At 35.6% G+C, this 288,358-nt stretch overlaps 1 protein-coding gene across 4 annotated transcripts; it reads left to right on the top strand.

Annotated features, from left to right (window-relative positions):
* The first annotated feature begins 83,128 nt into the window (after window positions 1-83,128).
* Cblb (Cbl proto-oncogene B) lies at window positions 83,129-248,450 on the top strand. Of its 4 annotated transcripts, none has more exons than XM_042676809.1 (19): window positions 83,129-83,216; window positions 84,451-84,633; window positions 99,137-99,387; window positions 163,128-163,274; window positions 179,728-179,884; window positions 185,528-185,649; window positions 189,301-189,438; window positions 191,099-191,186; window positions 192,476-192,607; window positions 201,410-201,613; window positions 211,442-211,627; window positions 213,457-213,822; window positions 224,415-224,509; window positions 230,073-230,219; window positions 233,829-233,926; window positions 234,043-234,174; window positions 237,279-237,419; window positions 239,888-240,007; window positions 245,470-248,450. In XM_042676809.1, exons 2-19 carry the CDS (start codon window positions 84,466-84,468, stop codon window positions 245,727-245,729), a joined length of 2,952 nt encoding a protein of 983 aa, XP_042532743.1. In that variant the 5' UTR covers window positions 83,129-83,216; window positions 84,451-84,465; the 3' UTR covers window positions 245,730-248,450. The 4 variants fall into 4 exon arrangements, with proteins under 4 accessions (XP_042532743.1, XP_042532742.1, XP_042532745.1 ...); XM_042676808.1 differs by lacking the exon at window positions 83,129-83,216 and adding an exon at window positions 83,423-83,456; XM_042676810.1 differs by lacking the exon at window positions 83,129-83,216 and adding an exon at window positions 83,573-83,598.
* The last annotated feature ends 39,908 nt before the right edge of the window (window positions 248,451-288,358 follow it).

The raw sequence follows: 288,358 nt of genomic DNA, 5'->3' as shown, positions 1-288,358 counted from the left end.
GCCCCATGGCCTCTATTTAATACCCCTTTATGTCATTATATAGCATGGTTTTATCTTCATTTTCTCATTGTGAATAGGTCTACAGGAATCACATCCTTTCACCTTGGCTCTTTGCTCTCTCTTTCCAACCCTTTCTGCTTGCAACATGTGAACTGTCCCACTGTCATTCATTTTCGCCTCAAGTGCACATCTATTTCAGCAAGCTGAGGCTGCTGGGATCTTTCCTGGAGATTAGAACTGAACGAGAGCTATTTATCCCAAGGTGGCACTTCGAAATCTTAAAATCAATTTGGAATGATCAGCTTTATCAAGTGCTTTCATGAGGTTTCCAGAGCCACACAAATTAAAAACATCTTGTTTCACTGCATGATAGAAAGTCCATGCTGAAGTGGAAGATTTCTAAAGGCTGCAGAACACTTTCTTGCTTTGATTATGTCATGACCTTGCTCCAAGTTTTCTCACTTACTTAAAACATAAGATCAGACATCATAGTTTGGAATGAAAGGTCCTGTGTCTTATTCTGTTCTTGCTGATGTAATAAAATGTCATAGAATGGGCTATATATATCCTCAAGGTGAAAGGCATGTAATCCAAGATTAAGGCACCAGCAGATTCAGTGTCAGGTACAAAGAGGGTGGAGAGCAACTCATTATACAAGCTTCTTGAAGCTCTTTTGTAATGGTACTGTTCTCATTCATGAAGACGACGTCATGACTACAGTTTCTCATTATCTCCCACCTTTTGAGCTAATGTTTCAACATGGGTACTTGGAATGTCAATGTCAGCAGTGAAATTATAGCACACTGCTCCAATAATTCTCTCTGTTTTGTTGCATACTATTTGCACGGAAACTAGTATTGGGTCTCACTAGCAACTCCATATATGCTTATTCCCAGGCTATATTTATGGATTCCTACTTAGTACATAACCTCCCAAATAGGTTAGTTTAATGTTCAGTAGTATCATGAAATACAATTGTTAAATTGTTTTGGTTAAGCTTTTAGTAAAAATCAAGCTGCTGAAGATAAGGAGACTTCCTCTGCTGAATTCTTTTAAAGTGATCATTTCTGAAAGTGCTTTCAAAGATTGTCAAATTGATATAAAAAGGGATAAAACATTTGAAGTTGCTATGCATGCTTTCAGCCAAATGGACGGCTCTATTTCATACAAACATGCCTTAGTCTTCTGATTAAAGCTCATAGTTTATTTCAAGAGGCTACTCTACCTCTGCACCTCTCTGATACCTCTAGTCAAAAGGGAATGAAGGATAAAATAAGGGTCCCTTCGAGGAGAGAAGTGGACTGGTTTTCCCCATCCCACCACTACACTTAACATTTCTAGTTTTCTGAGGGTCTCAGTGTCACCAGAGACCTATGGGTGAGACTGTCCCTGCTTTAAATGGCCATCAAAAATATCAACGAACAAGGCTCACAAATAGCAGTTCCCTTAGCAAAGAAAAATGACTCAAAGGGAATACTTTTCAATAAAGCGTTTCCCACTAATTCTGGACAATAAGGCTCACTTGAGAATTAATTAATGTGCAAAGGCCAAGAAAATTCAGCTTGTATAACATAACATAGTGGATCATCTGGGACAAGCATTTGATTTGGATTTTAGAAAAGTAGAGAAACAACTTGTGCACTTTGAAGCCTTCATTTTTTAGTTGGATACAGGTTAGAGTCCACAATGGAAAAAAATATTAGGAAATACTAGAGAAATTTTAGTCAATTTAGACTGGCATTAAATGGGATTAATTTATTATTCATTTAGGACAGACATGTCATAGAGGGTTTTTTAATGTTTCAATTAATGTCTTAAATGACATTGCTTTAAAACTGCCTTGGGGGATTCAAAAGTTATTATTGAAGGAATCATTAAAGGGTAGATATGTAGCCTAGCCATGTGTGAAGCAATGTTTTTGAAATCACTTGGGTTATGTTTAACCATTTAAGTTTATTGTATTTCTTTAAAGTTTACTAAGGCATTTCATCTGATATATCTTAATAAATAGTGATCAAGTTGTAGGCAACCACTCTGCTGAAATTGAGTAGTTTTGATGATTTCATAATTTTAAAGGTAATTAACTAGGTTATTCAAATAATTTTTGTGTATATTTGAAGTTTATAGCATCACAAGATACAGATAATCATAGTAAAATGTTATTATAGTGAATCATATAATATATCTATCTTTTCAAATTTTCTTTGTGACAAGAACAGATTAAAATCTACGCACTTAAGACAAATCCCTAATACAATACAATTTTATCAACTATAGTCCTTGCATTATAACCCTCAACATTTGCTTATCCTACATAGTTATTTCTTTGTATCTTCAATCTACACTAAAAGCAATTATGTTTTGCATCTTTCTCTACAATATAAAACATATCAGATCAAATACCTAAAGCCTTAAAATATCCAGAAATACTTAAGACAGTAAATGCTTAACATTTTTACCCATCATAAGTGGTCAATATAGTTTGCACAAACCATTAGAAGCAGGAACAAAAATAATATTGGGCCATACTTCAGAAGACCTTTGAGACTCTTTAAGAGTCTTTTGACAAATTTAAAAATGTACATCTGAGAATATTTTTTAAAACAAACAAAGCTAGAGGCATAATTCAGTAGTATAGTGGATGCTTAGTTTGCAGTACCCCCATGTCTCCCCTGAGAAAAGCAACAACCCAAAAAATGCAGAAATATTTACCCACAACAGAAAAAATTAATTACAAATAAATGTTTTTAGATATATTTTTTAAAATTTCAAATAGTCTAGCAAAAATATGTTATATTAACATTATTATTGTGCATCAATAATTAAAATGTCAGTAGTAAATTTACAACTGAAACTCCACAACCCAGGTATATAATTTGTTTATTTGAATGGGAAAGGAAAAAAATGGAGACTAATAAAGACAATTAGTATTGTCCCTAAAAATATATAGAGACATAAAACAAATAAACAGTTCTAGTAATCTGTATTTCAATTACTGACATTGACTAAAAAGCTTCATCAGAAAAGTGGTACATTTGGATAGAATGGGATGTATAAATGTACTTCAAATGACTTTCTACCTTTAATATTTCACTGAATTAAATAGAAATACTCCTAATGATATAAATCTCCACATTGCAAGTAGCTTCATTTTTAATTCCAGGAGAGTTCTTTCTTTGAAACTCTTCCTTCATTAGAGATGTTCATGATGGATAGGAGAAACACAGAGCAGTGAGGAGGAAAGTCAGAAACTGCTCACAGGAATTATATGGGATAAATGAAAAATTAACCATTTAATCTGAGTATCTCTTATTTAGAGCTGCACCAAACTTAGTGATAGATGTTAAAGATATCAAGTGTATTATCCTGGCTGTCAAGAAATATGTTACTCACTGTTTATTTATGATTGTAGTTACAGATAGTTGTTGACTACATGCCAAGCACAGTACCAGCCTCTGAAGATACAGGTAGAAACAGCTTTAGTCCCCTCTCTTAAAGCCTCAAGCTCAATGGAGAAAGTGCAGATATTAAAAGAAAAAACAACTGACGACCACGCATTTGAGTATTGTGGAGCTCTGGTAGCAGTCACACCAGAATTGAGTGCTGTAGGTAGAGGGATGTAAGATTGAGTTGGTGACTAGGGAGAAAGCCTTGTGAGAAGGCAAACCTATAGACTGAATACTGAAGAAGAACATCAACCAGTTGATGAGATCAGTGGGAGTACCCACACATGGAAAATAGTATGTGCAACGGTGAGAGAAAAATCCAATAGGCATCAGAACTAGAAAATTAAGACAGAGGATAGAGATAAGAGATAGGTTTATAAATTTTATTATTTGGATTTTTGGCAAAGTAGAAAAGGAGATAAAAACTTGTACAGTTTGGGTATTTCTATCTTTATTTGTATACAGGTCAGAACTCTCAACGGACAATCATTGGTAATGTTAGAGAAGCTTAAGTAGGTAGATGATAGATAGATAGATAGATAGATAGATAGATAGATAGATAGATAGATAGATAGATAGATAGATAGAGTGTATTTATTGGCTTCAGTGTAAAGGTTTAAAAAGGCCAAAAGATAAGATTTATATATTCATTCATTCATTGAAAAACAAATGTATCTTGAGAAGTGATATGGGTCATATACTATTGCTAGAAATGTAATAGTGATAAAGAGCATATGACACCCACAAATATGCCATCCACTTTGAACTCATTTTCTAGCCCTGTTTTTGAGTAGGAAATGCTTTTCTCTCTCTTGTTTTCTTTTTTTTTTTTTATTTAATTTTATTTTTTTGTGAACGTACCGTACCGAGGGGTTACAATTACATGGGCAGGATAATGCATACATTTCTTATCAAGCATTGCAGCCTCCTCCTTTGTTTACCCTTCATATCCCTTCCCTACCTCCCCCCTCCCCCCCACCCAATCCTCCCCCCCTCCCCCCCCACCAACGTTGTAAAGCTCGTTTTCGACATGACCTTGTACTTCTCATTGTTGTATCCTTAAATGACTTGTTTTTCCCCATCTCCTCCACAGGTTATACTGACATCAAATATAGTGAAAGCAGGGGTTATACTGTGGGGGAGGGACATACAAAGCAACAAAGAGATAATCTTATAAATGCGTTAGAAACAAATGCATGAAATAAAAAAGCATTAAAATACATATCTAAGGGTTCATTTTCCTAACATCACATTATCTGACCTTTTCTGCTTGACTCATACATATACTAGATATTGCAAATAAGGGAAACCATGGGACCTATGTTTCTTTGGGCCTGGCTTACTTCACTTCATATAATTTTTTCCAAGTTTTTCCATTTCCTAACAAATGGGGCACTCTCTCCTGTTTTCTATCTGCCTCTAATTTACACGGTTCTGCTAAAATTAATGCTTGCTAAAACTCATAATTGATAGAATTTAAAGTCTACCAGAGCAACTAAAATTCTGTGATGCAACAAAGGAAAAGTACAAGTATAATAAGGACATTTGGGAGAAGCAGCTAAATTTACCTGGATTTTCTAAGAATATGTTTCAAGCAAGAGTCAGCTGAGAGGAGAGAGGAGGCAAAAAGGTAGAGGGCTAGCATCCCACACTAAGGGGCTTTGGGCACAATTTGAAGGGCACTTTAGAAGTCACAGAAGGTTGACTCTCAAAAGCAGAATAGTTATCCGGAAGTAAAAAGAGGCATTATGAAGGCCAGAAATATTTGTGAGGAGAAGCAGAGGTCAGAACATGAAGGACTCTGCATGCCATGCTAAAAAAAATAGTGATTTTATCCTGAATGCAAAGAAAAAGGAAAGACAAAACTAAGCATATCTCTAAGGTTTTCTTGCTTGCAAAACTAGCTCAATATGTGTGTACTATTCAGTGAGAGAGAGATAATAAAAAAAATTGATTTAGAGGTTCTATGTGTTCTTACTGAGTTTAAAGTAACCAAGGGATTTCTGAGTGGTGTTGACCAATGGCTGACACATTTATAACCTTCTCAAGAGAAATGTTAGAATAATCTACCAAGGAGAGGAAACAAGAAGTAAATAAATACTTTGTCAAAAACTGAGTTGTACTGACCCTAAGCCTGTAGGGAATTCAAAGAAGGAAAAGCTTTTTCTTAACCAGAAATGTGAAAGTGATTTTCACTTAAGAGGCAGCAGTCTTGGCCAGCTTTTAAGGATGCATAAAATCTGTAAAAGGAACAGAAAACTGAAGGAGAACAAGATTCAGGATATATTAGAAATGGTGCATAGAGAGAAAGAAATGGATGTCAATAGGAAAGAAACAAAGTCAGGTTGAAAGATTTTTCTTAGAATCATCTGCAGTTAATATTCAGCATCAGTACATCAGCATATTGGCTGGTTTGTAAAGAAACTGATACATACATATTCATGCACACCTAAATGATGACATATACAAAACATACGCCAAATGAACCCGTGCACATATCTGAATACACATACATAGACACTACATTAGGAATCAAAAATGGAAATGAAAGACATAAAAGAGACTACTAGGTTATAAGTCCTAGATTGAAAGTGAGAAATGTTGATATGTTCTAATGAAAGGACTTCTGTTTGTCATGGTTACTTGTTTGTAAAATGTCTTCCAATTTGTTACCTCTTTTCATCTTCTTATTAACCTCAGGTTAAAAGATATTTGATGATTACCTAGGATTGATACTTGATGATTCCACATAATATAATTGTATTGTATCTCTGTATATCTTTTTACACAGTTTAAAAATGTAGTTTGTCCCATGATTATAATATCCTTTCTATTGTTATTTATTTCTCTAGCAAAATTGCTCAATTAATGGAAAGAGAGGTGAATATTTTCCAAGGATAAATTGTTAGTAATTTTATGCAAAGGAATCTATGAAAGCCATCCTACTTTTCTTGTCTAGACTCCCCTCACTGATTTAAGAGAGATGTCCTTAGAGAGAGGTAATCCTATTTTTAATGCCTCCCATCCCTGATACCATGTAGAGCTCCATGTGACTACAGATAGTAGCCTGGTCTCACTGTACCTGTTGTTGGGGTTTCTATAGAAATAGAGAAACTTGCCCTTAAAAAAAGACATATTTACAGAGAGAAAAGGACATCAAAGAAGAAGATTCTTAATATGTACATGCATATTTTCCCTTTCGAAAAGAAAGAGAACTCATGTTTCAGTAATTTGCAACAAAAGTAATGATTGAAAGTTTAAGTTCTTAAGTATAGCAGCTAAAGATGGTATTTGAATTTGAGAAATAATTCTATTGTTTACCTGATAAAATCTGGTTTATTTCAAATACTTTGACAGTTTGTGTTTGATAAATACTACTGTTTAACCAATTACTCAGTTTTCTTCTTTCAGACATGTTTTGGATAATTAACATAATTTGAATGACTAGTTATAAAACTTTCATAAAATCAGTGTAGCATTTATTAAATTAGTTGCATCATTATAAAACTATAAAACAATATGATTTCCAATACATCCAATACATAACCAGGTCTGCTCTTAAAGTGAGGCTAGAAGAAAGAATATTGGGTGCCAACCTATATATTTATGTAGGATAATAGTAAACTCTAAGAACCAATATTTGTGGAATAAAAATCACAGAAAGGTTGTATTCTGGAACATTGAAGGAAGGCCTAGATTCCTATATTCTTTTTTAAAAAATAAGTTTTTTATTGTGAAAGTACTGTACAGAAGGGTTACAGTTACATGAGCAAGGTAATGAGTACATTTCCTATCAAGCATTGTTGCCTCTTCCTTTGTTTTTCCTTACCATCTCTTCCCTCCCACCTCCACAACTACACTCCCCCACTTTCCCTCGCTCCCATCCCCCCTGTCTAAATTGTAAAGTTCAATGTTCAACATTGTGTTGTACATCTCATTGTTACAATGGGTCAACCTGTATTCATATTTAAACATTTTATTTTCATTGTCAGTGTAAAGCAGTAGATATTCAGTGCCCTATACAATCTGTCACTTGAAATCAATATATCAAGTAGACATCAGTTAGCTCCCAGTTATCTTGACATGGACAAAACCAACATAACTGGGACACAAACAACACAAACTAGTTTAGTCTCCGTCAATCATTACAGCTGGATAAAAAGGTGATATAAAAGGTCTTACTGATACTGGATATTAGACAACAACAACAAAAAGAAGGCGAAGAAGAAGAAGAAGAAGAGGAGGAGGAAGAGGAGGAGGAGGAGGAGGAGGAGGAGGACGAGGAGGAGGAGGAGGAGGAGGAGGAGGAGGAGGAGGACGATGAAGAGGAGGAGGAGGAGGAGGAGGAGGACGTTGAAGAGGAGGAGGAGGAGGAGGAGGAGGAGGAGGAGGAGGAGGAAGAAGACGACGACGACCACCAAGATGCAAGATACACTGTTCTATTTCAATGATGTGTATTAAGAAAACAGGTGAGATAAAATTGAGTGGGAAAAAATATCCAGGAATATACATACTAATATATAGTAATAGAGAACAGAACAGTGTTTGCCTGGAGTTATAGGGGAGGGGAGTTGTTAAGATTTCAAGATAGGATAAGGAACATTAAAAGGCCATGGGCAAGTTCAGTGCCTTGATTCCACTGATAGTGCCATAGACACGTTTACCTGTCAAAACATATCAGAATATACATGCTGAATTTGTAACCTTTTTGAACATCCTTGTGTTTCAAAGATGATTTAATAATGTCTTAAAATTTTAAAAGGTTATCACGTGTTAAATAGCATATTGTATATAAAAAATTTAACATATTACCCAATATATTATAAAAGATCATTATTTCCAGGCTTCATTGCAGAGTCCTAAATGATGTATCTTCTCCTTCTTTCTAACCCCCCTCTCCTCCCCCAGCCACATTAACAATAAGTAGGACACTATACACTATATGTGACCATGAACGTCTACATGATCCATAAGGCCGTCATCATGATAGCTTCTCTATTAGTTTGTTGGCAACAAATTAATCTGCCAGCATTGCTGGGCTGTCTAATGACTGCAGCAAATTAAGTCATGTGTTATCCCCTCCCTGGTGCTAATCTATGGAAGCCAGAACGTTATTATGCCAATGCTTCTTGTTGGGCAAAGTGACAAGAACAGAATGGGAATGAAAGAAAACTCTAACTGGAGTAATTCTGATAGATATTTTAATATTCAAGAGCTAGTATGATACACTTAACTAAAAGCATCATTTTCATGGTTATGTTTACGTGGTTAGTGCATATTTGGATGGTAATAGAAGACACACTATTTTGAGAGTCTGCTATAGAGTGAACTGTGCGTCCCCTAAAGTACCTTAGAATGTAATTTTATTTGGAAACAGAATTTTAGTAGAGTAAAAAGGACATTACTGTAGGTTCTATCCATTATGCCTGATATAGACTTAAAAGAAGAGAAAATGTAGATGCTGACAAATACGGAGGAAAGAAGATGCAAAGACACAGGAGAAGATGGACAGCTACTCACAATGGAGAAAAGAGGCCTTAGAAGAATGAAACTGATGTCATCTTGAATTCTTGCTGCTAAAAACATAAGGTTACCTACTCAGTGCTCTTCATTTATAGTAGCCCTGGTAAGCTAACACACAGGCTACATCTAAGGCTCGTCCCTGTAATTATTACCTACCATCTTCTGTTTTTAAACTCTGGTTTCTCACAATCTATTTGTATCTACATGTATTTTCATGTAAGCACAACTTTCTTCAGAAAGTCTCAGTTGACCCTGTGTTTCCACGTTTGTGTTTTTTTTTTTTATTTTGAGAATGCTTTCCTGAATTTCCTTAATGCTGTTTTCCTGATCTAGTAACATAGTAACATACACTACAGTGTTCTCACAAGTCTTTCCCATTTTTGCCTACCAGAAGTAATTTCCTCCCACTCATTTAAGTGAGGCTTATCAAAATAGTGCAACAGTCATAAAAAAATCTTTCTTTATCAAAACAACATTGAGATTCTACCTCACCCCAGTTAGAATGGCTATAATCGAGAACTCTAATAACAACAGATGCTGGAGGGTATAGGGACAGAAGGGAACCCTATTGCATTGCTGGTGGGAGTGTAAACTTGTTCAACCACTTTGGAAAGCAGTGTGGAGGTTCTTCAAAAGACTCCACATAGAGCTCCCCTATGACCCAACAATCCCACTTTGGGGGATTTACCCAAACAATCACAAACAAGGCAATACTAAAGCTACCAGCACAACTATGTTTACTGCATCATTATTTACCATAGCTAAGATATGGAACCAACCCAGATGCCCCTCAACAGATGAATGGATCAAGAAAATGTGGTATATATACACAATGGAATTCTATGCCTCCATCAGAAATAATGATATTGCCCCATTTGTTAGGAAATGGAAAGACTTGGAAAAAATGATATGAAGTGAAGTAAGCCAGGCCCAAAGAAACATAGGTCCCTGGCAAATCTTTCAAACCATACCTTGCTTGCTAGTTACTACCAAAGAAATTTGGAGGCACTCTTGGCATCATTACCTACTAAAAGACAACACTGATGTCAATTAATTGCCTAGATTTCCAAGTGCTTGCTGTTTCTGAAATCCCTATGACAATATTGTGTAAACTTCTGAATATAAACTTATCCATCAATATTGCACTCCTTAATGTTCACTGCTTCAACTGACAATGAGCCTTGAATACATTTATTAGTTAAGGCTCTGCAGAAAAACATAGAGAACAAGAGGGAGTGGAAGAAGGAAAGGGAGGGGAGAAAAAGAGAGAGGCAGAGAGACGATCAGTTTGGGACTTCCTTCTTGCTCAGGAAATCAGATTTTTGTTCCATTCATGACTCCAATTAGATGAAGCCCACTCATGGACAATTTAGCTGCTCAAAGCCCACCAATTCCAATGTTAATCTCATTTTAAAAATCATAAATTCATGTTTATAAATGAAGTTAACCATGAGTTTCCCCCATCACCAGCCACACATATTCTGTTCACTTGAATGGATTTTGTCCTCTAAATATAGCATGGGTCTATATAATTTCCAGTGTTTTATACTAAAATAAGAGCTATTCATTCTGTTCTAAGGAATCTGTTATGCCAAATTTCATGTGACAATGGAAAGGTGGTAATTTCTAGGTTTTGAATGAATAAATGGAGTAGGCAGCATCACAGATGATGAAGTTCCACATCTTTTATCTTCAAATTGTTTTTTGAATGATAGGAGACTTTTCTACATAGGAATTCAGGTTTAGCTCTCCAAAATGGAGCTCTGTGGTTCTGATTTATCAAAATAAACAAGGCTCCATTTCTCTAGAAACACAGAAAATATAGAAAAATATAGAAATTTAGCCTGTTTAAGGACACATGTTAAAGGAAAGCCAGTGGCCTGCAACCAAGTGAAATTAGTGCTTTGGTCAACCATTAGCAAAACAGATAACAATCCAAAATACAGAGATGTAATAAGTTACAAAGTGATAACAAACCATACAGTGGCCAAATTCCCAAATTCTTAAGTGAAAAGGGAATAGAACAGATCTTCTATAAGTTTATAAATGTGTGTTGTAAAGCCATAAAGCTGAATGATATTCCACAAGAATCATCTGGAGTTTTGGCACAAATCAATAGAACCCACTCTAGGGTTTTTAATCTTATAAGTATAGAATAAGGTCTGAAATTTGTATTTCTAACATATGTCCAAGTATTGCTGACATTGCTGGCCTGTGGAGTACATGTTTTAAGCAACATGATTTTTGGAGAGTCTAAGGTACCTGGAAGGATATTGAGAATTCAATATCCAGGCAAAAAGGGCCATTCATCAGAATAATTCTTCAGAAAGAGTGTGTAAACAGCAACATATGGGATGTATTGGTTAGGGAGAAAATTCAGTACAGAGAAGCAACCATTTGAAGGTCATGCCAAGAATCACCAGAACACTTGAATTGCTTGCATCTATGATGGGAACCTGGGAGAGCTGGGGCTGTGCGCCTCTGGGCACGTTTCTCTTTTGACCCCAGCTATGTAATTATGGTTTGCCTGGAGTATCCTCTTAACCAGTTATGCACGATTTCTGGCTCTTTGCAATGAATCTCCTGGGATAAATCCTAAGCTGCCAGCCCTCAGACAGGCTGCATGGACTGCATTTAATAAGTGGGATTGAGGTCATGAAAGCTAGGTGACAGAGCAAAGAGAAGCTCTCTTAGATCATCAAATCATTTGAAATTGTATTTCTTTCTGGGTGAAAAAAAAGAGCAGAAGAAATTGCCTTTGCTCTTGCCTTGTCCTATTTCCCAAATTATGCTTAAGAGGCTTAGATAAATCCATACATCAAAAAGCCTTTGTGCAATAATGCAATTTTGCAATCATCTAAAACTTGAGGGTCTGTCAAACAGATGATCTGTTTTAGAATCACACACCATACTCATGAATTCTAGTCATCAGAGGGACCGTGTTTGAACTGATACGACTGCTTTTCCAAGCTCAATACTCTCCTTCTGTCTGAAACGCAATACTTCCTTACTACCACCAACCCTAAACAGAAGAAAAAGATGCCCATCTTATGCAACCCATTTCACCAAAATACAAATTCTACAAACCAGTGAACAGAAGGCTTCTTTCTCCACAGAGGGACTCATTCTGCTTAGTAGTGTCAAAACACATAGCAACAAAAAGGAAAACAAAACAGAAGAGTAACTTGTATCTTCTGATCAGAATGTTGCCCTATCCCTGGAGTCTTTAAGACCCTGGCATGTGTAGCTCCTCTACCATAGAGACTGTTCCTGCTTTTATTCCAAATATATTGCCAGATTTTAATGACATATTAATAAACAAAATATTAATGTATTGTTTTAGCAAAATACATATTATTCTAAATTCCCCGATGAGATTTCAACCTGCTGAAGAAATGAGAGAAAGGAAAAGATGAGGGAGAATGGGGGGGACTCAAAGAAAGTAAGTAAGACAAGGAGGAAGGAAAGCAGGAAGACTGCTACAATTACATCTCTGAAACGTAAGAACAAAGTAAATTGTCCAATAGCCTACAGTAGTTCTGAAATTCTGCTGTGAGTAGTAACTCCTAGGATGCTACTCATCACTGATAATTTTAGCACTACAAACCTTAAGATTCTGACTCAGTGTGTCTGAAATAGGTCTCTAAGATTTACTGGTATAACATTCTCTCCAAACATTTCTTATGCCAGTAGTGTGAGAGAACTATAGCTTGAGAAGCTTTGCAGTTTTGATTGTCCCTGAAGAATACTGTCAGGGAAAACAGCCTGCGCATGTTGTCAAGATTTCCCAGCTGAGAAGAGGGCGGGATGATTAACAACAGCTGCTTAGATCTGAGTGTCTAGGGAAATAAGCTCAGGTGGTAGGAGATTTATCAACCTTTATCCTAAGACTCCAAGCACCAAGGTGCCCATCTACTCCAGGGAACTACTTCCAAGCAAACCCTTTCCTAGTCTCTAGCTGTTTGACTGCTTAGTTGTATGCAGAAATCTCAGTTGTGTTCTCTCAAATTCATTGGTTACATCCCTAATCCTCAATTTGACCATATTTGGAAATATAGGCTTTAAAGAGATAATAAAAATTAATCGAAAGCACAGGGTGGGGCATTAATTTTATATACTGGACTAGTACCTTTATGACCAGAGGAAGAAACATCAGAAAGATCTCACTTCCCCTCCTGTTCTCTACCTTTCTTACTCCCTACAAAGGACAGACTATGTAGATGCCTAAAGCCCAAGAACTCACGTGACACCAACCCTTCCAACTCCTTGGACTTCCAGCCTCCAAAACTGTGAGAAAACAAATTTTGATGTTTACGATACCCAGTCTGTAGTTTTCTGTTATAGCCATCAAAGCTAGCTAAGAAACCATTCTTCAAAACTCATTCAGGCATCCTTCAGTCAAGAGACTGCCCTTCTAGGAACCAGATCCTTAATGCTACTGCACTACTCAAGTTTCTGGGGAATTCAGGTCTCAGAGAAGCTTGGAGATATAATTTAAGAACTCTGTGCAACCTGGAGTTAGGGGGAAGGAAGTACTTAGACATGTATCAGTACTCTTTCAGTCACAGCAAGTGTTGTCAACAAGATTTTATAGCCTGATTTCACCTCTCATTTATCTCCTTGTTTCCCCCAAGAAAGCTTACTGTTACCCAGATAGCTTAATTAAAGCTGTTATTTAGGCTTGGGTTTTCTTGATTTTGACCTTTTAGTGTTCTTGAACTTATTTGTTTTTGGGTGATGATATTCCCAGGAATTTGGAGATAGCTCAGATGACAACAATTCATTGCTTCTTCCCTGTAAGCAACCTCATGTTTACCAAAAGAATAACACATAGTCAGGGTTCCTGTGATGGTTCAGTTTGCAGAACACTGAACCAATAACCACTGATTGCTTCTCATAAGCTAGATATTGCTAAAACTGTAAAAAATCAAAGATAACTCAGACCAGGTGGAAGAAACTGACCAAGATAAGGAAATAATCTTGGCCAAGTAATGATAAATGATGCAAAAAGAAAAGCTCAAGAAGAGAATGAGAGAGGGAGGCATCCTAGTTCAACAGAGGGATCTCACTTTTCAGTCATATTGCAACAGAAAAGTCCCCATAAGACTCTTATTTCCAATAAATAAACTACTCAATAAAACTGAAAGTGGCATTGTGGCTCAGGTAGTAGAGCACTAGCCTTGAGCACAAAGAGGCTCAGGAACAGCATCCAGGCTCTGAGTTCAAGCCTCTGGATGAGAAAAAATAAAAGGAAAGAAAAGAAAAGAAAGAAGAAGGAAGCACAGAGTCCAACAAGGTGTGTCTCTGAGCAAAACTCACTTCACAGAAGGGAAATGGCCCATTCACAGCTTCTTCAGGAAAGCCAAACTTAATATGTATATATACTGCCGAGCGCAGTGGCTCACACCTGTAATCCTAACTACTCAGGAGGCTGAGATCTGAGGATCTGGTTCAAAGCCAGCCTGGGCAGGAAAGTCTGTGAGACTCTTATCTTCAATAAGCCAGTCAGAAAACTGGAAGTGGTGCTGTGGCTCAAGTGGTAGAGCATAAGCCTTGATCTGAAAAGCTGAGGGACAGCACCCAGGCCCAGAGTTCAGGCCCCACGACCACCACCACCACTACCACCACCATGTATATATATATACTTTTTTATTTTATTTTATTTTCTGTTTTTAGGAATAATGATATCTGTGCAACTGGAATGGAGAAAGTGGAATAGTTTTTAAGTCATGAAATAGTTAAGAATCATGCAAGCTCTTCTTGGCTATTGTAATGATGATGCCTGTTCTCCTAGAAAGAGAAATAAAAAAACATTCAAGGGAAGAAAGTAAGAGATATAACCCTGAGTTCATGTTTTTAAATAATCAATTTATTATATTTTTAAAAATTAAAGTAAAAATGCAAGCAAAGAGATCAACTAGAATGTGATTTGCATTATTGATAGATGATAATGATTTAGTCTTGTATTATGGACTTGGATAGGAAATTAAACAGGTATGTAACACATATATCAAAGACAAAAGAACTGGGTGTGGTGTCACACAGTTATAATCCTAACACTCATAAAACAAAGGGAAGTCCGAGCTACATAATGACTTGTTGGCCAACCTAAGTTGTAACAATGTATCTCAAGAAATATATTAAAAAGTAGAAATAGTTGCTGGGAACTGATGGTTAATGCCTAGAATCCTAGCAATTTAGGATGCTGAGATCTGAGGATTGCTGTTCAAAGCCAGTCTGTAGAAAGTTCCTGAAACTCTTATCTTCCATTAATCACCAAAAATAATGCTCGAAGTGCAGCTGTGGCTCAAGTACAAGTCCTTATGGGGAAAAAAAAGCTCAGGGACAAGGTCTATGTCCTGAATTCAACTCCCAGACAATAAAGAAATAAATAAATACATACATACATACAGACATATATACATACATAAATACATAAATAAATAAATACCTAAATAAAGTAGAAACATTCTTTGCTAATGGTTAAATGTCTTATGCCAGAAAAAAGAAAAGGATAAACACAAAGTCAGTAATTTTAATGAGGTAAAGCCTGGATTAACAGACTTTAATTAATACATAGTTATATTAAGCTGTCTGTTTATAACAGTTGATAAACCAAAATATTAGTACCAGCCTTCTCTAATGATATAATTATGAAAAATAATTTTTGCTGCATTTTGTTTTCTTCTTCCATTTTTCTTTTACTTCTTTTTGAATTTTACTTTTTTTTATTGTAAAAGTGATGTATAGAAAGAGGGGTTATAGTTACATAAGTTAGGTAATGAGTACATTTCTTTTGAACAGTGACACCTTGTCCCTTGTTTTCTCTCAGTTTTCCCTCCCAATTCCACTTTTCCACAAATTGAATAGTTCATTTTCAACATAGTCTGTAGTGAGTATCACTGGTGCATTTGTTCACCCCTTATCCTCTCTCCTGTGTTCCTCCGTACCCTCTCCCAAGTCAGATAAACTTACATAGAAGATAAAAGTTACAGAAATAAAAAAAATGGCAACAAAGGAGAAAAAAATTTTAAGCAAAATAATTTAAAACCAACTTTCACTTCAACTCAGTTTAGAATGGCCATTATCAAGAAAATTAACAATAAGAGATGTGGGCAGGGATGTGGTCTAAAGGGACCACTGCTACACTGTGGGAATGTAAATTGCTTGCCCACTCTAGAAAACATTAAGGATGTTCCTCAAAAGACTGAACATAGAGCTTCCCTGTGACCCAGAAATCCTACTCTTGGGCATTTATCCAACTGACCACAAAGCAAGCTGCACTAAAGCCACCAGCACAACCATGTTCATTGCAGCATTGTTTACCATAGCTAAGACATGGAATCAACCAGATGTCCCTCAGTGGATAAATGAATGAAGAAAATATAGTATATATACACAATGGACTTATATTCATCCATCAGAAAGAAGGATAGTGCATCATTTGTAAGGAAATGGAAAAAAATATATTAAGTGAAGTAAGCCAGACCCAAGGAAACATAGGTTGCATGGTTTCCTTCATTGTTACTATAATATGTCTATAAATCTACACAATTTTCTTTAAAAGGAAAAAATACACTTGGGCATGATAAATTATACAGGACTGTACACATTTACACAATGAGACCAAAGAAAAATATTTTTAGGAAAGGATGACAAAGGCTCAATAGCTATGTGCATATGATCATAACAAATGATGTTTATCTAGAGAGATTTTGGCGATGGCAGGGGTGGAAAGGGTTGGAGGTACTGCAATTTGATGTCAGAGCCTCATACTTTCTAGGTAGGTACTCTACCATTGAGCCACATCCAGGCCCAGTTTGATTAATTCTAGTATAAGACACATAGTTTGTTGAAGTGTTACATATTGGAGATATTTAAATATTGTCTTCTAAGTTCAGTTTTAATAGCATCTCTACTGTAAATGCCTGTTCTGATTTGTGAAATTAAAGGAGCAACCTGAAGACCCGATTCTACATTCCTATGTGTCTTAAATTTGGAGATAAATTCACTAAAATATGCCAGATAGTCAAATGTTTTACTGATAGCAGATTACAAATTCCATTGACAATTTCATCTTGAGAACAAAATGAACATTTGAGGGAAGAAATATAGGCATGCATGTAGTCTGAATCTTTTTGAAGAAGTAATTCTGTTTTTGTTAAGTAATATTGCCTCTAACAATTCTCTGAATCTTTGAGATGAAATCAAAAGCATGATTCATTCACTTGTAGTATTTCAGAAATACTACATGTTCACATGCATCTATGGCACTTGTATGGTACATATTTTCACGATAATTGTATTAGCACTGATATAGAACAAGAAAAGTTTCATGACTATAAGATACAAAAGCTGAGACTTTATGAGAAAAGGAAGAGAGATTGATACAGAAAACAGAACTTAAAAGCATAACACTGTTAAAAAAAAACATATAAGGTGGACAGAGTACAAATCTGAATGACCAAGACAAGCCTCCCAAGAACAATATAAAATATATAATTCCAACAATAAAATTCAACCTCCTGGGTATGATAGAGCATGCTCACAATCTCAGCTTCTGAGAAGACAGAGAATAAAAGAGGATCCTAGTTTGAGGCGAGCATAGGTAAGACTTAATCTCAAAAACAAATTGGGCATCAAGGCACACACCTGTGGTCTCAGCTACTCTAGAAGCAGAGGTAGGATGATCCTAGTCCAAGACTGGCCAGGAAAGAGCATGAGATGCTGAAAAAACAAAAAGCAAAAGGCTTATGTGGGGCTCAAGTGGTAGAATGCTTATCTTGCAAGTGTAGGGCCCTGAGTTTAATACCCAATACCACAGAAAGAGAGACTGATATGGAGATAAAAAGACAGATTGACAATCTATTTGTAACTAATAAAACATATTACAGATAACAGGAATTTTTTCAAAAAAAATTGTTGACCAATCCTGGGGGCTTGAACTCAGGGTCTGGGTTCAAGTCTAGCAGGCTTGAGCCACTGCAGCACTTCCAGCGTTTTCTGAGTAGCTTATTGGAGATAAGAGTCTCACACACTTTGCTGCCTGAGCTGTCTTTGAACCCGGATCCTCAGATCTTAGCCTCCTGAGTAGCTAGGATTACAGGTATGAGCCACCAGCACCCAGATATAAAAGGAACTTTTATTTAGTTATTTTTTTGTCAGTCATGGGACCTGAACGCTGTCCCTCAGCTCTTCAGCTCAAGGATAGCGCTCTACCACTGGAGCTACAGTGCCACTTTTGGTTTTCTAGTGGTTTATTGGATAAGCGTTTCACGGACTTTCCTGCCCGGACTGGCTTTAAACCACGATCCTCAGATCTCAGCTCTTGAGTAGCTAGGATTACAGGCCTGAGCCACCAGTGCCGGCTAAAAGGAACTTTTTAAATACTTGCCTGGTCTTAATAAAGATCCAGAAATAAAACAAATCAAAGAAAGGCTGGATAAATTGGATTGCATTAAACTGCAAAGTTTCTGCATGGCAAAGGACATAGCTAGCAAAATATATCGAAACCCCACAGACTGGGAGAAGATCTTCACTCCATATACCACAGACAAGGGTCATATCTAAAATATGCCAACAGCTGAAGAAATTACATTTTCCCAAAAGAAACCTCCAAAGAAACAACCACCCCATTAAAAAGTGAGCTAAAGACCTTAAGGAGACCTCTCTGGAGGAAATACAAATGCCAAAAAACACCTGAAGAATTGCTCCACATCTCTGCCTCTAAACATATATAAATCAAAACAACATTGAGATTCCAGTTAGAATGTCCATAATCAAGAAATCTAACAACAACAGATGTTGGCAGGGATGTGTCCAAAGGGGAATGCTACTACACTGTACAAATTTGTTCAACCACTCTGAAAAGCAGTGTAGAGTTTCCTCAAGTAGAGCTCCCCTGTGACCAGCAATCCCACTTCTGGGAATCTACTCAAAGGAAAACATACAAAGCCACACTAAACCCACCAGTAAGACAATGTTCATCACAGTGTCATTTACCATAGCCAAGATATGGAACCAACCCAAATGTCCCTCAGTATATGAACGGATCAAGAAAATGTGGTACATATACACAATAGAATCTTATGCTTCCATCAGAAAGAATAACATTGTTCCATTCATAAGGAAATGGAAAGACTTGGAAAAAATTATATTAAGTGAAGTAAGCCAGGCCTAAAGAAAAGCAGATCGCATGATCTCCTTCATTTGTAAGAACTAGAATATATAGAAGATATTCTTAACAGGCGATTTCAAGAACCCAAGTGCCCAGTGCAAAGACCATATATAATGAAGCATATTAACATGAACTCCAACTTATAGAAACAAAAGGCTCTCATTAGACCCGGTAGATAGTTCATTCTTTTGTTCTCTATTGTTTTTTTTTCTTTCTTCGTTTCTCTTAGTTTTTTTTTACCTTGTGTTTTACATAATAGACAATGCAATATGCAGAAGGGAAAGGGAATCACAGAAACAGAACAATAAATGAACCACAGCAACATTCATTGATACTCGCTTGACACTAGGTGGGATATGAACATTACAAGTTGGGGGTAGGGAGGGAGGGGTAAGTGGAAGATAAAGAGGGATGGGGTAATGTTGATTAAAAACAAATGTACTGATTGTCTTACCTGTGTATCTGTAACCCTCCAGCTCATCACTTTTTCAATTAAAAAATAAAAATAAACAAATACTTACCTGGTGCAAGAAGAATAAGAAAATATTGGTCTTGTACTGATAACAACTGGAAGGCAATAGCTTGTAATTATGCCAAGTTGATTTCCATGTCAAATGACAGACTAAGTATATTAGGCAAATTATCTCATTTAAAACTTAGAAAAGTACTACTGGAATTTCTGTTTGAATTTTCATTCTTCATTATTGTTATACTTAACCTGACAGAATGATTGATTGTTATGTCATTATGTTAATATTGTGACTAGTCATGTGGAAGGTTATAAGAAAGACTATTATATTTGTGAATATAATTTATGGTCTTTTTTCACTTAGTAGAAATCTTTCATCAGTATGGAAGACTTAGAAATGTACTATCTGCTGTATAATCTGGCATTTGTTGTAGGTTAAGGCTTATTCTTCTGTGAATAGTGTTCATACATAAAGTACTATTATGTAGATACTGTTATCATACCTTTACTAATAAGTGAGAAATTTAAATTATAGAGGTTATATAACATCCAGAAGAGAGATCATTCTTTGAAAGTATGAGAGCATTGAAGTCTAAGGTAGCTAGGAATCATCTAGCTATGTGATGTTTAATCTTGGATGTTGACTGAACTGAGACACCCGAGATTCTTGTAAAACACACTTCTGGGTCTGTCTCTGAACATGTTTCTAGAGATGATTGCTTATGGTTTGGTAAATACATGGGAGGAACTTGTGCTCTGAATGTGAGCAGCACCTACCAGTTATCAGTGGGGGAGGGCCTCAAATGGAACAAAAAGCAGAATAAAAAAAGCAGAATAAAAGTTCAATTTTTCTTGAGCAGTTGTGTCTTTTGCTATTGCCTGGGTATCAGACTCTAGTTTCTTTAAGCTTTGAGTGCAGAACCACACCAGTAACTATGTAGGCCTTCACCTTTAACTAGGTCAACAAAATTGATTACTCTTTTTCTGAGCTTCCAGATTCTTGGACTGAGCAGGTCTTGGTTCTGCTGGTTCTCCAATGTTGTCTGTGGCCTTTGTAGGACTATTGGCTTCAGATCATCTAAACCAAAATAATAAATCCCTTCTTGTATCATACATACATTCCTATATACATACCCTAATAATATACACTCCAAGTAATAAATACTCTAAGAGAAGTTTACCCTTTTGACAAAGAACAATTCCTGTTCAACAAACTAAAACTCTACACTTCTTAGAGAAAATGCATCTTTTAGTGATCTGTAAAGATACTGGTGTTAGGAAAATGGAGGAAACAGAAGAAGAATAGGCAGGACCCAATAGTCAATAGCTAAGGACTGTTATTGCCAGCAAGGGAAACAGACCTTCCCACCAGACTGGAGGTTGTGCATGAGACTGGATTATGGGGTGGGCTTATAGAGATCTTAACGTGGAAGCAGAAAATCAAAAATGAGTTATGGTCTCTTGGAGTCCAGGAGTGATGTCCTTGGCCAGGCCCATAAAGTAATGCTCCACCTGGGGGGTGGGGGCCAAAGTTGGAATGACCTTCCTGCAGATACAGGAGCATGCACCTGGTGCTTTGCTTAATCCTTGGAAATACGGCAGGAGTCAATTCTTAAATTGGAGCATGCATATGTTATCTAAAGACTACAGACAAGTAAAAGGTTTCTTAAGCTTACAGAATAATAGAAAAGTTGAAGTTACTTTAACAATAGGCTATTTATATGTCCATCCTGAGAAATAATGATTGGTCAAAAAGAGCAACAAAGTAGATCATTGGTCAGTAAAGATCAGCTTGTGCTAAGAATGAACCATGACAGACAAAATATTTCTATCTTAAATTGAAACAATATTAATGTACCTCACTGGTAGACACTTACTTAGTATGTACAAGTCTCTGTGTCTAACACAAATCATCACAAAAGTTAATTAACTGTAACATTGTTTCAAATATAATGAATTCTGATGGAATTTTTTTAGGAAATCATTTTGATCAGAGGACAATACTAGTATTCATGGAATGTAGGGAGGATGATAGGCTAATTAGTCTATGCCAGTGAATTTTTATGCAATTTTACAAAAGGAGTTTACTAGTAGATCAATGTCAATTAGAACAAAAATTTTTACTGACTTGATTGAGAGATTTCCTTCTTTTCTTCCAGAACAACATTTTATCAGAGATTATATGTCATTCAACATTAAATAATTTTAAGTCTTCAAGTGAAAATTTTAATTTAAGGAATATTTATAGGTAAAAGAGATGACAAATACAGGTTTCCAGAAAGGATTTTCACATCACCTCAAGAAGACAGGATAATGAACTGATCTACTAAATAAACTGAAATAAACATCATTATTTAAAATATGCACTTTGGCTAAATAACTGTACTATTAGAGGATGTAATAGTACAGGAGCAAGTACAAAAATGTGCTGAGACACTCTGCAACTCATTCTACAACGTGATTTGTAAAGAACACTATACTACAAAGGCCATGAGGAGCTCTTGCTTTCAATCTTGTCCTTCCAGAGATTAAAAACCATCTAAAAGAGTGACTAACATAATCTGGGCAGGGTTTTTGGCATGTGAGGTAAACTTAAAGGTAAAAGGCGGTAATAATGATTTGTCTGAAGGTAAGTATGTGCTCATTGCTTATAATTCTCTGGGATGTAAGTAGCAGACACAGAGTGGCATGCAAAAAGTTGAAGTTATATTTTTCACGTAAAATAGGTTCACAATATTACTTTCCAGATGTTAAATGACGGATCAAAACATCAAATCCAAAGCTCTCTAATAAGAGAAAGACAGAAAGAACTTATTCACCATTTGGTATTAAATGCATTAAATATGATTCCTTGTCTTATCACTTGCAACGAAATGAGATCAGTCCTGCATTAACAAGGCACATTTTTATTTTATTTTATTTTACTTCGTTGAGAAATTTTTGAGAGAAACAATTTAAAGGAGATCAGATTGATTGTTTTCTCACCCTTTCAGAGGTGTCAGTCCATGTTTGAGTGTTCCATTGCTGTGGGTCATTGGTGAGGTTGGAAGAACAGGGTAGAAGGGCAAGATGGAACAAAGATTTCAGAAAAACAGTGGATGGAGAGGAAAGAGATTGGCAGGCTTTTCAAAAAATGCTTTTTTTTAACTCTGTAAAGCTTATTTTAGCCATTAAATATTGATTTTTTTAAATGATAAATTGTGTTGTATAAAAGTTAAAATATGAGTAGTTAAACATTTTTGTTAAAAATTGAAACAAATCACAGTGGGAGAACAACAAGGAGGGGTAACAAAGCTCGACGAGAAATGTACTCATTGCCTTACTCATGTAACACCAACCCTTCTGTACAGCAGCTTTACAATAAAATAAAATAAAAAAATTGAAACAAATGAAAGAAGTATCAGATAAGGAAAAGAGAAAAAGGAAGCAAAAGGGGAAGTCAGAAGGGAGGGAAAGAAAATGGTTGATCTTCATAAGATATACCAAGAGGGCTGGGAAGGTGGCTCAATGGTAGAGCGCTTGCCTTGCATGCTCGAGGCCCTGGGTTCGATTCCTCAGCACCACATAAGCAAAAAGAAAAAAGCCGGAAGTGGCGCTGTGGCTCAAGTGGTAGAGCGCTAGCCTTGAGCTGAAGAGCTGAGGGACAGTGCTCAGGCCCAGAGTTCAAGCCCCACGACTGGACCAAAAAAAAAAAGATATACCAAGAAAAACTAACATGACTTGTAAAGCTAACATGACTTTCAGGAGAATTTTTTATATCTTTTCAGCTAATCCAGATCTTCATAGATTTAAGAGGAAAATAGAAACCAGAAGTCAATTCTGGAGCAATACTGTTGGAACTTTTAAGAAGTCCTGGTTATATCTAAATGGCTGAAACAAACCACAAAACCTGAGAGTGCTATTCCTTAAGCTTTGCTTGAAGGCAACCTTATGTGTCCTGTGTCCTTCCTTGTACCAGAGGGAAGAAATGCTACCCAGAGAGGCCTAAAAGAAGCTGAATACTGCTGCAATAAAATAGTTGTGCTGGACACAAGGGGTTTTCCTTTGTTGTTGTTGTTTTTAATGTACTATGTGATTACTTGTTTCTTTTGTGTGTTCTTCCCCCTTTGGCATATCCCCTGTTGTTACTGTAATTGATTTTGATACCCTGGTATTGTATATACGTTGATTTGAATAAGGAAAGGGAAGGGGAATAACAGAATGGTGAGACAAAGGACAAGAGGGAACCAATGCAACAGTGATACTCACAAGACAATGTGTTGGAAATGAACTGTACAACTTGGAGGGCTTATAGGAGCGGGGGGAGAAGGAAAGTAGGAGAAAAATGAGGGAAGGGGTAACAAGTATGACAAGAAATGTACTTATTACCTTACCTATATAACTGTAACTCCTCTATATATCACCTTGACAATAAAAACAAAATAAATACTGTCTTTAAAAAAAAGAATATGAACATACTGGCCTTGCTGAATCTCTCCCTGACCCCACCAGCAATTTATTACCATCAGATCATGCTCTGTTCTCTTGCACCTACTTTTGTTTTCTCCTTGGTAAAAATGCACATTTCCCGCTCTGACTCCCTGGGTCTTCCTTTCCTCATAAAGGTTTTTGTGTCATGTCAACTTATAAAATTGTATATTTTTCTCTTAAAGTCTGTCTTCTATCACAGAAATCTTGGCTAAGAAATTAGTAATGGGCGAGGAAGAAGATATAACAGGCTATTCATTGGTTTGGTACCTAGGCACTTATTGATATTTTCTGTCTCAGATTTAGGATTCAGCAGGCTTTTGAGAAGGAAACACCCTTCTCCTTGTGGTAGAGAACATCCCTTCCTTCTCCTCCTGGGTAAGAATGCAGTTTTAAACTAGCTTTGCCACTATTTTTGCAGTGATGTTAGATGATCATTTAAAGTTCTGTCATGAACAGGATAGATGTACGTCATTCTCAAGTCTCACTCATTAAAAGTATTCCATACACAATCTTTCGTATTCTTCCTGCTTCCACAGACCAATCAATGAAAAATTAAGGAAAATAAAATAAAATAAATGGAGGGCTGAATGAAAGGACATGAAAGAAATTTATTTTGGTTCTAAGGAACACCATGCCACTAGACAAAAGAACAATTTTATTTAAGTTATTGAATCAAATGTTAACAGATAGAGGGAGTGTTTGTCTGACAAGATCTGCCGACTTTGCATTTCCATCAAGTAGTTGACTTCAGGTTTAAAACCAGAATTACTTAAAATTACTAGCAAATGGTCAGAAAAGCTAAGAGATTTAAATACACGTTTTCTTATTTTCCTTCTTATTTCCACAAGGAATGGAGAAATACAAATTTAAATGGAGTCAGAATTTTCATCACTTTATAATTTAATTTGCGCTCTTATGCCACAAGGCATTCTTTGTAATAAAACTGAAATAACAAAAAGGAGAGCAACCTCTGGTAATGGATAATTTTTTTTCAGGAATTTGAGGTAGTATTTGTAATTCTGCCACAGACTCATCCAATTACATTGTATTAGGCACATTGCTGTTTCTGTGTCAGTTCGATTCTGGGGGGCTGACATATTAATATTTCTTAAATACCTTTTTACTATGACAGGGCAATTCCTGTAGACACTAATGGGACTCTGAATACATTTATTTGTCCTGTGTCTTCCTTTTTACTTGTCTTCTCTCACCCTTTTAGATCCTTTTTGCTGACTGCCCCAGAGGCCATCTACTTGGTCATTGCTTTTAATAATTTGAGGAAGTTTGGGGAAATTCCCTGGCAGAGTGGCACTTACATTTGTGTCCTCTACAACAGAAATAGAATTATTATGTTAATATAAATACACTCCTAACAAATTCAAAAGTTATCAAGCACTAGCAATTATTTAGGTATTTTAAATGGTGGTGGTTCTTTTCTAGCTTCTTTAAGAGATATGCAGTTCATATTACATAATATATACACAGGAAAAACCTTTCAGTAGTTTGCCACATAAATTTAAAATATTTGTAAATGCGTTTACAAAGAAACAGTAGCAGACCTATCTTTGGCCAAGACAGCGATACAACACCTAACTCTTTTCTTAAGTTTCCATTAGACTGCCAAGACTTCAACTTTCATTGACTTGTTAATTAGTTCAGGCTTCAATACTTAATTTTAATGATTTATTCCAAAGGTTTTCTTGCAATAATGTATTACTATAACATTACTTATAAGCTAAAGCATAATTTCCTTTGAAAAGATCTATGAATGTAATTAAAGATACTGTATCCAGAATGTGTATTTTTCATAACTTCAGTAAATGATAGGCATGCTCATAAGGAGAGGAAACTGATGAGGTAAAGAAGCAAAACAGATGGTAGAGTTGCATTCACATGCCAACACGCTCCAGCCTACAGTCTGTTCCAGATTTTGCTAAGGCCAGAAGCACAGTGAAAGGAATACTAGGAGCTTGATCCAGCTGAAAAGGCCCACAGTCCCTCTGGGTCCTTATAAGCAAGCATCCTGGCTCCAACACAAGTAGCCCTGTGTGAAATAGTGTTGCACGGAAGTGCTGTGTTTTCTAGGCTCTGAAAGCTTGTATGTTAAAGCAAATGGTCTTTCTCAAGGAAAGAAAAGAACCACTCTCTCCTCTCTGGGCAGGATGTACTGAAGTAGATCAGTGGATAAACAAATGGTTCTCTTTTTGTGTTCTCCTTATGTGTTACCCATCAAGATTTTGTTCCTATTTATAACTAAAAAGCTCCTTTTGTTTGTGTGTGTGTTTGTTTCTTTCAGTTCTGGGGCCTGAACTTGAAGCTTGGGCATTGTCCTTGATCCTCTTTGTGCTCAAGACTAGTGTTCTACTACGTGAGTCACACCTGCACCTCCATGTATTTTGAGAAGTTTATTGGAGATTTGGAGATAAGAGTCTCATGGGGACTTTGGACTTTTCTGCCTGGACTGGCTTTGAACCCCATCTTCAGATCTCAGCCTCCTGAGCAGTTAGGATTACATGCCTGAGCCAAAGGCGCCGTCTCCTCTCACCCCACCTCCCCCGCACTATCAGTGGATGACCTTCTAATCTCTTATAGTTCGCTAGGTTACTAAAATATGAGTTGGGCTCATAGGTTTCTCCATCACAAAAACTTGGTAGGTAAAGCTCTCAGAGAATGTGTTTAAATGGTAAGAATGGCAGAAAAATAACGAGAAAATGAACAGTAACTCAAGAAATAAATTTTTGGCTCTAGATGTCTTTTCTGTTGCCAAAGTGGTGGCAAGTTAATAATTAACCAACAAGGGTAGAGTGTCCGGGCTTCTAACAAGGTCATTTTTGATGAGGACCAATTAGGACCTTGTGAGAAAAGAGCATTTATGTTACCAATAAAATAAATGTGGAACAAAAACAAAGTGAAGTGATAGTAATTTTAACATTTAAATTTCTGCTGCACATTATTTGTAACAGTGAATGTTTCACACTGAACACTAAGAGACAGGTGAGAAAGCATGCTGTTTTGTATGTGGTCCATCAGGCAGCTAAGGGACTCGTTTTACAGGTATCTTAATAAAACAAGTGTCTGGGTCCATTTTAGGAGGGGTCCCCTTTTTTGTGCTGCTATAACAGAATATTTGAGACAGGGTTATATAAAGAACAGAAACTCATTTTCTCGAAGCTCTGGAATATGAGAAGTTCAAGATCAGAGCATCTATACCTGATGGGGGAATTTACACAGCGTCTAGAATGGTGCCATGCCTTCACAAGGGATGAAAGAGAGGTTGGGAGGGAGACTACCAAGTAGGGAAATAGGGAAGAGAGATAAGGAGGGACAGAAAGAGGGAAGGAAAGGATTGAGGGAGGAAGGGAAGAGTGGGATGAACAACACAATCTTTGTTAGTCTGAATTTCCCAATTTTGCTACATTGAAGTTTGTTTTAACATGAATTTTGGAGGAAGAAGAAGGCATAAATTTAAACCTGAGTGTACACAGACATACACGCACACACATACACACACACACACACACACATACACACACACACACACACACACGCATGCATTAGATATAAACTCTTCTGATATTTGTTTATTGTTCTTTTTATTATTTCTAAATTATTCCAATTTCAGATAACCATCTTTTAGAGTCAATCTTAACAAGGAACAGGATAACAAAACTGTGGAAGTAAATTAAAGAGAGAAATACTCTTCTTTTGTAGGACAAGAGTGTGAGAATGGCCGCAGCATTGAGAACATCATAAAGGCGGTGTCCGCTAGGTAAACAATAGTGACTCAATTAAACTGTTAGGCCAACCAAATCTCCATAGCTTTATGGAACAAGGAATGAGTTATTTAGGAACTCAGAAGCAGTTCAGCATAACAATTCCACAGGAATCGTGGAAACAGTAAGTATTGCTGGCCATATTTCTTGGAAGATAACCAGTCGATAGGTCTATGCTTGCACTGCACCTACGACCAAAATCGAGACACAAGGGCTTCATGGCTATAGAAACCCTATAACGTGTATGTCCACACTGTCTTACTAAAGAAGTCTTCTTTGTATTTATTTTCTACTGTCAGTTAAAAAGTATAATTTCTGATCAAAATATTTAAGTAGATGAAGAGTATTGTAAATAGTCGATAAAATTCTGTTTAACCTAGAATATACTTTACACCTCATATGAACTATTTTAATAGAATCTAAAAAAATTATCTATCTAATATACTTATTCACAAAAATAAAGAACTGTTACTGTGATAGATAAGAATGTATAAACGAATGGAGATATCACTGCCAAGAATGTATAAATGAATGTAGATATTACTGCCAAATACAGACTTAGCTGATTTTTAAATTGGTCACATGTGGCCACTTGTCTCACAAAACCCTAGATATTATTTTGGTCTCTTTCAGACAATCAGCTTGAAGAGGAATGAGTGTTTATGACTGCCATTCATTGCCCTGCCACACAACCAAGAATAGGAGAGTAAAGTGGATGGGTTTTCAGGCTTCAGAGAACAATACTGCTTCATTGAAAGGCAAAACCTTCTCTTAATTAGAAGATTTTATATTGATAATCCATAAGATATCAATACTTTATATCTTTCTCAATAATATAAATTACTTTGTTCAATACTTAGCACACGCATTTACCAAAATAAATCTTCACTGAAGTGAAGTGAGAGTGAGAAGATGAGAAAGAAAATGAATGCACAATATCTCTGGGGAGGCAAACACAATCCTGGCACCTGGTGGGAAGCTTTGGAATGCCTGTAGGGAACCAAAAGACTGGGAAGCCAAAGAATGGAAGACAGGTTTGACTGTGAAACAGAAGGAAACCAAACACATTCCATTTGTTCTTTTCAGAGCCCAAGGTCAGTGTGGGACTGAATATAATCTTTAACCTTTGGCAAATTATTAATACCAGTTATTAGCTAACTACATTTACTGAGGGTCTGATTACACTGAAAATACATGGAGCCTGTACTTGATTAATCTTTTGTTTTCAACCCTGGCATGCAACAGTAAGATAAGCCAAAGATAAATAAAGATTAATTTGATGGTAGCATATTTCCTTCAGAAGCTTCCTGCCTCAAAACAAGATTTTATAACAGTTATGTGTCCCACATACTATAGTAATACAGAAAAAAGAATAGAGTGGTCACTTTGCTTGGGGATGTCAACCTCATCAGAAGCTTTACAGAGAACATTTTTTTTTTATTTTCATGATGGGAAGAAAAAAAGCAAATTATGTTTCAGACACAATTAGAAGCAATGGAAGCCAAAGTCATTGGTTTGTGTGGGTCTCATTGTACCTCTAGAACTGTGTCAATTCCAATTATTATCTCATATTGTGATTAATAAAATCATTTAACTCTGAAGTTCTTCCATTGTTAGCAGACTCACACTGATTACTTATTTATAAAGTTTTAACCCCTCAGACCAGGGTATGGCACATCAATTCCCAAACATGAGTGTTTCTGACACCAAGACATGTATCTGATATTATTTTCTCATTTGTTTCCACAAGAAAAGAAAAACTAGGAACAAAATTTCCATCTAGACTATAAAATTAGTCTGTGACATCTTCTGGTTCTCAGTTGAAGTCCTATTTCAACTTAGAAAGTTTCTTTACATTAAATTACAGGTGGCCTTGGTACTAAATTTACGATCAGACTCACATTTGTGAACCTTCGTGGAAGGCTGTTATTTTCTGGCTAGGAATTGAACCGTAGTTACATAATCATGCCAAACAATCTGGAAGGTCCTCTACAGCACTGATATTCTGAGAAATGGTGGCGCCGTACATTGGCAGACTGCTAAGTTAGGAAGTCAAAAGACTTGCTATAGCAGCTACAAATGCATTTCTAAGCATGGTGTCAGGTTTTGAGATTTTTATCCATATTCCTGAAGTGTCCTTAGGGAACTTACAGTGTATGAATACAGACTAAAATATTTTTTAAAAGAAAGAAGGAAAAAACCCAACAAAATCTGTAGAATTTGTTTTCTTACAGCGACATAAGAAGATAGAATAACTATACATATTTGACTTTGCAAAGCAACCTCTTCTAAGTTATAGTTTTTCTATTCAATATGTACACATGATAATAAAGGCAGCTGTAGTGTATAGTTAGGTGGTTTTGTGCCAAACGGAATATTGAAGTGATAAGGATATTTAAAGCCTAAATGCTGCCTTTTTTTTTTTTAGTTCTTGCCCATGCACATTTCAGATCTCTGTGCCAAGGAATCACACATGAGTTTTAAGTGAAGGGAATGTGTGAAAAGTGAATAAAGGGTTCTAAGTTGTTAACCTCCAATCAGGCCAACCATTTCACACAGAGAGAGGCTGAAAAAATTAACATACCTGGTGCTTTGAGGGAGGATTTGGTTTTTTCTATGGTTATTTTACATGAAGAAATTAGTTTTAATGTAAAAATTACAGAAAGAAAGAAAATACCATTCAATCATTTCTTTCATACCTGGGGAAGCTGAGGCCTGAAAGGCAAAGAAATGGAAAGGCCACATAGTTCAACTGGATAAAAAGTGTAAAAAACAGTCAGAGGTCATGTAGCTCAGGAGCTCATTATCCAAAGAAAGGTCTGGGTATTGAAAACAAGTAAACTCAATCTAGCAAAGTAAGTTTATACTTACTATGTTAAACATAGACTCCACATTAAAAATAATCTCCAAAACGCTGTACACGTTGTGGAACAACTTTTCATATTTTCCAGGTTGTATATCTTTTACCTGCTATTTTATCTATCATTTAACAGAAGTTGAGGATGATAAACAAAACAAAATTACAAATAAAACAACAATAAAACAAAACAACAAACTCTCCATTCTCATAGAGTTTAAAACATTCCAGGTACGTCATGATATAATTGCAATATATGTCCCTGAACTATTTCAATTTATTATAAGTACTATGGAGAAAAAGAATGTGTGTGATGATAAATAATAATGAAAAACTAGCTATTCATTTTGAACTTCAGGGTCACCAAGATCTTCCTAAGTAAGGAGTGTTTAAATTCAAATTGTAAATATATTCAGGGGTCAGTCAGATGGAGAATGTTGGGCATGCGCACAGGAAATTCTGGCAAGGAGAATAGCATATACAGAGGTTTTCTTTTTTATTGTTGTTGTTGTTTTTTGTGAAAATACTGTACAGAGGGGTTACAATTACATGGGCAAGATAATGAGTACATTTCTTATCAAGCATTGTAGCCTCTTCCTTTGTTTCCCCTTCCCATCCCTTCCCAGCCTCCTCCTTCACATGTATGAGAATCTAAAAGAGAGAAAGTAGAGAATCTGGAATGGAATGCAAATATGAGCTGACGTGGTTATCAGAGTCCTGATTACATAAGGCCTTTAAGGCAATGCTAAGGTGTTGGTCATGGGGCTTGAACTCAGAGCCTGGGTGCTGTCCATGAGTTCCTTGGCTCAAAGCAAGCACTCTAACACTTTCAGCCTCAGCGCCACTTCCAGTTTTCTGGTGATTAATTGGAGATAGTCTCACCGACTTTCCTGCCCAGTTGGCTTTGAACTACAATCCTCAGATCTCAGCCTCCAAAGTAGCTAAGATTGCAGGCGTGAGCCACGAGTGCCTGGATTTTTATTTTTAATGTGATGGAAAGCTTTTGAAGCATTTTCCCTTGATATTGTAACGTGATCCAATTTTCAATGTTAAAATAATTAGCATTTCCAATCAGGGTTTAATAATCACTAGAGTTAATACTCAGAGCAGATACATCTTTGTAAGAGTCCCCAAATGATGATTTTGACCTGTCTTGCACAGGGTATTCTATGACCTACACAACAGTTGCAAAGCAACCAGATGTTGACATGTTAGGGAGGAAACTTTAAATCTCATCATCTCACCAGTTTATTTCTTGGCTTCCAATATTATATCCAGGTCATTTAGTTTCTGCTCTTCTTTTGATCTACAAACTGGCTCCTCTCCACTACTAAAGTTTACATTTCTTTTTTTTTTTTTTTGGGTCCGGTCATGGGGCCTGAACTCTGGGCCTGGGCACTGTCCCTCAGCTCTTCAGCTCAAGGCTAGTGCCCTACCACTTGAGCCACAGTGCCACTTCTGGCTTCCTTTTTGCTTATGTGGTGCTGGGGAATCAAACCCAGGGCCTCATGCATGCAAGGCAAGCGCTCTACCACTGAGCCACCTTCCCAGCCCCTAAAGTTTACATTTCTTGTCTGGAACTTTATCTAGTCTTCCCCATTCTTTGGTATTCTTCTAACTTTAGTGACTTTGACAGTCCTCCCCACAAAAACTAAGCCTAATATTTTTATGCTTTGCTGTAGGAATGAATCAGAGTAGTTTAGTTAATGGTTATTGTTAGTTTATTAGTAAGAACTTGAATCTTGCTATCAATAGACAATACCAGTCATGATGTCTTTTCCTGATGAATTAAAGTTCTGCCTCTTTTAACTAGATGAATTATTCAAAGTCTTAATTTACTTTGCACAATATTGATAATTGTAAATAACTGAGTGTATATATATATTTTAATCAAGCACAAGACACTTTAAAATGCCTATCCACTAGCTACTTTGTCTCTTTCTTTAAAAGATATTTCTGGGGTTTTATTTCTCCTTTAAGATTTAGATTTGACTTATGATCTTTTTTTTCCCAGCTCTTTTCCCCTGGAATGGAAGAGCCATCAAATAGTCACACCATTAAAAATGTCATGTATCCTCACCAAAAAAGAATTCTGCTGCAGCTTAGGAGTACGTAAAATTAATTAATATTCATTTTTCTGCTCTCCTGAAGTCAGTTATAATGTTGTGTTCTTGCAGTCTTCCTGGAGGAATTCATTTGAACTTGAGATAACCCATTTTCACAAAAGATCACATATAGCATACCTGAACACAAAAAAAAAAGAGTGTGTACTAGAGTGTACAAGACAGAAGCAAGCTTATACATTAGAAGGTGATACATTTACTTTCCTAAAATATTTCTGTGGCAAAGTGACAATCTCATATCACAAATGAAATCTTTTCTAAAAGCTAGAATTGATGCCTATGTACTAGGCAGGCAAACAATAAGTAAGTGCAATTCATTATTTGTTGCATCAGACTCCTTGTTATCTATTGTGTGCTCCATCTGGGAAATCCTACCTGAGTCCTTTGTCTTAGTCCTTTGGGGATATCTTCTCACTTATTTGTTACCACTGGAAATGGTTTGGATCAACAAATCTCCTCAGATTTTATTCACATTTAATGAAAGTATAATACTCTACACTAGTAGCATTTTACTAAGGACCTTATAAAGAAACTAGAAGTCCTCAAGGAAAAGCCTAAAGAATGCGTCTTATGTTATAGCATGGCAGATTGGGTTTTCAGGGGAGTTTGTCTGGCATGACTAAGCCTTCCTAGTACCTCTGTGACTGAACCAGGTTATCTTAGCAGACTAACCCTGAAGAGAAGCACAGTAAGGTGTTTCTTTCTTGTAACACATTTCTAAAGCAGGGAAAGTGTGAGATCTGGAATCAGATAGATTCATTGCCAAGATCTCAACAGTTGGCTCAGTCATCAAAGTGTGTGAATACGTGTATGTTGGGGGATGTGTTATTTAATATTCTTTAATTACAGTTCTGCTGAATGCTATCTGTATAATCTTTGAGTATTTATTTCTCTATGAGACTCATTATGTCCAGAACTAAATATGAAAAATTACACCATCTTGAACTTATCATGAATTAATTTAAATAAAACACGTATATCAACATGTACTGTAATAGCCAGTAACTATTAGATCTCTTCACTAAGTAAAAAGCAATATTATTGTGTACCCTCTTTGAAACTAAATTGTATGCAAAACTTCACATCTATGAACAAAATTCATAAATGTACTTTAATACCAACTAAAAACTCATTGCTAGAAATATGTGGCATTGTTGATTTTACTTACTGCCTTTGTTGTCTAAATTATGCTCATAAAAGAAGAAGCTAATTTTAAAATAGTACATACATAACAAAAATATGTCAATTAAATCCGTAATAGTAACAGAATAAATATTCAAAAACAGGGTATAATTTTAGACTAACACTGATGCATAAACATTTCCTATAGCTATATAAAAATTTTTATCTTGAAATTTGCTTCAGATTTTGATATACTACATTATCAGATAGATGAAGACAATATTTTCTTTCATGACAAAGGTCTAGAAGAATGAATCTGCATTCTAGTCATCTACAGTTAATGCCAGGGATGACTTTAGCAAATGTGTAATGCATGTGGTCATACGTGGTTTTCTATCCACTTTAGTAAGATCTGCTTTAATGTACTCTGCTACAAGTGCCTTATCAGTCACCTATTTTTAGTTCAGACACTTCCAAGTCAAGTTTATTTTCACCTGGGCAAACTGGAGGGCTTTCCTGGGGAGAAAATTCTTGCCAACTATACTCAGAATAACCTGGCCTGCTGTAAGTGCAAGAACACATTGGAAATAGAAGATAAAGGCAGCCTATAGGAGCACAGTAAGGTCTCTGTTATCCTGGTGTTCAATAGCATTACAGAACTAGGGCCTTGGTTTGACTTTGGGGGATTTCTACTTCTATAAGTTATAATAGCCACTACACTTCATGAAGAAATGCAGAGTTTTTGGAAGTTTCTACACTTATCTTGACTATGTTATTTCTGCTGCTTTTTGTTGACTTAGTGACAAGCTACGGTGAAACTAACCTGTAACTAAATCTAAACCCCCAACATGCCATTTTCTAAACCAATTACGAATTTGAATAGGCAAGATTTAAGTATATTTCATCATCAGCAGTATCATTCTCATCATCTTCACACATACATGTATATCTGTATATACGTTTACATATGTATATATATGGTACATGTATATACATATACACACATATAGCATTATAAATAAATATATATTATAAAGCAAAACATGTGATACTGGGAGTTTTTTAAGTGGCTTATCTTATTCAAAATCAGGACATAATTTTAATTGAGATGAGTATTTAAAGCTGTAGGGATTCAGTGAGAAAGCCAAGACAAGAAAATAGGATTGCTAATCTTGATCTATTAGTCTTTTTCCTCTATTAAGTTTTCTCAAAGAATGACACAAAATTAATTACTAGAAGTGCTTAGTTTTAATCCTAAGGAAATATCTATTCAACGAAGCTACATTATTGTACTATTTTATCTCCTATCTCATACTTGCTATTCAAATAGAAAACAGATTTGATACCAAGGATTTCAGAGTTAACTAGAGGCTATATATGTTTGAAATTAAGAATAACCAGAAAAAAATAATAGCAGAATAGACTTTTTAGAAGTTTAACTATGAAACAAAAAGATGTACTTTGCTTCAACAGCTTAAGGAAAGTTTTAGAAGGCAGAGCCTCTTAAGGCTTGAATCAAGAATTTATGAACGGATTACTAAGGATTTGAGCTTCCCATGAGTATAGACTCATATTCCAGTTTAATATGCTTGAAATAAGGAAGTAGCTATGGATCTACCTGCTACACAGGTAACACACATCCCAGAGACTGCAAGCATACAGAAAAACTAGTAGTTTATCCTGTTCATGCTGAAAAATATTTCCATCATTAAAACACTTTACCTGCAAAATTGTTTTCTCTTAGTTGATTCATGCATATAATCTTAGCTATTCTGGAGACTGAGATCAGAAGATCATGGTTCAAAACCAGTCAAAGTAAACAAATCTCTGAAATTCTTATCTCCAATTAACCAGCAAAACACAGGAACTAGAGATATGCTCCAAGTGGTAGCAATCAATTTTTAAAAGAAAAATCTAAGTAAGAGCATAACTACCTAAATTCAAACCCCAGTGCTGGCACATAAAAAAAAAAGGAAGAAAAAGAAGAAGAGGGAAAGAAGAAAAAGAAAAAAATGCTCCTCTCTCTTCTCTTCCTCTCTTTCTGTCTCTTGAGAAAACAACCTCACTTTTTAAAATCATTTAGCAAACATGGAGACTGAAAAATTTAATAAGCATACTTCTATGTATATATGCAATAAATACTGCCAAAGATATCTATTCACAGATCATGCATCAAATGAATTTGTCTATGTAGTATAACTTTCTAAGCCTACTATTCATCAGGGCTTCTCTTTAAATTTTAACCTTCTAAAAAGACTGTGGTTTTACAAAGAAAAAAAAAAACAGAACATGTCTTTGTTTTTAATATACTGAATTTGTTCTCAGGGTCCTCATGAATATAAGTTTCTCAAAACTTTTAATCAAGTTACTAATCATCAACAATGAGCTTTTCTCCTGAAATCTACATTAACCTTTTATGTTAAGAATGTGTTGCAATTACTTCCCTAGGCTGGTACTGTTTAGAACACCAAGTTCATATAATAGTATTTTACTTTATGCAAAGTTATTTGTGTTTTTGAAAATTAGATATTATTCAATAGTTCATGCAATTGATAAAATTTTGGGTTATAAATATAATTGCATCAAATACATAGAATAACAATATGACTTTTTTGTTTCAAGTGAAATAATGTGCATTCTATTAATTGTTGGAGCTTTAACTCTTGTGTTTTAAAGTGTAAAAATTGTTTTATCAGAAGAGGGTGAAGTAAAGGGGAGAAGAAAGGTGGACAAATATACTAATAATATTCTATGTATGTAGAAATGGAAGCAGGTAACTTAAGGGGATGGGTAGGATTGAGAGAAACAGGAGTGGGGGAGGGGATGGCAGAAGGGTAACATTGTTCAAGATGTGTTGTACTAATAAACTGACACATGGAATTAAAACAATTACTTAAAAATAATTTTAAAAAATAAAACCCTGAAATAGAAAACAATAAAAACAAATAAAAATCTAGATTATGGTCTAAATTCAATAGTGTTAAGGCAAAATAGACATATAGGGCTTTCTCTACACCTCTTACTATTTATGTGACTTTTACTTAACATTGATTGCTTCGGTTCTGCCAACTATAAAAGGCTGAGAGAAACACAGCCTGTCTGTCCAGGTTGTGCATAGTACATCTCTATGTAAAGATCTGAAAGTAAAGCCATAAAATAAATATCACCTGTGATTATTAGTAGCCATGTGAAAATCATCCCAGAAGAGCACTTCAACTTTAGAATGTACTATTTTCAAAAGACATAAAATGAAAACTGCTTAAATACCCAACATATTTTAGTTCACCTTGTCCAAATTGAAAAATCTTAATAAATAAAATACATAGAGGACTTCATTTGCAACCTAAGTTGAAGATGTTTTTACAATCAAAAATAAAAAAGCAAAACACAGGCGTCACTTCTTTTAATTTGTCATGTAAAAACATACTAAGGTTGACTGGCAAACACTAGTTTTAAAATCAGACTACAATGTGATTATGAATGAAAAGCAGATAAAGAACATCTGTGATATAGGAAGAATATTTAGGGGTGGTGACCAAAAGCTTAACAAGTCAGAAGATAGAAAAGACCATGAATAAAGAAATCACAAACAGTAAACCTAAGCAACCTAAACCAGATTAATACATGCTCAAAAAAGTCAGGAAAATATAAATTAAACAACAATGATGGCACATAACATTGAAGAGACTCAGAAAAGTATTAAATGCATTTATTGTTTATATTTGTAGAAATTATGGAGAGGAATCCCATAACACCTGATAAAACTCATAGTACATAGGCCCTTCTTTCTAGAAATCTCATTCCTGAAATGTTTAATAGAAAAAAAATAGTAAGAAAGAGCAGATAATCAAAGGGATTTGTCATAGCATAGCTTTATAAGATATGAATCAAGAAATTATACACTTATATACACATTATACACATACATGCATATGTTGATCCTGATAATTATATCAGATATTTTTCATATTCCCAATATGCTTATTTTTAAGCTAGCAACATAACACCACCGAAAAGAGTTGGAAAATTTTACACCACTGAAAATTTTACACCACTGAAAAGAGTTGGAAAATTCGTTCTCATGGGTCAGCATAAGCTGAATCTGTTAAATAAAAGTTATTCATATTATGAAACACAATGCAGCTCTTCAGCAGTGGGAATTAAAGCTATTCTGATAATTTAAAGAGAGTCCCAACTCTACTCATAGATGAGCATACATACTCCTAAGTGAGATAAGTATGTGTGTATTCTACCTTGCCACAAGGTAAATATTATGCATTTGTTTATATGCAAATATCACATAAGTATGGAGAAATGTATGGACTGGTACACATCAGGCTACTATTTTGTAGGGGTTAAAAATGAGGCGAGACTGGCATAGAGAAGGAGAAAGTGGGTCAGAGGGGAAAAAAACTGACATGAAACTTTCTGGCAAACTTGAGCATACGTATTAGTGAAAAACGGGGAACTCAGCGAGAAAGTTACTAAAGAGAGCAGCTATCATAATGCAAACTGAGGAGAATAAGCCAGAGGAACTCAAAGCTACATCAGCACTATTTTCTCAACCTTAATTAGAAAGGATTTTACCAGTTACTTTGAAAGCCGGAACTAGAAATGCATATGAAATACATCTTTTATGCGGAAGTTGAACACTATAAAAATTTATTTCTGGTAGATAAAAACCTGGTACTTTCATATGACTTAATAAAATACTTGAAAACAGAAAGGTATGCTTATAAAGTCATCTCTTTACATTTTCTTATATTAATATAACGTAGGAAGTATGGTTCAAGTGGTAGGATGCCAGCTTTGAATGAAACTGCTAAGCAAGAACTCAGAGTTCTGGGTTCAAGCCTGTGTCTGTGTACAAAATATTATGAATTCTTAAGTAAAGTTAAAAATCAATAAGCAGCTAGATAATCTCAGTAAGGGGATATTTTGCTTTGTTGGGCTCAGCATTGAGAAACCTTTCCCCAAACTCCCCTACCATAAACAGAAAATATATACTGCATTTTAATAGAGTTGAACTAATACTTAGGTCTGTATTTTGGCTATGTTGCTTAAAAAATAGTCTAGAGGCAGGTAGTGGATTGTAAGTTTAAATAAAGGAGTAGCAGAGGACTGTTCAAAATGGCTCTTGAGATTCATGCTTTGATCAGTTCACAAATGCACTTCAAGCTTTGCTGTAGCGATCCACTGAACAAACTTCTGAAGAAGCTGGCTGTGCATCTTGCTACCAAAGGGGCAACATCTGTTATATCCCGAGTGAGATGCTTTACAGTGCTCCATGGCTTGTCAAAGTGTTCCTTTTCTTTGTGGAGACCAGCATCTCCGTCTTCTCAGAGTATGTTTTGAACTCTCTTAAACTCGGTGATGGATTGCATTATTCACAACTTCTTCCCTCCCTGAATCATTGAATTCCATTTTTTTCACATTTTCCCCTTGTCGTTAAAGGATACAGGTCCCATTTTATACATCTGTCTCCAAAAGTTTCCTGTCAAAGATTTTTTTCTTCTATTTCCCAAGTCTTCCCCACTTCTGTATTCTGTTCACTAACTTTTCTTCCTTTCTGTATTTCATAGTTCTTTTAACTTCTGCATATTTCTAGAAAGGCAACCACCAAATAAAGGTATGATTCAGCCTCACTCATCTCTGGGTCATGATGAGTCTTTCATGATGTGTGAGCAGCCAATCGCATCACTGTATGTCTGTGTGAGCACACATTTACCATTATTCCAGAGTGAAGCTGTCAGCAACAGCACATTTCCTTAATGTGTCTATACAGAATAGTATCTGTATCTCACACTCTAGAATATTCCTATAAAATCTTTCCATGCTGTCTTCTTCACCATAAAGCCCTCTCCAAAGAAGAAATTCAGGAATAAATAAAGAGGATCAGGCAGTAAGAGGAAGATGTAAATGAAAGCATTCTTTAACTCCATAAAATTAAGTGAGGATGGTTCCTTACTAATAAGCTAACTAGAGAAACGGGTAAAGGAAATTTCCTCCAGGATGTTTTATCCTAGAAAGACAGGATCTTTGTGTGTAAATCCTCCTCTAACAACTTGTCCTAAAACAAACAAGGGTAAGTTCTCTTGGAGCTCTTACAATATGACATTTTCTGTGATGACATTAATTCTATTATGAAGCCTTTAGGTGTGCATTTGCTGTTCACTATACATTTTCAAATATCTCCCTGAAGCAGACACCGGTGGCTCATGCACGTAATCCTAGCTACTCAAGAGGCTGAGATCTGAGGATCACAGTTCAAACCCAGCCTGGGCAGGAAAGTCCATGAGATTATTATCTCCAATAAACTATTCAGCAAAGGTAGGAAGGAACACTGTGGCTCAAGTGGTAGTGTGCTAGCCTTGAACAGAAAAGCTCAGAGACAGCATCCAGGCCCAGAGTTCAAGCTTCAAGACTGGCAAAAGAAAAAAAAATCTCCCTGATTTTCTTTTTCTGAAACTCACTTAGGACATATATTGGAGTGTTTTCATTCTACCTTATTTCTTTTTTATATTTCCCATTTCTTGAAATGTTTGCAGTTTGGTCTGAATCAACATCCAATATATATTCTAGCTCAATAGTTCTCTTATCAGCTAGTCTGATCTATACTTTAAACTGATACCTAGTATGTTATCCAACATATCCTTTATCCAACAAGTTTGAAATCAGATATTCTACAGATTTGGGGATTTAAGTGCCTAGTTAGAAGGTAACAAAAAGAAGCCATAGACAATAAATTTCAAGTAAAGGAAAGAAGCAAAGTGACATTATCTAAGCATTCAGAATTCACAGTAAACAGATCTCCACATCAATAGAATGCCTTTCAGATTAGGAAGAAAATGGGGGGCAGCTCTATGAGTCAGAACACTTCGGAATGTGAAAGCCAGGAGCCCAAGACAAACCACTTCATAAAGGAAGAAAGTCATAGAGGAAGCTGCCCTAGGCTAAGGATTAGAAAGATCTTTGGGCACCCTTAGCACTCTCTTTATTACTCTATGTTAGTACTCAACTCTGTGCACTGCTGATCAGAAGAAATGAATCCCTACACAATCTAGCTAATAAAATTCTTCAGAGCATTGAACTTTTCTGATCAACTATTAGGCTTGAAAAAAAGATAGTATGATCGACTTAGATCTAAGTCATTCTCCACTGAGAAATGCAGGCTCTATGATTGCCTGCTTTCATGACATTGGCATACAAGAAAAGCAATTCCCTAAAAGAATGATGACACTGCTTAGGATATTATGAGATTATTCTATAAATAAGAATAATGTTGTGTTCTTTTGCCTTAAATATTATTTAGTTGCATCGTATACTATCTCAGCAAATACTTAGTATATTGGAACTTATTTAGTCTTCCAATAAATATTATTCTACCTGTACTACATTCATTAAAACACAAGGTTTGAGAGACTTTGGGATTTGTCCAGATTTAGGACATGTAATGTAAGGATTGAAGCCAGTGTTGTGTCTGTGCTCTTTTACTCTATTGGTAGATTACAGAGCAGCAAAGGCTGGAAGGACAGCTTCCTTGCTAGTTATTTCTAATATCTAAGTAGTGCCAATAATGTAATTCCTCATCTATATGCTTCCAAATTTCCATGTTTTCCAAAGGGACTTACAGAATGGGATGCAGACCACACCCCTTATGTAACAAAGCTAGTGAGACTTTCAGGGTCTAGAACAGTGTTACATTCTGCCAGAATCATTCTGGGAGTCAAAATCTAGAGCAAACACCCCTCAATGAAGGAAATCTGAAGGAGAAGAATCATGCTCCTTCTTTATATGTGCTGTACAACAGCTTGGCTTAAGAAAAAATGTTCTGGTTCAGGGCTGTTTCTTCAGAACATTCTAGCATAAGGCAGCATGGTGGACAAGAGTATTTCACGAATGGCTGAACCAATTCTTCTGTGTCCATATGGCCTTGTCTCACTTTCAGAGGAGAAAAAAGAAATCTCTTTGAAATAACAGAACATGAGACCCAGAGACTGAAAAAATATCAAAACCTAACTTCATCAATGTCATGATTTTGTCCAAGTCTGTCCTTCTGATTGCAATCTATCCAAGATTGTAATTTATAGCCAAAATTCTTTGCATACTCATTGTTTGCCTTCCCTCCTTCCAGGGAAAGGAAATATCTATCCTTACAAAGTGTACAATCGCAGAAACAAAAGCTGCGGGTAAAAGGAATTTTTTTGTTTATTTGTTTGTGTTCTTTATGATTCATGCCTGCATGAGGTACACCATGGTATATGGTCACTGTAGGAGTCATATTATACTGCTTTCAAGGATTATGTTTATTGAGACGTCAACCAGAGAAGATTAATTGAGCAAACAATGTATGGTAACAAATATGGTAATTATCGGTGGATTATTTCAGAAAAGTAGGGATTAGTGTTTATTGACATTATAGAGTTGTAATGTTTGACTCTGTAAATAAGACTTAGCATAATTTCATAGCTTTAGGTTATAGACTCAAGTTCCAAGAATTTGGATTACTGATTTAAAGTCTAAAATAGCTCTACTACCAGCAGTTAACATCACTGAAATATAAAACAGGGGTGAGGTGCTACAATGAATGTAGGCCCATATATTTTTCTATCATCTATTTTTTTAATGAAAGCTATTGAGCTTCACAAAATACTCTTGATTTAATCTATTATTTTTCTTACAATGAGAATTCTAATACAATAAGTAAGTTCTCTGTTAATGACCTTCTCAGTAGTCTTTATTTTTCATTATAAATAATATTTTTCATGCTATTCAACCATTTAGAGCTATCTATGAAAGTCATCCATCTAGATCATAAAGTCAAGTGTGCAATTAAATCTTACTTGGGATCACTAAACAGCTATGTCATTCCCAACATCTACCATCAAAAGCTTTGAAAGTTCCCTCATCTGCAAACTTTAGGAAACTTCAATGTGCTCAAAGGAAAACATTAAGGTAAGTATCTATGTCCCAGACTTTTTTAGAAATGAACTGACACAAATTTAATGCACATTATCTCTGAATTTATCTTTCTTCTTTTCTCCAGTTATTAGATATTAAAGCAATAACAACTAGCATTTATTGATAGAAATTAATGTGTATTATCATTACCCACTTGAATCATCCAAGTTCCAGTGAGGTCAATTCCATTCTGGTCACTTCTTGTTACAGATTAAGAAATGTAGCTATAGAGTGGCTACATAGCTTGTTTGGTGTCACAACAAGAAGAGCCAAGATCTAAACCTAAGCAGCCTAATAAGCTTTTATCATTGCATGTATAATTCCATAAATGACAGAAAAAGGCAGAACTGAGACTCTACACTGGTATAAGCACTTTTTGCTTTCTTTTTCAAAGAAAAAGTCCTGCAACATCTCTTCTACTTTATCCCCAAGTCTGTAAACAGAAAAATACCACAACTCTTTCTAATAATACCTTAACACCTTTTACCTAACAACTAGAAACACATTTTAATTTACTATAATGGTAGAGTCCTCTACATTTTGTCATTCATTTTCTGTAATCCAATAGGATAAATTTTATTCTTTAAATTTTATTGTCAAGGTGATGTCCTGAGGGGTTACAGTTACATAGTGAGGTAATGAGTACATTTCCTGTCTAACTTGTTACCCCTTGCTTCATTTTTCTCCCTTTCCCTCCCCCCCCAGCATAAATTTAAATGAAGAGGAAAGCTGAAGTTATGTATAGAGAGTGAATGGAAGGTAAGTGAGGAGGGCAGAAACAGATAATAACCATTTATTATAGACTTGGGTGTTAGTATATATTTATGGGGATTATATGTATATATAGATATATACAAATATATACATATAGTATGTATAGATACATACTGAATAGATTGATTATAGATGTATACTATTTACATATATACTGAATAAATTGATTATTCAGAGAGAAAGAGAGACAGAATCAGAGACAGACAGTTGATTATTCAGAAAGAGTCAGAGACAGAGAAGCAGAGACATAGACAGGCAGAAAGACAGACAGACACACACACACATACACATACATATACATAGACACACACAAAGTCATATTATAAGTTATTGGTGTTATCATATATTTCCACTGCAAAGCCTCAGTCCAATTTTTAATTTAACTATCAAGCACAACTAAAATTATTTCTGAGTTATTTCTTATTAGTGACCTCCTTTGAATTTCAGCCTTGTATCTGCTAGAGTGTGCCAGGAAGTTCCATTGGGAGGACTTGAAACCCTCTCTTAAATTAAAATGTCTCAAACTCAATTCATCCTCTTCCTTTCTAAATCTGTATTCCTGTACTCATTTAAACAGCCTTGAGTTTTCCTATCTACTTGGCCATTCACCTTTCTCTACACATGTATTCTTAATTTTTCCATTGCCCTTAATGTTACAAGTCCAATTAATATATTGCTAAAAACCACCAAATCATTTTTCAGACCTGTCCAGTCCTCTATTTTTTTCTAGAACTATTCAAATTTTATAAGGTATCATGATGTAAATGGATTCTTTCAATAGGATCCTACTTGTCATTAAGAAAATCCCCTCAAATTCATTTCCACATAGCTATACACACTTGTAGCCCTTCCACATACCCCCCTTTCTAAAAGAACAAACAAATAATCAAATAACACCACTACCACCACTCCCCAGAGGAAAAAAAAAGAAAGAAAACATTGCATTTCAAGGCCTCTACAATCTGACTGGTACCCATCCCTGTAGTCATCCATTAGTGATTGTGGTCTTCTGCATCATGACTTGTCAATCCTAATGAAGGGCTCGGGATATCATTTGCTTTATGCCTCTCTTCCTCTGCTTATCTCAGACTCTTTCATGAATGCCTCCATCCACCTTTATCTGACCAATTCTTTCCCATCAATTAAGAAGCCTAGCCAGATTCCTTGCCTCCATTACCATCATGAATCCAGACTAGAGCCTCCTCACAAGTACTCAGTCTCTGCACTCACTTTGTATGCCTTTTCCTTCCAAGATCATGCCTGTTTGTGCTTTCCATCTTCTAATTTGATACACAATAGACACTCAATTAATATTTACAAATAAATAAAAGAGAAATGTAATTCTATCCCAAACAATGTTGATGTACCACTTTTAACATACTTCTCTCTATCCCCAAATATCAGTATGTATTTTTGAGGGCTAGATTATTATTTGACTTTCTCCTACCAATGATGAACAAGGTTAAATTTAGTGAGTAAATATTGCACATTTATGCTCTTCTTCCAGGAAGGTTCCTTGTTATAATATCAGGCAATAAAGACGAAATGATCTTTAAGTGAAATAAATCTGGATAAAAATACAGAAGAAATCTAAATCCTTACTTTTTTTCCAGCATAGCTTCTTTTGCACTACCTCTTCTTAACATAATATTTCTCTTTCTTATTTTTATTTCCTTAATTCTCTCTATCTAATGGCTGGACAGAATATAAACTTTTTTAGAAAGAATTAGGAAAAGTAAAAAATTAAAAATATCAAAACAATTTATGAACAATCTCTTTAGGGGGGTCTATGTTAGAAATAGAGTAGGGGGATATCTTACTGCATATGACTCATCTGAAAAGAATCTGGGAAATTCAATTCAATATCTATAATCCTGTAAACAAAGGCCCATTAATCTAGAGAGAGACCTTCTGTGAAGCAAATGAGAGAAATGGGCATGGATGTATAAGATTACACATTAGGTTGAGGGATATCAGACTGAAAGCTACAAAATCAGCCATAAGTTGTATTGCTCAAATTTGATAGCTGATGACATTAAGCTTTAATTTTTTAATTGTTATTGTTACAGAGGGGTTACAGGTCCATAAATCAGATATTGAGTGCATTTCTTTGTGAATAGTGCCACTCCTCTCCCTCAGTTTCTCCCGGTTTTTTCTTTCCCAACCTCCTGATTCTCCAAATTGTATAGCTCATTTCCAAAGTAGTATCACTGCTGATTAGTTCATTTCTGAGCTTCCCCATCCCCTCCTCTATTTAGATAAACTTACATAGAAGGCAAAGAGTACAACAATCAAAAACAGTGACAAAGGGAGAAAAACAAGAAAAAAATCTACAAAAAGTAAAATAGAGGATGACTGGTTCGAATAAGTGAAGAGAAAGAAATTTTCCTGGTGCATCGACACCAGTGAAACACATTTGCTCTTCTTTTTATATATCCTATATAGTTGTATATGCATCTTGTATGAAGCTCATCAGATTCTTTTTTTTTATTGTGAAAATACCATACAAAAGGGTTACAATTACATGGGCAAGGGAACGAGTACATTTCTTATCAAGCATTGTTGCCTCCTCCTTTGTTTCCCTTTCCCATCTCCCCACCTCCCCTCCTCCTCCCCTCCCTGCTGCACCCCCCCCAAAGTTGTAAAGTTCGTTTTTTTACATAACGACTCATTGTTGCAATGATAAATATAATGAATAAACAAGTTACAAAAGCATTGCCTAAGTGCAATGTGGGAAGAAAATGATATTTCCTCTATAGAACACTGAATTGAAAAACATGGCTGCCCCTCTGGTCCCTTAGCCTAGGCTATAAATGGCTTAAAGCAGCCCACTCCTAAGAAAAAAATAGTAAAATAGAACACTTCTTATTTCCATTTGTTTGAGTTCACTACACTTGAACATTAAACTTTAATTCTTATTTCCCACATTGTAAGAATATCTCTACCACTCACTGCAGCAGTACCACTCACTATCGTGGACTTGGAATATTTTAAATAAGTAAACTATCTCCTCCTAATAAGCTCTTAGATTCCATTTTACTTATTGCTTTAAAAGTAGAGACCCCTTGTAAATTCATTGATATAAGTTAAATATGTCAAAATAACCAAAATAAGGAGGGTGGATTCAATTTGATCAAAAGCCAGTAGTTTGTATCTATAATTGTAACTACTTGAGAGGCTGAGATCAGGAAAATTGCCACTCTAGTACAACAGAGGCATACAAGTAAGGCCTCTTTTCAACCAACATCTGGGGAGTAGTAGCACATAACTATTATGTCAGCTATGTCAAAAAGCATGAAATTGGTGGTTCATGGCCCAGGTATGGGTCCAGGAAAAAGCAAGAATACATCTCAGAAATAACTGAAGGCCTTATACAGCTACAGAGTGCCTGCTAAGAGGCATCTGAAGGGTCTAGATTCTAGAAGGCCTTTGGTTGAAACCCCAGCACTGCCAGCAGCAACAAAATATTATTGACACTTCCATCATGTAAGTTAGCTATAATTGTCAGGATGCAGTTGGTTTCTAGACATTTTATAGTAACACTTCCCTAACTTGGCAAAGTTATACTAAGAAGTTAAGTTTGAAATGAGGAACATTCTAAAACTGGGGATTACTTTCATCAATATAAGTAGAAACACTTAAAACATCCTGGATATTTATTTCAGAAGTGGAAATCTCTCAGGATCCAGGCATTTTAGTGCCTTGAACTTTCCATGACATTAAGAACTCCTCTCACAAGGAGCTAGAAGACTTTTGTTTTAATGTTTCCAAAGGCTTTTATGTTATCTGATAAAGGCTCCAACAAATCCTTAAGCTTTTTAGCAGTTTGCCTCAGCTTTGTAACATTTAAGCCCATCATATTTAGGTCATTAATAATTTCTCAGTATTTATCCATCACTAATGTGCTTTCTGCCTTTTTCAAATAAATTTCAATATCTTTAGGATACCTATTTTTTGTTCTATGGCGACTTTCTTCTGCTAGGAAGATTTATTAGTGAGAATTCAGCTTTTATTATGAAAGAATGGGACAGGCAGGGCTCCTAAAGGTACAATCAAGTCAGATTCATAGACAAGGTTTTCCTGGTGGAGTTCTGAAAGAATGTAAGAAATTATCACAATGGTTTACTTAAGAGATGAATTTAGCATTCAACTCCAAAAGATTACTCTGAATATTGCTAAGCTTTAAAATATGTACATTTCTCAATGCTTGATAAGAAATGTACTCATTACCTTGCCCCTGTAACTGTAACCCCTCTGTACGGTATTTTCACAATAAAAAGATGTACATTTCTCTTGCAACTATGCTCAGGCAAGTTAAAAAAAAGTGAAACGTTTTATTAATGTTGATGCTAGCATCAAACAATGCTTAAATAATTTTAAGTGTTTTTAAAAACTCAGGAACCACACTATGATCTTTATTTAAGTTGGAGCAAATCACACTGGAGTGGTTTTAGTTGTTTTTCACATGACCAATTTTACATCCGAGATCTTTTGTCCAACTATTAAATTTAAACTCTGAAAAGGGGTACAGAATCCTTTTCAAGGAAGATTAAAATGTGTTTACGATGAACAAAAGACAATAAAATATTGTCAGGCATGAATTGCTGGCCTTATAAGGCTTCAGGAAGTGTGGAGAGTGTGGAGAGGGAAGCTTGCTTGCGTTGTCATGGTCTCTGAGGTCTAGAAGGGCATTCATTTGCCAAGTGACATCCTAATTCTCATGGTCGGGCTGCTGTCTGGAAAAAGAGTCATGCTGCCTTTAGTAATCCCACTGTTTCTTCCTTTTCCTGTAAATGAAGGATATGAGTAGGAAACATTTGTTCCAAAAAAAAAAAAGTGGGGGATGGAATAGAAATATATATCCCATGAGAAGAAGTCATTTATAGAACTATCTAAAAATACATATTTTGGCAGGTCCACCATATTTTGCAACATGAATGCAAGGCCCACTGAGTTTGTACACTGGCTTTGAACATGTGTTCATTTCTTAAACAGGAGTGCATTTTGAAATGGGAAGAAAATGGAGTTGCCAAAGAGACAAATTGTTACATGGCTAATTTCTTTGTATCTAGTTGGAACAGGTTCTCCCAAACAGAATCTCCCTGAGATTAAAAAAGAAATAGTCTCTTTAGGATTCCTCACTGATGGACATTACCCTCATCACACCAGCTATCATCTTTCTAATTTAGAATATCATTTTATGACTTATTAAATAGGTCGTAAAAGTAACTGAGTAAGAGACAACTGAGACACAGCAGAACAATTCCGAGTTGGGGAGCTCATTAGGCACACTTCACTGGAAAACTGATCTTTTTTGGGTTCTGATTGCTGGTTTGGAGCAACGAATAGGTTTTCATCACAATTAAAAAGGGCTGCTTAGCAGGGTGCCCATGGCTCATGCCAATAATCCTATCTATCAGGTGCTGAGATCTGAGGATGGCAATTGAAAGCCAGTGGGGGCAAAAAAGTGTGAGACTCTATTGCCAATTAACTACCAAAAAAGCTGGAAATGGATCTGCAGTTCAAGTCATAAGAGCTTGACAATGGGTACAGGCCAGAGAATAAGTCAGAGTACAGACAAGGGCCTCTGGCTTTATATCCCTACACTCTGTTGAATGTACACTGTGATCCTCAAAATAAGATTTTAACCTAGCTAAATCTCAGGCTCAAAAGCAGGAGTGGGAATGAGGGGCACTATAGATTCCATGTTTTGGAATTTTTGACTCTCTCAATTATAAGGGATGTCTTATGTTTTGCTTGTGTGGTGGATAAAATATGTATGTGTATTCAGGCCACTGTTTTACTGATGAATAACCACAGTTTTATTCTCTAAAAGTAATTCGTTGGACTTTCTGGTCTGTGTGCATTTTTTATGTACATGAGATGTACTAAGTATCATGCCTCCTCCGTTGGAGAGAAGCTACAGCGAGTTCAGGGGATTGGAAATTAAAAGAGGTTGCACTCTTCTGATGTGAAATGATGGTTTTGTTGGCATGACAGCTGCTTTGTCGGTGGGCAGTGAGGTTAGCTCCACCTTCCTCTTTAGCACCTCTCTCCTTCAATGTATCCAAGACCATGCAAAATAGGCAGCTGGAGGTGCTTTTCTTTATGGAAGTTATGGTGGAATTTAACATACTCATTACTCAAAAAGAGAGAGAGAAAGTAAAGCTTTATGGCAAATCCTATATATCTCAGTTTCCAGCAGGCAAGTGCCACAGGATGAGATCTTCCCAGGGAAGTCCACTCATCAGCACCTGCACAGGTATTTCCTGACCTTGCCTCTATCCCCAACTCCAAAGTGAAACCCATAGCCATTTCTTTCAGTGCTTTCTTTTTAAAATGCTTATGGCTAGCCTTCAGTCTTTTTTACTTTTGTTTTTAAGGAAAATTAGCCTCGACTATTCTCTGGATAGTCCTCATTCACAGTGCATGTTCCAAAATATGAGTCACACACTCCAGATTCTTGAAAGAAAAAAAAAAAGGATTTTAACTACTTAATGAACAAATGTTAACTAATTTCTGGCTCCATCCTTCCTTAGAATTCAGGGGAAAAATTAATTTGCCAAACTCCAAAGTAAAGTCTTATCTTTAACTTCAATCAGAAAACTGAAAGGATTATGTTTAGGAGAAATACTATATATTATCCTCTCTTTTTCCTCTCTCTTAATTATTTGGAGGTATCTGGCCTATGTGGTGGCCTATTTGAAAGTAGGTCAAAGAAAGAAGAAGAGCTCAATAAAATCCAGCTTAAGCAATAAATGTAAGAAGCCAACAAAACCATCAAAGTAACAGAGCCAAGTCTTGATTGCAAAGTCAACCGCAAAGAGTAACTTTGATGGAATGTCTAAAGGTGTCCAGGTCTGGTGGTGAGGGGGAAAAATGGTGTCTAAATGTTGCCAGCCCTGATGTCTTCTCCAAATCTTTCCCTCATCTCTCTGTTTCTATCTCTCTCCTTTCTCTCTCTCCCTCCCTCCCCTCCTCATCTTTATTTTGTTTTTTTTTTCTTCTTTTCTTTTTTCCTTCCTTCTTTCTTTCCTTTGGAATAAATTCCTTTAAGGTGAAATATAATTGTCTTATTTTCATGAAATACCTGCCAGTTCCACAGAGTAACCCTTGTTTTCCTCCATTGCTCATATTTAGTGGTTGTGACATCCAGGCATCCAGGAGATTGCTTTACCACATAAAACCATGTTCACTTACAAAGTTTATTAAGTATTATTTGGGTTTGAGTGTACTATTCTTGCTCAATACAGACCAATTGTGTGCCAGCTGAGAAATAAATAGAAGGGTTAGATAAGTACAAACATATTACCGATGAGGCTGGGAAGGTGGCTCAGTGGTAGAGTTCTTGCCTTGCATGCTCGAGGCCCTGGGTTCAATTCCTCAGCACCACATAAGCAAAAAGAAAAAAGCCGGAAGTGGCTCTGTGGCTCAAGTGGTAGAGTGCTAGCCTTGAGCTGAAGAACTGAAGGACAGCGCCCAGGCCCAGAGTTCAGGCCCCACTACTGGACCCCCTCCAAAAAAAAAAACATATTACCGAGGTATTTTTGATAAAACTAAACATTTTGTCCCCAAGACCAAAAATGGGTTTCTTCTCATAGCCAGGCACTGGGACTTGGAGACAGTTGGATCTGTGAAACAGGAACATCTCTGCTAACTGTTCTACCTCCAGCTATGCAAGGAGTACTCAGAGGAAAGGCCACATCTGCCCAGGAACCCTGAGCATACTGATGTGCAACCATCACAAAACAAGACAGAGATCAATATAAACCAGACATCATCAAGCATATAAGTCACACTTTCCAAAGAAAGAGACCAAGGAGTATTCAAAGATAGGTCTGTTTGTACAAATTTCATGAAAGTAGATGCTACTGTTTTATGAATGAACTTGAACATCAGAAGAGGGAAAGGAGAATTTCCTATGCATTGGTAGTGGGCCTAACAACTGTTACCAGATCAGACTGATCTTTATTTCTGAATTCAATGTTCTTTGTTTAATATTAGTGATTATTTTGATGATTAGTGGTCAATTTTAACCTAATGTTGATTTCTTTAATATTAGTGGTTATAAAAATCTGAGCTTATTCTAATGATAATGAAACCTATATAGCCTTCATAGTGCTGTTTTTGTTTCTTTAGAGATTTTAGTAGATTCATTTTTAATTCATTCAATAAACCTCAACTCCTTAATTGGTGGCAGATAAAATAAGAATAAAATACAGTACTTCAAGAAAGTAAGGTACTTGTAAACAAATGGTAAGACTAGTTTAATTTACAATGAAAAGAATGGCCACAGAGGAGAAAATGGGGAAAGTCTTTCAGGGGAGATGATACCTTTTTTTTCAAAAAAAAATGGGAAATGCAGAGGAGCTGAACTTGAAGGCAAAGAAAGGAGTAAGTGGTTGAACTGTTCTGTTTTAGAGAGGTTTAGGTCATGAGTTTGGCTTGCCTCAAGCGTGAGGCACAAGGGAAATATGGATTGCTTCATGGCCTTAATTACCATTGCTTTAGTCCTTTCACAATGGATTGCCAGCACATCATATTTTACACAACTTACTCATTCCATTCTCCGTCAAGGTCAAGATTATAATAAAAATTACAAAATGTGTTCTCCCATTATTTTTTAAATGTTTTAATCTTTTTTTAAAAAAATTCTCCTTTTGAGCTGGGCGCTGGTGGCTCACGCCTGTAATCCTAGCTACTCAGGAGGCTGAGATCTGAGGATCGCGGTTCAAAGCCAGCCCGGGCAGGAGAGACCGTGAGACTCCTATCTCCAATAAACCACCAGAAAACCGGAAGTGGCGCTGTAGCTCAAGTGGTAGAGCGCTTGCCTTGAGCTGAAGAGCTGAGGGACAGCGCCCAGGCCCAGAGTTCAAGCCCCACGACCGACCAAAAAAAAAAAAAAATTATCCTTTTATTTAGACAGTACTTTGCTATGTAGCCAGGCTTGCATGGGACTTATAGTCTTCCTGCTTCAGCCATCAAATATTAGAATTATTTTCATTATTGTTTTCCTGTTATTTTCATACCAAAAAATGAAAATCTACCTCAAGACATTAGCTTATTTCTTGGTAGTCCTATCCTTAATGCCTTTTTTGTAGACAGTTATTTTTATCTCTCACATATTTATGCATTTTGTGGATAGATTGTGTGTCCAATTTATTCCATGCACTTATTTTAAGTTAGTTACTACAGGTCTTTTTAGGAGTTTACAGGTCTTTTCTAGGACCTTTAGGAGTTTACAGGTCTTTTCTAGGACCTTGCTCAACCACAGAGGAAAGTGTAGAAAATGATACAAGAGATTGTCTCATTGAGGAAAGCAAAGGTGTCATATGCCTTATAATTTCAAAATATGTATGAGAAAGATTACAAAATCTGACGATTAGAATTCAGGCAAGCACAAGCTAAATTAGAGCCTTGAGCTCTACATAAAGAAATCATTTGAGAGAAGTAACATGATCATGTTTATATATATATAATAATCTGAGAGAACTTCACTTTAAGGGAAGATGGAAGACAAAAAGACTATTTTAAGCCACGGAAATATTCATGGGAATGAATAATTACTGGACTTTTAAGAAAGACTAATGGGTGAAATAGGAAGCATTTAAGAGGGCACGTGGAGTGACATGATGTCTTAGAGACAGAGTAATGGAAATCATAGAAGAGGAATCCTTTAGTAAGATAAGAAATACCTTAGGGAAAACAATTGATGAGACAAGAGGTAGATGAAAACAGTAAATTTAATTGTGGACATGAGTACTCCATGGAATACCCTGAGTATTTTTGAAGTTAATAGAAAAGGTCTTTCCCTAGAAATGGAGGTGATTTTTCAGGAATTCTTTGGAAGTGAGACTGCTATGTGAAGTATATTTGGTGTGTAGATGATTTTGTTATTTTTGTTTTCAAGGAGTATGATTATGTCAGATATATGTGTGTGTGATTTAATATATATTTTACTAGACTGTGTTTCTTTTAGACCACATTTGTGTAACTTGGCATAGACCAAAGAACAATGAAAGATGAAAACGCTTAGGCAATCAAAAAGAAAAAAAGCCTCAAACAAAATGGAAAAACTCTTAGTGGAAAAATAGACCAATTGAGTTATGGCTTCACTTCCTTCTCATTTGACTATTCAGTGCCAGAACATACGCTTATTCTGTCTAATCTCAGATACTGTTTCCAGTGAAACAATGTTTCTTGACACTTTAATATATATTCTTTAGTAAAGAGCCATCTTCTCTTTTCAGATTCCAAACTAAGAAAACTAAATAATAGAAGCTAGTTGCTTTCTCAAATATATAAATCCAGAGAATGGCTAATGTCTTAAGATTTTGTAACTAGTTTATTTCTGTGAGCTATTGCCAAAAAGTATCTGGAAACAACTCAGAATATCACGCTACCATTATCTATAGATGATGCCTTAAATATTCTACTTTTCTTCAAGGGATTAAAACTCAGCAACTGAGTGTTCTGTACATACCTCTGGACTCATGTGGTTAAGGTCATCAAGAGCTGTAGGGAATCTATTTTCATCTAGTAAACATCACATTTCTCAAAGTAATAAAACTATATTTTAGTTCCTTTTCCAAATAGGGCAATGTATAATTTTCCCAGGAGGCCTTTGTGTTGGTAGTATGAGATAGGGTGAATGGAAATTCATCCTACAGAAAATAAAGATAGGAAGAATAAATTTTAAAACTTAATTTTTTTTTTTTTTTTGGTCCGGTCGTGGGGCCTGAACTCTGGGCCTGGGTGCTGTCCCTCAGCTCTTCAGCTCAAGGCTAGCGCTCTACCACTTGAGCCACAGCACCACTTCCGGCTTTTTTCCTTTTGCTTATGTGGTGCTGAGGAATCGAACCCAGGGCCTCATGCATGCAAGACAAGCACTTAACCACTGAGCCACCTTCCCAGCCCCTAAAACTTAATTTTTTAAATAATAACTTTTATGATTGGAAAACCATTTTCCCTGAAGAAATGTACAAAATATCCTACATTAGTCTCTGAGACAGCATTACAGTTCCTCATAGACTCAGTTGCCATAAAAATATTGTTTTGGAAATAGGCAATTGATAATTAATGTATTAATAATATTATTAATTTATAATCAGTAATAATTATAAAGATGAATAATGAATAATAGATGAACTATTTGTTTCTCTTTTTCATAGTACAAGCATGGTATGTGATTTCATGAATGAGTCATAGGTTTAGAAATAGCATTATCTCAAATGGGACATGTTTACTTTAAAACCACAGTGGCCTATGAAGACTCAAGATAGAAAATAAACTCCAAGTATTTTCACTTTTCACAGTATATATAAAAAAGAGCTTTTTTTTTCCAACTGAAAGGGTCTCCAACACTTTTCTCTGCCCCTGAGAGTTTTCAACTGAAGAACCCGCATTCCAAACACTTAGACTTTTGTCATACTAATTTGAAATAGTGATTACAATGATAGATGCATATTTCCCCCTGTTTAAACTTATAAAAATAGTTCGATTTACCATATATTAATTATTTATCTTTACAATTTAATGAAAAGATACATAACCTTAAGAGAATTATAAGGTCACAAAAACAATACCTCAGTCAGAGGAAATTTCTACATCTGACTACTTGCAGAAGTACTAGCTAGCTAGCCCATAGGCTTCTGTCTGTTGCTTAATAGCCTGGAATTCTTGAGTCAGGAAGTGAATTCCTGAGATAAATAAGCTGTGAGAATTTTTTTTGTTTCCTACGAGATTCTTATTACAAAATCCACAGCAAAGTTACTTAGCATAGTGGAACTTAGTGAAAGAATAGATCTCAAAGTTTACTCTTTTCTAAGCTTGTATGTCATGAATCCACAAACTTACCACTTGCTATCAGAGCTCACAAATCAGTGTAAAGGTCAGTATGGAATCCTGCCCTCATCCTTTCCTGGAAGCTTCTCAAGAGACTCACAAGCTGCTTTTACAAAGATCTGGACTCCTAGGAAACAATTGGTTTAAGACACAGCCCATTAATCCATTACAACTGGGAGTCTGTGAATCCTTTGAATTTCTCAGATAATTCTACTTAATGTTCCCTCTTACAGTTTTCTATACACAGCATTTTACCAATATGAGCATTTTGTTTCGAAGGATTACGGGTAGGGAAAAGTAACTCAAGTATACGTACAAGCTATAAACTTAATTTGGAAAGCAAAAATATAGCTCTTACTATAGATATAGCTGGGGTTGGTGCCAGAAATAGGACCAATCGCTTTAGAACAACATTCTTGATCCATTCATCTTATGAGGGGCATCTGGGTTGGCTCTATATCTTAGCTATGGTGAATAACGCTGCAATAAACAAAGTTGTGCTGGTAGCTTTAGTGTGGTCTTGTTTGTGATCATTTGGGTAAATGCCTAAAAGTGGGATTGCTGGGTCATAGGGGAGCTCCATGTGGAGTCTTTTGAGGAACCTCCATACTGCTTTCCAGAATGGTTGAACAAGTTTACATTCCCACTAACAGTGCAGTAGCATTCCCTTTGGACTACATTCCCTCCAGCGTCTGTTATTATTAGATTTCTTGATTATAGCCATTCCAACTGGGGTGAGATGGAATCTCAATGTTGTTTTGATTGGCATTTCTTTTATGGCCAAAGAAGTTAAGCATTTCTTCATGTGTCTATTGGCCATTCTTATTTCCTCTTCAGACTCTTTAAGTCTTTAGCCCGCTTATTAATGGGGCAGTTGTTTCTTTGAGGATTTGTTTTAGGGGGAATGAATTTTTTGAGTTCTAAGTATATTTTAATTCTTTGTTGTCTCACATTCTTATGTAGGAATTGGCTTGTTTTTTTCTCCTATTTGATTTGATTGTATATTAATTCTACATACCTCCAATGTCTTCTTTTTCATCCATGAAGTCAGATCTTCTGAGAGCAGTAATGTAGCCAAGAAAATTACTATGATTTGTATGTTATATCCTCCATTGTGACTGAAGACTTGTTCTGCAAGGTGGAAGTATTGGGAAGCGATAAAATATTTGTAGGTGGGACCTAATAAAGGGCTCTGGGGTCATTGGCAGCATTCCCTCCCTTGTGAGGGAATTGTGGGACTTTCATTTTACGCTCTGACTTCTTTTATATTATAATTACACCTATAATAATAGTCATTAATATTATTATAATAATAATTATATTGGTTACATAAGATCTTTTACACCCAATGTCTGTGATATAATGCAGTACAGCGGGAAGAGGGCCTTCTTCGGGTATGAACTGATTTACGTGGCATCCAACCAAAATAGCGAGCTACATAAGTTTTTCTCTTTATAAATGAACTGCTTCAGATATTTCATCGTAGCAACAAAAAGCTGACTAATTCAGAAGTTACGTTCACAAGAATCCCATCCTTGATTCATGAGAGGGGTTTTGCTGGGGATTGAGACTGGAGCTTTGCACGTATTCTTCCACTTAGGAATACCCTCTCCCCCCATCCACAACCTTCCCTAAAAATCTATTATTGATTGCTTGAGACAGGACTAATGGCCTCTATTCTTTCCTTATAATACCTTTGATTTATGACAGTCAGCACTTATTGCATGATATTAAAATTGTGTAAAACGGTGGGCTATTCATTATAGTTCAGTGTCTGCCATATTACCTGACACATAAAGTGCTCCAAATAAGTAATGACTAAGTACTAAGTAATGAAGCTGAAAGAGAAAGAAGAAAGAGGTATATGTGAATAAGCATAGAGCCACAGAAACATGTAATCATCGCAGATAATGTCTGCAAACCTTGGTTTATATTAAAAGTTAGTGTGCCACATCACCATGAGGAAACCATAAGTAAACATAGCCATATATGAAAATGTGATAATTAGTGATGGCATAAGATGGATTCCACACCAGTGAACAGGGTAACTTTTGAGAGAATATGTGTTATAATGAACAGTTGGAGAAGGAATATAAATGTACTCTATCACAGATTGTTTCATAGGCATTTACATGCAAGATGTGAAAATGATATTTAAAGAATCCATAATTCTATGTGCTGTGTGTGTTTATGTGTAAGTTCCTTTTTGAAGTTTTGGCTTTAAATGAAAAAAAAATAAATATTAACTGTAAAATTAATTATACAGAAGTGTATAAATGATTCAGGTAGCACCATGACTACCCCAAATTATGTAAAATTAAGTAAAAAGACCCCCAAATAACAAAAGGATGTTTAAGGAAACAATTATGGGTGACATAGTTTATACTTTGCATTGTTTCCTAAAATATGATTTAATAAGAATATATTGTATTAATTTAAAAATCTTCTATTTCTTACATAAAACAATTGAATGAATGTAGAATTGGTTTCCATGGTAACTAGGCAGGTTGCAAAGCTATTTCTTTGAGAAAGCAATGCATAATTATTGCATATATACACATATATGCACATATTTACGTATTGCTAATACCATCTATGACACAAATCTACTTTTAAAAACACAAGTTTATATATATATATATATATATATATATATATATATATATATGCAATTTACCTGAGTAAATTCCATACTCATCTTCTGAGCATGAGTCAATGGAAAACCAAATGCTATATGTAGATATCATATACGTACATATATTATGAATTCAAGGATATATAGAGACTATATTTCTATGCTTTTACTAATAACTAGGAAATCACTTGAAAATGTTGATACTACCTTGATCTTTATATTTCAGAATTTTCCACTTTACTGTAAAAATGCTAGAATATAGCTCAGAGGTTACCCATTCTAAAAAGAAAAAAAAAAGCTTGTTTTTTTTTTTCCAAAAAAGCTTGTGTTTTTTTCAAGCACTGAAACAAGAGAGAGAAAGGAAGAAAAAAGGAAGAAATGAAAGGAAGGAGAGAGGGATGGAGAGAAGGAAGGAAGGAAAGAAGGAAGGAAGGAAGGAAGGAAAGAAGGAAAGAGAAAAAAAATAAAATTAAAGAAGTTTAAAATCAACTTTTTAACTTTTTGTATAAGAGGAACAATATTAGCTCTGGTCATAACATTATAACAAACTCACAGATAATTTAATTTCAAGCAAATGTTGAATGAGGATGACCCAGCCAAAATTGACATAATATTGTTCACCAGCAAAAATACTAGAACATCAATTACAAGAACAGCCTTCGTTTTAATTAGTTTTTAATCTTTAAATTTCTGTTATGAACTTCATTTGCCAATAATATTACATTATAATGCCCTGTAATGCATTTTCTGGCTTTGATAATTAAGTTTCAAATCCACCAAAATTAATTGAGTTTCAAAAAGAAACTTTATAGAAATGAATGTTTCCAAAATATAAAAAGAAATTTTTAAAATTTATATTTGATATTTAATTGAAAAATACATATCATTATTTCATAATTGACTCCAAAATTTCAGAATTTTACTTTTAGCTTATGTGATAAATGTAATATGAATTTTATTAAATCATTTTTATGAAGCTTTTGAGTAGTGAACTAACAAATACATTAAGGCTTAAACATAAAAGAACATTGCTGCTTTTTCCTGTAGTAGTTTGATTGTTGCTTTTATTGTTACTTGTAGGTGACTTCTCTCTATCTGGTGACTCAGAACCTGGGCTTCCTTGACTTTCTTACTCTTTACTTCTTAAGGTTTTAGAATTCCTTTACAAGTAGTTGTCAAATAGGGAGAAAACAGTGTAATGAAAATATTCTTATTTTGGAATATATATTGTTCTGTTTTGTAGAGTGAACATTATTAGTCTGAGTGAAAAATGAATATTCCTCACAAGTTTGTATTCCTGATTGGAGTCATTTAAACTAATGACTTTCATATTTATCAGAAAAAAATACCTGTATGTTTAATGACTTTGTAGCCCACTTTTAGATGCATGATACATTTTGGGATGAGTGAGAAATTCTGAACAATTCAGTAATGTGGGTGTATATGTGTGTGCATGTGTGTGTGTGTAAAATACCTCTCCCCGTTTTTATGTTTTCATCTTTCACTTTATAATTGATATTAATGATCAAATAATTGAACATTGTTATTTCAAATATGTGTAAAACTTATAGAGTACTGACTCCATAAGGTTTGCCCTAACTAATTGTGCCCATCAGTCGATACAACCTACAAGAACTTTCTCAAGTGGATTTCCTGTTTTGTCATATAACCATTTGTTGAGAAGTAGCAGTACAGACTGGTGTAATAGCTTCGTGATGTCATCATTCCCCTAGGTTTCTGATCTTTCCACACCATTGTAATAATATAGTCTTCTTTCTCATGGATGTAAGATTTATCATATACATCTAGCCATCACATCTGTTGGCCAGGTAGAAAGCTAAAAAGTAGTGGAAAATGCAATTTGCAAAAATTCTTTGTCTTTGCAGAGTTTTTCCTTGTTACATAGAAAGCCATACTTTCCTTATTTCATTTTCCTAGGTTCTGAGCAATCCCGATGTCACCTCTGCCACTCTGTCAAGTAGAGCATTAACAAACACAGGATTGCATCAACCTAAAATCAAACTGTTCCGAGAACAGTTTAAATAACACTTGGATATTGTATTTTTAAAAAATCACATTAGACATATTTATATATTCTTTTTAAATGTGATTTTTAAAGTTAAGACAAAAGCATACACACAAAAATTCTTGGACCAGGTTAATTGGTATCATTCATATATTTTCCAATATATGGCCTTCTTATCATGGTTAATTTAAAAGCAGTCTATAACTTTTACATGTGCCCCAGAATTTAAGAAAAAAAATGAACAAGGATTTCTGGAAATGGAAACATGTTGTTGTTGCTATTGGTAGTGTTTATTGTTTTCTGTTCTGTTGTTGTCTTTTATTCTCTCTCTTTTGTCCTTTGGTGGGGTTTGAAGTCAAGACCTGGGAGCTGTCCCTGAGCTCTTTTGCTCAAGGTTAGAGTTTTACCACTTTGAGTCACAGCTCCACTTCCGGTTTTTGAGTGGTTAATTGGAGATAAGAATCTCACAGGGACTTTTCTGCCTGGGATGGTTGCTAATCCCAATCCTCAGATCTCAGCCTCCTCAGTAGCTAGAATTATAAGCATGAGCCATCAGGCACCCAGCTAGTTGTTGACCGGGAGTGGGGACAGGGGACACAGGAATGGAGGAAGAAAGAGTGAACAAATTCAGTCATGATTTTGATTATATACTATGTAAAAAGTGAACTATGCAACTTATGGGCAGGGCTGGGAAGGCAAGGGGGAAAGTGAAGGAAGAGGTGACATTGTCCAAGAAGCATTTCACTCATTACCTGACTTATGAAATTGCAATATCTTTGTACAATTCCTTAATAATAATAACAACAACATCAAAAAATGGATATTTATATTATAGGATACCACAGGATATCATCAGGTACCAGTGTACGTAAGAAGTGATCCATGGCTTTTCTTAACCAGGTCATTCCAACAGCTACTCTGATTCTGGAAGCATTTTCTGCATTTTGAAGGAAGTGTTTAGATCTTCTCTACAAACTCAAGAGAAAAAGTTGTTTCATTTGCAGTTTCATAGATATCCAGATGTTATCTCCCAAATTCCAAGATGAGTTTTAAACCTTAGGTCCTATCACTCACTCAGTGGGTAGAACTGTAAGGGGACTAAGGGTAATGCCCTTCATCTTAGCAAAGTAAGGTCATACTGAGCCAGTAACTTGTTGCAGACCTCAGCCTGGGGTAACACTTAATTGTGTAAGATTTGGGATTCTTTTCCTATGTCACTTGAAAAAGTAAAAAACTAAAATTTGAAAAAGTAAAAAACTAAATTTTGTGACTTAGGTTTTTGCAGACAGAAACTCTGATTCTACGTTCAAGCCCTTTTGATTTATCTATTATATCTCTGACTTCTATTTGTTCAAATTTGGATTTACTGCTCTGTGACTGTCAAAATATGACCAGTAAAATACAAAATAAATTTCTTCTAGGAAGACTGAAAGCTGAGTTCATCTTTTCTAGAGGGAAAGACTTATAGATATACAGTATTTTTCCAATGTGATTAAAATTATTTCATTTCTTAGGCAGTTTGAAAGTAAGTTAAGTGAGTAGAAAAAAATGCAGCAAAAGAAAAACCAACTTGAAGCAGTAATTGGGAATGGAAAATTATTGAGTTTTTCACTCTCAATGATGAGTTTTGTTTCTTGGAAATTCTTGTTCATATTGAATTAAAAAAGTAAAAAAATAATAGAATTTATTTAAAATTGAGTTTATTTAACAATTGGGTTTATTAAAAATATTTTTTAGGTTCTATTTATATGTTGCTTAGGAGGCCAAGATGGTAGAGTTCAGTAAGGGCTGTACCATTTTGTATGATAGACATGAGACATGGGCAACATTTAAATTTGGGTTTTAATTAAGTGAAATTAAGTAAAATTTAAGACACACTAACATTAGCTGACTTTCAAATGTTCAATAGCCAGGAAGGCAGATCATTTCCACCCTGGATGAAAACTAAATTGTACTGATACATTGAACACAACATGGGGTCTAATTTTAGACAAACTTGGCAATGCATCTTAAGCCATGGCACCTATTCAAAAACTAATTGATTTATCTCAACCACAATTTCAATTTTTAATACAGAGGCAAGATTTTTGACCATATGTCAGTATAGTTAAGAAGTAAATATTGTGACAGTCTTAAGTCAGGGAAGCTTAGTTTAAGAAGACTATACTGGTAGGTGGATTGGAAACTTAGGCTCTGGAATCAGGAAGTCCAGATTTGAATCTGGACTATTATACTTATATACAAAGATGCTTATTATACTACACTAATTATACCTCCTAATAACTATATATATTAGTTGTATTAACTATAATAGTTGTATTAAATTATATACTATAATTTATAGCTATGTATACCATATTCTATACCATATATACTGTAAATATATCTGTGAACATATAGGTCTCATATCTTTCATAGAACATTATACCATTATTTAATAAATTCATGCCAATAAATGTTTGAACTGTGAGTTTCTAACATTACAACTTTTGTGAATTCCATGAACTAAAACAAGAAACCATAAAATGCTACCAAATACAAAAGTAACCATAATAAAAACAGTTGAAGGGCTTGGAAGTTGGCTCAGTGGTAGAGCGCTTGCCTTGCATGCATGAGGCCCTGGGTTCAATTCCTCAGCATCACATATGCAAAAAAAAAAAAAAGCCTGAAGTGGCACTGTGGCTCAAGTAGTAGAGCACTAGCCTTGAGCTGAAGAGCTGAGGGACAGTGCCCAGGCCCAGAGTTCAGGGCCCACAACACCCCCCCCCCCAAAAAAAAAATTGAAAGTTTGGCCCATCTAATGAGATTAATTAGAATTTCAGTTCAGCTCTCACTGAAGTATTCCTTTTCTGAATAAACTCATTAAATTTTAAATGCTTTGAATTTCATGTTATTTTATGAATAACTAATAACTATTAACTAATATTTGATTATATCCATTAAGATTTCTTTGTTATAATTTAACCTTAAGCAAATAAACTCTCATACATTATTATAAATTAATTGACAGATATTATTTAGTTAATAGATGATAGGTCTTTTCCATACCATACCTCAAATTTAGAAGATAATGTTCACAATGTTTCATAATCACAGAATCAAGATTTAAAAGGATATAAAGATGGAATTCTTTTTTTTTAATCTTTAAACATTTTCCTGTTTGTATTTGATGTTCTTCACAGAAAAAGCTTTGATGTCTTTAAGCTCAGTTTGGAAAAGCTGTGAAAGTTAAAAAGGAAAGAATGCCATATATTGGTTGATTTGTGGTTTCACCTCCATGATTTTGTATGAGTAGATTTTTCTATAAAGACTGCATTTAAATTTTATGCTTTATACCTTTACATTTTCATTTTAATCTATAAATCTTTTATGCACTGTGCACTTTACTAACTATATTAAACTGTTTGTAGGTGCTGGTTCACATGTGGCCTAGAGCAATGAAGTATATAAAAAATATTTAAGGGGGGAGAATAATGTGAATATTCCCTTAGTGAAAAGTAGACAGACTAGTTAAAATTGCACTATAAATATAAATAAAGGATGGTTTAAAATATAAAAGTTTTACCAAAAATATATATAAAGCTCTTGATTGAGTAAAGGTAAAACAGTTTAATTGGTACTGAGCTAAGAATAAGAAGATATTACCATTTGTTATAGTGATTATGCGTAGTAATAATGTTCCATATATTTTGAAGATCTACAAGACAGGATTTTTAAATGAAATGATAAATATGTGAGAATAATTAAGAAGATGAACATACTTAAGCTGATTTAAACATTAATGTGTGCCTACATTAAGACACTGCATAGCATACTACTTAAATATGTAATTGTAGTTTTGTATAGTAATAAAGATGTGTGTGTGAGTGTGAGTGTGTGTGTGTGAGTGTGTGTGTGTGTGTGTGTGTGCCAGTATTGAGGCTTGCACTGTCATTGCACTTTTTCACTCAGGCCTGATGCTCTACAACCTAAACCAATCCTTCCTCCAGTCTGATTAAATGGAGGTAAGAATCTCTTGAACCTATATACTGAAGCTGACTTCAAACCTACAACCTCAGATCTTCCTGGGAAGCTAGGATTATAAACATGATATTGACAATATTTTTTTGAATACTACTTTTTAAAGTTTGTGTTAGTTTTTATTTTTTTATTTTTGCAGAAAAGAATAATAAACTGTTCAAAACCAAAAATTTGTTTCTTAGTTAAGCTCTCCTGGCTCAAGGATCAGCTGAGAAGAAAGATTACTATGTCAGTAACAACCAACTTAAAGCTCTCCTAAACTAGTATTTTTCATGTTTACAGCATGTATTATTAATTTAGATAATTCTCATCTTGGATTAGTTTGTAGATCACTTGTCATCTCTGAGTATAGAGAAGTATAAACTTTAACAGGTAGTTATTCTTTCTAGTAAGTGTAAGACCCTAAATTCAAATTCTAGTACCATCAAAAGAAAAAAGAAGATTGTAAGTTTGCAAGAAAGATTGTGAGATAATGTTTTAGAAAACAAAACAAAATAAGATATTAATTCAGGCAACTACAAAGTGAAAAAAATTTGTAATGGTTCACAGGAAGGAGATATTCCTAGCTTAAGGAATCTCAAAATAATTTTAAGGAAATAGAAGTTTCACTTAAAGCAGAAACTACAGAGAGAAAGATGTATAGTGAAAGGCCTAGAAGTAGTAAAGCAAAGAATGTCTTGGTTAAACACACTATTCCAGTTTGACAGTAACATAAATGTGTGAAAAGAAAATGTTCAGAAATAATTAGATCTTCATTAAGTAAAGACCACAGAGAACAAAAAGGCTGTCTACTGTTTGGAATAGACCATTGAGACTATCAAATCATTTCTTTCCTGGTTATTTTATGAGGTATTTGAAGGTGGCATTGAACTGTGATCCTCCTATCTTTGCCACCCAAGGACAGGGGTTATAAGGATGCAGTACCACTCATGAATTCCTAGAGTAATTTTGATTTTGAGAACCATAGAACCACTGTTTTTGGAAAACTAGGGGAAAATATTCATATAAGAAGTAATCAGAAGTGGCGCTGTAGCTCAAGTGGTAAAGCACTTGCCTTGAGCTGAAGAGCTGAGGGACAGCGCCCAGGCCCAGAGTTCAAGCCCCATGACCGACAAAAAAAAAAAAAACGTGATTGAAAAAAAAAAAAAAGAAGTAATCAGATGTGGAAACCTGCTAGGTGATTATATACTAGCTCAGTAACAGGATAGGAAAACCTGTTCCTAGAAAGAATAGTATGGCACTGGGAAGTTTGTTCGAAGTGATTTTAGAGGTACCATTCATTGTACTTGACAATCAAGTACACAGTAGGTAGTAAGGGAGACAAAGGGAAGCCAAGGAATTCAGAACATTTGGGTCTGGAGTTTGAGAGGTAATAAGATGATAGTGTTACTCTGAGAATTAGGAAATTCAGAAATGTAACAATGTGGAAGTGGACTAATTGCCAAGAGTTTAATTTTTACAAATAATTTAAAGACCAATATGACTGGGTGCTGGTGGCTCATGCCTATCATCCTAACTACTCAGGAGGCTAAGATCTGAGGAACGCAGTTCAAAGCTAGCCCAGGCAGGAAATTCCTGTCCGTGAGACTCAACTCTAATTAACCACCAGAAAACTGGAAGTGGTGCTGTGGCTCAGTGGTAGAGCACTAGTCTTGAGCTGAAGAACTCAGGGACAGTGCCAGGCCCAAAGTTCAAGCCCCACAACCTACCAAAAAAAAAAAAAAACAAATGATATTTATTGATTGGCAAAAATTCTTCTTATTGATAAAACAATTTATTAATGGATGAGCCTGAGCAGATAAATTATAGACTGCTAGAGAAGAAAGCAACATTATTTGAAAACCCAAGCAAACATAAAAGTGTAACCAATTTAACAAACATAGTAACAGGAAAGTACGTAGTCTCACTTGATACACAAGGAAAAAAGTGATGACAGGAGTGTAGCTCTGAAACAGAATTTTTCTGCTGTTGCTCTCAGTGAGTAAAACCAACATAGTCACCAACATAGTCCTCCTGGTTCAGCAGCTGGCAGAGACCATTAGAATGGCAACCGTGTAGTAGGCAATGCCTGTTTTAGTGGTATAGCTCAGCAGCAGACAACACGTGCTAGTTTTCTAGCTTTACTAACAGTGTTGCTGAACCTCCTCAAAGTCTTGTTTTAGGAATGTGATGAATGAAATCCAGAACAATGGAGGATGAATGTCAAGAACTTTATTCAGAAGAGAAGTACCTAGTTTGAAGGTCGCTGCCACTGCTGCTCTAGCCATTGTGTGTCTTCTCCAAGTTTGTCCAACTTCTTTTGTTCAGGAAGTTTTCTATGCAGACATAAATCTATGTCTCTTAGTCTAGTAGTTCTTATGCCCAACTTGTGTTTGATTGGTTGTCACTATCATAATTAGGTATTTTTTGAAGATGACGCTTTATTTGTTGTGTCCCACAGCAATCTGACTGGTTGTTAATTCCTAATCAGATCACTCTGGAAAACTCTCTCCCAGGGTCATGGGAAGATTATTGAAATTAGGGCTAGAGAGGGATAGTGACAAGATGTTCCAAAACAATATCTTGTTTTTCATCTAGTTTTGGCCTACCGGGCCAAATTGTTAGAAATGAAGAGAATAAGCCAGACGCTGGTGGCTCATGCCTATAATCCTAGCTACTCAGGAGACTGAGATCTGAGATCACTGTTTAAAGCCAGCCCAGGCAGGAAAGTCCGTGAGACTCTTATCTCCAATAAACCACTAGAAAACTGGAAATGGCCCTGTGACTCAAGCAGTAGAGCACTCACCTTGAGCTGAAGAGCACAGAGAGAGCAACCTAGCCCAGAGTTCAAGCCCCAAGACTGACAAAAAAAAAAAAAAAAGAAATGTAGAGAATAGATCCTTCTGAGATAGGTAGAAGTGGAGATTATGACTTCAAGTAATTGGCAAGGAAGTGGTGGTAGTAGAGGCCATTTGAGCAGATGGAATACTAAAACACAATACTGAGTGAGATGGAGACCAAAAGGAGAACTTTAAGAAATATCTGTATGAGAAAACTGAAGGAAGACTTTCCTTGGAAAGTTGTAGGGAAGGAATAATCCCAGAGAGAGGAATAAAATCTGAACAATGAGGCATCATAGAGTTTCATGAGACTGAATTACCTATTCTGTGAATGTGTGATCTCCTTTATTTATTCAATGATAGAAACAGCCCACAAAATCTACAAGTCTTTACTATGATTGTCTTCTGGATTTCCCCATCTCAACATACCTACATGCATGTACACATGCACTCAAAGGCACACAACTGTTTCTCTATTATACTGGGTAGGATATTATACTGAATTTTGAAAGTTGTTCTATATAATCTTCAGTAATAAGTCTGCATTTAGAAACTCACTGTATTTGATGGAGATATTAAAAAATTAGAAATGAGACATTATACCTTGCATTAAGTGTCAACAAACTATAGCTTTTGTTTGCCTGAACTTAATTCCTTCAGGTATTGTGGCCTGCAGCCAGTTTAGATCAACAAAGATGGTATCAGCAATGTAAAAACAAAGTCACTGGTTATGTGAAAACTAGGAAAAGATATTTGCTGTATTGTTCTTACCCTTGGAATGCTCCTTCCTTCCTTCCTTTCCTGTTTTGTTGCTGCCATAGGATGTCAGCTCAAATTTACTGTCATTTGTTGTCATTTGGCCAGTAAGTAGCATGAATGTGGTAGGCTTTTAAACTTATGTAAGTGCAGAAGCAGACAGACAGCAGTACGCCTCCTCTAAAGAGGTGATCAGATTGCCTGAAGATTCCCAGAATAGAATTTTGAAGGTGGAGGATTGTCTTTTATTCCCCTAAATGAAATGAGCCCTTCAGATCATTTTGCATTTTATACAAAAGTTAGAGCCTATTGGAAATACAATTTCCTTCCTCATGCATCGTCTAATCTTAGCTACACATTTAGGCATCATCCTGAGAGTCTATGAGAATAATTGTAAGAAATATACATATAGGTTTGTGTGTGTGTGTGTGTGTGTGTGTGTGTGTGTGTATGTGTGTGTGTTCATGAGCAATTAGCCTAAAGCAGTGTTTCTTAAACTCAGCACTAATGAGATTGCTTCAGTATGTCTATACTTTCACGAAACGAAATTTTTTTTCTACTCAAACTTTATTTTGTAGTAGAAGCAGCTCACAAATCGCAGCACTGTAATTTAAATATCAATTAAATAAAAGAAAGTGGTTTTGACAGATTAAGTTTTCAAATATAATTTCATACTGATTAAAATGATTCACGGACCAGAGATAAATTAGATATCTTTTTTTTAACCTAGCACTGCATTTGAAAATACTTTCCCCTCGGGCCACTTTCTATTTTTACATTACTGTGAACAGCCCATTCCGTGAGCACACTGCATTCCTCAGCTGACGTCACACATTTCCAGGGCAGTGGAAATGCTTATCTTGCCTTGGAAGTAGACTGAGAATCCTTTGTCCCCCCAACTCCCATTTTTTTGCCCCTTGGGAATATATTTATTTTTGACAACATAGAAAAAAATGTACAAGATTTTGAAAATTTAAATCCTAGGCCTGACTGTCGTAAACTACAGAAATTAAAGTCCTATATCTTCTTTGGCCCTTTCTAGTTTTTTACTACTTATCTTCACAATAACCATTATTACCCTTATTCTAGTCCTAATTGTACTCATTACTTAGCAGAAGTTTAAACTCAAAGAAATTACAGAGCCTACTCAATGTCCCACCTTAGTGGGATTTACTGAGATAAACTCATGCAATTTAATTGGATTAAGTGTATTCCTTTAATGCGGATCTGACCTATGAGCTATAGGATATTTAGCAGAGCCAAATAGTAGCTTCTACTAAGTAGTAGCATTTCTACTTTGAAAACTTTGAAATAGTGAAAAATCTCTGTATAGTAATTTTTTCCTTTGTGCTGTCACTAGGGCTTGAACTCAGGGCCTTGAGTTTGGCTCTTACTACTCACAGCTAGTCTTCTCCCACTTGGAGCTCTTTTTCCAACTTTTGCTAGAACTAAGTCTCTCACATTTGTCTGCCCTGGCTTGCCTCCAGCCATGATTCTCAGATCTCAGCCTTCTGAGTAGCTAGGATTATAGGTCTGAGTCATCCGCATCCTACTGCAATCCCTTTTCAACATGTTAACCTGATGATATTATTATGGAAGCTCTCTTAGGTGATGTTTTTTCCATAGTGATTTTTAAAATTTTAAGTACCAGTTGTATTCATTTACATATTCATTCATTAATAAATATTTCTTTCTGTGTTCTAGGCATTAGATACTGGGCTATAACAAGAACTGAGAAAATCATGGCTGCTGCTGCTCTAGTGGGATATAATCATGGTGCAGAAATAATGTTCTGTTAGGCAAAGATCAGTGGAGTTTGATGAGATGGAACAGGAATTCACAAATTCTCTTTGACTTGTTTATGCAAATAAAGTTTTTAAAGAACACAACTACATTTATTAACCTATCATCTCTGGCTGCTTTCTTGCTGTAACACCAGATTCTATGAGCTGTGACAGACAACCTATAAATTCTAAAATATTTGCCCTTGATTACTTCATAAAAAACATTTGTTGATCACAATAGTAGAGGGAGATTGACCATTTTTCATTGAATAATTAGAGAACAACTACTGCGGTGATGGAAGGAGTGATCTGATAGAAGGAGTCTGCTAAAAGGAATCAAGCCTGAGAAGATGAAGGACACATGAAGTCCAAAGGAGTGGATGGTCTGAATTCCCCCAGGCAAGCATGAGCTAAGTAAGAGTGACAAATCTTGATGATCAGAAATGAGATGTGAACTATAATGGAGTCCAGATCACATAGGGCTTTTCAAATAGCCCTAAAAAATAAGAGCTTTACTCTAAGTGAGCTGAGCATTGGTGTGAGATTTGACAGCTTGGTGTGAAACCAAGTTATACTTACTAGAAATATTCTGCTGTTCAGCCAACTTTAGGATATAGGAAGACAGGGGAGGTCAATGAGGAGGCCAACTGACAAGACACGCTGGTTTCCTGGGCTGCCCTGTTAATAGTAGTAGATAGATGGATAATTTGAAGCCAAATTTGAAAGCAGAATTTTCATGACTTGTCATTGAAGTTGATGTGTGGAGAATAAAGAAAAACCAATTTTTGACTCCAGTGTTTGACTGGGTTGTATGTAATCCCACATGCCATAGGAGATTCAGACAAGAAGTGGGCTTGAAAGTTGATGAGATCTGAATTTCACTTCAGGGTCTATCAGAATATCTACTGGAAATACCCAGTCGATATTTGGATATTTTGATTCTAGGGTAGTAGGGATAAATTGAGAATTTGAGATAAGTATTTGCAATGGATCTATAGAGTGCATTTAAGGTTATGAGTCTGTTAATGGGATGTCACAGATGGAGAAGAGCTGATGTGTTGACTGGTTAATTCCACATTTGAAGAACTACCAGAAACAGATGCAATAGAACACACAAGAGGGTACCTGTTAAGGAAGAATTAAAACTAGAAACCTGTTGTTCGGGAATTTAAACCTGATGAATTAGATCATCATCTTGTGAAACCAAAAATTTATATTTTATAAGAAGTTAGATGTAGGGTTAGGGTTAGGGTTAAAAATATATATATATAAAAGAAGGTAGATGTTAATGAGATTGAGCAACTAGTCAAAGGTAGTAATTATTGGTGAGGATTAAATTCATAACTTATTTATTTTACACAGAAAACTCTTATAATTGTGAGATGTCTAAGTTAGATGTTAGTTTTTGTTTGATTAACTATTTGAGGAGTGATTTCTTCTTTCTCATTCCATGAAGTTCAAGTAACATCCTCGATGGGCCTTGCACTGACACTCCAGTAATAGACAAGCCAACCTCAAAGTTTTCTTCAAACTGTGGGCGGTTGTTTCTCACGGGGGCAATAAACTGGGAGAATGATGAAAGTCTAGAACTGCCAATCACTGCCCTACCACCATACTGGAGATTGTACTTAAAAACACAACCAATGAGATTTACTTGTCTGGGTGCAGGGCTTGTAGGGAGATTGTTGAATGAAATGAAATTAACTCCAAGAAATGGAAACAGAGATTTTTTTCATTGTTGTTGTTGTTGCTGTTTTTGTTGTCTTTTCCTTTTGGATTGTTTGTTAGTTTATTTGTTTTGGGGAGAGCAAGGGAGATTACAGAAAAGGTGGGACAGAGGGTGAACAAATATAGCAATGGTACTCACTAAACACTATGTGGAAAATGAACCATATAACTTATGAGTGGGGATGGGAAGGAAAAACTGGGAGAAAGTGAGGGAAGGGATGACATGGTTCAAAAAGAAATGTATTCATCACTTGACTTATGTAACTTAACCCCTCTGTGACCTCTACAATAATGATAAAATGCATTTAAAAAAACATAGAATGATCCTTAACAGAAAGAACAGTGCTGGAGGAATATCAATACCAAATTTCAAACTCTACTACAAAGCCATAGTAATTGAAACAGCTTGATACTGGCACAAGAACAGACCTCAGGACCAATGGAATAGAATTGAAAACCCAGGAATGAACCCACAGACCTATAGCTATCTAATCTTCAATAAGGGAGCTAAAAAAATAAAATGGAAGAAAGACAGCCTCTTCAGTAAATGGTGCTGGGAAAACTGGTTAATCACTTGTAGAAAACTAAAACTAGATCCTTATATATCATCCTGCACCAGAATCAACTCCAAATGGATCAAAGACCTTGGAGTCAAAGCAGACACTGAAAACATTACAGGATGGAATAGGAGAAACCCTAGGTCTCCTTGGCTCAGGCCGAAATTTTCTTAAAAGAGACCCAGAAACACAACAAATCAAAGAAAGTTTGGACAAAGTGGATTGCATGAAATTGCAGAGCTTCTGCATGGCAAAAGACATAGCTAGCAAGATCAATAGAAAGCCCACGGATTGGGAGAAGATCTTCACTAGCCATACAACAGACAAGGGTCTCATATCTATAATATACCTGGAACTCAAAAAATTAAATCCCCCAACAACAAATCCTCAAAGAAACAACTGCCCAATAAATAAGTGGGCTAAAGACATAAACTTCTCTGAAGAGGAAAGAAGGATGGCCAATAGACACATGAAGAAATCTCAATCTCCCTAGCCATAAAAGAAACGCAAATCGAAACAACATTGAGATACCACCTCACCCCAGTTAGAATAGCTATAATCAAGAACTCTAATAACAACAGATGCTGGAGGGGATGTGGACGAAAGGGAACCTTACTGCATTGTTGGTGGGAGTGTAAACTTTTTCAACCACTTTGGAAAATAGTATGGAGGTTCTTCAAAAGACTCCACATAGAGCTCCCCTATGACCCAGCAATCCTACTTTTGAGCATTTACCCAAATGATCACAAACACAACTACCAGCACAACTGTTTATTCCTGCATTATTTACCATAGCGAAGATATGGAACCAACTCAGAAGCCCCTCAGTAGATGAATGGATTAAGAAAATGTGGTATATATACACAATGGAATTCTATGCTTCCATCAGAAAGATGACATTGCCTCATTTGTTAGGAAATGGAAAGACTTGGAAAAAATTATATTAAGTGAAGTAAGCCAGGCTCAGAGAAACATAGGAACCATGGTTTCCCTTATTGACAATTTCTAGTATATGTCTGACAAGCAGAAATGGTCAGGTAAGTTGATATTAGGTGAAATGCACCCCAAGATAAGAATTCAAATATTTTTTTTCTTTCTTGCTATTGTTTCTAACACATTTATAAAATGATTTCTTTGTTGCCTTGTATGTCCCTCCCCCGGTATAACCCCTGTTTTCACTGTACTTGTTGTTGGTATAATTTGGGGAGAGGAAGGGAAAAAACAAATTGTTTAAATGGGGATACAGGTGGACCCATTTCAACAATGAGATGTACAAGACATTTTGTCGAAAAACGAACTTTACAACTTTGGGGGGGAGGAGGGAGATGGGAAGGGATGGGAAGGGGAAACAAAGGAGGAGGCAACCATTCCTGATAAGAAATGTACTCATTACCTTGCCCATGTAATTGTAACTCCTCTGTATGGTATTTTCACACACACAAAAAACCCATAGATGTAAAATGACTGGTGCTTAAGTCCCTGGAGACGTTAACAATGCAGCTCTTTTAGTCTGTATGAGGTATGTCAAATAGTCTTTTTTATGTGTGTGTGTGTGTGTGTGTGTGTGTGTGTGTGTGTGTGTGTGTGTGTATGCCAGTTCCGAGATTTGAACTCACAGCCTCACACTCTAGCAAAGCTAGAAACTGTGCTGTTCATGCATAGCTGATTCTTTACCACGTGAGTCATGACTTCAGTCTGCATTTGGCTAGTTAATTGGAGAGGAATCCAGCAGACTTTTCTGCCTAGGCTTCAAACCTCTATCCTTCAAGTCATTTGTATTACATGCACAAGCTACAGGTGCCCAACTATGTAGCTTTTTTTTAACTAATGATATTATTTAAACGTGCACATGCAATTTCAGCTCCACAAGAATGCTAATTTTCTACAATATACCCTAAAAGAACATGTGATAACACTCCATCAACATCTGTACATAGAAACCGCTGCTTTTATCAGGTTCTTTAAAACTGAAGAAGCAGAAGACAAACTATTCTCAAAGGATGTTAGGAGACAAGAGAACTTGGAAGCTAGAGGAGTCCCCCACATCTCAAACAGTTTATATTTAGTTATTGCCAAGAAATAGCTAATTTCATGCAAGAATTACCTTTCATCTGACCCAGAGCAAAGACTTTCTGGCTATCTTTTTACATATGTTGGTGCAACAGTGAACTGTTTCATATTTTACAAAACAAGTAAGGAAGAACATAAGAGAAAAAGAAACACAAGTTTTAGGGCTATGAACAGTTTTCTTTTCTTTTCTTTTGGGGGTAGATGGGAATATGATTGGATGGGGAAGAATTACTTGTCCAAAAAAAAAAAAAAATCAAAGACACTCAAGAGATCTAGAAACTAGTAAGAATTTAAATGCCTAATTTTTCCCAAGTACTTTTCTAAGCCTTTTCTTTCATTGTTCCTTTAGGAAATGGACTAACTTTAGCAGATCATAAATTTCTCTCTCTCTCTCTCTCTCTCTCTCTCTCTCTCTCTCTCTCTCTCTCTCTCTCTTCCTTTCTTTCTCCCTCCCTCCCTCTCCCCTTTCTCTTTCATTCTCTCTCTTCCCCCTGCTGTTGTTATTCAACTCAAACAATCTCCTCACTTATTCTTTTATGTACATTAAAAAAATCAATGTTCACAATTTGGATTGCCTTCTCAGCAATCTTCTAGTGATGTATGAGAATAAGATAAAATTGTAAAGAGGTCATTTTGAAAGCCAGGCATAGAGGGATGGAGAAGAGTAAGAAATCAATTGTTTTTCATCACCTTAGTTCTTTCCTGAAGGCTGCTTTCCAAGAATGTTCCCTGTTATTTTAAAATTCATTTTTCTTCATATTCAGATACAACCTAGCCAGCAAGCAAGGCACCAAGACTTTTGATCTTCTTCTGTAATATTGGAAGTGGATGTTTTTGTATGCTCTGTGCTAATAAGATAATCCTCTTTTTTATATTTTCTATCTTCTTTATGAATCCTGAACTATACAGGTGATTTGGAAAACTCTTACAAAGTAGAAGAAACAAAAAAATATCAATTTTTTTTCATTCTTGTTTTTCTGTCTCCTTATCCAATTGAAAGACAAGCCTACTGAAGCTTACTGTCTTCTCTCTTTGTGTTCTGCTAAGAAATTTATAAATTTGTTCAGGTGGGCACTGCTAGCTCATTCAAATGGATCTCCAAACTTTACTGCACCCTCAGCATGGATTTCCAGCCCTTCCCATAGTGAGCTTTCCCTTGTCTCTCAACTCAAATCATTCCCCATTCTTTGTGAATTGCATTCAGTCTGAGAAGTCTAGTTTTCTTCTACTTCATCCGGTAGAGTTGCAGGCCATCAGCAGAATCGCCTTTAATATCTTAACATCTATAAAATGTAGAACAGATACACACACACACACACACACACACACACATCTGTATACCTCATTTTTATTCTGAGGTGTCTTTTTTGCTTTTCTCATGTAATAAAATATCTTTTAATCTTTCTTGACTATCTCTCAACATGTACACTCATGCTTAAAATTCTCATTCAAAAATTTTGTTCTCCTTGTCACAATTACCTCTGTTTATGTATATATACTGTCTAAATACTTTTCTTCATGGTTTACCTAGATTTAAAAAAAATTAATTGCCTCTCCTATTGCTATAAACCTATTTTTTTCTTTTCTTTGTCAGTCATATGGCTTGAACTCTGGGCCTGGGCACTGTCCCTCAGCTCTTCAGCTCAAGGCAAGCACTCTACCACTTGAGCCACAGTGCTACTTCCAGTTTTCTGGTGGTTAATTAGAGATAAGAGTCTCATGGACTTTCCTGCCCAGGCTGGCTTTGAACTACAATCCTCAGATCTCAGCCTCCTGAGTAGCTAGGATTACAGGCTTGAGCCACCAACGCCTGACTAAACTTATTCTTGAGTTGGCATTGTTCTTTTTAAATCATAATTTATCTCTCATTGGTCAACTCTTATGAACTGTTTGCAATTTTTTAAGACATTGCTTCTGTACCACATTGGAAATCATTACTTCTTCCATCCTAACGCTGTTCTTCCTTTGTCAATATACTCTGACTATGTCTTTTGTGATGGTCTACTCTGCCCTCTGCTTTTCTCTGAATGATAATCCCCAAGATCCAACTCTCTGTCTATTCTTCTTCTTAATCTCCCTTTATCATTTAATAAGTTCTTAAGTATTACTTGTTAGTGTTGTCAAAACTATGATCATATATATTCATTCACCTACATTATATATATATATCAGTATATATATATACATATATGTATGTATATGTATATGTGTATATATATATATATATATATATACTGAATTGAACATATATATATGTATGTATATGTATATGTGTATATATATATATATATACTGATATATATATCAGTATATATATATACATATATGTATGTATATGTATATGTGTATATATATATATATATATATATATATATATATATATATATATACTGAATTGAACTATGACTTAAATGTTCCTCTTTTTTTTGCCCTGCTTTTGAGGATGGAACTCAGAGCCCTGAACTGTCCCTGAGCTTTTGGGCTGGCTACTACTTGAGTCACAGCAACATTTCCAACTTTTTTAGTGATTAATTAGAGTTTCACAGATTTTCCTTCGTGGGCTTTGAACCATGATTCTCATATCTCAGTTTCTTGTGTAGCTAGGATGATAAGCATGAGCCACTGGATCCTGAAAATTTTTCCATTTTTGAAACTAAATTCATTTCTCTTTCCCTAATAAACTCTTCTGGTAGTTTATATGGTCCTTGCTGAAACTGCTTTTACCTATAACAGCTAGAATGTTGATAGTCACCCTTCACTACTCTACTTTGTGCACATAGATACTATTTATCAGTGACTACTAAATTAACTAATTAGTGGTTAGTTGCTGATCAGCTTTACTTGCTAACTAGGTTGTTTGGGGAGCTTTAATAATATCTTCTACCAATTAAAAGAGTATCTCTGGGTGCAGAATATGAAAACTTATTCTTCTAATGTTCAGTCAAGACTTGAAACTACATTTCTTCGTATTTTTCAAATATATTACTTTGTTTCACATCTACTACGTTTGCCCCATCTGGGTTCCTATCTCTCTTAATGCATGTATGCTAATTGACTACCTTGTCTTGCAGGAGACATATATGCTAATTGATCACATTGTCTTGCAGAACATTTTGAAAAATAGACATTATTGTATAATGTCTTCTGCTTCTCTTCCTACATTATCTCCTCTGGATACAACTTTTTCAATATCGTTTCATAAGTGAACAGTATCAAATCTACTCTGTTAGTTTGGCTTAAATTTTAATAGTCACTCAATTCTCTTCTCATGAAATAAAATGGCTAATTATGCTAATATAGAGACTTTTTTCTTTTTCTTTTGTGGCCCTCATCATGAGCAGTCCTCTGATGAAGACTAGAATTTCAGTCTCATGATGAATTCTTAATCTCATTTATTTATTTATATGTCTTGGCTTAGTAGTTATTTTTTTCTAGGTTAAGTTGGTTGTCTCTCATATTGATCATTTCCTAGGAAATCACTGCTTTCACCACTGTAAGGAATCTCTTTATATTCCTGTTTTGTCTCTAGGGACAATAACTGGTACTTAATCACCTCTGTGTTTCCTGATGTCTAGCATACATCCGAGGCACATATTAGATACTCACAAAAAACCTTTGGAATAAATGAGCTAATAAATAATGAGAACTCATGGTTGATGAAATAAAGATAGATATCCAATAAATTTCTGCCTCATAACATAATCAAGAAAAGCCTTAAATACAGCAGGCTGAATTTTCACATTGATAATTAGAACTTGAAAATCATTAAAGAAGACATTCTGTACATATTTGCTAAATCCATATTGACATTGTGTTACAGGTTATTATCTTATTTCTTCTGAGTTATACAATCATTTAGTATCTTAATTTATATAATCATTAGGATCTATGCTTTATTTGAATTCATGAGTAGAAAAATTGATCTATAACTGGTCCACATTAATATTAATTTGAGCCATCATCAAATTTGACATAATGGTTTAGATAATAGGAATTAATCTTCTATTTTATTTATGTTTTTCAGGGTCTAGTCATTATGAGTAAATTTGCAGTTTACAGATATACCCAACTGAATATTAACAGGTATTAAGATACATTTTGTTTTTAAAAGTTATATATTTATGTTTAAATTGAAAAATTAAAATAATGTTCAATGTTGCATTGATTTGGCATGAATTAAAATAGATAGAGAAATTGTGCCAAACTATTTACCAAAAGAGTGTGGTTAAGGATTACTCAAATAATTTTTTAAATCAAGACATATGAAGGAAACATGGAACATGCTTTTTGTAATATGAGGATTGTGATGGAGGTATGGTGCGAAGGTATGGAATTGGAACAAAGTTTGAAGAGTTGAATTTTTAGTTAGTCACATTGCTTCCTCGAAAGAAAAGTGCATTGATTTCCATCTTTTTTTTGGGGGGGGGACCGGCCTTGGGGCCAGAACTCTGGGCCTGGGCACTGTCCCTCAGCTCTACAGCTCAACGCTAGTGCTCTACCACTTGAGCCACAGTGCCACTTCCGGCTTTTTTCTTTTTGCTTATGTGATGCTGAGGAATCAAACCCAAGGCCTCATGTATGCAAGGCAAGCGCTGAGCCACTTTCCCAGCTCTTTTTATAGAGCTAAAGTAGACCATGTATCTAAGGTCTGACCTTGAACTGTTTATGAGAAATATTTGTGGGAATTCTCTGGAAATTATTTAAATAAAACTGATTTGACTTGATGTTTGGCCTATCCTTCTCAATTTCCTTGTAGCTTTTAGCCTGGAAATCACTGATAATAGCTAAAGACAATAGCCATTTGGAATATGAGTTAAATCTAAGGGAAGAAGTCAATAATATAGAAATGCAGGCCTTTTAGAGAATTGTGGGCTATAATATTTACCTTAATTCCCACCTTCCCACTTTACAGAAAGTAATGTGGAATAATGTACGTTGTGAAGTCACTGGTAGTTGTGTTTTTGTTATTGTTGTTCTGTTGTCAAAGGATGGATCGAGATCTATTTTTCTAAAGAAAGAATGATGATAATTCCAAATATAACTAGGCCATATTGTTCATAATTCTATGTTTGTATCCACGTTTTATTTAGGAGAGTAGCAGTGAATGTGTGTGTGTGTGTGTGTGTGTGTGTGTGTGTGTGTGTGCATGTGCGCATGCACACACACGAAGATTTGGCATAGGAGAAATAATTTCTTCCTTGGAATTGTGAAATAAGTGAATTCTTTACTGTGGAGGATAAACAAGATTTCTTTGTATATCCAATCCAATTAAGTTTTTGGCTAAAATGTATCAAATTGGTTATGGAAGGGCTCTATTATTTAATCAACTTTAGTCTAATATCACAGGAGTCACTTGTGAATTTGAAGAAAGTAGAAAAATAGATAAAATATTTATTTTTCATATATATATATATATATATATATATATATGAAAGAGTAAATAGAGTTTGCCAGAGAACCAGGCAGACATCCAGGTACAGAGAACAAAGAAAGGTTTATTGCTGGGGAAAGGGGGCCGGCAAGTCTCCTTCTCACAAGGGAGAAGTGCAAAGCAACACCAGCTATTGTCTGGGGTGACCTATATATCCTAGGAGGTTTAGGAGGCGCTAGAAGGGGCTAGGAGGCAGAGATCCTGGTGTGGACATGTGGGCCAGGGATTTCATCACGGCGGACTAGGATTTATGGCTGCTATCCAAATAGATAAGGGTCTTGCAACTGCCCAGACCTGAAAGTCACCCTAAGGGGCTCTTGTTGCCTTATTTTGTGGTAGCTGCCCCAGAGAAGTGCCATCCCAAGGTAAAAGGAGGTTGGTGGCTGATTATTTACTGCCTTTACTACATGGGTCTAGTGTTGCCTAGGAAGGGAGCATGCTAAGCTATGGAGAAGGGAAGGAGTAGACTAAGCTATGGGAAGGGAACTCATTTTGCTAACAGTATACATACACACATAAACACACACACACACATATTCCTTTGGAAATATAATCCCAGTTATCAGGAGGCAGTGGTAGGAAGATCATGGTCTGAAGCTGGACTTGGCAAAAGTGATGGACAGTACCTGAAAAATAAGCTCAAAGCAAAAGGACTGAGATGGTAGCTGAAATGGCAGAGTGTTTAGAGGCCCTGAGTTCCATCCTTGCCAAAACTAAAACAAAAGGTTATGCTTAAATATACAAATGTATCCTGCATTTGTGACACCAGTCTCTTGGTACATACATTAACATTAAATATTAGTGCTTAGAGTTCAAGAGTTCATTGCTGCCTCCAAATGCTGTTGCCACATCTATCCCTTGAGACTTCACCTGTGCTTATCAACCAGTTTGTTTAACATGTTCCTTTACAGGGCACAATGGTGGTTGTGAGGTCCTTTTGTCTGAAGTCTACCATCTACTTCATGTCAGGTTTATCCAGAACAGAAGATTGATGTTTTCACTAGGTTCCAATCCCACAGCTCCCAGTGTGATATGTTCCCTGCAAAATGCAAAGTACAGGCCAACTTGTTCTGTACAAAAGTCTGTTATTTCTTTAGTTTGGAACACTACCTCATAACCTGGGCATCACAAAGTCTGGTAAGAAAACATTCCTTTGTGGACTAATTATAGTCCTTCAGAATTCATGATTTTTGTTTTGTTTTTGCAAAAGCTTATCTTTTGTGCTGCCAATGAACAGGAGGGCAGATTTCCCCAAAGTTTGTAAGATATAACCAAACTCTGATTCCTAGTTTGAGTTTAACTGATCTTCTTGCAACACCAGAATTTAACTAGCATTCTAGGTGCCTTTCACAAAATAGCTAGTTGACAATAAAACATCCTTTGTTGATGAAATTTACATATTAAATGTACATGAATGTGTTGCACATATGAATATCAATGTGCATATATGTAATATTCATACACATATGTCATATTATGATACATATAGCTATAGTAAGTGAGATATATACATATACCTAGATGCATAACAATACATGAATGAGGTCAGGTGCTGGTGGCTCACACCTGTAATCCTGGCTATGCAGGAGGCTGAGATCTGAGGATCACAGTTCAAAGCCAGCCCAGCAGGAAAGTCTATGAGACTCTTTACACCAATTAACCAGAAGTGGTTCTGTGGCTCAAGTGGTAGAGTGCTCACCTTGAGCTGAGGGACAGTGCCCAGGCCCAGAGTTCAAGCACCATGATTGACAAAAAAACCCCAAAACCCAACCCCCCCAAAATATATATATTGAGTTCTCATTTGTTATGACATGCTTGATGCCACAGATAATGCCATTTTGCTCACTTTTATCTCTTTCAGTTGCAGAACAAAATATAAGCAAGTCTCCAATATTTATTTTACTTATTTTATTTACTTATTTTACAACATTTTCAAATCCCAACATGATCACCATATAGTTAGTTGCAATGTGTTATTATATGGTTATGTGGGTAGAAAATCTTCTCTCAGGAGTTTCAGTTCATTTTGGATTTATTTTAAAGGTAACTTATTATAATTAGTGATACTACATTTTCTTCAGTCTTCTTCTAGTAAATGTGTGTACTATGACTCTGAATAAGGGAGTTATGAATGTGTGGAAAAGATATGGAGATGTCAGTACTTTTGTACTTAAGCAAAATGTAAACCAAGCAACTGTTCTTTAATTACTGGCATAGAAATAACAGAAAAAATGTCTTCTGAACTATGTTTTGTGGCCTGATTGGTTGCAAGGAGCATGCTTTGGCTGTTTTCAAATGACAATCAAGGTATAAAAGTATGATTAAAAACATCAACACAAGTGGGAAAAAAAGCTGCCAAATTATGAAAACCCAAAGCTTTTGATAGTAGCATGGGTGGTAGCATTGCAACAAATAGAAATGAAGGTTGCTTGTTTACTGTATGATTTTGTTGAAAGGAGGATCTCAGCACAGTAGCTTTTCATTTTTAAACAGCCAGATGTGTAATTTTCGTTTGTTTTTTTTTTCTTGTGCCAGTTCTGGGGTTTGTCCCTAAGCGCTTTTGCTCAAGGCTGGTGTTCTACCAGTGCGGTCACAATTCCAGTTCCTCCTGCTTGCTGGTAGTTAACTGGAGATGGGAGTCTCACAGATTTTCTTGTCTATGCTGATTGCAAATCTATATCCTCAGATCTCAGCTTCCCAAGTAGCTAGGATGACAGGAATGAGCTACCAGCACCCAACAGATATGTTCCTTTTTTATGGAGGAAGAGATTAAATATAGTGGGAGACAATGACAGACACGAGGTTGGTGTGTGTGTGTGTGTGTGTGTGTGTGTGTGTGTGTGTGTGTTACACAAAGCGCAATCTGTACAGAATAAAGGAGACTGAGACAACAACAACAACAAAAACATCTAAGTTCTCCTCTGTTTCAGCCCCAGAAACTTGCTGTGAAGAAAAGTTACAACCCATAGACCTTAGTGATTTCTCATTGGCGGGTCATTTTGCCTGCCCTGGGGGCAGGGTGGTCAACTATTAGCTTTTTCACCAGCTTGATGTGTGGACGTTACCGGTCGTAGATGGGAAGCACTCAGAAATTTAGGAAGTTTTCACTGGCAATCAAGTTTGATCTTCAAGTCTAGGCTGGGTCTACACTTCCTCTCAGAAGCTGGGTGACGGCTGCTCTTTGGTCACAGCCAATAGGAGACTCGGTCTGCGAGCAGCTTGGCTGCTGTCCTGGGCAGCAGAGTTTGGCAGCCCTAGGGAGATGAATTTCTTAAGCCTGTGACCCGCCCGGAGTTGAGGAGCAACTCCCATCCAGCCTCCACTCTGTTGCTATGAAACAAAAGACTGGGAGGTGAGCGGGCAGGAAGTCCCGCCTTTTGAGCCCCAGTTGGCCAGGCTCCCTTTCCCTACGCTCACGCCCACCTGCCCACCCCTTATTGGTTAGCGCCCTAGTTCCTCGCCCCTCTGAGTCCCATTCCTGTCTCTTTGCTTTTTTTGCCCCCTGACAAGTCCAAGCCCATGTTCATTTTTTCCCTCCGAGTTTCTTTTCCCTTCGGGACACGCGATCTCCAGAGGCTTCCTCGGGGGCCATTGTGTACTGTGGAGGACGTGGAGCGGGTGGTGTCTCCTGGAGGACGGGCCGCCTCGCGCCCATTGGCGCTGCCCGCTGTCAGGCAGCGTGGGGGCTGTCGGGATTGGCTGGCCGTGCCCCGGCCCCGCCCCCCGGCCCCGCCCCGCGCCTGGGTGTCTGTGCATGTTCACGGGGTGGGGTGTGCGGCGAGTGCGGCGGCGGCGGCGGCCTCCCCGAGAGTCGGGCGGGAGGGGACAGCGGGTGTGGATTTGCCTTGACGGTAATTGTCGCGTTTCCACCACCGACCTCGGCAGCGCGCTAGGACGGGCGGTTACTACTCCCCGCCCGGGCTGCCCCAGCTGCTCCCCGTCAGCACCCCGGGGGCTGCGTGCGTGGAGCAGTGGGACCCGAGCACACGCGCGGGTCTGAGGACCGCCGAGGCGGCGTCAGGCGAGGCGTGCTCAGGGCGCCCGGCGGGAGACAGGCGCTGCTGCCCGGATCGGAGGACAGACGGGAGGAGGTGGGGGGGGCGGTGTTCGTCCCGGACACCCAGGAAGAAGGGAGGGCGGCCCAGCTTCGCTGCCGTCCACAGTGGAGAGACTTGGGGTGGAGGGGTGGGTGGGACGGATTTACAGATCGGATCCGGACAGGAGGAGGAGAAGGTGGGCGCCGCGAGGCCGGGACGCCGACGGCCCGCCGGGGAGGGAGGGAGGCGCGTCCAGTCGGGCGCCCAGCTCCGAGGGAGTCTGGCTGGGCTGCCAGACGCTGGAGCAGCCCGGGGACACTTTGTCCTCCGTCGGTCCTCCTCCTCCTCTCCAGCGGAGATCCGACAGGCCTGGGCAGGGCAAGGGGTGCCCCTACCCCTCCGTGAGCTGTCGGTGGGACTGGAGGACCCCCTGGGACCGGGAGAAGTGAACTCTGCGTTCCAAGTCCCGTCTGGTCCGTTTCTCCCTCCGTCCTCCGTTCCCCTCCCCCCTCCAAAAGGAGCTATTTGTTGATTTATTTGGCTCTTGGGAATAACGACTCACCGCGCTGCTTTAAAGGACTCTGGGTTCCTATGTCCATACTTGGTGGTTTCTGCGGGGAGAAACCCTTTGTTGACAACAGATGTGTCCCTTAGGCGTGTGTTAGGGCGCTCAGGCAGAGCTGGGGAGCACGGGGATTTTCTTTTCTTTTTTAACCTAGTCAGAGGGAACTTATCTGTAGGTTTAGTTGATACTGTTGTCCTTAGAAGTTGGGTCTCAGTGAAGCTTTTAGCTATTAGAAACATGAGAAGGATGCGTCTTTAAGTTCTTAGTGTTCGAACAGGAAAGCTAGGCTCGTGGCTTCTGAACTTTGTGTACTATGGAGAATGGAATCCACACAGGGGTGTTGGAAAAGTTGAATCTGGGCCCCTTGGGTTCTCATTAAGTGTGGAGATTTCAGTGTGTCTAAGTTAGCCTATTGAGTTTCCTGTTGGGTAAATCCTTTCTTACCCAACTAACTTTTTCTTTCTTTTAAATTACTTTTCAAAGAACTAAAGATTCCAGATGGCAAATTCTATGAATGGCAGAAACCCTGGTGGTCGAGGAGGAAACCCCCGGAAAGGTCGAATTTTGGGTATTATCGATGCTATTCAGGATGCAGTTGGCCCCCCCAAGCAAGCTGCTGCTGATCGCAGGACAGTGGAGAAAACTTGGAAACTCATGGACAAAGTGGTAAGTTCTATCTGATGTACTCTGGGTGTATTTCCAAATGCATCCTGCATATACATGGCTTCTTCAGGTTTATTTATATGCATTCTTAATTGGTGAACAGTTATTGCTCTGACAACAATCTTTTGATTTGTATTGGACATTTTTCTTCCATTTCTCTATGTATGTGTTTTGAAAAGCTGGCTTCAGAGCAAAGATTTTTGCTTTGTTTTGTTTTTTAACCTTTTGTCCTGCTCTTCAAGGTTCAGAGTTCTTCTATATGACTCAGATATGCAAAGTTTTTTTTTTTTTCAACCATTGGCTGCTCTCTGTGGGTGTATTACCATAGCATAGTTTAGGAGTGTTGATTCCTTCTTATAGTAGGTTGTGTTGCTCTCAAATAACTAAAGCACACAAGCTATTTAACAAAAATCTCTCATGGAACAGTTACAGTAACCACATGTGTGATGCTCAAAATGTTTACTCAGGAAAGAACCAGATGAGTGCTTAAGGGAGGAAGCAGTATTGGGAGTTTCCATTTTCATCACTGAGAACTGATCATCATTAAGAAACTTTTTAAACTTGTTCACGGCATGGTTATAGTTTCTTTCATCTACTATTCCATTTTGAAACAGGAAACCTTTTTGACTGTGTACTGTTTACTGTGAAAGGAAAATTTATGTTAGGCAGTTGTGGAACTGAGAATAGCAGAAACTTCTGCAGTTTTTGTTTGTTGTATTCATATGGACTGTAATGTCACAAGAAGAAATCAAGGCAGATGTTAGTTCTTAGAGAGATCCAGTTTAAAAAGGCTATCTGAATACCTCACAAGGGTATCCTTTAAAATTGTAGCTGTCAGTACTAAGTAAGATTATGAAATAAATATGACTAAGTTACAGTTTCCTGCTTTCCCAAAATTAATACATTGTGATATATACATATATGTATGTATTTACATACATACCTATTATATACATGCATATATGTATATATGTAAGATTGGTAACACCTTATGGCTTGGTTGATATTTGGGGCTATTTGTGAATTTTATGTACTCAGTAGTATTAGCAATGTGCTCAGGTATCAAGATCTACCGTATTTTCACTGTCTTTTTGCAAAGTACAAGTAAAGATAAATGAATGATAGGCCTGCCATTGTATGGCCATTGTGTTCACAGGCAGAGCCAGAATATTTCTTCCAGATAAATATCCTTGGTTTTGGGTTTCAGTGTGACCCATTTAAGCTTCTGCCAATTCATTCAAATTGTCTCTTAAAGTGCTCCAGACAGAATGATATCATAGTTTCAAAACATTGCAGCTTGCTGCTTGGGTTCAGGTTTTGGCTTTAGCATTGGACATTTAAGAATGAGGAATACGGAGTTAGAAAAATTGCACATATTTGGCAGGCACAGAGCTGTTTTTGAGTTTCTAAAGAGTTTGCATTTGAAGGTTATTCTTTTTGCCACATCATTAGTTGAGTGTTAGAGAAAGAATTCAAGATCTATATCTATATCTATAGATACTTATACTTATAGATATCTATAGATAGAGGCATATATAGGCACATGCATATATGCAACAAATAACAAATAGATCAAGTTTTACAGTGGAGCTGTTATTCCTTGTCCACATACTTCTTTAAGTGATCAAAATTGACATATTTGTGATTTGAGGGTAAGAACATCAAATCAAAAAGATCTGTGTAAAGAAGTGATGGCCAATAGTTTCTGTAAAGTTATTGAAACATTAACGAGATGGTATGCATAATTTTGGTCTATAACTGGTCATTACCATAACTTTTATCCCCTTTTAATTATTTCCCAATGAGTTATGGCAAAATGGGTGGTTATTTGGTAGTTAAACATCTGTCATTGTTTATTTTATTAACCCCTTTGTGGGTTTAGGTTTAACTTCTACAGTTGAGGAAGTTGACTCACAAAGAAATCTGTTATCCATGTCTCTTAGTGGGATGTGGGTGTGGGTGTTGGTGAAGGTACATTACAATGACTTTCTCTATTTATCCTCATTATTTGTCTAAATAAGAAAATGGTGAAAGAGTTTTTGGGCTTTGTGGAGAACAATTATCTACATTACAATGAAAGTTCAGTATGTTCAATTCTGTTCCATCCCGTAGTAATACAGAGGCACCGATAGTTGTAGTTGGCAGTATGCTTTAGTGACATGTCTAATGTGTAGTCATCCTGCACATGTATTACCTCTTCTTTTGTCGGAGGCCAAGGAAGTGGCTTGAAATATCAACATTGTCTGATAATTATATCAAGAACTTTACTAGTAGTCCCAGTTAATCCCTTGACATATCAACTAACTTAAAAAAAATAACTGCAGCTGGGCGCCTGTGGCTCATGCCTGTAATCCTAGCTACTCAGGAGGCTGAGATCTGAGGATCATAGTTCAAAGTCAGCCCTGGCAGGAAAGTCCGTGAAACTCTTGATCTCCAATAAACCATCAGAAAACTGGAAGTGGCACCGTGGCTCAAGTGATAGAACACTTGCCTTGAGCTGTAGAGCTCAGGAACAGTGCCCAGGCCTAGATTTCAAGCCCCATGATTGACATATTAAGTCATATTAAATGAAGTAAGCTAGACCCAAAGACATACAGGTCCTATGGTTTCCCTTATTTTCAATAATTAGAATATGTCTAGGGTAATCTTATCAGATAAGCAGAAAAGCCCAAAAGCTATGAACATATGACCATATAAGATTATGTTAACTGGGGCTGGGAAGGTGGCTCAGTAGTAGAGTGCTTGCCTTGCATGCATGAGGCTCTGGGTTCAATTCCTCAGCACCACATAAGCAAAAAGAAAAAAGCCGGAAGTGGCGCTGTGGCTCAAATGGTAGAGCACTAGCCTTGAGCTGAAGAGCTGAGGGACAGCACCCAGGCCCAGAGTTCAGACCCCACGACCCGACCCAAACAAAAAAAAGATTATGCTAAGTGAAATGAACCCCAAAATATGAACACACGAGGTTTTTCTTTGTTCTTGTTCTTTTTAGTGTGCTATATGATTTTTTTTGGTTTCTTTTATATGTTCTTCCCCCTATATCCCCTTTTGTGACTGTATCTTATTTTGGTACCCTGCATCTTGTATATACATTTATCTAATTTGGGGAGGGGAAGGGGAACAACAAAATGCTGAAACAAAGACACAGGATGACCCATTGCAACAATGATACTCACAAGACACTACGTTAGAAATGAACTTTACAACTTGGAGGGGGCAGAGAGTGAGGGAGGTAGGGGAAGGAGGGGATAGCAGGAGAAAACAAAGGAGAAGGTAACAATGTTCTGCAAGAAATGTACTCATTACCCTTCTTATGTAATTGTAACCTCCCTGTAATTGTAACCCGCCCTGTACAGCATCTTTACCATAAAATGAAATTTAAAAAATACAAGATTTGTTTGTGAGTAACAGAAAACAGAAGCTTTTAAATATAATTAGCCATTAAGGAAAAGTCAGGAGTTCAGATGAAGTTAGCATATTTTGTTTATGAAGCCTCATAAAGAATAAATCTTCAAAGTGTGACTACAAAGAAACTTATATCATGGGGAATAATGAAGCAGTCTTGGACTGTAAGGGAAATATCTAGTGTGTAGGTTCATTGTTTTTTGGACCCTTGAATTTTGGACCCTTGATCCAAATTGAGTTTCCAGTTCCAACTAATTAATTGGTCTTAAGTGGCAGGATTCTTTTTCAAGGTCACCAAGAGAACGGGAAAGTTACTGCTCAGTTATGTGCCTTGTAAGATATATAGTGTGTGTTGCCAATACCACCAGTAGAGTTATCACAGTGCTCGTGCTGAGAAAGGAATGGCAGCATATCCCAACCATCCCATTAGTCAAATAGTCTGGTCTTAGCTTTGTGCAACAGTCTAAGTAAATAGCTAACCCTAAAACCCTCAGATCAATGGATGTCTGTTTGATACAGTGATTTGGTATGACATTTATTATCATAAGTGCACATCTAAGTTATAATGTACCCAAAATGATATGTGGAGTTTGTTCCAAATTTATAACATAGTCAGAGTTTCTTAAATACGTAATGGACATTTATGAATACCTACTGTGTTGCTACTAAGACCTTATTACTAGGATGCAAAGTGAAATCTGTATAATGACTGGGAGAAATGCACGTACCATGGATAATTGCCATATAGGATAGACAGGGCTGCACTACAGACACAGACATGTGTAGAAAGAGAGGAGTAGAGAATATGCACCATGTTTTTTCTGGCTACTGTTCAGTTTTCTGTCTGCATTCTGCTAGCCATTAGTGTGTACTTGTTGGAAACGCTGAAGTGAGGGTAAGGAAATGATTGCTAATCAGTATAGCTGGAATCATAATTTATTAATATGAGGTTCCTTGTATGGTTTTCACAAGGTTTTAGGCAGGTGATGGAAAATAGAAGAAACAACTTTCCGTCTAATAGATGCTAAATGTGCTGAGCCTATGTGAATACTGTGGAAATGAGAAAGTAATTAATTGATGCTAAATAGTAAAGCAAGTTGAATTCCAGCATTTTCCTTGCTGTCCTTGTCATTTGTTTGAAATTATGTAAGACTTTTAAAGGCATTTAAAAATGATGATGCCAAATAGCCTTTTACTGTCTTTTAACTTTAGTACATTTAGTACACTCTTCAACCTTAAAGCGCAATTCATCCTCCATCTTTACAATTTTACTATGACCATAATGTATTTTACATTTTGTCAATCAAAGATGCTAGCATTATAGATAAATAATTAAAAGTGGGAATAATTTATTTTTAAAGTTGAATTCCTTGTCCTCGTGAGGAATTATTCCATAGAATAAAACTTAGTTTGGAATCCACCTAGTGTTTGTTGGCTTTGAAACTCAGAAAAGGGAATATTTGAATTATCTTTTCTTCATATATTTCCTTTCCTTTTTTGGATGGAAATTGCTCTGCCTTGTTAGGATGCTGGGTCCTAGGAGACTTGAACCGGGGGTAAAAACACATTCAGTGTCTACATAATTGTGCTTAGCTTAGATTTTGAATTGTACTAAGGTAAATGAAGTGATCCCAAAGTGTGACTTGTAGAAAAACTATTAAATGATACAAAAGAATCCAAATAGGAGTTACATTGACTTATCCCAGTGACAGAAGACCCATATGTCAGTCTCACTTTTTACCCTTTAGATCTCCAGCTTCTTTTTAATTTCAAAAACTGTTTTGTATGCTGCCTTTGACTATCTTCTTTATCCAAATCAAACAGGATAAAAAAATGTAGGAAGTGATTCAACAGTATTGTTCACTTTTGCAGATACAGGAAATGCAAAGATATGGAAAGACTGATATTCATAAAGAACCATGGTGCCACTGGTGTAAGAAGTAGTGTATGGCATAAAGAAAGTACAGTGTATTTGGTAGAGGTGAATACTACTTTTTGAGGATGAAGAATTGATGTTGAATGAAGAATCAAGAAGAGACTATGACTGTTTTTAGATGATGGTTGGGATTCCAGTGATATGAGGAGGGGTATACATGGCAGAAGGAATTACGGGAGATTGTTGAGTGAGAGATAGTAAATTGGAAGATGGTAATAGAAATTTGGACTGCTCTGTCAAAAAAAAAAATCTACACTTAATTTATTTGATAGCAAATATGCCTTGAGTACTTTTGAACAGCAGGTAGAAAAGTCAAGGTTATTTTTCCTTTGGTGTATTGCACTACTGATACTAAAGGTTGGAAGAAACCAAGAGCAGCAATATTTGTCAAGAAAAATTCAAAACAGTCTGGGTGAGACACAGTGTTGGCCTAGAGAACTGACTAATGGTTGTTTAGTTCTGTAAGTGGTACTGTTCACTTGTTTTGGTTCAAAAGAAGAAGGTATTATGGAAGTAACATCTGCAGATGCTGGTGGCTCTTCAGGGTTGGAGAATGCAAGAGAAGTGAAGTGAAAGTGACTCTTGAGGTTTTCAGCCTAGTTGACTCCGAAGGCAGTGATGCCCTTAATGAGATTAAGAACAGAGGAAGGTAAAGACTAAACTTGGGGGTTGGTGTAGAAATTTGTTCTTTGCCATATTGAGTTTGATTGACCATTTTGAAGTCAGAAAATTGTATATGAATTTTGAGAGAAAAGACTAGAGACATCTATTTGGTCACTGTGTTCATAATACCGAGCCTTGCAGCTCAAGAGATTTCTGATGTAGAGTAGAAGAGAGTCAGAGAAGCAAAGAGTTTGAACTATTGAGAAATGTTTGTGGTGGTGAAGAAAAGAAAATCCTACAAAGAATAAGGATAAGAGGTAGAAAAAGAATTGGGACGTGGTAATATCCGGAGTAATAATAACTACAAGAAAGACAGATCAAATTCTGATACACTAAGGTTACATTCCTGTAGAGAAAAACAGGATAAAAAATTTTTGAAAGGAAATTGAATTTTCATGAAAGGCTGTTGTTAAAGTTTATAGAGTAATTTCACTTATGTGATGGGACTGGATTAAAAGAAGCATGTGGGTTACTAAAAAAAATGTTCTGAAAATATAACAACTGATCAAAAAGAAAAGTCCTGATAATTTGAGAACTTAAAGAGGGTAGAAATTAATTGTGTGTGTGCGTGTGTGTGTTCACGTGTGTGTTCGCGTGTGTGTTTCTGAGTAGGTGTTCTTAGTAGGATAGGAGAAAGTCAGCCAGCCATCATGTCTTGCTTGGTAAGAGGAAATTGAGGGATGTTACAAAGAAGTTTAGGGAGGATTTATAGATTTTTTTTATGTTGGATTGTTAGTAGTTTTAAGCATAAAGTTGTAATGTTTCAACCTTCTTTTAAAATTGTATGTTATAGAAGAAACAAAACAATTTAAGCAGTCTTGTAGCTATTAGGTTGGTAAATAATAAAAATTGGAAATGGAAATATATTGTTATCTTTCTCATGAAGATCATATAAAATATATTCTGTGACTTTAACATTGCTACTATGCTATTTTTATCTACTCTAATCTAGCATATTTATAGTTTGTTTTTATGAAAAAAGTGTTTGTACATTGCTAGTATTTTTTTCTAGTAGTGAAACAAGCATTTTGATGATATTCAACTAAAATTTGTAGCTTTTTAATATACTGTGTAGTTGTTAATTTCACTCACACAACAATACAATAGCAAAAGGTATTAATGTTCTTCTCATTAAAAGTTTGGATCTTTTTTGTAATTGTTATGATAAAGGTGATATGCTGAAGGGTTAGAGTTTAAGTCAGGTAATGTGTATATTTCTTTTTAGACAGTGTTATCCCTTCCTTTGTTCTCTCCCAGTTTTTCCCTCCCATCCCCACTGACAAGTTAAATAGCTCATTTTTAACATAGTGTCTGGTGAGTACCACAGCTTCATTTGTTCACCCTTGGTCCCTCCAGTTCTGTGCAAAAGTTTGCCTCTTTCATCACTAACTCTATTCCTGAGAATGTTTGGGTTTGAAGAAAGTAGATTCCAAGTTAGCTGACAAAAGTACTGGTCTGACCTATGCCTCATTTCCTGCACAGAACATTCCAGACTAAGGGATTCAGGTAGCATGAAGAACTATTTGATCCCCTCAAAGCAGCTAGTACCATATATTGCATTCTCATACCTGCATTAAAACCTGTGGTAATTTTGTTGTGGTGGGGTATAAAGTATGGAAGAAACAAGTTGAATGTCTCTTAAGTACTGAGAATGGCACCAAGCACTGTACATTTCCTCTTCAAAGAATTAGAGTATACTAAAAGATTTCTGGAAGCAGGAACCTGCCTAGAATTTAAACCTAGTAAGCAGCAAGGCTTTGATTCCAATGTCCGTGTTTGTAGCATGAAGAGAGTCAAGCCCACCTCTCTATCATACGATTCTTGCTTGTTCTGTAGCAAGCAAATCAAGAGTGTTTTCTTCTTATCTTTGATACTATTAAATTCTCCAGATTTTTGTAGTTTTCTTTAAGGAGGTTTATGCAATAATGACACAAATAATCACTTTATATTTTCCTCTGAGAAAACTTTGCTTACTTAGTTTCTCTCTTCCTTTTGTTTTCCTTCCTTCTATCAAATATTTATTGCACATCTACTTTTTGCAAAGTAAGAGAAAGACCAGTAAGATATACAGATGTGTTGTCCCCTTTCAAGAAAGTTAGTTTCATTCTTGAGCAAAGAGAAGCTCAGAGACAGTGCCCAGGCCCTGTGTTCAAGCCCCTGGCAAAGAAAAGAAAAAAAAAGAAAAAAAAAAGAAAGTTTGTTTCTCACTGGTAAGAGAGTGTAGAGGTGAATACACAACAATTACTTTAATTACTACTAGCTGGTTCATCAATGTTACTTTTTATATCTACCTTTTAAATCAACCTTCTCTAAAAGCCATACAGGAATTGTTCTTTTTCTCCAAATCGTACTATAACAAATAACCAATTTCAAATTTTTGACTGATTTTCCATGTTAATTTGTTTTGCCCAACTAATGATTATGAAAAAAAAGTTGTATTCTTTTGTATTTGATAAAATATTTTTACTTCATTAAAATAAAATGAACTCCAAATTTCTTAGATGCTTGTTACTTCAATGACATTTTTGTGTAACTGCAGAAAGCAATCTCTGACATTTATAGGAGGAGGGAGAATTGTCCTTCATATTTTTGTAAAATGAGACTTTTAAACACTAGGATTTTTAATTCAGTGGCAGAGCACTTGCCTAGCATCCATGAGACCCTCGGTTTGACCTCCAGTATTGCAGAAACAATAACAACTCCCTCATTTTGAGAGTACTCAACTTATTTCAGTACCATTGAATGCTTCATTAAATACAGAGTGATTTGGAATGAAAGTCATTTGTGCAGTACAGACACAATTCCTTACTGCTGCAATTCTCATTTGCCTTGGTGAAATTTCTTTCATATGCTTCAGGAACTAGTTTTTAACCTTGTTTGTGAAGAATATGTTAGCTGATCTGACACCTCTTTTTATTACCTTTCCTTCCCTCCCCGCCTCCCCTTCCCCTCCCCCCTGCCCCACCCCACCCCGTAACATCCTGGGGCTTGGACTCTGGGCCTGGGCACTGTACTTGAGCTTCTTTGGCTCAAGGTGAGCTCTACCACTTGAGCCACAGTACCATTGCTGGCTTTTTTGAGTAATTTGTTGGAGATAAGAGTCTCAAAGAGTTTCTTTCCAGGCCTAGCTTTGAACTGTGATTCTCAGATCTCAGCCTCCTGAGTAGATGGGATTACAGGTGTGAGCTCCTGGTGCCCAGCTTTTTATTACTTTTTGACTGGAAATTTTAATTAAGACACAGAAAAGTATTCCAAGAATAATTAACATCATTGCAAATTGTTCCAATGATGGTAAATCTTGTTTTTATATTTGTTCCTTTGCTTTAATATTGTGGAATATACATATGTATATATACTTACATGTTTAGATTTGTGAACATGCATTTAAGAAAATACATATAAACACGTGCTAATAATTTTTTTTATTTTTATTTTTTGTGAACATACTGTACAGAGGGGTTACAATTACATAGGCAAGATAATGAGTACATTTCTTATCAAGCATTGCAGCCTCCTCCTTTGTTTGTCCTTCACATCCCTTCCCAGCCTCTCCCCGCCCCCCCACCCAATCCTCCCCGCTAATAATTTTTATTTGCATTTGAAAAAATGCAAATTACAGTGTACAGAGAAAGTTTCCTTAAAAATAATTAAATACAGGGGACTAGGAAAGTGGTTCAGAGGTAGAATGCTTGCCTCACATGCATGAGGCCCTGGGTTCGATTCCTCAGCACCACATAACCAGAAAAAGATAGAAGGGCTGCTGCGGCTTAAGTGGTAGAGTGCTAGCCTTGAGCTGAAGAGCTGAGGGACAGCTCCCAGGCCCAGAGTCCAGGCCCACAACTGACATAAATAAATAAATAAATACAAACATTAGTTGTGCCTCATTTAAGGTCAAATACCAGGGACATAAGCTGAACATTAAGAGGTTACTTTTAGTGTAACCAGGTCAACTGAAGAAGGTGCTCTTGGTAATTTCCAAGGGTCTCTGCAGATTCCAAAATCCTTTGTATCAATGACTACAATCACATTTTTACCCTAATTCCAAAAGCAGATGTTGTGCCTGTAGTTAAAAGAGTAGAGTAATATTGCTATTCTTTTATGTACCTCTTTAAGCCTGATAAGTATTTTTTTCAATCACTAGATAATGTGATTGAAAATTTGAAAATGTGTTTCCTTGTGAAAACCCTTTGGTTTTGCTCCCACGTTCATTCTATGGAACAATTTAGATATTTCTAGGAGAAATCTAAGTCATTTGAATGTGATCTTGAACCTTGTGGTTAAACTTGATTTTTTTTTCTCCTTAAAGGAGTGATTTTAGAGAAGCAATTTTTCTTTCCCTGGCTTTTGCAGTTCCTTGCACATAGCAGGCACTCAATAAATATTTATTGAATGGATTTGAATTTGACCTGCTTGGAAGTCATAGTCCTAGTGTAAGGCCATTAATTTTCTGCAATCGCTGTCATAAGTCACATGGCTTAATAGTAATCTCACTGATGCACTGCACATTTGGTGGCATACAGGAAGTAGTTTGGCACCATCTGTTATACTTTCTCAAGTGCAGATTTAGAGGACAGCATAGTCTACACAGGCTGACCTCCCCAGTCCATTTCCAACTTCTGTATCACTACCCATGAGCCTTCCTGTATTCCTTCCTTTTAGAATAATTGCATGTACTCCTCCTATATCCTGGTTTCTCTTAAATCTTTCCAAACTGTTTTGCCTAGGATGTTGCATTTTGCAAATTCAGGTATGCGTTCCTTGATTCCCTTGTGAATGAATAATACTAAGCTGCTGCTTTTCTCCTCTACCACTGTATACTCTTTCTTCCTATAGCCCTCCATTCTCTGGCAATTCTTCCTTAAGCGACCAGGCTTTCCCACTAGATAACTCCTGTGACTTTTTCCTGTGTTCATACTGTCTGGAATAATGCCTGACATATAAACCTTTGTTGCATTAACAAATGAGTCCTGAAGTTGATGTAAATTAGCAATTAGAATAAAATAAAAATGGAAATTAGTTTAGAAAGGATCGTTAATTATGTGCACAGTTATAATTATATTAGAGTTAGAAAGAAGACCAGTCTGAGACTTAAAAGATGCAGACTCTTGTGTTGGATTAATGTTTTTTTAATAGTCCTTTAATCTTTGTAGTTCTCAGTTTTACTTTTTATCTAGAAATGAGTGGATTGGATGGAATCTTTACAGAGATCCCTTGGAGCAAGAATTACATTTCTCCTAAGTTAATTATAGAGAACTAGGTCTCTTCTGCCAGACTTCTTAACACAGGAAGAATATGCTAGTCATCTGTAATTTTCTGCCACTGAGATTAGTACCTATGATATAGTAGTTATTCAGTATTACTCAATAAAACAATACATTCCCACATGAATTTACAATCTTAAAAGTAAGTAAGAAAAGATCAGATAGAAAATAATTTGATACATGTAAGATGTGAAAGTATCTTTTAAGGAATAATTTTAGAGTTTTTGGGGAAAAATACTTAAGAGATAATTTTCTGTAGTCAGTTAAAAAAGCCAGCAGTTCAGGAAATGAGTTTGAAGCTGCTCTGCTGCCTGACTACAAGTTAATAATTTATCAATCTGTGACATGGTGTACAAGTACATGTTGCTGAAATTAAACTGTGTCTGTTGTAAGAAGTTGGTCACAGTACTCTTCAAATTTCTGTATTCACATCTATCTTTTGGTGTACAAAATTTAAATGCCTATTGGAATCAGGATATGTTAAATCATTGACATTTGGAACTTAGTCTTTAATGCAGAACGAACTTCTTTAATCATATCCAGGTGATAGAAAAACTTTGTCAGCTATTTTATGTGAACTGTTATAAACATATGTATTATTTACAAATGAAATGGCATCTCAACATTCCAGGAAAAGTTTTACAGGTATGTGTGTTTGTGTGTGTGTGTGTGTGTATGTGTGTGTGTGTGTGTGTGTATTGTCATGTCTGTGCTGATACTTGGCCTGAACATAGAGCATGCCACTCTAGCTCAAGAGTTCTTTTGCTCAAGGTTGGCGCTCTTCCACTTGAGCTATGCATCCACATCTAGTTTTTTGCTGGCTAGCAGGAGGTTAGAATCTCAATGATTTGTTATCACAGCTTAGCTTTAAATGTTGATTCTCAGACCTCAGCTTCCTGAGTAGCTAGAATTATAGGCATGAGCCATTGTCATTCAGCTTAAAATAGTATTCTTACATTTAAATTAAATCTCTACCTCTAGCTTATTAATTTGTATACTTCTAGAAGCTGATAAGTCTGTATGTATCAGTGAAAAGATCTAGATTTGTTTCTGGATGAGTATATTTTGTTCGCTGTGCTTCTTTCATTACCCACATAGACTTCTAGTCATGACCCAAAATATATTTCAGTCGGCAGATTTGAAGTATGCCTTTCTGCCCCTGTGGGAGGATAGTTAGTGTGGTGAGCACTTGCAATATTCCTGAAGTTACTCTTTTTAAAACTCTTATTTAAATAGAAAAAAATCACTTTATATATCACAATTATTTGTTATATATCAAATTTGTATTTGAAATATTTGAAATACATATATCCATATGTGTATATAGTTAAGTATTTGTACAAAAGCATATATGTATATATGATGTATACTCACACATCCCTTGAAATAATTGTTATAGTCAAATCAACATTCTTTCTATCTTATAATTGCTTACACTGTGTGGTAAGAGCACCTAAAGCCCATTGTTTTAGCAACATTAGGCATACAAGTTGATGTTAACAATAGTCTTCAAGTTGTATAGAGTCATCCCTCTGTAATTTTGTCCATCCTACTTAACTGCAGCTTGATATATTCCTTTCCTCCTTTTGCCTGTCTCTGGTAACTACTATTCCACACTGCTGGTATTTATCTGACTTCTTTATATTTAGATTCTTGTATAATTGAGATCATATAGTATTTTTCATTCTGTGCCTGACATATTTCAAACTGCTGACAATAACTGAGCTATTTATGGAAGTGACTTAATGCCTCAAATACAAGTTCCTCTAGTCTAAAGGCACCTCCAGATCAACTTCCTCTTAGCCACCATGGTTTTTTACTTTTATTTTTGTAAATTAATGGGTCCTGTGTTGTCCCTGAGCTCTTTTGCTCAGGGCTAGTGCTCTACCACCTTGTGCCATAGCTCCACTTCGTGTTTGCTGGTGGTTAATTGGAGATAAGAGTTTCACAGGGCCATTTCTGCCCGGGCTGGTTTTGAACCGTGATCCTCAGATCTCAGTGTCCTGAGTAGCTATGATTACAGGTGTGACCTACTAGCATCTGGTTCTCTTAGCCAGATTTGAGAAATGCCATTTGTCACTCTGGTGCCACCTAACATCAGCCTTAACAAGTAATGGAAAGGAAATCAGACTGGAAACTGTCAGAAATGTCATTACCAATTATGTTTTATGTATCTTTCATATTTATCTGTCTATACACATATAATTAAATATGCATATACACAAACTTACTGTCATATGTACACACAACTTATATATGGTATATTCATATGTATATGCCATATATAACATATATATATACATATAATGTGTGTGGTGTATATTCCATGTATGTGTGTATGTGTGTGTGTATGTACGGTCTGAGAGATCCAGAAGTTTTCACTTTACTATCTTTATACTAAATCTGTTTTTATGTATCTAGTTGGACTTTCTATTAGTTCTGCTGCAGTGTTATACTATGTGTGCTCTTGTATAATCTCCAGAGCTTTCAATTTAAAATTAGGTTTGACTGAGTTTCTGATGCCCTAGTTGGAGGGGCAAATGAACTGGGCTTACTACTTCTTGGCTAAATCACACGAACATACACAAGGGAACAGAGTATATGGTTGAATTACTTCCTTTTAATTTAAGTTCCAAAGCAGACCTGTATGCCCCAGTGGTTGGATGGTCCTTGGCAGAGTGATTAAACTATTAAGTATCACATGTTTACAGGAATGGTAGATGTTGTGAGAGGTGGAAGACTTCTTGTGACCTGTCAGCCATTTAGCTAGTTAATAACTCAGTTGTTAAAATTTTACCTTTTTCTTTTATTCCCCTAGGAATGGTAAACAATATGTAAAAATATTAAAATCCATAAGAGAGCTTTAGCTAGAAATTACATATAGTAAAATAATGTCAACATGTGCATTGGTTGCCAGCAGAAAAGGACTATTTCCTCATTGTTATTACAAAAAGATTATTGTAGGTAAACAGTGATTAGTACACTAGAAAGAGAATTAAAACTTTCAGAATTGAAAGCAAAGATGTGATAAAGAATAGTCTGCATGTAAAGAGAATAGGACTTGATAGTAGATACACAGATGTGAAAATTTGCTAGTTCTTTATAAACTGGAGTTGCTGATTTAAGATCACAAATTGTATTATGGAAGATGAAAAATTAGCTATAGCTATGTCCATTCATAAGTTTTATATGAAAGAGCATGTTCTGATTGACGTAAATATACTTTTTCTTTCTTTGTTTTTAGGTAAGACTGTGCCAAAATCCCAAACTGCAGTTGAAAAATAGCCCGCCATATATACTCGATATTTTACCTGACACATACCAGCATTTGCGACTCATACTGAGTAAATATGATGACAACCAGAAACTTGCCCAACTAAGTGAGAATGAGTATTTTAAAATCTACATTGATAGCCTAATGAAAAAGTCAAAACGAGCAATAAGGCTTTTTAAAGAAGGCAAGGAGAGGATGTATGAAGAACAGTCACAGGACAGGTAAGACTATATCAGAATTCCTTTTCCCAGTACTATTTATTTTGCAGGTGTTTCTCTTAGTTTACATAAAGCCATGATGTATTTTTTATTTTGTTGAGCACTTTGTGCACTTACTTCAGATATTATTTTGCACAACTTTATGTATGATCTTGAGTGGATGTTTCTTTTATGTAAACTTTATAGAGTAGTTTTAGGTCCACAGAAAAAAATGCTGAGGAAATGCAGAGTAGGCTCTACAATTTGTGTCTTAACATTAGTGTGCTCAATTTACTATGGTTAATGAACCAGCATTGTTTTAACTGGAGTCTAGAATTTGCATTAGGGTTCACTGTGTTTCATGGTTCTGTGGTTTATAAGTGCTAAGTGTCATGTTTCTACCATTGCAGTCCTGAAAATACCCTGTGTTCTACTTATTCATTGGCCCTGTTCTCTTACCCTACTTCCTGAACTCTTTTGGCAGCCGCTGATCTTTTCACAAGTCTCTATGGTTTTGCCTTCTGCAGATGCCATGTAGTGGAACTTACTCAACATGTTAACTTTTCCAGACTTAGCTTCTTTCCCTTAAAGCTCATTTAGGTTTCCTCTGTCTTTCGTAGCTTGGTAGCTTATTTCTTTATGTCAAGTCTTAATACCTTATTGAATGCTTTTACCTTAATTTGTTTCTCCACTCTCATATTGAAGAGCATCTTGCTTGCTTCCAATTTGGAGTAATTACATTTGAAGTTGCTATAAACATTGGTGTGCAGGTTTTAATATTTTTCTTCAAATAGTTGTACAAAGGTGTTTCAATAACAGATCCATTTTTGTACATAGAATGTTTTGATAAGATGAGCTTAAGTAAATTTTACACATATTTAATTTTGTAAACTCACATTTTCACATTGGTTATACTGAGTTTTATTCCTACTAGCAATGACTAGGAATAGCTTGGGCTCATTTTCACACGAAATTTGCTATTATAAATAAGAAGTCTTTATCTTTTGATTGAATCTGTGAGTGTGATAGCTCTGGTAGAAATGTAGCTTTGGTCTCAGTATGTGGGCTAGTAAGAGAAACTGGGTAAAAAAGACTAACATGACATCAATTAAATTATCATTTAATTGTCAGGGTTTTTGACATAGAGGGCACTCATTAATTTTTAAAAAAATATTCTTATTGTAAAGGTGATATACAGAAGGGTTACAGTTACATAGATAATGAGTATTTTTAAATTATTTTTCCTGACCTAGTGCTTGAACTCAGGTCCTGGGTGCTATCCCAGAACCTCTTTGTGTTTAAGGCTAGTACCACTTCCAGTTTTTTTTGAGTCACTTGTTGAAGATAAGAGTCTCACAGACTTTGCTGCCTGGTCTGGCTTTGAACCATAATTCTCAGATCTCAAGCCTTCTAAGTAGCTAGGATTATAGGTGTGAGCTACCAGCACCAGGATGAGTACATATCTTTTTTTTTTTTTTTTTTGATCATGGGGCTTGAACTTAGCCTGGGCTCTTCCCCTCGGTTCTTCTCAAGTCTAGCACTCTACCACTTGAGCAACAGCACTTCTTCCAGCTTTATCTGCTTATGTGGTGCTGAGGAATCGAACCTAGGGCCTCAGGCAAGCACTCTACCACTGAACCACCTTCCCAGCCCCTACATATCTTTTTAAACAATGTCAACTCTTCCCTTGTTTTCTCTCAATTTTTTCCCTCTCCAACCCCTTCCCCCCAAGTTGTATAACTTATTTTCAACATAGTATCAAATGAGGATCACTGCACAATTAGTTTACCGTTTGTGTTTATTTTCAACATAGTATCAAATGAGGATCACTGCACAATTAGTTTACCATTTGTCATTACATTTCTGTGCTTCCCATTACTCCCTCAAACATAAACTTACATACAAGACAAAAAGTACAGAAATGAAATACAGTGACAAAGGGGGAAAAACAAAACAAAACAAAACAAAATATCAAAAAGTAAAATAAAAACCTATTGTTTCCATTTCTTGGAGTTCACTTTGATAAAAATCATTTTATAACCTCATATGCACATAGCTATTGAGTCTTTGTGACCCCCTCCTAAAAATATCCTCCTTGGGTCTCACTGTGTGAACCTTTGGAGTCCTATTTGATTTATGTCGTAGTGTTATTTTTTTCTTCTATCATCCACTGTGTTTACTTGAAGATTTATAGGTACATTCTAATTACTACAAATGAGGGAAACCATGTAACCTATGTTTCATTGGGTTTGGCTTACTTTGCTTAATACAATGTTTCCAAGTCTTTTCATTTCCTTGAGAATGGGGCAATATCATTCTTTCTGATAGAAGCGTAGAATTCCATTGTGTATATATACCACATTTTCTTGTTCCATTCATTCCCTGGGGGGCATCTGGGTTGATTGCATATCTTGGCTATGTTAAACAATACTTTAATGAACATGGTTGTGCTGGTAGCTTTAATGTGGCTTGGTTTGTGGTCAATGGAATAAATTCCCAGGAGTGGAATTGCTGGGTCATAGGGAAGCTCTGTATTTAGTCTTTTGAGGAACCTCTGTACTGGCGTTATTGCTATGTCCAATCTTGGATATTTATTGGCAATGAAAGTCTGTCGTGAACTAAAAATCTCATATTAATTAAATAATTAAAATATACAGTGTCTTAACATTATCTAACTTGATTGTTAAAGAAAGGGAAATCTCTTTGGATTTTAGGTCCTTGTACTAGTTAGGAAAGCTTCTAGAAAACTTGAAATGTTTCTGTCAGGTTAAAAAATCTAGTCTCACTAGTCTGCATCTTAGGTTTGTGTTATATAATGTATTGATTTCTACATATGTAGGCTCTGAAGATTATAAATAGTAACCAGAAAAATAGACAGAGCGTGTAAAACCATTAAATCCAAAAAGAAAATCCCTCTACCGAAAGTAAAATGGCATAAATGTATATGGATTTGAAATTCTCTCTTAGTCATGACCTGTATATACTCATGGATGTGTACTTGATTATGAAACTCTGGCCTCATCACTTATGCACCAGGTTATGTACATTTAGGAGTTGAAAGCTCTAAGACTCTCCAGAAATAGCAGTGGAAATTTGAATTGCCACCAGGTTCCAGAAGCAAGATAGAATTTCAGTGACTGTTGATTCTTACTAGCTACCATTATTTGAAGCCAAATGTTTATACAGACATTTTATTTGCTATTAAAAGATTGACATGTGTTACAAGTTTTAGGTGAAAATTTTAGTGAAAATGTTTAAATTAGATGTGGTAAGGGTGTGGTAAACTTATATCCTACTTTACATCTTCTGTACAAATTTATATCATTGAATGAATAAATGAGTAAGTAAATCACTCAATATATTTCCTACTCAGGTCCTGTAGAAGAGCCCACATTGAAATTATAGTAGATAAGTGTATTTACTGCCTTAAACAGACATTTAATTTAAGGCACTGTTAAAACCTCTTGCCTTGAGAATGGGTAGAGTAATGACTTACAGTAGAGGAAGGATGCACACAGGCTGCATGGACCCTTGGCGTTCGCAGCAGACTCTCTTGTATCACATTTCCCATGGGTTATTTATTTGTTTATTTATTTTATAAACCATTGGGCCTCACAGGAGATTGGTGCTTCTCCAGGAGAATGTCTCACCCCTTCTGAGCTGGCATTTCTGGGAAGAGTGATTCAGTGATTTTTGGCACACATAGAGTTTGCATGTGTGTGTAGGGGAAAGGGGACCAGGAAATCGGTAGTTTGAAGTATAAAGAAAAAGAGACAGCCTAATAAGGTTCTTTTTTATTGAAGGAGGTGGGGGTGATATGTGTGGCAAAAGTCCAAATGGATGTGAAGATAGTCCAAATGGACGTGAAGATAGGCACTCCTGACCATGAGCAGGAGATGTCTTTCTTCTATGATTTTGGCTGGCAGTTTTATCAATTCACTAGTGGTAAGATGTATTCTCTTATCAGAAAATTATTAAACAGCTGCTATGCAGGACCTTGGCATGTTTTAGAACAGTTGGAGATGATAGGCTCAGGATATGCAGGGTTTTCCCTGTTTCAATAATTCTTCAAGGAGCCAGGGCCATGGAACCTATTTCCCTTCCCACACTCAGCTTTACCACCGAAACTAAACCAAAAGTCATCAGAGGTGGAAAAAAATAGCTCAGCATTTGACAAACTATCTGTGAAGAAAATCAAGGCTTAAAAAAATTCAGGCCATAGAGGAAAGCACAGATGTTTTCTTGTTAATATTTTAAAGCTGGGGTTCATTCTTCATATACCAGCACTGTAGAATGCAACTCAGTTCTTAGATGAAGGTGTATGTGTTTGTGGGTGTCTCTGTGTGTATTTGTATATATGAAGAGTTTTAGTTTGTTTTTCACAATAATATACTGATTCAGATTGAATCAGAACACATTTTAACATAGAAAATCTACTCTTTAAAGAGGTAGTTTATTCTGGAAAATTTTCAGAAGCTTTAAGAAAAAATTATTTTTCACCGTTAACCTCACTGACAAAGGAAGATACACAATTTGCTACATTATTTAATAAAGTACCTTTGTCTTTACAGGACTGTTCTTCATTATGCTATCTCTTAATACTTGGGTTGTAATTTATGAGTCAGATATCAAGAATGCTTTATAATTGATGTTTGAAAAATGCATGTCTAATTTTAAAGTTGAACCAAAACATCAGTAAGAAAATCCAAGCAGCTATGACACAACATAGCCGCAAAGAAACCTAGGAGCATTCCCTGTGTAACATCTTTACTCTCAGCCAAGGAGAAATGTGCTGTTGCTTTAAATGCTTACTTTTATATAAATACAAAATGCATGTTGATTTGATGAATTGAAAAGTCAGTTTAATATTAATCCAGAGTTTGACCAGATTGAAAAGATTGACCTGTATGTACAATTTGGATTTATTGTTTTAGTTTGAACAGATTGACCTATATGTACAATTTGGATTTTTGTGTTTTTTTTTCTCGTTTGAACAGTTTGACCAGTATGTACAATTAGGATGATCAAAAGTAGTTTGAATAATTACTGGACTGTACAGGCTAATGACCTGGCTTATAATGACACTTTCAGCCCTACATGTTCTCATAGGGAGCTTTTGTGTGTTGTGAGAACATGACATAGTGCTGTTAAACTGGGGTAAAGGATAGTGGAACCCAGGAACTTGGCTCCTGGTATGACTTCATGTCAGTATGCTTTGTAACTTTAGTTGATGTCCTGACTCCAGTGTACACATTTTTTTCAGCTTTTAAATTGCCTTCTGGACATTCACATCATTTCATCCCAGATATTAAAGTTGTAAAATAAAGTTGTAATTATTTCAGACTGCTGTGGATGAAACAGATTTCTAAACAGTAAAAATACTGTTTTGTCACTATAGTTTAGATCATTTGCAGCAGAAACAACTTGAATGAGATTTTTGTCTTACAAATATACTGTGTCAAATGCCTTTCATTCTATTTGTTGAATGAAAAGGAATGGCTTATATTCATTTATTTAAATAATTTTACATTTAAAAATCATTAATGCTTTCTAATTGTGAAAAGTACAACTGTTTTGAATACCAAGGATAACAGACAAATTGCAAATAAAAAGTTTCTAAGTCAAAATTTCTTTCAAATGTCAATTTTTCATATAGTTAGGGGCTATTTATTAATTCTATATTTACATTACAGGCATTGCATTTTTTTCTTTTAGATGGAAACCTACAGCATTTAACATCATTTTTTGATGTTACAGCATAGAATGTAACTCAGATTCAGAAAAGAAGTAGTAGTAGTTCTCTGATGTAGAAGTGTGTCTGCTAGATAGGAAGTAGAATTTTCTTTAGAAAATTCATACCATATTTTTGAGATTGATTAGAGATGTGAATAGACTTCTCTAAAGTTTATAAATGAAGGGCTTCTTTTCCTTAACGTACCATGAAAGTAAAGGCCGCCAGATAGCTAGTTAGACAAATGTTTTCAGAGCTAAACAAAGGGAGTCTGTTAGCATGGGCAGGTGAGAGCTGTGGGTTCATTTGGCTGTTAAGGACTTCATGGCCCTCTGTATCAGCTAACTACACCCCCGCTGCTCTGCTAACTAGATACAAAGTGGCTTTTTTATATTTTGTTTTGTTTTAGTGAAAGGGAATTTTTTTCCCCTGTCTCCCTCTAGCAATTTCTGCTTTGGAGTACATTTTTCAAAATATGAAAGAAATCAACCTTATTCAGATGTTAAAAATAAATACCACTGATTCAGTTAAATTTAATAACATGTTTAGATATCATCCGCTTATTTGCTGTGTTTTATTGTTTACTTGTTTTCAGTCCCTATTTTTTCTATCATTCAGCTCCGAGGTCCTACGTTCTGTTATTAACATTTTATTGCCACTTATTTTAATATCTTCAAAGTCAAGTTACATTTTATGTACACTCAATATTTGAATTTTAAAATTGGGGAACTCTGCCTGCAGAATAAATTCCTGAGATAGTCATTATGTGATAAATAATCTGGCAAGATTCAAGTGAACTTGACTTTATGGTTGAATACCTTTTATGTTTTTCATATTAAGACAGCATATTAAAATTGATGTTTTCCTTTCAGTAAATATCTAGTGACATTCAAATTTGATAATTAAAATCCAGAAACACTCCAGAAAGCATGCCTGCTTTTAGTTTCATAACAATACTCCCACAAAGAAGGCTGATGAAAGATGTCTTTCAAGTGGCAGATTTGTTATTTAGTTAGAGAAAGCTCCTTTGGCAGTTTCTTGCAAAACTAAATTAAAGTCTGTTTATAAAACAGACAAGCTGCAGTGATAATCATGTAGCCTGAGGAGTGCTTAGATATGTACTCCGTAAAGATTCTTATTTTTCAGTGGCTTAACAAAGGAGTAGAGTTTCCAGGAATCCAAACAGATTAACATTTAGTGCTAATTGAGTAGTGTGTGAAATAGTACTCTGATTTTGAAGTACATTCCTTCTTATTTATTCAGTTTCCTGAGTTCACTTCAGTCTTTGTCTTCTTGAACTCATTATTTGGATGTAGAGTTCTTGTTTAACTATCCATATTTATCAATTTTTTATTGATGTACTTACATCACCAGATACATGTTGGAGGCCCTTATTGAAGTACCCTTTATAGACTAAGATCATAGAAATTCAATCCTCTTGGTTGGTAGAACCATTGAGGAACAGGCTTTACTGAAAGATGTGTTGGTGGAATGTATTTTATTAAGCACTTGTGCATATAATTGTAATACATTACTTTCACAATTAATAAAAAATGTGACCTCTAATTTCTTTTGACTGCTATAACAAAACACAAAGTGGATAGCTTCTACAAGAGAAATTTATTATCTGACAGATCCAGAGGCTAGACATCTGAAATCAGTGGTCAGCTGGCCATGCTCTGTGTGACCCCTTCAAGGGAGTATGCTGCTTCTCTTTTTATACTTGTGGTGGTAGTATTCCTTGACTTGTGGTATTCCTTGACATGTGGCTTCCAGACTCTAGTCCCTGTCCCTATCATCATCTGGTATTTTCTTTGTACAAAGTTAGTCACGGATAGGGTTGAGGTTAGAACTTAAGCCTATCTTTTAAGAGGCTGCAGTTCAACTCATTACAGTGACCAAATATGGCAGTGTCAGATTTATACTAAAGTTGAAACTTAGAGTAAATGTTACAAAACTGAAAAATTTTGCTTGGGAGAATAAAATGGCAAACAAAATTAGTTAAAATAATTTCTGGAAAGGATTGTGAGCTTAAGTTATTTTTCTAGCTGTAAAATTTAGGTTTAGCCAGGTGCTGGTGGCCTGTAATACTGTACTCAGGAGACTGCCAGCTAGGCAGAGAAATCCAGAAGACTATCATCTCCAAAAGTGGAATCTTAGCTCATATGGTGGACTCCCAGCCTTGAATGAAAAAGCTATAGAGGAGCTCAGGAAGCCCTAATTTCAAGTCAGTATTGGTGTGTCCTAACATAGATTCATTTCAAGATTGTACCTGTTTCCTTCCTTTATCCTTGAGTAGATGTTGTTCTTAATACTGTGACCACATTTTTTAGACACAAATAATTGGTTTCTCTGGGTGAAGAAGATTGAAATTATATGTTGTAAGGATACTATTACCCCTTTTGATTATCAGTATCTATCCCTCAAAGATGAGAGTCAAATTGCCTAATTCTGTTTTCTGTCTGAGAAACGATACTGATTGGAAATTTCATGACTTGAAAGGGGTGTATATGTGTATTCACATATGATATGTTGTTAAGAGACTGCTTATTACCAGTTGGCAGTCTTGAGTCTGCAGCTGTCAGACTGTGAATGGGGATTAGCATTGTAGCCCTTCCTCAGCATTGTTTCAAGAGGACGCAGTTGAACAGTTAGCACATTTATGACTGTGGAGGTAGCCCCCTTTCATTTTGATTAAGCACTATTAATATTGTTTTTTCAAATGGACACATACTCTACCTTCACACTGACAATTTATAATCCAGAAGGTGTGCAGGTTTAAAGCTCAATTTCTTTTCCCTTGTCCTGTAACTAGCTTGGCTTGAGATATTACAGACTTAGTTTAAGCAAAGTCCTTTTTTAAAAAGGATACAGGAGAGGCTACCTGATTTTTTTATTATGAAATATATTAATACAGATAAAATTTTATCTTCAAATTTTGTGGATTCTGGAAACCATTAGTTTTTGTTCTAAAGGTTTTCTGTGATTTTATACTGGTTGTCTGGGTCATTTGTCTGATTAAAACAGATATGCTCAAATACAAATCCTAACATACCAATTTTACTTTTTACAAAATGTATTCTTCCCCCAGTGTGCCCATTCCCAATGTTTAATTCCAATTCGAGTACATTTTCCCCCAAAATATATGCATATAATTACATTTTTATAAAGCAGCAGACATCTTGAAGTTGATAAATTTATCAAAATGCTTTTTTACACTGTGTCAGCCATTTCTGATACGTTGGCTGCCATTAGCATCCCTACTAGTTAATAACATGGTATTGAGATGACAGGGACAGGACAGAATCCTGGGAGTATTCAGATCCTAACTCTGCTAGGCCTCCTTTATCACCCCTGTAGGAATCTACTCATGTCTGAATTACATACAGAATCCACAAGGATGAGTTTCTGTAAGACTCTAAGAATTCTTGGTAGGTTTTTGGAGAACTTTATGAAACTATAATCTTGTCAGATGAGCCTACTCAGGAGCCATAGAATTTCCTCACATGCCTGGTTGCGTTTTGCCATTTCCTTCTCATGTTCCTGTTTTCTCCTGTTAGATAACATTATATGCAGACAAAGCTCCCACCCTACCCTTATGCCTTCTTCTGTTTATCCTTTTTTGATTACACTATGCAACAAGTCTTCTTCCCTTCCTGTAGCATTTATTGAGGCCTTTCATACTGCTTATATTTGTTTGGTGTTGCTGAAATACACCATTTAAAATGTCTTATAAAAATGTTGAAGGCAGAAATCACTCTATTCATCTCTCACATATTCAAAACAGGGCTTCATCTTTGGCAAACAGTTCTAATGAAGATGATTATTTCTCTGGATTTCCAGGATTATTGGAAAAGTCTGATTTGTTCCCAGATTATGAGCCTGAAGGGAGTGGGGAAAGGGAAAATTTCTACAGTGGAAATGATCTGGTGAAGGGCCTGGAAAGGCTGCCTTGTAGAATGGGTAGGTAAACTCTGAATATCATCTTCATTGTGCTTGGAAATACATATTTTAATAAGGAAAAATTTGCACAAGTACAATAATACCATCATGATTTACTAGACGTTAAAGCAGCTGTTACTGCTTTATAAGCACAAATGTGTTATTTAGAGTAATATTCTTAGAGTTTATGAAATTAGAACAATTTGGATGCTTTTCTTTAATGGTGTGTTCCTGTAGCTGCCTATAATACATAAATCTCTGACAGATGCCACAGTTTGAATAGGATCTCCTTCAAACAACACAAATCAATGAGCACATGTCACAGCTCTCTTATTGGCGTCTTAGTTATATATCTGAATGCATGTAAATGTTTTCACTTCCTCTTAATCTCATTTTAGCACTTCTTTAAAGGCTGTTTTTGTCTCTGTACCTAGTTGCATTCATGACTCAAAATATGTTGGGTTCTGCTGCGTCTGGGGAATCCTCTAAAATCCTATACTTTCGACATGAATAGTGTAGTTTCGTTTGGTCCATGTTATTGACAGACGTTCTTTGTCCTCTTTGCAGCTTGCTGTTCAGCAACTAGTCATTACCTTGGTCACAGATCTTGAGGGAGGAGCACATAAATACACATGCACATAAATCCTCAAAAAAAAACCCCAATAAAACAAAACCAAAATAATTGTTTTGTGTTGTTGATAGAGTTCCTTGATAGAGATGAGTTTTCAAACTTGCAGACTGCTTTTCCAGTTTCAGCTAAGGTTCTCTTCAGATTTATTCAGTGAACATTTTCTTTATCCTTTCTGTTTAAAAGGCAAGTGTGAGCATTGGGTCTGCTGAATATGCTGACCCCCCCCCCCCCCCCGGCCTCATTTATTTTGTATGATTGTGTTAGTAACAGCTGAAATAGATGGAATATGTAGGTTTTCAAATAAAGCAATTGCTGTTTCTTACACTGGAAAGAAAACAGAGGCATGTGTGTACTCCCAGTGATGTTCCTGCGCCCCCTCACATAGTTGTCTGCCTTTGTCAGCAGTGTGCTTTGACTCACTATACCGAGGTGGGGGTGGTTTTGTGTGTTTTTGTAAGTTAACTTGTGTAGGATGTCAGTTATCTCAACTTTACCATTTTGTTTGGCCATGATCCCTGCATGCAATAAAACAGCCACATTTGCCCTATTTCTCCATTTGTCCAATTTTGGGTACTGAAACTTGCCCTTAAAATAGTTGTCAAATTATTTTTCTCTTGCAACCCTGGAGATCCAAACCTGGTTCCTTTCCTCTTTCACAATGTCTCTATGACACATTCATGATATCCAAACTTGAAATTTGAGAACTTGAGTTGTCCCATTCCATTTATTGTGATAGATTTCCTTGTAGTAAACAATTAGGTTTGTTGAACAGAGTGAGATTAGGAGCATTCCCGAATTCACATCTCATTTTCTAGGGAGTAGTTTTAGACACAGATAACTGTCCTAGATTGTTTTAATCTAGTCTGAGGAAAGACTGTGCTAACTGTCTGAAAGAAAGGAATTGGGCCTCTGAACTTAGCACTGAGAAGCATTAGTTTTAGCAAGTGTCCCAGGGAGCAGATCTGTCTTGACCATTTTACTGTTTCTTAAGAGAAATAGCCCCAGTTGTACAACACTGTGCAACATTGCCAACATTAAGCTTGGGGAGTAAATCTTTATAGATGAGATACAGAAGGCAGACAAGATTTACCACTGTCACCCAAGAATACCCTTATATTTAAAGGTCAGTATAGATGTCTGGTATCCCAGATAACTGTCCAGTATATAACTAGATTTTATTCACTAATTATATTCTATGTGTGGCATCATTTCTAGCAGCAAATTGAATTCTTCTTTGTATGCATTTATTATGAACTGTCATTTATGTGGGCTCCAAATAGCTGGAAAGCCTAGATAGCTGTGAGTCTTGTAGCATATTTAGTACTTGACATTTAGAAGAGACATATGGCAAGTAACCAAGGTGGGTGTAGAACTTTATTTGCTCTATGACAACGTTAAACTACTATAAAGAATTTTAATTGGGTGTTATTTTTAGGAAGTTTTCAATTCACTGCAGGTCATTGAAGCTCAGAAGTGGGATATATACAACAAGTATGTTAATAGATTAACAATCCACTGTTCTTGGTTGTCCTGAAACTGGTAAATTGTATTTTTAAGAGTGTACATTTCACTGAGACTCAGTGTAACTTAGAGAAAAGCAGTTTTTCTGCTTAATTTCAGTAATGCTACTTTAAATTTTTAGTTAGGATATAGAAGCAACTATGTTGAGTTTAAAGATTATACGACACCCCCCCCCCCCAAAAAAAAAAACATTCTGACGTCTTCTTCTTCCTACTCAATTGGTATTCGCTTTTTCTTTATGGTGATTATTTCTAATTTCCTACAGATTCACTAGGCATTTTTTCACTACCCAAGAACATTGTAAGAAATCAAAATTCAAAACCTACTGAACAAAAGGCTTTCTGTAAAATACAGCTTCACCATTAAATTTGTTGTTCAAATTCAAGCTAGTTTTCAGAAGAATTGATGCTCCAGGAAAAAATAAGTTGGTATGAAAACCTTCTCAGGTTATTCTCCGTGGAACTGCATGTTTCTTTTCGCCAGCAGAAATAATTGGAAGATTATGGGAGTGCAGTTGCTTTTAGCTATTAAAATTCAACAGCCTTGAAAAATGGCTAGTGCTGTTAGGTCAGAAGGTCAAAAAGTCACATGGGAATGCACACTGCCTTGCAGTTGCTACATGGTATTTGCTTTGTTTCCCTTTCATCTCTGGGTTAACATGTACATATTTTAGTTGGTGGATACGAATCTTTGAGAGGTCCTAATCACAATTTTTTTTATTGGTAAACTTAAGATTGTAACATTTCTGAAAAATACCAAGTAACTATCATAGGTTAAGTTATAGTTGAATCCCAACTTTCCTAAATTGGCATAAACTTAGACAAAATAATCTTACAATTTTGAAAAGACCTGTGTATGTGTGTGTGTGTGTGTGTGTGTGTGTGTGTGTGTGTGTTCATGGGTCTGCTTGAACAGAGTGAATCTTTTTATCACTTGGTTTTGTATAGCAAATTTAGTGTTAAAATTTGTTTAGATATGCTATGATGTCTACCTTACATAGATAGGTACAGGCATGCTTTGCTTAATGATGGTGGGAAATTCTTAGAACTATGTCCTTACAGTAGGGACTATTGACATGCGGCGTACTTGTACTGATCTAGATACTGTAGGTCTGTCAGTTGATGGCCACTAACACCATCAAGGCTGAGATGTGATAAACACAAGATGTACAAGGCTGCTTCTGGTGTGCGATGGTGTACTGCTTTGCAGCAAACTTTATCTAAATAGAAAGTAGTACATCTCATGTAGTCATCAAAGCATACTGTACTAAATACACCAATTAGTTACAAACTGTTTATTGACAATATCAAGTACCATGTGCTGTACATAGGTATGTGTACATATATCTATATATATCTATATATATATATCTGGCAGCACAGTAGGGTTTTTATACCACCATCACCTGTTTGTGTTAAGTATGCGTACTTCATCACTAGATAGTACTTGGTTTTTGATGTTTTTTTTCTTTTGCCTCTTATCATCCTTTGGTATCACCATTGTTCACATGGCCTATGACCGACTCAAATGTCTTTATGTGACACATAATCATTTATCTCCTGGTTTTAGTCCAGCTGCTAGAAGTGTATTTGTGCTTCCTTTAGCCCTTTTGTTGGTCTATACAACAGATGGCATTGTTATTGGAATAATACTACCGTTGTATCTAGCTATATAAGAAATACTTCGTTTCATGGATTCTGAGTGAAAGTGCCATACACTAGGAGTTGTAATAATTTACAAAGATTATGGGGCACAGCCTGTAATCTAGCACTCTGGAGACTCTCTGGAGGCTGAAATAGGAAGACAGAGTTTGAGGCTAGCCTCAACTGTGTAGGAACACTGTCTCCAAAATATAAGGGAAAAAAAAAAAGAATTATTCTCCCAGATGAGATCAAGTGCAGAATTTCTAGGCACAGTGACTTATACCTGTAATTTCAGTTACTCAAGAGGCAGTGTTTGGGAGAATTGCCATTGAAGGCCATCCTGGGCAAAAAGTAAGACCCCCAGAAGAATCTTATTCCAGGCTGGCCCTAGACAGGAAAAACAACAACAACAACAACATGACTCTAAATAAAAAGCCTAAAAGAAAGAGCTGGTGATGTGGCTCAAGTGGCCAAGCACCTGCTTTGCCAACTGAAGGATCTGAATTCAAAGCCCACAACACTGAAACAGTGGCATAGATTCCTAGCACTTATATTTAGGCTAAGTCTTCCCTGTCTTGTCTTTGAATGCTTTTAGCTTCATGCTATGTTTTATTTTTAAGTTTATAAGTTATATATGTGTTTATAATGTATATGATGCTTTGTGTGTGTGTGTGTGTGTGTGTGTGTGTGTGTGTAAACACATATACCTTATGGAGTGGTAAAATCAAGACAATTTTATATCCACATCCTTATGTCCTTATCTTTTTCTATGGTGAAATCTACATACTCTTAGCAATTTTCAAGTGTCTATCATGGTGGACTGTAACACGCACCTAGTACAGTGAACCTTTGGAAATTTTTTCTCCATCTGACTGTATCCTTTGACTAAGATTTCCCCAGTTGTCTCCTGTCTCCCTTCATCTTTGCTCCCATTGTCTGAAGAAGTTTTTACTGACATATTCTCTAAGGACATTGAATTAATCATCTCTTCTCACATTAAATAAAGAACCCCCCCCCCCAGGGGAACTATTTACTGGTTTTTCTTTTTTTTCAATTCTCAGCTTCCCCGCAATTGAAGAAGGCTTTCCCTATGTCATTGTAATTTTGAAATGAGATCATGATCTCGTGTCTTTAATTGTCTCAGGAAATTTTATATAAAGTTGAGAATTTTCATTTTAAAATACATGTTCACCCAATATTTCAAAAGTGTTATTCATTATTATTGTTCAATGAATTATTGTTAAGAGGGAAGCATATTAAATTTTGTAACTTCTCCAAATGAAATTGTTTGAATTAGATAATACCTAGGAATGCTAATCTTACTTTTTCAAATCAGAATTAAATTCAAACATTTTTACTTGCAGTACCACCAAGTACTAAAAAGGAATTGTAATAGCATTTCTTGTTCAGCAAATGAAACTGTAGAGAGTGAAAATATCCTAGTTAGCATTATTTTCATGAGTTGTAAGAAAGTTACCAATTTTATATTACATTAAAGTAAGTTGTTTTTATTATAATTGTTTTTTTTTCTGTTGAACTCAGGTTCGCTCACTTAAGGCAGGTGTTCTATCTCCTGAGCCACACCTCAAATCCTGAAGACTGTACATAAATCTTAACTGTTTGTTGAAATTAATAGTGGTGTCTGTCTTAGAGAAAGAATGTTGGTCAGCTTCACTTTTCTGCTTTTCGACACAATTCTAGAATACTCTCTAGACCTAATGAATTGTACTTAGTTCTTCCTGAATGAGTTGCTGTTTGCAGCCTAAAATAACTTCTTATTCAAGATCATGTGGCTGATATGAGGGAAAACTGATGTCTAAATGAACTATCAAGACTAAACAATGTTCTTTGTATGAAGTGTTTTATTTCTGTTTCCCCCTTCCCCAGGTCTTGTTACTTTGCTGTTCCATCTTTTTCAACCTTGCATGTTCTTAGGAAATCATCTGTAGCTATGTTTGTCATTATATATTTTCTTTTTTAGCTATCTAATCTTTGCTCACAATTCAGATTTTAACATAAGTATCAGTTCCTTAGAGGGGCCTTCTTTCACAGAGTGTTGTAAAGTTTTATACATGTATTTTTCTCTCATGGAACTCTCTTGTCTTTCTTCTAGAACCTGTTACGATTTACATCTCCTTTCTTCACCATCTGGCCCCACACAGGAAGTATATAATTAATATGTATGAAAGGAATGAGGGATAAGTACTTATTCACCTTAGGAAATATGGAAGACAGTCTTAAAAGTACATATGCAGAGGAAGTACAATCATGTGTAGCATTATTAAACCTATAAAGTGGTATACTAGTTCATGTTCTGGTTGCTCTAATAGAGCACCTAGGACCAGGTGATTGACAAAGAAAAGAGATTTGGTTAGCTCTGGTTCAGATGCTGGTAGTTCAGGATTGGTGGCAACCTATGTTGAGACCTCATGCTCTATATCTGGTGAAAGAGTGGAAAAACAAACAGGCAGGTGTGGAAGAGACCACATGGTGAGAGAGGCAGCAAGAGAAAGCCAAGGGATCCTGGATCACTTTACAACAGAGAAACACAGCAGTTACTGACTCATTCCTAAGACATGAAGAACTTAGAACTTTAGTTGTCTACTAGACAAAGCAGGGAAGACCAAAGCTTTACCATAAGTTTTGCCAGAGATAAACTATATTAAACCGCTAGGAGGAGATGCTGTGTGATTTTTATTAACATTTTGATCAATTATGTTTTCTTTCTGGAGGTAGGAGAATTTAATATGTATATAAGCCAGGAACTTTAATTGATGAGCCTTATAAATCTGTGAGGGTGCAGAGATATTCTTTTTAATGTGCTGGGAATTATACATGAAATATTGTCCTCCTGGGCTTGTTAATGTTGCTCAACATGATGATCTCCAGTTCCCTTCCATAGGTAGACTTCTAATAGGTCTCACATTTTTGCCTGGGCTGGCCTGAATAGTGATCCTCCTGTTTATGACTCTCACATAGTTTTCATAGTATGTACAAACATATTTGGCTTGCCTGTTTCAGTAACTTTTGCCTGGATTGCACTTTAGATTTTATTTTGTTCCCACCAAGTAGCTAAAATTACAGGTATGAGTTATAACAAAAAGCCTTTACTTGCTTGTTTGTTTGGCAGTCCTGCGGTTTGAACTTTGGGCCTAATGTTTGGTCAGTTTGCTTGCTTAGCACTTTACTACTTGAGCCATATCTCCAGTCTAACTTTTGCTGTTTATTTTGAAGATGAAATCTCAATGACTTTTCTCCTTTAGGCTAACTTTGATTTTTTTTTTTTTTGGTAGTTACTGGGTTTTTAACTCAGAGGCTCAAAACTTACTAGGTTGATGCTTTGCAATTTACATCATACTTGTATCACTTAAATGAACTTTTGAGAGCAGAGTTGGTGCTTTTGTCCATTTTGTATTATTTTCATAAAACATATAACTACAGTGACAAAGCTGAGGTAGCTAACTTTATAAAGAAAAAGTTTAGTTAGCTTGCACTTTTGGAGATTCTAAGGCATAATACTTGCAGTCGCTTAATTCTGGGAGGCCCTCATAGTTGGAGGTAGTGATGGAGGATATGACAGAATGAGGTTTCCGGTTGTAAACCAGAGTAGTGAAAAAGAATGGGCAGAGCCAAACTTATTTCCTAATAGTCTTCCCATGAAAACTCTAGTGGTCACATGTAACTCATGTTCCCAATGATCTGTGGACCTTCCAATACTCCTTTTCATAGGTGGTTTACCACTTCAATACCATTACTCCCAAACTGAGCTTTGAGTTACAGTGAATGCATGTTGGATACTCAGTTCATACTCAAACAGTACCATGCCCTCATTGAAGACATAGTAGCCATTTTGGTTCACATGAGGCTCCTCAGCAGATAAGCTCTCAATTATGTGTGGATTCGTGCCTTATTTTGACATCCTGCCACAACTTTGTCTCTGAAAGTCTACGATAAGATATTTTACTGTTCTTCAAATTAATCTTAAGACTACAGATACTTTATTTATTTACTGGAGAAACATTTTAGAGATGATAGTAGTCTTTTCTTTGTTTTTTTTTTTTAAATCTAGTTTTCATTTATCTCTTATGACTAAATCCAAATGGTTCTTCTTGTTATGTAGTTTTTGTTTGTCATATGGTTGCCACTTCAAAGGTTACCAATATTTCCTGCGACAGAAGAAAAACATTCGGATCTTTGTAAGGCTCACTTGGGAAAGTATTCCATCCTGAACAGGAAGGGTCTCAGGAAGTATTGCTTCCTCTAGGAAATTATGCACAAGGATGTAAATGTGTGTCCTATAAACACTAGACAGCCTTATTAGGCAATCTTGGACAGCTGTTCAGTGACTTTAATTAGAAGGCTGTTCTACTATGATTCGTGAGAATTTGTATAGCAATGATACTGTAGAAAAGTTTACAATTTGTTTTGTGTTGACAATATGATAGTGCACTGCAGGTAAGGGGGAAAGAAAGTGCGACCACAGAACATGATTCTCTCCTCTTCACTCACTTGCATCTTAACCTTGAAGGCCTCAGAATTCCCTGGATTAGCTGTTCTAGTCAAAGGGAATAGTTGAGGTTCTTGAATTTGTAATTAATTCTAGACTAATTACATATAAGTAAGATATTCTTCCAAATAAAAAATAGTATTTGAAGTTTCATCTGGTGCATTTTAGACAATAATAAATTATTTTCACCTCTTCCCCCTCAATTCCCCCCCAGTATTGGGACTTAACTCAGGGCCTGGGTATTGTTTCTTAGCTTTTTTGCTCAAGTCTTTACCACTTGAGCCACAGCTCTACTTTTTAGCTTTTTGGTGGTTAACTAGAGAAAAGAATCTGACAGATTTTCCAACCTAAGTTATTTTCTAGTCATGATCATCAGTTCTCAGTCTACGATTACAGGCATGAGCCACCAGCACTTGGCTTTCAATAGTGAGAATTTTTTTTTTTGTTTTTGGTGAGGAAATTAAGAAAAACTAATAATGTATCACTTTTAGAACACAGAAAGCCTGGATTGGTGTGATATTTTTGTTTTATAATTTTTTTCTGTTTGGCATCATGAATTGTATGAAAATGTGATATGCTTATCTATCTATCTATCTATATATATAATATACCTTAATTAGATTTATCCCTTCTATTACACCCTCCCTTTGCCTAATCCATACCTACAAGCTCTGTTGTTACATTTTCATACATGCATAGCATATTTTGAACATATTGACTCTTCTTTACCTTCTCTGTTGACCATTTCCTTCCCTGTATCATGAATTCTCCATCTCCTTTAGAGAGAACCTTTTTGATATTCCTGTTACTTTTTTGTGATATTTAAAAATTAACTTTACTTAACATTGGAGGGATTTTTATCCTTAGAAATTTGAGGTATCGACTGGGAATGTGGCTTAGTGGTAGAGGGCTTGCCTAGCTTGCATGAAGCCTTGGGTTTGATTCCTCAATAACCACATAAACAGAAAAAGCCAGAAATGGTACCGTGGCTCAAGAGGTAGAGTGCTCGACTTGAGCAAAAGAAGCTCAGGGACAGTCCCAGGCCCTGAGTTCAAGCCCCAAGAGTGGCCAAAACAAAACAAAAAACATAAGATAAGAAATTTGAGCTGTAATAAAATGGCTACCGTAGACCATTTAAAAAGTTAACACATAGCAGGAATTGTTGATGTCGGGTTTTATTCTCACAGAGGTAGGGAAGAGAATGGGAAAATAAATTTAGAAGATGTTCTTTCACATAATAAAGGAAGCTGCAGTTTGATAATTTGTGGGAGTTGATCTTTTGCCCTTACTGAGACAAATGTCTTTATGGAAAGATAGTAGTATTCGTTACATTCATTTCACTTGTGTGTTCAATACTAAGGTGTTGATTTTCTCATAAGCTTCAAGTGCAGACTAGAAAAGCAACCTATATTTTCTATGATAGGCACATTTTATGAATTATATAAAATGATATTTGTTTTTGCTTATTACAATAGAGAAAAATCACTATCTCTTCTGCAGCTGCTTCATGGGAAATTGAAACTAGAACAAAATTGTTACTAAAATTCTGTTTTGTTTTATTCAATTTTAATCAAGAAGACAGAAACTTAGGAAGAATTATAGCATGTTATATGCACCAAATTATCAGCTAAAAATGTACCATAGAAGTTCCCTAGAAATTTCTGTTCCATTGTGGTTCAGATGTTTTCTCGCCTCTTTTGAACTGCTTCTTTACTGCCCATGTAGGTGATAAGTAGAAGTGTCTCTACAGAAAGTTGCATGACACTTACTTGACCTTTCTAGACTCATGGCTAAGCTGCCCCATAAGTGCTAATTCTCTTTAAAATCATGTATATTGTGTTCAGAACAGAACACTCATTAAAAAAAATACTTCTATTTGTATGTTATAGTCATTTTGATAAATATTTATCTCAAAGAAAGACATAGATATATACTTCTGGATCAAGAGTAATATGTAAGTGTATTGATGTATATTTATTTTTCTAGACTATGTGAAAATGTGTGATTAAGATGGGAAAATAATAATTTTGTTAGTTTCTAAAACTGTTCTGTATTTCATGTAATTCTACCTTTAATGTAGGTTGAAATTTAAATATTTTTTAAAGAGCTAAAAATTAAATGCCTGCTTTCTTTCTATTTTACTAGCAAAACAGCATTTAATATAAAATTAAAACCACTTATACTTTTATTCATTATTTGTATTAAAAATTCGTAATTGACTCACAAATTCATTTTTTTTCCTTTCCTGACATATTCTAGTTCCCCATTTTTAATCCACTCATCATAAAGATTCCCTATGTTCCTGTAAGTGTTGACCCCTTGTATGAGAGCAGAAGTCAGCTGTGCGGGCTCTAGATTTTTCCCTCTTAAAGGGGCAATGTGCACATCCCCTGTTTTCTACTCCCTGATGGCTTGGATGTAAAGATGGTTATGTGTCTTTTGTGGCTCTGTGATGGAGTGTGAGGATGGGCCGTGGAGCTGGGGACCTCGATTGCCTTGTAGATTAGAGCTGATAGACTCCAAGCAAGAAGGAAATCAACATCAGTATCAGGAGCTATTACTTTGTGTCTTTGTCATACCAGGCAAAAAACAAATTTTCTTGACAAGTAGGATAAATATATTTCTTAAATCTTAACTTTTCAAACCAGTATGGCAAATATATTTTAAGATTAAATTTTCTCATTTTTCTATCTTTTTATTATAGAACATGTAATTTTTTAATTACTTTTATGTTCAGTGACTTTCAACTTGGTCAGAAGTTTGATTCAGCTTTTATTATTCAATTCCATTAGCAAGATAAAGGCTTTCTCACCTGCTCATTTTTTAATTATGCCTTCATTATCTTTCAGTAGTTATATAAAGGAGTTACCTTTCAGCAAATCAATTTATAACTATAATGCATCTTGATCAAAATCATCTCTTTCCTCATTCAACCCCATCCTTTACAATCCATCCCCTCTCCCAAATTTTCCTAGTTTTATAGGATATAGATTGAATATTATGACTACATTCGCCTTGCTTTCTTTGAAAATTCAAATCATGCTCCTAGTATATACCTGTGGCATTTTTTTTCTTTTTGAGGTTTATATTTCAGATTTCTATAAGGCATTATATGAAATAAGACTTTATTAACTATACTTTGGTTCACCAAATGTAAGTTCTGATTTTTCAATATTGTATTGTTGTAGCTTATATTAAACAGTTATTTGATGTTAAGCTATTGTGTGACTCTAACTCTATAAGATTTTATGGCCTTTTAGTGTTAACAGGATGTTGTCCCAGTTTCCTGTGTTTTCAGTCTTTGTGATCATCCTACCTCACCTTCCTTTTTCTTTCTCCTTCACCCCCACGGTATGTCTTTCCTTTCTGTGCATTTGGTAGCTATCTGGTAAATGCATCAGAGCTCAGGGACCTTAATAGGGACCAGGTGCCTGGCAATATTTCTGGACACACACACACACACACACACACACACACACACACACACACACACACACACATGAAATTCAGTTTGTTGCTTGAGGAGTTTGTGGGCCAATTATATAATGGATGAAAAAAATGCCTTGTGCTTTGCAACCTTTTAAACTAAGTAATACCACTTACAAGAAATTGTGAATGTTATGGGAACTGACTTTTGTGGAGGAGATGAGTACTAGGGGAAAATAGTTTCATAATGATGAATGAGAGATTTTCAGAAAGCATTGTTTGGTTTGTTGTTTTCAGTCCAAAAGGCCACTCATATCTTCACACCGGGGATGGGGTATAGCATTGCTGAAGGTCAGGGTTTAGTCCCAACTTTAATCAGTTTTACATTTCATTATATGGAAAGACAATGTCCTTGAGAGAATCATTGTAAATTATGCTTGAAGCTGTGGGTGGGGCAAGCTGAATGAAGGGCCATATTATATTATAGCAACAATACATAACCTTCTGTCAGTATCTTTGCCAAGCTGCATATTTGTGGCTGTGCCAAATTTTAATGACATTGTGTATGCTTAGCTATCAGTGCACACAGACACCAAGCCTCTTGCATTTTAAAGAAAATTGGAAGATGGATACACGTAATCATTTTTTGCCTGTCTGATCCATTCACATGTCAAAATCCATTCTATGAATGGAAAAGTAAAGGGAACATTTCCTTCTAGATCGGTGTGGAAAATCTTTCAACATTCTAGCCCCTGGCTTTTACTTGGTATACGGTAGTCACCCTGTGACTTGTGAGTCACTTGTTCTCTTGGTCATTTTCAGGAATCTCTCCTGTCACACCTTTTACAGTCTTCTGGTTTCTTGACACATTCCTGCAGATGTCACTTCCAGTCTTAGCAGCATATGGTAGCATTGGAAAGAAAACTTTCCCAGGCTTTTTGCACTGTTTCCATAATTCCTGGCAACTCTGATTGCCACCAATTTGACCTCACTGTCAGGAACTCTTACCTTTGTTCCACTCATCAGTGTGTGTTTCCTCCCAGTTTATTTTACCCTCTGGAATCTTCATTTCCGGAATGTTCTTTTTTTAGACACACTCCCAGTCTTTCTATTTTTCTTCATTCCTTCTATCCATGTACCTTGTCCTGAAACACCTTTGGTTTTCTCTCATTCATTTTTTCTTTGATCTCCTGGTTATCCTTAGGCTTCAGTCATATGCACACCCTGTTTGGATCTCTTTCTTAGCCAGACAGAGTTGAGGCTGTTATGTGTTGGTAAGTGGACAGACAGTGTGGGTGTTCTACCTAAGTTTTCTGAGTGTCAGTGTCCCTCCGTGTATGTAAGGTTTTATAATATCCACCTAGTGGAGTGTTTGAGAGGACTTAGGAAAACACTACTCAACTCTCTTATAGAGTATCAGACATTTACCATTTATCAAATAAAGAAAGCAACTTTTACCCTTTTATTGGGGTTATTTGAGAGGATGATAAAAGATAATGATAGGGTGAAGTTGGTGCTAATCAATTAATCAAATAATGAACGGTTAAGAAGTAAGTCTGATTTTACAAAAGCGTTGGGGATCTATAGTTTATAGTAATGAAGTGGTAATAGCTAAATGCACATGAAAAGTCTTTAACAAAGCTTGTTATTGTGGTGAGAGTGGGTGACTAGAGTAGGAAATTTCTCACATTTTTATATTGAAAAGTTATGGTGTATGCCGGTTAGCATATCTTGTTTAATATTTTATCTCTTTTTAATGGACATCATGTTTTATACTGCATTGTTACATGGCTTTATTACCTCTTTATGAGTGACTTAATAGAGAACATTTTATGTATGTAGTAAATGTTGGTGTGTTCGTTTCTCTGGTCAAGGACATAATGGATTTCTTTTGAATTGTCTATTATCTTATTGCCCTGTAAGAACTATAGAACTATACAGTGAGCCTGACTCTTCATAAACAAAATTGGGGACATGGGATACTGGGGCTATTTTGAAACCCAATGTGCTTGACTTTAGATTTCAAGAATTTTTGGGTTTTCTTTTTGTCTAGGTATGTAGTTAAAACAGTCTTCTTAAGTATTTAATTCTTACTAAATGGATTTTGTCTACTTTGCTGAAATTTTATATGTCATCATAGTATTCTCAAGTGTACTGTTACTATTGGAAATGAAATATTGGTGGAATGGGTTGGACCTAACTGTTTGATGGGTATACTGTTGATGATCCTGAGAAGTGACTGCACTGCTTAACATCATCCTGTGATAATGACAGGAGCTCTTTTTTCTTTTAATTCTTTCACATCTCTCTATCCAGAAGGCAATCAAAAACAGATCAAAATATCAACAAATGGCAAATACTGTAACTAATGAGAATGTCTTTACCCTAAAAGCTGATGTGGAGTATAGAGTACATGGAAACAAAATCTGTAATTTATCCTGATCTCATTTTCTTTAATTGATTTATTTTTCTTCAGTTCCATCATCAGTATTGAAGGAGGAATAAGAAAACCACAGGAGATCCAACATGTACAAAAAATAATTGCTATAATTTCAGTTAATAACAAGTTTTATAAGTAAGAATTCTGTAGGACAAGAAAGTTGAAAAGAGAATGTGTTATACAGTAACACTCGGGTATTAATAATATCCTGGGCATGGTAATACTTTGGCTTTGTCACACTTGTAAGGAGAGGGGTCATGTTTCTTGTTGTAGGTTGGTAAAATCTCCCTGTCAGTGGCTGTAGAGAAGTGGAAGGGGATAGGAGACTCCTCTGCCCCAAATGCCTTGGCTGCTTGTTCAGGGTCAAGTATTTAGGGCTTAGTTGTTGGCTTCCTCCTCCACAGGTTACCCAAATCCTACCATTGGTGTCACAATCCAATTTAATGCTCTTATTACAAAGCAGTTGTAAATTGGTATAGACTACAAACTAGGCACCAGAAAAAGGCATATAAAGAAGAAAGGGGCCAGAGAGGGGCTTTGAAAATTCACCATGACAGGCTGACTTTTACCTACCATTTTTTCCTGAACCAAGGCTATTTGTGGCATGCGATCCTTGGATGTAACAGGAATAGGAGGCTTTTGATTAGGTTCCAGGTACCTCTTTGTGAATTTGCTTGCATGACAGAAAACCAGCTTGTCATCCATTTTACTTGAATAAACAGAAGTGTTTGACATTTGAATTGGAGTCCCTGGTAACAGTCTGTATAAATAATTGCCATAAACCTGCCTTTCTAAGAAAGAATAAGCAGCAACTAACCCTAGGCCTTCTTTATTATTGCCACACGTTGAACCTGAAATGATGAGTTTTGGTTGCCTTGATAGTTTATAAATCTGGGATTTGATAGTTTATAAATCTGGGATTTGAGCAGTGCTAAGATTAAGAAAACACCACTAGGCTCAAAGGTTAAGGACTGAATGGGAGGAGAGAAGAATATGACAGAGGAGCTGTGGAGACTTTAACCTGTTGAAGGATATTAGGTTCAACTTGAAAAGCAAATGTAAATTGCAGTCCAGGAGGAAAGTATCCTTTTCACACTGAAGGGTGTGGCTCTGTTGATGTCTGGAAGTAGTAGGAAGGCAATGATAGCCTGTGTGTCAGAAGTTGCAAATGACTGGATCAGAGAAGGGTTTGGAACACAAGAATTGACTTGGTAGTGGATTTAGCGAATCAAATGTAAGATCTCCTATGTGTTTAGAAACTGATTTCTTTGACCTCAAGATTCTCTCAGAACATTGTAAAAATTGTGTATCACAACTACTTTGGTCCCAAATGGGCATGAACTTAGCTAGGTGAGGCACAAATTCTAATGGTTCTGTCTGGAGGGGGGCTCTCTCCTTCCCCTGTGGATGCATGGAAGCACTTCAAGGAGAGGCAGAGGCTATCCCAGACCAGGGTGCTTTCTGTTTCAGGGCTGCCTGAGTCTGTGATTTTGTTAGTGGAACTGATGATAGCCAGAAGCAGCTGTTTCAGTGAAGTTCAGACTTGTCATCTATTTTTGGTAGAAGCAGAAAGGATGTCAGAACTTGGGGGCCTTTTGTAAGGGGTTAAGATAAAGCCTTTTAGCCCATCAGCCCTGTGTCATTTCATTTATCTAAGTCAAGCACAGCCTTTTTATTTCAATGCACTTAACTTCTGGAGGATGAATAGGGCATTGAAGGGATTCTGTAAACAAGAGCTTTTCTGAACCATAAACAGGAACACAACAGCACAAAGATAGCATGTCAACCAACCTTGGGTCAGAGGAGAGGGAAACCTTGAGTCTCTTATCTTCTCTACTCTGGCAGCAGTTCTGCTTTCTGTGATTTAAGAAGTCATGAAGCCACAAGAGCAGAAAATGCTAATGCAGGCAAAGGCAGTCACTCAGTTCTATTGACAGTGCTACTGGATAAGATGTGAATATTAATACATGTTGATTAAGCAAGATTGTATTTTAAAGAAACCATATCATGGAAAAGCCAAACAGAATGGATAGGATTGTTTGGGAAGAAACAATAACAGAGGAAATGGAAGAAAAATTTCAGGGGAGGCCATGTGTTCCATTCCATAGCTAAAGGGTCCTAGCATTATCCCTTCCCTGTAGTTTAGATTTAACTTGTTTATTGTGTGGCCCTCAGTGTGCCTGTACAGATACTAAACTCCCTGCAAATATAACCAGCTGTGAACATTTCAGTTCACCTCCAAAGTGGGGTGATCCAGTCAGATTGCCCCCCAAAAAGAGCGTCAGCTTCATCCAGAATTTGAACAGTCATGGTAATGTGGAAACACTTTGCCTGTTGTAATGCTTATCCTGAGAATAAGATCAAATGAACAAAATATAATAACAAGTACAACATAAATAATAATTTATAAGTGCATTTGCAGATTGACAAGTATAGTTGTAAACTAACATAACAAACTTTTTTTCAGTAGTTTCTTTTAATTGGTTTAATCATTTTCTCTGGTTTTTATTTTCAAAAAACAACCTGAGAATTTGCAGTTGTTACTTTTCAAACATACACTGGACGTCTTTGAATTTGAATAGGGAGCAATTATGTTGACTTGCCACTTAATTCAAATGTAGGTTTGCTTGGCATAGATTGTATGTATATTTTTATTTCCTATTATTATTATTATTGTTGTTGTTGTTTCTGGGGCTTGAACTTAGGACCTGAGCTCTGTCCCTGAGCTCTTTCCTACTTTCCTACTTTGAGCCACCACTTCCCCTTTTATCTGGTGGTTAATTTGAGATAAGAGTCTCAAGGATTTTCCTGCCCTGGCTGGCTTTGAACCACTATGATTAAAAGAGCAGTAGCATCAGAGGTATGTTTATAAAGAGTTGGCACCAGTGTTCAGTGTATAGTAGACACTGAAGAAATGAGTAATTGAGACACATCTAAAAAGGTCTTTGTTTGTAGAAATCAAAACTAACTCAAGCCTAAATTTAAGATTTCAGCAGAGGGAATGGAAAAATAAAGAGATGGGCACAAAAGTGACTGGAAAAATTCAGCAACACCAAATACTCTGATTTTTTTTTTTTAATCTTTGAGTCTATTTCCTTATTCTTTCAGTATTTCTTGTACAGTTACATTCTTCTCCAATATATTCAATGGTTGAAGGTAATTAAATGATGAAAAGGTTTAGGTTGCAGAATGAAAGGATACTTACTTTCATGACAATAAGTTAGGTTATATTAGCTACAGAGTTTAAGGTGATAAAGGTTGCAGTTTCATAAAATAAAACAAAATGGAGTAACAGCTCCAGGAATACTGGTTGATTGATTTAGGCATATTTACAAATACTCATATCTAGGTTCTACTTTGTAAACATCATTTTTCATTAACTTATATTTTTCTTGTTATCTTGATTGTATTTGTAAACATAAAGCATATTAAAACTTTGGATAGGCAAATTTAATTTCGTTCAAAACCTATCCATTGATTTCACAAATTATAGAGCATGAGTGTTTGGGCCTAAAAAGCCAGCGGATGTTTTATTCATTTTTATTAAGGAAGAAAGAAAAAAAAAAACAGAAAAATAATGAAATTAAACTGTACAGTCCACAAAATTGTGTTTGATGCCACACTATAGATGTGGTTTCAATACCCTCCATCAGCTTTTCCTGTCTTGAAATCTTTCTTTATGCTGAGGCCTGACAGGCTTTGCAGGAAGATTTTCCAGTAGCATTTCTTCCGTGAAATGCTGCCTGATGTGAAGCCAGAGAAAAGCAGATTCCCAGAACTAATGAAGAATAGAAAACCTTTATGATTTGTAATAGTTATGAGCTATACCATACCTGGTGTACTTGTTTTGTGGTAACGCTGGTCTTTGAACTCAGGGCTATGCACTCAGCACTCTGTTGAGACATCTAACCATCTCTCTCTTTTTTTTTTTGCTTTTGTTGTATTTAAGATTGAGTGTCTTTTCATCCCTAATGCACTTGTTATAAAAGCTTTTTGATTTACTTCTCCTTCAGACTCTTGTAAATTAGTTATGTATGTATAACAGTTTATTTGTGAATGATATGTGAGTTTTTCTCCAAAATTATATCTTCTCTGATAAGGTAGTATTGTTTTCAACTTTAAAAACTAATCCCCCCCCCCCCCCCCCAGTTTTACTGAGGAAGAGTGATTGACAGTTAGCATTCATTTGTAATTATTATTTGGATACATTCCATAGTAAAAGAACAAAGGAGGAGGCTGTAATACTTGGTAAGAAATGTACGCGTTATCCTGCCCATGTAATTGTAACCCCTCTGTACAGTATGTTCACAAATAAAATAAAATAAAATTAAAAAAAAAAAGAAAAAAGCCAATATTTAGGAGAAGGGAATGATGGCTTTTTAAAATATATTGACACAAAATAATTGTGTCAATAATGATGACTTTTTAAAATATCTTGACACAAAATATTTCTGAATAAGAATTAGGTTGTAAATAAGATGATTTAAAGAGCCACCCACTATGCACAATAATGTGTGCAATAATAATTGAGAATAACCAGTAACTTTTGTCTGTAAAGTGAGTTTCCTTTATTCCTAAATCTGTCATTATTAATTCTTAAAATATTTTCTCTATGAAGTAAAGCAATAGAGATAAACCCCATGATACCCACACTGGAGGTTTTGTTTGATCTAGTTAATTTGATTTCCTCCTGTTTTATGTTTTCATTTGTCACTTGGGAAGAATGTGATCTAAGGTGAATTATTGTCTGGCTTTCCCTTAACCATTTTGTCACACTTCTTCCTTTTAACCTTCTGTCCTCTAGGGTTTGCTGAACTAGCTAAATTTTACCTATCAAAAATATTTGTTTTGGCAGGTTAGCTTTAATAGTATTTGAAATACTGTTTTGAATTAATATACTAGTTTTATTCTTTGCTCATCACTTTAAAAAGTGTACTTTGTTTGCCATCTAATTCTCTTAGTAGCCCTTAGACACAATGAGGTTGATCGTTGTTATTTCTCTCTTGTAGATGGAAATAAATTGATAGATTGTCAGTTTTGGTGATCTACCTGAGATGACTCATTTGAAGAATTAGGACGCTGACATTTAGATATTGGTCTTATTTAAAGAAGTAGTCAAATAGAAGCTTTACCACCTTTTTTACGTAAGATTTGTATACAAGTAGGAAGCACAATTAATAACAATGTTTGATAGGATTCACATCTTACATATAACCATCAAGGGCCAATGTTTTTGCCCCTTCTACCTTCATTTCACACGGGGCTTCTCCCTCCACTCCACTCCCTCTCTGTCTTCCTCTTTCTTGTTCCCCTTAATCCCTGCTGACCATCTTTTATACTCATTTGCCTTCTTTCAAAACAGAACTGGTACCTATTCTCATTTCTACTTGAACTTCTCAGTATCATTAACTCTGGTTTGTTCTTCAGATCTTGTCTCCCTCAGGAAAGACGTTACAGTCTTCACTCAGTCACATCTTCTGCATGGCCCATGACACCCTTGTAGTGAAACTTTCAATCATTCCTTTCTCCCTTTAATTGTGAGTTGTGTTGTTGCCATATGTCTAGGTCTGATTTTATTCATTCTTGCGTCTGTGATGACTAGCATAGCCATTGAATTATAGAAGGTGCTCAGTAGATGTACGTTCTATGAATGGTTGAATTTACTAAGCTATCTTTGTTGCCATTTGTAGTGTAGTAGTAACAGTCATGCTGGTCAGTTTCGGCACATCACTGTGTCCTTTCTTTGTGTATTGCTAGCTGCAAAGCAAAGTGAGGATATTGCAGATAACCTTAAATCTTTCTGGGTATGTTAAACCAACAAAGTCATGTTTAAGAAAGGGAATGGGAGAAAGAGAGAGTGATGGAATATTAAAAAATAAAGCAACAAAAAAGTTCCAGGTTGCAAAATTTCAGAGCTGAATGGAATACTGAAATTTATCTAGTGAAATCTCTCTCTTATTCTCCTATTAAAACTATCTTTAAAAGTTAGCATTTAGAGCACAAAGTTAGTATTTATAGCTCACTGTCAATAGCAGGAAATTGACATTAATATCATCCCCAGAACTCATTAAGATTTCTCCATTTATTTGTACTTTAATGAGATAGAGAATGTCAATCACTTTTCAGATGAGAAAATAAGTTTATAGATTTGCTTCAGTGACTAGTGCAAAGTTCTCAATCTGTAAGGTAAAAAAAAATTGTAAACGGTGTTATTGTCTGCCCACCAATTCTGTCATAAAATTCTGTAAGTATCAGAGATTGTTCATTAGCATTAGTGCCAGAATTTGAATAATCCTCTTATGTTGGCAGATACTAACTATGCCTCTTAGCCACCTGTGTTTATATTAACCCCCCAAATTAAATTTTATTGATTTGGATCTTTGTCAAAAATGGAAAGGAAAGCCCCAATCCTGGTGTTACTCAGCAGGAGTCCTCTGCTGTTCAGGGAAAGCCTAATTAAGATTTCCTGAAGCTGCTTTTTAATCACTTGAATAGAATAAAAAAGAAATGTTTTAATCACATACATATCTACTAATGCTTTTCTTCTGGTAGCTAATTGCTTTGAAAATAAAAAGTAGTAATGAAAGTGGAGACTTAATGGATTTTAAGTATATGGTTTCTGAATTATATATATTCTAGAATACATATACTTAGTGCATTAGGGATGGTTTTAAACTTATACCCGTGAAGTACTTAGTATTTCTTGAAGTATTGAGCCATTACACCTAACAAGAAATACAAAATACATTAGTATAGAATTTGAGTTCATGTTTGGAATCTGATTGAAAAAAAACACAAAACTTCTCATTTTGCAAATAAAATTAAAAAATGAAGTATTTTCTTAAGTGAACTTGTTAAGTTCCCTAGCATTTGGTGTGTAGGTTCTTCCATTGTTTAATTTTTAGATTTAGAAATGAAGACTATGTGGTTTAGTATTTCTTCCCAAAGTGGTTTATATTATTGCTTATATATAACTTCCACTTTATTTTTTAACATTTTCCTAAAGGTCTTTTTAAATGTGTGCTTCTTGGGGACTTAGATTAAAAATTGATCTGCTTTAAATGAATTAGATGAACAATTCTAAGTGTTTTGATTATGTTTTAATTTTTGTCAAGGAAAAATTGAGAATTTTGGTGACAAAAATTTTAGTAATGTAATAGATCAGTGAATACTATTGACAATATAATTAATTTTACTGAATAAAATGAAGGGGAAATAGTTGACAACAGAAAGTATTAGTGTACTGATACTATTTTTAGGCCAAATGTTTTTTAAGTTATAAATCAATAGCAAAACCAAATTAATTTAATCTATAGTGCTCCTAATGAGAGCTTGTTTCTGGGTGCACATTTTTTGTACTAAATGGGGCATTATTTTATACTTCTATAAGAGGGTAGAGAGTTTTAAAGGACTTATCTGTTTACAGATTAGGAATTGTAGCCTAGTTTTACTATGCAGGTGTGTACTTAAATAATTTCCCAGTACTTTTCTCTATTTCTAAATGTCTCAACTTAGTTTCACACTGAATGTCTTCATTTCAGTCCTAAGATGCTGAGGCATTCAAACACATGCATAGCTTATCATTGCTTTATTGTTTTTTGCTCTCTAACATTCAACTGTATATGTGACCTTTGCCCCATCTGAACCCTCATCTGTTTGAGAAAGTAGTGTGCCAACTAGGATTTACAGCAGTAAACAATAAGATCAGTGTCTGGAAGTTTGCATGGCCAGCTTGGGATTTGTACACATTCCTATCTCCCAGCCTTTGCATTTATGACTTCTAGAACCATAAACACGACTGAGCACAAAGCAGACCTTTTATAGATACATTGGTATTAAAAGGAAATCCCAGATGGTGGTGAGGTTATTCTTTTGTTGTTATTCTTAGACAAGATACGTGTGTTTAAAAAATGAGGAAATGTTCAGAAGGTGCTTTTTGAAGGCTCAAGAGCAGCTAGGTGATTGAAGCATCCTACTGAGCTGATTGATTGTAAGGTCTCCTACTGACTTCCATCAGATTTAGGCTTCCAGATAACTGTTGCCCAGTAGTGATATTTAATTGGAATACACTAAAATTCTCTGACATGATGGATCTATTACTTCTGTTATTGTTGTAATAAGAGGGAGACAATGAAACAGGTTTGCTAAGTTTTTCTGCCTAAAGGAATGAAGGTTCCTTTATCCAAATGTCTTTTTGTACATTCACCATTGTATAAAAATTGCCCAGAATTTTTCATGATACATGTGTTATATTTAAATGGTTGATTATTTTGTGTTTGAGTTCAAACAGTTTATAGATAAATGTGATTCTGGCTATGTAATATCAAATTCATTTCTACTTTACCTAATGTTAGCTATTCAATGTAATTGATATTAGTGTTTGTCCTAACATTAGTTTTAAAGAAATTAGTACAGGATTATAATCCAAATTATCCTTTGGGTCAATAATTTCTAGCCCAGAGGTAAGAATGTGGCATAAGTGGTAGAGTTGAGCATGCTTAATGTCCTGAGTTTGAACTCCAGTATAGCAAAACAAAACCCAAAACTTAATTTACTGGTCTTGGGTATGGCTGGACAGTATGCCTTACATGGTAGAGCCAGCACCAGGTCTTGAGTTTGAAATCAAATACCACTGGTGAAAAATTTTACTGGTTTCTATAAATAATAAATCAACCAAATAATCAAAAGTACTTAGTTTTTTGGACATGCTAGCCATGAATAGTGTCTACAACTATCCTTTACTTCAGTGTATTTTGAACTAAATGAGTGTTATTGTTGGTGCTGAGAAAGTAAGACTTAATTCACAGACATTTTTAAGTATAAGAAGAGTAATTGAGTCAGGTATAGCGCATGAATCTGGAATTTCAAATACTGAGGCAGTTGAGGCAGACATAGATCATTCGAGCTTAAGAGTTACAGACCACCTTAGGAAACACAAGATTCCATCTCAATTAAAGAGTAAAAAGTAAAAAGAAAATGTGTTACATATTTACGGTATAAAAAGCTGTGCAACACAACTAGATAAATAGAAAATATGAATCCTCCTTTTAGTAAACTTAAGCATATGGACACTATATAATGACACAGCATTGATACTATGAACACACAGAATTCTTTGTAATGGGATAGCTAGAGAATGACTACTTGGGAAGTCATTTCTGAAATAAGACTGCATGGTATATGGTACACATACAGGTCCTTAGAGGAAAAAATAATCACTAAACGAACATGAGACAAGGATTAGGCATGACATTAGATTTAGAGGAAGAAAATACAACTAGAAATGTAGCTTTGTCATTTATACCTTTAAAATTTTAAAGGTTCTCAAGTATTTATTTTTTTTGCTAGTCCAAGGGCTTGAGCTCTAGGTCTGGGCACTGTCCTTGAGTCTCTTTGTGCTCAAGGCTAGCACCCTACCACTTGAACCAGTGCCATTTCTGGCTCTTTCTAAGTAGTTTATTGGAGATAAGAGTCTCATGGACTTTTCTGTCCATGCTGGTTTGAACTGTGAGCTCAGATTTCAACCTCCTGAGTAACTAGGATTACAGGCGTAAACCACTGGTGCCCACCTGATTTTTAAAGGTTCTGCAGTATTTTTTTTTATTGTGGAAATACCATACAGAGGGGTTACAATTACATGAGCAAGGTAATGAGTACATTTCTTATCGAGCATTGTAGCCTCCTCCTTTGTTTCCCTTCCCATCCCTTCCCATCCCCCATCCCCACCCCTTCCCTGCGCCAAAGTTGTAACATTCGTTTTTCGACATAACGTCTTTACATGAAAAAGTTCCATTGTACCCAATTAGTAAGTAATTGTATATTTTCCTTTCAAAGTTTATATAGATGATAATTTTCATGATGGATTTAGAAGGTTCTGTTGAAAGATTTTAGTTATTTAAGCTTTAACAGTGAAGTTAACCAAACAGCTAAAAAATCAGTAGTATCTTTTAGGACAAGAGTGGTAAATATAAGTTCCTTCTTGGTGTCTTGTTTTCCAGAATTCATAGAACAGTATTATAATCATTATGTACACAGTGATGGCATAATAATTGAGTACTGATTGAGGAATATGGGCATTCCAGTTTTAATCTTGCTTCTACTTTTATCTATGTTTCTGACATCTAGCAGGGCTCCTGGGCTTCCAGCTAGCTAATAATTTGTGGAGTAGCATTGTATCAGCTTTTCACTGATTATTAGGTTCTATTCAATCGCCCTAATGACAAATAATATTTGAACTAATGGGATATTTTTTTTTAGAAGGACCTCAGTGTTCTTTCAGACAACTATATCTGTATTATTTTGTAATAGCGAGAATTAAGACTCCTTTCAAATGTTTGAGTATTTAAATCCAGGCCTAATTTCATGCACCTTTTAAAAAAATTTATCCTTTCCAGTCTCTGTTATGTTTTGATCGTGGAAGCATAATATACATGCACACATATGCTACAATAAATATGTATATATATATATATATATCCTCTTTAATGGGCTATATTTTCTCTTAATTGTAGCAGTTTTTTTAGTGTAAAATATGCCTTGAGCTACTAAAGTGATTATGAGTCACATATCAGATTCTCAGGATTCTTTTCAAAACTTTATTGTTAGATAGGATGATGATTAAATTGATGATAAAGGAAAATGACTCTTAACTATTATTTATTTTTATGGAAGTAACTGATTAATAATATTCCTCAAAAATTTGCCTGTGAATTTTATTTGGTTATACCTAGAGAGGTTTACTTGAAAATTGTGTAATGGTATACTATGGGATATATGTACATACATTTTACATTATTACATACATACATTACATGAATTACATATATTATTACATATGTTTCATTTTTATTAAAAAGTTGTACAAAAAGGTTGAATTCCATGGCAGATTATGAGTACAGTGCTTCTTGATCAATGTTACCCCTTCTATCTTTCCATTGTTACCTCCCTTCCATTCCTACCCTCGATATACTTTTTAAAGTGGTAATTAACATATTTAGTTTGATGTAATTCAGAACCATTTCTTTATAAAATTACATCGTGTTTAACCCTAAAGACTTTTGCTTATGTCCTTGAACACCTAACTAATAATAGCAAAGAAGGACAATTAGTTATTTTTCTACGTTTGTAGTGAAAATAGGATTTGTTTACTTTTTCCCCTAAATTTTGGAAATGATAGTGAATATTTGATACAAGTCAAACTTATTTGAGTTTGTTTAACACAGATAAAGAACCAACTTTGTCTTTTAAACATTCCATATTACTCATCAACCTGTTAAACCTCTTACGCTGTAACTCCATTTGGGAAATTTTTACTCATTAATGTTCAACTTAAAATTAAAAGAACTTGGTAGAACACAAGCTGCTTCCTGTACACGATTTATTTCTTTGAGTTGCTCTTCAGCCTGCTGTGTGGCAAAGCTTAGGGAGGGGGTAAGGCTCATCAGATCTGTGTGACCTTTAAGACAATATCTGCTATCTGATAACAAAGATCTCACATTTACCACTCACCACTGACTTTTTTTTTTTTTTTTTTAAGAAATCTTAACCAGTTGTCCATCAAGTCTTATAAATACATCAATAGATACTACTTTTGAAATGAAGTTTGGTGAATATTTGAGAATATATGCAGTGTCCTGTTAAGAACTATGTTCAATGTTCTGAAATTTTGTATGTTGAGTTTTGTTCTTGTTTTTGATTTGTCCTTGTGATGCTAGTGATCACAACCAAGGTTTTTTGTTTTTGTTTTTGTTTTTGGTCGATCATGGAGCTTGAATTCTAATCCTGGGGACTGCCCTGAGCTCTTCAGCTCTAGGCAAGCCCTCTACCACTTGATCCACAGAGTCACTTCCAGTTTTCTGGTGGTTTATTGGAGGTAAGAGTCTCATGGACTTTCCTGCTCGGGCTGGCTCTGAGCTGCGATCCTCAGAACTCAGCATTCTGAGTAGCTAGGCTTACAGGCGTGAGCTACCGTTGCCTGGCTGTAACCAGGGCCTTGTAATTGGTAGGCACTACCACTGAGCTAGAATCGAGGACCCTGGTTGAATTTGATGAGAACTTTTCAGAGATGACATGTTTATTTTAGTGAATATGGAAGATTATTCATTAATTTAATATTTGCCACTATGCATGGTCACATCAAATTGAATTAAAAAAATCTCTTCCAATCCCTGAGCACATGTCACCAAATTAGTTCATGGACTTATCAAGTCCATGTTAAACACAGATCATAGGACTAGGTCCTAGGGGAAAATAATGGTTCATGTCCTAAAGATGAAACTTTTTCCTCTCCCCATTTTTTTTTCATTTTTCTCTCATTTTTTTAAAAAAATCCCTTCCCCTTAAGAATCAGGCATTCTCAACAGTTCTGTGGATGTAAAGTTAGGAAAGGGAAAAAATGCTATTGATAGAAACAAATTAATATGTGTTCTCAGAGACTGGAGACATCTTCCATGGGGCACGAGGAGAACTTTGATAGCATCCCTGTGGAAAAGGCTCTGGCAGTCTGAAGCGATATCACACCCAGAGATGTTGATTTCAGGTGCTGATATTTCTAGTATGCCAGAGAGTAACACCTGAGTGTGAGAAGTTGGATCATACATTGTGAGCAGAGATATCATGATTAAAAAAAAGAAAGTTACTTAGTTTGTCTCGTCAGATCTAGAGAATGAATGCCATGGTCAGAAGTGGAGATTTGCCAATATTAGGGGACCACTGACATTTATTTCAAATGATGAATGAAGTGCTCTTACCTTTGTTTTAGAAAGGTGATCCTGGAGATAAGGATTCAAATGGGTTTTTTTTCTTGCAATTGTTTCTAACATATTTATAAGATGATTTCTTTGTTGCTTTGTATGTCCCTCCCCATGGTATAACCCCTGTTTTCACTGTATTTGATGTTGGTATAATTTGGGGAGGGGAAGGGGAAAAAAAACAAATGGTTTAAATAGGGATACAGGTGGACCCATTGCAACAATGAGATGTACAAGATGTTATGTCGAAAAATGAACTTTACAACTTTGGCAGGGTGGGGGGGATGGGAAGGAATGGTAAGGGGAAACAAAAGAGGAGGCAACAATGCTTGATAAGAAATGTACTCATTACTTTGTTCGTGTAATTGTAACCCCTTTGTACAGTATTTTTACAATCAAAAAAAGAAAGGTGCTCCTGGGGGAATAGAGAAAAGTATGTTAGAGGTTATACACTCATTCCGTAGTCACAACTGTCAGCAGTGAGCTGTGAAACAGGACTTACTTTGATGATGTGTTTGGAGCTGGATGAGCACTTATGAGGAGGAGTGGATAGAAAGTCACAGTGCTTACATTTGAGATGTGCCTTATGGAACTGTATTAGCGATGGTATGCTTTTTCACTACAAACGCATAAGGAAAAAGGAAAGACTTATACTGTAGGAAACTAAGTGGATTCAGGACTTCTTAAAGGTAAGTGAAGTTATTTTAGTAATAGCTAAATAATCATTTTAAATGAAATACTGTATATTCTATTTTATTCATTCTATCTTGAAGTTTAGGATGTATTAGCTCTTATAGAACATCTTAATTTCGACTAACCATATTTGAAGTACTGGTTGTACTTTTGCTTAACAGCCACTTTTTAAAACATCAGTTTGAGTCTGGCTTACTTCGCTTAATATAATTTTTTCCAAGTCTTTGCATTTCCTAACAAATGGGGTGATATCATTCTTTCTGATGGAGGAGTAGAATTCCATTGTGTGTGTGTGTGTTTACACACACACACACACACACACACACACACACACACACACACACACACACACACACACACCACATTTTCTTGATCCATTCATCTACTGAGGGGCATATGGGTTGGTTCCATATCTCAGCTATGGTAAATAATGCTGCAATAAACATAGTTGTGCTGGTTGCCTTAGTATGGCCTTGTTTGTGATTGTTTGGGTAAATGCCCAAAAGTGGGATTGCTGGGTCATAGGGGAGCTCTATGTGGAGTCTTTTGAGGAGCCTCCATACTGCTTTCCAGAGTGGTTGAACAAGTTTACACTCCCACCAACAATGCAGTAGGGTTCTCTTCTTATTTGCAATTACTAGTACATGTGTGGGATAAGCAGAAAAGGCTAAAAGCTATGTACATATGACCATATAAGATGATGTTAAGTGAAATGAACCCCAAGATAGGGACACAAATATCTTTTTTCTTTCTTGCTACTGTTTCTAATATATCTATAATGTATCATGTGATTTTTACTATCCTTTGGAGCTAACCTTCCCCACTCCCCCACTGTTCCCAGTTGGAATAATAGAACAAGTAATTAAAGCTATCACTTCAAGGAATTCTAGGGCAAGTAGGAGTGTACAACCGAGCTACCTATGAACCCTGCTGGCCACCTCAACTTCCAGTGTGGGAAAGGCAGGAGGCATAAGCAGAGTGCTCCAGGTGGTCTTCTTGACTGAGGCTTGAGGATACTGAGGAGGTGGTCCACGCCAAGAAAAAGGAGCTGTATTTAATAGCAAGTTGTCGTTATGGTGAAGATCTGAGACATCCAAACTGTCTCACAAAAATAAATCAGTGGGAGTTTGAAAAATAAATTCCAGGCTTCATGAATTCACAGTCTCTCGTCTCAAATCCTGAGCCTTAAGCAATAAATAGAGGTTCCATAATTATTCTACAAATTGTGTATTCTAAATCGCTAGGGTAATTATCACAACTAAAAATTACACATTACAATAATCACAACTAGCAAATTACCTGGAATTGCGTGCGCAGCAATATCTTTCAGCAACAAAATTTGTACATAAAATGACTATGCATGAGAGCTATTTATCATCAAGTACTTGTTAGCAAGGCTGCTGTGAAGACTTTGCTGATTTCTTCAGTTTAATGTTCATCAACACTACAGGTTTAGATGTTACCTACCACCGTGAGGAACTCAGTGAGTTCTGTTCTTTGAATAAGGCAATGAAATTATACTGTCAAAATAGAATAGTATCAAATACATTCTATATATGTACAAAATTTGCACAGAGACAATATTAATTTCCTTCTCATGTTAATACCTTCACTAACTTTATTAATTTCTTCTCATAATTAAATGAGGGAATAAGTGTCTCATAAATAATAATTGCATCTTCGAGTACTGATTGAAGGTATGCCTAGAAGCAACCATTTACACATCTTTTCAATCCCTTTTTCTAAGCATCTGCCATATCACATAGAGACACCTGAGTGATTTTTATGGATAGATATTTAAGGATTTGAACATTTGTGTCATAGCTTGCTCTTGGCTAATTCACCTGGTTATCCTGTGAGATAGATCTGCATTGGGAGTGAGCATTCTTTTTCTTTCCCCCACTTCCCATTATTTTATTTTTACGTCAAGAATTATACTTCTTATGTAGAATTTGAAAGATGCATTCAGATGATGACAGACAAGCAACATGTCAATTTCAATTTCGCCTTTGGACTCTGGCTTCTATTCTTTTTGGTGGGGGAGTGGTGAGTAGTCATTTTTGAGGCTTTTAATTTGGCATTTGATACTCATGCAAATTTGATTCATGATTTGAGTCAGCCACTCTGGCGAGTAGTGTTTCCTAACATTTTTGGCCTAGTTACCTTAAAAAGCTAGTAGAGATATGGCTTCTTTCTGCCTGAAAGATAAGATGTGAAGGGACAAATGTTCTAGCTGGAAAGGAGGGGGGAAGAGGAAGGGACACTGATGCCTGTTATGCCACCACCCACTTAGGTAATTATAGATCCTGTGTGCAAAAATTGCAGGAAGGAATGAGGTCAGAGGCAAACACTGAAGAAAGGCAAGAATATGACATCCGTGTGGTGTGGACGTTTGTGGGTGTGTTTCCCCTTGAAATATTTCTGATTTATGTCAGAATTGGTGGTTTACTTAGGAGATAGTCTTAAAAAATTTCAAGGTAATTCAGCGCAGTTCTTTATAATTTTTTATATAAAGTCACACCCTTTCATTCACATATTTGAAGTAATATCTTCCTTCATCTTTCCATATCCCTTGGCTCTCTTCAGGATTCTTCCATGGTTACAGCTAAAAAGGTCATGCTGACAGAGGTGGAGTCCTAAAATTGGCAACATGTATGAAGCACATTTTTGAGTAAATTCTGCTGTCTTCAAATTCTTGCCCCATTATGGCACTGTTATTAGCCACAGATTCGCTTAGTGGTTATTTACCCATGCCAAGGAGTCTTCAAAATGGGTAGTGGTTAAGGCCCAGTGTATTTTAGGAAGACCCTTTCTTAGCTGTTCACTTGACTGCATGGTGAAGGAAGACCATATCAAACAAATGAATGCAGTGACATGGTTAAGTATGTAGAGTTCTTTGCAAAATGAAAGTTAAAAATGTTCAGACCTGTCTTAATGTTTAATGCTTACTTAAAAGGCGGAATGACTAATTTGACTGGCCATTTGTTAGAGGATTTTAACCTTTGAGTTCATTATTCTTTAAGTAGCTAACACATTTTAAATAATCTTTGATACATTAAAATATTTAAAATATTATATGCTTTCTCATTAATTCTGTTTTTTGTCACTTTTATAAGTATGGTATTTAACAGAGCAATTAAGTATTTTACTCTCCTGTAACTGTGCTTTGCTAGCTATTAAAGTTACGGACCATTTATCTGTTAATAATGGCTGCTGCTTCTTTTTATGCTAATTTCCTAAGTGCTCTAAAGGTTATTTTTATTCATAAACCAATATTTTATTTCCAAAGAGTAGGTAAAGCTCTCTAAAATTTGGCTATCAACCTCCTCTATCTGTGTATGTATGTGTATGTTTGTAAAATTATCACTTATTTAAGAAATGTTTTTAAAGCTATTGCTAGGAAAAAAATATTCTGAGGTAGTGTTTTTTTTTTATTTTCTCACATTTTTGAATGATTGTGTAAACCAGTGGATCAAAAGTTCCTTTTTTTCTTTTAACAAAGTATACTTTGAACTGGTTTGCCTAATTTTTATGTGTACTTGCTAATTTTGATTTGTTGCAGTAATTTGTTAAAATCAAATTATGTCTTTGTATTTTATCCTTAGTTTCCTCCTATGCTAATATATAAGTACAATCCAGAATTATTAATGGGTATTATTGGAATATTACTTGGCCAACAGGATTGGGGTTGATGTCTTTGTATTTAATTTATTTGCCTAGAACGTATGTAATTTTAGGTTTTTAGCAGTAAACTCAGCTCTTTCAGCTCAAGGCCAGTGTGCTACCACTTGAGCCTTAGCGCCACTTCCGGTTTCCTAGTGGTTTATTGGAGATAAGAATCTCATGAACTTGGAGCTCCAGTGGCGCAATCGGTTAGCCCGCGCCGCGCAATACTTATAAGAATCACATGAACTTTCTTGCCCCGGTTGGCTTTGAACTGTGATCCTCAGATCTCAGCCTCCTGAATAGCTAGGATTACAGGCGTGAGGCACCAGTGCCCGGCTGTGTGTTAGAAAGTATGTAGAGTTTCTGTCACTCAGAGTAGTTGCATGTTGAAATTATCTAGAGCTTTATAATGACTGAGACTCAAATCATGGCCATTGAGGTTTTAATTTTATTGCTATAGTGCCTACTTGGGAGAGTTAATAAAATAGCATGGTGATCCCAACAAACAGGTAGGCTGAGGAATACTGGTCCCTTACTTCTTTTTGTCAGATGACAAATCTGATGCCCTAATCATAGAGATTAAGTGACTTGGACAAGATTCACAGTTCTGGGCTTTAGAACTGGTAAGGATTATTTACCAGAACAGCACATAGTTTTTATAGAAGTAAGGGTTTCTTATGTCTGAGCAACTAATAAAATTGTGATCTTTCCTTACACAAGAAAACAACAAATAATTTCTCAAATTTTAACAGTGTGGAAATATGAAGGTTCACAGCTACAAGTTAGTTAGTTGCTGTTTTAGCCATGACAGGAGAGAAATTTGGAAGTAGATATTAAAAACATATCTTATAACTTGCCTTCATTTTCTGGAAGCAAATTAGTTCAGGAAATAACCCCACTGAGAGTGAGGCTACATTAATTCTATGTCATTAATTGCTAAGCAGGTACTAATATATACTTACTTTATAATTGGGGTCATTTTCTAGCAGAAAGTTCCATGATCCTATAACTACAATATGTTTGACAAAATGTGTATTGGTAGCATTAATAGCAAAGGTAGAAACCAGAGCAGTAGTTTAGGAATATAATTTTCGGGATGCTAGAAAAGAGGAAATACTGAGAAAAATGTTGTAGTCCAATCTGCACATGTTTCAAGTGTTAGGTAAATGTGTATATTTGTTATTCACAGGAGAGATAAAGCATACAAGGTATTTGTTACCTTTCTACTCAGAGCTGATTACTTCCTTACACACAGCAGTCTCTGGTTTGCACTGCAGCTGTTAATGCATTAATGCATTAATGTAACCTGTCTTTCTATGTTCTCCAAACTTGCATCCTCCTTGACTCAACCTGTGTACAGGAACCCATTGAATACATGTGGTAGACTCTATGAACTCTTAGAACGATGGTTTGTGATGTGTGATCTGCGCTAGTAGAATCACTAAAGACAGCTTTGGGGAGCTTTCTTGGCTACTGAGTCAGAAACTCTGGAGGTAAAGCACGTAAAGCACAGTGATTAGTATTTTTTAAGTGATTAGTATTTTTTTAAGTCCTTTTTTTTTTTTAATATTCACTATCCTGTTGTGAGGACCACCATGCATTTCCATTCTCTTAAGGATCTAGAATAAAAATCTTGTGGTGGCATGGCTTAAAGTATCAGACTGTCCAGACCTTTTTCTAGGTAAGTTCACAGATATCAGTACAGTGTTCAGCATCCCATATCAGTTTTGTTATTGTACATTGAAACTTGTTTGCTTAAAAGAACACTTTTTTAAGAACAAGTTTTTAGATTAGTTTACATGTCTCTGAATTGGGTAGGTCATTCCTTTGGTCTCGTATACCTCTCTGTGTCCAGATACCTTAGGAGGCCTCACCCTGTGTGTCTGGTGTCTCAGCTGGATGGTCAGAGCTTTAGTCTACATGTCTGTAATCCTCAAAGAGGATAGTGGGGCATTCTTCCATAATTGCATAAGGTTTCCTGGTTGCCTGAATGGTCTCTCCCAGGCACAGGGCCTTCCCAACCTGTGATTCTCTTAGCAAGCTGAGCAAGCCTTGACTCGAGGGTAGATGAAGACTCCATCTTATGATCCGAATGGGAAAGGTGCATGTATACTGGCATTTGGGAATTTATAGCTACTTCGTCATTTATGTCATGCATTTGTTGATGAATCACAGTACAGTATCTTTCACTGTTTAATAATGGACTGAAAATATGAGGTAGATTTCCTTTGAGAACATAAAGAGATGACATCTTGTGAGAATTGTCTTTCTGATTATTTTTCTGTACCTTGTAGATTTTATCTTGGACTTTTTATCTATTCCTGCTTTTTTTGAAAATGATGTATATGAATAAAACATTTTAATTTATGGATCTCTAACACAAATGGATATAAAAGTGTCAAGTTCAGGTTCTGAGAAGTTTCTACATATCGTAGTTTCTTATGAAACATGATTCTGTGTGTTACTTTGGAGTGTTGGTGGGGCTTTTCTTTGGAATATGTTATTCAGTCATAACTAAATATTTTAGACTATTAGTCTAAATAGCTTTAGACTATTCCAAATGAATATGAGTGGAAGGTGTAGACACTGATAGAAAACAGTAAAATCTTGGTAATGAAAAGAACAGTCTTTTGTACTATGTTCCCCTATGATTTCAAAACTGAAGGCCTAAAAATACTTTTTCTGAAATGATTTTTGTATTTGTTGTTATTATAGCCTTTAGTTGTGAATTTAGTGTATAACAGAAAACAAACTATAGCAATTAATCCTCTTCCCTTTAGCAAATAGGTACCAATTACACCTATTTATAGTTTTCACTTTTGGTTTTGGACATGGAGTCCAGGGCCTGGCATATGCTAAATAATAAACGTGTACTTCTGCACTTAGCTAGAGCCCCAATTCTTGTTTATCATTGATAAAAATGCATAACTAGTCGAAAGGTCATTTTTTTCTATGTTTAAATGTTATCTTTTTTTTTTTTTTGGTCCAGTCGTGGGGCCTAAACTCTGGGCCTGGGCGCTGTTCCTCAGCTCTTCAGCTCAAGGCTAGCGCTCTACCACTTGAGCCAGAACGCCACTTCCGGCTTTTTTCTTTGTGCTTATGTGGTGCTGAGGAATCGAACCCAGGGCCTCATGCATGCAAACGCTCTACCACTGAGCCACCTTCCCAGCCCTAAATGCTGTCTTCTATAGCTTCTACATGAAATACTTTAGGGTTTTCCTCTCCTTTATTTTGTCTATTTTTACTTTGTTCTTTTTCTATAATTATTCAACTGCAGGGAGGTTTTTATTGTTGTTCCTTTGTGGTTTTCTCATTCATAAGATTAGTAAAGTGTTAATTCCCTGGAGATCTCATGTTACCTTTCACCAGTATTGACATTTATTTTAAAAAGGAGACTCTTTTTTTTTTTTTTTTAGTGTTCTAATCAACTGTTTGCTTTTTCTGTGATGTGCTGCTATCTGAAACAACATCAATACCTCCCTTACTCATGTCCACCAGCAGGCCGGCGGTTTTGACATCTAGGCTTCAGCTTTTCATTTGAAATCTTATGTGTGTGCATAAACTCTTCTCACTCAAATAGTCTGCAAAGGGGAAGAAAAAGGTAGTTCCTGGATTTTAGAAGAGGAAGTCTCCCCATCCCCCTCCCATCCTTAAAGCTAGTTTCCATCTTTAACATCTGGTTCTGACTACAGAAGGGGGTGGGGGGAGAACAAACAGACTGAAATCTCCATTCAGCCTGCAGTTTGATCTCTAATAATTTTTCTGTTTTTATCATCGCCTTTAGGGTCAGGCTTTTTTTTTTTTTTTTGATGGTTTGTAACTGGAGAATCAAAAGCTTTGACTAACACATGTCTTATAGTTGGTTGAAGCATTTATAATGTAACATGCCAACATTTCATAAGTCTAGATAGGATTAGATGTAAGCATACTTTAGTGGAATTTTGAAGAAATCGTTGTTGAATCTTGTGTGTTTATCTAACTTTAGAGACAAAATGAACAAAACCCCCAAACAATCAAATCTTAGAAACAGTTCTTTCATCTACTAATATATTCTAAACTTTCATGTTCCCTTGAATAGGTAATAAATTTACCCGAGTAGAAGTCAACGAGTACTGGGAGATACACAGGCTTTTTGAACTCCACGTTTTTAGAAAAAAAAAAAAATTAACTAGGGCTCTATTATATCTCTGCTCAACCGAGCACTTTTAAAGTTGAATTCTTGAAAAGTAGAGGGTTTGCATTTTGCTGAGATTATTCTGTAGTTGTGTATGGAAAAAGTAAGTATATGCCTGCTTCTGGTGCTTGTTCATTAAGGAGTTGTAATGGAGGAAATGAGTTGTTGTGAGTCTCTTCTCCACATAGTCCTTAAATGTAGCTTAATAACTGGTGCTTCCCTATCTTCTGACTTGCACAGGGGTAGCAAAGGAAATTGGAGGCTGGCTACATTGATGAAAATGGAAGAACTTCCGTTTGTGCAAAACAAGGAGATGAGTCTGGAATATCAAGTGGCCCTTTGCTGCATTACAGACTTGAATTCACAGGCTCTTACCTACACGGTTTAACCAATCTATAGCAAAAATCTAATAGCACTTTTTGTTTTATTTATTTACTTATTTTTTGGGTCAGTCGTGGGGCTTGAACTTTGGGCTTGGGCGCTGTCCCTGTGCTCTTCAGCTCAAGGAGAACGCTCTACCGCTTGAGCCACTGGCGCCTGGCTGATAATAAATGCACTTTTTAATGGAAACTGAATTCCTTATTGACATCCAGGGTTTATTATGTACAGCTTGTAGTTGAATTTTTCAGTGGGAGGAAGATGAATTAAGCAAATTAAGCAAATTAAAAAAAGTTTATATATAAGTATTATATATCTACTATTAAGTTGAATAAAGAGCTCAATAAAATGATCCACCTTTCTTCATGACAGGAGCCTCCTAGTCTGCTAAATGTGAAATTGTAGAAATTCTCAACTTAGCTTTAGGAAGCAAATTGTGTGAGCAAAGCAGCTGACTATGAGCACTTCTAAGCCCATAGGCCGATAAGTATCTCAAGAAGTTGGTGTTGAGGAAACTGTTGAGAAATTTAAGTGTTAAGAAATTTCCTCTTTACCCACAGAAAGAAGAAAATAAAGATATTCTACATAGTCATATTCAATACACCTCAGTCCATCTAGATTCAATACCTTCATATTTCATTTATTATGACATTTATTTTGATTGCTGCATGCCATTGTAGTTTGCTCATTTTCATTATGGTGTAGTATCCCACCTTGTCAACATTTCATAATTTTTTGATTCTGTGGTTGATACTTGTCTTGAATAATAATACAGTGCAAGCTTTGATGAACCTAGGCATGAATTTCTTATGGATATATAGCTCAGAATAAGATTGACTTGTTGCAGGATGTGCCTATACTCTCTTTACAGAACACTCACATGTATACAAATTCAGATATTTATATTGTATCTGTGGTTAACATTTTGGTCATTTAAAAATTAAATATGAGATATTAATTGACTAGCACACCAGCAAACATAATATACTCATATTGGGAGAAATTATAAGGGGACATATAATTTTAACATAAGAAGCAATTCAGAGACTAGTCCCTAATTAGTCATAGTTTTTCCTTTCTTTTTTTTTTTTTTTTTGGTTTGAGGACTGCTTTGATAAGCGTGAAGATAAAAATGATATCTGAGGTGCCATTTTGCCCTGTAATCCTGTGGTTATTTTGAAATATGTAGAAATACTCTTTCATAAATAGCATGCCATTTCTGGTGGAGCAAAACTACACAGTACAATGACAGTTTGATTATATTATTTTTACAATAATTAAGTAGTATTTGGCTATAGAGCAATCTTAAGTGAGTTTTCGCTAAGCCACTAAGTATGCATGACTTTGTATTAGAGTCATTCCTACAAGGTCTATGTTAAAATAATTATTTTTCTCAGTTTACATGTAACAACTGTTTGAGAAAAAAATGATGAAATTAACTTAAAGCAAAAAAAATCTTACTGAGATAGTTTGATAAATTTTTTTTCTTTTTTCTTCTTTTTTTTTTTTTGGTTGGCTGTGGGGCCTGAACTCTAGGCCTGGGTGCTGTCTTCAGTTCAAGGCTAGCACTCTATCACTTGAGCTACAGCATCACTTCTGGCTTTTTCTGCTTATGTGGTGCCGAGGAATTGAACCCAGGGCCTCATATATTCAAGGCAAGCGCTCTACCACTGAGCTACCTTCCAAGCTCTGATAGATTAAAAATTTTAAAACATCTTTATTATCTTTAAGTAATTGTACAAATGAGTTTCCACTCACCAAAGCAGTTATGAATATAGTGCGTCTTGACCCATGTTACCCCTTTCAGCATTCCTACCTCCCCTCCCAAACTACTTCTTTCCTTAGTTATCTTAAATTTAGGTTGTATTTTGAATTTTTTGCCATTAACAAAGGAGTTTATGTGTACAGTGCAGAGAGATTAAATTTTTATGTCCAATATCATTCTTCATAAGCTTCCATTTGAACTCAGTGAATTAGATGGAAATCATGCTCTCTGATCATATTCTCAGTGTGGTCTGGGTCTATTTGTTTTGATAGATCGTATTCTCAGTGTTGCCTGGGTGTATTTGTTTTGGTAGTTCATGTTCTTACTTCAGGGAATTTTTCAATTTATAATAAAGTCAGTTTCAGAATTGAAAAAAATGGGCTGATGTTTCACAAGGCAGATAATAACTAGTTGTTAGTAAGATGTATTTAATTAAATTTCCTTTTTCAAAGCTTGTGCAGTTTCCTCATCTGTCTTCGCTGACATTAAGGACAGCATAGGCAGTTCAGGTAGCTTGCTTCTTGTATGTAGGAACCTCAAGGGTTAAAGAATCCTGGCATATGTACCTCTCCACACCATAATCACATGCTTTTTCCCAGTCCCTCCCACAGGGCATTCCTTTGTATCCATGGAACTGGCATAAAGAACAAGTATAAGGACGAACTTTTTCTAGACTTTGCCCTTGTATTTGCAGGATGAAAATGTGATTTAGTGGCAAGTAAATTATTATGTGTTAGCCTCTATTTGTTACCTTTCTTGTTGCAGTAACAAAAGAGAAATGTCTATCAGAAGAATTTATTTGACACAGTGTTTTCAGAGGGTTCAGTCCATAACCCTTTGGCTCCATTCATGTGGGCAGACCATCATGGTGACAGAAAGTGGGAACCACTGTAGTATAAACTACAGATGCCTACTCCCAGTGACCTATTTCCTCTAACCCCCTAACTTCCAGAAACAGTACACTGGGGAAGAGGGGTTGTGTTGGGGATGGGAACAAGCCTTCAAAACCTGAGCTAGTTGCAGACAGCTCATATCCAAACCATTGAAGAGGCCTGTGTCAGTTTTTTTGTGTTGTTATATATTTAAGGGTCCTTTAAATAAGAGCATTATGAAACCTTTGCTTTAGAGATTGCATTCTTCTCTCAGTTTTATTATACGGAAAGGTTTGCTTCTCAGCATGACACATTTGCAGATTTAATAGTTAATTTTACCAAGTTTTTCCTGTCCTTCCTCTTCTCAGGTGCCAGGATATTAGTGGTATTCCCTTAGTATTCTGCATCAACTCCTTTCAAACTTCACCTCTCCCTGGCCTTGCTACACTTTGTGGGGCTGTCTTCCTCACCCCATCACAGACTACGTGCAACGGCATTCTCTCTGATGAGTGGTTCTTCTGGGGCTTGATTGACATTTTCCAAGAAGTCTTATTCTGGTGGGATAAGCAAGGAGGCCCCTGATTGCTCTTTAATTACTAACTTAGAAGGGACATGTACCAACCTGAAGAACCAGGTATAGGGAAGAAAGTGTTTCTATAGTACATTGGAACATGTGTTTCGTTTTCCTGCTGGCATTTCTTACCTTTGCTTCTTCTTTGCTGACAGTAAGGACAGAACAAGGCATTGCAGATGGACTGCTTGTGTGTAGGAATTTCAAGGGTTATTGGAGAGTGACTGGTAATATTAAGGGGGAGCTCATTTGCTCCTTTCTCAGATTAAGCATAGGTGAGCCATGTGTACATTGAACCAAGGATGTGCTGGTCATCTTGTATTTCCTGTAGCTGGAGGAAGAAAGGAAACAGAAGCTCATTCTCTTACCTCTGGCAATATGTTAGTTTGTTGGAGTTTAATTTTTGTCCTAGGAGAGAAGTATGGGGGTAAACTGGGGTGTGGTGATGAGGAGATTATCCCTCTGATATCCATAGTTACAAAAGCATTAAGTACAGACTGTTCTAGGCCTGGGCCTTCTGGACTAAGGGTAATTTTTGTTCAAGGTTATTGAGCAAGAAGGGTGACAAATGAAAGTCCTGTAAGTGTGCTTGAGACCCAACCTAAAAGAGAAGCGAAATCCCTGAAACCCAATGATGTACCCGTCCTAAGTAGGCTGCCAGAAAATTAAAGGTTGTCATGAGGGGGACTGACAGCTATGGAGTTTGGGACAGTGAACTGAATGGAGTCTTTCACAAGTTTCTGAATAGCAGTTCAGATCTGGAGGCTGCTTTAGATGAAATGTTACTTAGAGGAAGAACAGTTAAAAAATAATAAAGGACCTGCTAGGTTACTGCGAAAGTGATTTTTTTAAATATTCATTAAAATGTACGTTCATTAAAATGTATGTTTATTACCTGGGGATTTTACTAAAGTACGTGTTCTGATTTAGCATCTGGGGTAGGGTCTGAGGTTCTACACTTCTAAAGCCCTGTACTGCCAGTGTGAGGTCTGAGGCTTGAGTGTAATTGTTGTACATTGATTTAAATACTCAGCATCACCCATACTTCCATAGGCTTAATTTTTCCTTCTTTATACTGCCAATATGAAAAGACATTATGAATACTATTCATAATAAAGAAAATGCATTTTATTATCCCCTGTGGTAAATACAATACAGCTTTAGTATGAGAAGAACAATGATTAAAAATAGGTATTAATAGGATCCAAATTAAATACAACTATCAACATACTGGAATTCCAATTAGAAACCAAATATTGTGCTACCCATTGACATTTTCATCTCCTTACGACATGCTGTTCACATGTGGTCGACACCAGACAGCTGTCTGAAAGACAGATTTTTGTGATAGGTTTTGACACAGGAAATGCATCCAGGTTCCATAAAATTTAATGGTTAAATGTGTGAGCAAGCTACAGCTTACTTTTAAAGAAGAGGTTACAGGATTCCTAGAATCAGTCAGGGTTTATTTTTAAGGACTTTAGGAGAGAGGAGTTCCTTATCCAAGAATTACCCAAGAGAATACCAGGTAGTGACATGGTGTTTGATGATTATTGACAATGTGTCTTTGGGTTTGATGAAACTCATCTTAGTGTTCTATTTTCAGTCATGCAAAAGAGATACATTTCTTTACCACATTAAATATTTAACTTGTGATTCATATCTGAAAGTGAGGGAATTACTGTGGTATTTTGAAATGGAGACACAACTTTGCAGAAACACATCAACAATGTGATCTCCAAGTCCTTTTCAAATGGTAATACTCCAGGGGCCAAGAGTCTGCCAAAGCAGAACATCTGTTTCCAAGACCTAGGCTTCTGGTGCATTCTTCTCTATGCACTATTGTTTTCTTTTGCTTATTTTCTCAATTTGTTAAACTAGATTCTGTTCTATCAAGGACCCAGGGAAGAAATGTTCAAAATTTACTTGTAATCTTAAAAACTAATTTTGATGAAGATCTTGGGATTCCTAATGCTTAAATGGTACTTCATGCAACATTTGAAAATATATTTTTCTGCTCTTGCCCTGAGGCTCACTTTCCTTGCTCATGCAGTCCTCTCTCATGCAGTCATTGCCTATGTTACCTCTGCATCCTTGAGCAGTGGAAGCTGGTGGAAGGTTTGTGCTGGTAAAATGCGCAGGCCTGGATGGGAGGCAGTTTTTTATCTATTACATACTCTTGCTGCCTTATCAGCCTCTTTCCTAAATGTCTATCACTCTGACCCTGCAGTTCATAATACTGTCATACTGATATCACTGTTTTTTTTTTTTTTACCCACTAGCCTACTGCTTTTATCTAGTATCTTCTTCTGTCTTTGTTCTGCTTTTCTTAACTCTTTCTGAAAGGCCTGTAAGTTCTTAGAACATTTTACCTTTTAGCTTCTGGGCTCTGGAACCACCTTGAATATACCATAATTATACTGTGTCATATTTTATTTTTATTATCGAAGTACCCACTGGAGTTAACAATCCTGGATATTACTGAATAGGCTGCTATACATCTTTTGTTCTACTGTAGTGGCAGATCGTAGCAGGTCTTCAGAGAATACTCATTAAATGAAGAAATTAATTTGAAGATATTTGCATTCATATATGTAGATCATAATTCTCATGCATGTAATACCATTTTGAAAATAGGGAGAAGTGAATTTTCTGTAAGAAAATTGTATTTTTGGACAAAGATGGAGTGAACTGGATGAATAGTAAGATAATTCAGGAAACTGAGCTGCTGAACAACTTGATCTTAATGAATTATTTGTAACTTCCTCCTCTCTTTTAATATTTAATTACTTAAGATATAATTAAGCATACAGCAGTTAACAAAGAAATTAACAATTTTCTAAATCCTTATGTAATCCCTTAATTGTTCTATTGTCTAGTATAAAGATTATTATTATTTAAGTTATTCTGAATTTTCTTATTTCCTTTAAATTATAAATGACTGGCATCTCTAGGAGAGACATAATGTTTTTGTTTTTATCTGCGTAGGGAATTAATTAGGTCTGGTGGATCTTGGCTATAGCATTGCATTCACTGAATAACCATTTTAAGTAAAATGTTTACATAGGTGGTCAAGAACAATGATTTTTTATCAAGATTTTAAAATATCTTTTCAAAATTACATAGTGATGGTTCAGATACAGATGGGAACCTGAAGAAATATGCTAAACATGTGTTCATTTTCATTGATGGCAAGTCAAAGATTGTTAATAGTGCTTGACTTTGAAACACAAACCCTAGAGAACTAAATTAGACAAAGGAGCATCCAGGATGATTTTCTTATCTAGACACACGTCAAATCTAGTTATATTAAATTGTCTTTGGAAAACTCATAATTTCAATGGCAGTTCAATTAAAAAGACTTCTGTAAAGTCTATAAACATTCTGCCTCTCTGCTGTTTTTATAAACATCCTGTGTTTCTGCTATATTTTTCTATATGTACTGATAGGAGATTCTGTACCTTTGTCTGAGCACTTAAGTCTTTGAAATATTAACTCTATTGTTATATCAGAATAAATCAGTAGATTAGCATAATGATCTTGTCTCAGGTCAATTCATTGTGTGGTTGTCTAAATAAACATGTTTTAGAAATTAATCATTGTAGGGCTGGGAAGGTGGCTCAGTGGTAGAGTGCTTGCCTTGCATGCATGAGGCCCTGGGTTCGATCCCTCAGTACCACATAAGCAGGAAAAAAAAAAAGAAATTAATCATTGTAGAATTCTTCTGATTCAGATCTCAGTATAATCTTATCCAATTAGGATACTCTAATTTAAAAAAACTATTTGTTTGGGGGCTTGTGTCTGTTTCTAAGCCATTTATCTGCTGCTGTCTGGCAGACGACTCCAAATTTAGTGACTTGATTTAAAATGAGTTGTTATGTGAAGAATTTGCTCCGTGGGTTGGTTAGTTTGTTTTCTTGAAGTGACAGTGACTGCAGTGCTGGGTCAGCTGGAAGATCTGTTGCCTCACATTTGCAGCTGGAGGCTTCTGGGGTCATTTGTGCATACTTCTTGGGCTTCCTCACATCATGGTGTCCAGATGCAAACACACTTTAAGAAAGGTAGAGGAACTACTATAAATCTACTAAGCAATGTCCTTACTCTCTGGGTATTTAGACTACTACATAGTATCATTTTCCTATTTTCTGTTAACCACAGCAGGTCATATATAATTCCATATAGAAGGGGAGAGGAAGTAGATTTCACCATACAATGAAAATGACAAAATTAATTTTTGACATCTTAACCTCTACAAATAATATAGATTTAGTACTGTTAGAAACTTTACATAAAAGGTGAAGAAACCTGTGCTATCATTATGCTCAAATAAAACAAGACAAAACTATGCTAAAAGGAGAGGTTAAATCAGTACCAAAGGGTATCCTGTTGCTAAGTGGTTGGTTTATGCTTGAAGTTAGTTGTGGCTTCTAGGGCTTTTAGCCATAGTAATATTGTACCTTCAGTGGGGAAGGTACTGAAAAAATATTAGCAGGATCTCCAAAACTTATATGTGGCTATCATTCCACCCAAGATAACTTTGTTTTTTGTTTATTAAGGAAACCTTAGACTCTATAGAAATAGATCTATAAATATAGATCTATATCTATAAAATGGATGTTTGTGTTTAGAAAGTTTATGACTTTTATGGTTTCCAAAGAAGCTGTGTTGCCAACTTTTATGTTCAATTATTTGTTTCTCTTCTCCAAATTAATACCATGAATAAACCATATTCACGGTTGTATTGACGTAGGGAATTATTCCATTTGCAGTCAACTGACGAGAAAGTATTTGAATCATATTATTGAGCAGCCATCAGTGATAATTTTGTAGTCTTTCCAGATTCAGATAACTTTCAAATTATTGGGTGAGATGAATGGTAAATTTCTTACATCTGGTATTATCCTCTGCCAGTACATGTATCAACATATTTCCCCACCAACAAATAAAACAAACTTTTAAACAAAAATCATCATTATGGGCATACTTGTTCTACTACATTTAACAGTTTTCATATGGTTTCAATATTCCACTGTTTACTGTTCATAAACACGAAACAGAGTTTTTAGATTGCTTTTTTTTTTAAGTTTGCTGCTTTGTGGGTTTTCTTTGTGTTGTTTGGTTTGGTTTGTTTTGAGAACCAAAGTTATACATGCTCTTTTGTTGAATAAAAGAACGGAAGAAAAGAAATGTTAGAGTAGCCTATGATAATAAAAAAACAAAGGAAAACACAGACTTCAAATATACCTATGAAAGTTATGTTTTCATTGTAATTTAAACTTTTGAAATTAGTTTCTTAGCATCCTTATCTCTGGATTTTGCAGTTTAAGACTGAAATATTGAGAGGAATTTGTAAATTTAAAACATGATATAACATTACTGTACTTTGATATTACTGTAAATTTTGAAATAGATGCACAATTTTTGCCTGTACATACAGAGTTTTTAGGGTGGACAATACCTAGTCATTTAGTGGTGATTATCATTAGAAGGCTAACACTGAATTTATGTCCCACATCTCACTTTGGGTTAAGTAAAGTTTCATAGTAGAGTCATCACTACAACTAGTACCATGCTTCTTTCTACTACATCTAAATATTCCCTTAATTAACCTTGTTTTAGAAATAGAGATTCTACTTAACTAAATCTTCCTAGTACTCAGCCGTAGAACAAGTTCTGCTCATGGTAACTTTTATCAGCTCCAGAAGTCTGATACACACACACACACACACACACACACACACACACACACACACACACACACACACACGGCTCAAGTAGCAGAGGTCTAGCCATGTTCTGCTCATGGTAACTTTTATCAGCTCCAGAAGTCTGATACACACACACACACACACACACACACACACACACACACACACACACACACACACACACACACACACACACACACACACACACGGCTCAAGTAGCAGAGGTCTAGCCATGAGTGGAAAAGTATATATAGCTGATTTCGTATTCAAAATATTTATGTTTTTATAATCATCCAAAACATTTGTGTTGCCAAGAACTGGTGAACTACAAAAATAGCTATCTCGCCTGTTCTCATTGATTTGAAAAGACAAAATTTCTCCATGAGTCATTATCTTATACTGTCACAACAAATACGTGATTAATGGAAAAAAAATACATACATCTGATTAATGGAAGAAAAATGTGGTCTATGAATCCCATGATCATGTGTGGCTAGCTATATGTTATTTTCCTAGTGTTATACTGTAAACATCAAAGCTTGTCCTGTATATCCTTTGCCTTTTATTTTAAAAATATGGCATTATAATAAAGAACCCTTTTTTGGGGGAAGTTCCTGTGAGACTTCTATGTGGAAAGGACTAATAGTATGTTTTAGAAATTTGGAAATCAGATTGATATGTGGTGAACAAAGCAGAGATGACTTTTGGATTTGAAAGCCAAAGCCTCATTGTTTCTAGGGGGCCATTTAGAGGATGTGAGACATTGTACTGGATTTGAAAATCTGTTTGCTCTTCTATAGACATATTTCAGATTTAGTGGAAAAATTAATTTAATAGCTCTTTAGAGACAGTTACATTTCTTGTGGAAAATAGGGCAATTAAAAATGTAATAAAGAGAAAAAGCATTTACAGTACAACAGTTCTACCAGTCACATTTCTATTGTTAATGTCATTGTGTGTATATACTGTATCTTTTTCTATTTACAAATTATCTGTAATGTGAACTTAACCTTTTAATAGAAACAAAGGTTCTAAGAACTTAATTGTACTCAATGTATTATTTATTATCCTATTTTTGCCATTTATCTCCTATACTCCAGATGTTATGATATCATACTCATATCAAATTATACCTGAAATAATTGGGGATAGTTATTGTTTGGTAAATTTATACCTTTTTATTGTTATATTTGGGTCAGCCATATTTTAGCCTCAGAATAAGAGGCAGACAAATCCCATGCTTTTAGTTTTCTTTTGTCAGTATTGTACACCATGAGCATTAGACAGATGAGACATTTTTCCCCTGTGTGGTTCACTTGCCTTTCTACTTGCTCCATTACATGCAACAAATTTGAAGTGAGACAGAAGTATCCATGAGGAAAATTTCCAGAGCTAAGGTGAAGAAACTGTTAGGGAAGTGTTAATGTTGTGGGAAACTGTTAGTACAGCAAATGTGAGCCACTTACTTGAGTATTTGCAAACTTCACCTGCTTGTGACAAACAGAATTTCTTTGTCTTGCTATATCCTGTTTGCTCTAGCTTGAAGAAAGGAAAATAATGCTAGCGAATTAAAAGAAAAAATCATGGAGCTCTTAGAACTATCTTTTTCTTATTAGAGACAGATCCTGGATTTTTAATTAATGAAGCTTTTGATAAAAAAGCTGGAAATTTGGTGGATTTGTATGCACTCTTTCTATAAATAGTATTGTATGCCACTCCTATCCATTCATTAGCATTGTTTTGGAGTCAGGAATTCCTTTCATATTTATTTATTTATATTTAGTTAGTAAATCCTGTGGCTTGAACTCATTTAATAATGTGTTTGAATACAGTATATCTTGATCAGTGAACATTCTCATCCACTCCTTTTTTCCTCTCCCTTTCCCTCACTCTTCTTAATTTTATAGGAGATATATTGGGGTTTTGATTATATTTCTTTCCTCTTTTCCTCTTCATTCCTCTACCGTATTCCCCTTGACCCTTTCCAGTACCCACTTCTTATTTTAGATCTCCCTTGAATCTACTGTATTTCATTTAATACAATTGTGTACAAAACTGCATGCCACCCAGTGTATTTACTTAGGAGTTTATAAGATAAATCTAGTTTCCACATATAAGGGAATCATTCATTCTTTATCTGTCTGGATCTGACTCATTACACGTAATTTTTCTAAATCGATCTTTCGTTCCTTCTTTCTTCCTTTGTTTCTTTCCTTCTTCCTTTCTTTCTTTCCTTCCTTCTTCCTTCCTTCCTTCCTTCCTTCCTTCCTTCCTTCCTTCCTTCCTTCCTTCCTTCCTTCCTTCCTTCCTTCCTTCCTTCCTTCCTTCCTTCCTTCCTTTCTTTCTTTCATCCATCCATCTATTCAGGGGCATCTGAGCTGATTTTATACCTTAATTGTTGATTTTCTTGTTCTTCCCAGGTCAGATTTGCCAAGCAAATTTAAAGGTCAGGCTTTCTCATCTTACCCATGTCATGAAAGTACAGTTTAAATTTTTGGGGGAAAAAGAACCAAAGAAAATTGTTTGTTCTGTTTATTTCTGTATGAGTCCCATAGCAATTATGACTTTCTACTTAGCTTGAGGAGCTTTCATTGCAGTTTTTCAATGAATTAAAAAAAGACTTCTCTCTTTGTTTTTCTCTTTCTCTCAACTAATACAATAGTCTCTATTTTAAAGATTTATTCAAAAGGATGTTTGTGACAGGTTAGGTTTAATAAAAAGATACCCAATATTAAAGACAAAGAGTTTCCTTTATTGAAATAGGTACTTGTTAAGACTTTAAGGAGGATTAAAATATGAGTGATCATATCATACAGACTTCATAATAAATTTTCCCAATAAAGCCATTTGTTGCAATCATCAAAGGGATGCTGTTAATCCTGTCTGGCATGGCTACAAAGTTACACTATCTGGAGTTAAAAAGTGATTGGGGAAGCTTTATAGACTGTATCAGGATAAGATTTATAATAGTCCTCTTCTTCATGCACACTGCTTCCATAATCCTTGGAAATGTAGTCTTTAGATTATATTCCTTATGAATTTCTTGTGTTAAGTGGACACCAACAATCCAATCTTTCTATAATTTTATTTTTAAGTCATACTGGCTACAATTAAAGTGTACTGCCTCCCACATTGTATTATTATAATGTATCTTCATGTTTTCTGTGCTATGCTGTGTAGTAATATTTAAATTTTTTCATTTAGTTATTTTTGGTACCAAGTAATTTTGGTACCAAGTAATTGAACCCAGAGCCTCATGCATACTAAGTAAGCACTCTATCACTAAGCCATATTCCTAGCCCTGTGTGGTAATTTTATTAAGACTGCATCTTTCTTAGCCACTTGTTTACCTCCAATGTCCTTATAGTGTTGGGTATTGCTATTGCTACCTTAAACTATACAAACTTACTCAAAAATGTGACGTTTTATCAATCTCAAAATAACTATACTAACCCACTCTAGTTTACATGTTTTATTATAAGCTTTGCGAGGTAATTTTAAAGTAGTATGATATACAAGACTCAATCCAAGAACAAAAGTTACATGACAATTTGTTCTTTCTTTTTTATTTTTGTTTAGTTTAGTTTTTACTCCTCTCCTCCCTTGCTTTCTTAGATTCCACTAATATTCATATCTTTAATAGTTTACTGGACATTAACATCTGCTCTTTGATCAGCTAGTGTTTCAAAATAACTTATGGAGATATCATTTGCTATACATAAATTCACACAAATTAACAAAATGGTTCAACTGGTGATGGCTAGTGGATGATACATAGCAATAAGTAACTTCCCTTAGAAAGAACTTGTGTCATAAAATTCTTAGTAGATTACTTACAGTCATCTTTGTATGATTATTATATTTTTTGTCAAGAAATTTCTCAGTTTAATATCTCAGTGTTAGTGACAGGGACATACTCTTAATTAGTAATCACCAAAGAGATGAAGTGGAACAGTGGCTCAAGTGGTACGGTGCTAGCTATGAGCAAAAAAGCTCAGGGACAGTGAATATGCAGGCCCTGATTTTAAGCCCCAGGACAGGCACACACACACACACATAAAAAGGTCATTTACATGTATGTGAGCTATATGCACATGTCGAGATGTTTGTGTGCAAATATAAATAGAAAAGAACTATAATGTGATACAAATCTCTGAAGTGTTCCAGTATACTTAAAAGTGAGAATTTGATTTTCCATACTGAAGGAAAAATGAAACTGTGTACATATTTGAGAACTAACCAGTGTTTCATACATATGTAGTAGTGATTATAAATGATACATTGTTACTATTTCTGTTTTAAACTTGTGTGTCTGTAGCCAGTGGATCAAATACTCAAGATGTGACACAGGCTTTGTGTGTCAGACTTTAGATCTAATAAGTAGAAATGAAAAACATTTGGATCTGATTAAAGAACAAAGGAACCAAGAGGTAGAAAGCAACCATTTCAGAAAATAGAGAACAGTTGGTTCTCCCTAATTATAACCATACTGAATTTTTAAAATTATGTTTCAATTGAGAATTCTGTGGAAAATTAACCCCCTAGCCTAATTATAGAAATAATATATTACAGATTTGTTCAAGGTGATTTATGCTTTCCTTAGGCTCAAGTATAGAAATGTTATTTGCAGTTTTTAATGGGACAAGTCTTTTCTTTGATGTAAGAAAGCAGTTCAGTTTTCATTTGCTAATACCCATTATTTTATATCTGCCATATCTAAATGAGGAAATCTGGTCTATATGTGAGACTCATCTGATTCTAAGATTTGCACTTGGATAGATTGAGATGTGATGAAGTATGACTGGATGTTAGAAAACGATGATGCATTTTTGTATAATAATGAGACTCCCTGCTAAGAAGTGGCAAGGCATTACATGCATAAGATGGAAGTAGCTAGCAATTTCATTTTTACAGTGATTTTTATTGAGATGGTACCTCAATGCTTTCTTTCATTTCATTTATGTATTCCCTTTTTATAGTATCTTCATTTATTTTGTGTTCATTTTACCTAGGAAGTTACATGTTTTTTAATAAGTTTTTTCTTGTGAAAATACAGAGGGATTACAATTACCTGAGCAAGGTAATGAGTACATTTCTTATCAAGCATTGTTGCCTCCTACTTAGTTTTTCCCCTACCATCCCTTCCCTCCCATTTCCACAACTATACTCCCCTCACCACCCTCCTTGTACTCCCCCACTGCTTAAATTGTAAAGTTTTGTTTTTCGACATAGCATCTTGTACATTGCATTGTTGCAATGAGTCAACCTGTATCCCTATTTAAACAATTTGTTTTTTCCCTTCCCCTCCACAAATTATACCAACATCGAATACAGTGAAAACAGGGGTTATACCACGGGGGAGGAACATACAAAGAAACAAAAAAAATCACATGGTACCTTATAACTACATTAGAAACAATAGTAAGAAAGAAAAAAACCACTTGTGTCCTTATCTTAGGGTTCATTTCGCTTAACATCATCCTATCTGACCATTTCTGCTTGTCTCAGACATATACTAGTTATTGCAAATAAGGGAAACCATGGGACCTATGTTTCTTTGGGCCTGGCTTACTTCACTTAATATAATTTTTTCCAAGTCTTTCCATTTCCTAACAAATGGGACAATGTCATCTTTCTGATAGAGGCATAGAATTCCATTGTGTATATATACCACATTTTCTTGATCCATTCATCTACTGAGGGGCATCTGGGTTGGTTCCATATCTTAGCTATGGTAAATAATGATGCAGTAAACATAGTTGTGCTGGTAGCTTTAGTATAGTCATGTTTGTGATCATTTGGGTAAATGCCTAAAAGTGGGATTGCTGGCTCATAGGGGAGCTCTATGTGGAGTCTTTTGAGGAACCTCCATACTGCTTTCCACAGAGGTTGAACAAGTTTTCACTCCCACAAACAATGCAGTAAGATTCCCTTCTGTCCACATCCCCTCCAGCATCTGTTGTTATTAGAGTTCTTGATTTTAGCCATTCTAACTAGGGTGAGGTGGTATCTCAGTGTTGTTTTGATTTGCATTTCTTTTATGGCTAGGGAGATTGAGCATTTCTTCATGTGTCTATTGGTTTCTTTTGTTAAAGCTGGACACCAGTGGTTCATGTGTATAATTCTAGCCACTCAGAGACTGAGATATGGAGGATCATGGTTTGAAGCCAGCTCAGCCAGAAAAGTCCTTGAGGCTTTATCCCTAAAATAATGAGAACAAGGACTAGAAGCATGGCTCAAGTGGTGAAGTGCCAGCTGAGCAAACAAGCCAAGCAGGTGTGAAGCCAAGAGTTCAAAAAGCCCCCCTCCCACCCAAAAACTAAACAACAACAAGTAAGATCAGTGAAAAACAGAAACATTATTTAGTAATTTTTGTTTGGGTTGTTTGTTTATTATCTTAACATTAGGAATTTGAGACTGACCAAAATCAGGTTGTAGTGTTAAGAAATGGTAAGATGATGGTGTTACTTTACAGTATGAATCCTCTTTTAACTGTATTTGAATTCTTAGATATCTGGAAATGGAATGGAGCCAATACCTGTTACTGCCTTCTTTCTAAACAATCTTTTCCTACTACTGTGGCTTTTTTTCTTCTAAGACAAATTTCAGTATGATTTTAGACAGTCAAATCAATTTTGGATTCCCATTTCTTTTCAATAGCATCTCTTAATAAGAAGCACATATTAGAATTGTGCAGGGAACTTGCACATATGTGAAACTCATCCTTAGAAAATCTGACTATTAGGCAGCTAGGGCAGAGTATTGGTAGAAATGTCACTTTGCTGATTTCCAGGCCTCTCTGTATGTATTGCCTAAATCAGAGCTACTTCGCTGCCTCTATTTTTTTCTTCCTGCTGCCCACTGCTCAGGTCCAGTCTTGTCAAATAGATGTTACATGAATACTTAGTTTAATTTCCTGTCGGTATACTTCTATACAAAAGGATATTTATAACCTATCTATAGTTTACTTTGATCACGTTTACTCCAACTGTATTGTTCTTTCTAACTGTCCCCCTTTTATATTTGCTGCATGATACCATTGTCTTTTCCAGTCTCCCCCATTTGCTGTCCCTTCCCCAAAGTCTTCCTGTCAGGACCACATCGTATTAAGGACTAGATTCTACATATAAGTGAAAGTATGTGATGTTTCTTTGAGTTTAGCATATCTCAACATGAGAATCTTCATTTTCACCATTTTCCTCTAAATAATATAATTTTATTCTTTTTGTGGCTAATAATACTCCATTATCCATATACATACAAACATGTACGCATACACACACATAAACACTCACATATGCAGCACTATTTTGTATCCAGTCATTGTTAGTTTGTTTGACATCTAAGCTGTTTTCCTATCTTGGCTATTGTAGTAGTGCTACTGTAAACATGAGTGTAAATATCTCTTTTTTATATTGATTTACATTCCTTTAGGTACATGCCCAGGAGTAGTCTAGCAGGAACATATGGTAGTTCTACTTTTGTTTCTTCAGAAACTATATGGTAGTTCTGGTTTTTTTTTTTTTTTTTTTTTTTTTGTAATTTTATCTTTGGGAATTTCCAGTACTGATTTGCACAGTAGTTGTACTAATTGACATTCCCACTAACAGTGTTAAGTATGAATGGTTCTTCTCCACACATTCTTGCCAACATTCTGGTTGGTTTCCTTGATGAAAGCCATCCTTGACTGGGGTGAGAGTACATCTCACTGTTGTTCTAATTTGTATTTCATTTTTTGCTAACAATGTCATATGTTTCTTCAAATAATTATTAGCTACTTCTACTTTTTTAATGAACTGTCTCCCATTTGATTGTTCATGTATTCTTCTTTGGGTGCACTAAAATCAATTCAAAGGAGATAATAAGACCTGAAACATTACAACACTTTGGAAGTGTAGGAAAACATTGGAAGATACAGACACCAGGCAATAACTTTGGGTTTTTTTTTTTTTTGTACTTTTTTCAATGTAAAAATACTGAATAGAGGGGTTAGAGTTACATGAGCAAGTACTGAGTACATTTCCTATTGAGCATTTGTTGCCTCCTCCTTTGTTCAGAGTAGGGCTCTATTAGCTCAACAAATAACAGCAAGAATTGACAAATGGGATTGCAGCAAAAAACTCCTCATGAAAGAAAACGATTTTCAAAATCAAGAGAGGACCCACAAGATGAGACAAAAATCTGTTCAAGCCATTCTTCATATGCTATCGAGAATCTATCTGTGTACTACCCCCCTCCTCTCCCCGCCCCCCACCCCTTCTCCCCCCTTGTGAGGCTAGCACTCTGGGAGCTCTTTTGCTCAGTGCCAGTGCTCTATCACTTTAAGCCACAAGCCCACATCTGGTTTTTGAATGGTTAATTGGAGAGAAGAGTCTCACAGGGACTTTTCTGCCCCAGCTAGTATCAAACCAGGATCCTTAGATCTCAGTCTCCTGAATAATTACGATTACAGGCATGAACCATCAGTGTCTGGCTTGTCACCATCTTTATACTCCAGGTCTTTCATCTTTCAAGCATCTACTTTCTAGATTCTCCTCTAATGACAGATTTCTTCTACTAACTCAAGTAGAAATAAGTCACACTAGATTTTGTGTGTATCTTTTATATTGGACCACATTTTTTAATATATTTTTTATTGTAAAGACATTGTACAGAGGGGTTACAGTTACATGAGTAAGGTGATGAGTACATTATTACCCCTTTGTTTTTCCCTTACCATCTTTTTCCTCTCTATCTCCCCAACTCCTCCCTCTCCCCCGCAAAGTTGTAAAGCTCATTTTCAACATAGTGTCTTGCACACCTCATCGTTACAATGGGTCAACCTGTATCCTTATTTCAGCTTTTTTTTATTTCCCTTCCCTTCCCCAAATAGAAAAATGTATATACAAGATGTAGGGCACCAGTGCCCTACATCAAATATAGTGAAAACAGGTGTTATACGGGGGAAGAACATTCAAGAGAAACAAAACACCACATAGTACATTATAAGTACATTAAAAACAACAACAAAGATAAAATCTTTTGTGTCCCTATCTTGGCGTTCATTTCACTTAGCATTATCTTATATGACATTTGACCACATTTTAATGAAATACTTAGATCTTCCATTAAACTGAATTTTTTGAAATCATATATCTTATGCTCGTCATGCTCCTGTTAAATTAATATATGATAAATTACCATATGAAAGCCTATTAAGAATTTAAGTGCTTGATTAAGAATCATGATCAACCAACAAAACTTCAGTAGATATACAAACCTCTATTTGTCTTAATGTAATTTCTGTTGAAATCTATATGCATATAGAGATTTATTTTTCTATCTGCTTATTTTTCCTATATCCATAGACGAAATCTCACAAAACTGTCCCTCATCTTCAGTCACATGCTGGCAGAAATTAAAGCAATCTTTCCCAACGGTCAGTTCCAGGGAGACAACTTCCGCATTACTAAAGCAGATGCTGCTGAATTCTGGAGAAAGTTTTTTGGAGACAAGTAAGTAAAAATCATTGTTATAGTTTGGATTCATATCTCAAAGTCGACCACATTTTGCTTTTACTTGAACATGCTTTAGATTTTGCAGGGGTATTTTGAGAAAATATATTAACTATTTTTGAGAAGTATTTTGGTTGATATTTGGAGTATTTTCTTTGTTATTACACAGTAGGAGTCAGATTATATAGGTTTATGTATTTGGTGAAAATTAATTGAGTCGGTGGATGCATATAAAATGGTTTCAACACATAAGAAGCTCCTAATTTTTGTAACAGTACATACCTAATCACATATACAAAATAAATAGGAAGGGGCTACGGACTTTCAAAAACCATAATAAGACATTGCTAACATTGAGAGAGGGAAACGGCAGCTTTGAAATCACAGAAATCAAAGGCTGCTTCCTGCAGGAGGTGGTTCCTGGTTCCTTAAGCTTGGTGAAGATCTGAAATTGAAGTATGAGACCACCCTGGCCCAGGCATTCCTTTCATTACTACACAAAATACATTATGTGTGAACAAGACATGTAGATCATGTAATCACAGAGCTACATTATAAAACAGTGAGGGAGAGGTGTGTTCCAATAGCTATTTCCCAGTCAGACAAAAAATCTGTGTAGCAATCTAAGTGGTATAGCTTCAGTATATTATACATAAAACAAAACCTTCTGTAAGATGATCAAGAAATGAGCATGAGAACCTTTAATGAGGTAAGTAACACTTTCAGAAAGCCCTTGAGTGAAGGCAATACTTGTGTTAAAAAGGAAGAACAGTGGATTTTACATAGTTTTGATTTTAGTACTGTGCTAATTGTTTCTGTAACACTGTGTTATTACATAACCAATGAAATAAGATATGTTAAAATTTGGGATCTTTTTATGGATTCAGTGCTTTGACACGAATGGAAGTGTTGCCTTGGTTTCCCTTTTTTAAAATTAGTTAACAATTACTAGATCTCACATGATTAGTCAATACTTAGAGTAAGAAACATTTTAATAAAGAAAGTATTTTTTGTTTTGTTTCAGAAGACCTTTTTTTTTGGGAAGGGGGGTTTGGGGCTTGAACTCTGGGCCTGGGTGCTGTCCCTTAGCTCTTCAGCTCAAGGCTAGCACTCTCCCACTGCTCAAGGCTAGCACTCTCCCACTTGAGTAACAGTGCCAGTTCTGGTTTTCTGGTGGCTTATTGGAGATAAAGTCTCTTGGCCTTTCATGCCCGGGCTAGCTTTGAACCCCGATCCTCAGATCTCAGCCTCCAGAGTAGCTAAGATTACAGACATGAGCCATTGGCACCTGGCTGTTTTTGTTCTTTGAAAAGAATCTTTTCATGTAGTTCAGGCTGTCCTCACATAAGCTATGAAGCTTGGGGAGCCTTGAACTTAGAATTTTTTTCTTTCTCAAACTGCTAGAAATACAGGTGTAATTTGCCTTAAAAATATTAACAATTTGACTTAAAAATACTAACACCTACAGCTACTTAGGATACAAAGTCTAGAGGATCGCAGTTCAAGGCCAGCCAGAACAACAACAACAACAACAAAAATTTAGCAAGACTACATCTAAGCAATTGAGCCAAGTATGGTGGTTCCCATCTTTGTTCCCAGGTAAGCAGGGGGCTTTAGGTAGGAGACTGCTGTTCTAAGAATGGACCCAGGCAAAAATGTGACAACCAAACCCCCCAAATAACTAAAATTTGAAAAGCTGAGAATGTGGCTCATGTGGTAATGCACTAGTACAAAACCCCGAATTTAGACTCCAGTGCCACCAAAACTAAAGTCTGTTTTTCAGTGTGTTGTTGTTGTTGTTGTTGTTGTTAGTGGTGGTGGTTTTGGTTGTGGGGCTTGACTACAGGGACAGGACAATGTCTCTGAGCTTTTTTAACTCAAGTATAGAACTCTACCACTTTGAACCACAGGACCCTTTGTGGTTTTCTGGTGATTAATTGGAGTTAAGAGTCTCATGGACTTTCCTGCCCAGGCTGACTTTGAACCACGATCCTCAGATCTCAACCTCCTGAGTAGCTAGGATTACCTGTGTAAGCATGGCTTATTTTCCACTTCTGATAATGAAACATTCTGAATTACTTTTAAGCATTAAAAGAGAAAACACCAGTTTTGCAAGTAACATAGACATCCATTCATTCTAAAAATCTAAGTATTTATAATATTCTTATGTCCATTTGCAAATGAGGAATTAAAAGTATTCCTATTCCTGAATTATATAGATTGTACTAAGTAACATTAGTGAAAATAATGAGCTCTGGATTGAAAAGGAGAGGTTTTCAGTTTGTGTATTGGTACAAACTTAGTGCAAACACTTAATAATTTGGAAGATAAATTTTCTCTTAAAGTTTAAAGAAAATATATGGATGGATTCTTTATAGTAGTTAACTTCGTGCAAAGTGGAATTTCTTGGTGACTTAGAAAATTGTTTACTTGATATAAGGTCAGTAAGAAATGGAAACTTGTTCACATGTTTTTCTTTGAAGGGTTTACTTTGCTGATACCTCAAGCCACAGAGAATGATGCAGTTGAGACATCTTTATTTTTTTTAATTTATAACCACAGACATCAGCGGACTCAAATTTCTATCTTACTGCCATGTTTGTGAAATAACTACCACCTTTTAAATGGGGGGGACCCTTAAAATGCTGATTAAGTAGTCTCCTAGCTTCCTAAATCCTTTTTCTTTGTCTCTTGTTCTCAATGACCCCAGGAAGCTCTGAAATTTAACTCTTTGTTTTAGTTTTGAGAGCAATATTTCAACTTAACACATATTTATAGGAGTATTAGAGAAACTGTAAGCTTTTACCTCATAATTCCACATGTTTTATTGGCTTAATGAACAAGTGGGTGAATGGTGTAAACTTTCTTGGTTTGAATTCTTTTCTCTTTGTTTCCTTGACTACTGACTTGCACTTCCTTAACATGATTCTTGTCTTCAAACATTCCTGTCATCTAGCTTACTACACATTGATACCTTTCCAGATGTTTCAAAGACAGCACTGTTTTTCAAATGCCAACCATTAAGAGGTTAGTTTTTGATTTTAGAACAGATTTTTATTTTATCATGTAGACTTTTATCCTAAGGCCTGTTACTGGCTTACTTTCCAAAAGAACAGAATCAGTGGTAACAAAACATTACCATTGAATTAAGATTGGAAGCCAGCTGTTGTTCATAGGTCTATATAAGACTGAAAGAGACAGTTCCAGATTTAAACCTCATGAAAACAGGGAATAGCAGAACACAACACAACACTAACCATATGGCTAGTGCTTCATTTTGTAATTCTTAACCTTTTCATGTTGTGGCAGGACTAGATGAGCCCCTGAGTTCCTGGCCAAAAGGCTGTGCCTACTTAGAGGAGCACAAGCAATCAGCAGCACTAAATGTATCATGGCAAACTGACTGGAGAATTTTTCAATAGTTAATTTTTTATACAAAACACGCAAACATTTTGGGGGTCCTTTGTTCTGTGCTCAGGGCCTTCTGCTTGCTAGGCAGGCACTCTACTGCTTGAGTCCTACTTCTAATCCAGTATGTTAACTATTCAGTCACGCTTCTGTTCTCTTACTCGTTGCATGAGGAAATAGTAGAAATATGTAGAGAAAGAAAGAGGACAAGTCATACAAAACAACATTCAAAATATACAAAAGCTGAATCTTTATACTCTGGAACAGCAGTTTTTAATGCAGAATCTTTTCAGCAAGAGGGTTATAAAATGCGTTTTTAGCTGTTAAGGAAAGACAAGACAAGGTTGGGAGGGAAGGAGACATTAAATATGCCTAGACTGTGTGGCCCTTATTTTTCTGAACAAGACAGGTAGCTAGCAGTTGGAGACTTAGTCATATACTTCCAAACAAACCATAATTCAAAAAGAACCAATCCATTATAATTCTGGAATCTTCTTTGATGTGCTCTTTTTCTCACTTAGTTTGTTTTTTTTTTTCTAGTTCAAGCCCAGATTCTTCCCTGAATTATTGCAACAGCATTCTGATAGGTGTCCTTGTCTTAAATAAGAGGCTATCCAGGTGTTCTGAAAGTAGTACTGTTTTCCAGGAAGCAGAGTTAATCATTCCAGTCATTTACCATGAATATTAATTCTGGGAAAGTCTAAAACTCCATCCACCCAACAACCTTTAGGAGATAGGTTTGGTTAGTCTGTTATTTTTGTCTTTTTTCTAGCTTCATCTCTATTTACTTAGTTCATCTGCAAAGGAACAAAATATGCAACATTCTATTCATCTTTCCTCTCCTATACTTCTTTTTTTTTTCACATTATCTTTGTTGTCCATTATTCGTTGAGTGGTCTCTGTGCCAAACCTGGTCAGCATTGCTGCTGTGAAAACTTCCTATGAGTATCTGAAGTACATGTCTTTATTCCATGTTGATGGATACCTGAGCTCACATCCCTCCTACTGGATTGCAATGAACTGCTGACACATTTATATTTCATTTCCTGCTAGATTTGTGAGTTACTTTGAAAGCACAAACTCTCTTACTCCCCTGTGCTTTTCAGAGCCTGGCACATTTCCTGGAAGGAGTAGGCACTAATAATTACAGACTACCTGCATATTTGCATGGATAGATGAATTTGTACCAATTTACTGTAAACTAACTTGTCATCCTATAATTCTAATCCCTAGGTGTCTCTTCTTTTTCCTTCTTTATTTCTATGCTAGAATTTACCCCTTTCTTCAAGCCCAGTTAAAAAGTCTCTTTTTTCTGCATATTTCCTTAGTTGTATACAGCCTTAAATACAGTTTGCCGCCATGATCCTTGTATTTTTGTTATATTTTAAACATGTTTATATTATGGTATATGTGTTTAATGCATAGCTATTTTTCCTGATTGATGGTGAAGCTCTCCAATGACTTCTTTTATACCAGTTAGTGAAAATAAGACATTTTTAGAGATACTATATGTCAGATTTTGTATTCAACATTCCTACATATATTAGCTGCATTTTCAATATATTAAAAAAAATTAAGGGTTATTGAATGAGTCCTTTTGAGTATTTTATACATTGTAGACTCTCAGTAGTTGTTGATTGGAGATATATATATATATATATATATATATATATATATGCACACACACACACATACACACACACACACACACACACACACACACACACACACACACACACACACACACACACACACACACCTTTTTCCCCCTTTATGACTCTGAGTTCCTTCATTTATGCTGTGGGCATCAGTCACTTTGTCTTATTTGACTCTTCTCTGATACATCAATAATTGAAGTTTTCTGTGTCTTTATTCATATTATTTCTTAGAGTTCATTCCATTCACCACATTATACTTATTACTATCATCTGACCACCTGATTCTTAAATTATTTTTTCTGCTTTCATTGTTACAGTAAAATCATTCATCTGAATATAATATTTTCTGTTAATCTATGATTAACAGAATCAATTAATCTATTATTTATGAGCTTCACGCAGTCAGTTTATTTATTCATCTTTTGTGTTTTAGAAGTAGCTCAGAACAGTGTGTATTGCGTAGATTTTTCAGGAATTGTGTTCGTTAAATTCAACTGAATTTTGCAGTATAGAATGTGCATTATGAAATGGAAGGATGGAGGGCAGAGATCACTTACTTATTTGAAGGACAGCATGCTTAGGAGTTGGCATGTAAGCAAGAGCTGAAACATAGTGTCTAAAACTCCTGTGTTTCCAAATTTTAGATCTAGCACTCATACCTGTATGCCAAATAAAGAAACATGGCAAAGAGCAGAGAAAGAAGATTTATTAGACAGCACTTTAGCTCATCTTCCACCGAGTGAACAGACTTGAGGTGTATATATATATATATATATATATATATATATATATATATGTATAAATAGACAAAGAGCTTGGGGAAAGGGAGAGAGAAATATGCATAAACCGTTGCAGGCACAGGTTTGTTCAGGTGGTCATTATTCCAGTCCTTATGTTGGGAGGGGCTCTGTAGAAGTTGTTTTCTCTCCTTCACTTGAGGGTTGTAACCTAGTAAAACATAAACAAGTCATTGGTGCCTGGAAGTGACCTGTCCCATTCTGGATTCCAGGAGGCTATAAAGTGATTGCAGGAAAGAATGGCTCAGGGTAAATGACATAGATACAAGATGGAAGGAGGCTGAGATGCCTAGCTTTTATCTTGCTTTTAGTTAATTTGCAGGTCTAAATAAGTGCTTTTCAGCAAAAGCACTGTAAGTACATGTTACAGAGTCAGCATTCACTCCTGATTCTGTCTGCAGCACTCTCTAGTTTTATCACTTGGTATGACTTTTCCATACATCTTTTTCTTCATTTGTAGGTTTATCAATCTAAAAATACCAATTATTAGCATTGCTAAAGTCTACATAGAAATTACATAAAATTGCCTAGTAAAATAGCCAATATGTATTGTGAATTAATTATTTTGAACCTTTAATAGAATCTAAAATGACACATTCATTATTAATTCTACAATTAATGCAATTAATATTTGATCTTATATGTTAGTTCCATTCTCTCTAGCAATGTAAAGCACAAGCACGAGCCAAAAAAGAGCATTAAAAATACAACAATAGAAATGTTCTGATACTGCATGTGTCTCCACCCATATAAAAGTGGGAGAAGATAAGAAATGATCTTGCTTACCAGGGGTGAAAGACCATCTATAGACCTGTTCATGATTTTACATTTGATTTCCTGAAGAAGTGTTGTGGCCCTTCTGCATTTACTCTTTGCCTTTAATAAAGAGGAAAAATAATTTATTTCCTCTCAAGTGAATGAACTATGTTTTTACTCATATATTAACTGCATCAGTTTTATTAGCATATTAACTGGATCAGTGTTCTCACAATTAAGGAAACAGTAACCTAATTAGGCATGCAGTCAAAATTTAGGACTTTTGTAGTCAGAACTAGCGACAGGTTCTCTTGAAAAAAATAGAGAAAAAGAGAATTGACCACTTTCTAATTGCTAGTTCATATTTTCATTTAGCCAACTCACATTATTGTCCATTTAACAATCAAAATATCTTTATGTAAATAGGAAAATAAAATTACTGCAGGTTTATGTTGTTCAGTTCCTTGTAAGACGTTTCTAAATACCAAAAGAGGAAAAAGATGGCAAGTTGTATTTCTCTAATAATAAGCAGAGTGTATTCATTTTGGTGAGATGAGGTATACATGTATGATAGTTAACGTCAGCTCTTTGCTGATTTGAAAAGCACTGGAAATCCTACAGAGTAAGTTGGGTTACTGGTGTAAGAGCAGGAGGAGCACCTACCTCTGTGGGGAAGCAGGAGGAGCACGCACCTCTGTGGGAAGCTTGTATTTTGTGTAGGTTGTAGCATGTATTCATAAGGAGCTTTTCTATGGGGCATGTCTTTGGCAGGATTAAATTGCTCTGTTACAGGTCAATGCTTTGAAGAAACGCATTGATAAATGATGGATAACACTAAGCAACTGTCATTTACCCCAGGAAAGTCACTATAACTTAGGTTCTGGTTTTCATCTTTCAAACTTGATTTTATTTGAATCAACATGTTTAGAGGGTGGACACAAATTAATTAAATTCATAAGTAGTTCCACAACCCAGAATAATGGTACTAATGTACAATGATTAATGGCATTGGCAGGCAAAGGAAAATGCTTGCACCACTGTAGATCAGTTTTATGTGGCATCATATTATACTCAGAATATTTGTCAGTGAACATGGAATTCAAATGAGGTTGGTTTCTGATCCCCCACAGGGTCTCCCCTACCTTGAGAGCAAACATAATGGAACCTTCTGTCTCTGTCTCGGTCCAGTCTCTGTCTCTGTCTTACATACTATACTTTGAAGGCCCATTCAGTGTGCCATTGGAACTTTGTTACTCATATCTATAGCTACATATTTAAAATCAGTTTCTGGAAGCTGTAAGAAAATAATTGAGAATCCTTGATAGTTTTTGACTATAGAAGTGTTCATGCTTGCAGGTTCTACAGAGCTGTAATAGCAAAGGAATTACTGTTGTGTTTGTTTAAATGTAGAAATCTATTGTTCCTTAATAGGCATCCAATGATTCTCCTATTCTTCCATATGTCCAGTGTTCATGACTACTATGATAAATTATTTTCTCTGTACAGTTTCTAGGATTGCTTTGTTATTCCTTTGTAACAAGGATGTTATCAAACCTGTCAGTCATTTCTCTTATTCAAAGGACTTTTTGCTGGATCTAAATATTCACAGTAGCTGAATAGTTTCTGCTATAAGAGTTTTAGGATATTGTTGAAAGTTAGGTATTTATTTTGCCTCAACTTACTTTACACTTCTAGAGTCTTCACTCATTCCTTGTTAACTGGTTTGTGTTAAAAAAAAAACACGTCATTATTAACTTAAAAAATACGATTGAGCTCTTCTTGTTAACTGGAAGATCATCTTAAACATTACTTAAACTCTGATCTGGTAGGGCTTATAATTGTCATAATTTAATTCCTTAGTTGCATTTAATCTGACCATAGTAGATCAAAGGCATGTTGCTATTGTATCTCATGAGCACAGCAAATGTTACTTAACTTCAAGAGAAAATATAATGAAGACCAGTTGTGCTTTAGAAAGAAAAGAACAAATATCCATTGTTTTACAGACTCTTTCTGTGTTCTTTGTTCACTGGCTCCTAAGTGGAAAAATTAAAACTGAAATTCTTACATATTTTTATGATTGTGTATTTGCAGTTTTTCTTTTTAGCTTTTACCATCAATAAACCCTGTTTTCAAAATTAGAAAATAGAATAATTTATAAGGTAATTACATTGCTATGATAAATTTATTGATTTAAAAAAAATTTGAAGATGGGGATATGAGACAAATAGTTGTAAAAAGGAAAACTCTTACCAGAATGAAACTGTTGCAACAATCAGAAATAGTGTATAGAAGCCATTTTCTTTGTTTCTACAATCTTGAAAAAAACCTGTGACACTATATTCAGATTTCAGACTGTGGAAGTGAGATTGGTAGTGGCAGCTATATAAAAGTGGTATTTGCCTACACTCTAACAAAGTTTTAGGAGTTTGTTGACAAGGAAAGAAATGTACAACAAATGCTCAGTGTTTGTATCTTTATGCATGTTGAGAATTTTCCCTTCTGAGAATGATTAGATCTAATTATGAATATCCTTCAGGTCCTAGTTGTAATTTTAGCAAAGATGAGTAGTGTGTAAGGCAGCTGTTTGACCAGAGTGGTTTTGTTTTGCTGTAGCTTTCTATAGGCTGTTGGAAAATAATTGTCTGTACCTTACTGATGGAACAGTGAAGCAGTGAGAGCCTAGTGGAATCTGTTTTCATGTTCTTCAAGAAATAGAGTCATCATAAAAACAGATTACGTTTCAATAATAACTATATTCAAAATGTCAATAGAGTTCAGAATCCCAATTCTTTTGTTTTGTGCCCATAATAAAAAAGTAAAAAAATACCAAATATTTTATGAATGCCTTCCTGATAAAAGCTAGCTTTCTATTTTAAGCAACTAAATATTATATATTGATCAAGGTATATTTTTCTTAATAGGATTTAAAATAGAGCATGGCTTCATGTAGATAGAACAAGTTTTCTTTTTGCTTTAAAGTCAAGATGACATCGTGCATGTCTGTACTAGGATGGATTTTTTTTTTGGCGGGGGGGTCCAGTCGTGGGGCCTGAACTCTGAGCCTGGGCGCTGTCCCTCAGCTCTTCAGCTCAAGGCTAGCGCTCTACCACTTGAGCCACAGCGCCACTTCCAGCTTTTCTTTTGCTTATGTGGTGCTGAGGAATTGAACCCAGGGCCTCATGCATGCAAGGCAAGCACTCTACCACTGAACCACCTTCCCAGCCCTAAGAAGGATTTTTAAGAAACTCTCACCCCCACTTTAGCAACAACTTTGATAACCAACCCATAAATATATTGATATTCCTGGCTACATTATGGGTTGTGTGATCCATTGCCATATTTTTTCTTAATTTTAAGCTTGAATATTAATATATCTAAAATAGTATATGTAATATAGTATATAAAATGTTATATGTAATTAATATGCATGAGGAAAGGGCACAAATAATAAATGTGGGGCACAAATGTGCACAGTGAACACTCCAATGTAAGTGCTAAGTGAGGTTGCATTGTATCACTTGCAGCCCACATAGCCCAACCTGTTGCTTAATGGACTTATACATAATTAAAAATTGTACAAATTATACCCATCTAAAATGAACTTGGATTCTGTGACTTCTCATTTTGTTCATAGAATTCCACTCTGTTCGTGCTTTAGCAGTAATTTATTCATTCTTCTTGCTGTATTCCCTGACTATTCATGCTTTTTTTGATGGTGGATAGATTCTTTTATGGATTACCAGTAGTAAACCTTTCTTTTATACTTTTGAAGCATCATTTATGTATACCTGATTGTTTGCTGGGTAGATAGATGGATAAAGTTGCTGGCTCCTGGCTCATGAATTCTTTTTTATAGATCTCCCAACAGTTTTCTGAATTGCTTGTTGCAATTAACTCATATCTCAGCAGTGCCTAGTGGTTCCTGTTGTTTTATGTTCTCATCAACATAAAGTCATCTTTTTTGTTGTCGTCATTATAGTAGGATTTGAACACAAGGCTTTATATTTCATAGATAGATGCTTTGTTATCTGAGTTGCACCATTAGCTCTTTTTGCTTTATTTTTCAGATCCGGTATTGTGGTTTTTTTTTTTTAACCCAGAACCAGCCTCAGATTGCCATTATCCTATCCTCCCTTTACCCCCCCAGTAGGTGGAATTACAAACATGTGACACATTGTAGCCAACATACTTTTCTGTTGAGACTGAGTCTGACTTTTCTCATGGGCTGGCCTCAAATTGTGATTCTTATTTCTGCTTCATGTGTAAGCTAGGATTAAAATCATGGACCATACTTCTGTTGGTCTTACCGTGTGTGTGTGTGTGTGTGTGTGTGTGTGTGTGTGTGTGTGTGTGTGTGTGTGTGTGTGTGTGTGTGTGTGTGTGTGTGTGTGTGTGTCTAAGATTTGAACTCAGGGGCTCACATTTCCTATTCATGTACTGCTAAGCTATACCTCCAGCCCTTCTCTCTGCTGTATAAATAAGTTTTTTGTTGTGAAAATACTGTACAAAGGGGTTACAATCACATGAACAAGGTAATGAGTACATTTCTTAATAAGCATTGTTGTCTCCTCCTTTGTTTTTTACCTACCATTTCCCTTCCCTTCCATCTCCACAGCTACACTCCCTGCCACCCTCCACCTACGTTGTAAAGTTCATCAATATCCATCTTGTTGTACATCTCATTGCTGTACATCTCATTGTTGCAATGGGTCAATTTGTTTTTAAGATATTCGTTTACTCCCTGTCGAGGCATATGCCAGAACCTCCATCTTGGCTAATTTGGACTTCACAAAGGTATTTGCCATGACTGTAAGGACACACACCACCAGATCTGACTTCCTTTCATTGAGAAGAGTCTTATATAGACTTCTCTGCCAGAACTGGCTAGGAACACTGCTCTCCCATTCTTAATCTTCCACATAGCTAGGGATGGCAGGCATGTGCCACGATAGCCAGCTATATGTTGAGAATTTATCTGGAAAATTTTGCTGCCTAGAATGAGCTTCAAATCTGATCCTCCTAAGTAGATGGGTTGTAGGCTGGAGCCACAGGCACCTGATTCAGCCTATGCTAGTAATTTCATTCCTCTGGGATGGAGTAGAATTTCATCAAATTTTTAATTTACTTCCATGTATGTCTACATTGCACCTACCACCACGTATCCTAAAACATCATTTGTAAAAGCAGTATTGTTCATATATAATGATGCTCTATGTATATTGCATTCCCATATGTGGAAGTATTTGTTCCTCAGTTTTTAGTTTTGTTTCATTTTTCTGTCTGTTCATGTGTCCATGCCACAGTCTAAACTGATGTAAACCATAAAAGCTTTTCAGTATTGTTGTTACTGAAGATTCTCTTGTTTAATGTTGGCTCCTGACATTTCCCTGTGAAGTTTAGAATCACCTTATTTCTTCACTGTCTCCTGTGATTTTTCTTAAAGGTTGTATTAAATCAGTTGATCAATTTCAGGGTAATTGACATAACACTGAGATTGTGAATCTATTAAAGTATTCAATCTCTTTATGTCTTTTCATTGTTGACTCTGTGTATGTGTGTGTGTGTGTGTTGGCTTTGTTCATCTTTTGCTAGCTTCATTTGTATTTGGTATTCTTCTCTGGTAGCACTGTAAAAATAAAGTTTTATTTTCTACTTTTATGTGGCTGATATATGGAAGTATGATTATTGATATTCAGCAAATATGTACAATTTCATTCTGATTTCTCATAGTTTAATCAGTAAATTTTTATATTTTCTAGATATAAGACCATAGACAAATAGTGCTTTGCTTTTATTTGATTGTTACATAATATATTTCACAGATTTTACAATGGCTTGTATTACTATAATCTCTAAGAGCATACTAGAAAATAGAAAGATTTAAAACTGAACAAACCCAGAAAAAATGTTTTTCTTAAATTTTGTTTTTATTTTTATTATTGTACAGTTGATACATAAAGGGTTTACAGGAAAATGAATCAGGTAATGCATAGGATCATATAAAATAATAGTTTATAAAATGAACCCCACGAAGAGGAAAGGGGGTAATTTTTAGTTGGTCTTGTTGCTGTTTTATTTTTCTTTTCCTTTTGTTTTTTAGAAAAAAGTTATATGTATATATATGTATAATTGTAAAGATACTGTACAGAGGGGTTACAGTCACATGAGTAAGGTAATGAGTACATTTCCTATGGAGCATTGTTACCCTCTCCTTTGTTTTTCCCTTACCATTCCATCCTTCTCCATCTCCCCAACACCTCCCTCCCTTCCTCAAGTGGTAAAGTTCATTTTCAACATAATGTCTTGTATATCTCATTATTACAGTGGGTGAACATGTATCCTTATTTCAGCATTTGTTATTTCCCTTCCGCTCCCCAAATTAGAAAATGTATATACAACGTATATGGCACTGGAATCAAGTACAGTGAAAACGGGGGTTATACTGTGGGGGAAGAACATACAAAAGAAGAAAAAAAAATGAAATAGTACATTAGAAACAACAGCTAGAAAGATAAAACCTCTTGTGTCCCTATCTTGGAGTTTATTTTGCTTAGCATCATCTTATATGGTCATATTTACATAGCTTTTGACCTTTTCTGCTTGTCTAGTAAGATTATGCTAGGCATATACTAGCTATTACAAAAAAAGATTTGTTTTTAATATCAAAGTTTTTCCACAATAAAGTTTTCATCAATTTGTATCACCAATTCAAATTTTTGATTATCTTTTCAGACCTTATGCACAATTTTGAAAAAAAGATATAATAATCATAATCTATACGTTTGAAAATACTATTTTTAATCTAATAATCTGCCATACATACTTAACATGACTAATATTTTTCTGAGAAATTTTAATTGTTGTAAAATGTTTTTATGTTCTATCTTTACTCATCAACTTACTTGCTTTTGATTTTTTGCTATTATAAATGATATTACCTCAAGGAAACATGTGGGTTAGTTTTTGCATTGCTCTTTTTTTGGACACAAATGTTCTTGCACAACATTTCCTAGAACTGGACTTCCTGGGTCAAAATTAACTGAACATTTTTGGACTTGGTCACTAGTTTGCCTTCCTGAAGTGCTGTATAATTTTGCATTCTAACCCATGTTTCTAAACACTACATATGTTGGTGATATTCAAACATCTTTAAAATTTTTTTCTCAAGGTGATATACAGAGAGGTTACAGTTACATAAGTGAGGTAATAGGTACATTTCTTGCCAAATTTGTTATCCCCTCCTTCATTTATGTGAAATGTTTCTATTTCCCATGGTCCATGTTAAGCACTGACGTATTTTGAAAATGGCTTACCTGTTTTGACTTCCTACAATTCTCATTTCTTTTGCTTTTGTTTTAAAATTGCAGCATTTTCAAATTAATATACTACATATATCCACTTTTATCCAGGAAGATTAAATGACCTGTCAGTTGCTGACCCACTGACACATTATGTTTTCCTGAGTAATGAATCTTATTTTCTCTGAAGAGTACTCTGTTTTACACAGCTGTTGAAAACTAATTCATCTTGATTTTATGCTTTCATTCAATCATTCATTTTTGGTATAATAAGATCCATTGTCTAAATACAGAATTGCATTAAGCCTTATTTAACATAATCTTGTTTCTCATGGCAGTATATGAATAAAACTATCAGTTTTCAGAAACTCATTCAAAGATTTCTATGTTGGTGGTAAGTTTCAGTAATGGCAGCTCTTACAAGAACTTTAAAGATCCCATCATAATATTATTATAACAGGGGCCTGGCTATGCATTGGTCTTATATTCTGTTTCTTGTGGACTGACAGCTATACGTGGTTTCAGGTTTATTGTAAAGGCAATTCAACATACACTCATAATTATAAGTAGCAAAAAGAACCTGTCATTTCTTGAGGTGTCTTGAAACAAGTTCACTCTTTTTATGCATTTCACTTTTTTAAAAAAAAAAAAAAATCTTCCCTCTCTTCCTTAGATCATTTCTACCACACCTAACTTTCTGGTTTGTAAAACAACCTGCCATTAGCATTTTTTGTTTGGGTTTCATCTCTAGGGGAAGAGGGAGTGGAATTACTTTTGTGGCATCTTTGTAGGCTCCTCCCACCCTCCTCTTCCACCTCCAGAAAGAATTCTGTAGCCACTTCCAGTCTTATTAGGGACATTTACCTTCTAAGTGGAGCAGGTTTGGACTAATGCATTGTTTGTTTGTTGTTTATATGTCTTTACACTTTGAATCTCCTCACGCCCAAATCTCCTCACGCCCACTCATCTTCTCACCTCCTACACATGGATGTTTTGCTAACTAAGTCCATCAACACAGGGCTTTTGTTACATTCTTTTCTTTTTCTTGTTCTTTCTTTTCTTTTTTTTTTTTAGCCACCAGTGCCAGGTCACATACTTTTTAATCACAAATTTTCCATGGGAAAAAATAACCAAACAATGCCATAGCTTCTTAATTCTTACTATCCAAAAAGAAGATTACAATGAATGAATGCCTGCTTTGTTTATCACAAAGAGTAGTGATAAAGTCTCATTATAGAAGAACTGAGGAGATGCAGCTCTTTGGTTTAGAAATTGTCCTGGAAGTGGTATGTTAGAGCAAAATTTTGGAAGTTTATAAATTTCATATGATGTTCTCAGGAAGAATCACTGAGTATTCAAATGAGTTAAAATATTGGATGATAATAATTTCATATGGCAACATGGAGAATACCTCTGTAGCCTGTTGTTTCATGTTGTTTATTATACACAAAAAGCAAACATTGAAGCTTTTTATTTGACCACCTCATTTTACTGCATGTGCACAACGCAAAACAAAGCTATACTTTCCCAGGAAAGATAACATGTGTGCCATTCACTGGTTCTTTGCTTCTTTAAAATATTCTGGTTTATTTTCTTTGTATGTGTTATGTGTTAGGCTCTTTAATGTGGAAAGGAAATGTGCCCCTTGGATGTTACTATGATGGGCACTGTGTAGAAGCTTGGCTTAGTTGTTGATGTACATTTTGCTGTACTTTGTGCTCTTTCTAATATTAAAAGATTTTCATGTTCTCTTAAAACAGTATCATTTGGATAACCTTAGCCCAGTTCTGACGTGTGTTTCTCTTAAATGACATCTGATGTGGTGTCTCACTATACTTCTCTGTGGTTTCCTGTTTTTTTTTGTTTTTTTTTTTTCATAAAAGCTTTATGAGACATTAAGTCTTCTAGTTTTCTTTTTTAATGGTACTTTAGACCTAAGCTTTCTTGTAAATTCAACTTAGTGTTGTAAGCTTGTCTTATCATTTGTTCATGTTTCATATCATTTGCTCATTCCACTGAATGAGTTCTCACCGAATTCTTTGGAATTCCTTCAAACTTACCGGGTATATGTCAACTAAAATACACACACACACACACACACACACACACACACACACACACACACACACTAGTTGGTGTGTGTGTGTGTGTGTGTGTGTGTGTGTACGCACTTTGTTAAACTTGTAGCATCACACATCTTATCCCAAAGGTTTTTTTTTTTTTTTTTTTTTTTTTGTCAGTTGTGGAGCTTGAATATTTACTCCATTTCTGTTTAGTATTTGTGTTCCAAGAGACAATGGTAGAGAAAAATAGAAGATACAAGTCTTGTGCTTTCCTACTTTGAAGACTGGAGATCATATTTTCTAAATATGAGAAATAGATTTGGCAATCTAAAAGGAGGAATATGACTAAAAAAATGCATAATTGGTGTCACTGCTTTTCATGTCAGGCAAAAGGTGAAGGTTGGACATTGGGAAAAAGTGTCTTTTATGACACTTGATTCAGTTACCTATTTTGTTTTTCTTCTGCACAGAACCATCGTCCCATGGAAAGTATTCAGACAGTGCCTTCATGAGGTCCATCAAATTAGCTCTGGCCTGGAAGCAATGGCCCTAAAGTCAACGATTGACTTAACTTGCAATGATTATATTTCAGTTTTTGAATTTGATATTTTTACCAGGCTATTTCAGGTAAGATTTATACTTAATCTATCTGTCTCTTTCTTTTCTTACTCTGTGTGTACATGCATGTCTGTGTATATCTCAAACATACATTCACAAACTCATTGAAATGATTTGTATTCTTGGCAGTAATGATAATCATGGGATTGTTTGATTATTCCTCTATGTTTACAGGAAGTGGTTGGCAGAAGTCTAGAGTATCTGGTCCGGTGAGTGTGATGGTTGCTTGTTGGATCTGGGGGAAATTATGGAAAGAACTTGTAGATTAAACCCTCTTTTTACTTTTACACCGTCTTCAATTGATAGATCACAGCATTCACAGATGGGTGTTTGCCAGAGTTGTTGACATCTTTTTGCCTATGGTATTCATTAGTTCACACACTTAAGGTAGAATAGCCAACCTCAGATAGAAATTTTCTATTTCATCAGTTTGAAAAATTGTTGTTTAATTAATCATGTCCACGTGTAATTATCTGTCTTTTACTATTCATTGGATTAATTTGTAGACTTATAGACATTCTAGTTATCAAATGAGAGAAACCATGCAGCCTGTGTTTCTTTGGTTCTGGCTTATATCACTTAATATAATTTTTCCAAGTCTTACCATTTCCTTATGAATGGGACAGTGTCATTCCATTGCGTCTATATAACACATTTTCTTGATCCATTCATCCATTGAGTGGCATCTTGGCTGATTCCACAGCACGGCACTCTAAGCATCTGCACACTGCAAACAAAGGAGGATATTCTTAGGAGAGGATCACAATGGCTTAGTAGCTATATGCATTTTTTAATTGTACTGCTTGAAGTTATGTTTTTTCTCCTTTGCTTTATTCCCTGTTGTTACTGTTTTGAGTTCTGTATCCTTTGTTTTGTACATAAGTCTATCTGATTTGGGAGAAGTAAGGGGAATCACAGACAGTGGGACAAAGTGTGCACCAATTCAACAGTGATATCAAGACACTATGTTGGTCAGGGTGAGGAAAGTAGAAGAAAATGAGGTAGTGGGGGAATACTGTTCAAAAAGAAATCTACTCATTACTTTATATATGGAACTGTAACCCCTCTGAGCATCACCTTTACAATAAAATTTAAATTAAAAAATCAAACCAAAAAATAAAAAAGTGTTCTACGCAAACATTTTTCTGTCAGCAAATATTCTTCATCCATATGAATTTCAGTTCCTATGTAATATTCAGTCAAAACTGTATGTCAGTATTAACTTATTTAGATTTTCTTCTTTATTATTTAGTATTTCTTCTTTCATCTAAGATTTACTCTTCATTTTTTGATTATTGTTATTGTAAAGATGATGTTCAAAGGGGTTACATTTATATAAATAAGGTAAAGAGTAGATTTCTTTTTCTGACAATGTCACTCTTTCCCTCCCTCCTGTTTTTGGTTTTTAGCACTGTCCATAATTATGTTTAAATAACTATTTAGGAGCTAATAGCTTGGTGCTGCATTTTGTTCTTTTGTATGTGTAGGAATAAGTATATCTTATTGAATAGACTTGAAAATTGTATTTAGAGGGGTTTTTTTGCCACTAAAATTAGTACATTGCTTGTGGGTCACAGTTTAAGAATCCCTGTTACATCTGTTATAATTCCAATATTATATAATATGTAAGGTAAATGGATTAGGAACCAGTTTTACTTTATGATTTATTTTGACTGCAGTATGTTTTCAAAGATGCTAGGGTGTAACATTAATATTACTTTAATGTTTTATATCTGGTTGATGACTATGAAAGGATTAAATGATTGATGTAAGCAAACAACACTGCCTAGGTTTAATTTAATTTTATTAAAGACCTTGTTAATAGAAGACAGATTAACTTCTGCTAACAATATGAAGAGGGCTAGATTTTATTTCATTAGCATTTCAAAATAATTCTAGCTTATATATTTGATAAGAAATTAGAGAAAATATTACAAAAAGCATGCTTTCATTGCTTGAAATGTGTTGCAGTTTCATGATTATTTCCTTGATGTATACAAGCTGTCAGTTTACATTTTATAAGATGAAGTCATGAAAAATATTGTACTACCCAATATTGATAATTTTTATAATGTTAAATCTTCCTTCTAAAACATTTCTGAGTGGGGTGCTGGTGGCTCATGCCTTTAATCCTAGCTACTCAGGAGGCTGAGATCTGAGAATCGCAGTTTAAAGCCAGCCCAGGCAGGAAAGTCTGTTAAACTTATTTTTTTAATTTTTTTTTTTTATTGTGAGAATACCGTATAGAGGAGTTACAATTACATGGGCAAGATAACGAGTACATTTCTTATCAAGCATTGTTGCCTCCTCTTTGTTTCCCCTTCCCATCCCTTCCCATACTCCCCTCCTCCCCCCAACCACCAAAATTGTAAAGTTCGTTTTCGACATAAGGACTTGTACATCTCATTGTTGCAATGGGTCCACCTGTATCTCTAGTTAAACGATTTATTTTTACCCTTCCCCTCCACAAATTTTTTATACTAGCATCAAATACAGTGAAAGCGGGGGTTATACCGTGGGGGAGGGACATACAAAGCAACATAGAAATCATCTTATAAATATGTTAGAAACAATTGCATGAAAGGAAAACAAAAAAAAATTTTTTGAATACTTATCTTGGGGTTCATTCCCCTAACATCAACTTATTTGAGCTTTTCTGCTTGACTCAGACATATACTAGTTATTGCAAATAAGGGCAAACCATGGGACCTATGTTTCTTTGGGCCTGGCTTACTTCACTTAATTTAATTTTTTCCAAGTCTTTCCATTTCCTGAGAATGTCATTCTTTCTGATGGAGGCAAAGAATTCCATTGTGTATATATACCACATTTTCTTGATCCATTCATCTACTGAAGGATATCTGGGTTGGTTCCATATCTTAGCTGTGGTAAATAAACTCTGATCTGCAATAAACCACTCAGAAAACTGAAAGTGGCTCTTTGGTTCAAGTGGTAGAGTGCTAGACTTGAGCTGAAGAGCTGAGGGCCAGTGCCCAGGCCCAGTGTTCAAGCCCCAGGACCGAAAAAAAAAATTCTGATAAACATTGCATTCATTTAATGTGGTACATAACATTCTAAATAATAAATGTTTTTGCTTCTTTACCTTGTAAGGTAGAAGAAGAAGAAGTAATTTTATATCTGAAACCTAATTGCTCATTTTAAGAAGATTGGATGGCTTTTTAGTATGGATCCTAAATGCTAGAATGCCTCAGAGTTATTATTAAATATATTATAGCAACTTAATTTTGGTTAGGTACTATCCCAAACTGCTGCTTAGTATAAGTCGTTTCACTTTAATATAGCCAAGTAACATCACTACACTTAAGGTATGTATACCTTATAATATGCACACTGGGATGTGACAGGAAATATGATCTTTATAAGTAGAGCTGCTGGGAAGACATTTTGATAATAAAACCAAAATCTCACCTGGTCAAAAGATGTCTAGTTTGTTAGAATGTACAGAAGTTGCTAAACCAAACCAAACCAAACCAAACCAAACAAAAACTATGGTTAGTTCCTTCTACATCAGAGATTCTTCATTTGTTTTGGTTTCTAGGCTTATTTTGAAGGTAAATTGGTCATTATCACACACATGCTTTAATATATGATGAAATGGATTCTATAGTTTAATTTTCATCAATGTTTTATTTTCATGAATGTAATATTGAATGTTCATTTCCCTAATTTATATACACATATATGCCTTATGTTTATGTAGACTACATTAAAATTGTAAGTTATGTTAAATACTGTAAATACATAGACATTTTACTGTATTGTGAAATTACTGGTGGTATTTAATTTTTCCAGTTTTTACTTTTCAAAATTATTAGTAGGATGATATTTTCACATTGTCACCTAAAAGTGAGTAAGGGACAATAAGGACTTGTAGTTTGAAAGAGTCATCAGGAGCTAAGAGATGAAGTTAGACTTTCATAACCAATGAAAAAAGAAAGCTTTCTTTCTCCTGGTTCCATGTCCTCATATTGGTAGAATTTAAGCAAATGCTGGAGAATCTTTGAGTGTATTTTGCTATAGTCATGTGGCAAACTTCGCCATTTACCTTTCTCTTCTCTAGATAATTGAGAGACATTGTGATAGACAGGTGCTAAGAAGAGATTTTGCTTTCCTTTTCTCTGTCTGGAACTGTTGCTTCCATTCTTCCATCTAAACCATATTACAGAAAAATAGGTCATTGAGAAATAGGCAATAAACTTGAGGGTTTGGAGGAGAGGAAGCAATATTTTAGATGATATTGTAGTAACAGGTAATATAGAGTATTAATAAAATAGAGAAATGAAAAACTCATTTTGTTCTGATTAATTTATATCATTGTTTAAAAAGCCATCAGTTTGTGTTATGCTTACAATGTCTTTTAATCTAAAACAGTGTATCAGAAAAATAAATCTTATTTTCTGAAGCACTTTATTTTGTCTCCATTAAGCCACAAGTTTCCAGGATACTTTTGAAAGACAAAACAGAAAATACTTACCAAATATTCCTGACTATTTTGAGTGGGTTGCATTTACAAGAAAAACAGCATACAGATTTAATTCTGTTACAGAAATATTTTTGCAATTAATCATTGACCCTGTGAATTATGTACTAAGGATTGGTTGCTAAATACTGGAACTGTTGGCTCAAAGCTCCAATTTCATTTTTAGTTTTCATTTGTATTTGATTGGTGCATTGGCTGTATATAAAATTTAGAATTTTTAGAACAAATGTTTCCTCAATATGTGTGGGCTTTAATGGAATTGACCTCAATATCTCATATTTTGTATTCTTGTCCTTTGAAGACAGAGTAGCAATAAAAAAAAGAAAAGAAAACAATGTCTAGGATAGCAGTTCTGTTACTTTTCAGTATGTATTGATATTTCCCCAAGTATCATTTTATTCTAGATTTTTTTAGTGACACCTTAAGGTAAAATTTAAAAATGTACTTACCCCGCCCCCCTCCAGGTACAAAGAACATTTCATGTTAGTATTCTCCAGAGTTCCATTTTAACCCAATTAGATATTTTAGTGTGATGGTGAAATACCCTAAAGGTTTTCCTTGTTATCTGTCTCTTATATATTTAAAGCTAAAAAATCATTCTTTCCTTTGTTTTTCTCATCTCAAGGGACATAATTCTTGAAGAATTCTTCCTTGCAGATCTGAGACTTGCTTTACAATAATGAATAACAAGTCTCAAAGCAAACAAAAGCAGGAACTCTTTATCAATAATCATGTTTAGGACAACCTTTACTTAAACAGCTTTAGCCTGGCAACCATGCTACATCTTTTCTTTTTTCTTTTGTAGAAATTATCTGAGTTCAATATCTGGCACAACAAGATGTAGTGCTGCCAATTTTTTGGAATGAATGTAGCTTCAGCCTTAAAAATGTCCTAGGAATGATTCACCACACCTCAAGAGAAGTGGTCTCTCATTGACTCTTTTTCCTCTTGTTATGACACTGAGAGTCCACCTGATCCAATTAAAGAGAGATTGATACATTGATGCAAAAAATTGAGTGAAGCCACATAAATTTATGTTCACTTTTAACAGTGTACAGAAGAATTTCTCTAATTATATGAAATGTGGTTTGGCATGAAATTAGTAGTTGATATTCTCTAGGTAATCAATTTCAATTTCTTTATATTTTTAGCCTTGGGGTTCTATTTTGCGAAATTGGAATTTCTTAGCTGTAACACATCCAGGTTACATGGCATTTCTCACATATGATGAAGTTAAGGCACGGCTACAAAAGTACAGCACCAAACCTGGAAGGTAAGAGGTTTGAGCACTGGTATTTCATTGCTAAGTACACTGGTAATACTGATCAAAGCTGGACTGGAATGGGTGGGGAGGAAAGCCTTATAAACCAAAGGGGTGCTGGGTAATTCAACCAATATGTTGTACTTGTTCTGAAACAACTTTTCATTGAGAAAAAAAGGCTGAATTACTATGTAAATTCATGAATTTAAGGATTCATTAATTCTCCTAGTTTTGCTTTTCATATTGGAGGTGTGGGGTATTGAATTCTGATTATGATTCTTTCTGTACAAACTTCTATGCGTATGTTTAGAACTTGAGTTCTATGCTTAAAGATGAAATAAACAAGTAAGTTTTATGTTCACTAGATAATTTTTGAGGACAAAGCAGTTAGGATTTATGATAAACAAATGTGAGTATGCATAAATACAGATAAACATACATATATGTATTTAGTAATTTCATAAGCATGTGTAAGTCCATAGTTAAAATGTAAATCAATTTCATGTCCTTGGAGACATCTTTAGTACCTTCTGTCCCTTTATACCCTCAGAATTTTTTTTTTTCAGAGATAAAATTGAGGGAGACCAATAGGTTGAGTACTATCCATTCAGTCTTGGCTTGGGCCTAGAATTCATAGCTCATTAACTGGAAATTCAAGACCAGAAAATTGATCTCTTCCATGGCTCAGTGGGTTTCTCCCACATTCCATCTAACGTATGTTATGTACCTTGTAAGCCTTTACACAGCAACATCTCTGCTACAGTGGGCAGTGCAGTAGTGAAATTGTAACGACATAGCGACCCATCCTTGCAGACTTCAGATGTTTCAGTGTCTACTGCATACTGATTTTTCAAATGGAAATAAGTTTATTTTAAGAATGGAAGTGGTTATTTTATTTGTTAAATCTTCTTTCTTTTAGGACCATTTTTATTTGATTTGTAATGAATGTGATATTTGACCTTTAACAGTCTTCTTAGATGTAAGCCAGGAGTTTCCATTCTTCTCTAACAAAGTGAAAAATCTCCATTAAAAAAATAAAGAATTAGTGTAGTATACATAAAAGAGCTAGGGAGTACAGAAAACAATTTGAATCTTTAGTCTAAATTAAGTCCAATGGTTGTTTTTGTGACCTTCAAAGAAGATATGATGCTTCTACTTTGACAGGGACTGGGAAAAGTCCTTTTGTTTCATTCAAGGTTCTCTCCTTACCGGATTTTTGCATAGCAAGAACTGAAATGGATAGTCTGTACTAAATTATAATATGTAAAAGTAGACATCGGTGCTTTCAGATGTTTAGAAAAATTTCTTGAACAATTCAAATGGTTTTGATAAATATTGGCTTTACAGAACGACTGTTTAACTGGTCCTTTCTCTTGGAAAGTGTTTCATTTTTTTTTTTTTTTTTGGCTTCACAGTAAATGAAACTGTTGGTTCTTTTCCAAGAACGTATGAATTCCCTAAGTTTTGTTTCATTTGGGATCCAGCAAACAGAACCTTAGCAATGTGGTGAAACTGCTTTGAGGCTAGGAGTGTAACTCAAGGACAGAACACTTGACCGACATGTGCGAGACCCCAAGTTTGGTTTCCCAGTGCCAAGGAAAAAAACATGTATATGCATATATAGCCACAAATTATACATACATATTCTCAAATTTTTATACATATATAATAATGTGTATAAATGCATATATAACATAGTTGTATATGTATATAATTTTGTGAATCTAAGAAAACACTTTGAAATTTTTAATATTAAAGATGTTTTTGAATCCTAAACCATCCTATCAATATGAAGAAATTTATGATTTTTCTAAGCATTGCATTTTGGGAAGCAAGGTCTTAAAAATAAAGCATAAGTACACTTGATTTGGGAGGGAGAAGAAAAAGGTTAGCAGAAACTGATGAAAAAATGTGTGAATGAAATTGAAAATGCATACAAACAAATCCATATTACCACTCTCATAAAATAATAATGGTTATTTGCATGAATTACTTGAATTTCTCTATAATAGCCAGTTTTAGAAACACCATCCTAAAACAGTGCTTAGAAAAATGGAAAAGGATATTGATTATAACCTGAGTAATTTTACAAGAATGATTTTATATCTTATTTACTAAAATATAACATTTATTAGATTCTTAGCATATAAAAATGTGAAAATTCTTTCAAAATATTAACTGTATTTGTACTTTTTCATTTTAGTATTACACTATACTCATTTCATGAAAATTAACCATTCACAGAGATCTTTATGAACTCTACATTTTACTATTGATTTGAATGTATCCATATACATTTCTTAGTGTAACATGTTACTAACAACCTTTAAATTATAATTTATAGTGACTTCTTTTCAATTTTCGTAACATTGTAGCTGCCTTGCTAGGTAGAAATATTGTATCTTAATCTGATGAAATATAGCAAATAATTGACAAGTTAATAACATGTTTTCAGGATCTCTTTGGGGAATCTTTTTAAACATCTTTCCAAAGGCCATTTTTGACAGTTTTTTTTTTAAACCAATATGGAGTTCTTCATAGAAAAAAATCACAAATTCTTCTTTTCTTAAAACACTCATTTTTATGTGTGAAATTATATTGCACTGTTAAATATACAAAACTATTAAACCGATAACATTCTGTCATTGAAGTCCACCCACAGCCCTCAAAGCATAGTTTGATGAGGTAGCTAATGTTTTATTAGTTTAAACTCAAAATGGAGAACAGCTTAAGGAACTCATGTCCTTGAAATATGCTCAATTCTATCTTGTAAAGTTTTTTGTATGGCACTTGGTTCATCAATGACTAAATCAATTTGAAATACATTTCTTTATTCAATGTTTGCTTTTTTCTTAAACTCATCTAGCAGCTTAAATATAACCAAAGTTTACTCATTTTGACCTGCATTAAATAGCAGAGATTGTCCAAGCTGAAGCAACAAAATGAATAAGTAGATGATGATGATGATGATGATGATGATGGTGATGGTGATGATTTGAAGCCAAGTCAATGTCTCTTTCCATTGGAAATTAATTGTTTCAGAATTTGTAATTGACTTGATACATGTTTTGAACTGTTTTGGCTTTTTATTGAAAGATATTTCAAATTTAGGTGGCAACTATGAACTTTTATCCAGTTTACGCTTTTCATTAGTATCATTCAACTCTTCTGAAATACATTTATAGGATGAAATGCTCAAATGCTTGAGAGAAAATGTGTTATTTTAAAACAAATTATTATATTAATAAAAAGTTTAAAAAACATTTAAATTAAGAAGTAATAATGTTGAGTTGCACAGTAAAAATTGCCTCTGTCTAAGGTGGGCAAATTAAAATTTTACTTTCTTAGACCATTTTTGTTTTCCTCAAATAGTTTATGTTGTAGCCATTTCGTAACATAGCATTTTCATACTCAACATCTGTAACCGTGAGGGTAACCAATCACTTGATTGTTTACAAGCCAATTGCTTTTCTCCTATAACTGTGTATACATGCAATTGAAAAGAAATTTTTGGATGGATAAGCAGTGAACTATTATAGTGTTAAAAATATGGTAAACGATAGTAGATTGTGTCAGGAGTTCTGATGCTGTTATTATTTTGGCTTAAAAAGAAAACAGCTTAACACATGTTCAGTTCAACATCCTTTCTCTCACGTTTCACAGCTACATTTTCCGGCTAAGTTGCACTCGCCTGGGACAGTGGGCGATTGGCTATGTGACAGGGGATGGCAATATCTTACAGACCATACCTCACAACAAGCCCTTATTTCAAGCCCTGATTGATGGGAGCAGGGAAGGCTTGTGAGTATGGGAAATGGGTGCCAGAGGGCTTATGGACACAAGTTTGAAAATACAGACTTTCTAGCAACGGAGACAATGGGTAGTGATAATGACATTCTGATGGCTGATTTTTAACTCTCAAAACTAGGGTCTCCAGGCTTCTTTGGTCTTGCTGTTGCCTCATTCTTAGCGTTCATCTCTCCTGTCCTTTTATGATAACCTAATTAATTGACCTTTATGTTAGAACAAATTTACTCCAAAATCGAATTACATCATGAATTTATACCTTTCAAGAGGAAAGTTGATATTTAAAACTTTAAAAATAGGATTATGGGGGCTGGGAAGGTAGCTCACTGGTAGAGTGCTTGCCTTGCATGCATGAGGCCCTAGGTTCAATTCCTCAGCACCACATAAACAGAAAAGGCCAGAAGTGGCGCTGTGGCTCAAGGGGTAGAGTCCTAGCCTTGCGCTGAAGAGCTGAGCGACAGCGCCCAGCCCCAGAGTTCAGTTCAGGCCTCATGACCACCAACAATAACAAAAACAGTTTTATGAAGCAAATTCTTTAAAATAATCGACTTCTCTTTCCTCAGGGAAAGTTAACTTTTTTAAGAGCTACTTTTTATTGTCTGTGTTAGTATTAGATGTGTCCCTCCTTCATATCCTTCTCTCCCTACACTCACTCCTTTCCCTTTCTCTTTTGCTCAAACAAATTTAAAAAAATTATGAAACCATATTCAGAAGCATAAGTTACTAGCTGAGTTCAGTTTATCATATACTGTTGGTTAAAATTTTAAATTCACACATTTACCTCCCATTTTTTAAAGATAAACATGTTGAAAGAAATGTAGAGATAATCTGTTTGGCCCCTCACAGTAAATATATGCAGATATTCTTAGTAATTTTAATCATATGCCATTCTTTGTATCCTTTCCTAGTATTGAGTGCCAATTTTTCTTCAGATTTCTGTTCTCTCTGATAATTGAACTTTCTGTTTGTAATTTTATTGAAATCAATGAAATATAGAATTTGAAATTATTTGATTTGTAGAAATATGTAAATGAATATATATATATATATATATATATATATATATATATATATATATATATATGAGGGTATCTCCGTGTGTATATATTATGGGAGTGGAAGCTTTGTCTGAAGAAAGAGATTGGGGAACTAGAACAAAGTATAGTTAGAAATGGACTATAATAATTTGAATAGAGAAGTCTAGTAGAATATTATAATTTGAAATAGAAGTATATTGGTATGTAAGGGGAGAGGAAAATGGGGAGAACAATGTAAGGGGTGACATTGACCAAGTAGCATTATACTCATAACCTGACTCATAGAATTGGAAACTCTTTGTACAACTACTTAATAACAACAATACTACTAATTAAAACATGAGTTATATTGCAACGGTTTTGGAATAGAAACCAATTAACCAGTATGTTAAAAATGTTAACATTTGTAAGGACTATATAGTAAAGTATCTATAATGAAAGTACCTAATTAGTGGTTTGAGTCCATATTATGTATTTCTTATGTGATAACATGGAAAGTAGATATTAATATATTACATGCAAAAATGTTGGTTTAAATGCAGAAGAAATCTGTAAATAAGCTTAAATGCTGTTAAAACTTGTATGTTTATAGTAATCAAGTATATATTTAAATTCAGTTATCTTTACCCTGATGGACGAAGTTATAATCCTGATTTAACTGGATTGTGTGAACCCACGCCCCATGATCATATAAAAGTTACACAGGTAAGGTTACTTTCTGGAAACAATATAATTGTTAATATCAACTTTGAAATCAGTCAGAATCTGTGATTATTTATATATAAAATGATTTACAAATATTTCCTACAAACCATAACTACTTCCAAGACTCAAAGAAATTACATTATATATTTGTAAAAAAAAAAATCTCCTGTTAATGTTCTTGCTTATAGGATTAGATTTGATATATAAGTAACTAAATCGATATTGGATAGATATATGTGAATTGAAAGTCTTACAAAGAAAACTAAAATATTACAATAACTGGATAAAACTATGTTTAGGTATATTCTGTAAGAAATATTTCAGTGATATTCAGTAAGTTGTATAATTACAGTAATATTCACTAAGACAAGACATATGTCTTTTCTGTTTTTGAGCACTGAATATTTTACTGCACCAAATGTTCTAATCTTAAAAACATAGTAAATTCAATGAGTTTAATATGCCATTTTAAAGTTGCTGATATGATTAGTTTTCTTGACAGTGTTAAGGAGAGAGCCTACATTTTAGAATCAAGAGACTGAATGAGATTTTGAGGGAAATACTTAAACTCACTGTGACTTGTATATTTTTCTTTAAAAAAATGTATCCTTTGGAGATTATGTGAAATGCTAATTGTGACAAGCAAGCCAGAAGAGCAAATGTTGTCTGTGTCACAGTCTAAGTTTTCTAAAGGTAGCTAAGAAACAAAATTTAGTTTTCAGACAGAATTTTTTTTGACAGTGAACTTAGATTGAGTATATGGCATTTATACAGAAAGGCATAAGTAATTTCTAGTGCCATTTAAATGAATCAACTGTTGAAGCAAGTTCTTCCTTATAAGAATTGTATGAAATATTAAATGATTGTATTTAAAAATCTCATAAAACTGCCAGGCACCTATGGTTCATGACTGTAATCCTAGCTACTAGGAGACTGAGATCTGAGGATCACGGTTTAAAGCCAGCCCAGGCAGGAAAGTCTGTGAGACTCTTAACTCCACTTAACCACCAAAAATCCAGAAGTGGCGCTGTAGCTTAAGTGGTAGAGAGCTTGCCTTGAGTTGAAGAGCTGAAGGACAGTGCCCAGGCCCAGAGTTGTAGGCCCACGGACCGATTTGTTGGTAAAAGCGCAGATGTTTCAAAAATGGATTTTACAGACTGGATTGTGATTATCCATTATAACATGTCTTAAATTGTAGTGTAATGCCAATGGGATCATGTGTGACATGTAATATTAACTTCATGAGAGAAATACATTAACGTTGGCCAACTCCCTCCTCTATATTCCAGGAACAATATGAACTGTATTGTGAAATGGGCTCTACCTTTCAGCTCTGTAAGATCTGTGCAGAGAATGATAAAGATGTCAAGATCGAGCCCTGTGGGCATTTGATGTGCACTTCTTGTCTAACAGCATGGCAGGTACAACTTGGGTCTCACCAGCAGCATGTCTGGCTTATGTCCCTTTTCAGACTTCCTTTTTTTAGTTTTCTTCATCTTAATGATTAAGGGCATAATACAGATAAGCATTTTATTTGAAATGTTTATATAAAGCTTATGTTTGATCTTACATAATTTGAAATTTTGTTTCTTTATCATTAATTTTATGTTAGCTCTAAGTACTTCTATTTGAGCAGTACAATTAATTTCAAGATAACACAAATACTACTACCTACCCATGTGTATACAGATATCACCACCTACTCATATGCATATAGAATAATGCAGGAGTCAGGCAGATTCTGAAACAAATTAAAATAAACAAAATTAAATTCTGAGACAAATGTTACACTGTCGTTTTTAACCAAGTCTCCTTCCTTATTCAGAAATGAGTCCCTTGTTTCTCGTATGTCTTTGTAGGGCTAAAATAGATTAAAATAGAGGCTAAAAATCAGAGGAAAATATCTAGCAAATAGTTTACCCCATGTCAGATATTAAAATTTCCAGTTTATAGGGGCTGAATGCAAGACAAACTACCTTCCTATGTATAGGAAGATATTTTACAATAAGATGTAAAATAACTGATTTGCCCAAAGATTTATTAATATTTCCTTATCTGTAAAGATAAAGTTGGAGAAGGTCAGAATTCTTGTTTTGGCTGTTTAGAAGATAAACAGAATATGTTCATCAAGCCATTTTGCCACTACTGTTTACAGTCATATTGAACCTAGTTATATGTTGATGTTTAGAGAGCAAATAATTATTAAGCCTTTAATATATGAAATGTACTTATAAATATATACATATGTAAATGTATATACACATCTCTGTGTGTGTGTGTGTGTGTGTGTGTGTGTGTGTGTGTGTGTATACACACACATACACATTCATCCGTCCCTTATTCCTAAACCTGCCAATGCTTGATCTTCATTCTCCAATATGAACATTTTCTTATATGAGCAAGGAGTTTCAGAGAAAGAGGCAAAGAGTCTCAGAGAGGCATAACTAATTGTTGAGATCATTGCTAGGTAATAAATATAATACTTGGTTGGTAATTATAAATAAAATAATTACAAATATAATTACAATTACATTTACATCTGCATTTAAAAGGCTGAGCTGTAAGTGGTTCAGTTAAACGCTTCCACATGCATCCACATTCCCCCTTCAATATGCTTTGGGGTTACATTTTCCTTAGATTTTCTTGATGTGCTGGCCCATATTTTTCGTTTTTCCTTCATTGTGTTGACAAATTTTGCATAGTATGGCAAGGTTGATGTTTGCACAAAGGGACTCTTCTTCATGGCATCAATAAAAAGCATTTCAGCATGTAGCAGCTGGTAATAAGTGTAAACTTAGTAACACCTTTTACAAACGACTTGTAGCGAATGTGTATGTACTACTCTGCAAGTATACTTGAAATATACATTAGTGGGTATTGCAGAGTTAATGTGGATTCAGTGGTTGTAACTACTTGGGACTGTTTAGTTGAAACCCTTTCAATATTTCATTAAGAACTGGATTGATAGAGAGGCCAACTTGTATTCATTATCCTGTGGATTGACACAGGCATTTGCTGTGGTCACAGGTACAAGGAAACAAAAAGTTTCTCATGTCTTTTTAAAGAAAAGCAGAATTTTAGGGTAGAACAAGCTTCTCTTGCTGCTCTCTGTATCTGTACAGGTTTTGTACCTTTTAGCTGATTTTCACAGAGGTCTGGTCCTGGAGCGAATGCATCCGTGTTCCCTGTTGTTGGAATTCACATCTTTTTGCCTGATACTGTACTTGAGTCACAGGGATTAAGTGTCAGAAGGTTTGGTTAGTTTGGAAGAAACTTTGTTTTAGTAAAAGATATTGTTTGAAGAATTACATAAAACAGTTGTTTATCCTGTAGCTCAGGGTAAGTTACAGAGTATGGCTGAAAATGAAACAACGAAAATTGTCTTGGTTTATTCTTTATAATTCTTGAAGGTCAGTCACTCAGTCTGTCTGTCTCTCTCTCTCTCTCTCTTCCATTCTCCATTTATTTTATTATCTTTTTAGACAATTTATACAAAGTCTTTTGTGCAGAAGGCATGGGGCTGATTCATATTTGTTATTAATGTTATTAGTTAGCCATCTACACGTTCTACAAATGGTACGATCCTTCTTATTGGTTGCTTATTGGTTACTTGATGCATTTCATGAGGTTTTCATATGATCGGCTTTCCTTAGATTTTATTCTGGCCAATCATACTTCTAAGTTGTTAACATTTGCTCTTTACTTGTAGAAGTTGAGGAAGTACATAATTGTCAAGCACTGGAGGCTGTGTCAAGCACTCACAGCGATCCTTCATTCAAGTTTCCTTTTCCCTAAATATTACTTAGGACAAGTCTTGGTAATCCTACTTGTCTTTCTGAGTCCCTCTATATAAATCCGGATCTTACTGGTCAAGGAAGCTTCAATGCTGACCTTTCCCACTTTTGGCTAACCTGATATTTTTACATTTGCATACAGATTTTGTAGTAATAGCAATGCTGCCTGCCAACCAACAGGTCCTTTTTGACAGTTTTCATGGTAATACATGAACAGCAGTTACTTGATCCTTTTAAAGCATTAGTAAAAATTGCCTCCTTATTAACAAAAATAAAAAGTCTTATGAGAAGTTAACACAGTTAAAAGAGAGATGAAAAGCACTTGGTGTTGTTCAATCTTGTATCTGTAGCCTCTGTGTTGAACTTATTGTACTTACGCAAACTGAAAGGGGTTTATGTGCAATACATTGTCAAACCTCGTATCTAAACTCATCAGTGTAGTTGGACTATGTTCAGACTTTTGGGGTAATGGACTTTGGAACAGGTAGTACTGTATATCTCTCTTCTTTTGGCTTTTTCTGTATTTAAAAATAGCACGAAGTAGGCAATATTATATTGTATACTTTCTAAGGTCAGTGGTTGATTTCGTTATATGGTTGTTTTCCATATAAGAGAAAAATTTTTAATTTTCAGCTAAATTATGCATGGGGAAATTCTCTTGTTTTGCTTAAGTAATTTGGTAGAAGCAGACTTGGATCATCATCCCCAAAGATCTAAATCTATTTATTCATCTCATATTCATTACCTAGCTGTTGTATCCTAGAGTCTGTGTTCATCTCGGTGCAAAGAAGAAAATTCAGACACATTTCTACCCTCAAGAAGTTAAAATTGTATCTGAAAGTTTTATAGAGGAGGAAAATATTAATAATTACTTGCAATGAATACCCTGTTATCCTTCATATTTAATTATGGATGCTAGACATTTTTTTGTTACTTTGCACTTTTTGGTTAGGCTTTCCAATGTGAAAATGATTTCAAAGGCTGCCTGCCTGCCAAGACACTGTGATAAATCAGTCATAATCCAACTGGAAATATTTAACCTTGACAATAAAATATAACATGTTCAACCAGTGTGCATTTTTAGCTAGTCATTCTTCACCAACATCTCCTCCCATTTTATGCCCTACTTAGATTTAATTGAAATTCATTACAGACTTAAATTTCATGTAATTAACAGAAAAACCTAAGAAGGGCAGCAGTGTCAGTTAGTTGTTACAGGCCATAAGTGGTAACTCTTTAATTGCTGTCATAATGGTCCATTAGTTATCCTCACCCTCCCCCCCAAAAAAGGTGTCAGATGCCTTTTATCTCCTTCTGAAACATGTGTTATTTAATAAGTAAGCATGTAGAGTTTGTACAGAATACTCAAGCAAGTCAAATAATCACATTTCTAAGGGCATCCTCTGAAGCAGCCTAACTGTGGTATGGAACTTCTTTCTTTTATCCTTGGTTAATAAAGCTTGAGAAGGGTTCTTTCAGTTCCACATAGTAATGGGGTATTAACAAAATATTTATCTTCATTGCCTTCCCCACAGCTTCCTTACCTAAAATATTCAGTGTCTGCTTTAACCTGAAAATGACCTGAGCTCCTGAATGGCATAAAGTCCAAACTGAGTTCTTCCGAATTTCTATGCAAAACAAAAATTAATTATGGAGCCATGTTTTGAATTACTGCCAGGGATTTTGATTCAATTAAAAATGAAATTGATTTTTTTCCCTCTGATTGTTATACTTTCTTGACATTTCTCCAAAATACTTTAAAGTTCCAAAGTCCTAGTTCTCAAAAAACTCAGCAGAAGAAAATCCATGAACTCTGATTTTAATAATATATATTATTAGATTTATGGATGGCCTCTCTTCAGCAGTACTATTAACAAGAAATACTGAGAAGTTGGCTAAAAGATGTAAGAAGCAAGCTCAAGTCATCACATTTAAGACAAATAAATAATGTTTTTTGGTATCTTTCCTCAAAAGCAACTACCCTTCCACATTCTCCTTTCCTTTCAGAATGCTGGAAGTTGATATTTCTGCTTTGAATCCAAGTTATATTTTTCTCTAAGCACGATAAAAAGGTAGGAGTCCTCTCTCATTTGAGGAGTGATGAGAGAAACGAGTTTTCCAAAACTTTATGAAAAGGAGACAAATCTAAGGAAATGATTGACTCTGAGTCTTATGACTCACACTGATGGACTCCCCACTTCAAAGCATTCTTAGGAAGACAAATGCTATGTTCTTGTTTGTGATACAAAAGACTAAATTTACGTTCTAGGCACATATTTTACCACTCAATCAATATATTATCCCCTCCCCCAACCTTGCTCTTCTTTTATTTGAGATAAAGTCTCACTAACTTTATCTAGACTATCTTCAAATTCTTCTTTCTCTTGCCTTTACCTTGCCAGTACCTGGAATTATAGTCATGTACTAAGTAGCCTGGCTTATTCCATTTAATCATTAGTCATTATAATAGACATAATATTCCTTGAATTCTTCATTATGTCATTATACCTTGCAATTAAGATGCAATGAATGATCTAGTGTCACACAGTGTCAGTCATATTAAGAATGTTGTGTCTTTTTTTTTTTGGTTCACAGTACATGTTTTAATAGATCTACTAAGTCAAAGCCAGAAGTGAGTCTAGACTCACAGGTGTTTTCCTCCCATATCCATTAAGAGATAGCATCAAAATGAAATCTCTTCCTTATGGTGCATTTAGCCTCAGCCTTCAGCTGCTATTTACTCTTTCATTCAACAAGAAGCTATGGAATACCTGTGGGCAATGCTATGCTCTGAAAATGCCTACTATAGACTCACTCTACTCTTAGTCTACCTGTTTATATGATTTTAGGAATATAATTACTGTGCTCGTAAAGTTACTTAAAGTAACTCTAGATTATCAAATAAAATACAGAAAAGTAATAGAGAATTAACTGATGAGGAAAAACATACACGTGCTCATCTACCATAGGAAATTATAAAATGTGCTCCAAGCAAATGAGATGCATGAGGCTGAACATATGCCTTCCAGTCCCCCATGTATACTGTACATGTAAGCATGCACTCTTTGCATCTTGTAATCATGTTTCATGCAAATCTATTGTACTATCTATATTTAATTAAATAGTACTTTTTACTTATGTTAATTTTTATTACCTCCAATCAACTATTGAAAGAACTAGGTGACTACATTGTGATATTTACAATGTATGTAATGTATTTTGGTCAAATTCATGTATTTGATGGTGGTGATGATTAACTCGTATTGGTGGTATTTAATTAGTTTTTCTTACAATACTATTTTGAGAGTAGGAAAACTTGTCTTTTGAAAGTTTATTTCTTCCCACTTTCTGTCACAGCTAATTTACTTTTAGATGACCTAAAGTTACATTTATGTATAGTATTATCAGCTTACACAATTAACGTTTGGAATGTGAGTCTGGATTGCATTATCATGAGTATATTACATAGGTAAGTTTCCAGATGTCCATTAATATTCTCTGATCACTTTGAGGTCCTTTAATTTGGAAATACCTCTTATATGAGGAAGTGAAAGCTACTGAGTCAATTAAAATAGAAGAAGTCTTAATTAGTTCCTCTTAATATTCACAAGATGTAAATATTTTGGAGACCAGAGAAAGGATTTATTCATTGATCTTTCCTCATTAACATCTACTGGTTGGTCTTGAGTGAAATATACATTGACAAAAACATTATTTTAAATATTGAGGCATAATCTTGAAGAGTTATATGTGTATTGTAGACATTCCTCATATGTATTCAATGAACACTATAACAGAAACTTGGGTAGTATAACCAAAGCAGCATTTGAAAATTTGTAGGATTGCTACTTTGCATATGACTATAGTCAGTTTATAAAGAAAGAGTGATGGGTACCAGTAAGAAGACAGACAGTGTGATCTATTTGTAAATTAAAAGAAGTATTCATTATACCTGTTTGTTGACCTGTGTGTAGTGTAAACTCTCAACAACAGCTATAATTTTGCAGAAAATAACTCTTGTGATATTTATAATACCTGCTGGAACACGTCAGAAATTTAAATAACATTAAATTATTGGGGTGGTAATTCGGTTTTAGATGAACCAGTCTTAGTCTTTTTCTTAGATTGTCAAGACACTGTTAGTACCTTTTACCAAGTCTTTCTTCTTTAAAAGTAAAGTCGTTCAATTACTTTTATGAGGAAATAGCTGGAATAAATTAGAAGTCTTCCTTAACCAAACAACATGTAATTAACATTGGAAGTTTCAAGAGAAACCTCTGGTGCCTGATAAGTAGATGATACATTATGGGCATTGCATTAAACAATATTTAGATCTCCTGATTGAAATTGAGTATAATAATTCATAGTTATAATAGTTGTAGGGTTGTCAGGTTCTAAAAAGTGTGTCATATGTCGCTACACATGCAAAATTATTTGTGGATGAATTTATGTAAAATGTAGGATTTGTTTCAAAATAACCTAAAAGTGGAGGGAGTAGTGAGGGCATAAAAGAAACTAGCCCCCCCCCCAAAAAAAAAAGAAACTAGGCATAGTTGATTATTGATAATTGGTGGTATGTAGAGATTCATTAATCATTTCTCTTTAATGTATATGTTTTAAATTTTCTAAAGTAATTTTAAAAGTATTTACATGAACATTTACCAAATATCCACTTGGGACTCAAGAAACTGCTTTCCATTTTCCTTTTAAAAAAAAGAGAGAACATGAGCTTACTCACAGCTTATACATGTTCAAAGAACTAGATTTTTGAAAGTGCCTGAAGTCCCTCATAGAATGTAAATTTGTTAGAAAATTCCATAATGCACCCAATTTAGATCCCTTTTATACACAGTAAGAAGATTTTGCCTAGTTGATAACATATATTAAGTACTTTAAATTTTTTCACATTATTTTAAGTAGTTGTACCAAGGAGCTGCCATTTAACAAAGCAATTTATGAATATAATATGTTATTGGAAGGTAAAATGAAGGTTAAATTTCTTTAAATATTTACCCCATTTTCCTTAAGTACTATTACCATATTGAAATTTACAGTGTAAAGAGGTTACCTAAAATAGAAGAACTTGGTCTTAGCTTGATCATGTAAGAAAATGTGGGCCAAATAATATTTAAGGTGTTATGAATCCATCAGACCTACACATGTGTGGTAGTAACATCAAAGCCGGTCTGCATTCTTCATTGTGCCTTAGTTGAACAACTGTACTTTACCAAATTTTTCTTCGTGTTATATTAAAGCATGGGAATATGAGACTGTTGTCATTGCTGTTCATTAAGTAATCGCAGAGGTATTCATTTTCTTTTTTTGACAATTTACACAGCAATGGAGATATTTAATTTGATTAATCAGAAATATGATTATTCAATCAGAAGAGTACAAAAAATAATAATTTTACCTTTGACTCAAGCATGACCTAAGGCAGGGAGTTCATAAATTTCCCATTAATCCAAGTGGAGGGCCCAGTTCAGAGTCTAGTATGAGATTGTTTCTTCCCTTCCCTTCCCCTTTCTTCCCCTCCAATTCCAACTCTCTTCTCCTCCCCTTCCCTCCTCTCCCCTTCCATTCTCTTTCTGTTTGTCTTCCCCTTCCCTTCCCTTCCCTTCCCTTCCCTTCCTTTTTTCCCTTTCTTTTCCTTTCTGTTCTGTTCTGTTCTGTTCTCGTGTAGGGTTGAAATTTGAACACTCGGCAAACTTTCTAGTAAGGTACTTTATCACTCCAGCCCCAGTTTCAGTTCATTATTTTTTTTTCTCATTTTTGTTTGTTTTTTGTTTTGTTTTTGTTTTTTTGTTTGTTTGAGAATGGCCTCAGATCATGTTCTTTGCACCTAATGCCTCTGGCCATAACTGGAACTAAAGACATACACCACAATGCCTCATTTATTGAGATAGTTTCAGTAATGTTTTATCCTGGGTGGCCTCAAACTGCCATGCTTGCAGTCTCCTTATCCTGATGACTGGTTGAGATTATAGACATGACTTACCACCATGAGATGGTTCTTTCTTAGGATAACATCTCTTTTTGATCCTTACTTGATATAATTTATTCCATCTCACCCTTGAAATGATTTTATGGATTTGAATTTTTTTAACTGTACTATATTTTCAGGCTACCATGCAGAAACAGAACGGTAGTAAATAGCTCTAGGTTTCTGAATGAACTTTCAGGGAAATGAAGAGTTAAGCTCCTTTGATAAATCAAAATATTTTTCATAAGAAACTCCTTGGTAAATTTGAAATTCTTAGTTTATTTGTATTTTTGAACTTCCTATTGTATCTCTCCTATGTCATCAAGCCCTGTCTTCCCCCACTTCTATCCACTCTACAGTGTGTTACAACTTTGTATACATGTTGGATATTGATACTGCTCTATTAGGCATAAACAAGGATCAATCTGTATTTTCTATTTGTTTAGGAGTCTGATGGCCAGGGCTGCCCTTTCTGTCGTTGTGAAATAAAAGGAACGGAGCCCATAATCGTGGACCCCTTTGATCCTCGAGACGAAGGCTCCAGGTGCTGCAGCATCATTGACCCCTTTGGGATGCCAATGCTGGACCTAGATGATGATGATGATAGGGAGGAGTCATTGATGATGAATCGGCTGGCCAATGTTCGAAAGGTAAAACTAGAAATCATGACATTAGATAGGATGGTGAGAAGACATGAAAATGCACTGTTACCAAAAGGAGTATGGCTGAGTGCAAATGGCAGTTTTCTTAAGCTTATTAAATGATAGAAGAACAGTCTATATACTGAATGATGAGAAGGAGCAGAGTGGAATCAAGCCTCTAAGACCGGACAACTCATCTGTAAAGAAAAATTTAACCAAGGATTTTTATCAAATTTAAAAATGGTAAAACTGGGCTGGGAAGGTGGCTCAGTGGTAGAGCGCTTGCCTTGCATGCTCAAGGCCCTGGGTTCGATTCCTCAGCACCACATAAGCAAAAAGAAAAAAGCCGGAAGTGGCGCTGTGGCTCAAGTGGTAGAGCACTAGCCTTGAGCTGAAGAGCTGAGGGACAGCACTCAGGCCCAGAGTTCAGGCCCCACGACCGGACCAAAAAAAAAAAAAAAAAAGGTAAAACTGAGCCTGATGTATTTTTATTAAGGCTAGAATGTGTGTTGGAATTGTTTTCTTACTAGGATATATTAAATCTTTGTTTCTAAGAGATCACAAGAGACTTATCTTTGTAAACTTATCATATTCTGAAGTTTTCTCTTCAAACTAGCTAGTTCAGAGAATAGACCTTATTAGTTGATCAAAAATAGCTATTACTGCCCTTTGATATTTGCATAACCAAGTTCACAGGACTGTGAAAACTGTGAAGTGAACCAGAATGCCAGTTACAAACTGGAAATGTGGCTGTACCTAGACTTCTCTGAGCCAGATGTGATCTAAAATGCCCACAAGCACAAAGACTATAAGAAGACCTAGAGTAAAGTACCAGTTCTGGTATAGAGCAATACTGCAATCTCAGGCAATTTCCTAACTTTTTTATTTCTCAGTTTCCTCTTCTGTAAAAAAAAAAACAAAAACAAAAACAAGAGAAATGTGGATGAATGAATCAGATCAAGAATTTAATAACCAAAGGCAATGTTGGGTCACTTAAACTTAATGTTTTTGTTTTATTCTCAGTATTAATTAAAATTAATGTTGTGTGATAAATGTCCCAGACTACACTGTATCATCTGTGACTAGGAATCATTTCACCTCTTCATGTGTGTGGTAGAGCATATTTGAAGTAGTAGAGACACTACTTTGTCATTTGTCAATTCCTGCTTCACAACCCAGTAATATATACCAGTCACATGTCTACTCTGAGCCCATTTCCTTATCTAAAAGATGCAAAACATAATACTTCCCCCCAGTCATTGGGAGAGTAAGGCAGTAAGCTACCAATGTAGATTTTTACTGATTCATGGCCCTTTTTTTTCTGTGAAATAACAATTATATATATATATATATATATATATGTATATATATATATATATGTATATATATATATATATATATATATATATATATATATATATATATATATAAGCTCTACATTTAATAAACATATAAGCACCCTGGACCTTTTTTTTATATAAACCAACAAAAATGGAACACCTAAACAGTGTACATTTAACTGATTCTATAAGTACTTGCATAATTTCCTATTTAGCCCTTTAAGAAGAGGTTGTAATCTAGTGTAAGACACAGTGCATATTTAAAGAATTTTTTTTTCTTTTCTTTTTTTTTTTGAATGTGTGGGTAATAGGGAGTAAAGTGTTTCAAAATCACAACAGCCCAGTAGTTCAAAGACCTAGGGAGAAATGCTTTCTATCTAGGAAAATATCATCTCAATTTTCTTTACTAAATAGATTTTCTTTCACTATTTGATATAGAGACAGAGGCTAAAGTTTTACGAGCAATTCTTTCAAGAACGTTGTATACTTTATTGCTTGGAGAAAATTTAAAAAGAAATAGACTGTGAGTTTGAGGAAAGTTGTGGTCTTGGCCTCTGCATTGAGTTAGGGAAAGCTTGGGCCTCTCTTAGTAGTAGTGGCTCTTACAGTAGAAAGGAGGCACTAAGAATCCCAGTACCCAGGTGACTGAGGTGAGCGGGCTTGATCCTTCATCTTGGCCTTAGGCCTTCCTTGCTTTCTTCTCCCTGGCAGCTGGTAAACTTCCTCTCAGGAGACTGAGACATTTTCATATTAATCTTCTCCGTTGTTTACCTGATCAAGAGAAGAGGATCTGCTCAGGCTTTTTTGACCCAGCAGTCACACTTCAGTGGCTTGTGTCACTTAATAAAGCTTTTATGAAAGTGTTACACCCTCCTTATGGCAGTTAGAAACTGCAGAAATTTAAAGAACTTGAGGGAATTTGTAAGTGGAGGAGTGATTTTTTTTTTTATAGTCATTATGTCCATTTATTTGCCTCTGGCTGCTTAGATAGATTTTGACTTTTGTAGTATTTTTTTAATAGCTGACATTTAATTTTTAATAGAACCTTAATTTTGTATTGATGTATACATAAATTATTTGAATAATTAGGAATGTAATACTGTGATATTATGTTCCTATTCATTATGTTCATAGGTACTATTTAGAGGACTGTTTTCTCTATTAGCTATTCATTGTTAAGGCATGAATATCTGAGTTAACATCATGCTCTTTGGTACTTAAATGCAGGGGATATTTACTCACTGAGTCAAAGTATGCTTATTTGTGTACCTATTCCTTGAGGGTAGTGATCAGAACTTAGGCATCTTTTTCTTTCTGTTCCAATCTGAAAATGTGTGTGTGTGTGTGTGTGTGTGTGTGTGTGTGTGTGTATACATCAAACTGAGGTTTTTATCTAGTACTGTTTTATAGGATAAATGAATAAATATCCTATGGTAATTTCAACATAGTAGCTCTTCTATATGAATTTCCTCTGTGTTTTATAATCATTTTATTGCCTTATTCATTCAACTCAGACCACTCATTTACTTTATTTCATTTTCTCAGCTCCAAGAGTGACTATCAGTCATTGTCTAGGGGAATAACTCATTTTTTAATCTGCTTTTTCAAAATACTACTTTTCTTATCTTTTATGAGCTCATTGATGACTAAATTGTGAAAATATTTCTGCCTATCTTAAGCTTATTGCATTCTGTAAATTAATAATCCATCTATCACACTGTAGAGGTCTGATTGTGTTTTCTTGTTACCATGGTGATATCCTGTGCATACTGAACATATAGAATGTATTTTTTTATTATTCCTTTTATTAATTAAGTATATTAATGTTACTCTTCACAGAAGCAAATACAAGTCTTTGAAACCCTGAGCTGTGGTGCCTTCTTAGATGGAAGGAAATTAATGGCATTAACCACATATTTTAGATTTTGCCTAAATCTATACCATTATGTGAATTCAGATTTCCAGGATAAGTGGATCTGATGTGAGCTGTCAAAGGAAATTCAAGTGTGGTTGCTGAGAATACCACAGCCTTCCCTTAGTTCAATCAGACCAGAGCTAAGGAAAAGTATCTTTTGCCAAATAGAGATTTGCATCCTTTTGCCAAACTGCATGGGGATTCTTAATAGTTTGTTGATAGTTACGTTTTCAGGGCATATTAATCAGCAAATACATAAATTAAATATAAAATCAACAAGAATTAATATATAAAACATTGATAGGTTGAACTATGAATAGATGTAAAATAATTCCTATTGTCTTAAATATTACATTTTTCTAAAACAACTTTTATAAATCTTAATAAATGACAGTATATTAGACTGAAAATAGTATGACTAGAGTTGGAGGAAATTATTCTTTTCTGTCTTTCTAGATTATCTTAGTGTTTCCTTTGTAAAATGAAATGTATTGCTCATTAATAACTGTGTCATCTAATTATTGCTTTTCCTAATTATAATTTTATAAAAGATTATAAAAAATAAAAATTATAAAAAAAGACCTAGGAAAGGATTTATACATACAAACGACAGTGTTTTGTAGTTTTTTTTTTTATGAAGGTACTGCCTTTTATGTATTTTATTTAGGTTCTAATGATACAAGCAGAGTCCATGTTAGAGCTTGAATATACAGCATAGTACAGCACTTGTACTCTTGTACTTAGTGTGGAATCTACCTTTCCTAGCAGTCAGCTTCTTGAGGGAGAGGGTCTGAGCCTTCTCCATTCTCAGAGAGTCACATAATTCTGTGTAGGCTCCGGAGAAAAGATTTGCTGAGTGATCAGCGGTGGCACTGTTTTTAACTTTACTGTTCTGAAATAATACTGAGTCATTCTACCTCAGTTCCTATCTAGGTTTGGAACCATGCAGTATGTACCCTTTGGCGCTAAGGTTAAATATAGGACTTAATTCATGCAAAGTCATCATAATAATTTTGATATGTAGTAAAAGCTACCAGGGCTGGGAATGTGGCTCAGCATGAAGTCCTGGGTTCGATTCCTCAGTACCACATAAACAGAAAAAGCTGGAAATGGCATTGTGGCTCAAGGGGTAGAGTGCTAGGCTTGAGCAAAAGAAGCTCAGGGACAGTGCCCAGGCCCTGAGTTCAAGCCCAGGACTGGCAAAATAATAAAAAATAAATAAAAAAAAAGCTAAGTATTTGTTGCTATTACATTATTTTCATATATTACAAATTAAAATGTCTAAGATATTTTTATAAAAATAATCATTGTTTTTGAGAGAGCTACAAAAAGGTTTTTCTTTTAGATATTGCTATTTTTCATGCTATTTTTCATTCTATTTTAAAAGGATTAGACAACAAAACTGTATTTGTTTAGAAAGCAATTGGTTGTTTTTTTTTTTTAAATATCTTGTTTGCATAGTTATGGTTTCATTGAATGATTGCATCAAAGTAACTTCCTGCTTACCCATGCCCATGATGTAATTTACACTGTACTTGTTTTCTGTGCTATACATAAGTGTAAATGATTAAGAATTCTCTAAAGTTAGAGAGAAGAACCTTAAGAAGTAAAGTTGCCACATAGTAATTGCTTTTTGTTCAAATCAGCTTTACCTGGTATTTGGGGAGCAATAAAGGGTTTCACATGAAGGCACTTTTTCAGTGACTAAAATTTATTCCTTTAATTCCCACAAAGTTCTTGTTTCTCTGCCATTTTTATGGAAATACTTCTGAATTATATGTCACCCTTCCCTGACTTTTCAAAATTACTTATGCAGCTGAGTGAACCAAAGGGCATAAGAAGCTATCCCAGTCAATACAACATATTTCTGGAAGCTTAGATTTTGTACAAGATTTAGGGATGAGTTGCATGAATGAAGGGGAACAAATTGAAATTAGAATCACATATGTATTTGGATCAGGATGAAAAAGTCTTCTAAATGTTTAAAATTAAATATGAAACTTCAAACAGATTTCAAGGTTATAGTGTCTAGTCACAGGTCGGAAATCCAGCTTCACCCTTTATAAGTATTTCAAGGAGCAACAGAATACCCCCATGTGATGAGCAATATTTATTACTTTAATAGAGAACTGCCCTTGGGGTTGTTACCATGTGTGACACTATATTCCTCTAGAGCAGACCTCATGGACAATACTGTTCATCAAAAATTAAATTACCTCTCATATCATTTAGTAGTTATCCATTCCAACTTTGTAACCCTTCATTTTTCTTTATTACTTTTAATTTGTAATATTTGAAAAATTTCCAGAAGTAACTTAAGGAAACAAAGATATTAGTTCATTTTAAAACACATCAAATCAAATGGTCTCTGTTCTCAGAAAGAACCAAAGTGCCTATATTCTTTAATAAGAAAAACTTTGCAATAGAACTCTTACCTGTGAGAGACGATTTCAATCTTGCTCAGAATTTCTTTGTAAATATTTATAGATTAAGGTGTTTGGGAACATTGTGTGAATAAGCAGGAAGTAATTTTATTTCATGTATACTACATGTGTTATATCACATTTTGTTTATTAACTGAAAGAAACTAATGGTAGAGATATTCCAAAATAGATAACATTAGAAATTCCCTTTTATAGAACTATAAGTATATGTGGATGTTTGGTTGCTGTGTAAGTATTACTATGGTATATGCCTTCTCATAACAGTCTGTATGTGATATTTTAAATGCTTTTGATTTTTTGGAGTTTACAAATTAGTAACAAATGAAAATAAACAGCAGCAAGGAAAAGTATACTTAGGCTATTTTGCTTTATTTGATAAAAGACTATCAATCATTTCATGTCCATGAAGTTTGGGGAAACATTGACTAGGTATTTTCATCCTCCTAATTATAATACATGTGTCTACCTTACTCAGTAATAAAAATTCATTAAGTAAAAAATCTCACCATTATAAAGCTGACTTTGATTATCTCTGGGATTGTCAGAACTCTCCTCTGTCTAGTAATTTGAGAGATTTCTCTCCTGTCCAGTTTTTATAATAGCCTGGCTACTTTCTTACCAAATATTTTGCCATTTCCATAATAATGGATCTTATTAAGGCATATATAAAGGCATTTTTTAAAGGTGTGGATAAAATGAAGAGTGACTAAAAGAGAATGTATCCTTCCTTATTATCAGTAATTGCGAAGTGTGTGGTGATGGGTTTTTAACTACTTCTTGGGCCCTTTTCTCTGAGGATTTTGTGCTAAAATTATTCCTATATGTATTATACTAGTCATTAGTATCTTATTCGACACGAGAAGAATTCTGTCAAAGCCAGGTGTGGTGGCATGCATTTGTCATCCCAGCAGGAGGATGCATGTCCACTCTATTCTAGACAAAAGTAGCACAAGATACTAACTGAAAAATAAAGGGGAAGTAGCACTGTGGCTCAAGTGGTAGAGTGTTCACCTTGAGCTGAAGAGCTCAGGGATAGCACCCAGGCCCAGAGTTCAAGCCCCATGGCTGACAAAAACAAAAATAAAAAAATAAAGGAAAGGGTAAGAGTGTTACACTACTCACCAGCTGAACAAAAACCAGTTTGCAATGGAAGAGATTCTACTTTTCCAGCTTTAGTAACCACTTATGAAATATTAAAAATCGTACCATGCTAAGAAATCGATGAACTATCACAAAACTAAGAAAAACATTTTTAGAAATTGTTGCATAAAATTATGTGTAATTATATTTAACTACATGTTTCCAATGTAGAATTATCAAATCAAGTTAATTAGCATCTCCATGTCTTTGCACATTTGTGATTTCTGTTTTGGAGGAATCTTTAAACTCTTTTGTTATTTTGAATTAACTGGTTACACATTATGAAACGTTAGTTTTGATTCTTCCTACCACCTGCAGTTTGGTACACATTTACGCTGTCTCTAACCCCTTGCCATATACACTTACGTTCTCATGACCACTATTCTACCCTCAACTTCTGTAGCTCCTCATGAATGAATGAGTGAGAACAAGCAATGTTTTTCTTAATTTATTTCACTTGCCTAATTTTCTGTCCATGTTCCAGAGTGATAGTATTCCATGCCTTGTTATGACTAATAAGATTTCATTATGTACACTTTACATTTTCTTGATCTTCTCCTCTGTTGCTGAATATATTGTTTTGTTCCATATCCTGGCTATTTTGAATAGTAGTGTAATACAGAAGGGAGCGTGGGTGTCTTTTCCATATAATGATTCATTTCCTTTGGTTATATACCTGGTAGTCATTCAAATTTATTTAAAAAAAAAAACAACTAAGTGTGGGCTATACAGTGACTTCCTGGCAAAGAATACACTACAGCAAAGAATACAACAAAGAAGAAGAAATCAACAGCAAAGAAACGTGAGAAACACTGAATACCTCAGGCAGTTAATCAAAGTCACTATCAGCAATATGAACCCCAGCTATGATGTGATCAAAATGGCTATTTCTATGGTATTTTCCCCAGAAACTTAATCATAAGAAAACAGTAGGGGCTGGGAAGGTGGCTCAGTGGTAGAGCGCTTGCCTTGCATGCTCGAGGCCCTGGGTTCGATTCCTCAGCACCACATAAGCAAAAAGAAAAATGCCAGAAGTGGCGCTGTGGCTCAAGTGGTAGAGCGCTAGCCTTGAGCTGAAGAGCTGAGGGACAGCGCCCAGGCCCAGAGTTCAGGCCCCACGACCGGACCCAAAAAAAAAAAAAAAAGAAAACAGTAGTCAAATCCCAATAAAGGAGCATTCTGTAACATGTCTGGTCAATAGAACATGAAGTTGTCAAGGCCATTGAAATCAATTGTCACAATAAATCACAAAAGCAAAATCATCAAAATTAAAGTTAAAAAAATTAAGAAGTAAGCCAGGGGGTTATGAAAACTACAACTAATAGTACTCTAAAAGTGTGTCTGATTAAGAAAAAGGATATTAAATACACAATAAGGAAGCCTGAATAAATTATGAATTTGAGTTAATTGGGACAGTGTTTTACATAGTATTTCTTAGTGTGGATGTGAGTGTGAATCTGTTATCACCTTCCAGATCAGATGCTGTCAGAATTCAGTGCTGCTACTTGTCCAGTAGTGACATCAACTGCTTTTTGTAACACTGAATAATATTAGAAGGAAAAGGCTTAAAGGCACACTTAGAACTATAAATGATTACTGAATTCAGAAACAGATGAATATCAAACATGATAAATGAATGTAGGAGGTTATAAAAGTCAAGTCTGAATCTTCAAAGAGCTAAGTAATTTAGCCCTGGAAAGGAAACTGTCTGGTATTTCAAACAGTATCCTGCTTATTCTAGTCAGGCTATTTGAGTAACTACCATAGTTTTTATACCAAATAGCAATCAGGCTATGCACATTAAACACATACATAGAACTCAAAACTTCCACAGAATTAGTATGCTCGAAACCTACAGTTAAAAAAAATACTTGTTACTTGCTTTTTTATGTTGTTTTATCAATAAAGGAATATTTATAGCAGCATAGAAAGTCATTGATTTTAACAGAAGTTTACTTTTCTATATTGTTTAAAGAATAAACATTTAATTGGGATTTTTTAAAATGTGAATGTATACACAAAATATTTTGACTTAAAACTTATTCTAAATATTCATTTATTCTATTTAATTAATTTAATTTAATTGATTTAATTAGGTAGGAAAATTGACTTTACTAGGTAGTAGAAAATGTTTCTAAGTTTTAGAATTCTTGAAGTGTCAGAATATTTTATAATCTAGATAACCAGGAGCAATATGTATTACTACTTTAGGTAGCTTCTGGCCTCTTCATAGGATACCATAGATGGCCTCTTCCCTTTTCTTTTTCTCTTTCTCCTTCATTCCTTTCCCCCTCATTTCCTACTCTCCCTCCTCCTCCTCTCCCACCTCCCCCTCTCCTCCTCCTCCTCCTCTTTCTCTTCCTCCTCTTCTTTTTCTTCTTTTTTGTTTTGGTAGTACTGAGATTTCAGTTTAGGGCCTTGTGCTTGCTGGGCAGGTACTCTGCCATTTGCGATATACCACCAGACCTTTATGGTGTTTTTTTGAGATAGAGTTTTGTATTTATTCTGAGAGCTAGCCTGGAAAATGATCCTCCTGTTTATATACTCCCTGTGAAGCTGAGATGATATTCTATGCCACAATCCCCAGCTATTGTTGGCTCACATGAGGTTCTGTCAGACATTTTCCCCAGGCTGGCCTCAAATCTCAGTCTTCCCAGTCTTAGCCACACTAGTAGCTAGGCTTACAGGCATGCTGTACCTTACCCAGGTACATCAGTTTCTTTAGAAATGTCATTTTGGGTTGTTTGCCCTGATTCTTGTTCCTTTTCCTGTTCTCTTTCTGCTACGTGTAGTGGAAGCCTATCTGTCTGTTCATTTTGTAATATTACCCTTGAGAGACAATATGCACTCTCGCATCTGTTATTCAGAGTTTACATCTAAAAGCTATACAGTAACACATTCCTTATGCAAACCAAACAACTCCATAAGAAATGAGAGGCCTGAACTGAAGCCATGAGCATCTAGCACACAGTGGCATCTTTGTGGCTTTCTGTTGTAGTGCGCTGACAGGCAGAACTCACCAGTCACCTCACCAGGATCTTCCCCTCTTGCTCAGAGAAGAAAACCCCAGACAGATCCTCTGCAGGTTCCACATCTCAGCCTGCCTCCAGTGCCTCCTCGCCTGGATCTAATTCAGAAAGGCATCGTCCGATCTCCCTGTGGCAGCCCAACTGGTTCACCAAAGGTAAGTCTGTCCTATTACACAACAATGATCATATCCTTCTAGAATCCCTATTTCTTGTGGTTTTATGAACAACTTTGATGAGCTTCTCATTTTGTTGATGTTAAACACACTATCCTACTCCTTTTTTTTTTTTGGTTGGTCGTGGGGCTTGAACTCTGGGCTTGGCCGCTGTCCCTGCCCTCTTCACCTCATGGCCAGTGCTCTACCACTTGAGCCATAACACCGCTTCTAGTTGTCTAGTGGTTTATTGGAGATAAGAGTCTCATGGACTTTCCTGCCTGGGCTGGCTTTGAACCATGATCCTCAGATCTCAGCCTCCTGTGTAGCTAGGATTACAGGCCACCGGCTCCTGGCTACCCCTACTTCTTCTTTTATTACTATAATTATTGTATAACTATTCAGAGAGAGCATATCTGTAGCTCCTGATTTACTCAAATGGCAGCATAAGTATAGTTATTCTATAAAGTAGATTTAAAAGGTCATTATATGCATTAATAGAATTTGCATGCTGTTATCAAATGGTATTTTATACTCAGTTTCATAATATCATGACAAGAAAAATGCGAAGGGGGTATTTTTTGCATAAGGGTTTAAGGTATGATAAATTATCACCCATGTTTCAAGGTGACTCAGAGAGAGAATTATGTGTACTTTTGATACCTGTAGGAATTAATTACAATGAATTACAATATTTGCAAAGTAATTACATTACTGTTTAATATTAAAGACATAACTAATCATAAATTCAAGCCAACAGTTTGTTTTAGTTTTATGTGGATTCTTTTTTTCAAATTTATTAGGACCTATTATACTTTACATAACATCATATTTTAAAAATTAATTCCATTGGATTATAGGTTTCACAATCTAAAATCAGCAAGATATTTTATTTATTTTTTTAGCAAGATATTTTATTAGTGCTAGCTTTTCCCTTAACTTGATTTAAGCTCATATGAAAAACTTACTAGGATATGACTTAGAATAGTGTAAACATGCAGCAATTCTTTTATTTCTCTGATACTTTTTAGTATTAAGAGCATACTTCCTCAGATTAATCATGTAAATAAAAATCAAAAGCTATGAAGGGTTCATATTCAATTCAGGAGTGTATTCCTACATATTTCCTCATAAAAACTGAAATAATTGTCTTTTTAAAAATCCACAAAATTCGAGTTACTCAGTAAATAATTTGTCACCATTACTTGATGATTTTTACTGTTCAGCAGTAACTAATAAAGCACCAGAGCAACTTCGCCTCGTATTAGTCTCAGTATTTTTAAGTGATAAATATGGCAATTTACAAAAAATAATGTTTTTTGTCTTCCAGAAATATTAGCAATATACTTTTTGTGGAAAAAATGTAAAATAATGCTAATCTTAATGGAATTCTTCTTTTTCCTAAGCACAGAAATATGTGAATGGATTCCATAGATATTGTAATGTCATCAATGTTTTGTAACTTTAATCTTCTATTTCTTTCTGTATAGTTTCTACAGTATATTTGTTTTTGTAAACTCATATTTACAAAACATCTTAATGAAAGGGTTGATATTGATCAAGATGTGTTGTGTTCATACATTGCTTTGTTAAATGACAACTCCTTTGTACAACTACTTAAAATCATATTCATGTTAGCTTTTCACTAAATATTTCATGTGTGATGAAAATAAATGTATTAAAAGATTTACATAGAAATCTAATAATATGCCACTTTGACTTAGAAAATAAATATAGAAGTCTAGGAGTCATTTCAGTATATGGTGTAACTTTCAGTTATGTCTTTTTTTTCTGTTTGTTTCTTCCTTTTCTCTTCTTTTGTGTCTCTTTAGTCTTCTCCCTGCATGGTGAGAAAGCAAGACAAGCCCCTCCCAGCACCTCCTCCTCCTTTAAGAGATCCTCCTCCCCCTCCACCTGAGAGACCTCCCCCAATTCCACCTGACAACAGACTGAGCAGACACTTCCATCATGTGGAAAGTGTGCCTTCCAGGGACCAGCCAATGCCTCTTGAAGCCTGGTGCCCTAGGGATGTGTTTGGGACTAATCCATTGGTAAGCTGTCGCATCCTGGGGGATGGCTCACCTAAGCCTGGAATCACAGCAAGCTCAAACACAAATGGAAGGCACAATAGAATGGGCTCTGACCCAGTGCTTATGCGGAAACACAGACGCCATGATTTGCCTTCAGAAGGAGCCAAGGTAAGACCTATGCAAAAGAGAAACTGAATGAGTTGCTCTTTAAAGTGTTCTAATAGGTGTTGTGTTGAGTGTGAAATACTGCTCAGTGTTTTTTTTTTTTTTTTTTAATTTTTTTAACTGCCCAGTATGCCACTTTTCTGAAGGTCTTTAATGATGTCCAAGTTATATATAATGAGAAGCTCAATAAAACTTTAATGAAATCAGTAAGGATTTAGGAATTTAGGTTCTAGGAATGATTTAATTTTAATGTTCAGACAGTAGACAATTTGCTAGAGATTTACTTCATCTTTCTTCATTTACCTGCTAATTTTTTCCCATTAATAACTTGCTAGTGTTAGAATCAACACTGTTTTTCTTAACGTTCTTAGTTCTAACAATGATCAAAAACAGTTGCATAATTAAATATGCCATGAATTGTTATCGCGTAGGGCAAGTACACTTAAGTTATTCAGATAAAGTGAAATTCTCACCTACTTAAAATCCTGAAACCAGTTCACTCTTACAAAGAAAGCTTTTCCTCCATAAAACACGAAGAAAATTGTACTTGCCTGTAATCTCTGCTGTAGTTTATATGCAGCAAAATCATTGACTTTAGAAATCTTGCTTAGACTCTTGGCAAAGCCTTACTGCAATCATTTTGATATTTGCTTCCATGATGGTTTTGACTCTGAGGTCATTTTATTATCATTTCCCCTTACAGAAGGAGGCCATGACTCTACATATCTGTTAGTCTTAAATGATTATTTTAGAGGACATACTTATTCCTTGAAAATAATATAATGTTTTTGGAGTTAGGGAGTTCATCTCATAAAATATACAAGGACAATGAAGAAGTCTTAAATGTGCCATGTACTCTGTGTGTGTGTGTGTGTGTGTGTGTGTGTGGGCATGGTTGTAATAAAAACTCTGCATAACAGTGTAATCAATATAAACAATATTATAAAATCATACCAGCGTTATGGAAGGATAGCCAGGATAGAAAGAATGAACCTTAAAGTGAAGCAATTCAAGCAAAGGAAAAGTGTTAGCGGTTTCCTGTGACTCTTTCTTAGTGAGTCATTTTGGTGTTGAAACTCTCATCAGCATTTCTAAGGTTTTCTTCAAGGTCATGAAGCAATATATATGTAATAGCAAGCATGTCAAAAAGAAATTTGATAATATTTCTGAAAATGAAGAGGCTATTCTCAAAACAGCCTTTCTGTCATCTACAATGTTCCAACATATATAATCAAACTTGTCTTGTGACCAGTGTTGGAGCAAGCTCCAATGTGAGCAAACTGGTTGTATTTCAGCACCATGTTACTATATTTTCTGAATCAACTTCAAAAACATGTAAAAAATAATAACATTCCTTAACCTCTTTCAGAATTATTTTATGTTTTACTGTGTTTCTATGTTAATAGAAAACAGAATTTTTTCAGCCTGAAGACCTTGGCTGTTAATCTTTTTATGGAATGATATAGTTTCAAAAACTGGAGTGACAATGTCTTAGAGGTCTGAAGGTTTTTTTAATGTTATTAATTATCAGTGTAAAATATTAATGATGAATTTAGTTATGATTATAAAAGTTTCTTCATAAATGTTTCCCTGTGAATTTTCATGTTTTGATTATGAGTATAGATAGGTTACCAGAAAGTGTTTAATAAGTTCAAGGTTTATCTCTCACCAAATACTAAATTTTAATTTTGTTTAAGATTTCTTAGGGTCAAGCCAGGCACTGGTGGCTCATGCCTGTAATCCTAGCTACTCAGGAGGCTGAGATCTAAGGATCCTGTTTCAAAGCCAGCCTGGGCAGTAAAGCCTGTAAGACTCTTATCTCTAATACACCACTCAGAAAACCGGAAGTGGTGCTGTGGCTCAAGTGGTAGAGCGGTAGCCTTGAGCAAAAGAGCTGAGGGTCAGCGCCCAGGCCCAGATATCAAACCCCATGACCGATCAAAAAAAAAGATTTGTTGGGGTCAAATCTCATATAGTGTGTTAGAATTATAATGTTTATATCCTGAAAGCTAATTTCATGTTACAACTAGAAATGTTGTTTTACAAAAATTAGCCTAGTTGTTTGACTTATAAAAAGCTTATAAAAGCATATAAAAAAGGATTTATGTATAGCTAATGCATTAACTGCTATAAAAACAGAGCCTGTCTCTTCTTTTATTGTCTTTATGAGTGAAAAATGGTTCCACTTTTTTTTTTTTGGTTGGTCATGGGGCTTCAACTCTGGGCTTGGGCATTTTCCCTGTGCTCCTCAGCTCAAGGCAAGCACTCTACCACTTGAGCCACAGTGCTACTTCTGGTTTTCTAGTGGTTTATTGGAGATAAGAGTCTCACAGACTTTCCTACCTGGACTGGCTTTGAACTGTGATCCTCAGATCTCAGCCTCCTGAGAAACTAGGATTAAAGGCGTGACCCACCAGCGCCAGGCTTGGTTCCATTTTTAATAGGCCACAGAGAGTCTCACAACTTCCATATAATGAAAGAGGCCTAATCTGCCTCCCATTTTACTATTGAGAGCCTTTTGAAGCTGGGTTGAAGTAACAACACAACTAGGTTTATTTAGGACCCTGTAGTTTCTGTGATCCTGGCTTGAGTTTATTTACCAGACTCTGGAATCAGACCCAGATTTCATTCCTGCTCTAGCCCACTATTCTTGTGGATATGAGCAACTTTTCATCTGCACCAGCCTGCAACTCCATTTACTCTCCTGACTTTACAAAATGGAATAAGAATAGCACTTTATATCTGGGGAAATATTTAGTCTCTAACCACTTGTATTCCTAAACCTCTGGATTCAAGAATAAAACAAAATCTGACAGCTAGACCTGGACCCTTAGTATACATTTTTAGCAGTTGACATGTCCTTTTAAAATATTTTGTCTCTCTTCTCCTCTTATTTATCCCGGCAACTTGTGTATGATTGCTAAGTGCTCAATAACTTGGTTGCTATGATTAGGTACTTGCATCAGTGACTGGGGCAAAAGAGTGGAGGTTTGCTGGGGTCGTTGGATAGTGGTGAAACATAGGGAGGGGAAGGGAGAGGAAGTGCATGGAACGCAGGCATGGAAACAGATTTTTAGCATCTTGCCAGTGTCAACCTTGGCCTTTACCTGAAGGAATAACATTTTTTTTCTTTAAAATGGAACTTTTTTTCTCTTGTGAAGTGATTGAGGTTAAACACATTGATCATTAGATCACTTGTATAAGGAAATCTGAAAAAGAAGACTACAAGGTGATTTTGGTTGTTTTTTTTGGGTTTTAGAAAAAGTTGTAATGAAATGATAGCCGTGCATTCTTACATTGCATGCAATACCTAGGGTAGAATTTCTGCTCCTCTGTGTGTGTGTGTGTGTGTGTGTGTGTGTGTGTATGTGTTCATCAGAACAAATTTTGTAGAGCTATCTGGAAGCTGTTACATTAATATCACATAACCTAGGAGTTTCTACAAATGTAAGCAAATAGAATGTCTTGGGCAAGTATTAAAACTAGCGTTGTCAATATTTGAGATTTAGTTTTTTCACAGAAGTAATACTTCATTATAGATACCGAAAGTTTAGGTCAGTTCTGAAAGTTTAGGGAATAGCTAAAATGCACATTTGAAATACCACTCTGGAAGTGGGATGAGGCTACCCGCTTTGGATCTGCACTCTGCCAGTTTCAAGTGTCTGAGAAACCCATTAGCCTGCCTACTATGTAAAAGGTATGGGAAGCAAGAATGAATTAAGTTAGAATTATTCCATTTGCTAATTGTAGAAATCGGAAGAAAAAAAAGCAGTCATTCAGTTTAAGAATTGCCCATGGCATGCTCTTGCTCTCATTTAAATTCTCTGTCACATAAAACTAGCTTAAGAACTAGATGTGCTGTCCTGTACCTATAATCCCTGCTATGTGGGAGACGGAGATTATAAAGATCATGGTTCAAAGCTAGCCTCTGTAAAAAGTTGCCAAGACCCCATCTTGACCAAGAAGTCAGATTTATGATATGTGTCTGGAAATTTAATTTATGTAGTATAATGGTTTGAATCAGGCCTGGGCCGGGAGAGGGGATGGTGGAGGGGGGAGATGTAAAACTCTATGCAAAGAAATAACTAAAGTTAACAAAAAAAAGGCAGATGGTAGCTCAAATGGTACAACTGCTAGCAAGTGCAAGGCCTAAAAGCCTCATACACATAAAAAAAACTAAGGAAGCACTTTAATATTAATATGAATCACAACAAGAGTTCAAGGTTTATTTGAAAATTATTTTATTGTCTGAAATACTCAAATTTTTCCATACAAACTTTATTCCTTACTAATTGCTTTATTTCGTTATTTTGTCATTAGTTTGTTTTAATTATATAAAATGAAACTGTTTCCCTAAGATGTTTTAACATATGATAAAAACCTAAAATGTATCTACTTATGTCTAGATATTAACATTGAGACCAACTATGATTATTTTCACTCTTTGAAAGATAAAGAATGCTGCTGGAATTTTAGTGATTAAAAAGTATCTTTAACTGGTCATGTTATTTATGATTACTTTGTATAAAAGAAAGCCCTATGTATAATAATCTTTTGAAAATAACTGTTAGATAACTATGTCACATGCTCATCACTTTTGAGATTGTGACATTCTCTATTTTTGATAAGAGGCACATGCTTACATGAGTGAACTTAAACTTATCTATAAATTTTTAGGAGTTGTTTCACTTATAATCTTAGGCTGAAGCATAAAATATATAGCTGGTTTTGGGTGGAATAGAAAGGGGATTATAAGTATAGGATGGGTGACTTATTTGTATTTGGAGTTTCATTACAATATTTAAATTTTTTTGACTGCGATAAAATTTTCACAGAAATATTTTCTCTAATTAAGAGCCCCAAATATTTTCTGAAAGTTTGTTTGCTTGTTTATTGTTTTAATACTGGGGAAACTCACAATTTCAAGCACAGAGCTGATGCGGTGCTTATTAGAGAGGTGATTTACCGCTAAGTCCATATCCTTTTGCTGCACTGATTATTTTGATGTAAGGGTTCACTTTTTACTTAGGCTATTCCTGGACAGAGATCCTCCTATTTCATACTTAACACTGTTAGTGAGATGACAGATGTGTGCCTTTACATATAGTCTTGAGAAATCCTTGCCAGGGCTGATCTGGCACTTTTATTCTTAAGGTTCCCACATTACTAGGACAATCATGCATGTGTAGCACTGAATTCAAAGGTTTTAACATTACTTTTTAGATGATTTCTGAGTCATAAGAAAAAGCTTCACATGCTAAATTAGAATAATAAGATGTCTAAAGACATATAGAAGCTATAGCTTTAGGATATTTTATATTACAAGAAAGATTGAATTGCTTCCCCCAAATACTAACTTCCAGTATTGCTTTCTTATTCCTTCCAACTAATTCATCTATAAAAGTATTTAAAATGTTCAAGGTGAATGAGGTAGTGTCTAGTGAGGATGATAGGTCTTGGGACTAAGACATTAAGCAATGAAAAAGCATATGTAGGATTTCCAGAAAGAAGAGTGTAACTTGAAAGGCAAGGCAGAGAAAAAGGTCACTTCAAGAGGGTCACTGGCCATAGATCGTTTTAATGAGTTGCTGTGTTTTATTGAGTTTGGAAATATGACAAGAAGAAATAACAAGCAGGTGCCACAATATGTATAGTGATACAAAGTCAAGTCTTGATGGAGTGTAGGGCATAAGAGGGAGAGACAGGCCAAACAAAGCTTTGGCAGTGTTGAAACAAATTATGGAACACCTTGAATTCTACAGGACGTTATCTGGATTTTTATAGACAAGAAAAGGGCTTTTAGTAAGCCAGGCCCAAAGAAACATAGATCCCATGGTTTCCCTTATTTGCAATAACTAGCATATGTCTGACACAAGCAGAAAAGGTCAAAAGCTATGCACAGGGCTGAGAAGGTGGCTCAGTGGTAGAGCACTTGCCTTGCATGCATGAGGCCCTGGGTTTGATTCCTCAGCACCACATAAGCAAAAAGAAAAAAGCCGGAAGTGATGCTGTGGCTCAAGTGGTAGAGCGCTAGCCTTGAGCTGAAGAGGTGAGGGACAGCGCCCAGGCCCAGAGTTCAGGCCCCACGACCAGATCCCCCCCCCAAAAAAGCTATGTACATATGATCATATAGGATGATGCTAAGTGAAATGGACCCCAAAATAAAGACACAACTGTTTTTTCTTTCTTGCTATTGTTTTTAACGTATTTATAATGCACTATGTGATTTTTTGTTTCTTTTGTATGTTCTTACCCCATGGTATAACCCCTGTTTTCACTGTATTTGGTGTTGGTGTCCTGCATCTTATATATACATTTTTTTCCTAATTTGGGGAGGGGAAGGGAAATAACAAAATGCCGAAATAAGGATATAGGTTGACCCATTGTAACAATGAGATGTACAAGACACTATGTTGAAAACAAACTTTACAACTTGCAGGGGAGAGGAGTTGAGGAGTTGGGGAGGAAAGGGATGGTAGGGGATAAACAAATGCTCTATAGGAAATGTACTCATTACCTTACTCATGTTACTGCAACCCCTCTGTATTTTTTAACCACTCTATTTTTACAATTGAAAAAAAGAATAAAAAAGAGAGGGGAGTGATAGGACCAGTGCTTTTAATTTAGAGGCATATAAGTTGCTCGAATTTATTTCCTTTGGAATTATGGTATGTCTGAAACAGGGTGCCAGGGCATAGGACGAGTCCTTTGTTGAATTGGTGTGACTTAAATGGGAAATATTTTATTTGATTCTAGCAGCCCATAAATTTGAGAAACTCTCATTTTCTAACATTTGCAAGCATGTTTTTAGATTTTGTAAGAAACAAAATATTTCTAACTCAAAAACTTCTCATCAATTAGTGGCAGCTAAAGTAATTGTTGTTCTGGTGAAATACATAAGATTGACACATTGAATTTATAATAAAATAATGTTAAATTTCATCTTCCAACCATCAACCATCATCAAGAAATACAGTCTCCTTAGATGAACAGAAGTATGGGCATTAGTGTATGTACATGTAAATAGATACTTTGTTTTTTATATATGTTATATCTTTTATCATATATATTATATTGTTTATCTCAGTCTATTAATTAGAAAAGAACTATAAAGAATTCTATAGGGAATTCTGGGCATATTGTTAACTCTGTGTATACTTCAAAGAGCATGCACTCATAATTAGGCATATTTGGTAAGCCATTTCAATAAACTAATGAGTTTCTTTTAGTAAAGGAAGGTCATTTCATTAGCTAGTGCTTCCATCAGTGAGGTCATCTAAGGCTGTCTTCAGTCAGTATTCATGAAGCTCTATGGTAGGTAAAAAATCCCAAGAAATGTGCCATATAATGATTTTTTAAAGAAGTTGTGTTCTGAAAGATGCTCAATTCGCTGTGAATTCAACTCCACAAAATGTAACTACACCATACGCAAAGTATTTTTAGATGGCAGTTCACTGTGACAATTTAGGGACAGGAACATTTTTATAGTGTGCATCAATAACCATAGGTCTAAAGCCATTAGAGGTTCTATTTGCACTGTAACATATATTAATTTTTTTTCAGTCATGGGGCTTGAACTCTGGGCCTGGGTGCTGTCCCTCATTTCTTCAGCTCAAGGCTAGCACTCTAGCACTTGAGCCACAGCGCCACTTCAGGTTTTCTGGTAGTTTATTGGAGATAAGAGTCTCGTAGACTTTCCTGCCTGGGCTGGTTTTGAACCATGATCCTCAGATCTCAGCCTCCTGAGTAGCTAAAATTACAGGTGTGAGCCACTGGCGCCTGGCTACATATATTAATTTATTGTTTCACAAAGTTATTAATAAGTAGGCTGGAAGGTGGCTCAGTGGTAGAGTGCTTACCTTGCACGCATGAGGCCCTGGGTTTGATTCCTTCGCACCACTTAAGCAGAAAAAGCTTGAAGTAATGTAGTTCAAGTGGTAAAGTGCTAGCCTTGAGCTGAAGAACCGAGGGACAGCACCCAGGCCAGAGTTCAAGCCCCACAACTGACAAAACAAAACAAAACAAAACAAAAACAAAATTATTAAGAAGTGACAATTTCCTTAGGTTAGTATACCCCCACAGCTACCTCAATAGCTGTACTTGCTGGTTGTATCACTCTGTTTAGCTTGTCTTTATGAAACTTAATAGTAACATACAAAATTATAATTCAAACAATAAAGACATTTATTCTCTCATTTTTAAAAATTTCTACCTGAATTTATTTTCAGTATGGATAGATAGTTTAATGTTTTGGTAGTCCTATTCAGATATGTTCTTTTTGTTTTTGTTTTTTGAGGATAGAGATTTGATTCATTTAGTGGGGTTTCATTGACAATTCTGTTGTTCATTAGCTCTATGCTTTTATGCAAATATTCAGGTGTTCTTAATGTTTTAATTATCAATATGGTTGGCTCAATGTTACATTAGAGCCAATACAACAAAATACTGTTTCTTTATCTGCCTTTATCTGATTGCTACTGAAATTTTATGAACTGCCTATATATTGTAGATATTCTGTCCTAAAAGTATTGCAAAAACATTATGTTTTATTTTCCAGAATGAATTTTAAATGTCTGACAGAAATGTTAAAATGAATTTTGATTTTAGAAAACTTAGTGTTGTATTTGCCCTAAAAGGTACAAATTCTGTAAAGAACTTCAAGAAATCTCTACCGTTCGTTTCTATAATGAGCATCTGTGGTTTGATATATGTATTTGCTAGTTAAAAGGCATTTTTCATGTCAGAGGTGTTCATTGAACTTTACAATGATTTCTATTGCTTAAGAAATATCTCCTCCATAGGTCCCATGGTTTCCCTTATTTGCAATATCTAGTATATGTATGAGTCAAGCGGAAAAGGTCAGATAATGTGATGTCAGGAAAATGAACCCTTAGATATGTATTTTAATGTTTTTTTCTTTCATGCATGTGTTTCTAACACATTTATAAGATTATCTCTTTGTTGCTTTGTATGTCCCTCCCCCACAGTATAACCCCTGCTTTCACTATATTTGATGTCAGTATAACTTGTGGAGGAGATGGGGAAAAACCAGTTGTTTAAGGATACAGGTGGACCTGTTGCAACAATGAGAAGTACAAGTTGTCATGTCCAAAACGAGCTTTACAACGTCGGTGCGGGGGCGGGGAGGGGGGAGGAAGGGAGGGAAGGAGAAGGATTGGGATTGGGGGGTAGGGGGGAGGCTGGGAAGGGAGGTGAAGGGTAAACCAAAGGAGGAGGCTGCAATGCTTGGTAAGAAATGTACGCATTATCCTGCCCATGTAATTGTAACCCCTCTGTACAGTATGTTCACAAATAAAATAAAATTAAATTAAAAAAAAAAAAAGAAATATCTCCTCTAGCAAAGTTCAAAAACTTTACCACATTCTGTTATTTGGCTTATGGTTAAAGGCCTATGATAAAATCATTTCCTTTAAAGATACATTTTATCATGATGTAATCAAAGTATACTGAATCTGATGAGAGGAAACAAGAAAATGAGAAATTGAAGACTCGTAGTTTTTAGAGTAAAACTTCAGTGATATAAAACTAAATATAATAGCTTTGAAACGTAAGCATTGGTGTATTTCAAATTGTTCCTTAAGCTTGTTTCTTTTATTATTTTTAGTTGGGAGGTAAGGATATAACTCTTTCAGGTTTGCATTTTAAAGCTTCAGAAATAGATGAGTGAAAAGAAAGTAAAATGGTAGTTCTGTGATGGAATTATCTGGACGATTCAAATTAAAAGTTAAATTATATCCATTTTGCCATATTCTTGCCCTACATTTTAAATGTATATTAATTAGATTTTACTAAAGAGGTCATTCCGAAGTTAAAATATGATTTGTGATTCTGTCTTTACAAAGTTTGCCTCTCATTTTCCCCTTTCTATATTGATCTCTTTTCACATTGTGGATGAAATGAAATACAGGTTTTTCAACAGTTCCTATAGCGTGACTGAAAAATCAAAATTGTCTTATTCTCAGGAATTAAATGTTGGCTCTCTTGTAGTATCTTTAGGAGCAAGTTAACAGTGGTGGTTTGTGGTATTCACAAACTGAAAATATTAATGCATACATTTTCCCACACTTTAAAAGCCAGAACAAGTCTCTACTTATCATTGTCACTAAAGCTTTGACCTTGAAAAAAGAAAGGTGTTTCTCATTGTTTTATGCATTGTTATCTGGAATATTTTACAGCTCTTTTGGCCCTCAAGAGATACTATTTAAAATAATTTTATTTGGATGAAAGATGAAATGAGAATTTGTACCAGGGTCATATTTTTCTTTACACCATTCCTAGTTTTCAATCAAAACTGTCTTTGGGATATTGTACTACTGGTTTATTTATTTGTCTGTCTCTATCTTATTTCTTAAATAATAACATTACCTCAGAGATACTTGGGAATTATATTGCATCATTTTGGGGGACAGTAGTCAAACATCCTCCAGCACCCCTGACTGCTAAATGAATTGTATCAAATTGAACCAATTTGAAGAAATGGAAATTATAGAAATTCCCTAAGTTCCAATTCAACTATTGTTTTAAGGTGCTCCAGGAGTTAAAGTCCTGGAAACTAACCATTTGATTTATTTCAGGTCTTTTCCAATGGTCACCTTGGAAGTGAAGAATACGATGTTCCTCCTCGGCTCTCTCCTCCTCCTCCACTTACTGCCCTTCTTCCTAGCATAAAGTGAGTCTTCCTCGTTTCAATCTAACAGAATCATTTGTTCATGTGCAGAGATATGAGAAAGAATGATTTTGTGTTTCTGAATACAAAAAACTAAAGGGTGAACAAAGAGAAATAAACAAAGACAATGCAATTCATTCAGATTTGTGAACTCAAGTACCAGAATTCTTTTTCAGTTCTTTGTTAGTAATCATGGATTTGATGCTTATTCGAATCTAGACTTCTTAAAAAGTAGTGGACAATAAAAGCTTCGTGTTTCCTGCTCTAAGAAAGGGTACAATAAGAACAGCTCAGTGAGCTTTCTCTCCCTCCCCTCCAACTTAAACCTCTTTCTCAGTGGTGTTTCATTTTATCTCCACCCCTGGTTTGAATCTGAAGTAGTCTTTGGTTACTACAAATTTTCGGTTTCTCAGATCCATTTACCCACTCATCACTGTTCTTTTGGCAATTTTTTTTCCTGATTCACCTAATCTTTCCATTGCCCCTTTGCCTTCTACACAGCTAGATGGCTGGAAGCCTTAAGCTCTGGTCACTTCAGATTTTCTATCAGAGGATTTTTAACTAGAAAATGAGTTACCTCATTGTGTCTCTTTTGAGAAATGGGTACTCAGACACACTGGACAGTTGAGCAGTATGCATCCCCATTAATCCAGGCTGAAGCCCTGTACCCCTGTTTTTACTTTCTTGCTCTTCATGTGAGGCAGGCTGCATATAAATTCTTCACAAGAATTTCATTCACTGCATCCAATTTAATTTAGTTTTCATTCTGCTTTTTTCAGGTGTCCTTCCTTCTCCAAACCATCAATGTCTCCTTTTTTTCTAATAATTAGCTATTTTCAGTTAACCATCTTGCCTTGCAGTAAGGTCCGACAGAATTTTACCCAAATAGATATTTTGCAACGCTCATTGTATAGTCATGTCTGTGTATCCTTTCTCCCTCGGTGAGTTGGAATATGCCTCCCTTCTATGCTCTCCCTTTTCAGAAACTCCATCCTAAAGGCCCATAACTCAGGATCTGTGTTTTAAAACTGGTGTGACTTCTGTTTAATGGTTAAGACTAATGTTTAATTTATCTTCCTACAGTTTATTTTCTGCACATATAATTATGTATTATGTTGTAATGTTTGCTAACTTGAGAAAAAGCTATACAGTTTGGGGAAATATCTGTATTATTTAATTCTTTCATAGAGAATTCTTGATTGATTTGACTTTTATTTGGTAGGACTCCCAATCATTGTCATCATTATTATTATTATTATTAATCATTCTCTGCTGGGAACTCAAGACAAAGTTTTATACAAGCTAAGCAAACATTCTACTACTACATACACCTCAACCAAAGAAAGATTTTTGTTTATTTTGGAAAATCTCAGAGCTTCTTCATTCCTCCATTTATAGGACCCTGAATTCGAACTATATATGTGAAAAGAAGGGGAAGATAAATCTAAGGCCCCAAGGAATGTAATGTGCACTTTAGAAAATATTAAGAAACATGAAGAAATATTAAGAAACATGAAATTAGAGGACTTGTATGATATACACTGGGTAGATATATATACACACACACACACACACATACACATATAGATCTAGATCTGTCTATATATCTATCTATATCTATCTACCTACCTACCTATCTATCTATCTATCTATCTATCTATCTATCTATCTATCTATCTATCTATCTATCTATCTATCTATCTATCTATCTAGTCTATATGACTTTGAGGGATTGTTGTAGATGGAAGCATCCTGAATCCCTAGGATGGACATGGGTAGATAAGATAGTGCCTGAGAAGAAGCAAGAGTGTGAAATTTCACATCATTCTGGAGACAGCGGGGAGCCCAGACCATTCTTCAGAGGAAACTTTTTCTTGGAAAAAATCCAGTACTTAGCAGACACTGGAGATAGAAGTAAGCGCACCTTTCCGTGTGGTGGGCTGTAAAATCTGTGAAAACATATGTGATATGCTAGCCCCACATAAACTCTAAATGTATGAATAAGTAATAAGACATCATAGTTACCTCTGTAACTTCAGAGAACTTCAGAGAATGAAGTAAGTAATAAGACATCATAGTTACCTCTGTAACTTCAGAGAACTTCAGAGAATGAAGTAAATAAATTCAGATTCCATCCATTAAATTCATATTATTGCCAAGTATGATTAGAGATTGCAGGTTGCGTTGTTAGTACTCGATATTAAGCAGCTACTTCTGTGAGTCAGACAAGAACTAAATTGTGGTAAACTGTATTTTACAGGTATTTTCCTACTGTTTCAGTTTGTAAAAGCACCTAAGATCAGCCATAGAGTTATACTTTATCCCTCAAAACATTGTAATTATTTGATTTAGCTACACAAATATTTTGATAAAGAATGCTAAACAGCGGATTCATTTTCTAGTGCAAGTGCTATAAAATTATTATCTGTAAGTAGTTGTACAAGGGAGTTGCCATTTGAGAAAGCAGTTTATGCATCTTGATCAGTGTCACTCCTTTCAATGTAGATTTTAATGGCCTATTGATATTTTTCTCTTGTTATCTGAAAATGTTCTACAATACTGTACCTTATTTCTTTAGGATATTTTTTCTTGTGCTTTGTCATCTGGAAATGGGCCTTTACACTTTTACAATAGTAGCCATAAGCATTCAAGTACCTTTGAACCAATCAGTGTTGCTTGGCTCAAATGATGGAGGTGGAGTTGTGGGTTATTTTACATTTTCAGTAGTTAGGTACAGATATTTGAAGTTTGTTGAATAGAGAATCCAAATCTTGCCTAGCAATCCTATTTCTTTTTAGTTGCTATACTGATTAGAATCCACAAGAACAAGATAAAATCCTTTGTGCTCTAGTTATGGAGAACAGAATATAATTATAATGTTGTTGGCCATTGGTGATTGTTGGGAGGGAAAATAATGATACATGGGTCTTTACTTTAGATGAGATGCTTAGGGAAGAACTCTTTGAGAAGATACTATTTAAACATGAAACCAAAAATCCTAAGGGATTAAACAATGAATTTATTCAAGTGAAGAGCATGAATATAGGAGAGCAGAGTACAGGGTGACTTCAAATCCTTACTCTCATTTGAAAGCTACACAGTAAATTGCTTTCTATTAAAGCATACTTTCTTATTAAAGCATAATGTTATACTGTGCTATCTTCTCTTAATGCCTTGAATGAACCTTTAACACAAATTTGCTGATTTGAGGAAATGACACATAGTTAAATTTTGTTTTATTTCTTCTATAAGCTAAGTGATTTCTGTTAGGAGTGTTTCTTTCTAGCGTTAGAATAACATAGCATAAAAATATAGACTGATAAGTGGCAAACTTGAATTTCTATTTTCACAAAAGTATTCCTATCTTCTAACCTTCAGATGTTATGAAATGAAGAAAGATTATTACATGTAGGAAATAAGCAAAATGATGTATGGCACTTAAAATTTTTCTCACCTAGTGAAGGTTTCTACCAATGATTGATCTTTTTCCCTTCTACCATAGTTACTGACTTCTCTCATAACCATTCATTACTTTTGCTTAAAGTCTTGTAAGTATTCAATATCTTGCATACATACTGTGCCTTAATGGACTAGAGTTCTCCCCTTAAACATTTTGTAACTCAAGACAGAAATGGAGTAAAATATAGTTTAGAAAGATGTATCAATGAATGGACATAAACTAATATCCATAATAGAAATATTAAGTTCAAAGACAAACATGGGACAATTTCTTATGAATTTTTTAATAAACAGAGTAGAGGTGGATCTTTTTGTTTTCTGGGTTTTTTTTCGAGAAGTTTGGTTGAGTAATTTAAGTACCCCAATCGCTCAGATCAGGAAAGAAAATAACTTGATAAGGGTAGTATATGTTTGACATGTACATGATAATGGATAAAGCTAATGGGCTAATAGAATATGAAGAAAATCCACCCAGTGGAGTTGTGCCTTATACCAGGAATACAAAATGCTCTAGAGGAATGTGTTTGTCAGCCTTCAGTTTGAAATGTAAGTCACTAACTAAAGTAAACCATTATATCCCTATGTGCTGACCTAAAAATTCATCTTATTTTTACAAAACTTTATGGGAGGGAAAGTGATGCTTTAAATTCTGTTCTAATTCCATCAAGTCCCAATTTACTGTCCCATGTACTCACTTTCAACTGACAAGTATTTCACCCACGGTTAAACCTTAGTGAGCATGAGCCCGAGGTTATTAATGAAGCTCTTAGCTTGTGCTCTGGGCCATCATATCAGACCTTCTGTCACTGTGTCACCGCTTCCTCTCACTCCTAAGTCCTTTGATTTTAAGGTAGCTCTGGTAATCAATAATCCAGAGATTAGTATTGGAAACTGCTTCAAAGAGAGGCAAAAATAAACTTGGAAATTTCTAGGAGATTTGTGTATTTGTATACACTTGGAGTACACAAATTTGTGTACACAAATCCCTTTGATTTGTGTTCTTCCTAGAAACTTAGATATGTTGTTGAAACACGGGCATGGTTAGTGTCTCCTTGTACCGGTAAACATTAAACAGTAAAAAGTTGTTTTCCTTCTAACTTCTTGTTGAACATCACTGTCCTGAAAGTCCAAAAACCTCAAAATCCTAAACTACCTTCTTGTTACATTGGGCATACTCAACTGGTAAAATCTTTGCAAGTATTCCACCTTTTAAAAAAAGTTAAAATCCGAAACACATCTAGTCCCAAGCATTTCACATAAGTGATAACTGAACTTCTAGTGAGAAGAAAAAAGTTACTTTTGGCATCAGGGCTTTTTATACCAAAGGTTGCTTGCTCCCTCTAGAGTAGGTGCTGTGAATTGCAATCACTTTAATTTTTTTTTTTTTTTTTTTGGATCAAACTTATGGGGAATCTAGCCAGTTAGCAAAATTATTTGATCCTTGTGTATTTCTCTTGGCCTGCAAGACTCTTGTTTGTCTTACCGTTGGATAGATTGAGTTTGTACATATCTCTTTTAGCATTTCTCTTTGGCTTCAGCAAAATGAGATTAATTTGCAATAGCAAGAGCTGTGAAATATAATCAGTTCTTGTTTGCTTGTTTCCATTTATTTTCTCTTGTAAAATGTTTCTAAAATTCTTTTGATGTTAGATTATTGTTGTAATCATTTTCATTCTCTTTTATTTAGACAGGCATACTAAGTCATATCAATAATGTACTCAAAAGACTTCACAAATTCTCTCATTTCCTTTTAATTATTCAATCCATTTTTAGTTGTTAATTGTTGTTGAGGGGAAGAAAAGAACAACTTGTGAATTGTTATTTCATAAGAGAGCTTAAGTTTTATTGATTTAAAAGTAGATTTTTTTCCTTACTGACATTTAAAATTATAAGTATGAAAAATCTTTTATCTCATAAAGAAAATCTTAACAAAAGGTTACAAAGCATTTCCATTTGTATTTAGGATATGAACATATCAATTACCCTGTCAATGAAAGATGAATGTGATCAAATAGCTTTTTTGATTTGAGTATGTCATACCAGACTGTCCTGTCTGAATATTTATTATGCTTAAACGAGATTGGATTTTTTTTTCTCCCCTTGGTAGGTGTACTGGTCCATTAGCAAATTCTCTTTCAGAGAAAACAAGAGACCCAGTAGAGGAAGATGACGATGAGTACAAGATTCCTTCATCTCATCCTGTTTCCCTGAATTCACAACCATCCCATTGTCATAATATAAAACCTCCAGTTCGGTAAGAATATGAGTAGCCTGTTTCACATGAACATCTGCATAAGCATTTGTCATTCCTATAGTTCAATCACATGTACTGGACTAAATCCTTGGTTTCTTACTCAAAACCTCTTATATACTATTTTCTTCTTCCTTTCCCAGAAAACACGTGGGTTAATAAGAATGAATAAATACTCCATGCATTTTCTATAGCCATTTTAATGAATTTTATCCATTTCAAGCACGTATGCTCTGCAGAAAAACTAGTGCTGAGGATCTGATGCAAAGGTTACATCAGCCCTCTTTAGAATTTGTTTTTATGATGTATAGAATAGTGTAATTTATATTGATTTCCTTCCCTGGCTCTTCCTACCCTTTTTAAAAAAAGAAAAGAAAGGAATGAAAAAGAAAGGAAACTGGGGTACCTATGGCACAAATCTGTAATTCTAGCTACATAGGAAGCTGATATCTGAGGAGTATGGATTATAGCCAGATCTGGCAGGAAAGTCCATAAGACTCTTACCTACAATTAATCACTAAAAAGCCATAAGTAGATCTGTGGCTCAAGTGGTAGGGAGCTAGCCATGAGCAAAAAATGAGTTTAGTTACAATACTCAGTCCCTGAGTTCAAGCCCAAGGACCTACACCAAAAGAAAAACAAACAAACAAACAAAAAAAGGAGTAACAAGTTACTTTTTTTTAACTTTAAAAGAAATGAAGTTCTGTCTGGGTACCCATGGCGCCTGTGCCTATGACCCTAGCTACTTAGGAGGCTGAGATCTGAGGATCCCAGTTCAAATCCAGCCCAGGCAGCAAAGTCTATGAAACTCTTATCTCCATTAACCTATCAAAAAAGGCCAGAAGTAGATCTGTAGCTGTAGAGTGTTAACCTTGTACAAAAGAAGCTCAAGTACAGTGCCTGGGCCCTGATTTCAAGCCCCTGGTCCAGCACCAAATATCAAGTTCTGTTTTACCTTCTATTGGATCAGATAAAAGTATATATAAAGCGGGCTGGGAAGTTGGCTCAGTGGTAGAGCGCTTGCCTTGCATGCCTGAGGCCCTGGGTTCGATTCCTCAGCACCACATAAGCAAAAAGAAAAAAAAAAGCTGGAAGTGGCGCTGTGGCTCAAGTGGAAGAGCGCTAGCCTTGAGCTGAAGAGCTGAGGGACAGCGCTCAGACCCAGAGTTCAGGCCCCACGACCGGACCCCAGAAAAAAAAAAAAAAAGTATATATAAAGCATAATAGTTTTTTATGTTTTTTTTTTTTTTTACTATATGATATCCTTGGAGTGTGAAGTATTAGCCACATTTAGATACAGTAAGAATTAATAAGAGTTTTGTGTCTTGAAACATTACTTTGTCTTTAAGAAAAAGCATGATTCTTTGTGTATAAATGAGCTAATAAACTACAGTAATATTTATATACTTTTAATCTGACTGACATATATGAGGTACTAAGTAATGAAATCTTAGTTTCATGCCTAACTTTCTGAGTTCTAATTCCTCTCACATAACAAGCCTGAACCTGGGCATAGCTTGTAATATGAAGCTCAGAGGCCCTGCTATGCAAAGTCTCTTGATTGGCTTAGGAAGGGAGATACATTCCTCAGTGCCACTTCAATGTGCCATTTCCTTTTGAGGTTAAGTCAATGGACTCAAAGAATTTTATGAGAGTTTTCCCTTTTTTCTAGATGAAAAGACTAAAAAGTGTTTCAGTCTTCTACTTCAAGTATCTTATTGAAACAGAAAATGACATACCTGCAAAAGAGAAGCAAATCATTATTTTAACTAGAGATCTGTCTTAATAATTGATTCTGCTTAGGATTTTTAGTGCTCGGCAGAAATATTAACCAAGATTAAGTTACAGTCTACTTTCCAGGCCTTCATTTTGCAAAGCAAGAACCAATGCTGTTCTGCTAATTTCTGGTGTTTAAGACATTTGTTGATAAAGTAGTATCACTGAAAAGACAAAGAAAGAGCTGCAAGACAATTTGTTATATCAGAAGAACCCAGTGTCTACTTAATAATAGATCTAACATCTATGGAGAAAATATTCATTTTCATCAAGTATAAATTCTTACAGATTTCCATTGCTTTAGCTCCTATAAATAACAATTTTTAAAAACTGAAATTGGGTAAGCTTTTTTTGTGTCCTTGGGAATCTCATTTTTCCATGTCTGGCAGAGTGAGGGGTGCAATTTTTACATGCTACATTTTAATTATCCACATCACAGTGGATGAGATTTTGGTGGCAGGCCTCCTGGATCCTAAAAGTAAATTTGAATTATCACCATCATTACCATCTTTTTACTGTGATGGAGAAGTAATAAATGTTGATAATCCCTAGGCTTAATTGTGTTGAATTTTTCATCTAACTGTTCTTGAAAGCTGATGAATGAAGTATCTTCTGTCCTCTCCAAAGCACTCTTTGAGATTAACCCTTCCTTTCCCTGTATATTTCCCCTGCTATGGAATATCAAGAAAAGTCAATTGTCAATATAAGGGCAAATGAAATGGTCAATGAATACTTCAATTTAGTTTCAGTAGAAAAAAATCCATCATCATTATGAAGATTTAATACATGCTAACTATTTTTAAATGAACCATATCTTGCCTCTTAAAGAGAAGTGGCCACCAGGGAAAATAGAAATGAATTTCAGATAAAGCACTCTTGCAGTAGCTAATCAAATATCCACCATCTCCTCCATTATGTATATACTTTTACTTTGCTGTAAAAATTCAGAGTAATTCATAGAAAAATGAAATGGAAACTTTGCTTTCCCTAGTTTACTGTTAGATGATGGTTGATTGCTCTATAGCATGATGCTGATGTGTTAATGGCCATACCTACGTATCCAGACCCTCCACTGTCTTCTCCTGTCCCAAATTTATCCCTGTGTTCACAGTGGAAGTGTACAGTATCATACCAACAGTGAACAGGCTTTGTGGTCAGTGAATATTGCTTTGTGCAGACACCCACTTTAAAATATTTATTATGTTCCTAAGGCTACTAGTAAAGTTGTATCATACAACCAGTCTTTTGCTGTCCTCAGAATAAGTTTCACTACAAACTCTAGGTCTTTGACTATTCCTGTCAGAATTATAATGGAATCATTGAAAGTTGAAAAGTTTTCATTCCTTTTTATAAGCTCTAGTTTGTTTATTTGAATGAGGCTCAAGTTATATGAAATCTAATATTCTGTACCATTAACAAATAATGAAGTCATTGGAACTGTCAAATATTTTTTGTCTTGGCACATACTTTACAATTTTATTTCTGAAACTCAACCAGATATTATTAAATTTCTCTTATAGAGGTATGTTAATGTCATAGATGTGGTTTTGGTATTTACAGATTATATAGCCCTTGTATGATTTTAACTTTTGAGAGGGTAGTGAGGAAGGAGACTGACTGTTGGTCTTTTGTAAGGTATTTAATTCTGATTTCTAAAGCAGAAGAAAGAATATGTATAGCTATTACTGATAGTTTCCAGAAAAGGAGTATATATTTATTTTTAAACTTTATTATAGAAACAAGGATGCTCGTTCCCTCTACCCATACCCCTGCCAATAACTTTGAGATGGAATTTCAAATCCTGATGTGTTTCATGCTCTCTGATCTCTGCTGTAGGTCTTGTGATAATGGACATTGTCTGTTGAATGGAACACATGGTATGTCTTCAGAAATGAAGAAATCAAACATCCCGGAGTTAGGCATCTATTTAAAGGGTATGTATGGCATAGATTGTTCCTTATGCTCTCCAGCTCAATGGTCAGAATTTAAAGGGTAAATTCCACACCATTGTTTCTCTGAAAATACATGAAGATTTTGTGTTATCCTCTAGGAGATGTTTTTGATTCATCTTCTGATCCAGTGCCATTACCACCTGCCAGGCCTCCAACTTGGGACAATCCAAAGCATGGTTCTTCACTCAACAAGACGCCCTCTGATTATGATCTTCTCATCCCTCCATTAGGTTGAAATTTTAAAGAAATTTTGAACAACCTCCCCATATCTTCTCTCCATATTTGCATTATTGCAACTCAGAATTCAGTGTAATTACAGATACACTGGGCTATGAATTTGTTTGGAATGAGAGAGTGGATGCTGACTTCCATGTTCACGTGACCATTGCTTTATTTACATGCTTAAAACAAAGGATATGTGTGGCTTGCGATAAGAGTGCTGGCCAAATATATGCAAGGCCTAGTTTCAAATCCTAGCACTACAAGAAAACAAAGCAGATGACTGAAATCAGAGCATATGAAGTTGTGAAATCAGAGATAACTCTTACATTATTTTCCCTAGTCTTGTATATATCTCTATTTTGATTTTTTTCTCAGTTACAGAAAACTAAGAACACATTCAGTTTTAGGTAATTATTACAACTACAGCACAAATTTATTTCTTTCAAACTGTAAGAAACAAGTATGTTTGTGACTATAAGTAAAGATACACTTAGTTGTATATCTATGTTAAAGTTTGTGGATTCCATTGTTATTGTTAATTTTATTCTAGGTAAGAGCATTCTCATGCTAATTTTAGAGGAAGAAAAATAAAGTCTCCACACTTCCATGACTTCACAGTAATAAATATTGATAGCATAAAATTGCTTGTATTTCTATTATGCTGCCAGAAATATAGAGTGGACCTTGGGATTTTCTCACAAGCAGCAGCACTAGCCACTCTTTGAATTACATAAATTGCAGTGTCTTTTGCTCCTCTTTACACACACACATACATACACACACACACACACACACACACACACACACATACACATATAGTTTAGGACTTTATTTTCACCTACATTAATTATAAGAGCCCCTAATATCTCACAGTCATTTTCTTCCTTCTGCTTCCTGTACAGCGATTAAGCACTTTTTCATGAATTAGACAAACACCATTCAGTATACCTTTCTCTATGTGTGTATGTGTTTGTGTGTGTGTTTTGTGTGTGTGTGTCTGTCTGTCTGTCTATCTGTGTATCCTAGTACTGGGGCTTGAACTTAGAGGTTCACTGTCTTGCTTGGCTTTTTCTGTCAAGGGAACACTCTGTCTTGAACTTGACCCACTTCCAACTTTTTGCTGGTAAATAGGAAATAGAATCTGTTGGACTTTTCTGCCCAGGCTGAGCTTGAATCATGATCCTCGTATCTCAGTCTCCTAGTAGCTAGGATTCCAAGCATGAGTCACCCATCAGCTTCGGCATCAATAGAACTTTCTAAGGGAATGTAAACATAACGTGCATGCATGTATGCATAAGTATATATGTATGTATGTATGTATGTATGCATGTATGTGTTTGCTTTATGTTTATGTGAAAATAAACTTTTATTTAATGTAATGGACAACAAGCATAATAGTTCATATTGGAAATCACAGCTACTCAGGAGGTTTCAGGCTAACCAAGGCAAAATTAGCAACACTAAACGCAGAAACCAAAAGGGTTAAGACCATAGCTCAAGTGGTAGATCACTTACCTAGAGTTTTCAAAGCCAAGGCTTTAATACTCAATACCATAAAAACAAATAAATGTAATAGCCATATATGGGTAATGACTGAATCATTAGCTAATAGAGATGGATGTTCTAACCTGTCTTCTCACTTGACCTTCCTCTAGGTTTTCTTGTATACTTTTCATACTGCTCTTTCAGCATAGGAAACCCATCCTTTAATATCATGAATAAATGTTTTTGAACACTCTGATATTCCAGGTTTTCCTGTTCATTATAACTTCACAAAAATGCTCCTTGGGTACATATTTTCTCTTTCAAAGTATATATGTGTGTGTGTGTGTGTGTGTGTGTGTGTGTGTGTGTGTGTGTGTGTGTGTGTGTGTGTGTGTGTGTGTGTGTGTATGTATATGGAACCAACCAAAGATCTTCACCCCACAGGTGAAGTGACTCATAAATATGAATCTTTGTGCCAGCTTTCATGGAATCTGAGATCCTTGCATCACAGCTTTATGATTTTTGATCCTCATGTCACTCAGTTGCCTAGTATGGTGTCTGGTACTTAAGAGCTAGAAAAAGATTTGAATGTGATAGTGTGACACACATCTAAAGACCAGAATGATAAAAGGTTCTCATATATCTTTAGATATTTTAAATTATAATATTTATGATGACTAGAAAGCTTTTGAATATTTTTTAAGAAAAGCTCAGTCAGTGAATGGTGAGACCATTTTAAAAAGTCTTTATGTTTAGATCATCCAACTTTAATGACTATGAATTTTTATTATTGGAATATAGATATATTTATACATACCCTGTTTCATTTACAAAATACTTTGGGCAGATCGCAAAGCTATATTAAGTGCACTTAATTTTATTTTTCTTTTAAAGAACAGAATACTTCAGATAGAATACTAAGAAGTGGCAGGGCAAAAGTAGGTAGACATAAATCCGTATTGCTCTATTCTATATTTGTTTAAAAAAATAGAAAAAAGTAAGTATTGAGCTTTACAGATTACAAAAGGAAGCTCTATATTTAATGATTCTTTAAGAGATGATAGTTAAGTAAAAAATATATTCCTCTGGTCTAAGTACATTTTCTGTCTATTTTGACAGTAAATCAGAGACGTTTGCAATGTTAGTTTAAATGATTTAAAATCCAGAGGAACAAAGCTTCTGAGGTGATTAAAACTATTCTGTGACATAAATTACAGGTACATGGGTGTGATTTTCTAATTAGAGACCATGAACTCCTTTGGTTACATAGAGATTCCTGTTCAGCTGGTATGACTGATTAAAAAGAAAATTTAGTTCAAATTTCCAGTGTGCTAGTATTATTTATATATAATACAATGGAGCCCTGAGTTCTCCCATAACCCTCAAGGATGTTCTTATAGACAGACCTAGAAATAACAGTCTATATGGGCATGTTTGAATGAATCTGTGTGTGTTTTGTCCCCCAAACGCTAGCACAAAATAATTAGATCTTGTTATCAAAGTCAGTGAACTGCAGGGCAAATCCTGCAAGTGAATTACTTCATAAGCGGTATTGTTTTTGCTTGATACACTGTATGTTTTGATTAATGAAGGTCTCCTGTTTATACTGACCTTTCTTTTCATGCAGGTGAAGATGCTTTTGATGCTCTTCCGCCCTCCCTCCCACCTCCTCCACCTCCTGCCAGGCATAGTCTCATTGAACATACAAAACCTCCTGGCTCCAGTAGCCGGCCCTCCTCAGGACAGGACCTTTTCCTTCTTCCTTCAGGTAGGAGGTTAATAACACAATGAAGACTTTTTTTTCCTTTTTATTTAAAGTGAAAGTCATTCTTAAGGGTTAGCAGGGAAAAAAATACTGGGTGGTAAGAATAACAATTTATACTATCTAAAGGATATGACATAAATCTCAGCAGATAAAATTTCAATATTGCAGTTTCTGTTTTTTGCATTTTCCATTTTTTAATTTATGTACATTGTTACAGGAAATTTTTCCAATATGCCATGCATATTGGAAAACAAAGGTTTTCAAGGGTCATAGGTGAACATTTCGAGTACTATTTGGTCAAGTATTTAATACCTTATACTATCTGAAGAAATATAGTGGATGGGTTGTGATAGGACTTCAGAGGAGAATAAAGTTGCAGAAATTTAACTCAATTTTAAAACAAAGATTATTAGCCAACAAAAGTCTAAAATTCCTGTTATTTATTAACTGCTACTATTCAGTCTGTGATATCTTAGGGCAGAATAGTGATACATGTTTTCTTAGTGGTATTTGAGATTTTCCTTGTGGAAATAGTTTAACCTAATTAAAAGAATGTGATAATTATCACAGAAAAGGAGGTTGAATTTTCTCATAATATTATATCAAAGGCCTAGCTAAATCTGTGTCTTTATTCTGGCATTAAATGGGCCCAGCTTGCCAGCCTTCCAGCTTTCTATGAACGGAACTTTCAAACTGCAGGGCAGTTTGCGCACAGGAGCCTCATGGCTCCTTCAGGCTCGGGGGAGAGCCAAGCAGAGACATGGCCCAGTTCTTCTTTTAGGTTTCCATTTTCATCCTTTCATACAATATTTCTTTTGGCAAAACAATAATGCCTAGTGCTGTACATGAGCCATCTATTCTGGAAAACTCAATCATATCTTAACAAAAGCTGGAGTTCTCAACAAAAGCTTCATGGTTCCTTGTCTCCAAACCCAAGGCAACTGCTAGCATATACGTGCTTTTCTGCTGTATTACACAAAAACATTCTTTTGTGCTGGTGGATGGGTTGAAACAGGCACCCCTCTTGTGACTCAGAGCCAGGAAAGGAACAAAGCAAGGGCAGCATTTATGTCTTGCTCATATTCTTCACCGGATGTCTTTGTGCAGGGCACAGACTATACAGCATCTTTGGCAACCCTTACTCTACTTTCTGTTCACTAGTATTTTCATGTGGCATCTCTTTTGAGGTTTTTAATCCAATCTTAGCATCACAATTCAACCCTAAAAGCTAGCAAATTGGACTTTACTCAAGACAAATGAAAAATTTCCCCATGGACTTAGAAATGATCTTGCCCAAGTAAAATGAAGAAAAAGCCAGATCATCACTAGTAGTTGTTGAAAAGATGCAATGGCCTTCGTTTGGCATGTCATGATATGTCTAGCAAGGGAGCTCATGCCTTCCTGAGGTTACTCTCTCAACTGGAAGTCAGAAGACCTTACTCTGCTCAGCCCATGTGGAGATTCAGCTGTGGAACACATTCAGGTGTTGAAGGGTCAAAGGGCAAGTGCAGCGATTCTCAAACTGTGGTCTCCCCATCGTCAGCCTCTGCATTTCCTGGATATTTGCTCTAAATAAATGCTTTACTAAATCAGAAACTGTAGGAGTGTACTACTCAGCAATATGTGTTTTCACAACTGATGCATGTTCATGCTTTGAAAATGCTGAGCTAGAATGTTTCCAAAAGAGTATCACCTCCAACAACTCAAAAGACTGATACATATCATGTGGAATTCATTTGTCTTCTTTTCAAGAAAATTAATGAAAATTCATATATTGAAATTATTCAATATTTGAGATATTTTAATATTGAAATTAATGAAAGCATGTTTTTTGCCTGAAGTCAGAAAATCCCCAGGAAACCTGGTGATAATTATTGCACTCAAACAGGGATAGATAAAATAGTAATTAACTAATGACTTTAAAATCCTGCCTTACTTTATCTAGTCCAAAATTAGTATAAAAATAGAAAACATTTTCAGCATAATTTTTCTTCTGAAATAGCCACATTCTTCTATATGCTTAATGCTAAACTCAAATGAAAGTTAAACCAATGAAATATATAGAATTCTTAATATTCTTATGTTTAATAATCTAGTTTTACTTGCCTGTTTTCTACATTTGAGTATAATTTGGAAATGTTACAGACAGTAGAAAAACTAAAAGAATTAAGAAAAAGTTCAATACTCTCTCTTCCCCCAAATAATTATTTGAAGATTTTACATAGAGAAATTTGTTTAATCCCTACAAATCCAAATGTCAGGTCTGCTTTTACAGATTTTTGTCTACCTAATACTAAAAGAAAATAACTGATTTGATAATCCTCAGAAAACATGATGATGATAATCGGTCATGAAATTCACTTTCTATTTTTGCAAGCTATAATCTTTAGAGAAAATTTCTAGAATTTTTCTCCTTCAACCAATAAACTGAGATCATCCCTTTACTTTTAAAAATGTTTTTTATTTTCAAGATCCTTTTTTTGACCTAGCAAGTGGCCAAGTTCCTTTGCCTCCTGCTAGGAGATTGCCAGGAGAAAATGCCAAATCCAACAGAGTATCACAGGAGTATGACCAGCTGCCGTCATCTTCAGGTGAGTTGGCTAATTATAGTAAGAATAACACCTTAGGTTTGCACAGTTGCTTTCTGCTGTTCAGAACACTTTTTTCTCCATTTAATGTATAATTTTGTCACCTTTGCATTTTAATTATAGGGCTTGTATTATGAAAAGAATGCCCACAAAACTGCCTCAGGGAGAAAAAAAACTCAGGCTGAATATTGTTTTTTATTAGCCAATGAGCCTTGTCAAGATTTATTCATTCTCTAACTTTTGTTTTGTCATATCAAATGTAGCAAAAGGGAAAAAAATGTCTTTGTATATTAAAATGCCATGTTCTCTTATTTCTCCATTAAGGAAGAAATCTCTTCAGAATTAATTCTAGCACCGAATCAGTTTTATTTTTCAGTACCTATTCATTCTCGTAGCTTATTTAGGGCTCCTGTGAATTGCAACCCCGCCCCTCCTCACAGAAGGCCTTGTAGCTATTAAATATGGGTCCTGCGCTGAATGTTAGTAATTAAAGACTTGGTTTCCGTGGGAGTCCTTCTCTGAATTTTTAAGCAGCTCCCTAATCTCCTGTAGTTACTTTACACCCTCTTCTGCTTTATTTGTCTTTATAGTAGCCGTCACTACCAGAAATTTCATCATTTATTGATTTGCTTAACTGTTGTTTGTCTTCCTTGCTAACATATTAGCACTTTGCAGGTTGGAGTATCACTGAGTACCTTGGTCAATTTAGAATGTTATACCTCAATACCATAGTCTATATGGCTTAACCAAATAAGCCTTTCTTTTCTCTCATTTCTGGAAGCTGGCAAGTTCAAGATCAAGGTGACAGCATTTAGTGTCTGAGAAAGAACCTGCATCTTCTTTGCATAGGGGTAGAGACTCATTGTGTCTTTACAAGGTCAAGGGAAGGCTGTGGGGTCTTTATAAGGACACTACTCTGGTTTATAAAGACTCAACTCTCACTCACTCCCAAATTCCATCACATAGGGGTTTAGGTTTCAACATAAGACTGTTATGGGGAGTGGAGGGGGGGGGGAACTCAAACATTTGGTTCCCCTAGCATAGTCCTGGACTATCATAATGCCCCCCGCTCATGGTTCTTGAATGGATAAGTAGGTCATGGGTGGATAGCAATGAATATGTAGGTGAGTATACAAGTGGATCGATGAGGAAGAGGAAGAGGAGTTGATGTCTCTGTGTTAGGCTTAATGCAATGTGTTATGAGCAATATTTTTGTCTTATATTTGTAAAAATGATGTTTTTCTTAAAGAGATTTTGTTTTGTGATTTTTGGGGTTTTGTTTTTTAAGCTCAAGCTTCACTTCACAGATTTGTTCATAGTAATAATCACCTTCGAACTCAGATAATTAAGAATTTTTTTTGAGAAAAAGCAACAGGAGATAGGTAGGTTCCTACTTGAGTTCTTCATGAGAGTCAGAACGCTTCTGCATGTTTTGGGGTTTTGTTTTTGTTTTGTGTGTGTGTGTGTGTGTGTGTGTGTGTGTGTGTGTGTGTTTTAAGTTTTAACATATGTATAAGTCAGAAAAACAGAAGATCATGTTGATTTTCAAGTTCTGGTCCATGTTCCCCTTTTTATTTCACTTGTAGTTGCTCAGAGGTTTCAGATGTGTATGAATAGACTGGATTTCTAGTCAAAAGGATAGATTTGATGGCAACACATGAAACTCAAGAGAAAATATCTTAATAGCCCTCATATAAGGAAATGAATTCTTTCAGAAAATAATGTTGAAATACAACGTTGAAACTTACTGATTTAGAACAACATATTCAAATACCACCAACTCTAGATTAAAAGATACATGTTTTTGGTTTTGGGAAAAGCTGTGGCCAAAACACTGCCAAGAACCTGTTTGCTGTGTAATATGAGCATGTTATGGAGCCCGAGTAACATTGGTCACAAACAGGAGTTCAGGTGGCTTACAATTAATATTAACTCCAGAAATTTCAGGAAGCACTGAGCTATAGGCCTTGCTGAAATGTTCCAAATTACCATTTACCAAGAGCTTGAATTGTTACCTAAGAAATAAAAGTACCAATTACTCTGAGGGCTTTGGCTAGTTGTAACATCAAGTATTTCAAGCTACTCCCTAAGCAGGTTTGTTAATGCAGCTTTCCAGCTTGTTTACAGAAGCAGAGACTGGCCTTGCTCTCTGAGGCAGATCTTCACATTCAAACCTTGAAACTAATGCTGGTCAAGTCTGTGACACTCTTATCTCCAATTAACCAACCCCAAAAGCCGGAAGGATGTGAGCTTGTGGCTCAAGTGGTAGAGCACTAGCCTGGAGCAAAAAGTGCTCAGAAATAGGGCTTAGTTCAAGCCCAGAACCAGCACTAAAAGCAGACAAAAACAAAAAAGCCTTGAGACTGGGTTACCAGGTGCCTTCAGGATTCTGGTAGCATTATTTTTCAGTAAATATTCTTTTTATTAAAGGTTTTAAAATGACTTAAGATTCTGGTTTGATTGTTGCAGCTTGAAGGTTAAATTCTGTTGTCTTCAATAGCTGTCTAAATAGTTGATAGTAATTTATTTATGCACACACTTTCTGTCAAGAATATTTCTAATGAACTTAGAAAGAGTTTCATTGAATTTAAAAATACTGTCCTTATCCTATTATCTGAAAAAGGGCGGAGGCATATATGTCTACAGATACAAATGTTCTCCCAAATGTTTCCTCCTCTCAAAGAAAATACTTTATAGACTTGGAGTTTTTAATGTAATAATTGATATTTAATCAAATGAATATGTCATGTAACTAATTAATGAAAAGGAGGATTTCACTGGATTGTGTTAAATTTGCATAGGTCTATATTTTGGAAGATTTTTTTTTTTTGGGGGATCTAGTCATGGGGCCTGAACTCTGGGCCTGGGCGCTGTCCCTCAGCTCTTCAGCTCAAGGCTAGTGCTCTACCACTTGAGCCACAGCACCATTTCCGCTTTTTTCTTTTTGCTTATGTGGTGCTGAGGAATCGAACTCAGGGCCTCATGCATGCAAGGTGAGGGCTTTACCACTGAGCCACCTTCCCAGCTTGTGGAAGATTTTTTGAAAATTCTTTTCAATTTGCTTTTCTCTTGTAATCTATATTGTACTAATGCATGTTCGGCATTAGCCTTGGCAAAGATTTTTCATATTGTCAGAATTTAAATGGCAGGAGATCTCATTACAAAAGGAAATAAACTCCAATGTACTTTTCTCTTACTAGATTAAAGGGAAGAGTGATGAAATGTTGAGTGAATTTTATATTAGGATCAATAGTCTGTAGGTAACCTTGTAAAGATCTCAATTAGAAATAATGGATGAGCTTAACAAAATAATTAGAATTGTGCCGTGTATAAATCATTAGTGATAAGACAAATTAAGGCAAATTGTTTTTAAGATTATGTTTTGTTTCATTTCAACGAAGGAAGTCTCAGTGTTGAATTTTACCATAGTTCCAGGACAGGAACAGGACATTTAGTTCCAGTTTTATAACCACAGAATGGTGTTTTTCTTACAGACCTAATAATAATAGTCTTTCTTGAGCACTTTCTGATGTAATCAAAGCACAGTATATTTGAAGATTTCTTATTCATGATTTTGTGAAATTGTACATTAGATCAAGTCCATTTATAATGAAACAGATTTTCCGGTGTAGCAAAAATTCAACTTTATATCAAAAATGGACTCTACAATTAATTGATTGATTTTTATAGTAGAGCAACAAAGATATGATCCCTGGGATTACAAGGAGAGCCATGACACTCAACTTTTCTTTTCATGGGAGTTCTCCATTTCCAAGTTTCTGTGCAGTTCTTTTCAAAATCTTTCTCTCTGCTCAGTTTCTCATTCACCTGCCTACACTTTCTTCCTAATTTCACTAAAGTATTTATTTGTATTTCTTTGGGTGTCGTTGGGATTTTTTTAAATAAGGATTCTTTTCAGTTCTTTATCAGCTGTTCTAACCATTTCAATTTTATTGGAATTCATTGCTGTAGTTACAGTGTGCTTTCAGAAGTGTCTGCATTGCTTTATTTCAAATTTCTGGATTCCTCCATTGAAGTTTGCACAACGGATAGATCAGCAGATACCTCTCTCGCTTTTGTAGGATGCCCTCCTTAGTAGCTCTCACATGCAGGTGTGCATGTGTCTGGGTTTAGTTTGTAATGCAGTGATTTGATTCTCATTGGGCTTCATGTCTCTGTGAGTCACAGTGGGGACATTTTGGCAAATGAGGGGTGATGTAGACAGTAGTGTGTATGGGATCACTGTGCATTGACTTACAATGGAAATGGTAGCCCTTTTGGACAACAGGATGTCTTCAGACAGTTCTAGTTCTAGGCCCCTGACACTGGCCATACCAGCAATGCTGAGGGCCTAAAGCACTGTCCTCCCACCAGTCAGTGGAAGCCCAGATACAGCTCAGGGAGAGCCAGAGGCAGAACCACAACACCCCTCTGTGGTGCTCACACCCAGTCCTGACAGCAGTGCAGGACAGGCAAGGTATGTGGGTGAGGAAAGGTTTGTGGGTGGACAGCAGAAGTATGGTAGGTTTTCCTCTTATCTGTGGTAAGTGAAACTCCATCCATGCTTTTCTGCTTTTGCTTATGGCAATAGTATGAGGCCTCCCACTTGCTAGGCAGTGGCTTTACCATTTGAGCCATGACCCCAGCTTTTTCTTTTGTATTTTTCCCTGGGACAGTTCTCACACTCCTAGCCTCCCATGCACCACCAAAACAAGCCCGGTTTATTTTGTTAAGATGGAGTATGACTAAATTTTGGCTAGTACTGGGCTGGGCTAGAACCATACTCCTCGGTTTCTCTACCTCCTAAATAACTGAGATTGCAGTATGAACCACCATGCCCAATTGCTATTTTATTTTAAATTCGGTTTTCCTCCAACCTCAATAGGACAGAACATTGTTAATTTGAAAAAATGAGGTAGGAAGAGATCCTACAAAGTGTGTTTTTCAGAGACTAGTTCTGCTCTGACAGAGGTGGGACACAGGACATTTTGGAATATAAAAATACTGTAATATCTATGAGCATAGAAAGATAGCATTTCCTAATTTAAAGGCACTTCAAGACAGTCACAACCCGTGCCATCATAGACGGAGGTAGTCTATGTGACCAAATAGTTTTAATAGTTTAGACAATATTTTTGATGCTTTTTTTTCTTCTTAATTCTTATTTCACCTGGCTTGAAGGAGGAAATATGGACTCAGGAATGAAAGTAGTTGTTCTTTAGTAGAACTATAACCTCAACTTTTTAATTTTCAAACTGGGGATAATATCTACCTCAACTTCATAATTTTCAAATCGGGACAATCTCTACTTACCACAGTTTAAAAGTTTATTTGTAAGAGTAGTAAAAGTAGCATTGGACCTGAAATCATATGAAAGTACTGAAGATAGTAGCATAAAACAATGAGATGCTACTATTCTGTTCTAATGTCTTCCTTTTTATCTCGCTGTTTCAATGGTATCACAGATGCCTCACAAGCACCAGCCAGACCCCCCAAACCACGACCCCGCAGGACTGCACCAGAAATCCACCACAGAAAACCCCACGGGCCCGAAGCAGCATTGGAAAATGTGGATGCAAAAATTGCCAAACTCATGGGAGAGGGTTATGCCTTTGAAGAGGTGAAGAGAGCCTTAGAGATAGCCCAGAATAATGTGGAAGTGGCCAGGAGCATCCTCCGAGAATTCGCCTTTCCTCCTCCAGTCTCCCCACGTCTCAACCTATAGCAGCCAGAACTGGATAAACACCCACATGCAAAGCAGAGCATGAAAGGAGAGGCTGGAAGTGAACTGCCAAGCGAAGGAGTCTCCTCCTCACAAGGCAGCTTGGGAAGGGAGGCCTGCAGCAGCTTCTGGAAGACTGTGTGCTTGCTCAGGATGGTCGAGGCTGCGGCTTCCTTGTTTTTGCTAGCCATACTTTGAAATCAGGGTTGAACTGACAAAAAAAATAATTTAAAGACGTTTACTGCTCTCGAACTTTTGAATCTGTGAAATTCTTTTCCTTGTTTACACGTTGGCAAAGTTGCAGTTGGGTTTTTATTTTGATCCCTGTACTGTGCTCCTGATGGCCCCTGGGTGAAGCTGTCAGGTCTGCTGTAACATCTCCCATCGCCTCCCTCGCTGTCCACATTAACAGCGAAAGCAACTCCTCATCTTCATCCTTCTACACCCGACCCCCAGCCCCGGGTCCAGTTCCATTTCTCCCATTTCCAGATGTTTTGAAGGTTCTGATTTTCAATGTATCAAACTATTGCAAAAAAAAAACAAAAAACGTGTGGTCTTCACTACTGAGTCTTTTCTTTGGAAACGATCACTGTTGAGAGATGGGAAAAACATGATTGTAAAGCATTTACTTGTCAATAAACTACCTTTCGTAAGGTTTTTTTTTTTAAAAAAAATAATGTTCAGGAACTTCCCATGATATAGTTGTGTAATCTTTCATTTTTTTCATATTCTCCATCTCTGTCATCCCAGGGATGCCACGAGGCTATAAAAATCTGAACTATTAGAAAGCAGCCGCTGCTCCCTACAGTGCCGTACTGAAGGAATGTAATAAGGTCTCCAGACACGTACGCTTGTATTGCTTTCAGGCTTGCTGAAAGAGAGAGCCATCTTCCTCAAATACGTTAATAGGCTTCAGACAAATATCATGAGCCTCCCTTTCCCAAAGTGAAATCAAGTCCATTTCTTTTTGTGTGATAGCACCCTCGTTCCTAAGAGCTATGGGCCATGCTTCACACTGCACCAAGTGCCAGGGCTACTGTCTATACACACACACACACACACACACACACACACACACACACACAAACATTATTCTGCAAAGTTCTTAGTAATTTTATCTCCCATCAAATCAGAATTCATACTGAATTTTTACGTTCTTCTCATTCATGGCTCCATTTGGCTCCATCCAGTATCCAATCCAGTGAAAGAACATAGTTTGCTCCTTTTTTTGTATGTGCACAATGGTGGATGGTCCTTCAGAAACCTATGTCATTTGGTTGAATAAATCAAAACGTATTTATTGAACATATACTATGTGCTTGCACTGTTAGGCACTGTGTTTGTAAAGCACAACCCCTCACAAGCTGCCAAAAGACTGATGGATGAAATCTGGAAAGTTTCTTGACTGCTTCTGAAGTTTGCAACAATTTGCTTTCTGTTACCCTTAATAACTCTATGGAGAAATGTTACCGAATTATGTTTGTATAAAATTATTGAACCCCATGATAGTTTTCTAATTATGGACTCATGTTATGGAGACAGCCATGTTGATCAGGGGAGAGAAACTGATGTATTCCTTTACAAAGTGATACTTGACTGACCTTAGAAGTGTGGCTTTCATGGGATGAGATACTTGAAGACTCACAGGACTTGCATAGTTTATGCTCTTATATGAATATGTTCAGGTGACTCAGAACTAGTTATGCCCCTAGGGGGAGCTTTTAATTTGCCTTAGATGCTCTTCTTGTGAGTATGTATGAGTACAGATTTTTACACTTCCTAAAATTGTATTGGCCAATTGTCTGTTGCTTTGTGAACTCCATGTAATGTCGTCATGATTTTTCACTTATCAATTTCTGATATCACATTGAAATAGCATTTTCTATTTTGGCCTTTTTATATGACTTGCTGTTGACAGATTCAATCAAAAAGCCAAAATTGCCATTTCATTATTATAATATTTTTAATAGAGAATAATGTAAAATAGGAATAGTGGGAAACACAGCACATTCTTGTCCAGTTTTCAAATAATAGACAAAAGCTTTCAGTGAGAAATTAGAAAAAAGGCATAGTAAAATTGTAAATTTGGATCTGATGTTGGAAAAAAATACGAAGGCTTTTGCAAAAATTGTTCTAGCCTCTTACCAAAATCTGTGTCTTGACCTCAATAGTAGCTCATAATTTGCTTATAGGCAGCAGGAGTCAAAGATGTTGTAATCCATGAAATATAAAGAGGAAAACTTTTTTTAAATCAAACACCAGTAGAGCAACTGAGAATTTATCTACTGCCTATGATACTATGATCAAAGATGTTTCTGAGGAAATAATTAAACCTAAATATTATTATAAAAATGATGACCTGTTAATGCTTAGAAATGATCCAGATATTGTTCATTGAGATCCACAAAGGTAAACTTTCCTTTCATTTCTCATGATTCTGTTTCTAATAGAATTGTTTTATCATAATCCATAATACGGCAAATATCAATTCCTTGCCCCCAAATATGTCTAGGGATGGAAAGATATAATGTGCCCTCAATGATGTTAAAGTAATTATTTTTCCAGGATCTGTTTTTCTTTTTCAGTCTCATGTTAAACTACACCCAGATCTTCTAGAATTCTTTTAGATTCTAGATCTTCTAAAATCTGACCATTGTGTGCGTAATTTGAAATTTCTTCCACAAATTCTACCTTTGGCCCTTCTCTATTTCCCCTTGCCATGTTGCAGTCTTTAATAGTAGAGACCCTAATCACAACCCAAAAGGCAACATTTGTTAACTTGGCATTTCACACACCAAGAACATTTGCAAACATTTCTTCATAATGTGAACATTTAAAATTTTCAGTTCCAAAAGCATTTCCTTCAGTTTGGATATTACTCTTCCTCTCAGATGTTCAACTTGAAGCTTTCATTTGCACTGAATTATCTAACCTGATTTTTAAAAGCCTATCTGAAATTGACAGATTGGGGAGTAAAATACAATATATTTTAAATAATAATGCAGGTACTGCCTTGTTAAGCTGGATTTTTAGTGCTACTAGGAAGAGTTCCCAGGGGAGGATAAAGACAGCAATGGAGTGAAGAGTTTTCTTCTCAATTAGTATTTCATTGTTTAAAAATGCCTTTTGAAACTTGTCCAATGTGACAAAATACTTATATGTTCAATTAATTTATATTTTCTTCATTCTTTTTTTTCGATTCTGGTTATTATGTAAACTTAAATACTATATCTGTTCTTTTAATGTATTTTATAAAATGAATGTTAACAAAATGAAAAGTATTGTTATTTGTTCAAATGAAAATGGGTACTTTAGAGCACTTCTATATATTTTCTTCCTGCTAAGAAAAAGACAGGTGTTGGGAAGGTGGCTCAGTGGTAGAGCACTTGCCTTGCATGCCTGAGGCCCTGGGTTTGATTCCTCAGCACCACATAAGCAAAAAGAAAAAGGCTGGAAGTGGGGCTGTGGCTCAAGTGGTAGAGCGCTAGCCTTGAGCTTAAGAGCTGAGGGACAGTGTCCAGGCCCAGAGTTCAGGCCCCACAACCAGACCCCATCCCCCAAAAAAAGAAAAGAAAAAGGAAAAGACAAACCCTTAACAGTAGCTCACACATATAAGCTACTCAGGAGTCTGAGATGTGAGGATCTCAGTTCCTAGCCAGCCATGTCAGACACAAAGGCAAGACTCTGATCTTTAATCAGCAAAAAGCTGGAACTGGAGATGTGGCTCATATGGTAAAGACCTGGCTATGAAAGAAAGAAAAGGGTGAGAGTTTTGCCTTGATTTCAAGCCCCAGTACTGGAACCAATACCTGAATAGACAAAGGGAAATTTTTCAGTGATATGTAGTATCTAATAATCAAACATTTTTATGCTTTAGTAAGCAGCCTCATCTTTAAAATGGAAATAATGACCATACCTGTAGAAAACACTGTGAGAAGATTTGATGAGTGAATGCAAGCAATTTTAAAAAGCATACTCTGCTACTTAATGAATACTATCTACATGACAGTTAACATTACAATGTACACTACCCAGGAAAATTGTCACTCTGTCACAGAATCCTCAGAATAGGCAGTAACAAGAAGTATGTCTGAGATTTATATAGCAAAAAAAAAAAAAAGTTCTGGTAGTTTTAAGACAACACTGGAATATGATTATTCTACTTAACCAGAAGACATTTGAATCCTCAAAACGTTATAATCCATAAATTCTACCAAGCAAGACCAGAGTTGAGATTTTCACTTTGAGCCTCTAGTAGCATCATCATGCACTCAATGAGTGTTTATCATTCAAGCCCTGTGCAATAGAAAGCACGTATCAAAGATGGTTGAGCTAGCCAATCTGGGTCCTGGGTCCCTCAAGAGTTGCTTTGAATTTTAAAATCTAGTTTGTGTAAAAAGTAATTCATCCTGTTCTTGGAGTACAACCTATCTGGTGGATCTCTTTAGGCCCTGGGTGGCAGAATGGGAAAGAAGTTTTCTTTATAGAATGAGACTAAAGTTACAGAACTGAAATCCACACACAGAAACTCAATGCTCCACATTCTAGGAAACCACTGTAATAAATACCTGTAAAGCCCCTTAAGAGACTGGAGGCAGAGCTCCTCTCCAAGGAACCCAGAAAATAGAAGCACAAGATTATGGATTCAGGGCCTGACAAGGAAGAAATGAAGCAATGAATCAGAATGTTACAGATTGAGTCCTTCTCCATCAGTGCAAGTAGCAATACCTCCATGACAAAGGTGATTATACGTACAAGGAATTACCATCATATTCCATTATACATACACAGTAAGCTTACAGATATTTCATCTGTGGGTATCAGAGCAGAGTAGAGGTATATGGTAGACTTTCATGGTATATTAATTGACAGGTGTCACTACTATAGAAAAGACCAGATAGGCTTCCCAGGGGACACACAGACTCCAGTCAAGACAACCTAGTTTTGAACCATTGTAATGGAACTCAAGAAAGCTGCCTACAGGTGCATGGACACAAGAAGCTCTTGGGCTTATACTAGTGAATGGATCAGGAGGGAGTTTGCCATGTCAGATAATAAAGAGCCTAGTGAATGGTCACCTATAGAGACAAGCTCAGAGCCAGTGTCTGCATTTGGAAACAGTACAAAGGCAAAATAGAAAATCAGTTGCACGGACTCCATGCCCATGTGTCTCTTTGTGATCGTTCCTGTGTCTTGTCTCTCTCTAGTTATCATGGCATCCCAATTCAGCTCCCCATTGGAGCTGATTTGGCTCATTGGCACTGGTGGCTCACACCTGTAAAGCTAGCTACTCAGGGTCCGGAGGAAGATGGCAGAGAAGCTGGAAGCTGAAACAAGCTCTCACATAGAGAGCAGCTCTAGGGTTCCAGTGAACAGTCCTAGGCTAGAGAATCACACCAAGTGTGCCATCATGGTACAGAGAGTTTGGCCAGAGAGGAAAAATCCAGGCAGCCTGGTCTAGGAGACTAATCTTAGCACTTGCTGGTAGCCGCAGCAGTGGCAGCCATGGCTGCCATATCAACGGAGAAAGTCCGGGAAAAAGATGAGCGGATTCTACTCACCATCAGCAAGAACTGACAAGGAGCAGAAGTCTTCATCCTGCTGATCACAAACCAGGGATGGCCCAAGAACCAAGAGTCTGCTGAGAGTAGACACAAGATATCCTCACTCCTTCTCACAGAGCAGTGGTGGGAAGGTAGCCCCTCCCCCACCACTGGAGATCTCTATCTTTGATACTGACAAAAGCCCAGCTGAGCAGCTAGCTCCAACTCAGGCCTTGGAAGAAAACAATAGGAGCCATTCAGCAGGTCACAGGAACCTGACCTGACCTGCCAGGCTCAGCTCCACCCAGGGGAAAGTGACCCAGCCCAGGCAGAGAAAGCCCCTAGAGTAGTGACTTTCTTCACGGGGTAAACAGCCAGAGGCTGCCCCTCCCCACTACAGCCTAGACAGCAGGAAGAGTAAAAGACAAACAATTGAAGCTCAGTAAACATAAACCCTGAGAATGTTTCCAGGCTGGGCTCTGTGAGTGTCTCAGGAGCTGGCCCCTCAGGAAAAAGCTACTGATTGCTGATAGGCCTCAGTCATACCCAGAACCCAGCTTCATCACAGCAACTCCAAGGTAGAGGCAATATCTCTCTTTTGTGATACTCAAAGCAGATCTCCCACTGAACTAGCTTGGGAGGAGGATCACAAACTCCTGGGTAAGGCAGAGATTCTTTCTGACTATGCAAACAAACTGACTTAAGAAACCAATCAAGCCACAGGAAAACCAAACACCACAAGCAGACCAGAGACTACACCAACAGACTGGTTATGGACAAGATTCCTCCCCCCCCTGCAAGGCTGCTTGCCTTAAAATAGTGTTCTAGCATAAAATTGGTGTTACTTTCATACCAAATGGGCAGAAAAAGATGGAGAAGTACAAGAAAAATGGCAAGTCCAGGTATTTCAACACACACTCATGATAATCATTTTACAAAACAGTTAATGAATGATCCAGAGGAGCATTCCCAAAAAGCTCTACAAACATTACTGGTAAACATGGTGAATGAAAAGACTGAAAATCTGCAAAGGACTCAGTGTGCACATGATAGGGAGCAAGACAAGGCTAACCAAAGATTAATACAAGAACTTCATGAGCATGATGAGGCTAACCAAAAATTAATACAGGTATCTCATGAATGTGAGGAAGCTAATCATAGATTAATAGAGGAATTACATGAGCAAGCTGAGACCAGTCAATGAGAAATACAAGGATTGCATGAGCAGGGTGAGAACAATTGAAGAGAAATACAGGAATTGCATGAAGGTGAGGAAGCTAATCAAAGAGTAAAACAGGATTGCATGAGCAGGAGGAGAATAAAAAAAGATCAATAGAGGCATTCATAGAATCCATAAACAGACAGCTGAAGGAATCCAGGGAGACCACAAAGGGAATGCTGAATGGAGCCCATCAGAAGGAAAGGGAGTCCAAGGAAACCATAGCCAATCAACTAAGTGATTTGAGAATAGACACTGAACACCAAATTAAGGAAGTAAAGAAGTTCATACAAGATCTAAAACAGCTCCAACAAAGAATTTGAAGCCATCAAAGCCAACCAATTAGAAGGAGAGGAAATAAAAAACACAGTAGAAAGTCTTGATAGTAAGTTAGACCATGCAGATCGAATCTTGGGGATTGAAGACAGCCTAGATAATATAGAGAAAGAGCATACAACTATCTAAGACAAATCCAAGAAATATCACAGATCTATTCAACATTTGGAAGACACCAGCAGAAGGCCTAATCTGAAGATAAAGAGTGTAGAGGAGTTCCTAGTAATGTTCTAGAATATTTATTTAACAAGATCCATGCAAAAAGATAGGCCTATTCAGATACAAGAAGCTTTTAGAACCCCAAATACACCAGACCAGAACAGGACATCCCACTGTCATAATATGCACAGGATGAACTCAGACCAAGGAAAGGATCCTTAAAGCTGTCAAGGAGAAAAGATTAATCATCTATAAAGGGAAACCAATTAGAAAAACCTCATATTTCTCAGCAGAGACAATTAAAACAAGAAGAACCTGGAATTATATATGCCACGCTCTAAAGACAAACAACTATCAACCAAGAATACTGTACCCAGCTAAACTCTCCTTCATAACCAAAGGTCAAATAAAAACTTTCCAAAGCAAAGAGAAACTGAAACAATATATCTTCACCAAACTAGTACCACAAAAGATACTTAAAGATGCCCTATGCATAGAAAACCAACAAGACCACAATAAAGGCCAAGAAACAACATCCAAACTGAGAATCCAAGAACTATAGGAAGAACTCAGTTGTCACAGGCCCCAAGAAGGTGGATAACATGATAGGAACTACCAAACACCTCTCAGTCCTAACTCTCAACATTAATGGACTTAACTCTCCAATTAAGCGACACAGACTGTCTGGTTAAATTAAAAAGCAAGATCCTTCTATCTGCTGCCTTCAGGAGTCACAACTTGCCCATAAAAACAAACATATTTTGAAAGTGAAAAGCTGGAAAAAAATCTACCAAGCAAATGACCCCTATAAACAGTGGGAATTACAATCCTAATATCAGATAAAATAAAGTAAAATTAGTGAGAAGATATAAAGAAGGTCGCTACATAGAATTAAGGAATCTCTCCATCAAGAGAATATTACAATTCTAAATATCTATACACCAAACAACAGAGACCCCAAATTCATCCAAGAAACACTACTTTCCCTCAAATCTCACATAGATTCAAATACATTAATTGTTGGGGACTTTAACACTCACTATCCTCACTAGATAGATCAACCCAGCAGAGAAACTGCATATATAAACAACTGCATAGATCAACTAGACTTAACAGACATAGACCGAATATTTTACCCAGCAGTATCAGAATACACATTTTTCTCAGCAGCAAATAGAACATTTTCCAAAATAGACCCAATTGTAGGTCACAAAGCAAACTTATCCAAATTCAGAAACATTGAATTTGTGCCCTTCATTCTCTCAGACAAGGGAAAAAATTAATACTCAACACCAAAAGCCACCAAAGAAAGTCCTGTGACACATGGAGGCTGAACACCACACTGTAGAATCACCAGTGGGTCATGGAACAGATTAGAAAGAAAATTCAAATGTTAATGATATTCAACAAAAATGAACACACAAATTACCAGCTCCTCTGGGACACAGCAAAGGCAATACTCAGAGGCAAGTTTATAGCTCTGAGTTCCTACATCAACTATTTGGAGACATCTGAAACCAACAATTTAATGAGACATCTGAACCTCCTTGATAAAGAGCAGCAAGCTAATCTCCAATCTAGTAGATAGAAAGAAATAATTAAAATTAAATCAGAATTAAATGAATTAGAATAAAAAATAGAAAGAATCGACAAAACAGTTTGTTTTTCGAAAAAGTTAACAAAATTGACTCTTAGCAAATCTTATCAGAAAAAGAAGAGAACACACCCAAATAAATAAACGAAGAGATGAGAATGAAAACATCACCACAGAAAAAAACAAGATTCAGAACATTATAAGAGAATACTTCTCAAACCTTTATGTTAATAAGTTTGAGGATCTGGAAGAAATGGATGATTTTCTAGCAAATATTGACATGTCAAAACAAAATCAAGATGAGTTAAACCAACTTAACAGATCCATATCAAGCATTGAAATAGAAACAGCAATAAGAGACATTCCATCCAAGAAAAGCCCCGGACCAGATGGATTTACAGCAGAATTCTACAAGGACTTCAAAGCAGAACTTACACCAACACTCCTCCAACTCTTCAATGAAATTGAAAGAGAAAGTTCACTACTGAACACATTCTGTGAAGCCATCATAACCCTCATCCCAAAACCAGGCAGGGACTCATCAAAGAAAGAGAACTAGAGACCCATTTCTTTGATAAACATCTATGCAAAACTTCTCATCAAAATTTTGGCCAATCGACTTCAACAATTCATAAAAAAAATCATACACCATGATCAAACAGGATTCATTTCAGGGATGAATAGATGGTTCAATATATGCAAATCAATTAATATAATTCATCACATCAGAAAGAGCAAGGATAAGAACCACATGGTTATTTCAATAGATGTGGAGAAAGCATTTGACAAGATCCAACACCCCTTTATGATGAAGGCTCTGGAAAAATTAGGAATCCATGAAACATTCCTCAGTACAATAAAGACTGTATATGACAAACCTACAGCCATCATTATACTAATGGTGAAAAAACAAAGGTATTTCCTCTAATGAGGAATGAGACAAGGATGTTCACTCCCTCCACTTCTCTTCAATTTAGTATTAGAATGCCTAGCTTCAGCAATAAACAAGATGCAAACATAAAAGGGATCCAAATAGGGAAAGATGAAGTAAAACTCACCCTCCACAGATGACATGATCTTGTATTTAAAGAATCCCATGGACTCCACTCCCAAATTACTTGAGCTGATTTGAAACTTTGGCAAAGTAGCAGAGTATAACAGTAACCCTCAAAAATCAATGGCTTTTCTGTATGCTAACAATGAGAAGAGCACGGCTGAAATCAAAAAGCAATTCCTTTTGTAATAGCCCCATAAAAAATAAAATAACTAGGAATTAACTTAACTAAAGAAGTGAAGGACCTCTATGATGAAAACTTTAAAAACCTGAAAAAGGAAATCAAAACAGAACTTAGAAAGTGGGAAAACCTCCCAGGCTCCTGGATTGGAAGTACCAACATCATTAAAATGGCAATACTTCCCAAGACTATCTACAAATTCAATGAAATACCTGTGAATATTCCAACCTCATTCTTCAAGGAAATAGAAGAAGAAATCCAAAAGTTCATCTGGAACAATAAAAGTCCCCAAATAGCAAAAACTATCCTTAACAGAACAGTGCTGGAGGAATATCAATACCAAATTTCAAACTCTGCTACAAAGCCATAGTAATCAAAACAGCTTGGTACTGGCAAAAGAATAGACCTCAGGACCAATGGAATAGAACTGAAAACCCAGAAATGAACCCACAGACCTATAGCCATCTAATCTTCGATAAGGGAGATAAGTCTCACGGACTTTCCTGCCCCGGCGGGCTTTGAACCATGATCCTCATATCTCAGCCTCCTGAGTAGCTAGGATTACAGGCATGAGCCACTGGCACCCAGCTCTTCCATTCTATTTTTTTTTTTTTTTAGTTCCCTTATGGAACATAAGGGGAGTTTGAATTTCTCTGGGAAGAGACTATGAGCTTGGCAGTCCAAGAAATCCACCTGATTATCTCTGTTGTATTCATCCCTTAAGGGGTAAATTCTGGCTGAAACCCACCAATTGACTTGAGCACAGTCCCTCTCCTGTAGCCAAAGTGCAGGTCCAATCTCTTCTCACCAATTCCTTTACTACTAGTATTTCTTTTCCCTTCATAAACTACTCAAGCCATGTTGGTTAGCTTGTTTATGGAGCAAATATGTAGGCGTGGACTAAAACAGTTAGCAACAACTTACCTAAGACTCCCAAAGAAAATCTGTTTTGCTAAAGAACTGTCCCAATGTGAGATGCAAATTATTCTTGCAGAAAGTTATACTTAGCTACAAGTGCCTCGGCTTTCGGCTATTAAAACACACATCAAAAGCAGTGGTACCAAGGCATTTATTTGTATAAATGTTTAATTAAACATAATGGGCAATGTCTGTTTATCTGGAATATCTTGTAAAACAAGGGAGAATAGATTGCCCACAGTAAGACTAATACATCTCTATTGGGGATTTTAGTCACTGCTAATATAATATATACACATTTATATTGCACTTTGAGTTTGAGAAAGTTTTATTCTCTGTTTTCAAAGTTGTATATCTAAAAATTCTTGTAAAATACGTGTATTATATTTAATATCTTTTCTTTGGACATAGGAAAAAATTTACACACCAGAGATCAAATTTATTTTCATCAAGCCATTCACTATTTGACAAGAGATGGATTTATAATCTATTGAATAACACCACTTCACATATTAAATATGAAAGTTAGGGCCAGGTGCTGATGGCTCATACCTGTAATTCTAACTACTCAGGAGGCTGAGATATGAGGATCACGTTCAAAGCCAGCCTGGGCAGGAATGTTTGTGAGATTCTTATCACCAATTAACCACCTCAAAACCAGAAGTAGAGCTGTGGTTAAAACCAGAAGTAGAGCTGTGGTTCAAGTGGTAGAGTACTCACCTTGAGCTGAAGAGCTCAGGGACAGTGCCCAGGCCCAGAGGTCAAACCCCACAACCAACAACTACCAAAAAAAAAAAGAAAAGAAAAGAAAGAAAGAAAGAAAAAGGAAAAGATAAAAAGTAAAGAAAAAAAAAAGAAAGAAAGACCTAAAAGCAACCAGAGCAAGAACTAAGTAATCTTATGAGTAAAAAAAAAATAAAATAAAATGAATGGCCTTAATCTATGATCATTATTGCATATTGAAGCACTTACAAATTACAAACATAAATACATTTACTTACTATCACTTTGTGTGTGTATTTTATGTCCTTACTGGGCCTTGAACTTGGAGATTTGAGCTCTTGCTCAGCTTTTTGACTCTAGCTGATCCTCTACCACTTCAGTTGCAGCTTTTGGTAGGTTAATTAGAGATTTTGAGCCTCTCAAGATTTGTGTGCCAAGATGGCTTCAAACCATGATCCTTACATCTCAATTTCCTGAGTAGCTAGGATTCCAGATGTGAGCTACCAATATCCAATTTATCTTTCTTTTATTTTTTAAGAATGCTTTGTTAATTGGGTAACACTGTCTTATGATATAACCAGAATCATATAGCTATAACCAATCCATACATTGGATATTTTTCAAAGTGATAAGCAACTTGAAAGTACAGATAAGTTAAGCAATCTGCCTTTGAAAACAACTTTGTACCATGGTTCAGTTCAGCTAGCCAGTTGCAATGTGTGCAAATATTTATTTTTTTTTAATTAATTTACTGTGTTTACTTAGAACTGGGAAAGGAAAACCATACATTATGGCCTGTCATTTTTCAGCAAAAGGAAAGTGATCTAATTGCTTGATTCAGGCAAAAGCTAATAAATAGAGACAGGGAACCAACAAGTAATCTCACAGGTTAAACAAAAAAAAAAAAAAAACATCTGCTTCATTTGAGAAGCATCAATGTGGAGCACAGAAACATTTTTGGCAGCCATGCAATTAATTTCTAAGAGGCTATAAACTTGTCATGGTAAGGACACTGCAAATTCAGCTTGAATACACTTTGCTTTTCACATTAATGACATGTAAGGACACTTAGGCCTCTCATCATCACCCCAGTGCTTTGAGAAGACCAATGTTCTTGTTCTCTTCTCAAAGGACCGCTGCCACTTCAAAGCACGACTCATCATTCTTTTGTGATATTAACCCCTTAAATTAAATTCACTTGGAGTTGAAGAGGGCAACAAGGGCTCTTACTTTCCTTTAGAGATCACACACTTCCATTCCTTCTGGAAAGTTCATAAGTAATCAAATCTTCTACTGCTGATTAATACCAATTCAGAGAGTAATAAAGAGATTCAAGCTTTATCTTCATTCCCTCTAATTTATAGCTTGATTTTTCCCAAACTCACTCTCCTCAAAATAGTTTCTCCTTTGCTGCTTGGTTTTCTATGTGATGGAATCACATCCTCTGTCTGGTCATCTTGGATCTTATAAACATTACATATAATACACATATATATTATACACATTACATATGTATATATGTATATATATATATGTCAATGCAGAGAGCATTAAGCGAAGCCACTTTTCCTCTTTTGAAATCACCTGTTGATTTCCCCAAGATCTCGAGAAAGACATCAGTTGTCAATAAATCTACAAGTAAACACACTGGATGGTACAACAAATAAGCAAACAAAAAAAAAAAACAAAAAAAGAGTAGCACATGAAAAAATCCAGTTTTGATATTTGGACAAATTAACTAAACAAACTCTTCTCAAAAGCAGACATATAAAGGCACAGAAACACAGGGAATAAGTGCTCAGTCTCACTAATCATCAGGGAAATCTAAAAAGAAACCAGAATAAAATGTCATCTCACTTTAGTATTGTAATCATCAGAAAGACAAAAAGTAATACTCTGGTGAGATTGCAGAGCAAAAGGAACTCTTACACACTGTTGGTAAGAATACAAATTTAGTACAATAATTATGTAAATGATATGTAAATTCCCAAGCACTAAAAGTAGAATTACCATATGATCCAGTAATTCTACTACTGAGGTTATATCTAAAGGAGATGAAATCATTACATGAAAAAGTTACTTGTAATGTTGTTTTTATTGCAGCACTAGTCACAATAGCCACAGTACAGAATCAAGCCAGATGTGTGTGGGTATCCTTCAGGTGAAATATGAATAGAGATAAAAATGTGTTATGCTTGAATATGTGTATATATATATATATATATATATATATACATATACATGTACACAATGAAATATTCCACCCTAAAAGAGGTGAAAGTCATTTCTAACAACGTGGATGGAACTGGGGTTTGTTATTGCATTAGATGAAGTAAGCCAGCTCCCAAAGAGAAATGCTTCAGATTCTCACTCATTTGTCAAAACTAATCTATGTTGTAGAAGATGGAATGGAATTGTATTCACTAGAGAGAGGGAATGGGAATTGCAGAGGGGAGAAAGCAGGATAAGCTTCAATGAAGCCCACTAAACACAGAGTGGCAGGATCACATCTGATTATTAAATATACTAGAGTAACTGCAGCTACAAAAAAGGTATATTTCAAAACAATTAGAATAATAGAAAATTTCTTTAGCAATGATTAATATTTAAAGAAACAAATGTTTATTTTCTTGATTTGATCACTATAAATTGTGTATATTGTACTGAATTACCATAACATACCTAAATAGCAGTACAATTATCTCAATAATAAAGAATGTATTCTTAAATCCATGCCATAATTTATAATGATTAGGAGCTAAAACTCTCTCTTACTATTTCTAGATGGTTCATTTTCCTCAGCTTCCCTTATTTAACTGCTGAATATATAACTCCCTCATGCAAATTTTAAGAAGAAATTTCTAACAATTTATTTACAGCTAATCTAAGCTCTCTAATTTGTGTAACGTTTGGTGTCAAGAATGTTAGTCTGCAATTACATTAATAATAATCTAATAATCATTAGTCTGTAATTACAATTCTGTTAACTTCATTGTTACATTAAAGATATAGGAAAAATATGATCCACTTAGTAAAATCATTTTGGTAAATGATATTTTTGCTTTTGAACCACACACAGTATTGATGTCATCTTTAAGGCTCAGTTCTACTTAAGAAGTTTTACATAACATTTTTATATAGATTCTTTCAAAAATATATCTACATGGGAAAAATTAGTCTACATAAAATAACTCAATCACAATTGTGAAAACAATCAAATCTTACATTTCTTTTTTTTCTAGATTTTTACTAGTACATATTATTATACATGGGAAAGTTTTTATTGTGATATTCCAATACATGAATATGTTATTATCATAATCACCCCATCATTCATTTTCTTAACTACACCCATTTTATCTTTTTGTAATTTTTAAAGAATGGGTTTTACTATCATTGTCTCATAAAAATTGTATTTTCCTTCCATTGGTAAACTGGGGAGGGGCCAAGCCTAATGACATCAGACATACACTTAAATGTTGTTGCAAACACAACATCTACTATTACAGATTCCAAATGAAATTGCTTCAGCCAAAAAAAAATCTGACTTTTGGTATCCCTGTCAATAATAACTCACAAACCCTATGGATGAATCTTTTCAGGCAGAAGATATCCTTTTGATTGCAATGAAGAAGTGTAGGAATTTGGAAGTCAACACGATTTAAGGCAGAATTTTTGGGAGATTTACTAGCCAACTTTCAGCTCAACACAGTGCTGACTTTGGTATGTTATTAGGGAGATTAACTTTAAGCACTTACTGGTTTAGTTCTGAACAAGATGAGTGACCTTTATTTCCATCAAGGCTGTGGTTTTACTCTAAATCCCTCAGTGTTAAGTTCTGAAAACCTAGAGATTAGACAGTGCTAAGGGCTTTGCTTTCTCTCCTGTTATCTTAAGACATTCACAGGATAGACTAAAAACACCTACCTACTTGGAGAAACCTAAAAACCCATGTGCCAAATTTGAACTTATTCGATGCATTACTGGGGAGAGATACTTATACATGGATAGAGCTAGAAAGGTCCTTAAGAGGCCATTCTGTTCGTTTTACTGACCTCATGGCTTTGTCCTTATCTTAAGAGATAAGGACACCCTGTGCAACCCAGGCATTCTGTTGCCTGGATTTCTAAAAGCTGTTATCCATGGTCATTTTATAGCATACCTTCTAGCTATAAAGGGGATTTCAAAGTAATATGCTATTTTTAGTTATGTAAATTGAAAGCAAAGACATATTCTTGACTTCCTGTGTGACTAGCTAACCTTTGAGTCCTATTTCTACTTCTTAATATACACCTAGGCACAATTAAGTTTCCCTTCGGTTAAAATATAGTGTGACAACCTGCCTTTCAACTGGTATTAAAGCATGCTCATACTTCTGCTCAAACTCTGTAATACAATTAAAATTCTATGTTTCACTTTTGCAAATGCAACATCTGCTGTTGAGGGCTTTAAAAGTAATTGCCTCAATCAAAAATATCTGCCTTGGCAATTTGACTCACTGTCTAATGCACGGAGTTCACATACTAATCCAACAAAACTCCACATTATGGGTTTTTCTGATAAGCTTTTCAATCACTGTTAGAAATTAACTATTGTACATTTTTCTGTTAATGGGTTCATTAATTTTAAGTATGTACACATGTATGTGTTGTGAAGTGTATTGTCTGAAATTAGCTTAATGAGAAAATAAATACCCTGCATTTCTAATTCCATCATCACCAAAGATCTTTCACAGTAACTGAGAAAGATAATTGAGTTATTTATGACTTGTGTGGAAGAAGAACAGTATTCTCCCTCCTTTATTTAAAAGAGCTTGGAAAGTTCATTTTCAACATAGTGTCTTGTACATCTCATTGTTAAATGGGTCAACCTGTATCTTTGTTTCATCATTTTGTTATTTCCCTTCCCTTCTGCAAATTAGAAAAATGCATATACAAGATTCAGGGCACCAACATCAAATACAGTGAAAACAGGTGTTGTACGACATCAAATATAGTGAAAACAGGGGCTATACCATAGGGGAAGAACATACAAGAGAAACAGAAAAATCACATAGTATATTTTAGATACGTTAAAAACAATAGCAAGAAAGAGAGGGAGGGAGGAGTGGGAGAGGTGGGGAGGGAAAGGATAGTAGGGGAAAAACAAAGGAGGAGGTAACAATGCTCGATAGGAAATGTACTCGTTACCTTACTCATGTAACTGTAACCCCTCTGTACACTATTTTTACAATAAAAAAATTAAAAAAGGAAAAAGAACTTGGAAAAAACTAAACAAGCATTACCTTAAAAATCTAGGAAAAGACTGTAACATCAACTAGCACTATATGGAAAGATGGATTACTTCAGACACTGGATGAGAGTCTTCTAGTGTGTGGTTGTGATTACATTTGTGTGAGCAAAGGAGGCATTTTGCGGAAGAGTTGTGTTCTCATTTGAGGTGCCTCCTCCAGCAAATCAGCACATAGCAAATCTGTTCTTTAGTCGATGTTAGAATGGTGGCAGCCTGCTGTGCCTGCTGTCTTGACACAGCAATTACAGTGTGCGCACAAGACATTATTATCAATCACTAGATGCTGAAGTAGTGACAGTTCCCCCAAAGGGGAGTATATCAGAGGAAGTAGAAGCAAAAGATGGAGAGATAACTGCACAGAGAGGAAAGGTACAGGGGAGTCCAAGAAGCAGATAAAATAAAGCTCTGGAGAACAAAAATATTTAAAGAACTGAGAAAATAAGGCCTACAAAATTCGCTGCTGGATCAGTTTATTTTCCATAGGCACATTTGACAGGCTAACATATTTGACTAGCATTAATAAATAAAGCTTGCAGAATTGGGGAAGCAGGGCTTGAGACTATAATTAGTTTCTACTCTTGGGGGTTTGAGATGGCTGCAGGATTAGTGTCAAGGAAAAACAAGGAAAGTAAGATAAAGTTATTGGGGAGGGGTCTGTCCATCATTTTCAGTCATATCTTCCAACTTCCAGTCAGTTTCCTTTAGAGTCTTAGTCCATTTCTGTTGCAACTACTACAACAGAACTAAGTTTTAATGAAAACAGTTTCATTTTTGGCTTATGGTATTGAAAGTCAAGGTCAATGAACCACAAGTAGTGCTGGTCTTTTGATGGCGGAGTTCGCATAAGGTATCACATGACAAGACACAAGGGAACATGCATGTATCATCTGCTCCTCTTCTCTCATTAAATCACCAATAACCAACGAAGGAAGATCTACCTGATAAAATTATCTATTGCTAATCATCTCCCCAAAGTTCTATGTCTTAATACTATATTTGATACTTTAGAAAACAGGGAATTTCTAGTTAAGCAATATGACTGACATTGAACCCAAAACATTTACTTTAATAGGAATTAGAGATACTGAAATAAAGATTAATTTTTAATTCATAATGCAACAAGAAAGTAAAGAAAACTCTCAAGAAACAATAAAATATCTCCATGAAATAAAACCTGCAGCTATGTTTGCTCAATGGGCTATTATTGTTCTGAATCATAAATGGGTTAGTTATAAAGCTCCTGAAAACAGAGCCAATAAACCATGGGCCATGTGAATAAGATATGAGTTAAAACAGACTCATACATGAAACTAAGATCTTAAAGGGCTAAAAACTCAGCAAAAAAAAAAAAGCAAATTAGGAAAAATCCTGTGGAAAGGCATAGGAATTGTAAAAGAAATATACTAATCTTTATCTAGAATGCTAGATAACTCAAGCATGCCCTGAAACTCTGAAGAGCTATATTTTAAAAATCCATTCTTTTTAGATGTTGTAGTTACAATGCACTGGGGGTTCAAGAGCTATTAATCAATCAACTCATCCAAATTGGCTGATGCTCAGTAATATTCCTAGGAATCTGATAGAAACATTAAATTCTACAGTTATGACCATCCAGGCTTCCTATAGAAATGAAAGGTCATTACATATAAAATGTGTTATAAGGGGCTGGGAAGGTGGCTCAGTGGTAGAGCGCTTGCCTTGCCTGCCTGAGGCTCTGGGTTCGATTCCCCAGTACCACGTAAGCAAAAAGAAAAAAGCCGGAAGTGGAGCTATAGCACAAGTGGTAGAGCGCTAGCCTTGAGCTGAAGAGCTGAGGGACAGCGCCCAGGCCCAGAGTTCAGGCCCCATGACCAGACCCCCCAAAAAAATGTGTTATAAAATCCATATAGGGAACATACCAAGAACAAGACTCAGGTGTATAACAATCATAAAGATTGTACATATAAGAATTTAATGTGACAGAAAAAAAATCTGAACAATAGCATGAAGTAAATGCATATGGTGCAACTTTCACTACACAATAGACAAACTCAAACATGAAAAAAGAAAAATAAAATATTTGAATATGGACTAAGTATAATATCTAGAGACTAAATATTAGGAAAATTACAAAAGGAAGGCAGCCAAAATGACAGAGACATGGAAGATATAAGTAAAAGATCCTACATAACATTTTATGAAATTAATTCAGATAGAGAAAATAAAACCATAGAAAGTTAATTTACAAAATCTAAATTTATAAGAATAGATTGAAATGGCCAACTAAATACAATCTTTTAGTTGAGAAGCACCAAAAACCCCAAAGTCAGGTAAATAAAAGTAAGTCCACATGTCTGTACATTATTGTAAGATTTTTTTAAGGCACAGATACTCGAAAAGAAATGGAACACAAAGAGCACATGAAATCAGATATGTAGACATATAAAATTTCTGAGCAGTTGACCTCCTGATGAAAAAAATAAAGAAACAAAAATCTAAGTGTGCAAGTATGAAAAAATGTAAGAAAATATTTGAAAAAACTATTTTCAGATATTGGAGTACAAGAAGATTCCAAACTTGAGAAGTTAACAATTGGAGATACTAGAATAGCAATGAAGATGAAATTTGTAGAACAGAAGGAGTTAATGTAAAAATTATGCTATACATCCTCTTTGAATATTTATTAAATAAATTTCTACCACCCAGAAAAGAGGATATCCAGGCTTTACCTAATGGTGTTTGTTAAAGATTCCTAGAATGTAGATTACTATGGAACATTTATAGCAAAGCTTCCAAGTCAGATTCAAAGGGATCGAGTTGACTTCCAATATTTGAATTCCTTGTTAAAGAAAACCTATCACACTTTGAAGTCAGACAATAAAATCCAAAAATATGCTCCATAGAAAGTATCATCTGAATATCCAACATACTGTCAAAATTATTAACATTGCCAAGAGGCAGTAAAATATACTTCACACTTAGGAGTAATTTCCACTAGTGAAAAACAGAAACAGAAATGTTACCAATGCATGAAATGCATAAAATGCATTACATTAGTCACTATTGTATGTATATGTATAAAAGAAAATATGTATAAAATATGAGAAATGTTAAGCTTCATAGAGCTAAAACAAACGCAACTTTTGTTCTAGATGGGATGAAGGAGTGAATCTATGAACTTGTGCTTTCATTCCCAGTGTTTTTGTTTTTGAGATAGGGTATTGCATCCTATACCTAAACTAGCCTGGAACTTGAGAACCTCCTGCTTCTGCTGAGACTTCAGACATGTTCCAACTTGCCTGCTTCAAATGGAACATGTAATGATGAAAAACACAATGTCTGAAGTGAAAATTTCAGCAGATTATCTTCTAGTAGACTAAACACAGTGTCTGTAGCTATACAAATAATTATCTCCAAATCAATCAGAAACAGAGTTAAAACAACGTGAGTTCCCTATAGTGAAATGTCAGGGAAATTCAGGAGAAGAGAGAGCATACAATTAACAGTGTAAGAAATTATCCTTGAAGAATGTAAAATTTGATGTAATTATCAATACTGAACCAAGAGGCTCAATAAATCCTAAAACTTAAATCAGAAAATCCATGCCAAGGCACATCACTTGCCATTCTCAAAACAATAATAATAAAAATTGACTGAAATCATTCCTGTCTCCCAAATCTTTCCTGTCCCTCCATTCCCAAAATCAGAAACATTAGATACAAAAAAAGATGTTCTTAAAAAACTCTTAATCCAGAATGTATTTATATAAAAAATGATGACTAAATCAAATCTTTCACATGAAAGCCAAGATAATTCAATTTAATTCCCAAGTAACTAGAATATAAAATTCCAAAAGAATATCAAGAGTGTGGAAGGAATTCATTTGTGTTTCAAAACCATTTTATTTGATACTCAAAAGACTGAATGATCTTAACCTACATCCTGGCTAGTTTTTAATCATTTCAAATTAACAGTAGAAATACAGTCGATTCATGTAAAAACTAACTTGGAAAAAGTAAATTTAAATAACAATTTCATATAACAATAATTTTAGCTGGACTAGAAACTTAAACAATAAAGGTAAAGTCATACATGTGCTATAAAACAATGTAGAAGATACATGTCCTTGTTCTGAGACCACTGAAACAAGACTTTGAAATCAGAAAACATAAAAAATAAAGGATGTGTGGTGGGGATAGAGGTGGACAAATACCCAATGCCCTTGTTTATTCTTCCTATTTTTGAAGCTATTTTCTTTTCTAGATTTTATTGTAAGGGGGGTTTCCAGTTACATAAATGAGCTAATGAGTACATTTCCCCCCTCTCATTCTCTCCCACTTTTTCCCCTCCTGACTTTCCTTCCTCCCAAAGTTGTATAGCACATTTCCAACAGTGTCTAGTGGGTTTCACTGCTGAACTGGTTCACCCTTTGTCCCACTATTTCTGTGTTTCCCTCCGTTCCCCAAACCAGGTAAACTTATATACAAGTCAAGGGGTATAGAAATAAAAACCAGCGACAAAAGGGAATAGACCAAAGAAAATAAGAAAGGAAAAAAATGCAAACAGTACAATAAAAAACCTCTTGGAGTTCCTTTCAATAAGCATCATTGTATGTGATCATATGCACATAGCCAAGGGGCCCTGTGGATACTCTCCTTTGTTCTCACTGTGTGAATGTTTAGAGTCAAAGCTAATTTTTTTGATATAGGGTCATGATCTGAAGATCAAAGGATCCATTTATTATTGGTAGAGTTGACTGGAAAACGTGACTATTTCTTCGACTGTATGCTTCCATAGTGCTAATATTGGCTTGGACAGTCTCTCCTTCTGTAGGAGTAATTTGCAAGATGAATGAAGTCATCCCCTGAAGACGAAGCTCATAAATCTGACTCAACAGCAAAGATAAACTGACCATGCAAAAATATCAGTGCACATAAGTGGGGACATAACCTCCACATTTCCCTAACTCATGGACTCCACTTGACTTTGGGTTCCATTTTTTGTGCCCAGAGTAAAGATGAGCTGAGCTGTAGCTGCTCCCCTGAAGGAGATGGTAGACCATACTTGCATCCCAGTTTTCTTCATCTCCTCAGTACACTTAGATTTTCCTTGTATCTACTCTAGGTTCTCTAATTCCTCCACCAGGTCGAAGAGGGAAGAGAACTCGGATCTCTTTTGATATTGATTGTATACTCTTCATATTCAGTGTGAATACCTAGAAGCCCACAAAAGGCATACCAAAATTCTAACATATTCTTTAATCATTAGATTATTAATAATATCTGGTACCATGTAAACTCTATATTTGTAATTATGTTGTATTATTTAAGAATTAATGACAAAAATCCTTTTCTTGTGCAAAATATAGTACGCAATTCTGAACTTTATGAATCTCAGTTGGCTGAATCCATAGATGAAGAACTCAGGGGCAGGGAGAAGTGACTGTACAAGAAATGGTGGGTGAGAAAGACACAGACATGAAGCCAAAAACAGTTAACTGTCATAGTGTTTAAAAACACTGAATAATGTTGCTAACCCATCGCAAAAGGAGAAAAACAATCACTGAAAGTTAAACATTGCCTGAGAATGAGGCCAAGGTCTTCTATCACTTCATTTGCCATGAAACAAATGCCTTTAAGGAAGCTGCAACTTTGGGCTGTTAAACAACTTTGCTCACGGTCATATAACCAATAAATGGAAATTTCTATTTCCCCACAAGACCGGTAACTGAGGTCTATAATGTATTTCTTATGAGAGAAAAAGGCCATGATTTCCTGAGTTGCTGATTTCAATGGTATTTTCTAGAACTTTTTACTTCAAGATTCTGCTTTGTAATGGACAGCTCTGTGGCTCTGAGACAGAAGCTGGTGTTTACTGGCTTGGGCTTAGGCACTCTGTAGAGCAGTCCAAGGACAGCATTCCTACCTTTGCTAAAGAACTGCCAAAATGGGCCCTAAAGGCAGTAGTATTTCAATAGTGGGTGAGCTGATTCCTGGATGTGTGTTCTCTAATCCACTTATAAAATGTACTGGGATTCCTCTGGATGAAATGCGTCCTATAAATGCAATTTATCGTTTCATTTACCCTATCATTTGGAGCTGCCTGGTGATTTAATTCTCAGCCCAATGTATTTTTTAAAGTGTATTTAAACAGCATCTTTTATCTAGTGGTAAACTTTCTTAACTACTCTTCCAGAAGTTTACAAAAAAAAAGAAATTTTGTGGAAATTTTTACAACCTTTTTACCTGGGGACTTGGCACTTTATACATTCATGCTGTTCCTTTCTCCATCAAATTGCTGCCCAGTGGCATGACCTTTCAGCATAATTTGAGGTAAAGTATGACATGTTTGCTTTACTCTAAATTTCTATTTTCACAGTAGAAAAATACCAATATTTTCTCCTGTGCAAATGGGGCAAATCCAAATTTTGATATTTGTTTTCTGAAAACACAGACACTGAAAATATCTTTCCCTCAGGGAAAGGTAACATGCAAGGCAAGATGGTAGAAAATATTCCCCTCTAATATTGCAAGGAGACATGGTCTGTGGTTCTCACATTGCTAATTGTACCTCCTTTACTTAAAAATATTTTATTGTATTTAAATAGCTGCACAAAGAACTTTTAATCCACTGTCACCCCTTTCATCAATGACACTCCTCCTCTCCTTCTCCCTTCATCTATCCCAGTCTCACCCTGCTCAAGATCCCTAGTTCATTTTCCACATATGTACATTGATATTATGACTGTGTAGCCCTGAGCAAGTCAATCCAACACTCCAAGATAGCGTCTGGGTGGGGAGGTAAACAAGCAGGTGACACATATGGAAAATGAATGTGGAACATCTTGTAATTCTATGAAGCTCATAAATTGGAGTTTTGTAGATAGTCAGGAAACTTTAAGGTGAACTTCAGGTGGACACTATTATACTTTCCACTGATGGAAGCATCCATTATTTGTGTGTATCCATCTCACTGTTGATAGATTTTAACATAGAAGAGGTCTTTATTAATGATTTCATTCTACCCTGGATCTAGTAAATACCTAACAATCAGCCATTGGAAATTCCATCTATTTTAACATCCTTGATCTAGTAAACACTTAACACACAGCCATTGGAAATCCCATCTGTTTAACATGGCCTTGTAAATTTGGTTACTTTTATGTTTTACTTGTTTCTCATAGACTTTTCACAATCTACAATTTTCTAAGTCAATTACCATTGTCTTTGTGACATTACAAGAAATATTTCATTGAGGTAACAAATTGAAGCACATGGATTTTATTTCTAAAGCTAGCTTTCCCTATCTTAGAAACTTACCTAAAATCTTTGAATTGTGATGAACTGGAGACATGGAAAATTGAAACAGTACCATCATGAGATATTTCTATGTTCCTTTTGGTTCTTGGTGCTAAATATATCTCAAATTAATTGTCAGATATCATTTGGCTAGACTTCTTTTCGATTACCCTTGTAGAAATTTGCAGCCCTCTCTACATCATAGCAATTGAAGGTGAGCAAACCTTATTCAGAGAATATTTACATAATACAGTTCTGAATATGTTCAAATGGTCTCAGCTGTAGAGAGGAAATCAGCAAGTTAAGGAGCAGAGTACATCAAGGTACAAGATTTCATCTTCTTGAGTTTCAGTGTCATATTGGGAAACATCCCTGATTCTACAACTAAGAAGTATCCAAAATATTTCTTATTTGTCTAAATAATCACCCTAGCATGATTCATGTATCCCATTTTGGAGGTCTTACTGTGTTCATATATGGGCATAACATGAAAGTGTTTACTATAAATAAAAGGTAGAAACATTTCTATGTTAAGATCCAGAATTCATTTGTTCTTGCATTCTGTATTTTAATATCTGATATAAGGATGCGTGGCTTATGAAGAAGATTTAAGAGGCACATACTTATCTATTTAACAAAGCAAGTTGAAAGCACGTTTTTATTTAAATTTTGTTCATAAATAAGAGAGATAGATAATTATTGCATAATAACACAGAATCATTTATAGTCAGCTCATGGACATTAATTGAATCAAAGAACTAGTATTCAGTATATTTGTTCATCTAATAATCAGCATATATTTATTTTTTTTAATTTACTCTGTGTCAGTCTGGGTAAAATTACTAGGTATTGCGAATGTAATAAATAATAAAAGCATGCAAAGTTCAACTTTTCACGATCTCACATAGAAAAATATAATCAGCAAATGCTGCTGATAAATGTGAACAATTGATGTGGGTTCTGAAAAGGAATGAGAGTTCTAGGATAATCATGTCCGTGTTCTGCAGCTCTCTAAGTGTGCCTACCGATGATCTTTGGGATCCCCAGCTGACATATCCACAGTCCCTGTTCAGACACAGGACACAAAATCAGATCCAGTTATAAACTACTGTGCTTCAACTTCTTTACTCTCCTCTCAAGACCGTTCTTAGGGGAGCTATTACATGCCTCAGTAGCCTCCAAGATTTGCAAGGCTCTGGCTAAGGAAACATATCCTTTACTAGACTAAAGAGCTAAAGGTCCAAAGAGGAGTATACGTAAAGGTTCCCCTGAGTAGGTTATGCACACCACTTCTCTTGTTCAGAGGCAACCTGTGGGTACCTGGAAATCAGCCACGCAGGAAAGAATTTCAACTTGAAAAGCAATTAAATTCACTGAATAGTGTGCTTTACTTTATCACCTGAGAGCTATTTTACCCACCCCCAAAATTGTAAAACTGTCTCAGTCTACTGCAAGAAAAATTGTCATATATAAAGTGTAGGTAGATCAACAAGAGATTGACAGGCAGTGTACCTATTTATGAAGAAAAGTAGCCTTCTGACTTTGAGAGGTTAATTACAGCAGCCCAGCCCCTAAGAATTTGATTAGTGGCCTTCAGAGAAGTCCTTTCTGTAGTCTGTCCTGTGTATGCTGGGTCAGATTGCATAAGGATTGTTCTCAAAATGTAGAACAGGAATTCTGTAAGTATTACTAGAAACTTGAGGATATTAGCTACACAAAACTCACACGTGGGCACAAAGCAAGCCAGGAAAGATCCATAGCAAAATAACTTTATAAGACAGGTGTATGCTGCACAGAACTTTGCTTTTGAAAATAATAGAAACACTTACTCAACCTCTGATCATACTGTATAAGTCTGATTGGACAGCTGAAATCTCTATTTCCTGAGTTCCTTGGAACTTACATTGCCTATGCTAATTTGTTTTGCACATTAGATTTAGAAAGCTTTAGACAGGTACAAGTTCTGGAAAACTGAAGTTTCTCTAATGCTATCCTTGAACATTCAGTTCCTTTCATCTTATGCTCATTGCAAACCATCAAATGAATAGACTTACGAAATCCTGTCAGACAAGAAGGAACTCAAGTATTTGATTAGGTAAAAATAATCATGGTGTGTTTATTCTACAGACATTTTTAGCTTAGTTTGTTAGATACAATGACTTGGAATGTTATTTTTTTGTTGTTGGTTGTGGTGCTTGAACTCTTTGTGCTCAAGGATAGTAGTCTACCACTTGAGCTACAGCGCCATTTCCACTTTTTGAGTGGTTAATTGGAGATAAGAGTCTTACAGGGACTTTTATGGCCTGGCTTCAAGCCATGATCCTCTGATCTCAGCCTCCTGAGCATCTAGGATTACAGGCATGAACTACTAGTGCGCAGCTGACTTGGAACACTTTTGATTGAAGATTATCTTATATTGAGTGATATAAGCATTTCAGGATTTATCCTGCAAAGAGAAATACAGAGATTTAGAAAAATAGGAATGATAACATTGATCTATCCTTTGGAACTTATCTATTCATTCTATATTCATGTATGTGAAGGCACATGGACCACACTGCACTGAGATGTGCTAAGCTAGAGAAACTCCTAAATGCTGTAAAAGGGTGTCATAGTTTGTCCTTGGAATCCACTATTAAGACAAGAAATCCTGTCATGTAAGTGGTTTCACTTACACCATTGAGATAATGACATAGCTCTTGCTGGATCCAAGAAAGAGGAATGAGACAAGTTGGCTAGGATGTTGTATTTAAGTAAACATGAATGCCATTGTTGATGTGAAGGGTATTTCACTGGCCAGTTAGCATCTACTAGTTGGCTTTAGGAAAAGAAAACTACACTCAGTAATCTGGTTGAATCTCTTTCAACATTGGAAGAAAAATGAAGGTGCCCTGAGGAAGAAGAAAACACGATTGTGGATGCAGAGTTAACACTTGCATAAGCATTTCAGACTTCCCAGCTCCACAATTATAGAAGTAAGTTCCTAAACGTCGCTATCTTTCCATCTCTCCCTGTCTTTCTTTTCTTCTTCAAAAGCCCCCTCTCTCCCTATCAATCTCTATCCCACCTGGAAACGAAATCCTTGAACCATTCTGCTCTTAACGCTTTCTCTCAGTCATCTGCCTCCTGTCTTCTTTCCTAACTCCTTTTCCTCAACCCCCAATAGCAAGTCTTTGCAGAAACTGCAGAAATATGATGTCAAAGTCTTGGAGAGATACAGGTTAGTTATCCTGGCTTAAATTTTGCACCTCCAAAAGATACCTTGATATTCTAGGACCCAGTATTCCTGAAAATGGCCTATTTTGAAAAGAGGTTATTAAAGACATAATTTGATATGCTAAATTATATATGTTGTATTATTATATATTATATATTATGTCTTATTATATATTATGTCTTAGTCTGACATAGAATGCTTTGTGACCACATAAGGAAGGATTATAGCTGCAATCTAAGGAAAGCCAACTCTAAATGCTTAGCATCTGAAACGAAGAAGATGCAAGAAGGATTTTTCCAAAACAGTTTCCTGAGGATCTATAGCTTGGACTACTACCTCAAAAAACCATAAGATAGTTTTCCTGATTTATATATGCAGTGGACTGAAAAAGGTTCATATGTTGGTCCCAAGCTGACATTGGAAAGGGATTGGATCACTTCTGAATGATTGGATGTAATCGAATCTATAGATTAATTACGACTCTAATCTAATCTGTAGATTAATCTATGGAGAATCACAATTTGATGGCTTTCTTGGAGGGGACTAGTTGGAGGAAATAGAACATTGTTGAGGGTATGTGTTTCCTTCAGATCATGTCTTGGGCTTGGTACTTTCTTCTGTCTCCTTCTGCTTCCTGACTGCAATGAGGGAGAAGTTTTACTTTCTCAGAGCTTCTCTGCCTCACCTCAAACTAAAAGCAGTAAAATCAGCCAACAAAGGGTTGAAACCTCTGCAGCCATGAGCCAAAGTAGTTCTCCTTTTAAGGTGTTGTCTCAGGTATTGTCACAGTGACATGCTAATTTTTTGTTTGTAGCCCAGTTCCTTCATTGCACCATTCCTAGGAAAGAAATGCCAATATTCTTTTCCCATGTTCATTTAATTCCTGTCTCACTATTGAAAGGCTAGATAGGTCTGGGAGAATGACATTGGAATGTCTTTTTTTCTCTGTTTAACTGCTTTATTTCTTTTATGATTGCTTGTTACTTGCACAAAAGCAGCGTGTTGTGATATTTTCATAATGCAGATGATGTACTTTAATCATATTAACCTCTTCTATTACTCATTCTTTTTTCCCCTCCTCATATTACAATTTTAATGGGTTTTATTATTCTATATTTATGTAATATACTTCAGTCATATTCATACCACATCACCTTTATCATTTTGCCTTTCCCATTCCTCTGGTTCAATGTTTTTTTTTTGTTTTGTTTTGTTTTATCCTAAAGTGTCTTTTAAAAATAATAGGCTATTTTAAACAAATAGCCATATGCACACGAGACTGACTATTGCTGCAATCAACTTCACCACCTATGAGCATTCAAATTGTGCCAAACTTATCTCTGAACCCAGACTCATCTCTCCTTATCACCTGAACCAGGAGTCCAGAAAGTCCCAAGCTATTCCTCAAGTACAAATGCATTTCTATGCCCTGTGTTTTCTTTCTTTAGATTCTGACCTCCACCTTTTGCAGATCAAAGTTCATTTATTAGTCAGATTCTATGACCCTGTCAGTGAATGTTCTCAGCATCTTTTAGTCTAAAACAATCTTCTTTATTTATCTGCTTTCAGTTGGTATTATAATCTATCATTTTATAATGCATCAGTTTTTATAATCTATCATATATTTATCAGTTTATTATTGTTATTTTCTATGTGTTGACCAGGCTGTTAAAAAATTCTAAGCCCTCTTGCCTTTAACAATTAGATGCAAAAGGGGGTAATTTAATCATGAAAGTCTTGTTCTTTTTGTTGTTGTTTTTTTCATTAGGCACTTAGTAATTTGGGTTTTCTGATTTTCTTTTATTGCTAATGATTCAAATGCCTTTTTTAGTTGTAAGATATAAAAACAGTGGGTGGAGAGTGTTAGTAAATTACACAAATGATAACAGTAAATTGCTTCATGTAAAATATGTGGTAGAGGAGAGGATCATATCTATTGCATATAAAGAATATGTTTCACTTGTGGATACAGTAAAAGGAAAATACATATAAACTATTAGCTGTTCCATCCAGGAGGTTTCTAGTGTAATCAACAATGCTAATCATATAAACATTACATTAGACATAGTTCCCTAGGAATGCATTTGATGGTCAATAATATATCATTTGGGATACATTCTTCTTTATTACCATGACAATTAGAAGCAGAGGGAATTTGAGTTTCTAATTTTAATTGATAAGCAGATCACTTTCTGCCAAATATTGAGCTCTAATGGCCCCCAATCGACTCACTTTTTCAACATCATTTCTGCACAGTTGAAATAAAATGATCAATTGATCTTTTAAGCACAGCATCTATGTTTGGAATGAAAGTTGAGAATGGAAGCAGCAAAAATCAATTTCATGGATGAATCTCAGAAGGGTGTTGGCTCTTTCCCTTCAGGGAAGTTTCCATCTTTGAACAGAAGGCAATTTCTAGAGCTGACAGAAGTGACAGATATATGTAAGTATACTACATATTCTGTGATGTAGTTTTAACCTACTAATAATTATTAACATGACTGAGTACAAATCTAATGTTTAATTCGTTGTAAAACACACAATGACCTCTAGGAGTTATAGCTTGAAAGGAAAATGAAGTCAAGATTGAACACTGCCTCAATGGGCATTGGTGAGGCCTGGTGGAACTGAGGAAGGGGACTCTGCATTGCTGGAACCTATTTCTTTCTCCAAATCTCTTCCTCAATGCCTTGGGATTTTGTAATATATACTTAACAACACATATATAGGTAAGGCAATCCTTAATGAGCACTGTTCATTTGGAAAATATCTTTCAAGAATATATGTAAAGTATGTACAAAGGACTAATATAAAACTGAAATAAATGATCAGGAATAATAAGTAGGACTCTTGCTTTAATGGAAGTAGTCTAGAAGTAGTTAAAAAAAAAGAGAAAGCAGTAACTGTGATATGTAAAGAATCAAATGCTTACTTTATAGTTACTGCCAATGTCTCCTATGTCAGCTCTACCTAATAGAGCTCAAATAAGACCAGCTGAATTGGAAAAAGCTTGAAAGATTTATTGGAACTGCAAATACTTCTTTAAAAAATCATGCCTTCTATTGTTTTATTTAAAAGATAGAGCCCAGATTCCACTACAAACAACTGCAGTTCTAATCAACTGTATCTTCTCTCCCTATACCCTTCTGCACATAAACATGCTCCACAGCGCAAAAGATAAAACTCTTCTTGTCTAGAGTCATAATTTTCAAAAAGAACTGCATCTAATTACTTTGTTTATTAAATAAGGCAGTCTTTACAAGAAGCCTAGTATGGAAATCTGACCAAAATCCTGACTGCTTGCTGCACTCCTTCATCGTTCTATTAGTATTACTGCCTGTCTCCAGTGTCTGTCTATATATTACATAATCTACTCACAATGTACCTACTCACAATTCTTTTTAAAAAAATTATTGTCAAGGTGATGTACAGAGGGGTTACAGTTACATATGTAAGGTAGTAAGTACATTTCTTGTTGAAGTTGTTACCCCAATTCTGCATAATGAATCCTGTTTGCTGAGCTGATCTTGATGAGATCGACCTGACTTTGAAATGTACTTATAACCAGGAGATTTACTTAACCTGCCTGAATCTCTATCTCTTTGTCATAGTAATAAAAAGACATAGTAGTATTTTCCTAATAGGCATCTTCTAAGGATTAAAGTATTTAAGGAAGGGTAGGTGATAAATCAGTCAACGACTCTCGCCATTTCTCCCCAAGTCTCCACTATAGGAGTCTCTACTCTCCACAAGAGGATTCTATAGAGGAATAAGTGGGCTGGAGCCCCAGCCCATCACTTCCTCTTCAGAGTGATTGATTGATGGAAACTCATTATCTCTTTGCAAACAGCAGCTACTGTTGAGTGTCACACAAGTGTTCCCTGGAATGTGCTGTTGGCAGATAGTGATGCTTTACAGCCCACAGCCAACTGACCATTTCTCTGGAGAAGCAAGGAAACCAGCCTGATGCTGCCAGCCTGTACAAATGTGGACCTGAAGGCATACAAGTACCATCATCTTTAAGTCCACCATATCCAGCAATTTTCTAGTTTCAGTCAGCCCTGAAAAGTCCCGTCATTATGGCTATCCTCTAAAGAATGACTCCCAGGTGTGAGTCTCTTTGAAGCCCATTATATTCTTAAAGTCATTTGCAATTTTTGTTTTTTGTTTTTAATTGCAAGCCAATCTGAATTGAAACTCTACTTTGACTTCATTTATATTATTTATCTATTTCTATTATGTATGTATTTATTTATTTCTATTATTTGTCTTAGGGGTTAGCCATAAGATTTTTTTTTTGTTTTGTTTTATTGTCGGTCGTGGGGCTTGAACTCTGGACCTGGGCGCTGTCCCTCAGCTCTTCAGCTCAAGGCTAGCACTCTACTACTAGAGTCACAGAGCCATTTCTGGCTTTTTATTTTCTGCTTATGTGGTGCTGAGGAATCAAACCCAGTGCCTCATGCATGCAAGCAAAGCACTCTACCACTGAACCACCTTCCCAGCCCCAGCCATGAGATTTTAAGTTAATAATAACAAATCCTTTGCTAGTCTTTCAAAGAGGGAGAATGACTTCTCAAGAGCAAAATTTTTCAGTAAGATGCAGTTCTTATTGTAAGGACCCTCCATCAGTTAAACCTGATTTCTCTCATTTGCATAGTAGAGAGGCTAATGAATAACAAAATGTGTGAGGGAGAGATAACTAGTATATATCTGATGCTCGGTACTCTTTAAGTACTAGAAAAGTCTCTTTAACTCACATATTTACTTAGTCTAGATTCTGGATCTAGACTAAGTAAAACCTCTTTTTTGGAAACTTCTGCCCATTTTTTCCTTTTCTTTCTGATGCTTTATTACTGTTATTATGTTATTTCTAGAGTCCATTTTCATTATGCTTGCTATAACTTCAGAGAAGCAAGTGACTTGTCCAGCAGTGTGATTCCAAATTCTCAGGGCTTGAAGTTGTGGCATGGAATGAATGGAACCTTCTTTCGGGTGGAATGAATGGAAGCTTCCTAGGGTAGAATGAACGAAATTATGCTAGGGTAGAAAGACCTTTGAGGAGCCCCACGGTGGTCTGACATGCCAGAATATGTCCTGGTCCTCACCACTTGATTAGGTACCGTGAGAGATGACAAAGATAGGAGAAGTTGGGCCACCGACCTGGTGACCAACTTCCAGCTGCTTGGGGGAGAATGGGAATGGAGGTTAGTTGGAGGATGTCACATCACAATCCATCTTTCTTAAGCAGAGCTAACTTTAGGTTATCGAGTATTCCATCCGTTAGCGGGAATATTCATTCCTGGAGCAAAGAATTAAAAGTGAACCAAATCCAGGGCATTGAAAAGACCTTGTAAATCACAGAGCTGCCAAATTACCTGAGAACTCACTGGGAACAAGGAGAGCCTCAGAATTGAGCCAGGGAGGAGCACAGACAACCCTTTGTAAGGCCAGTCAGTGTACATACTGCACAGTTGCTCCACGGAGAGGACACAATCTTGGGCAGCACTTACAATGAAGCCGGCTCAAGTCCTCTCAATACCCTTATGCAATCAGGCCTTCCTTTACAATTTCTTGATTTGTCATTTGCCACTTGTTGTTATTACCTGTTCACTAGAGTGGGAGCTGGGTTAGATGGGACACACATCCAACCTGGAGAGGCTAAATGTGCTCTCTTTCAACTTTTTATGGATCCATTTGTGTCTGGCCTAGGAGAGCTCAAAATAGCGTGGTTGTTCCACTCAGAGATAATGTGAAGCATGATTTCCCCTGCTGTCTCAATTATTTCTGAAATGCAACCTTGTGAAGGCCATTCACATGCTGCATTTACGAAGAAGAAAAAGAAAAAAAAAACCTGCTACACAGTCATGTGCTTTGTTCTGCTGGTTTTCTTCTGCATGTTTCCTTCTCCCTGGGATAAGGAGATTCTTGTAGAAACTAAACTACAGCTAGAAAATTAGTCCAGATGGGTTATATATCATTTTACATGAGACATTGAAGGAGGATGTGTGACACACATTTCTAATTATTTACAAAAATTCCACAGCTCTTTACTTCTAAGTATTTTCTGACTTCAGAGGGCTTTAGAAAGCTTATTTATTTAAAAATTGTGGAGAAGTAATACACAAATAAGCAATCGAACCCTTTACTGTTAAATTACATTTGTATGTTTTTATTATTGCACTTTTGTATTGCCAAGAACAAGTATTTTCTGATATTTGTTGAATTATATTTATTAACTTAAAGGTTAGTTTCAAAGTTGTAACTTAAAATAATAATAAAAGATAAACCAATAGATTTGATACTGCTTAGAAGAATGAAATCCAGATTAGAGACATATAGGATCATACCAGTACAGGTTTATAATTTTTTTTGGTCAGTCGTGGGGCTTGAACTCTGGGCTTGGGCGCTATCCCTCAGCTCTTCAGCTCAAGGCAAGCACAGCCCCAGTGTCTATACAAACGTAACAAGGATAATAAATATTTGCTTTAATTGTAATATAAAGATTGAACATGATTAAGCAACAAAAGCTTTCAAATGAAAAGATTTATAGTTATGGTTTTTGTTAATCAATAGTATGGAAGCCAGTGTTCATAATATGAGGGGAAAGGCTCATATGGGTAAGGAAAGGTTTGAAGAAAAACTTTTAAAGGAGGCCATATTTCCTCTAACATAATATACAAAATTCAGAGCACATGTGTATTAGGATTCTCTGGGTAGCAAGTGACAGAAACTGAAGCCAAACTATCTTACGTAGAAGGAGACTTAGCCAAAGATCATGTGGAAACCTGGGAAACTGGGTGACTTGTAGAAGCAAGGTCTCACTCCACTCAATCAGTATTCACTCCATCTAGTGGCTTGCTTTCTCCCATAGGTGTGTTGCTTATTATTGCAGTGCTGATCAGCTTCTAAACACCGGGGACCAGACTCAAATTACATCACTTGTGTTAGAAAAGAACCCAAACAGACTTTCTCTCTTTGCAAAAGTTTCAGGAAAAGACATCCATAGTCCTGTCTTAACTACTACCAGTAACCATAGGTTAAAAGCTGACCATCTGGAAATATAGTGATGGCCACTTGTATTTTATAAACATGAGACAAAATATACCCCAAATAAGTGCTTTCGCGTGTTACATGGGGAATATTTTGTGGAAATTCTAAGTGTCCCCTCTGTGTGTGTGTGTGTGCATGCACGCACATGCACTACCGCTAGAACTTGAACTCTGGGTCTATATTCTCTACTGAAGTTTTTCACCCAGGCTGGCACTCTACCTCTTGAGCCATAGATCCACTTCCAGCTTTTTGCTAGACTTAAGAATCCATTAGCTTGAGTTTAGAGTCTCATGGACTGTTCTACCCTGACTGGCTTCAAACTGTGATCCTCAGATGTCAGCCTCCTGAGTAGCTAGGAATACAAGTGAACCACTGGCACTCAGCCATAGGATAGTTTTATTTGAGAATTAAAAGGATGCTTCTTGTTCCATTGTGACAACTGTTAATGAAATCCAATGATTCTGTGAGTATGGAAAAATACTCATTTATTTTCATCCCATGATTATGAAAAGCATTTAATATGTTATTTATTAATAAACCTTACAAAAAGCACTAGATAAATCAGTTAAATATCAGACAAATAATTAATATCCCAATTGAATTTTTTAGGAAATTCTAATACTTGAAAATTTTCACTGAGGCTGGGAAGGTGGCTCACTGGTAGAGCGCTTGCCTTGCATGCATGAGGCCTTGGGTTTGATTCCTCAGCACCACATAAGCAAAAAGAAAATTTTCACTGAGCTCTGGATAAATGGATATTGGTAAATATTGGTCAGTCAGCAAATATTTCTTAGCTACTATAGATAAGATTTGAAGTAGATGATTTGGAAGATAGTTTTTTTTAGTTTTAATATTTTATTATCTTTAGTTGTAGAGAGTTGCAATTCAACAAAGCACTTTATGAATATAGTGTATCTTGATTAATCCCCTTTTAACACTCTCACCCATCCCTCCCGAATGATTTTTCTCATTTTTCTTAATTACATGGGATAAGCATTGAATTTTTGACTTCATTCTCCTCCTCTTCATTCATCTGTCCTCTACCCTTCAACCCAATCTAGTACTTTCTACTACCCATTTATTGGTGCTTCTTTTGAACTTTGATTTAGCCTAGCTTCCACAAGTGAGAAAAAACTTAGATAAAATATATCTATTATCTTGAAAGCTTTTTTTTTATTGTGAGAATACCATGCAGAGGAGTTACAATTACATGGGCAAGATAACGAGTACATTTCTTATCAAACATTGTTACCTCCTCTTTGTTTCCCCTTCCCATCCTTCCATACTCCCCCCACCTTCCCTCACCCTATCTATCCCCCCCACCAAAGTTGAAAAGTTCGTTTTTCGACATAACGACTTGTACATCTCATTGTTGCAATGGGTCCACCTGTATCCTTAGTTAAATGATTTGTTTTTGCTCTTCCCCTCCACAAATTATACCATCAAAAACAGTGAAAGCAGGGGTTATACCATGGGGGCGGGACATACAAAGCAACATAGAAATCATCTTATAAATGTGTTAGAAACAATTGCATGAAAGAAAAAAAATATTTGAATTCTAAAGCTTTTATTACATGTCAAATTGAGAGACTGTGCTCATGTAGTAAAATATTGGTCTCAATGTTATATTGGAGGTAGTTTTGAGATATGACTAACATTTTTATCATGAGAGAAATAGCAAATTATCTTCCCTAATGTGGAATGTGACATCTAACAAGATGAACATCTCTGAATGAAAGCTAGAGTTTACTGAGTAAGAAACAATACTGTTCCTAAACCACAGCCTAGAAACTTTTCCTGAAATTTGAAGCTGCTTCAAACCTTAGATTATTCCCAGAATTTCTATCCTGACTGATTTTTAATAGATTTTATACTTTCAAGACCCCCCAATTGCATTAAATCTCCCTTTTCCTTCATTTCCCTCTATCTCTACATATATGTGTGTTAACCAGCTTTCCTGTAACATAAAACCTAAGGCTATCAATTTAACAAAAGACAAAAGGTTTCTGTTGGTTTCAATTGTAGAAGTTCTAGTCCATGATTGATTGCAGCAGGACCCCACTAGTTGTGAGAATATGTGTCTGAGCAAAACCGCTCACATAATGAGCCAAACCCAAGTATCATTGCAGTGGAACCATCAGCCATATTGCCTCCTGATACATGCAATTTGTTGCCACCAATAGAAGATGTTGTTCTTATCTATATCTACTTAGATGTTCCCGTCTAACTACAAGTGTGTGAAGAATGACAGAGCATCTAGGATGACAAATGGGTTGAATATCAAATGTTGAGCATGTCTGATATGAAGGGGATGGGAGAAAGTGTGGCAGGTAGGGGGCAAGTAGCAGATGTGGAGACCATGTTTTAGAGGATCTAAAACATGTGGCTCAAAGATTAGTAAGCAATTATTTATAACATTACTAGAGACCTGGCACTGGTCTGGTCCTCACATTTTTCTCATACAATCCTTTATTAGAGTCATTGTTTGCATTGGTTTATTTATTTTTAATTTAATCTTAAATTATTGTAAGGGTGATGTCAGAGTGATTATAGTTATATAAGTAAGGTAATTAGGACATTTCTTTTCAAACATTGTTATCCCCTTCCTTGTTTCCTCCCATTTTCCTTCCCTCCCTTCTCCCCAACCACCAAGTTGTAAAGTTCATTTCCAACATATGTCTTGTGAGTATCACTAATGCATTGGTTCACCCCTTGTCCTTTGTCTCACCATTTGTTATTCTCCTTCCTTTCCCCAAATGAGATATATATATATATGAGATAGGATACCAAAATAAAAAACAGTGACAACAGGGGACAAACCAAAGGAAAAATTATGTGTGTGTGTGTATATATATATATATATATATATATATATATATATATATATATATATATATAATTTCCAGTACTGAAATTAGTTATATACAGTTATATATATATTTCCTATATTAGAACTATATATACATTTATCCAGTATTGAAACTTGTAAGATAAAATTTCAGCAAAATCAGAGACATTCTTTTCATCAGTCAGAACACAAATGTATGTGGAAAGAGAGAAGAGCTGGAATCAAAGGACTACTGAAACTTCTGAATGGAATTTAAAGGCAAATAGCTGTATTTTTTGTCAAATTAACTTAAGAATTGAGCACAAATGGACTTCATTTATATTTTGACCAGTAAGGAGACAAAGGAAAAGGGTCAAATAGACTTAGACTATGATGACTATGATTTGAAAAGTAATGGGGAAAATACTCTGTAAGTTAAAAAAACAACAACTAGGAATCCTTTGACAAGAATGTCTGCCATATTATTGATTTATGAAAGACGAAAGTGACATATGATTAAAAATTATTAATTAGCAAGGTAATTTGCACCTGTAATTCCAAGAGCTTAGGCGTTTAAGACAAAAGGATTGTTTGAATCCAGAGTTTGGGAATAATAAGGTCACATAGCTAGACTTTGTCTCTTATAAAAAGGAATGTCTGTATCATACTAGAGGAGCATTTTAAACAGGAAGAAAATAAAAATTCCAAAGCAATATGCTATAGTCTATTCCCTGTATTCTTCTTTCTTCTATATAAAATCATTTTGAGTCTTATAATGGCTGACACTTTGAGTTGACGAAACAAAATACATGTTGAGTAAGTGAAGGACAAACCACAAGGTCTGAGTCACATTACAGAGGGAAATAGAAATGACACTCTCTTCAATAACTTCGTTATTTTATAGTAGAGACATATCAAAAATAAGTCAACCAAATTGAGATAAAAGTTCATCTTTCCTTTTTTTTAATTATAAAAATACCGTATAGAGGAGTTACAATTACATGGGCATGGTAATGAGTACATTTCTTATCAAGCATTGCTGCCTCCTCTTTTGTTTCTCCTTCCCATCCCTTCCCATCCCCCCAACACCCCCCCCTGCCAAAGTTATAAAGTTCATTTTTTGAAATAACGACTTGTACATCTCATTGGTGTAATGAGTCCACCTGTATCCCTATTTAAACAATTTATTTTTTCCCTTCCCCTCCACAAATTATACCAACATCAAAACAGGGGTTAAACTGTGGGGGAGGGACATACAAAGCAACAAAGAAATCATTTTATAAATATGTTAGAAACAATTGCATGAAAGAAAAAATTTTGAATACTTATCTTGGAGTTCATTTCACCTAACATCAACTTATCTGACCTTTTCTGCTTGTCTCAGACATATACTTGTTATTGCAAATAAGGGAAACCATGGGACCTATGTTTCTTTGGGCCTGGCTTATTTCACTTAATATAACTTTTTCCAAGTCTTTCCATTTCCTAACAAATGGGGCAATGTCATTCTTTCTGACGGAGGCATAGAATTCCATTGTGTATATATACCACATTTTCTTGATCTTTCCTTACTATTTAATTAAGGTTTTTATTACATACTTTCCTGAAACTTATAAAGTTCATGAATAAATTGTATGTGTCTGTATAACATTCTTTAAAACAAGAGAAAAGAAGAAGCTATTTTCTGTAGAATAACATTTATTCTTTAATGTAAAGAAGAAAAATGTCCATCTAATGTGGTGGCCAGTCAAATGAAAAAAGGAGCAATAGCATGGAAAAATGAAGCATAACTGAAGTTTATAAAATTAATTGCTTACATTTCTCTAAGATGCAGAAGGCTCTCCCACTTGCCACATGAGCTTTTCATTTAACTAAGTTGCTATTGAAATTATTTTCTTTAACATTCAGGTTTATCATGAGTTTTGTTTTCCTCCATTAAGTCATTAGAAAGCATACATCATCATAAATTGAACATTTTGAACTTAGACTTTCCTTTTGGCCTGGAAAAAAATATACAGCTACCCAGGAAGTAGAATCAGGAAGATCATATTTTGAGGCTTGCCTCGGGTAAAATGTAGAAAGATCCTGTCTCAGCAGCCAAGTCAGTCATAGTGGTTCATTCTTATAGTCTCAACTATGCAGAAGGCCTAGGTTATAAGGCATAAGTTTGGAGGGAAAATCCCCACATGAACCTTTTTTATGAAAAATAAACCAAGAAAAGGTGTAACTCAAATGAAAGTCCCTGTCTATCTATTCAGTGTGAAACCCTGAAATCAAACTTCAATACCATCAACAAAAATTTATTATTTTGTGCAGAGAATGTTTTTCTTCTACTTGATACCAAACCACTAAAAAACAAATGATTTCTCCATGATTTAAATATCAATGTGCTAACTTTGATTTGCCTAGGCATCTCCACAGCCACATAGAGTAGTTTTCATTAATCAAATTAAAAATAAAGGGATTAAAGTTGCTAGCTTCTAACAGAGGAATGTGCCGATGGTATTAAATGTTGCATTTGGAATGACTGTCCTGGCATATTAATTATAAGGCTGTCTGGGATGCAGAAGATGTTTGGAGAAATGATACTCTAACCATGTGTTATCTTAATTTAAAAAGATCCAATAAAGTTTGAATTGCATTTTAATGCATTTTTTAATCAGACCATCCATTGATTTACATTGATAATTCTTCTAAATCCTTTAAATCTAATATCACTGGCAGTAACTACCAGGATTCTATAAGGCTGTTTACTAAGCTACCTATTAAGAAATGACAGAAGATGGATTTGTTTACAAACTTGCATTTGTAACGTGCACAATAGAAAGCTCATCTCATTAGTGAAATGGTGATTGGATCATTCATGTCATTGACTCTTTGGTATGTGTTTAAGAGTTCCCTGAGTTAAAAAGTGGGAGGAAAAATAAGGAAGAAACTACCACAAACACATTTTTCTCCCACTATCATCTAGCTTGTGTGTGTGTGGGGGGGGGGGGGGGAGCGAGGACGACAGCCTACTATTACTGTCACTTATGAATTCGATATTGAAATAATCATTATTCCCTTTGTTAAGACTTGGTATAAAAGTAAAAATATGGCAAAATTAGTCATTATTTTGATCATTATCGTTTATGTAATGTCCTTCACAGAAAGATACCCCGGCAGAAAAGAGTTTTATTTTGAAGATCCTTGCCCATGGATAGAAACTTGGGCAGCACAATATTTTGGTTTAGGTATTAACAATCCTAAACTCACATGAGATCAGAAAACATAACCTCAATTCTAGAAGAGTGCCTAGTCTAAGATGATCATCAGTAGTTCAGTCATCACAGTAGGGCTTGTTTGTTTGTTTTTGTTTTCCAATGTGTTCTGAAATTTTGGACACAGAGGGTAACATGATAGCTTTTTGTGCCTCAGCCTTTGCTTGAGTCCACAGCTTCAATCACCTAGAATTGTTGCTGAGGGAAAAAGAACAGTTAGTAGCGAGATTCCTATTTGCTGATGCCTTCAAGGATTTGGCCTTGGAAGATAGATAAGCTGTCTCATTTAATTAGTTAGTACCTCTCCCTCTATGACCTAGCTCATCAGGTAATGTAGCTGTATGACTAGGATATGAAGAGAGCAAATAACTAACTTGATTGAAATTGGAAGATATAATTTCACCTCAAATGTCCTTCCACCAACCTTATCTATACTAAGTAGCTTCTGTCCATGTTACTAGTGATTGCAGTAGACGAATGAAGGCAGATATACTGAGTGTCTAAGGGGAAGAAGTTGTTGTGATTCCTTTGGCTGTGATACACTTTGCTAACATTAAACCCTGGATAAAATTACAAATGTTTGCATGGAGATAATTTGTAGGAATAATTAAAAATCAGCCAACATTCCTACACAGACTAATCTATATTTGACTGCATACTACCAGCAAGTCAGATCTAGTTTCTGTGGTGTGGGAAAAGATATTTAGTATAGTTTTCATACAGAAATGTGTATTATTTTTTACTGGATGAACCTATACTACCTACTGAATTGAGTTTCTGTTCTGTAATAGTCTAATCTGTGCTCAGTATTGACTCATTTTCTCCTTAATGATTGCATTTTTTTAAAGCAACTGGTTCTGATACAGTTAGTATTGTAGTCACTTTACAGAAGAGGTAACTGAGGTTGAGGGTTTTTGATGGCCACTCTAGCACACTGCTCATAAATAGTAAGTCTATAGCATTCATTTAAGTTTCATTTAAGTCCAACATGGGCTCTCTTTCTCTCCCTCTCCCTCCCCTCTCCCTCTCCCTCTCCCTCTCCCTCTCCCTCTCCCTCTCCCTCTCCCTCTCCCTCTCCCTCCCCCTCTCCCTCCCTTCCTCTCTCTCTCTCTCTCTCTCTCTGTCTCTCTCTCTCTGTCTCTCTCTCTCTCTCTCTTTGTTGGTTGGTTGATTGTGGGGATTGAACTCTGGGCCTGGGTGCTGTCTCTTAGCTCTTCAGCTCAAGGCAAGCACTTGAGCCACAGCTCCACTTCTGCTTTTCTGGTAGCTAATTGGAGATAAGAGTTTCATGGACTTTCCTGCCTGGGCTAGCTTTGAACTGTGATCCTCAGATTTCAGCCTCCTGAGTAGCTAGGATTATAGACATGAGCCACTGGCACATGGCGAAGTGGGCTCATTTTTAAAGACTACATCTTTTCATTACATCCATAAATTAATCTGTCCCTGAAGAATTCCTGGGGTCATTTGGGGACACCAAAAAACAGTCTCTATCCTTCCCCTGACATTATTACCTCCATTACTTAATCTAGGACATGAACAGAGTTTGAAGGAATCTAGAGCATGAAAGAGTTTGAATGAATGTTCCATGCAGGTTCTTGTATGCATAGTCCCATTTCATACAGAGGCCATGTTTTATACTTGCCTCACAACTATTTGTTGGTTAAATATTCCTATTCATACTCCTCCTATCCTTTCCTGAGACTTTCTGCAAAGCAATTTTTACAGGTGTAGAGCTCTGGTACTAGAAATGTGCAAACAGAAGGCAAAGGTTAATGAAAGCAATGAAAAAAACTTTTTAAATACCTTGCAGGACTATTGGCTTGTATTCTTTTAGATTCATGTCTCGTTTCTGTGCTAGGTACCCGAGTACTTGCTGATTTGTAATGATTATCTTAATGACCAATGACATGAATTACTGAAAACCTAATTAAGCCTTTTGAGCTGAGAATATTTTTTAAGAGACTTTGACATTTACTGAGAAT

This window comes from Dipodomys spectabilis, unplaced genomic scaffold, assembly GCF_019054845.1.
Source record: "Dipodomys spectabilis isolate Male_0828 unplaced genomic scaffold, ASM1905484v1 ptg000032l, whole genome shotgun sequence".
In the NCBI taxonomy this organism is placed as follows: Eukaryota; Metazoa; Chordata; class Mammalia; order Rodentia; family Heteromyidae; genus Dipodomys; species Dipodomys spectabilis.
The sequence above is the reverse complement of the archived record's forward strand: the minus strand, read 5'-3'. Positions and strand labels throughout refer to the sequence as shown.

What these genes read in the sequence shown, in the direction of transcription:
- Cblb (XM_042676809.1), top strand. Translation starts at nt 84,466, where the DNA reads ATGGCAAATTCTATGAATGGCAGAAACCCTGGTGGTCGAGGAGGAAAC. An exon ending in AGAAAGTTTTTTGGAGACAA is followed by an intron (nt 163,275 to 179,727) that starts GTAAGTAAAAAT and finishes TCTTCTGCACAG; the next exon opens with AACCATCGTCCCATGGAAAG. An exon ending in GATGGGAGCAGGGAAGGCTT is followed by an intron (nt 189,439 to 191,098) that starts GTGAGTATGGGA and finishes ATTTAAATTCAG; the next exon opens with TTATCTTTACCCTGATGGAC.